The sequence below is a fragment of the Stegostoma tigrinum genome, chromosome 1 (assembly GCF_030684315.1).
Source record: "Stegostoma tigrinum isolate sSteTig4 chromosome 1, sSteTig4.hap1, whole genome shotgun sequence".
NCBI classification, from domain to species: domain Eukaryota; kingdom Metazoa; phylum Chordata; class Chondrichthyes; order Orectolobiformes; family Stegostomatidae; genus Stegostoma; species Stegostoma tigrinum.
Window position 1 is genome coordinate 178,400,272 of NC_081354.1, and position 265,809 is coordinate 178,666,080.

At 43.9% G+C, this 265,809-nt stretch overlaps 1 protein-coding gene across 10 annotated transcripts; it reads left to right on the forward strand.

Annotated features, from left to right (window-relative positions):
* The first annotated feature begins 7,598 nt into the window (after positions 1–7,598).
* slc4a11 (solute carrier family 4 member 11) lies at positions 7,599–220,096 on the forward strand. 10 transcript variants are annotated; one of them, XM_048532842.2, is made up of 21 exons: positions 7,605–7,663; positions 52,070–52,125; positions 87,965–88,009; positions 100,651–100,803; positions 105,748–105,791; positions 126,044–126,275; positions 129,994–130,075; positions 144,466–144,589; positions 156,574–156,777; positions 162,210–162,294; positions 179,568–179,693; positions 184,039–184,152; positions 188,063–188,195; positions 195,070–195,143; positions 198,566–198,773; positions 202,567–202,673; positions 208,061–208,229; positions 209,427–209,600; positions 214,398–214,593; positions 216,274–216,443; positions 218,901–220,096. In XM_048532842.2, the coding sequence occupies exons 4-21, from the start codon at positions 100,656–100,658 to the stop codon at positions 218,962–218,964; spliced, it is 2,454 nt and encodes an 817-aa protein (XP_048388799.2). In that variant the 5' UTR covers positions 7,605–7,663; positions 52,070–52,125; positions 87,965–88,009; positions 100,651–100,655; the 3' UTR covers positions 218,965–220,096. The 10 variants fall into 10 exon arrangements, with proteins under 10 accessions (XP_048388809.2, XP_048388799.2, XP_059507607.1 ...); XM_048532852.2 differs by lacking the exon at positions 52,070–52,125 and having other exon boundaries at positions 7,599–7,663; XM_059651624.1 differs by lacking the exons at positions 7,605–7,663; positions 52,070–52,125 and adding an exon at positions 41,407–41,511.
* Positions 220,097–265,809: the final 45,713 nt, after the last annotated feature.

Here is a 265,809-nt window from a genome sequence, read left to right on the forward strand (position 1 = left end):
TCAGGGATGACCTGCACTTCCAGCAGTGGCCACTTCTTGAACCTGGCGCTGCTTGGATTGCAAAGCTTCCAGCCAATTGTTGACAGGTATTCTTTCAGGTGAGACGTCCTCCCCAGGTAGAGAAGAAACTCTCGCCCCCGAACTTATTAGTGTCCCACTGAGCACTGGATGGCTGTGGGGCCACCAGCCTTTTCATGGTGGACTCCCAGCTGATGTTTCCATCATCAGAGGAGGGGGTGCTGGAGGTGGGTGTATAACATTTTGTAAACTCCACCCATTAATGCGGTTGGATTTCCTGCACTTACCAAAGACCACAGTCTGAGAGTGATTTGATGTTGGATTTCAGCTTTCTGAATCAGTCAGAGGATTACGAGCTCAAGTATCTGCTAGGCTTGAATCTTGAGTTTGCATTCTAGGCTGATACTGCCAGAGTAAAACATAGAAGCATAGAAAGTAGGAGCAGCAGTAGGCCATTTGGCCCCACGGCTCTTCGTTTGAGCATCCACCTCAGCACCTTGTTCAATCTTTCTTCCAATACTCTTTGTTCCCTTTAGCCCTGAGAACTATATCTATCTCCTTCTCATAAAAATTTAATGTTTTGGCCTCAATGGCTTTCGGTAGCAGAGAATTCCGCAGGATCACCACTCTCTGGGTGAAGACATTTTCCTCGTCACAATTCTAAATGGTCTACCCCTTATCCTTACATAGTGATCCCTGGTTCTGGAATCCCCTTCCAGATTTTATCACGTCCAGTCTTGTTAGAATTTTATAGGCTCTATGAGATTCTCCCCTCTTTCTTCTCACTGTGCTAACTGATCCAGTCTCTCATCATGCATCAGTCCTGACATCCCAGGAATCAGTTTGGTAAAGCTTCATTGGTATCCTTCTTCAGATGGGAGACAAAACCTGTTACAATAGCCCAGTGTTCTCACTAAGGCCCTGTATAATTGCAGCATGACATCTCTGCTCCTGTACTCAAATCCTTTTGCTACGAACATCAATGTACCATATGCCTTCTTTGCCCCCAACTGTACCTGTAAAACTTACCTTTAGTGACTGGTGTACAAGGACAAAGAACAACATAGCACAAGAGCAGGCCCTTCAGTCCACTAAGCCTGTGCCAATTCATGATGCTTTTCTAAAGTAAAAAACTTTTGCCTCTATGTGGTCTGTATCCCTCAATGCCTTGCTTATTCATGTCACTGTCAGGATACCTCTTCAACATTGCTATTGTATCTGCCTCCACCAGCTCCTCTGGCAGCTCTTAATCACCACCCTGGGTGAAAAACTTGTCTTGCACACTTCCTTTAATCTTACTGCCTTTTTCATGAAATCTACATCCACTAGTAATTGATATTTCTATCTTGGAAAAAGACTCTGACTATCCATTCCATCAATAAGTTGTAAACTTCTATCAGGTTGTCCCTCATCCCTGGAACTGGAGCTCATCTGCTCCTTTGTCCCCCTACAACCACACATCAACGAATACCAGTCACGTTTGGACATAGAGCAGTTTTTCCGCCGCCTTCGCCTCCACGCCTACTTCTTCAACCGAGAACCTAACCCTCCCTCCACTGACCCCTTCACCCACTTCCAACACAAGTCCTCCTCCCGGACACCACCCCCAGGCCTCCTACCATCCCTCGACCTCTTCATCTCCAACTGCTGTCGAGACATTAGCCGCCTCAACCTCTCCACCCCTCTCACCGACTCCAAACTCTCCCCTGCAGAACGGGCAGCCCTCCGCTCCAACCCCAACCTCACCATCAAACCCGCAGATAAGGGTGGCACAGTGGTAGTATGGCGCACTGACCTCTACATCGCCCAGGCCAGTCGCCAACTCTCCGACACCACCTCCTACCGCCCCCTCGATCATGATCCCACCCTCGAGCACCAAACCATCATCTCCAACACCATTCATGACCTCATCACCTCAGGGGACCTCCCACCCACAGCCTCCAACCTTATTATTCCCCAACCCCGCACGGCCCGTTTCTATCTCCTGGCCAAAATCCACAAACCTGCCTGCCCTGGTCGACCGATTGTCTCAGACTGCTCCTGCTCCACCGAACTCATCTCCACCTATCTCAACTCCATTTTCTCCCCCTTGGTCTAGGAACTCCCTACCCATGTCCAGGACACGACCCACGCCCTCCACCTCCTCCAGAACTTCCAATTCCCTGGCCCCCAACACCTCATTTTCACCATGGACGTCCAGTCCCTATACACCTGTATTCCACACGCAGATGGCCTCAAGGCCCTCCGCTTCTTCCTGTCCCGCAGGCCCGACCAGTCCCCCTCCACCGACACCCCCATCCGTCTAGCCGAACTCGTCCTCACCCTCAACAACTCCTCTTTCGATTCCTCCCACTTCCTACAGACAAAGGGGGTGGCCATGGGCCCCAGCTATGCCTGCCTCTTTGTAGGTTACATGGAACAGTCCCTCTTCTGCACCTACACAGGCCCCAAACCCCACCTCTTCCTCCGGTACATTGATGACTGTATCGGCGCCGCCTCTTGCTCCCCAGAGGAGCTCGATCAGTTCACCCACTTCACCAACACCTTCCACCCCAACCTTCAGTTCACCTGGGCCATTTCCAGCACATCCCTCACCTTCCTGGGCCTCTCAGTCTCCATCTCAGGCAACCAGCTTGTAACTGATGTCCATTTCAAGCCCACCAACTCCCACAGCTACCTAGAATACACCTCCTCCCACCCACCCTCCTGCAAAAATTCCATCCCCTATTCCCAAATCCTCCACCTCCACCACATCTGCTCCCACGATGAGGCATTCCACTCCCGTATATCCCAGATGTCCAAGTTCTTCAAGGACAGCAACTTTACCCCCACGGTGGTCGAGAACGCCCTTGACTGCGTCTCCCGCATTTCCCGTAACACATCCCTCACACCCCGTCCCCACCACAACCGCCCAAAGAGGATCCCCCTCGTTCTCACATACCACCCACCAACCTCCGGATACAACGCATCATCCTCCGACACTTCCGCCATCTGAAATCCGACCCCACCACCCAAGACATTTTTCCATCCCCACCCTTATCTGCCTTCCGAAGAGATCACTCTCTCCGTGACTCCCTTGTTCGCTCCACACTGCCCTCCAATCCCGCCACACCCGGCACCTTCCCCTGCAACCGCAGGAAATGCTACACTTGCCCCCACACCTCCTCCCTCACCCCTATCCCAGGCCCCAAGATGACTTTCCATATTAAGCAGAGGTTCACCTGCACATCTGCCAATGTGGTATACCGTATCCATTGTACCCGGTGTGGCTTCCTCTACATTGGGGAAACCAAGCGGAGGCTTGGGGATCGCTTTGCAGAACACCTCCGCTCGGTTCGTAATAAACAGCTGCACCTCCCAGTCGCCAACCATTTCCACTCCCCCTCCCATTCTTTAGGTGACATGTCCATCATGGGCCTCCTGCAGTGCCACAACGATGCCACCTGAAAGTTGCAGGAACAGCAACTCATATTCCGCTTGGGAACTCTGCAGCCCACGGTATCAACGTGGACTTCACCAGCTTCAAGATCTCCCCTTCCCCCACTGCATCCCAAAACCAGCTCAGTTTGTCCCCTCCCCCCACTGCACCACACAACCAGCCCAGCTCTTCCCCTCCCACCACTGCATCCCAAAACCAGCCCAGCCTGTCTCTGCCTCCCTAACCTGTTCTTCCTCTCAACCATCCCTTCCTCCCACCCCAAGCCGCACCTCCATTTCCTACCTACTAACCTCATCCCACCTCCTTGACCTGTCTGTCTTCCCTGGACTGACCTATCCCCTCCCTACCTCCCCACCTATACTCTCCTCTCCACCTATCTTCTTTTCTCTCCATCTTCGGTCCGCCTCCCCCTCTCTCCCTATTTATTCCAGAACCCTCACCCCATCCCCCTCTCTGATGAAGGGTCTAGGCCCGAAACGTCAGCTTTTGTGCTCCTGAGATGCTGCTGGGCCTGCTGTGTTCATCCAGCTTCACACTTTATTATCTTGGATTCTCCAGCATCTGCAGTTCCCATTATTACTCATCTGCTCTGTCCACATTTACTTATTCTTCCTCTTCCTTTGTTCTTTTTTTAAACTTTTAACCTTCCATGCCTTATGTGGAGAACTCAGATAGCATCGAAGTATTCAGCTCATTGGAAGCAAGTTTGTTCCCAGTGCCAGTGGCGGGAGGTGAGATTGTGTTCCCGATGGAGGGGGGTGAGATTGTGTTCCCAATCGAGGGAAGGCAGTGAGATTGTATTCCCCGTGGAAGGAGGGAGGTGAGATTGTATTCCCAGTGGAGGGAGGGAGGTGAGATTGTGTTCCCAGTAGCGAAGGGAGATGAGATTGTGTTCCCAATGGATAGAGGTGAGATTGCGTTCCTGGCGGTGGTGGAGGGAGGCAAGACTGTGTTCCCAGTGGAGGGATGGAGGTGAGATTGTGTTCCAGGTAGCGAAGGATGGTGAGATTGTGTTCCTGGTGGTGAGAAGGAGGTGAGATTGTGTTCCTGGTAGCAAAGGGAGGTGAGATTGTGTTCCCAATGGATAGAGGTGAGATTGTGCTCCAATGGAGGGAAGTGAGATTGTGTTCCCAATAGAGGGAAGGCATTGAGACTGTATTCCCGTTGGAGGGAGGGAGGTGAGATTATATTCCCGGTGGAGGGATGGAGGTGAGATTGTATTCCCGGCAGAGGGAGGGCAGTGAGATTGCATTCCTGGTGGTGGGAAGGAGGTGAAATTATGTTGCTGGTAGCAAAGGGAGGCGAGACTGTGTTCCCAGTGGAGGGAAGGAGGTGAGATTGTATTCCTGGTAGTGAAGGGAGGTGAGATTGTGTTCCCAATGGATAGAGGTGAGTTTGCGCTCCTGGCGGTAGTGGAGGGAGGCGAGACTGTGTTCCCAGTTGCGGTGGCGGAGGGAAGTGAGTTTGGACCCAGTGCCCGGTGCCGGAGCCGGCAGCTTCAGCAGTGGCTGCATTTCTGTGATCGCCCCAGAGTACACTTGTGGTGATGGTGTCATCCATCGAGCTAAGATGGTGCAGTAGAATGGTGGCACGGTTCTGTGGTAGCGATGTGGTGATGGGAGTGGAGGCTGGCTGACTGCTTCTTGCTGGTGATGGTCTCACTGTCAAGGTGGAAGTGCTCAGATCCAGGCCCATGGCCAAGCAATTCAGAAGGACTGTAATGTTAAACTTTTAACTTTATTTCTTCATTTTCCTATTTTTTACCGAAGATTTTGTACTCAGGTACTCACTGTACTCCTGTATCCCAGTACTTGAGTACCCATGACAATATAACCTCATTTTGATAATCCTTTAACATTCAAGTGAAAAGTTTGCCCAATCTCTGCTCATAGCTAATACCCTCCAAATCATGCAACATCCTGATAAACTGTTTCTGTACCCTCTCCAAAGCATCCACATCCTTCTGGTGTGGGGACCAGATCTGTACATAATATTCCGAATATAACTGAAACAAAATTCTATACAACTGCACCAGGAAGACCCAGGCCTCGTTCCGCCTCCCCCGTTCCCAATTGACTGCAGTTCAGATAATAACCTTCCTTCCTATCGTTGTTATCAAAGTGGGCAATCTCACATTTCTCCACATTATCCTTCATCAGCCACACATTTGCCCACTCACTCAACATGTCCAAATCACAGTGAAGCCTCTCTGCTTCCTCCTCACAGCCCACTCTCCGATCCAGCTTTGTGTCATCTGCAAATTTGGATGTATTTCATTTATTTCCCTCATCTAAATTATTGATATAGATAGTGATTAGCTGGGATTCAAACACTGCTCCCCTCTGTAAAACCACTAGCCATTGTGTGGCACTCAGAAAAAGACCCATTTATTTCTATTACAGTAGGAACTGCAGATGCTGGAGAATCTGAGATAATAAGGTGCAGAGCTGGATGAACACAGCAGGCCAAGCTGTACCAGAGGAGCAGGAAAAGCTGACGTTTCAGGCCTAGACCCTTCTTCAGAAATGGGCTATTTATGAAGAAGTGTCTAGGCCCAAAACAGCAGCTTTTCCTGCTCCTCTGATGCAGCTTGGCCTGCTGTGTTCATCCAGCTCTACACCTTGATATCTCCATTTATTTCTATCCTTTGTTTCCTGCCTGCAAACTCTGTCTGATCCTGCCACTTTTTCCCATGAGTAGATTAGATTAGATTCCCTACAGTGTGGAGACAGGCCCTTCGGCTCAACAAGTCCACACTGCCCCTTGTAGCATCCCATCCAGACCCATCCCCCTATAACCCACACACCCCTGAACACTACGGGCAATTTAGCATGGCCAATCCACCTAGCCCGCACATCTTTGGACTGTGGGAGGAAACCGGAGCCCCCGAAGGAAACCCATGCAGACACAGGGAGAATGTGCAAACTCCACACAGACAGTCCCGAGGCTGGAATCGATCACGGGTCCCTGGTGCTGTGAGGCTGCAGTGCTAACCACTGAGCCACCGTGCCGCCCGTAGTGTTGAGGGAATGCTACACTGTCAGAGGTGACAACTTTGGGGTGAGATGATAAACCCAGTTTTTTGAGATTTCATTGCTTACAGCTGGTGAAATATATTTCGAAGTGTAAAGCGCATACACAGAATGTTGGTGAAACTCAGCAGGTCTGGCAACATCTGTGGAGAGAGATACAGCATTAATGTTTTGAGTCTCCTTCAGAACTGAAAGGAAAGTTGCCTTGGGCTTGAAATTTTAGCATTGTTTCTCTCTCCACAGAAGTTGCCAGACCCGCTAAGTTTCTCCAGCAATTTTTGCGTTTGTTTCTGAGTTTGAGCATCCGTAGTATTAACATTTTGAAATGTAGTCACTAGCAATGTAGGCAATATGGTGGCATAGCATTGTGCAATGACCAGATGATCTGTTTCTTGTGATGCTGATCTAGAGATCTTTATTAGTGAGGAAACGGGAAATCTCACTTGACCTTCTTCAATATAGTGTCACAAGATCTTTCACATTCATCTGAGCAGATTGATGGGCCCTCGATTTACATGAAGTTTTATACAATTGTAAGTCTTTTTTTTGGACTATTTTCCCTGCAACGTTAGAGGCTGATGGGCGGCCTTGTAGAGATTTCTAAAATTGTGAGGGGCATGGATAGGGTGAATTGGAAGGACTTTTTCCCGGAATCCAAAACTGCAGGGCAAAGTTTTAGGGTGAGAGGGGAAAGATATGAAAGGGAGCTAAGGGTCAACTTCTTCACGTAGAGGGTGATGTGTGTATGGAATGAGTTACCAGAGGAAGTGATGGAGGCTGGCACAATTGCAATATTTAAAAGACATCTGGATGGACACATAAGTAGGAAGGGTTTAGAGGGATATGAGCCAAATGCTGGTAAATAGGAATGGATTAATTTAGATATCTGATCGGCTTGGACGAGTTGGATTGAAGTATCTGTTTCCATGCTGTATAACTCTATGACCTAATTTCAAAACCAAGATATCAGTGTGCACAGGGTTAAGAAGGACTAGGAATGCCAAAAGAAGTTAGTCATTCCTGTACAGGCAGCCAACAGAGTTGATGATAAACAGGGTTTGTCACTGCTATTGGCCAGCGAGGTTTTCCTTGTATTTAAGCTGACAGGTGCCGATATTCCTATCACTTTCGCCTGTGTCTTCTTTGTGTTTCCTCAAAAAGGACTACAATTGAGGTAAAATAGCTACTTTCTTATATTTCTCTTTCCTTCCTATTGTAGCCTCAGCATTGCAGTGGACAAAGAGTGACCTTTCAGTGGTGAAAACAGGAAGAGAGTGAGGGGACAGTAAAGATCTGGGGAGAAGGGACACACATACATGCTTAAGAATATCTTCGAATGTTAAAGTTTACTTCCATCCCAGTGCAGGAGGAAATGCTATATTGCATTGACGCGCAGATTGTTGTCTGAGGCATGTTTTAAATGTAATTGTGGTGTAGTGTGAATCCTCCGCTAAATGTTAAGGAATGGCCAAGTCACTGGAAATTGCTCATCAATCACAAACTCTGAAAGGGTCAGTCAGAATCAGAATGGTTGATCACAGTTAGAGTTGCAAACACTCCAGGATTTTCCAAGAATTAACAATCAGACTCTCGCACATTTACACAAGGAAATTATGAAGATGACTGTAGGGCTATTAGAAATGATTTTCTTCATTTTCATTGAATGTGCCTGTCATAGAACATAGAACATTACAGCACAGTACAGGCCCTTCGGCCCTCGATGTTGTGCCGACCTGTCATACCAATCTCAAGCCCATCTAACCTACACTATTCCATGTACAATCATATGCTTGTCCAATGACGACTTAAATGTACCTAAAGTTGGCGAATCTACTACCATTGCAGGCAAAGCGTTCCATTCCCTTACTAATCTCTGAGTAAAGAAACTACCTCTGACATCTGTCCTATATCTTTCACCCCTCAATTTAAAGCTATGCCCCCTCGTGCTCGCCGTCACCACCCTAGGAAAAAGGATCTCCCTATCCACCCTATCTAACCCTCTGATTATTTTATATGTTTCAATTAAGTCACCTCTCAACCTTCTTCTCTCTAATGAAAACAGCCTCAAGTCCCTCAGCCTTTCCTCGTAAGACCTTCCGTCCAGACTAGGCAACATCCTAGTAAATCTCCTCTGCACCCTTTCCAAAGCTTCCACATCCTTCTTATAATGCAGTGACCAGAACTGTACACAATACTCCAAGTGCGGCTGCACCAGAGTTTTGTACAGCTTCACCATAACAGCTTGGTTCCGGAACTCGATCCCTCTATTAATAAAAGCTGTCCGTTTGTTAAAAAGCATTGAAGTTTGGAGATGGGGCTTGTTTGATTGACAGCCAAGGTATAAAAAAATTGTTTTCCAATTGGTGCAGGTAGGTGATGCGCTGCGAGATGTATGTGTTGGGGAACCAGTCAAGGGTGGGTCTCTGATGAAGCTTCCAGGAATATGTTTATCCCGAGATGGCAAATGTAATCAGTAGTCCCAGAAAGCTAGCACAGGTACGATGGGCCAAATACCCTCCTCTGCACAATATTACTCAGTGCATGCTTCACATTCTTTGTCTGGAATTGCTCAATGGAAAACCAAATGCTAATTACAACTCACCTACGTTACACACTTCTCACGTAGAGGGCTGAACAGGACGGAGACATTGGAGAGCAGATGTGGGGGGGATTCAGGGGTTTGGGACAGATGGAGTGATTTAGAAACAGGAAGGGGTGTGGTGAGGTGATTAAACCAGGACAGTGCTTACTGGTCGAAAGGTGGACTCCTGGGGGTGGAGAAAGTAATGAAAAGAAGGGACTTGCATTTATATAGTGCCTTTCATAACCCTAGGGCAGCAACGCTTAGCAGTTGAAATGCAGTCACTTGTTCTAATGTAGAAATGTAGAGCCAGTTTGTAATAAGTGCTGTCCTTGCCAGTAGTACACAAACCTCTGGCGAGTCCCTGAGTTTCTTCTGAAATTAGTCTCATTTATATCTCTCTGTGCCTCTTTTGGCTCCTCTGGGAGTTAGCCTTACTAATTGCTGTGATGAATAATATGTCATTTTCCACAATCTAATCGCCAAGTTTATATTTCAGGGCAGTGTTTCCAATTTGGTAGGTACAGATCAAATTCAGTCTGATTGTTGGGTTTACGTTGAAAGCATTGTATAACTATATAAAGCAACATTAATGAAGGAGCTACATGCATAGCAATGTCTCTCAAATTGCCTGCGAACCCTCGCGTTTTCTTTTTGCGTGCGATCCATGCTCAGCACAAAAAACTCAATCAATCATAATCTTGGTTGCATAAAAGCACCTTTTATTATTTAATTGAGGCTTAAGATTTCAATCAGGTTCCGTGAGAAGGCTTTAACTTCAGCGAAAATGTTAGCCTCAAGCAACCAGCTGAAGGATTGACAGATTGGGCGCCCTCCAGCGCTTTTGTGAAATCATTGAAAGTGTTTGCGGTCACATCCAATTGGAAAAATTGGCCTTGATTGCCAGTCATTTTCAACGGGAGGGAGAATTAGTCATCAATGCAAAAGTGTCAATCAGTCCTGGTACACATTCCATAATTTTCACAAATTTTCAGCGCTGCGATAATGCCACATGCCAAAGCTGTGGCACAGATTTTTAGCAATGTGCAACTTGAAATAATAATGGCCAATTGCACTGGAAGAGAATTGAGTTGTATTCATTAGCCAACTTGCATTTCTGTGGAGCTTTCAAGGTTGGAAACAGAGTATTTCACATAGACGCCTTGTGACGACTCAACGGAAGCATCAGAACAAGGCTACACAAGGGTGCCATTGAGCAGAGACCTGAAAAGGTTTTAATGAACCAATGATCCATTTGTATGATGGATTATTTGATGATAATTGTGAAAGGATCAGGGCACGGTCAACCAAGTCATTCCTTCACTTGAGATAACAAAAATGTAGAGCTGGATGAGCACAGCAGGCCAAGCAGCACCTTAGGAGCAGAAAAGGGTCTCGGCCCGAAACGTCAGCTTTTCTGCTCCCAAGATGCTGCTTGGCCTGTTGTGTTCATCCAGCTCTACATTTTGTTATCTCAGGTTCTCCAGCATCTGCAGTTCCTATTATCTCTGATTCAATTCCTTTATTTGACCCAATCATCACTCTGATAAAACTGGGCTCCTTGATATCACACTCATGTAAATGTTGCCCTGATATCTAAGGGCAGCCCCTTCTACCTATTGCTGGCAATTCAGCTCTTTTGTCAGTGTCCAGACCAAGCCTATGACAAGGCCTATGAAAGTTATGCACTCACAGTAGACCGTGCCGTGTAACATAGACTGATGTTATGGCAACACTGTGGAACAGTAAAGTGGAAGGTAAAACAAAGCCCTCATTGATGGAGCAAACATGCTGTTGGAAACTGGGTTAGGCATTGAGTGGAATGTAGGTTCTTGGTTCTGAAGGACATTTGTGATGGACATTCCAGCTAGCCTTTTATAACAGCTCACTATCTTTTGTGGACAGTCTGCTTTACGATCATGGTGCTATTTGAACTCACGGCTCTAGAGCTATCATTCGAATAAGCATGAGGTGAATGGTTCCTGCTAAAGCCAGTGTGGACACAATGGAATGAACGGCGACCTTCCATGCTGTGACCATTCTGTGATTTTATGGATATGACTGGGCTTATTTTCCTTGGCGTGAAGAAGATTAAAAGTTCTGAGGAAGGGTCACTGGATCTGAAACATTAACTCTGTTTTCTCCTCCACAGATGTTGCCAGACCTGTTGAGCTTTTCCAGCAACTTTGTTTGTACCCCTGATTTATAGCATCCGCAGTTCTTTTGGTTTTTATTAAGATTAAGAGGCGGCCTTATTGAGATGTTCAAAATTATGAACAATTTTGGCACAGGGTAAAGAAGGATATTCTGTTTCCACTAGTTGGTTTGTCAGTAACTAGTAATCACAATTTCAAGGTTGTTAACAGGAGTGAGTTGAGGAAAAATGTCTTTACTCGGAGAGTTGTGAGGATTTGGAACGCGTTTCTGGGGAGAGTGGTGGAGGTGGTTTCTATCGGAGGTTTCAAAATTGGATTGAGTTGAATGATTTATTGTCACTTGTATTTAACGAATAAATATGTGAAAAGTGTAATATATCTGAAGCTCTGGTGCCATTTTGAGTTACAGGAGATATTAAGATATGACTAGAATGTAACTAAGAACGGATTTCTTCCTCCCTTCTTATGCTCCGCTCCATGTTGGGGTGGGTGGGTGGAGCAGTCTCCACAACAGGCTTTGGGCCTACTAATGCCCCCGCATCACAGTCCCTTACAGGAGTCCTGCCCTTGGGTCGCCATCGCTGCATTCCAGGACTACCATGCCGCAGTTGATGCAACTGCGCCACTCCTGTGGTTCTGCCAGGGGCACCGATTTGGGTCTACCACATTGCCGCAGCTGACAGACGCTCACCGCAGATATCATCTTCTCTGCCGACCACAGGGACTGTCCTTCGCCGACTGCAGAGGCTGCCCTGCTACTGCCACCATCTTGGAAGCCAGTGCTGCCGCCATCTCCTCGAGCCCTCTGCTGGTGGGCTCAACAGCACCAAAGTCGCCAAGCTCCGGCGCCGCGCCTCACCGTTGGGTCCGCGTCCGTTGCCATGGCAAGTTCTCTGAGGGCTCGTTCCCCTCCACACTGGGTTCTTTTCCTCGAGGCGCTAACTCTTGCTGCTGCTGTCACTGTGCTGAAGGTGCAATAAAGGCTTTTAAAGGAGGGAAAGAAAAGAAAGAGGCCAAAAGAAAAGAGCAAAAGTAAAAGATAAAAGTAAAAAGAAGGAAAAAAGAAACAAAGAAAGCCAGGAGCTCGAACGCAGCACTGCTACTCTGCCACCATCTTGGAACAGATTAACAAAAGAAAGCTGAATATCTATTTGTGTGTAATTTGATTTATTATTGTCACATGTACTGAGAAATAGCGAAAAGCATTGTTTTGCGCGCTAACAAGACAAATCATACCTTACATAAGGACATCAGCATAATAGAACAGAATGTAGTGTACAGTGTTATAGCTGCATGGAAGGTGCAGATAAAGGTCAGCTCTAATATACGAGAGGTCCATTAATATGTCTGATAACAGCAGGGAAAATCCTTTAAATTTGTTGGCATATGTCTTCAAACTTCTGTATCTTCTGCCTAATGGAAGAGGATAGAAGAGAGCATAACTGAGGCAGGGGCAGTTTTTGATTCAGTTGGCTGCTTTCCGGAGGCAATAGGAAGTATCAACGGGCTTGATGGAAGGCTGGCTTACATGATGGACTGGGCTGTGTTCACAATTTCTTGCGGTTTTGGCAGTTGCCATAAGGAGCTGTGATGCAAGGTAGCTGGTAGTTCTTTTAGGAGCCAGTTAGGCATGATGGGTCGAATGGCCTCTTTCTGTCCTTTAAAATTCAATGATTCTATTATACAAGCATGTTGTATCTGTAAAAATTGGTAAGAGTCATTGTGGACATGCTGAATTTCCTTAGCCTTCTGAGGAAGTACAGGCATTGGTGTGATTTCTTCACCATACTATCAATGTGGATGGACCAGGATAGATTTCCAGTGATGAATTTAGAGGGCTACAGAGATAGGGTTGAAGAATGAGATTAGCTGGGGAGCTCTTTAGGGAGCCAGTACAGACACGATGGATCGAACGGCCTCTTTCTGTCCTTTAAAATTCAATCATTCAATTATACAAGCAAGATAAAGAAGATTATTCACCTCAACCAAAACCATCCATTCAATAAGAAAGCCTGTAGGGCCCTAATCTCTCAGCCCAATATTTTGTTTAGAATAATAATTCCAACTTTCATTTCCATTTCTCCGAAGTTATATGTTGAAAAAGGAATGGAATGTAAAATCGGGAAATTTTGCTACAATTGCTTATGGTATTGCCAAAATCAAATCTGAACTGAGGACAGATTTGGTCTTGAGAAAGTGTTTAATAGCATTAGAAGTAGTTCAGAGAAGATTCACTTGACTGATACTTGGGATGAGGGGGTTATCTTAAAGTGAGGGCCAGGGTTAAGATTAGGTCAAGTCTAGCCCATATTCACTGCAGTTTAGCAGAATGAGAGGCTATTTTATTGAAACACATATGATCCTGAGTGCAATTGATTGGACGGATGTCAAGAAGATATTTCCCCTTATGGGACAGACTGGAATTTAGGGGACAGTGTTTAAAAATTAATCACTTAAGATGGAAAACATTTTTCTTTCGGAGTACAATTGGTCAAATTATCTTCCCAGGAATAGTGGGATTCCTGGTTTTTGAATATCTTTAAGGCTGAGTTTGATAGATTTTTTTTGATGAAGATGGCAGTCAAAGTATAGAGGGGTTTAACAAAGAAGTAGACTTGAGGCCACCATCAGGGCAGAGTTGGTTTGACAAGCCAAATAGCCTACATCTAACTCTTATTTGTGCGTTTGTACCTTAATAATTCGTTACATGGAAGGAAAGAACTTATACTTACATCTCGCCCTTTACTGAAGGAGTCTCAAAGCATTCACTATCAATAAATTATATTTAGTAGCCCATTATGATCCTCGTGAGAAACTCCATCTCCACACCAGCCAGTGGGGATTCGAGAAAATTGAGGCTGGAAACTGTGCTTATGATTTTCCTGAATTGTGGTTTTGATGGATGAAGTTGGCAACATTTGTTTGCAAAATCCTGCAAGAAGAACAGTCATGGGGCTGAAGCAGATCACAGACATAGGGTGTGATCATGGAAGAGGTCCAACCCAAAACATAGTAAACTAGAAGTGAGCATAAGCTCATATGGTCAAGAGTCACTCACTTAACTCCTTGAGCCCCCTCTGATATCGAGTAAAATCTGCAAGCAAACACCATACTCTCGCCTTTTCCATGTAGCCATTAATATGTTCCAGTAACAAAGATCTAATCTCTGGTTGTAAAATCTGCAATCATGTCACTTATCATTTGTGCAAGAGATTTGCAAATGTCTGCCAATCTTTGCAGGAAAAACTGTTCCTTCACCCTTGTACTCTGATCCTCACATCAACAGTCCATAACAAGAAACAGCAATAGATCTCTTGGGTCTGTTAGCGGTTGGAAAATGAATGTTGGCAGTCAAAGTGGGAGAGCTACCTTTGAACAGTTCCACAGCATCCTTTGTCTCTATGTAAAGGAGTGGTCAAAACTGTGGCTTACCGTCTGAGCCAAGCTAAGCCGCCCTTCTGACAACGGGAATTTGGCAACATTGGTTCAGTAGAAATGAAGTATTGAAGTTGTACTTTAATCCACACTATTTGCCTTATCTTGAAGCATTTGCTATCTAATAGAATAGAAATTATGATCTCCTGTATGTTTGCATACCGCAGTCATGAAGTTGAACAAGCAGTTTTCACACACTTTCTGCTCTTGAATCATTTTATTTAGGATAAATAGAGAAAGATTCTAACTCTCTGGAAATCCATTCGACTGCAAACAGTTGAAATTAAATCTATTTTCTCCTTTAAAGCCAAGAATTCCTTTGCCCGCATATGCAGCCATTTAACATTGCAGCTTCTTGTCTTAATGGTTGTATCAGATGTGGACATCACTGGCAGAATCAGCATTAGAAGCCCACCCCAAGGTGCCTTTGAACTAACTTGATTGCTAGGCCATTTCAGCGGGTAGTTCAGAGCCAACCACTTTAGCTGTGGCTTTGGACACGATATGTAGGCCAGGCTAGGTAATGGCGACAGATTTCCTTCCCTAAAGTTAACCAGATGGGCTTTTATGATCAGAGATAACGGGAACTGCAGATGCTGGAGAATCCAAGATAATAAAATGTGAGGCTGGATGAACACAGCAGGCCCAGCTGCTGGGCCTGCTGTGTTCATCCAGCCTCACATTTTATTATCTTGGGCTTTTATGATGATTGGCAATAGTTCCAAAGCCACTTTTGGACTAGCTTTCAACTCCAGGGCATTTTTTAAAATGAATTTAAATTTCACCACTTGCTAAGGTTGGATTTCAGCCAACATTCCCAGCAATATGGGAGGTATGGTTAGTATGTTTGCAGATGACACCAAAAGTGGCAGTGTAGTGGACGGCAAAGGAGGTTATCTCAGAGTACAAAGGGGCATTGATCAGATGGGAAAATGGGCCAAGGAGTGGTAGACGGAGTTTAGATAAATGTGAGGTGTTGCATTTTGGCAAGATCAATCAGGGCAGCACTTATACCCTTAACGGTAAGGTCCCAGGGAGTGCTGCTTAAGAGAGACCTTGAAGTGCAGGTTCATAGTTCCTTGAAGGTGGAGTCACAGGTAGAGAGGATAGTGAAGAAGGCTTTTGTCATGTTGCCTTTATTGGTCAATGCACTGGGTATAGGCGTTAGGAGCTCATATTGTGGCTGTATAGGACATTAGTTAGGCCACCTTTGGCATACTGCATTCAGCTCTGGTTTCTCTGCGATGGGAAGGATGTTGTGAAACTTGACAGGACTCAAAGATTTGCAAGGGTGTTGCTAGAGTTGGAGGGTTTGAGCTATAGGGAGAGTCTGGATAGGCTGGGGCTACTTTCCATGGAGTGTTGGAGGCTGATATAAAAGAGACCTAAAAGGGGAATTCTTTCCACACTGGGGGTGGTGCTTGTATAGAACAAGCTGCCAGAGAAAGTGGTGGAGGCTGGTACAATACCAACATTAAAAGGCATCTGGATGGGTATGTGAATATGAAAGGTTTAAGGGATATGGGTTGAATGCTGGCAAATGGGACTGAATTAAGTTAGGATACCTTGTTGGCATGGATGAGTTGGACCAAAGGGTCTGTTGCCTTGCTATTTAACTCTATGACTCTTAGTCGTGGATTACTAGCCTGGGGATTATTAACGCTACATCACCACTTTCTATGGAGAGGCTTTTTTTTGTTAATCCCCGGGCCCAAAATGGCGGAAGTTGCAGCTAATGGACAATAAATGTGGATGTTGGCCTTGATGAAAACCAGTGAGCGTTTCACATGCCACAAAACCACTTTGCCCAGACATTGATGAAAGAAGCCAACTCCATTGATACCTTTTCAAAGATGGAAAGTTTCTCTTTATAATTCATTCCTAATGTATGAAGCCAAATCTCCTCCATTTCATTTCACCGTGCTAACTGTGTGTGTTTCCACTGTTGTGGAAAACATAACACAGCACTTGTACTCACTGGTGATAACCACTTCCTGTTTGGGAGTCAGGTCCATGATTAATTTTTTTTGAGCAAGTGTTTGGGAAACAAACAAACCTGTTGTAAGTGTACAGGCCCTTTGGTGGTGCTCATTTCTCACCCCAGTGACCTTTCCTGACCCAGACAAGTAAATAAACTTTTCAAATCCCCTCCAGACAAGCCATCTGGCCGTGCTGTGCGAGATACCACAGACGATACAGCATTTAACAAACTGAAGTGAGATAAAGGAATGGAAATTTAACCTTGTTGCCTAGTTTTTATGTGCAATGAAGCCAATAGCTAGATATACCTGCAAGAAGGCTGATCCGAAATTTGGGCAGATGATTTTTTTTCAGATATTCATAGTGGGCGCTTAATGAGAATACTCAGTTGGAAATTTGCAGCTATGCTGATTTGGTTCGAATTATTATTGTCCCAAGAATGACAGAATGGTTTATTGTCACATATATCTGGGGAAATACACTGAAAAATATTCTGCCCCACAATCCAGTGCCATTTTGAGGTATAAAAGAATAAACAGGAAGTACTTAAATAGAGATAGCAGGAACTGCAGATGCTGGAGAATCTGAGAAATTTCTGAAGAAGGGTCTAAGCCCGAGACGTCAGCTTTCCTGCTCCTCTGATGCTACTTGGCCTGCTATATTCATCCAGCTCTACATCTTGTTATCTCTAGTACTTAAATAGAGTTCAGCTTCATCAGCTGGGGCCCCGAACACGGCTCCAGGATTTAGTCAAAGTCTCTGCAAAGTCCCTGCTCTGAGCCTACTGTGCCCAGGAGCGTCCACCCCACCACATCAGCATACAACGCCTCACCACCAGCTCCAGGAGTCTCTACTCTGGTCACCACTGACGCTGCTCCGATCTTCCTGCAATGTCAGGAAGATGAGGCAACAAAAAGGAAGGAAAGAAAGAAAAGACAAAAAGGAGAGAGAAGAAAATAATGCAGCTAACCTGAAGTGGACGGGCCTGCCATCCTGGTGTCACCATCTTGAATAGCTGGGCCCTCTCCCCACTTCGGAATGCATCAGGGTAATAGAACGGAATGCACATTATAGTGTTACAGCTACAGAGAAGGTACAGACAAACATCAACCCTAACGTAAGACAGGTTTGTTCATTAGTTCATTAGGGAAGAAGCTGTTCTTAAATCTATCGGTACGTGTTTACGTGTTTTCAAACTTTCATATCTTCTGCCCGATGGAAGAGGGCGGGAGACAGTATAACCAGGGTCTTTGGTTACGTTTGCTGCTTTCCCAAGTATAGATGGAGTCCCTTGTGGGCTGGGAGGTGCCGGTGGAAGGGGATTTGTGTGTGGGTTGGGAGGTCTTGACCAGCTGTTGACTTTCTCCATGCACTGTTATTTTACCAGGAGATACTGTATGTTTCACCAGCCCATGGATTAATTCAAATTCTTAACTACTCGGTTGTGATAATCCATTTTAAGGCCATGGGGAATCACTAATTAATCTCCCTTCAGGGCTTGTTGAGTATGAGTTTCCATGGTAGCAAGCAATGGCCTGCCTAGCTGGCACTCAGTGCCTGAGGCCTTTAAGTTACAGTGCCCCTAGCCAACTGAGAATTTAATGATACATATTTTGGACCCTCCCTGTGGATCAGTGGTGGCGTCCCTAGCACTGAGCCAGGACGCTCAGGCTCCAGAGGTGTGTAGTAACAGATTGATTGGGAATAGAGGTTAAAAAAAAGTAGAGCAGACCCAACCGTTCCTGTTTTTCCTCCTCACCCTCACCTTTGATGCCCATCATGGGCAATATCCAGTTGCCTGCATGAGGTTGTACAAGTTAACAAAGTGTGGAGCTGGATGAACACATCAGGCCAAGCAGCATCTCAGGAGCACAAAAGCTGACGTTTCGGGCCTAGACCCTTCATCAGAGAGATCTAGGGCTGAAACGTCAGCTTTTGTGCTCCTGAGATGCTGCTTGGCCTGCTGTGTTCATCCAGCTTCACACTTTGTTATCTTGGATTCTCCAGCATCTGCAGTTCCCATTATCACTGGGGTCGTACTAGTGTTTGTTAATAGGTTTAAAAAAACAACAATAGTCACTGTGATAATGGGAACTGCAGATGCTGGAGAATCCAAGATAATAAAATGTGAGGCTGGATGAACACAGCAGGCCCAGCAGCATCTCAGGAGCACAAAAAAAGCACAATAGTCACTGTGATTTGTAACACTTCTGGGTAGAATAAAGATAAAAATAAAAATAGTGCAATTTTTTTTAACGCAGAGACTGGTTCGTGTGTGGAATAAACTTCCAGAAGAAGTGATGGATGTGGGTACCGTTACAACATTTAAAAGACACTGGGATCAGTACATGAATAAGAAATGTTACGGAGGATATGGGCCAGGAGCAGGCAGGTTGGACTAGTTTAGTTTGGGATTCTGGTTGGCATGGACTAGTTGGGCCAAAACGTCCTTCTGTCCTGTATAACTCGATGATTTATCTTTTTGCATTGTGTGTGTGTCTTTGTGTGGGATGAAAGGGATTTAGTTTTAATTTCAGATCATAGTTTAGGTGCTATCCATTGTTTTCCACTTGTTTTAAGAATATTTTTTGTTTATAATAAATGGATAACTTGTGCTCATCAAAGAAGCCTGGTGGAGATTATTTATTCTGGATTGAAGTACAAAAGGGAAGCAATTGGACATTTCGTTTAAATTGAATTAATACTTATCATGTGACTGTGATAATGGGAACTGCAGATGCTGGAGAATCCAAGATAATAAAGTGTGAAGCTGGATGAACACAGCAGACCAAGCAGCATCTCAGGAGCACAAAAGCTGATGTTTCGGGCCTAGACCGTTCATCAGATCTGATGAATTCCAGAAATTTGATCCAGCAACCATGGGGAACAGTGATAACAGCTGAATAAATCCCAAGAATACTCAAAGAACAGTTAATATGTACTTCAGGAATGACATGGAGCAAATAAAGAGTTGCACCACTGGAAACCCAAAAGCACTTTATAGCCAATAAAGTACTTTTTGAAGTGTAGTCACTGTTTTAATGTCGGAAATATGGCAAGTAATTTGCACACAGTAAACTCCAACAAACAGCAATGCATTAATGGCCAGGTAGCTTGCTTTTTGAGGTTGTAGACATACTCGCTGAGCCGGTGGCTTTGGTTGCAAACATTTTGTCACCCTGTGAGGTAGCATTGTTAGTGTAGCTCTGGTGAAGTGTCAGTGTTCTGTCCCACTTGTTATTTATATGCCTCAGTTTGCTGGTTTGGTTAGTAATATTTCCAGTTTTGTTTCTGAGTGGTTTGTACACAGGGTTTAATCTGATGTGTTTGCCGATAGAGTTCCGGTTGGAATACCAGGCCTCCAGGGATTCCCTGGCATGTCTCTATTTGGCTTGTGCGATTATCGATGTGTTGGCCTAGTCGAATTTGTGTCCTTCGTTGTCCGTGTGTAGTGAGACAAGTGAGAATAGGTGGTGTTGCTTGGTGGCTAGTTGGTGCTCATGTATCCATATTGCCAGTTTTCTTCCAGTTTGCCCTATGTAGTGTTTCTCTGTGGTCATCTCTGAACTGTCTTATCATACATCACGGACATTTCAGAGATGACCGCAAGACTACTCAGACTCTTCTGTATCAGAGTAGCCCACAAACTGACAACCGCCCTGCGACCGCTACTAATGAATGTAAAGGATCTCATACCCAAAACTGAGGTAATATACAAAATACCAATGACAAGTATGATCTCATTGAATGATGGAATAGGCTTGAGGGGATGAATGGCTTAGTCCTGTTTCTATGTGTTCACTCGAATTTAGGAAGATGGGGTGGAAGGGGATCGGATTGAAATCTACAAACAGGGCTGGAGAAACTTGACACAGGGAGGCTGTTCACCCTGTTTGAGGAGTCCAGAACCAGAGGTCACTGCCTTAGGAAACAGGGTAGACCATTTGATACTCAGATAAGGAAAGATCTATTCACTCAAACAGTCGTGAACCAGTCAAATTCTCCACCACAGAAGGTTGTGAAGGCCAAGCTGCTGGATATATTCAAAAAAGCGATAGAGACATTTTCAGATTATAAAGGGAAAGCAAAAAGCTTGGCGTTAGGGTAGAGGAACAGCCGTGATCATATTATATGGCAGAGCAAGTTCGAAGGGCTGAATGATCTATTCCTGCTCCTGTTGTTTCATGTTTCCATTTTAACAGGATAAGGAAGTGTCGTTAAAATCTTGTCTTAATTCATTAAGTAGTGAAGTGTAACAAAAGCTTAAAGAATATAAAAATACTTGATGTAGATTTAATGATGACAGTATGTCAAGGTAATGAGAAACAGCTACAATCCCATGTACAGTAGCTGGAGTGAGCTGTGCTATCAGCGCTGACATAATTTCTACTGAGTTGCAGATGGTATTTTTGATTAATCCTTCTAAGGCACAAATAAAACTTGACATTCAAACACGATAAGGCAGCTATTTTTGGAAAATCAGTCTCCTTTTGCATTTTAAAACTCACTCAGGTCATTATGTTATCCCCTTAACAAAACCCGTGGCAAAATTATTTTTTTGGATGACTGGGTTCCCCAGATGGAGGGGACTTTGCCAATGGCGTGTTCAGAGATGTGTGAATGTATGAGTGTCATAGTTGTGAATGTTGCAACTGAAGCCCCTTCAGAAATGCACCTTGTGAAAAGAAGTATGTGGGAATTGATAACCACTCCATAAAACATTATCTGATCAACGAGTTTACAGTTGACAATCACCCAGATATGTATGATGCATGCAAAGAACTCACTCTGGATGGTTGGAGGGCACATAGTTTGGGGCAAAATTCCACTTTGCTTTCCATGTTGCTGCAAGACCAGCTGTTCTGGAGACAGTGGATATTGGAATATATTTGCAGGGTGAGACTCCGCAGAACAGCACATCACTGAATATGACGTTAATAATCGTTTATTGTGGGATAATGTGCCCTCCATAAAAATGTGAGCCAGTAGTTTGTAAAATGACTTCAAACAAATGCTGACAGGAAAGGAAATCACAAAAATTAAACTGGGTGGAATGCATATCATGAACTGTTTTCGCCAAAGGAACTGCAGTGAATGGTTTGGTTCTGCAACATACTGCCTGAGAGTGAGGTGGGTGCAGGTTCGATCGTGCATTTAAAGAGGGATTTGTGTGAGAACCTGTATAAGAGTCCTTTGGCTGTGTGACCATTCTCTGACTCTATGTGCAATGAAATTAGATTTAGATTTATTGCCCCATGTACATAAAAATACAGTTAAAAAGTGTGTTATGTGCAAAGTGTTGCTACACTCCGGTGCCACTTTGAAACATTGAATATAATGCAAGATTTTACTGCAATAGGAATTGTTTAGGTCTAAGAAGAAGAGCACCTCATCATGTATTGCTGTGCCTCAAATATGAAGACTTTGGATTTAAACTGGTTTGAAATTTTGATTGAACTCTATTTCTAATTTAATGAGGAAAAAAGGGAGTCTCTTAATTGTACAAAGTCATCAGAGACCTGGAGGACAAAACAGCTGCTCTCTTATAAGAGAGAAACAACCGGTGATGGGGCTTAACCTAAGGGTCGCCTTGCCTCAAGCCAGGTGAGAGGTCAAGAAGGGGCATTTCTTTGTGTTAACCTCAGCTCCTGCAGAGATTTAAACCCACACTGTAGACATCACTCTGCATTGCAAACCAGCCATCCAACCAACTGAGCTAATATTAATCATATCATCATAGTGTATACAGTGTTAGGAATGAAGCGAGAAATCATTCAATCAGTTCTGTAAATAAATACTTGTACAATATTACCTGTACCTAAATATTGGTTCCAGCCGACTTACTGGACTAAAACATAACCTGGTTGAGTAAAAGAGATATTTAGTTGTAAGCAGAGTTGATCTGTCTGAGTGGTTGAGCCTTGTTTCAGTGGTTGAGGAGCACAGAATAGGCTCTAGGCTAAAATAAGTACAGAGAAAGCTGGAAAAATTCAACAGGTCTGGCAGCACCTGTGGAAACAGAAACAGAGTTAATGTTTCAAGTCTGTTATGACAGCTTTTCAGAACACACGAGGCTTGAAATATTGTATCAGAGATAATGGGAACTGCAGATGCTGGAGAATCCAAGATAATAAAGTGTGAAGCTGGATGAACACAGCAGGCCAAGCAGCATCTCAGGAGCTCCTGAGATGCTGCTTGGCCTACTGTGTTCATCCAGCTTCACACTTTATTAGGCTTGAAATATTAACTGTTTTTCTCTCTGCACAGATGCAGTCAGATCATAGAATCCCTATAGTGTAGAAGCAGGCCATTGGGCCCACTGAATCCTCATCAACCCTCCGAACAAGATTTCACCATGATCCACAACCCCCATCCTATCCCTGTAACCCTGCATTTCACATGGCTAATCCACCAAGCCTATAGAGCTGGGAGGAAATCAGAGCATCTGGAGGAAACCCACACAGACATGGTGAAAACGTGCAAATTCCAGACAGACACTTGCCTGAGACTGGTATTGGACCTGGGTCCCTGACGCTGTGTGGCAGCAGTGCTCACCACTGAGCCACCGTGCCACCCAAATTCTGCTGAGTTTCTCCAGCATTCTGTCTTTTTTTTCAGATTTCCAGGAATTGCAGTATTTTGCCTTTGGTTAAACCTTAACCTCTCTACTTCTGTCTCTTTCTCCTTCTTGAAGGTACTGCTTTAAATCTTTACAATTGACAAGATTTTTCTCACCTGTCCTAATACCTGCTTGTGTGGCTCAGTGGTAACTGTTTAATAGAACTTCTGCTAAATGCATTAAATGTTTTATTATGGTAAAAGTGAATTAAGGCAATTTGTTGAAATGCAACAATCAATTTGTGCACAACAAAGTCCCACAAACAACAATGCATTATCTGATTTTTAACTTTCATTCACAGAATATGTCAATGATTAATGTAAAAAAAGTAAACATACAAAAAAATCAGCTTTGAGCATTTAATTTCATTTAATCAACGCAATTTATCCTCATGTGATGTTACAAGATAAGGAAGACAGTGAGCTTCCCTGTCATTCTCTGGGTAAACTGTTTTCAGTTATTGTATTAAAAATCATATTGAAACACAAATGTATGCTGGAAAGCCTGAAACCAGCACAGAGAAACTCAGCAGGACTGACAACATCGGGGAGAGAAACAGAAACGTTTTGAGTCCATTGTGATGCTTAATCCTGTCCTTAAAAATAAACCAAGACATCTCAAAATGTGACAATAAGGTTCTGCAATGTTACCACATTTCAGATGTGGAGATGCCAAAGTTGGACCCAAGTAATCAAGGTCAGAAACCCCCTCGAGGGCTACATCCCGAAAGCTTGTGTTTTCAAATAAACTTGCTGGACTGTAACTTGGTGTTGTGTGATTTCTGACCTTGCCCACAAGTCAGAAACAGCAGATTGTTCTGAGCTGCAGGACAATTGTTCTGTAGCCCAAGCATGGCAGCCACTTTTTGCACAGTGCAATCCTACGAACATGAATGAGATCCGTCTTTTTCTTTTGTTGAAATGGAGAAAACTGTTTGTTCTTCAAACTAAACCGTTGGCTTTTTACTGTGCCCTGCAGAGCAGGTATCAGGGCCTGGGACTGACTACTCCTTTTTTCAACTCACACGCTGCACTCTGCAAACCAACATTCTTTATTGGAATTTCATTCTTTAAGACTCATTGTATAAGTTTGGCCTGTGTGTGAAAGATTGATTGATGTATTTGTTTCAAAAGCATTATTGACCTGTCTGGTACTCCATGAAGTGTGCTGGAATAGCCAGATAAGGAAATAAACTTTAATTATACCGAAGTCTGACTGATTCACGAAATGCTTTGGAACAATAGTGGACAGGTGCCAGTCTCCACTTAAGTATGCTGCCATGCCTAGATACTGCCTGAAGTGCATGCTCACACGTGCACATCAAGCTCCTGTCCCTGAAAACTGAATTACTGTTGTGCTCCACTTCTCAAAGCTAAAAAAAACTTAGACCAACAATGTAAAGGAGTTCTGTACTCCTGTGAATCCTTCATCTCCTTTGCTCTACCATCAACAACCATAGCTTCAGCTTTGGTCCAGCTTAGGCCCCAAGCTCTTAAATTCCCTCTTAATAAGACTCCTCTTTTTCTATGCTTAAGACTGTTCTTAAATCTGGCATCTTTGACCAGATTCTGCTTGTCTCTCTTCATGTTTAATAGCTTGGTGTCAAATGTTGTCTGATAAAATTGCTCTGTAGAATCTTGGGATGTTTTACTATGGGAAAGATGCTATGCAAATGCATGTTCTTGTTGGGGTACAAACTATTTAGAGCTATAAAGCGTTAGATTAGCCACTGTGGATGGAATCAGTTCTTCTGCGTCAAATTGCACTCAGCATTATGTCAATTTCCTGAATTAATTTATATTCATTTCAAATTAATTGATTTATTGCCAAATGTAAAATAAACCAACACAATCAGGCTGAAGATTGCTGGCTTTTAAGGAAAAAAAAATTCTACCCAAGATCACAGGTACCTCTGTGACGTTCAATGTTCCTCATACATCTGTTCTCACCACATTCTGAGATCCACAGCTCACTCTTGACCTGTGTCCAGCATCTCATTTTCCACATGGGAACCCTACAGCCTCCTGGACTCAGTATCAAATTCAACAAATTTAAGTCCGAGCTCCTTCTCCCATGTCTTTACACCCCCCCACACACACCCGGCCTTGTCATCACATGGGCTGCTACCCCAGATCACCTATTGCCAGCTACTAATACTCTCCATTAGCAGATATTTATTCTCCAAAGCTGATCTTTACCCTTTCCTTAGTTTGTCCAACTGTTGTTCTCACTCTTTTGACTCTATCTCCACCAAAATTTACTCTTCCCACTTCCTCCATTCCATCTTCTGCATGAATAACAACCTGCTACCATCAGCTAGCTACCATCAGTTCTGCTGAAGTATCACCAGACCTGAAACGTTAACTCTGATTTCTCTCCACGGATACTGCCAGACCTGCTGAGCTTTTCCAACAACGTTTTTTTTGTGCTGTTTAACATCTGCGTAAATCTTCTGTACGCAGAAGTCAATATATCAATTATTATTCAATCAGATCATGGCCAATTTGATTGTATCCATAACTCAATTTTCCTACCCACCCTCCTCATAACCTTTTATCTAATGGTAAAAATGATCAAATTGTGTTTGTTAATGTTCTTGCTCCTAAGATAACTAATTTAGAAGCCTCTTCAAAGGCTGCAAATGGGTGAATATGAGACCATGAACAGTTGTTGTGGCCAGAACACTTCCTAGCATGAATTTTTAAAATTTGGGGCAAAAGATTAGCAGTTAGCTTGATTTTCAATTAATCTAATTTACAGCTGAAGTTCCTTGATATTTCATGTTGCCTAACGGAATTTCTGCAGGAAATATCAACTGAAACTAGCTAAAGTTCAATCCTGAAATTCTTTCAGCTGTATCACTCAGATTCAGTCGGTCTGGGATTCAAGTTCCGCTGTGGGGCTTGATCACTTGCTTAAATTGACACATCAAATTGCGCTGAGAGATTGCTGTGAAGTGATATAATGTTTGTGATAATGAGACATTAGACCAAGTCTACCTTTTACACAACATATGAGACAACCAAAGACCCATAGACCACCAAAAAAACCCACAGATTTTCAGTTTTTTACTTTCATAGAATGTGTCCTTTGTGGGTAAGGGCAGCTTTTGTTGCCTATCCCTAATTGTCCCTGAACTGAGTACCTTGCTAAGGGAATTTCGGAGGGCAGGACAATCTGGAGTTCCGTAGAGACTAGAGTAGATAACGATAGCAGATTTCCTTACTTAGTGTGCTTTAGTAATTGAGATGGATGCTTACAACATTTGACAGTGGTCATTTGGGGCTGAATCAGATCATTTGCTTTTGGCCACGTTCCAGTTTCTTAACGTGAAGTCTAGTGAGATCTGTCACTGTATCTTACCAGTTACCTCATTAACTTCCTCCAAGCCCCTAACATGTCCCTGTCCCACATCTTACCCATGGCTTTCCTTTAAAAACACAACACTCAGTAGATATTAATCTAGAAACTCAGCTTATGTCCTGAGGCCCTAGGTTCAACTCCCACATTGACAGATGGTGGAATTTGAATTCAACGAAGAATCTGGGATTAAGGCCTTAATGATAACCATCAATCCATTGTCAATAGCTGGAAAAACTCACTAATGTCCTTTAGGGAAGGAAATCTGCTATCCTTAACTGATCTGGCCTAAATGTTCTTCACAGTAATGGAGTTGATTCTTAACTGCTCTTTGGGCAATTAGGGATCGTGAAGAATGGTGGAGCAGGCTTGAAGGGCTGAATAGCCTCCTCCTCCTCCTCCTCATATCTTTTCAGCTTCGATATTTCTTCATAACAGTTCTGATAAAGAGTCTTATTGGCCTTAAAACATTAACTCTGTTTCTCTACCCACAGATTTTGCCGGGCCTGCTGAGTTTCTGTTGTTATTTCAGATCTCCAGCATCCATAATGCTTTGGTTTCATCATCACTTTGGCTTTTGTTTCCATGACATTTGCACTGCTTAATCGGCCTACACTCTATTTTAAGCAGATCTTTGTTTGACATGTTAACAACATTTACAATGCATTTGGACGAATACATGGATAGGAAAGGTTTAGAACGATTCTGGCCAAGTGCAGGGAAATGGGGTGAGTGTGGATGGGCATGGTTGTCAGCATGGAGCAGTTTGGGCCGATGGACCTGTCTCCATCTTGTAGGATGCTATGATTTTGTGACCCGAAACGTTAACTTTGATTTCTCTGCACAGATGCTGCCAGACCTGCTGAGTTTTTCCAGACCTGCTATAGAGATAACAAGGTATAGAGCTGGATGAACACAGCAGGCCAAGCAGCATCATAGGAGCAGGAAGGCTGACGTTTCGGGCCTAGACCCTTCTTCAGAAATTTCGGTTCTTTTGTTTCTGATTTCCAGCATCCACAGATCTTTCAGTTTTCTGAAAAAAATAATACTTGATGCATTTAAGACTGGTAACTCTAATGAATTATATTAATTAAGCTGAAAATGGGCTTATCACAAAAATTAGTGTCTCGTCCAGCATATGAGTAACCTGATTTTAAATTAATAAAAATGAATTTTAACAAAGTCATTAGGTTCACTAATTTGTGTAAGTTTTCTGTGAGCATGCAAAATTAGGAGCAGCAGAAGGTCAATCAGCCCTTCCAGCTTACTCCACCTTTCACTACGATACAGCACAGGAGCAGGCCCTTCGGCCCACCAAGCCTGCTTCAATTCCTAAACGTTATTTAAACCCAGTATTTATTGCACATACGTGGTTTCTATCCTTCTGTTTACCTCACATTCATGTGTCTATCCAGATACACCTTAAATGTTGCTAATGTGCCTGATGATAGGAACTGCAGATGCAGGAGAATCTGAGATAACAAAGTGTAGAGCTGGATGAACACAGCAGGCAAAGCAGCATCTCAGGAGCAGGAAAGCTGACGTTTCGGGCCTAGACCCTTCATCGGGATGATGGTGAAGATGCTGCTTGGCCTGCTGTGTTCATCCAGCTCCACACTTTGTTATCTCTGATGTGCCTGATTCCTGTTTCTGAATTCCAGCATCCACACAGTTCTTTCAGTTTTACTTTCCCTCTCAAACCTCTCTGCTCCAAAGACAATAACTATAGCTTCTCCTGGTCTGTGGAGTGACTGTAATCCCCATAAACATTTGGATAAACCTCTTCACATCCTTCCTAAAGCGCCGTGCCCAGATCTAATCCAGCTGGGATTGAATATAATGCATGCACCAATAGCCCAAGCATAGTTCAAATACCATTCGACCCACATCAACAGTGCTGTCTGCTGGGACTGATTGTATTTTAATTGATAAAACATGAATTTCTCCTCAGTAGACCAGTATTCTTGTTTATTTGTAAAATGTTTCCTGTCATACAGTGATTAATAATGAACAAAATAAAAAGAAATCAATTCTGGCATTGAGATAATGTGGCACAAGGTAAAACAAAATGAATTATTAATCTCTACATGACCCAAAGCTTGATAGTTTGAGACATGCTATACAGCCCTTGTGCAATGTGTATTGGTTTGGATAATAAAATGTGAGGCTGGATGAACACAGCAGGCCAAGCAGCATCTCAGGAGCACAAAAGCTGACGTTTCAGGCCTAGACCCTTCATCAGAGAGGGGGATGGGGTGAGGGTTCTGGAATAAATAGGGAGAGAGGGGGAGGCGGACCGAAGATGGAGAGTAAAGAAGATAGGTGGAGAGAGTGTAGGTGGGGAGGTAGGGAGGGGATAGGTCAGTCCAGGGAAGACGGACAGGTCAAGGAGGTGGGATGAGGTTAGTAGGTAGCGGGGGGTGCGGCTTGGGGTGGGAGGAAGGGATGGGTGAGAGGAAGAACCGGTTAGGGTGGCAGAGACAGGTTGGACTGGTTTTGGGAAGGGTCTAGGCCCGAAATGTCAGCTTTTGTGCTCCTGAGATGCTGCTTGGCCTGCTGTGTTCATCCAGCCTCACATTTTATTATCTTGGAATCTCCAGCATCTGCAGTTCCCATTATCTCTGTATTGGTTTGGATCTTTTTTTATTTATTCATGAGATGTGGGCATCTCTGGCTGGGCCAGCATTTATTGTCTATTGCTAACTGGAGCGAGATTCAAACACATTGCTTTGGAAACCGAAAGAACTGCAGATGCTGTAAATCAGGAACAAAACGGAAGTTGGTAGAAAAGCTCAACAAGTCTGGCAGCATCTGTGAAGTTAAAATCATGGTTAATGTTTCAGGTCCAGTGACCTTCCTCAGAACTTGGTATGGACCTGTTTGGGCCGAAGGCCCTGCCTCCATGCTGTAGGACTCTTTGACTTGGAACATTAACTCTGACTTTTTCTTCACAGATGCTGCCAGGCCTGCTCAGCTTTTCCAGCAACTTCTGTTTTTGTTGTTGACATTGCTTTGGTTCTGGAATCAAATTTAGGCTAGACCAGGTAAAGACAGCAGACTTCCTTCCCTAATTTAAAACCATCATTTTATTTTATTGAATTCAAAGATCACCATTTGTGACAGTGGGATTTGAACCCATGCCCCTGGAACATTAGCTGTGCCTACTTGATTGCTAGCACATTGATGTTACTATTACATCATTATCTCCCTTCATTCTTCTGTGAACCCTGCTAATTGACAAGGTTCTACATGGTAGACTGAATAGTAAAGTTAAATCATAGGGATTCAGATCTCTGATGAAGGGTCTAGGCCCGAAACGTGAGCTTTTGTGCTCCTGAGATGCTGCTTGGCCTGCTGTGTTCATCCAGCTTCACACTTTGTTATCTGGGATTCAGGGAGAGTTTGTCCATTAGGTCCAAAATTTGCTTGATGCCAGGAGACAGGGGGTAGTGATGGGTCGAAGGGTCAATTTTCATGCTGTACATCTCTATGACTCTAATCTACCGTCAGGCTACTCTACACATGGATGTGAAGGTAAACTTTAGACTTTGTTTTCTGGATTTTGGGGATGCAATAAATTTGGAGCTGACCAACAGCTGAAAAACATCACATACTATTTTGGGAATCTGGCAGCTACTAAAAACAGGCGCTGTGTCCTTTCACAGTGTAAGTCAGGATTCCTATCAAGTTGTTTCAGAGATAGTAGGAGCTGCAGATGCTGGAGAATCTGCGATAACAAGGTGTAGAGCTGGATGAACACAGCAGGCCAAGCAGCCTTCCTGCTCCTCTGATGCTGCTTGGCCTGCTGTGTTCATCCAGCTCTACATCTTGTTATCTCTTCGTATCAACTTGTTTCAGATCTCCGTGAGGAGGTGTCTCTACTGGTCAAGTTCTAAATGCAGCTCACCATCATAGTCCTCGAGATCTTTAATGGACCACAATGTAGCACATTGTGAGAGTTATCCAGGCACGTGAAACAAAATTCTGATGGGTCCTGTTTCAGTGCTACAGCCCCAGCAATATGCACAAAAATCAACAACGACAAATGTGGAAAATAAACTTGACATCACAAAAGGCATTTCTTTCAAAATTTTCACTGTCTTTTCCAAATCCTTCTAAGACCTCCTCTTTCCCAATTCTATAAAATTGCTCAGTCCTACAACATCGTCTAAGAATTAGGGCCAGGCCATTCGGGAGAGATGTTAGAAAGCACTTCTACACACAAGGTGCAGTGAAAAGTGGAACTCTTTCCTCTAACAGCAGTTAATGCTGATTCAATTGTTGAATTCAAACTTTGGTCGACAAATTTTATGAAGCGAGGGTATCAAGGGATTTGAGCCCAAGGCAGATATATAGAGTTAGGCCACAGATAAGCATGGTCTTGTTGAATGGTTGAGCAGCTTGAGGGGTTGAGTGGCCTATTCCTTTTCCAATGATCCTAACTCTTCCTGGACTTTTCTTATTGGTCTAATTCTCACTTCCAGCTCAAACTCAATTTATTTTGCTGCTATTGGCAGCCTTGGTTTCTGCTGTCTCGATCCTAAGTTTGGGATTCCACCTCAAAATCACTTTCTCCTTCCTTAAGACACTTGTTGAAACTTAGCCATGTGACTAAGCGTTTGGTTACTGTTTCTAACAATTCCTTATTTCAGTGTCATATTTACCCTGATAGTGATTTGCTGAAGTGCATTGGGACATTTTGCCAATTGTTGTCGTAAATCATGTACATTGGTGTCCCTTAAAGTATCAGCGTGGCTACAGTTGCTAAGGAGGTGAGCATTCACTAGTGTGATGATATCAGATAAGCTGCATGTTATGAATGTTGTGTTCCTTCCTGTTGATGTGTGTTTAGCATAATTCATGAAGGACAGGTGACTACAGTCTAAGATTCCATGAGCTGGAGAGAACCAGGAACACAGCGCCATATCATTCTTGTTTTCAGTTCCCCACGGGGAAGAAACTGAAAATATTGTTCTAAAGAACATGCCACCTGTGACTTGCCTTTGACACATACCGCGAGATCAACTAATTAGTAAGGCTAGATCACATGAGATTCAAGAACGGCTCGCCAATTGGATACAAGATTGATTTGACAGTAGGAGACAGAGGGCAGTGGTGAAGGGTTGTTTGTCAGACTGGAGGCCTGTGACCAGTGGTATTTCACAGGGCCCTCTTTTGTTGGTTATTTCTACAAACAATTTGGATGACAATTTACAAGGCACGGTTACAAACTTTGCGAATGATAACAAGGTCAGTGTTATGGCGGACATGAATAAGGTTATCTAAGATTACAAAGCGGTCTTGATCAATTGGGTCAATGGTAAAGGAAGAAAGGGTAACACACAGGAAAAGATCTGGTCGGGATCTGTGCTGCATTGCCTGGGAGGCTGGTAGAAACAGGTTCACTCATGGGCTTCATCAGAAAATCAGGATGTACTGAGAGAAAAACAATTTTCTCGGCTGCAGGCTTTTTATTTTATTCACTCATGGGATGTGGGTCGGTCGGTATTTATTACCAACCTTAATTGCTCAGGGAGCGCTTAAGAATCAAACATATTGCTGTGGGTCACACGTTGGTCAGGCCAGGTAAGGATGGCAGTTTCTTTCCCTAAAGGACATTAGTGAACCAGGTGGGTTTTTCCCAACAATAAGGAATGGATTCATGGCCTTCATTAGGCTCTTAATTCCAGATTCTTTATTGAACTCAGATCCCACATCTATTATGGCGGGATTCAAACTCCGATACTAGAACATTAGCTGAGTTTCTGAATTAGTAGTCTTGTGAGAACACCATGCAGCATTGCCTTCATGAGGAGGGTAAAGGCAAGGGAGTGAAAGCTGGCATGCTTATGATAGGCTGAATGGCCTACTTCCATGCTGTAATCGCCCGATGATTCTGAAGCTTGGTTCTACTGTTTATCTTTAATGCTCACAATGGTTTTGATAAGATCAAAGCAGGACAGAGAGTGGTCAATTTAGCCAGCATGAGTGTTGGCAGTAGCAGACCGCATGAGGAGAAAGCGAGGAGCAGTTTTAAACACAGTATCTGAGCCAGAACAGAACAGCCTATTGGGAGGAAAGAAAGGTGCAGACACCATTAGAATGTAAAGAACATAAGACCCAGGAGCAGGAGTGGGCCATCTGGTCCTTCGAACCCACTCCACCATTCAATAAGATCATGGCTGATCTTTTTGTGGCCTCAGCTCTACTTGTGCACCCTCTCACTGTAATCCTTAACTCCTTAATAAAACCAAAAGAACTGCAGATGCTGTAAATCAGGAACAAAAACAAAGTTACTGGAAAAGCTCAGCAGGTCTGGCAGCATCTGTGGAGGAAAAAACAGAGTTAACGTTCTATCTTAGCTTTAAAAGCATTCACTGAGGAAGCCTCAACTGCTTCACTGGGCAGGGAATTCCACAGATTCACAGCCCTTTGGGTGAAGAAGTTCCTCCTTTAATCAGTCCTAAATTTCCTTCCCCTTATTTTGAGGCTATGCCATCTTGTTCTACTTTAACCCACCAGTGGAAACAACTTCCTTGCTTCTATGTTTTCTATTCCCTTCATAATTTTATATGTTTCTATAAGATCTGTTCATCATTCTTCTAAGTTCCAAAGAACATAATTCCAGTTCATACGCCAATCCTTTCAACTCGGAAATCAATCTAGTGAATCTCCTCTGCACCTCCTCCAGTGCCAGTACACCCTTTCCCAAGTAAGGAGACCAAAACTGTACACAGTACTCCAGGTGTGGCCTACCAACACCCTATACAGCTGTAACATAACCTAGATAACAATGTGTAGTGCTGGATGAACACAGCATGCCAAGCAGCATCTTAGGAGCACAAAAGCTGATGTTTCAGGCCTAGACCCTCATCAGGAACATAACCTCCCTGCCTTAAAACTCAATTCGTCTAGCAATGAAGGACAATATTCCATTTGCATTCTTCATTACCTGCTGCATCTGCAAATCAACCTCCTGTGATTCACACAAAAGTACACCCAGGTCCCTCTGCATAGCAGCATGCTGTAATTTTTTATTGTTCAAATAAGAGTCCTTTTTAATGTTATTTGGGCCAAAATGGATGACTTCACATTTATCAACATTGTACTCCATCTGCCAAACATTATCTATATCCCTCGGCAAACTTTCAAAGTCCTCTGCAAACTTTGCTCCCCACTCATCTCAGTGTCATCCACAACCTTTGACACACTATAAGTGTTCCCCAACTCCAAAGTATAAACATTTGCAGTCCCAAAACTGATCCTTCAGGCACACCACTAGTCAATGATTGTCAACCAGAAAAGCACTCATCTATCCGTACTCTTTGCTTCCTGTTACTTGATTAATCCTCTGTCCATGCCAATACATTGTCCATAATGCCATGCACCTTTATCTTATGCAACAGCCTTTTGTGCAGCACCTTGTTGAATGCCTTTTGGAAATCCAGATACACCACATCTACTGGGCCCCCATTGTCCACCACACTCATAGTGTCTTCATACAATTCCAGTAACTTAATTAAACATGACCTGTCCTTCATGAGCCCATGCTGCATCTGCCCAAAGGACAATTTCTGTCGAGGTGCCTTGCAATTTCTTCCTTGATGATAGATTCAAACATGTTCTCCTACAGAAGTTAAGCTAACCAGCCTATAATTCCTCATCTTCTGTCTGCCTGCTCTTTTAAACAGTTGCATCACATTTGCTGTTTTCCAATCTGCTGGAACTGCCGCAGAGTCTAGCAAATTTTGGAAAATTACCACAACTGCATTTGTTATTTCTCCCGCCATCTCTTTTAGCACTCTGAGATGCATTCTATCAGGGCCAGGAGACTTGTCTACCTTTAGCTCCATTAGCTTGCCCAACACTACCGTCTTTCATGATAATGATCCTGTTTAGGTCCTCAACTACCTTAGTCACTTTGCCATCAATTACTGGTTACTTGTGCCTTCTACCGTGAGGATTGACAAAAAATACATGTTCAATGCTCCAAATATTTCCCCATTTTCGATTATTAAATTCCTCCTCTCATCCGATAAAGGGCCAATATTTACCTTAGACATTCTTTTTTGCTTTATATATTTATAGAAATATTTGCTGTCTGTTTTTATATTCTGAGGTAGTTTACTCTCTTAACCTATCTTACTTTTCTCTGTACCTTTTGTTGTGGCTTATTGTGGATGTTTAAAGTTTTCCCAATCTTCTATTTTCCCACTGGTCTTTGCCACTTTGTATGTCTTATCTTTCAATTTAATAGCCTCCCTTATTTCCTTAGACACCCATAGCTGACTTTTTCTACAGTCTTTCCTTTTCCCTGGTATATACTTTTGCTGAGCACTTTGAAAAATTGTTTTGAAAGTCCTCCACTGTTCCTCAACTGCCCCGCCATAAAGTCTTTGCTTCCACTCTATTTTAGCCAATTCTTCCCTCACCCTATTGTAGTCTCCTTTGTTTAAGCACAGGATCCTGGTATTGGATTTTATCTTCTCACTTTCCATCTGTATTCTAAATTCAACCACACTGTGATCACTCCTTCCAAGAGGATCCCTAACTATGAGATTATTAGTCTTTAATTATTCCTGTCTCATTACACAGGACCAGATCTAGGATAGCTAGCTCCCCTGTCAGTTCCATTACACACTGTTCAAGAAAACTGTCATGGCTAATTCAATGAATTCCTCCTCAAAGTTGCCTTGACTGACCTGGTTCAACCAATCAACATGTAGATTGAAATCCTCCATGATAATTGCCCTACCATTCTTATAGGCATTAGTTATTCCTTTGTTTATTACCCATCCCAGTGTGATGTTATTTAAATGGTGGTCTATAGTCTACGCCTGTCAGTGACATTTTCTTCTAAGAATTTCTAATTTCCACCCAAATGGATCAAAATTATTCTCCACAGAACCTATATTATTTCTCACTACTGCCCTGATGTCATCCTTAAATATCAGCACTACACCACTTACCTTTCCTTCTGTCTGTCTGACCGATTAGTCTGCTACCCCTGGATATTTAATTTCCAGTTGTGGCCATCCTGCAACTATGTCTCTGTAATGGCTACTGAATCATATTCATTCGCGCTGATTTACGCTGTTAACTCATCTACCTTGTTTCAAATGCTACGAGAATTTAAGTAAAGTGTACTCATGCCAGTTTTATTCCTTCTTTTTGAGTTCTAACGTCTCCATTAATAATATCTCCTGAGTTTTCCCTCCTCTTAACTTCTTTCACAGTCTTCCATAGAGTTAAACCCTCCTGCACATATGGTAGCCTGCTGCTTTCTTTTCTATTTCCCATTACACTTCCTGTCATTTTCCCCTTCCCTTCCCCCCAGTTCACTGGTTTAAAGTACTAGTAACTGAGGGATGTCCCAAACAAAGACAGCACATGGAGATATATTATCGATAAACATGAAGTTCATTTGTTCGTGTTTTTCAATGCAACGTGTGGTTAATTTTTCTCTTAAAATTTGTGTTTAGTTGTTAGTTAACCAGTTAAGTAAATTGTGAGGCTAAAAGTAAGCCATAAATATGCTTTATCTATATATGTAGAATTTACTACCACACAAAGCAGCTGAGGTCAAAACATTGGATGTTTACAAGTTGGAATTACATACAGTGTTAAAAGGATCAAAAGGTATGGGGTAGAAACAGGATTGTGAGTTGGGTGATCAGTTAGGATCGTAATGAATGGAGAAGCAGGCTTGATGGGCTGAATGGCCTACTTCTGCTTGGAGTTTCTACGTTTTTATGCTTCTATCAAGGGAGGCCTAGGTTTTTATCTGGGCAATGGGTGTGCAGAGTTGGGAGAACTATGGAAACTCAACTTCAAAAGTTGTCTTCCCCAATGTTGTGTTTTTGGTCTGGGGTACAGATAAATTAAGAATTGGCACAGGGAACCCCAGACTGAGAGTGAGGGATGTCACGTACAGACATACTGGACAGGACTCCTGCCTCAATGCCCCAGCCCTGTACTGAAGTTTCAAAAGAAAAGAAACATAAAACAGCCCTCCATCTCCCATTAGACCAGAAGTAGCAGGAATAAGATTGTATCATTCAGCTCCTCAAGCCTGTTCCACCATTCAACAGGATCATGGCTGATCTGATATTCCTCATTATCACTTTCCTGCCCTATCTCCACAACATTCGATTTTCGACATTGATCAAGAATCTATTTCAGCCTTAAATATATACAAAGTACAAAGTTCCAAAGACCCTCTTTAAGCATTCGACAAGGTACCACACTAAAGGCTGCTACATAAGATAAAGTTGCACAGTATTACAGGTAATTTATTGGCATGGATAGAGGATTGGTTGACCAGTAGAAAGCAAAGAGTAGGGGTAAATGGGTGTTTTTCTGCTTGGCAGTAGGTGGGTAGTGGTGTGCCTTAGGAATCAATGTTGGGACTGCAATTGTTTACAATTTACATCGATGATTTGGAGTTGGGGGCTAAGTGTGGTGTGTCAAAATTTGCAGATGACACGAAGGTGTGTAGTAGAGCAAAGTGTGCAGAAGACACTGAAATAGCAAGGTATAGAGCTGGATGAACACAGCAGGACAGGCAGCAACAGAGGAGGAGGAAAGTTGATGTTTTGGGCTTAGACCCTTCTTCATTTTCTGAAGAAGGGTCTGGGCCCATCAGCTTTCCTCCTCCTCTGATGCTGCTGGGCCTGCTGTGTTCATTCAGCTCTATACCTTGTTATTGCAGATTCTCCAGCATCTGCAGTTCCTACTGTCTCAGAAGACACTGAAAGTCTGCAGAGGTGTCTAACTGAGTGGGCAAAGGTCTGGCAGATGGAGTACAATGTTCATAAGTGAGAGATCATCCATTTTGGTAGGAATAGCAGCAAAATTGACTATTTTTTAAATGCTAAAAAATTGCAGCATGCTGCTGTGCAGAGGGACTTGGGTGTCCTTGTGCATGAACCGCTAAAAGTAGGATTGCAGGTGCAGCAGGTAATTAAAAAGGCAAATGGGATTTTGTCTGTCATTGCTAGAGGGATGGAGTTTAAAAACAGGGAGGCTATGCTGCAGCTGTATAGGGTCCTGGTGATGCCACACCTGGAGTACTGTGGGCAGTTTTGGTCTCCTTACTGAGGAGAGATATACTAGCACTAGAGGGGGTGCACGGGAGATTGACTTGGTTGATTCCAGAGTTGAGAGGGTTGGATTATGAGGAGAGACTGAGTAGACTGGGATTATACTCATCGGAATTCAGAAGAATGAGGGGAGATCTTACCGAAACATACAAGATTATGAAGGAAATAGATAAGGTGGAGGCAGGGAGGTTGTTTCTGCTAGCAGGTGAAACTAGTTACTAGTGGTGTACCGCTAAGATCTGTTTGGGGCCACTGCTATTTGTTATTTTTATAAATGACCTGGATGAGGGCGTAGAAGGATGGGTTAGTAAATTTGCAGATGCCACTAAAGACAGCGTGGTTGTGGATAGTGCGGAAGGATGTTGCAGGTTACAGAGGGACATGGATAAGCTACAGAGCTGGGCTGAGAGGTGACAAATGGAGTTTTATGATGAAAAGTGTGAGGTAATTCACTTTGGAAGGAGTAACAGGAATACAGAGTACTGGGCTAATGGTAAGATTCTTCGTAGTGTGGATGTGAAGAGAGATCTTGGTGTCCATGTACGTAGATCCCTGAAGGTTGCTATCCAGGTTGATAGGGTTGTTAGGAAGGCATATGGTGTGTTAGATTTTACGGATTGCGTTTCGGAGCCATGAGTTCATGTTGCAGCTGTACAAAACTCTGGCGCGGCCGCACTTGGAATATTGCGTACAGTTCTGGTCACCGCATTATAGGAAGGATGTGGAAGCATTGGAAAGGGTGAAGAGGAGATTTACCAGGATGTTGCCTGGTATGGAGGGAATGTCTTAGGAGGAAAGTCTGAGGGCCTTGAGGCTGTTTTCGTTAGAGAGACGAAGGTTAATAGGTGACTTAATAGAGACATACAAGATGATCAGAGGATTAGATAGGGTGGACAGTGAGAGCTTTTTTCCTTGGATGGAGATGGCTAGCACAAGGGGACATAGCTTTAAATTGAGGGGTGATAGATAGAGGACAGATGTCAGAGGTAGGTTCTTTACTCAGAGAGTATTAAGGGTGTGGAATGACCTGCCTGCAACAGTAGTAGACTCGCCAAGTTTAAGGGCATTTAAATGGTCATTGGATAAACATTTGAATAATAGTGGAATAGTGTAGGTTAGATGGGCTTCAGTTTGGTTTCACAGGTTGGCAGAACATTGAGGGCTGAAGGGCCTGTACTGCGCTGTCGTGTTCTATCTTCTACTAGGACTAGAGGGCATTGCCTCAAAATAAAGGGAAACATATGTAAAACTGAGGTCAGGAGGAACTTCTTCATCCAAAGGGCTGTGAATCTGTGGAATACCCTGCCTAGTGAAGCGGTTGAAGCTACCTTACTGAATGTGTTTAAGGCAAGGCTAGATACATTTTTGAACTGTAAAGGAATTAAGGGTTATGGTGAGTGGGTGGGTAAGTGGAGCTGAGTCTCAAAAAGATCAGCCATGATCTTATTAAATGGCGGGGCAGGCTCGAGGGGCTGGATGACCTACTCCTGCTCCTAGTTCTTATGTTCTCTAAAGCCTCTGACAGAAGAAATTCCTCCTCACCTCAGTCTTAAATTGGTGCCCCTTTATTCTGAGAGACAGTAACACTGAAGGAGCAGTGACATAATTCCAAGTCAGGATAGTGTGTGGCTTGGAGAGGAACTTGCAGGTGTTGATATTGCTAAGTATCTACTGCCCTTAAGATGATATGGGCCACAAGTTTGGAAGGTGCTGTTGAGTCTAGAAGGCAATAAACGGCAAGGTATTCTGATGGTCTCACTGTTGTTTCTCTGTAGACCACCCATTGGGACTGTGTAGAATCCTTGACCCAGCTCAAAGGCAGAGGTGTGTAGATGCCGCATTTGTTTGTATCAGTTCTCCAGCATCCACAGTTCTTTGTTTTATTATAGGCAGATTCTTGTTTGGCAAAGGACTTAAAGGTTGTTGGAACTTGGTGGGTAGTAGACCAGCTGTGTTAGAGCACAGAACACAGAACATAGAACAGTCAGCACAGGAAAGAGGCCTTAGCACATGATGGTGTACCAAACATTAAACTAATCCCTTCTGCCTGCTCCTAGTCCACATCCGTCCATTCCTTGCATATTCGCATGCTTTTCTAAAAGTCCCTTAAATACCTATATCGTATCTACCTCCTCCACCACTACCCCTGGCAGCGCATTCCAGACTCCTACCACACTCTGTATCAAAAAACTTGCCTCTCACATCTCCTTTGAACTTTGCCCGTCTCACCTTAAATGTGTGCCCACCCATTCTTGTTGAACTGTGCAGCATTCTTGATGGGCCGAATGACTTACTTCTGCTCTTATTCATATGCGTAAATGAGCACAAGAGAACTCTGCCCTATTGCCCGATTACTGCTCCAAAATCTTACATCGAGAAACTTAATTTAGGCTTCTACATTCACAACATACATAGAGAAACAAAAAGTGTACTCTATTTTTAAATTCATCGTTTCAGCATGTTCCAAAACATGTTATAATTGGTGACCTTTTCTAAAAAAAAAGTAAATATTATTCTGCAGGAAAATACAACAGTAAATTCACACAAACAGAAAAAGAGAGACAAGACCAGTCAAGCCCAGACAATTTTGGAAGCACTGCACCAATCAGGTAGTACAGGAGGCAACCAGTCAGTCTAATTTTAGCCATCACAGTTAAGGAGGGGATGTTGATCAGGACACTGGGAGAACGTCTCATCTCTTGAATAATACCGTGAGTCTATTTTTTCCATCCAGCTGATAAAACCTTGCCTTTACTATTATGCCCAAGGAACGGATCTCCGACAACACAGCATTCCCATGTGACTGCAAAATGCTTCAGCACAAACCGTCCAGTGGGTTAAAGTTGTCCTCAATATGGCATTGCTCAGAAGTCTAAAAGAATGAGAACTCAATCTCCAAGACACTGGAAAGAGAGGCAGGGGTGTCCCACTTTAAACAATGGTGGCTTTTTTTGTTTCATTTTGATTATCAGTTATAAAATTAACCCAGGAAAGATTTTTTGCTAAAGGTTGATTGACTCGGCAGGGCAGTTACGAGCGGGGAGATGATGCAAGTTAAGTGCTAGGATTGCACCTGAGTAGAGTTGGTTACATAGGTTTCAAGCACAGCCTTCAGGCCGAAGAAATTAGAGAACTGGCATAGAGCAAGGCCGAAATTGTGCAGGGTTTATCTGATCATCATTTCAGATCAACTTGGAGCTTTCAGTTCCTTGATAAATTAGTGAGTATTGCCACCCATAATGGGAGGTGACAGCCGACTGGTATTCTTACCATCTGTTCATCTAGAGGCCCCATGGATTGTTCTGGGGATCCTGGCTTGAATCCCGCTGTGGCAAATGGTGGAATTTGAATTTAATAATAATATGAAATCTAAAAATCTAACGATGACCATGAATCTATTGTCAACTGTCGGAAAACGCAAATGTCCTTTAGGGAAGGAAACTGCCATCCTTACCTGGCCTGGGCCTACATGTGACTCTAGACCCATAGCAACGTAGTTGACTCTGAACTACTCACTGGGCAATTAGGGACAGGCAATGAATGCTGGTCTAGCCAGTGATGCCCTCATCCCGTGAATGAATTAAATAAAAATATGCCATCTGGTAAAACTCCGCTGTCTGTGACTTAACTTGCAGCAATTAACACAGTTTGAAGCTGGAGGAACACAGTGGGCCAGGCAGCATCAGAGGATCAAGAAAGTTGATTTATTGCCGATTCCTAATTGCCCAGAAGATAGTTAAGAGTCAGCCACATTGCAGTGGATCTCGAGTCTCATGTAAGCCAGACCAGGTAAGGATTGCAGTTTCCTTCCCTAAAGGACATCAGTGGACCAGGTGGGCTTTTCCTGACAATGGACTCATGGTCATCATTAGGTTCTTAATTCCAGATACTTTTATTGAATTCAAATTCCACCATTCTGCCGTGGCGGGATTCAACTTTCCTGCTCCTGATGCTGCCTGGCCTGCTGTGCTCCTCCACCTCCACACTGTATTAACTCTGACTCCAGCATCGGCAGTTCTAACTTCCTCTGAGTGAGTCAACTAGCAGCAGGTTCCCTTCCCTTCTCATTGCCCCTAGGCTCGCTGACCTACCATGGTCCAGCAACATCTTGATTTTGCAATTCTTATCCTTAATTTCAAATCCCTTCAGGCTTCGCCCTTCCCATTCTGATTAAACACGCCGAGCCCCATAACAGTCAGAGATATGCAGATGAGAGTAAATCGGTTGATGTGGTGCATATGGATTTCAGCAAGGCGTTCGATAAGGTTCCCCACAGTAGGCTATTGTACAAAATGCGGACATACATTGTACATACAGCAGTTTGGATCAGAAATTGGCTTGCTGAAAGAAGACAGAGGGTGGTGGTTGATGGGAAATGTTCATCTTGGAGATCAGTTACTAGTGGTGTACCGCAAGGGTCGGTGTTGGGTCAACTGCTGTTCGTTGTTTTTATAAATGACCTGGATGAGGGCGTAGAAAGATGGGTTAGTAAATTTGCAGACGACACTAAGGTCGGTGGAGTTGTGGATAGTGACGACGGATGCTGTAGGGTGCAGAGAGACATAGATAAGCTGCAGAGCTGGGCTGAGAAGTAGCAAATGGAGTTTAATGCGGACAAGTGTGAGGTGATGTACTTTGGTAACCGGAATGCAAAGTACTGGGCTAACCGTAAGATTCTTGGTAGTGTAGATGAGCAGAGAGATCTTGGTGTCCATGTACAGAGATCCTTGAAAGTTGCCACCCAGGTTGACAGGGCTGTTAAGAAGGCATACAGTGTTTTAGCTTTTATTAATAGAGGGATCGAGTTCCGGAACCATGAGGTTATGCTGCAACTGTACAAAACTCTGGTGCGGCCACACTTTGAGTATTGTGTACAGTTCTGGTCACCGCATTATAAGAAGGATGTGGAAGCATTGGAAAGGGTGCAGAGGAGATTTACTAGGATGTTGCCTGGTATGGAGGGAAGGTCTGACGAGGAAAGGCTGAGGGACTTGAGGCTGTTTTCGTTAGAGAGAAGAAGGTTGAGAGGTGACTTAATTGAGACATATAAAATAATCAGAGGGTTAGATAGGGTGGATAGGGAGAGCCTTTTTCCTAGGATGGTGACGGCGAGACGAGTGGGCATAGCTTTAAATTGAGGGGTGAAAGATACAGGACAGATGTCAGAGGTAGTTTCTTTACTCAGAGAGTAGTAAGGGAATGGAACGCTTTGCCTGCAACGGTAGTAGATTCGCCAACTTTAAGTACATTTAAGTCGTCATTGGACAAGCCTATGGACGTACATGGAATAGTGTAGGTTAGATTGGCTTCAGATTGGTATGTCAGGTCGGCACAACATCGAAGGCCGAAGGGCCTGTACTGTGCTGTAATGTTCTATGTTCTATGTTCTATATCTGCCCTTGTCTAGCTCTGTCTGTTGTGTATCCCCGATTTAAATTTCTCCAGAATTTATTGATTCATCATCTGATGAAGAGCAATCAAGACCCCCGCCGTCTTCACATACCACCCCACCAACCTCCGGACACAACGTATCATCCTCCAACACTTCCGCCATCTACAATCCGACCCCACCACCCAAGCCATTTTTCCATCCCCTCCCTTGTCTGCCTTTCAGAGAGACCACTCTCTCCGTGACTCCCTTGTCCGCTCCACACTCCCCTCCAACCCCACCACACCCGGCACCTTCCCCTGCAACCACAGGAAGTGCTACAATTGCCCTCACCCCCATCCCAGGCCCCAGGATGACCTTCCATATCAAACAGATGTTCACCTGCACATCTGCCAATGTGGTATATTGTATCCATTGCAGCCGGTGTGGCCTCCTCTACATTGGGGAAACCAAGCGCAGGCTTGGGGACTGCTCTGCAGAACACCTCCGCTCGGTTCGCAACAAAAAACTGCACCTCCCAGTCGCGAACCATTTCAACTCCCCCTCACATTCCTCAGACGACATGTCGATCATGGGCCTCCTGCAGTGCCACAATGATGCCACCCGAAAGTTGCAGGAACAGCAATTCATATTCCGCTTGGGAACCCTGCAGCCCAATGGTATCAACGTGGACTTCACCAGCTTCAAAATCTCCCCTTCCCCTACTGCATCCCAAAACCAGCCCAGTTCTTGCCCTCCCCCCACTGCATCACAAAACCAGCCCAGTTCATCCCCTCCCCCCAGTGCATCCCTAAACCAGCCCAGCCTGTCTCTGCTTCCCTAACCTGTTCTTCCTCTCACCCATCCCTTCCTCCCACCTCAAGCCGCACCTCCACTTCCTACCTCCCACCTCATCCCACCTCCTTGACCTGTCCATCTTCCCTGGACTGACCTATCCCCTCCCTACCTCCCCACCTATGCTCTCCTCTCTACCTATCTTGTTTTCTCTCCATCTTCGGTCCGCCTCCCCCTCTCTCCCTATTTATTCCAGTTCCCTCTCCCCATCCCCCTCTCTGGTGAAGGGTCTTGGCCCGAAACGTCAGCTTTTGTGCTCCTGAGATGCTGCTTGGCCTGCTGTGTTCATCCAGCTCCACACTTTGTTATCTTGGATTCTCCAGCATCTGCAGTTAATTATCACAGAACATTTATAATGTTGACTTTCTTGGGCGTGGATGGAGCTGCAGTCATCCAGGATAATGGATACACCATCACTCTCGGCTCCAGCAAGTCTGCAGGCGTCAGCAAGTTGATGGTTGGAGAGGCTGTGGTGTGAACTATGCCCAGAGTGTGGACTCCAGGCATTGTCGAGGTCTCAGCAGCAGCAGCAGATCCAGGGACTCCTTGATCTGGTAGGCTGGAAGTGGGGTCTCCTGACTATTGGCATGGTGGCGGTAGCAGCTACAGGCTGTGGTAGGTCCATTGTGTCACTGCTATCTGCCTGGCGTCAGTGGCAGGGAATCTGGGGTCTCCTTGTTGTGGGTCGCATGTGGATCCAGCATGGGACCTGGCATTGGCGACCCATTGGCAAGGTGGGCCCAGCAACAAAGAGATGGCCCCTGAGCAGTGGTAGCAATGACGGTAGTGGGTCTGGCGCAGGATGTGGAAGAGTAACAATGCAGGTGTCATTGCTGAGCTGGCTCAGGGCTCGTGACTCACTGCAGAGGTGGTGGAATGAAGATGGACTTTCTTCCAGCTTTATCTTTTTATTCTTGAACTAGTCGATGTGGCACCAGATTGTAGCAACAGATGAAGTTTTACACTCTGTTTTATTGTGTTGTTCATTGGAGAGTATAAATGACAATATCATTCACTCACTGCTCCCCAAGCACTTCCAATACCCAACTACTTTGACGTAAATGAGTTTGGATACAAGACTAGAACAAAACTAACCCAATAGGGCCTCCATTGAATGGGGATCATTGCAAAAACACATGGTTGGGCTTAGGAAGAGCTCCCCCAGACAGATTTTTAAAAACTAAAACAGCAAATTAAATCAAAAGGAATCAGGAGAAAAAAATTAAGATAATAATTACATTCAGTGCTCATCAGTTGGAGAGGATTTCACTGCAATCCATTTCGTTCACCATCAGGGAAACAGCCTACAGTACTTATCCAGTCTGAACTATATCTGACTCCAATCCCACATCAACATGGTTGACTCTGAACTACTTTCTTCACTGGTGGAGCAAGCCATTCAGTTGTCTACTAAGGCAGCCCCTTGGAATGGAGGATGACTCACTTCCAGTCCAGTTTGCTGGGATTTGAAATAGTTGGTGTGCCCAATGGGCGATCTGCATACTCTGCCACTGGTGGAGCAGGTGAGTTATGGGAGAAATAGCTAAATGGAGGATTGTGCACACCTCAATTGCACCCCTGCTCATTCCCAGTGAAGTCTCTCAGTCTGGCTGGTATTTTCCTGGATGTGCTTTCTCCATTTCTGGTCGTTCACAAGCCAGGGACTCCTGTGAGTCAGCAGGAGTTGTTTCGCCTCTTGAGGATCTAACGTGTTTCCCACAACATCCTGGGAGTCCCCTGTGATGGCGAGTTGCATTAACCCACTACATTCAGAAGGGATTGCCACTACCATACCAAACATTAAGATTGACAAGTCGCCAGGCCCGGATCAGATTTGTCCTCGGCTGCTTTGGGAAGCGAGAAATGCAATTGCTTCGCCACTTGCGAAGATCTTTGCATCCTTGCTCTCCACTGGAGTCGTACCTGAGGACTGGAGAGAGGCAAATGTAATTCCTCTCTTCAAGAAAGGAAATAGGGAAATCCCCGGCAATTATAGACCGGTAAGTCTCACGTCTGTCGTCTGCAAGGTGTTAGAAAGGATTCTGAGGGATAAGATTTATGACCATCTGGAAGAGCATGGCTTGATCAAATACAGTCAACACGGCTTTGTGAGGGGTAGGTCATGCCTTACAAACCTTATTGAGTTTTTTGAGGATGTGACTAGAAAAGTTGATGAGGGTCGAGCTGTGGATGTGGTGTATATGGACTTCAGTAAGGCATTTGATAAGGTTCCCCATGGTAGGCTCATTCAGAAGGTCAGGAGGAATGGGATACAGGGGAACGTAGCTGCTTGGATACAGAATTGGCTGGCCAACAGAAGACAGCGAGTGGTAGTAGAAGGAAAATATTCTGCCTGGAAGTCAGTGGTGAGTGGAGTTCCACAGGGCTCTGTCCTTGGGCCTCTACTGTTTGTAATTTTTATTAATGACTTGGACGAGGGAATTGAAGGATGGGTCAGCAAGTTTGCAGACGACACAAAGGTCGGAGGTGTCATTGACAGTGTAGAGGGCTGTTGTAGGCTGCAGCGGGACATTGACAGGATGCAGAGATGGGCTGAGAGGTGGCAGATGGAGTTCAACCTGGATAAATGCGAGGTGATGCATTTTGGAAGGTCGAATTTGAAAGCTGAGTACAGGATTAAGGATAGGATTCTTGGCAGCGTGGAGGAACAGAGGGATCTTGGTGTGCAGATACATAGATCCCTTAAAATGGCCACCCAAGTGGACAGGGTTGTTAAGAAAGCATATGGTGTTTTGGCTTTCATTAACAGGGGGATTGAGTTTAAGAGTCGTGAGATCTTGTTGCAGCTCTATAAAACTTTGGTTAGACCGCACTTGGAATACTGCATCCAGTTCTGGGCGCCCTATTATAGGAAAGATGTGGATGCTTTGGAGAGGGTTCAGAGGAGGTTTACCAGGATGCTGCCTGGACTGGAGGGCTTATCTTATGAAGAGAGGTTGACTGAGCTCGGTCTCTTTTCATTGGAGAAAAGGAGGAGGAGAGGGGACCTAATTGAGGTATACAAGATAATGAGAGGCATAGATAGAGTTGATAGCCAGAGACTATTTCCCAGGGCAGAAATGGCTAGCACGAGGGGTCATAGTTTTAAGCTGTTTGGAGGAAAGTATAGAGGGGATGTCAGAGGCAGGTTCTTTACGCAGAGAGTTGTGGGAGCATGGAATGCGTTGCCAGCAGCAGTTGTGGAAGCAAGGTCATTGGGGTCATTTAAGAGACTGCTGGACATGTATATGGTCACAGAAATTTGAGGGTGCATACATGAGGATCAATGGTCGGCACAACATTGTGGGCTGAAGGGCCTGTTCTGTGCTGTACTGTTCTATGTTCTATGTTCTATGTTCTATATCCTCAGGGCAACCAGAAAGGGGCCATCATTTGCCAGCGTTCACATCCCAAGAACAATTTTAAGAAGACAGGAGATGATTCAGTGCCCTTTTCCGCCAACAGAGAACATTGTTAATGTCTGCAGAGGGGGCTGGCTAATTCCAAGTGTTTTACTAGCAAAAATATCGGCCAGTTAAATTAAAAAATGGTAAAATGGGAGATATTGGGATGCAAATTCCATGTAGTTGCAGGAAAGATCCAATGAATTTCTACCAGTAAATGAGGTTTCCCTGTTGTGTTTTATTTTGGTGGAAGGGTTTGCATTTTGCAGTTCTAAACTGCTGAAACCTGGGTGATCTTGAGACACTGACCACACCTTGTTAAAAAGAAAATGTGTGGAATGCAGCAAGGCAGCTTTTACTGTCCATTGTTAATTGGTCTCAGGGTTTGTAGTTTAATTGTCTTTAAAGTAGATTGCATGGGGATGACTAATTCGCTTTTCTGAAGGATCTTTGATTCCAAAATCAGTGCTTGATTCACATTGTCAGATTTATTGAGCACAGTTCTGTAACTAGTTACAGTGGGGATCTGCTGCTGCTTTGAGCCACAGATTAATCAAATAGGAAAGTGATCAAATTGCCAATTGGAAGGTAAAGTACACAACTCAGTGAAAGTTGCCTCCTTCAACAAAAAACAAAACTTTCATGTTTGCCGACTTGGTAGGAGGTTGGCAGCTGCGCATTCATATAAGGTATATCTATTGAGTTTTGGAGTGATACAGCATGGAAACACGCCCTTTGGTTAAACTATTTCAGAGATAGCAGGAACTGCTGATGCGGGAGAATTTGAGATAACAAAGTGTAGAGCTGGATGAACACAACAGGCCAAGCAGCATCAGTGGAGCAGGAAGGCTGACGTTTCCAGCCTAGACCCTTCTCCCCTTCTTCAGGCCAAACTAGTCCACGTTGACTTGTTTCAAAACAAAACATGTCCCACTCATTTTTTTCTTTATTCATTCATGGGATGTGGGCATTGCTGGCCAGGCAGCATTTATTGCCCATCCCTAATTGTCCAGAGGGCAGTTCAGAGTCAACCATATTGCTGTGGATTTGGAGTTACATGTAGGCCAGACCAGGTAAGGATGGCAGTTTCCTCCCCTAAAAAGACATCAGTGAACCTGATCGGGTTTTCCTAACAATTGACAATGGATTCACAGTCATAATTAGACTCTTAAATCCATATGTTTTATTGAATTCAAATTCCACCATCTGCCATGATGGGATTTGAACCCAGGTCTCCAGAACATTATCTGGGTCTCTGGGTTAACTGTCCAGCAATAATAACACCAGGACATTGCCTCCCCACTTGCCTGTGTTTGGCCCAAATTGCTCCAAACCTTTCCCATTCAAGTACTTGAAAATCATGTATTTAAAAGGCAAATGCCTTTTAAACACTGTAACTGTACCTGCATCCATCACTTCCTCTGGTGGTTCATTCCACACACAAACCACTCTCTGTGTGCAACAGTTGTCCTCACGTCCGTCTGCAAACTTCCTCCTCTCACCTTGAAAGTATGCCCCCTATTTTTAAACTTGCCCACGCAAGGGGGAAAAAAAAGCTCTTGCCATTCACCTTAACTATGCCCTTAGGGCTAAATCACAGAAGTCCTAAAGTGTGTATCAGGCCATTTGGCTCATCAAGTCCACACTGGCCCCTCTGAAGAGCATCCCACCCAGACATACTTTATCGCTGTAACCCTGCATTCTTGGACACCTTAGCATGGCCAATCCACCCAACCTGCTCAGCTTTGGACTGTGAGAGGAAACCCATGCAGACCCAGGAAGAATAAGGAAACTCCACACAGACAGTCACCTGAGGGTGGAATCAAACCCAGGTCCCTGGTGCTGTTAGGTAGCAGTGCTCACCACAGAGCTACCATGCTGCCCTAAACACTACAGGGATCAAAGGATGATCAACCGTGATCAGAACTGAATGTGGGAACAGTGTTAAGGGCCAAATGGCCTACTCCTGCCCCGAGGTTGTACGTTTTCAAGTAATCAAAATGTTGAGGTTTGACAATTTCAACTTTGAAAATTCCCTCTCACCTTCCCTGGCTCATTAAACTTCTGTTGTCTGTAGACGGTGGTAATTCCTGTCCCTGCGAAATGTGTTGTGCACCTAAGGTGTTGGGCTCCTGTACCGAAACTCCAAGAAAATAATTTCCAAATTGAATGCACAGCCATTTGTGACCCCGCTGCTCATCAACAATGTGGCCCGATGTAATTCTATATAAATTACTGCAGAGGGATTCTAAAATCAGAACACTTAGGGATTGTAGTCCAATACTATAATCACTGTTGTTGTAGTTGATGTTGTTGTTGTGACTATTATCACGACCATACCTCGATTTATTTAATGCCATCCTCAGAAACACAGAATTGTTTCAGGACAGAAAAAGGCTTTCAGCCTGTCGTGTGCACTGACTTGCCCAATGAGCAATCCTCTGCATATTACAACATTGCAGGATGCCACTTGCTCTGTCGTGAATGCATCAGTTCTCTGACTGAGCAAGTCACAGCAGTATCAAAGGAAAGGGGTCATGGTATCAAAAGAGGCCATTCGGCCCAATGTGTTGGCACTGGCTCCTCGAGTGAGTATCCTTACCTACTACCAGTCCCCTGCATGATCTACATAACCTTGAGCACCATTTCTAACAAATAACCCAGGCAATGCCCTCCTGAATGCCTCAAACCTGCCTCCACCACATTTCCAAATGGTACATTCCAGACCCTAACTACATGCTGAGTGAAAAGAATTTTCTCACCTCACATTTGCTTTGTTTGCAAATCACTTTGAATCTTTTCTCCTGCCTAACAGTTTAATTCAGTATTCAAGGGGGATTATTTTTACTCTTTCCCTGAGGGATTAGCCCTGAATTCAAGCTTGTCTACTTTTTAAAAAATTCATTCCTGGGGGGAGGGAATTGCCGACCAGGCAGCATTTATTGCCCACCCTTAATAGCCCAGAGGGCAGTTAAAGGCAAACCACATTGCTGTGGGTCTGGAGTCACATATAGGTCAGAATGGCAGTTTCCTTCCCTGATGGACATTAGTGAACCAAATGGGTTTTTCCGTACAATTGAAAATGGATTCAAGGCCATCATTAGATTCTTAATTCCAGATATTTTATTGAATTCAAATTCCATCATCCGCCATGGCAGGATTTGAACCTGGGTCCCCAAAACATTATCTGGGTCTCTGGATTAATAGCCTCATGATAATACTACTAGGCCATCATCTCCCCAAGATAATGCCTAAGCTAGCAAATGGCTATGGAAATAAAAAGCTTTTGCACATTCTGCTTAGGTTTCACTTTGTGAGTTAGATGCAGTGACAGTTGTACAAGGCGCCTTCAGCTAATAAACTTTTGTTTTTGTTCTTTGTTCTTGTAAACCTGGCTTCACATCTCCCTGCAGAACAGCAGCAGGAGTACAGGGAGACTTCAGAAACCACTGTCTTCAGACGCAGAAGTAAAGTGTTTCAGGCAGAAAACCTTATCAGACGGAAGCAGATGGTGCTGTATTGGAGCCCGGTCGGCATAGCCAAAACAAAGCAATCCTGAGTCTTTGATTTCCTATCCATTCAACTGCAAGACACTGTACCTTCTAATACAAAGCCTGTCAGCAATTCAGCCTTCCTCTGGGTTTTAGTGACTGAATGTGATAGGAGGATAAACTTGACAAATGACCTAATATGTTTGATATGCAAGAAGGTTGAAATATACAAGAGATGGAATGTGATACACATTGAGCCAGGAGACTGGTTACATCTTTATCTTGGTCTCTAAATGCATCTATTCCTGTCTATATTGTACATTTTGTACTATCATTTCAGAACAGAAAACATGAAAGAATAGAAAGAACACATTCAGCCCTTTAGGTTAGGTATATGCTAACATTCTCACTTAAGCTGGCTACGTCAGCTTATGTTCTCTTTATTCTCTAGATGTCAATGACAGGGCTTGATGCTCATCACCAACGACCTTTGAACTGAATGACTTGGCCATTTCAGAGGACAGTAACGGTCAATCCCTAGAGAGGCAGTGGCCGAGTGGTATTGTTGCTGGACTGTTAATCCAGAGCCCAGGATCAACAATTCTGGAACCCGTGGTCAAATTTGTCATGACAGATGGTGGAATTTGAATTCAATAAAAAAAAACAATATGGAACTAAGAGTCAAACAATGGCCATTGCTGATTATCACGAAAAAAAATCTTTCACTGATGCCCTTCAGAGAAGAAAATCTGCCATCCTACTTGTGACTCCAGACCCACAACAATGTGATTGGCTTTTAACTGCCCTCTTCAATGGGCATTAAATGCTGGGTTAGCCAGTGATGCCTTGCTTCTGTGGATGAATTTAATTAAAAAAAACAGACTGCTGTCCATCTGGAGTCAGGTGAAGGCCAGACGTGGTGAGGATGACATACTTCCTTCCCCGAAGTGAACCAGATGAGGTTCTGCAACAATTGTTGGCGGGTCCATGCTCACCATTACTTAGACTAGAAATGGGCCAAATGTTGGCAAATGGGACCAGACCAGTTTAGGATATCTGATCAACGTGGATGAGTTGGGCTGAAGGGTCTGTTTCTGTGCTGTATGACTCTGTGGTGCTAAATCCCAGGCTTCTCAACTGAATTTAAATTCTACCACCTGTCATAGTGGGATTTGAATCCACATCTCAAGCCTGCCCTCTGCTTTACTAATCTAATGATATTTCCCCAGGTGACCCCTGCTGGTGCTGTGCGGTATCTTCCACTGTCACTAGTGTGCGGGATTGGGTGAGTGTTATTTGAGGCATTTCACTGTTGTCAGTCCTCTTTTGTCTTTGCTCTGTCTTGGCCCTATCGAGTGATTAGTGGGAGAATATAAACTATTGTATTTTCTTGACAGAAATATGAAAAGGCAGGAAATAGAGGGATACAGACAGCATATCGGTGAAAGGTTTTTAGTTGAGAAAGGTCAGCGCAGTCTTGTTGGGCTGAAGGGCCTGCTCCTTTGCTGTTCTTTGTTCTTTATTGCTGAGTATCTACAGAAGAGACAAGTTAATGAGAAGGCTTGTTGCATGATAGTAATAAGTACAATAGTTTGATTTGATTTGATTTGATTTAATTTACTTTATTGTCACATGTTCCTAGGTACAGTGAAAAGTTTTGTGTTGTAAGCAGTAGGGGCATATTATACCATATAAGGTGCACAAGGGTAAAAGAACAGGGTGAGGAATTAAAGGTTACAGCTGCAGAGAAGACGCACAAAGAGCGAGGTCAGTATTAAATTTAAAATTTAGGAAGTGCATTCAGAAGTCTAATAACCGAGGGAGGAAGCTGTTCTTGAATCTGTTGGTACGTGTGTTTAAGCTTCTGCATATTCTGCCTGACAGAAGAGATTGGACGAGATTATAAATTGGGTTATGAGAGATCTTTGATAACATTGGCTGCCTTCCCAATAACTCGGACCTCAGGGAACAGGTACAGATACATCTGCTCGCTTCAAAAACTAGAGTAGAACTCCCTCTTTCTCCCATCTGATTGTGGGTGTGATATTAATAAAATGTTTTAACATGAGAATTAAACCTTACAGAACCATAACCTTATACTTTAATTACCAACATATCTACACATGTAAATTCTATATATTTATTTTCTCTGAGTTCATGCACAGTTACTGTGTAAGTTGGTTAGCTCAGGTGGTCGGACAGTTGGTTTGTGATGCAGAGTGACACCACTAATGATACCAGCTGAGGTTACCATTAATGTCCCACCTTCTCAACCGAGAGGTGCGCTGACCCTCAGGTTTAATCCACTATCAGCTGTATCTCTCTAACAGGAGAGCAGTCCTTTGGGACTGTAGTGACTTTCCTACACAATATTCCCCATTCATCTATTCTGAACACCCCTGTCTGTATCAATAGTGCTGAGGTGGAGATGAGCTTCAAGTTCCTGATGTAAATATCACCAAAAATATGTCCTGGTCCAACCACATTGATGCTGCAGTCAAGAAAGCACACCAATGCCTCAAATTCCTCAGATGACTAAGGAAATTCTGCATGTCCACAATGATGTTTGCCATTTTTTATAGATATAATGTAGAAAACATCCTATCCAGATATATCACAGCTTGGTATGGCAACTGCTCTGCCAAGACCACAAGAAATTACAGAGAGTTATGAACACATCTGGTCCATCACAAAAACCAGCTTGCTTTGACTCCATCAATACTTCCTGCAGCCTCAGGAAAGCAGCCAACGCAAGCAAAGACCCATCCCACCCTGGTTATACTCTCTTCCATCAGGCAGGAGATAAAAAAGCTTGAAAACAGTTACCATGAGATTTAAGAACAACTTCTTCCCCACTGTGCTCAGCCTTTTGAACGGAGCTCTCATATATTGGAGTTGATCGTTCTCTGCACTTGCTTTGTAGCTGTAATACAAGGTTCTGCATTCTGTTCTATCACCCTGAAGCACTAATGTAAGGTATTTGCCAGGTTAGCCCGCAAAAGAATGCTTTTCACTGCATCACGGTACATGTAACAATAACAAATCAAAAATCAAGTGTTCCCAAATCGTGTTAATGGGAACATAAATTTAAGAGAAAAAACGTCAGTATCACATCAATATTTTTTGCAATGAATCAGCAAATAAGGTGACTCCTATAGCTCCACCTACAACGTGAGGTGCAGAAGTTGGGGAAAGTAGCTAAATCCCACAACTCCCCCATTACCTTCTTGAGGGCAACTATGGACAGATAATAAATGCTGGCCAGCCAGTGACATTCATGATTCAAGTTAGATTTTTGTGTGTTGTGTCTCTAAGAGATATATGTTCACAACTTAAAGTTGGAACATTGATTTAATTTTAAATATTCTCTTCCAATAAGCCATGAGAGAATGTTGGGAGCGCAGACCTCTGAGGTGCAAAGTGATCTGGGTACCTATATGCCTGAATCACAAAGGTCACAAGTGCAGAAAATAATTCGGAAAGTAGATGCTACCATTTATTGCAAGGAGAAATGAATGCAAAAAGGGAGATTCATGTTACTGATGAGACCACACCTGGAGTCCTGAGTACAGTACTGGCCTCCTTACTTAAGAAAGAACTTCAAGGTATTGGCAGCAGAACAGGGAAAGTTTGCTAGTCTAATACCTGGAATGGGTGGGTTATCTCATGAGGGAGTGTTGGATAGGCTACACCTGTATTGCAGGAGTTTAGAAGAGTAGGAAGAGATCTGATTGAAGCACTTATGATTCTGAAAGGTCTTGACAACATGGATTTAATAAGGGTGTGACTTCTTATGGAAGATTCTAGAGCCAAGTGTCATTATTTAAAAGAAGGAATCACTCATTTAATAGAGAAGAGTAGAATATCTTTTCTAATAGAGTACAGGGACTCTTTGAGCCATAAAATCATAGAACCATAGAACACGGAAACAAACCCTTCCATTCAGCTCATCCATGCTGACCAGGTTTCCCAAACTAAACTAGCCCCACCTGCCTGTGTTTGGCCCATATCCCTCTAAACCTTCCTATTCATGTACTTATCCAAATGTCTTTTAAATGTTGTAACTGTACCTGCATCTGCTGCTTCCTCTGACAGCTCATTCCACAAACAATGTGAAAAGCTGCCCCTCAGGTACCTTTTAAATCTTTCTCCGCTCACCTTAAAAATATGCCCTGTAGTTTTGAATTTCTCCACGCCAGGGAAAAGAGTTTTACTATTCACTATATCTATGCCCGTCATAAATTATTAAACCTCTATAATGTCGCCCATCAGCCTCCTGTGCTCCAACGATAAAGGTCCCTGCCAATCCAGCCACTCCTTATAACTCAAACCCTACAGTCCTGGCAACATCCTGGTCAGCCTTTTCTGAACCCTCTCTAATTTAGTAATATCCTTCAAATAGCACATCATCCGAAACCGCGCACACTCAGTACTCCAAAAGTGACCTCACCAATGACCTGTACAAACTCAACATGGCGTCCCAACTCCTACACTAAAAGTCTGAGCAATGAAGATGCATGTTAAATACCTTCTTCACCACCCTGTCTACCTGTGATGCAACTTTCAAAGAATTATATACCTAAACCCAAGGTCTCACTGTTTGACAACACTACCCAGGGCCTTACCATTAATTATATAAGTCCTGCTCTTATTTGTTTTATCAAAATGCATTTATCCAAACTAACTGCCACTTCTAACCCATTGGCCCAATTGATCAAGATCCCTTTGTAGTCTAAGATAAGCTTCTTCATTGTTGGCTAACCACCAATTTACTTGTCATTCACAAAGTTCCTAACCACACCCTCCAAATTCCCATCCAAATCATTTATATAAATGACAAATAAAGGGGTTTCAAGCTGATCCCTGTGGAACACTGGTGGTCACAGGCGTCCAGTCTGAAAAACAACCCTCTGTCTATACCCTCTGTCTCCTACTGTAAAGCCAGCTTTGTATCCAATTGGCAAGCTCCCCCGAATCCCATGAGATCTAGTTTTACTAATGAGTCTACCATGCTGAACCTTGTTAAAGGGTTTACTAAAGGCCATGTAGATAACGTCTACCACTTTACCTTCATCAATCTTTTTGCTTATGTCCTAAAAAAACTCGATCACATTTGTGAGGTGCAATTTCCCAGGCACAAAGCCATGCTGACTATCCCTAATCATTCCTTGCCTCTCCAAATTTTTGTAAATCCTATCTCTCAGAATCTCCTCCAACGACTTACCCACTAGTGATGTCGGATGCATGGGCCTATGGTTCCCAGGCTTCTCCTTGCAGCCTTACAGGGTGTTGCTAGGATTGGAGGGTTTGAGTTATAAAAATAGGCTGGATAGACTGGGACTTTTTTCATTGATGGGCAGGAGCTGGAGATGTGGCCTTACAGAGATTTATAAAATCATGAGGGACATAGATAAGGTAAATAGCAATGGTCTTTTCCTGAGGGTGGTGGAATTCAAAACTAGGGGGCGTAGGTTTAAGGTGAGTGGAGTGTGTTTTAAAAGAAGTCTTGAGGGGCAACTTTTGGACACAGAGTAGTAGTGGAGGGTGCAGGTACAGTTACAGCATTTAAAAGCCATTTGGATAAGGGCATGAATAGGAAAGGTTTGGAGGGTAATAGGCTAAAGGCAAGCAGGTCAGACTAATTTAGTTTGGGAAAATTTGCTGTAGTGGATAAGTTGAAGCAAAGGGTCTGTTTCTGTGCTGTATAACTGTATGGCTCTATAACCTATATAAGATCCGGAGGGAAGTTAACTGGATGGATGTGGAAAGGATATTTCATCCTTTGAGAGAATCTAGAACTAAGGATCATCATTAAAATAAGGAGCAAAGCAACGAACAAGCTCGGCGAGCCGACCAACTACAACATCCACAACCTGAGCTACAAATCTGCTCTAAAACCTTCGAGTCACTCATTTAAGAATGGACATGAGAAAACTTTTTTTTTCCCTCAGGAGGATTGAGAGTCTTGGGAATTCCTTTTGTCAAAAGGCAGAGGATACAGAATCTTTAAATATTTTTAAGGCAAAGGTAGTAGAATAACTACACAGAGGCTGATATCCCATCATCAGGTCACCCTTCATCTATTTGTGCACAGTATACTGGCTGTGGCCAGCCAAATTGGAGTCAGTTCCTGAACTGAGGAGATTCTGAATTCCCTGTTTATATTGGTCGGCCAGGGCTCCCTGATTATCCCAGGTTAATAACCATAATCAAGGATCTTGTAGTCTACTTGGTTGGATCTACTTGGTTCCAATCACCACATGTAGATAGATTCTTAACTACTAAGGGGATAAAAGTATATCAGGGGTATGCAGGAATGTAGAGTTGATCAGCCATGATTTTACCAAATGGTGGAGCAGTTATGAAGGTACAAGTGGCTTGCTTTTGTTCCTTGTTTGAATGTTTGTATGAAAGGCTATCAGTTGTTTCCGGAAATGTAGAGTTATTAGATCAATCACATTCCAACAAGGCACACTGAAGGAGCAGAGTGGTCTTTTCCTGCTGCTAATTCAAATGTTCCTATGTTTGTATGTTCATGTGAGTGATCAGGAAAGAAGGATAAGCTGACCAATTGAGGCAATGAGCACCGATGTGCTGGGCTATATTATTTTTTCTACATTACAATTGAGCTATTATTGAATAGCCTTTTCTTGAGATTTACCCACACCTTGAATTGAAAAATCTCACATTACAACATCTTCCTGTTTCACAATCCTACATGATCTGCATTTTTCCAACTCTGGAATTTTCTGAACTCCCCTTTCATCACTGCTGGGAGTATCTTCAGTTCCCCATGCCCTAAGGTTTAGAATTCCTTAAAACTTCAAGTTCTTTGCCCCTTTGAATTGATAGAGTTTTCCTTATTTACTCAGAGGACATGGGTGTTGTGGGCTGAGCCTGTCCCTAGTTGCCCTTGAGAAGATGATGGTGAGCTGCCTTCTTGAACTGCAGTGGTCCACATGCTGTAGGTATACCCTTAATGCCCTGTAGATACGCCCTTAATGCCCAACTCTAGGACTTCGACCCAGTGACAAGGAAGGAACGGCGATATATTTCCAAGTCAGGATCGTGAGTAGTTTGGAGGGTAACTTGCAGGTTGTGGTGTTCCCATGTATCTGCTGCCTTCCACCTTCCAGATGAAAGTGTTCATGGATTTGGAACGTGTTGTTTAAGGATCTTTGGTGAATTCATGCAGGGCATCTTGTACACAGCATACACTGCTACTACTGAGCGTCACTGGTGGGAAGAGCAGATGTTTGTGAATGTGGTGCCTCTCAAGTGGGCTGCTTTCTCCTGGATGGTATCAAGCTTCTTGAGTGTTGTCAGAGCTGCTCCCATCCAGGTCAGAAGTGAGTGTTCCATCAGACACCTAACTTGCATTTTGTAGATGGTGTCATCGAGTCATAGAATCATACAGCATGGAAACAGACTTTAGGTCCAACTTGTCCATGTAGACCAATCTTCCCAGACTGAACTAATCCAATTTCCTTGTGTTTGGTCCATATCCCTCTAAACTGTTCCTATTCATGTACCTATCCAAAGGTCTTTTATAGGTTGTAACGGTACCTGCATCTGTCACTTCCTCTGACAGTTCATTCCACATATGAACCTGTGTGAAAAAGATGCCCCTCAGGTCCCTTTTAAACTGTTCTCCTCTCACCTTAAATATCTGCCCCCCCAGTTTTGAACTTGCCCACCCTAGGGAAGAGACCTTTGCCAGTCACCTTGTCATTGCCCCTCATGATTTTATAAACTTCTATGAAGTCACCTCTCAACCTCTTAAGGTCAGGATTTGAGGGGGTCAGAAGGTGCATTTCTCATTCTAAACTGATCTTGTAGGTGCGTTTCTTGTTCTAACCCGATCTTGTATTTATATAGCAAGTCCAATCGAGTTTCTGGTCAATGGTCACCCTGAGGATGTTATTAGAGGGGATTTCAGTTAAATGAAAGGGGATGGGAGAAGGTTAGTATGGAGTAGAAACATCAGACGGATACTCTGGATCAGACATCCTATTCATGCTCATTAAGATCATAGAAACCTACAGTGTGGAAGCAGGCCCTTCAGCCCATCAAATCCACACCAACCCTCCAAAGAACATCACACCCAGACCTGTCCCCCTACCCTACCACCCTGCATTTCCAATAACTAATCCATCTAGCCTGCACATCCCTTGGCACTATGGGGAAATTTAGCATGGCCAATGCACCTAATCTGCACATCTTTGGACAACGGTAGGAAACTGGAGCACCTGGAGGAAACCCACTCAGACATGGAGAGAACATGCAAATTCCACACAGGCAGTCACCTGAGGGTGGAATTAAACCAGGTCCCTGGCGCGGTGAAGCAGCAGTGCTAACCACTGTGCCACTGTGCTGCCCCATTGTAAGATTTTGTTATTTCTCTCACAACTTTGAGTTGCCCCTTAAACTCCTCCATCTTTACCAAGAACCTGGGTCATCTGCCCTGTATATTCACTTTTGACTTGGTGCTAGTGTTTATTTGGTAATACTCCTTCAAAACGCCTTGCCTCTGTTATTGTGTGAAACAGTCTATATGCATGTTCTTGTTGTTGCGGCAAGTTCTAATCCTCATTTCAACTTCTGCATAAAACTAAGTGAAGAAAGACTTGAATTTATATAGTGCCATTTATGTTTCACAATTCCCACTTTATGGCTATTTAAGTACTCTTCAAGTCAGTCACTGTGATAATCTAGAGAGACCTAGGCTTACACTTCAGAGCAGAATCGAGACGATATAAGGCTACCAGAGATGTAAATGAGAGTTTGGGGGGTGGGACATTTTCTCAAAGTTATTTCCAGAACTCCTGCGCAACATTGACAGAAGTGCAGCACAAATCCCTGTGAAATTTCACTTCCATGAACCCCTTTAAAGGATGTTATTAATCCTATGACACTTACTTAAAGGAAGGGAAATAATACACTTATCCTAGCCAGCATGGCGCCAAAGAACTCATTTTCACTCATCAGTCAAGTCGTTTATGTTTGTGGATTGGCTTCTGTATTTGCCTTGATTTCAGTCACTGCTTTTCAATGTGACGAATTGCACATGACTGGTTTTGAGATATGATAAGCTGAATGCAGCAAAAACTCAAACATACCATTTGAACACAAAGAACTGGAATAAGACAGATACAGTCATAGAGTAATACAGCACGGAAACAGCCCTTTGGCCCAAACTGGTCCATGCTGACCATGGTACCCACTCAGCTAGTTCCAATTGCCTGCATTTGATCCATATCCCTCTAAACCCTTCTCATCTATGTCCCTATCCAAATGCTTTTTAAACATTGACATTGTACCTGGCTCAACCACTTTCTCTGGCATTCCATATACACACGAATCTCTGCATGAAGAAGCTACCCCTTAGGTCCTTCTTAAATCTTTCTCCTCACCTTAAACCTATGCACGCTTGTTTTCAATTTTCCATCCCTGGAATAAAGACTATATACATTCATCCCACTATCCCTACATTCATCCTATCTATGTTCCTCACAATTTTATACACCTCATTCTCCTATATTCCAAGGAATAATGTCCTATCCTGGCCACCTCTCCCTATAACTCAGGCCAACCAGTCCTGGCAAATCCAATTGGACTAATTACACAACTCAAAAACAGAATAGATGACCATCACCTAATAGTTTTCTCAGCTATGTTTATCAAATTGTCTCTTACCATTCCCTCACCATCTAATGGCTGCAATATTATTACATGATCAATAACTTTCTTTGCCCCCTCCCTTCTCAATTTTCTCCTTTGCTTGTGGTAATTGACAGACGAACCAAAGGGGAGATGAGAAGCCGGAACATCTAGATAGGGCCACACAAGTAGATAGGGTGGTAAAGAAGACACATAGCATGTTTGCCTTTATTAGTCAGGGAATTAAGTACAAGAGTCAGGAGGTCATGTTGCAGCTTTACAAGATTTTGGTTGGGCCACACTTAGAGTACTGTGCTCAATTCTGGTCGCTACATTACAGGAAGGATGTGGAGGCATTGGAGAGGGTGCAAAGACGTTTACCAGGATGCTGCCTGGTTCAAAGGGTATGAGCTATAAGGAGAGGCTAGGAAAAGTCAGGCTGTTTTCTCTGGAGTGGTGGAGGCTGAAGGGAGACTTGATATAAGTCTATAAAATTATGAGATGCATAGATAGGATTGACGGTCAGAATCCTCTTCCCAGAGTTGAACAGTCTAGTACTAAAGGACATGCATTTAAGGTGAGAAGGGGAAAGTTCAAAAGAGTTGTGAGGGGTTTTTTACACGGAGAGTGGTAGGAGTCTGGAATGCACTGCCAGGGCTGGTGGTGGAGATAAATACAATTGGGGCTTTTAAGGGGCTTTTTGATAAGCACATGATAAACAAGGAATGGTGGGATACGGGCCAAGGGAAGGGAGAAGGGATTAGTTTAATTTGTCATCGTATTTGGCACATCATCGTGGGCCAAAGGGCATGTTCCTGTGTTGGATTGTTTTATGTTCTAATTAAAGATGGGCACTAAAATGTAACTGCCTGCAAAGCTCATAGCCCATGAATGTGTTGATAAAGGTATGGAGGAAAATTCTCTATTTTGATAATATTCCTCAATCTGAAACTTGAAAGGAAGTTCCCTATCTGTTTGATTTATCCATTTTACAACTTCACTTTAGCCCTTTGGTGTTACAGTAGAATCATAATTTAATCCTTATTCCAAGCCTGCAGTAGACAATAATGGACTGATTATTTAGAGTTGTTCTGGGGGGAAATGCATCACCAGAAATGGTGACTTTCTGGCTCAGATAGTCAGTCTAAAGTTAAAGGAAAAACTCATGGTATAATTTGAAAAAGAATGGAGTTCTCCTAATATCATGGTCAATATTTATCACTCAGCCAAAAAAAAATCAATGTAGCATTTATTTCATTGCAGTTTATGGGAGCTGACTGTCTGCACAATTGACTGCTGTGTTTATCTATGTTACGACAGCGCTCATACATTATAAAAAGTACTTAATTGGCTGGGAAGGTATTGTGGGACAATCCAAGAGCCTAAAAGGCGCTGTTTCAATTTTACAAATTTCTTTATTTCAATATCAGGTCCTTTTTATTATACATTGGTGTCCCTGAAGGGAAACCTGCCAGCAATATGTAAGATTAGGAAGTTATCAACGGCTTTGGATCCCTAGGGGCTTACCTGAAGCACTAGTTCTTCCCAAAAGGCTCCAAAGGGGCTACCTGCCCAGTGACAATTAACGGTAGAAAAAGTGACCAAAAGCAACTATCTTAAGAAAACACTTTGGTTTGGCTTATTTGTTTATAGAATGAGGGCATCGTTGGCAAAGCCTGTATCTATTGCACACTGATAATTTCCCATGAGAAGGTGGTGGTGAGTAATTTGGAAGGGAAAGCGTAGAGGCCGACAAATAAAATTGGAATAGAGTTTTGGAAATAGTAGTTAGACCCGATGCTATTGGCTCCTTCTCAAAGAACAAACTAGCGAGAGTTCATAAGTGCAGAAGTTGACCATTCATGTTCATTGTTTTAATTAGTGCTGTGCAGTGGTACTGTTGACCCAGCAAGACTCAGATTTAAATTCCAACTACTCTGGAGTTGTACTAGAACAATTCTGAACAAGTTGATTTTTAAATAAATAAATTAAGGCTGAAGGCATGAAAGTGGAGGATATTCATTTTATGATTACTTGAAGCGCAATGATAGCATCATCACCTCCCAGCCAGCAGGATCTGGATTCAATTCAGCGTAGTCTTTAAAGTCTGAATATTATTGTTTAGAAATTTTCATTGGGGGGTTCTCAGGAAACAGTGACCCTAATTCTTGGCCAGAAATCTGGGTTCAATTCATGATTGCCATGGCAGTGTGTTATAACCATATAACACAGGAGCAGAATTAGGCCATTTGACCCATTAAAATTGTTCTGCCATTCGATCATGGCTGATGTTTCTCAACCGCATTCTCCTGCCATTTCCCCATAATCTTTGATTCCCTCACTAATCAAGAACCTACCTGTGTCTGTCTTACATACACTCAATGACTTAGCCTTGGAGCAGTTAGGAAGGCAAATGTAACTTTGGCATTTATTTTGAGAGGACTTGAACATAAAAGCAGGGAGGTACTTCTGAGGCTCTGGTCAGGCCACATTTGGAGTAATGTGCACAGTTTTAGGCCCTATATTTCAGGAAGATTGTACTGGCCCGAGAGCCGGTTCGAAGGAGACTCATGAGAATGGGCCCAGAAATGAAAAGTTTAACACATGAGGAACATTTGAAGAGTCTGGGTCTATACTTGGTGGAGTTTAGAAGGATGAGGAGGTGGTCTAATTGAGACTTACAGAATACTGAATGGCCTGGACAGAGTGGATGTTGGGAAGACGTTTCTATTGGTTGGAGAGACTAGGATCCAAGGGCACAGCTTTAGAGTAAAGAGAAGACCTTTTAGAACAGAGATGAGGAGAAACTTCTTCAGCCAGAGAGTAGTGAATCTTTGGAATTGACTGCCACAGAAGGCTGTGGAGGCCAGGTTATTGAGTACATTTAAGATGGAGATAAGTAGGTTCTTGATTGGGATCAAGGGTTACAGGGAGAAAGCAGGAGAATAGGGTGAGAAATTTATCAACTGTGATTGAATGGCAGAGCAGACTTGATGGGCTGAATGGTCTAATTTCTGCTCATCTGTGCTATGGTCTTATGGCTGAAGAGCCTTTTCCTGTGCTGCAGTTCGTATCCTTCTGCAGCAATGAGTTCCATATGTTCATCAGCTGCTGGCTCGTTCTAAAGAAATACTTCAGTGGAATACTTTAAAGGAAGAAAATGCTCCTTCTAAAGGGTCGTCCCTTTACTCTGAGGCTGTGTTGTCAGGTCCTAGTCTCTCCTACTAGTGGAAACATCTTCTCCACATCCACTCTATCCAGGCCACTAAGTATTCTGTAAGTTTCAATGAAATCTCCCTCTTCTAATCATTGTTGAGTACAGACCCAGAATCATTAATTTCTCTTTGTGCGACAAGCCCTTCACCTGAGGTTCACCCTTGTAAATCCCCTCTGGACCCCCTGCATCACCTTCTGTAGATATGGGCCAAAATATAATTCCAAATGCAGTCTGACTGGAGTCTTATGCAGACTCAGCAGTACAACCCTGCTCTTGTATTCTAGCCCTCTGGAAATGAATGCCAACTTTGCATTTGCCTCCTCAAACTGCCAACTGAGCATGCATGTTAGCCTTAAGAGAATCCTCAATTAAGACTCTCCAGTCCCTTTTTGCTTCAGATTTCTGAATTCTATGCCTGTTTAGAGTGAAAGTCTATTCTTCCCACCGAAGATGTGCAGGTTTGGTGGATTGTCCATGGAAAGATAGATATACTTTTAAACAGTAAAGGAATTAAGGGTTATGGTGAGCGGATGGGTAAGTGGAGCTGATTCAATGAAACGATCAGCTATGATCTTATTGAATGGTGGAGCAGGCTTGATAGGCCAAATGGCCTACTCCTGCTCCTACTGCCTATGTTCATATGTTCATGAAGTTGATTGTGGGAAAAGTACTTTCTCCTCAAAATTGCTGTTCAGGCTGGATGTGGATGGGTAGGTGGGGCAGAAGGGAAAATTTCAAATTGAGATTAATCAGTTTTGGTTAGGCAGTTCAATAAAGATTGCGGATCAAAGGTGAGCCAGTGGAATTAGAGCTATGCTTTAATCAAATTGCTGAATAGGGTCAAGGGATTATCTTTATTCAGAAGATCATGAGTCTTTGGAACTCTCTTCCTGAGAGAGCAGAGGAAGCAGGGTCATTGAATATTTTTAAGGCAGATGTCGATAGGTTCTCGACTAACACAGGAGTCATTGAGAAATGCTGAGAATGTGGAGTTGAGCTCACATTCAGATAAGCCATGATCTTGTAGAATGACAGAGAAGGTTAGAGGGGCGAAATGGCCTCTCTCCTTACAGCCAGTGAATTGGTGAAGGGGGAGAGCAGATGTCCTGCTTCACACTATTTTGGATTTGTTCATGAAGTTCATTGCAATTGTACAGCTTCTAAGTGTATTAGCCACTTCCAGCATCAATACTATCTCTAATCAACCTGTTTGCTCACATCTGATTACATATCTATGGCTAGTGAGACTCGAAACTGGACCTTCCGGTCCAGAATTAGTGATGGTGCCAAAAGATCCCTAAATGTTTCGAAGTGGGGATTTTATATTTGAGACTAAACTTGATAACTTATACAGAAATGTTGCTATCTGACGGCCAAGTGGTATTATCATGAGATTATTAATCCAGAGACCCAGGTAATATCCTATCAGGGCAGAAAGTGGAATTTGAATTCAATAAAAATAGGAAATTAAGAATCTAATGACGACCATGAATCTATTGTCCATTGATGGAAAAACCCATCTAGTTCACTACTGTCCTTTAGGGAAGGAAACTGTCATCTTCTGAGGAAGGGTCACTGAAACATTAACTTTGATTTTTTCTTCACAGATGCTGCCAGACCTGTTGAGCTTTTCCAGCAACTTTTGTTTTTGTTCCAGATTTACAGCATCTGCAGTTCTTTCTGGTTTTTATTGCCATCGTTACCTGGTCTGGCCCACACGTTACTCCAGACCCACAGCAATGAAATTGTTTCTACGGTGCCCTCTGAAATGGCCCACCCTCTGGGCAATTAGGGATGGGCAACCAATGCTGGCCTAGCTAGTGACACCTTCATCTCATGAATAAAAAGAGACCTAAATATCCTAGGACCCACATCCCATTGAAAGGATGGGCAAGAAGGTGGCGAGCCTTCTAGTAAGGAATGAAATTCAAATGATAGCAAGAAGTGATATAGGTTCAGAAAGCATAGAATCTGTGTGGGTAGAAGGAGGTTTAAGAGGGATTTGAGTGATTTCTTTTTACTCTGTGGGATTCTGGAGTTTCCTGCCTGACAGGGTGGTAGCAGCAGGAACCCTCAAAACATTTAAGAACTATTCAGATGAACTCTTAAAATACCATCACATCCAAGGCTACAGGTTGAGTGCTGGAAAATAGGATTTGAAAAATGGATATTTGATGGCTGGCACAGACATGATGGATTAAAAGGTCTCCCCTTGTGCTGCAAAAACTCAACGGTTCTATGACAAAGAGGCTGCTAAATAAAGAGAACTCTATTAACATACCTCACTTTCTTTGACAATTCATTCCTTTGTTGTTTGAAATGTCATAAAATGTCTCATAAATCACCATTCAAAAGATTTTTTTAATGAGTCTCAAATGAAATAGTCTTGACATGTGTCCCATTAATTGATCGCCGTGTGATTTCAGTTAACTTGTTAACACTCCGAGTTTGTGGCAGGAAGAGTGGCTGTTCTTGTGGTACAGTGGCAGTGTCCCTGCCTCGAGAACCAGAAGGCCTGAGTTCAAGTCCTATTCTGTCATAGTGGTGTGTAATAACATTTCTGAATAGGCTGATTAAAAGGTTGCTAGACCCAAAACTTTTACGTTTGCTTTCTCTTGCTAGACTTGCTGAGCTTCTCCAGCAATCTTTTTCTTGTTTCCAGCTTCAACAGTTCGGACATTTTAAAACTACGCGCAGGTTGAAGGGTGCTTTGTGGTGCAGTTACAGTGACCCCACGATTGAGCCAGGAGATCAAGTGTAACATCTCTGAACACATCAACTAAAAAAAAGTCCCTTGCAGATTGCCTGAGGCGCGTCCGCAGCTTCAGTTGGACCTTCAGTAATGCGTTGTGCATACAGTTTATGCTGATGTGTTGCACGTGTGACCTCTCTTTTCATGTTAACTGCTTTGTTTATTTCCTGGTGTATCTTTTGCCGATTGCTCGTAAAGTAAAATCATTGGCACGTATTGTCTTCCGATGCTCTTGACAGTCTGCATCCCAGAGCTTGTTTGACCTTTACTCACTGTCCCAGTTCAAAGCAATGTCAGTGTGACTGAGCCTGTGCTGCGGAAACAGGGTCTCAATGCAGGGAACAAAACTTTTAAATATTGCCCCTCACATACTCAGCTACCTGTACTTATAGCGCTGGCTCCTCAGATGCGCCGATTGAAGGGGAAGAAAACGTGGCGAGCCACCACGAATGACAATTTCAAAAAGAAAATCCGCAATCTCTTGATCCCGGAAGTTTACGTTTGTTTGTGAAATTAACAGAAATAAAATAGAATTACGACGAACTTTTTTTTGGGGGGAAGGGGTGTGTGTATAACAGAGTTGAACATCTTTGCTTCCAATAATTTTTTTTTGTTATTTTAACATTATGCTGATTTCAACGCAATCCGATGTGCTACACGTGGGTGTTTTAAATTTCTCTTGATTAAAACAAAACTTTTTTTCGGGGGGGGGGTGCGGTGGGTTAATTTAAAAAAAGGCGGAGGTCGGGACCCCTAGGCGTTTCTTGGGTTCGCCTTGCTGGATCGGTTTCGCTTCGGTGTGGGGCTCTTGTTTTAAAAAGCGGCGCTGAGAGCTAGACTGAGGCAGCTCTGGATCCTAAAACACAGAGACAACAGCAATGGACTCTAAGCGAGTGTTTCATCTGCAGCCGTGTGGTAAGCGGCATTAGTATGTATATGTGTATATATTTTTGGATTAGTTTTGTTTTAAACACGCTGCGAAATAAGGCAAATGCACTCCACGTGTTTTAGTTAATTTCAGCCAGGGAATGAAAGGGCATATGTCAGTTCATGACAGGCGAAGAAAGAATTTTTTTTATCCGTATCTTCTTCGCGATAAGCCAAATTGCATCTCAATCTCTGCAGCATAGGTTTAAGATAATTCACAAAACGGGGAAATGGTTTAAGATCTTTTGCAAAGGAGTTTGTGTGCGGTGTGGGGAACACGTATTCTGCTTGTCTGAAGGACCGTTTGGTGCAATAAACATATTTTAGTGGCATAATAGAACAAAACTTCGGAAGTTTTGGAAATCAGAAACAAAAGTAGAAATTGCTGGAGAAACTCAGCAGGTCCGGCAGCAGCTGTGGAGGGAAAGCAGAGCTGACGCTTCGAATTCAGTAACTCCTCAATTTTCAAACTAGGGCGCGGCAGCTCAGTTTTCTTTTAGAAAAGGGCACTTTTTTCTCGTCCTGAGAGCTCTGTTAGTTTATCCAGAGTAACGGTAGAAACTTTCTTTCTCGCTCTCTTTACCCGCAGTAAAGATCGTTACTTCCCGGGAAATAATACTATCAGCTGCAACGATGCTGTTTGTTCGTGTATACAGGCTCTGGGTTGGGCAGGTCAGGGGGAAACTGGATGCTTCCCACTTGCAGGTAAGCCTGGAATCTTACCAGTAGGAAATCGGTCTGCAGTTCCCATTATCTCTGATCCTGTAACCTGTTGTGGCTGCCCTAGTTAACAAGTAACAGGGGAATAAAGATCCCAGCAGCGAATTCAGCAGAATTTCCCTCGCCTGCAGGGCGGTGAGAACGCGAAACTCGCTGAGGCGGAGAGTGATGAAGAAATAAAACAAAATACTGGAGAGAAGGGTCTAGGCCCGAAACGTCAGCCTTCCTGCTCCTCTGCTGCTACTTGGCCTGCTGTGCTCATCCAGCTCTGGAGAGAAGTGGCTGGAAGGACAGGCTGGTGGGGTGTTCATGGTCTCCGAGAAAACTCGTTTAAACCTAGTTGGAATGACATTGCTAGAGAGACTCAACAAGGTCTAGCAGCATCTGTGGAGAGAGGAGGAGATGGTTGATATTTAGTGTGGTGTGACTCTTCAAAACTCGACCAAGTTAAACCTAGAATGTTGTGTAAACTAGCAAAGCATTTCCCTTTTATTTTTGAGGAAACTTTCCTCATTGTGATTATATTTGTGAGAGATAAGGGTGTAAAGTGGCATTTTTCTAGAGGACTTTAGACACTCTGTAGTTACTTCTGGATGATTACCTCTTTCTCTTCCCCACACTGTGAATTAAGGCTATAAATGTCTAATGGGAAGTTATATTCAGACCCATCAATTATCCACTAAGACTGAAGATTTGGTGTTGAGAGCCTCCAACTACTGAGGAATTGCAAAGAGCTTGGTGGTACAGACCTGATGGGCTGAAAGGCCTCTCTTTAGTGATGATTCTGTGAAAAAGGAAAAGCCATGTTAAAGTTTAAGGATGCCTCGTGCTCAGTTAGCTTGGAAAAGAGGCAGTTTATAGATAAGTCTGTGCTTTAGCCATCAGTATAACTTGTTCACTGCAATGAAACACACTGATAGTTTGCTTCAAGTAGGTACCTGCATTTATACAGTACTGCTCCTTTTAGAAGGCAGTGCTGAGCAAAACAGGCAGAGGCGGCATGGTGGTGACAGAAGTGTTGGGTGGCTTGGAAATGAAAAGTTCAAAGGCCAAGTCTGAAAGTAGCCATGGAGACGAGGCAGCTTGGATTGGTGAGTGAATTAAGAGGAGCTGGCACAGTGAGTGAACCATCCACTTCCTGTGCATATGTGGGAGAAAGAAGGGGCAGTGAACAGCATGTTGGAGTAAATTGCTCAGATAGGCTAGTCTACCCAATCCATGGAGGAACTTCAAAAGCACCAGCAGGTTTTGAAGTGCATTAATTGGAGACTGTAGGTGCAAATTAATTGGAGGTTTATGGGTTAGGTTTGTGTCAGAGGTGAAATATTATTGTAATTTTAGGAAGCACTGCCTTCTACTCAGTTTCAAAGTTTTTTTTGAACTATGAATGTTGAAGATGTTTGCTGTACAAATTCACATAATGTTTCAATTTGAGATCCAAGAGTTTTTCATAGATGTGCATGGAGTAAGGTGACTATCGCAGAATGACAGCAAACGTTCTGTCAGTGGCATGCTCGGTCTTCCCCTTCAATAAGGGAATACAGTTAACTAGTGCTTCTTCTATTACAGCATTGTGGTTTTTGTTTCTTTTTCTCACTCCCTCTTTCTCTCACTCACTCTCAAAGAGAGGAAGGACCAGGACTGGACAAAGATCCGTTGTAAATCTCATCGAGAGCTGTTTGTTGTTGGATTCACCCTATAAGGGTCTCTGTCTAGCTGAGGATGTTCAGTAGATGTGGAACTGTTCTCCAGTCCGAGTCGATTCTGAAACAGGATTTTCATTTATATAGCACCTTTCACAATTTCTCTCCCCTGTCCCCCCCCACAGCCCCAAAATGCTTTACCAACAATTAAACACTGGGCTTTTTTTAACTCATCCACTAGGTGTGGATGTCATTTGTTACCCATCCCTAATTGCTCAGAGTCAACCACAGTGCTGAGAGTCTGGAGTCACATGTAAGCCAGACTAGGTCAGGATAGCGGTTTCCTTCCCTAAAGGACATTAGTGAATCTGGGTTTTTCTGATAATCAGCAACGAGTTCATGGTCATCATTAGATTCTTTTATTTTCCTGTTTGTTTGTTTGTTACTCCAGTTCCACTGGGTGCCATGGTGGGATTTGAACCTGGGTTCCCAAAACGTTGTCTGGGCCTCGGGGTTAACAGTTGAGCAATGATACATGCAGGCTATTGCCTCCCTGTTACTGCCTCAATGTCAGAAATTCTGGCTCAAGAATGCTGTACAAGCAGATAGCCAAGAGATAACTGACTTTCTCCAAGAGATGGAATTGTTATACATGCTGCCTCCCATGCTAGGGCACTCACCCATGTCCTCCTTCAAAATAGTGCAATGGAATCTCTCTCTTTGCCTGAGGGCAGTTAAGAAGCTGGCTTAATATCTTATTTGAGAGCCAGAACACTTATGAATACAGCATCCCTTCAGCATTGCAGTAGAAGCTCTACAGTGTGGAAGCAGACCCTTCAGTCCAACACACCGACCCTCACAGCATCCCACCCAGACCTGTTTCTCGCCACTCTTCCACTCAAGGGAGTCATGGAGAGAGTGGTCTCTCTGGAAAGCAGACAGGGGTAGGGATGGAAAAATGTCTTGGGTGGTGGGGTCGGATTGTAGATGGCGGAAGTGTCGGAGGATGATGCATTGTATCCGGAGGTTGGTGGGGTGGTGTGTGAGAACGAGAGGGATCCTCTTTGGGTGGTTGTGGTGGGGGTGGGGTGTGAGGGATGTGTTGCGGGAAATACGGGAGACGCGATCAAGGGTGTTCTCGATCACTGTGGGGGGAAGTTGCGGTCCTTGAAGAACTTGGACATCTGGGATGTGCGGGAGTGGAATGTCTTATTGTGGGAGCAGATGCGCCTCCCAGTTGCAAACCATTTCCACTCCCCCTCCCATTCTTTAGATGACATGCCCATCATGGGCCTCCTGCAGTGCTACAATGATGCCACCCGAAGGTTGCAGGAACAGCAACTCATGTTCCGCCTGGGAACCCTGCAGCCCAATGGTATCTTTGTGGACTTCACCAGTTTCAAAATCTCCCCTTCCCCAACTGCTTCCCTAAACCAGCCCAGTTCGTCCCCCTCCCCCCACTGCACCACACAACCAACCCAGCTCTTCCCCCACCCACTGCATCCCAAAACCAGTCCAACCTGTCTCTGCCTCCCTAATCGGTTCTTCCTCGCACCCCCATCTACCTACTAACCTCATCCCACCTCCTTGACCTGTCCGTCTTCCCTGGACTGACCTATCCCCTCCCCATCTATACTCTCTCCACCTATCTTCTTTACTCTCCATCTTCGGTCTGCCTCCCCCTCTCTCCCTATTTATTCCAGTTCCCTCTCCCCATCCCCCTCTCTGATGAAGGGTCTAGGCCCGAAACGTCAGCTTTGTGCTCCTGAGATGCTGCTTGGCCTGCTGTGTTCATCCAGCCTCACGTTTTATTATCCCCAGAACTTTAACTGTGTCTCTGGTTTAACATTCCCATGATAATGCCACTGGGCCATCACCTCCCCTAGTTCCTGTATTATTTAGGACAAAAATCTCTTTTTTATTACAGTAGAGTAGAATATGGAGTTTCATCAGGCACGCAGAGTTTCCAGGACAGTGTGCTTAGTTTTGTGTGCGTTGCTTACTTACAAAATACAGTCAGCCCCTGGCTCATTCAAAATGTGTTAAACTTGGGCAAAAATGAATGACTGGTTTGGCACCTTAGTTCTCTGATCACTTATTACCCATTGTGAAGCAAAACAAAACTGCTGTCCACCTGCAGTGGTAAATGCAGAGTATGAACAAAATAAATGGTACAAAATCAGTGTGTAAATTGAGATCTGCGGAAGGTTTGGTAGAATTGTAGATTGCCAGAGGCCAGAAGGCCACCCTGCCTGTGTCTGCTCTTTAAAATGTTTTTGATTCATTTGCTCTGTTAACTGGCTTGCAAATGCAACAGTGATCAATTTCTTTTGGAAGTTGCATCCTTTCACAGTGATTGTGCTTATGTTCAATTTCATTTCTTTGTCCCCCTGGTTAGTGACCCTGTCAGTTAGTATTTACCTGTCAATACCATCATAATTTTGAATGTTTGGGTAAGGGGCTGGAGGTTTGTTTTAACATTCCTTTCCTTTCTGTCAGATTGCTGAGTAGATAATGGGTTCTATGGGGGCTTTCGTCATTGAGCTGATCTACGTCTGTATGTCCACCTTTTTATATTGGATTGAAAAGTTGTACAGAGAAAGCTTACCAGGCTTTGACCTGAAGTGATGCTGATTGGATGGCCTCACTGAAGAGTCAGCACAGACACGTTGGACTGAATTGACTCGTTTTGTGCTGCATGGTTGTCAGTCTTGTGATTGTTCTTTACAGATATTTCTTTCAGTTTCCTCCTCCTTGATCATCTCTTGGGCGTTGAGGGCGGTCAGTTTCAGGGCAAAATGCTGGTGACGGGATGAACCACTGCCTATTTTTCTCATGCTGGTGCTAGCACTGGTGGATTTAGTTTATTTGGAGGCCCCCATAAACATACCTGCTCTAGAATGTTTGTTTTTGTTTTAATTTTAAATGGCTATCTGCATTTGTGTTCCTTTTCATTCCCACTAACTATGTAAAACCCATGTTAGAAAACGTCAGGGATATGGAGGATTTGGAAATCAGAACGGAAGAGTTGGACAAAGTTTGAGCCTAATTCTTGTCGATTCCCTTGCCTCGCGACGGAAGGCATCAAGCACTATGGCAGAAATGTAAGGACCTAGTTGGGGCTGTCACTTCAGTGCAAGGTTGAGGGAATGAATCGTTGTCGTAATGATGTTGTACAGTGGACACATGCAGCATGAGTCCATCAGCCCCTTCAGGTGGATGTAAAGAGCATGTGTCCCTGTTTTTAAAAGCTGACTTCTCCCTGGTATCTCGTCTAATATTTTATGGCCACTACTATTGGCCAACGTCACTGGTGAGTTGTAGTTTTTGGGAGTTTGCAAGGTAGAAATTGCAGTATTTCTGAAAGTTACAACAATAACCAGGTGCTCTTGACAGTGGTAATCGAGATAATGGGAGCTGCAGATGCTGGAGAATCCAAGATAACAAAGTGTGAAGCTGCATGAACACAGCAGGCCAAGCAGCATCTCGGGAGCACAAAAGCTGACGTTTTGGGCCTCGACCCTTCATCAGAGCTCTCTGAAGGGTCTAGGCCCGAAACGTCAGCTTTTGTGCTCCTGAGATGCTGCTTGGCCTGCTGTGTTCATGCAGCTTCACACTTCTTCATATACTCTTGACAGTGGAATGCTTGGGATGTGAAAAGGCAGACATGAATAGACAAAAAATCTGAAGGAAGAGTCCTGTCCAACTCCCCTTTCAACAAATGTTGTCAGGTCTGCTGAGTTTCTCCAACACCTTATATTTTTACTGCACAGTTTGAAGTATTCTTCATTTCCAGGATTTTCGGGGAGTGGTGCATGATGAAGGACTATGGCAAATCCAACACATTTATTTAAAAAAAGACTTTACTGAACTGAGTTTTTTTTATCATTTTGTATCACATTGTAATACATTGCACTTGAGGCTCAAGTTTGTCTTTGCACAGTGATGTCTTCATGGTTATATCTGCTTTTATGAATGATACTGTGAAAATTTCGCTAGCGTGTATCACTTGGTGTCTTATGCCACGGTCTGGAATGCACAGTCTGACATTCTAAATTTTTAAAAACTGAAAGAACTATGGATGCTCTAAATTGGGAACAAAACAAAGTTGCTGGAAAAGCTCAGCAGGTCTGGCAGCATCCACGAAGGAGAAAACAGTTAACGTTTCAGGCCTGGTGAGAGTTCTGAGGAAGAGTCACCAGACCTGAAACAGTGATCCTGTTGACATTCTAGAATGTAGTTTAGCTTGCATTGAGGAAAGGAGAATGTGTGTCATAACCAAATTCTGTCAGTGACTGAGATTTTTGAGTATTCCATAACTCTCTCTCTCTTTACCCTGTTTCTGTACCTCTTAAGTTCAAAAATATTTCTGGTCGTCTCTTTAATGCCCTTGACTTCCCTGCACCCTACCCCCATTCTGCTTGCTCACAGTGCTACTGGAAGATGAGCTTCTGTGATGGAATTTTCTTGCAACTTACTCCACGTGCTGCAAGATGTTTTGGTGATGTTTCACTTGTGTGGTGAAGAGGTCAGTCCTGCGCTTCTGTGTGCTCTTTCCTTTTTGTAAGGAGCAAATAGTTCGTGCTTCTGCCTACTCTCTTTAAAAGCTGGTTTGGTTGCAGCACAAGTCTGAACATTTTGAGGACGTGTTGGTTTTTTTGTCTCTTAGCTGTGGACCTTTCAAAGAGAAGAGACCAGAGGTAATTTTTTTTTAAAGAAAAAGTTGCAAGTGTGGTCAGTTTGTTTTTGTTCTCCTTCCCTTTGCAGTGTAAAGGCACTGACTGAGTTCAGGCGTTAGCTGTGTCTCGGCAATAATATTGACTAAACACCTCCCTCTCCAGCCAGTTATTTTTATACCAAGTGTCACTAGACCAGAGAAATCCAGATTATAGTTGAAAGACTAAAGGCATTGGCAGTGAGTTGGCTGGCAGCTCCTGAAGGATGATTGATCTGGCAGGGCTCACTGATGAAGTGACTACATTTGAGGCTGTCCATTTAATAGTGGAAAAATCTTTATGCTAAGATATGTTATCGACTGAAGTATATTAATTGTCACAACGTTGACTCTATTGACTAGTTTTTATTTCTGCATGGTTATTGCCTTGGCAACTTGTGTGAACTTTTAACTAAGAGTGATGCTGCAATGAGTTCATTTGAGTTTAAGTCCCAGAGTTGTGCAAACTTTGTAGGGTTGCTATTACCTTACAATAGGAAACTACTCCTGAACTCTTCAAAACTTTTTTATTACTAGTGAGGAGAGATGACTCGGCTCCTGTTGTTTTAACTCCCTCGGTTGGACGCAACAAAGCTTCTTTTATTTAACTTTTTATGCATGTGGGTATAACTCAGTCCAATAGAAGTATTATTCCCTAGTTCATCAGAATCAAATAATTGCAAGATGTCCCTGACTAAAAGGAGTACAAGTTTGCCCTGGGGGAAACTAATCAAGATATGACATCAAACTGCACCAACACAGAAACAAAATGTTTGAAAAGGAGGAAGTACCTGGTGTGAAAGAGTTTTCAGATAAATTTGTGGTTTAAAAGTCCTTGGAATTTCCTTTTGAGGTGCTAAGTTTTAACCTGAAACCATGGTTGTCAAATTTGATGCCTTTGTATCCTCATCAATCTTAAAAGTTCCAGGTCTCAGTTGAATAGTGTTCTTTTTTTTTTCTAAATTGCTTTATTATCTGGCAGTGTCGTTCAGAGACTGAGATTTTTGAGAGAGAGAGAGAGAACCAGTCTTCTCCAGTTCCAGTTACAAATCCATCTCTTGTTCTGCTAAAGTAGCTGTAGAAATAAAGCTCATTAATGTGTTCTGTATCTGGCTTGTTGTTTAAGCCAGATAATTTGCAAGTGACTGTTTTATCTCCAACATGTGAAACTTCGCCATAAAGGTGTAAATAAAACAGAATATGGATGAGTTTCAATGATGTTTGAAAATGTTAGTTTTTACAAAACACAAGGCTAGCACACAGATGCAACAGGTAATCCGGAAGGCTGATGGAATGTTGGCCCTTATTTCAAGGGGTTTGGAGTATGAAAGTGGGGAAGTCTTATTGCACCTGTACAAGGTGCTGGTGAGAGCACAGCTAGAGTATTGTGAGCAGTTTTGTCTGCCTTTAGTAAGGATTTTTTCTTTTTGGAGGCAGTTCAGAGAAGGCCTCACTGGGATGATCCCTGATATGGAGGGATTGTTTTGAGTGAAGGCTAAACAGTTTGGAATTCCAGTTTCTGGAGTTTGGACAAATGAGAGGTGATTTCTGTGTTGTTTTTTGTTTTTAAAGCCCTGACAGGGTAAATGCTGAGAAGGTGTTCCCCTTTCTGGGAGTGTCTAGGACCCGAGAACTTTGTTTCAGAATAAAGCAGCACTAATTTAAGACCGAGATGAGGAGGAATCCCCTATGAGGGTTGAATGTACTTGAACATCCTTGTCACAGAGCTGTCTGGGTAGAGTCCTTACGCAGGTAGATTGGTGATCTGTAGGGGGAACAGAAGATTGTGGGGGAGAAATGCAGGATAATAGATGAGGCATGTTGGGATTGGCCATGATCCTATTCAATGGTGGAGCAGTATGATGGGCCGAATGGCTTACTTCTATGTATGTTTGTTATGGCGCAGACTGGTCTTTGTGGAGCCAGGATGGACATAAACAAAGTGGCTTCTTTTTTTTTGCTGATGAAGGGCCTAGGTCTGAAACGTCAGCTTTTCTGCTTGGCCTGCTGTGTTCATCCAGCTCTAAACTTTGTTATCTAATATGCTGGGGACCTGAATTTGAATCCTGCCATGACAGATGGTAGAGTTTGAAAACAAATTTTAAAATCTGAAAATGAGAGCTTAATGATGACCATGAATCAATTGTCAGGAAGAACCCAGCAATTTGTTGATGCCCATTTTAGGGAGGGACCGTGCTGTTTTTGCTGGCCTGTATGTGACTCCAGACCCACAGCAATGTGCTTGACTCTTACCTGCCCTCTGGGCAATAAATGCTGGCCTTGTCAGTGATGCCTTCATCCTGTGAATGAATTCAAAGAAAAACTTGAGAGAATTTGTCCCTCCTCAATAATGTTTTCTGTTTGCTTCCCCATATAGCATTTGAAATAATGTGTTTTATCCCTCAGGGTCTAGTCTTGTCTTTTGAAGAAATTTCTGCCACTAGCTGTCCATCCTAAGATGGATTTGCCAGTCTGGGCATTCTTTTTAATATAATTTACCATTGACCTTCTGACTTCACCCTTTCTCTTTCCTTGAATGGCCTTGAGCTGTCCTCTTAAATTTAAAGTTTTTAAGAGGTTTCGGAAATTTGAAAAATAAGAAGAATCACCTTTTTGAGAGCATAGTATCCACTATTCCTAAAGCTTCGATGTTGTTTTTTGTGTCTTGGTCAGGGCTGAGCATGTTACTGAAGTTTTTTTCGGCTTTAAGCTATGGAATTTTTCTTTGACCACGTTCTACCCAACCTCCACGGCTTCTCAGTTTTATCTATATGTTGCCCTCTTTAACATGCTGTTTAAAACCTTCCTTTATGATTGAACACTTGGTCACCTGTTCTATTATCTCCTCTTAAAAACCCAGGGAGGTGTTTGGGTGATTTTTTTCAGTAAAAATTGTTAAATACATTCTATTAATGCTAATTGTATCAGTGTAAATTAATCAAGGCACTGTTTGGGATTATATTTGACATCTGCTCTGCATTGACTTGACATATTATGTGTCACTTTTCTCTGTTTCCACACCATCTGTGTATCATGTTTCATTTGCTCACCGTGATTGACGCCTGTTCCTTAACTAAATTCTTATCTTTTTCTCAAATTTCTCAGTTTCTTTTCCTCCCCCGTACTCCTACGAAGTCTCTTTTATCCTGCCACCTTCCCTGGTTATCCATAAACACTGTGCGCATAAGCATTCCTTTTCTAATTGTTCACTGCTCTAATCTAAATAAGTAAGAGTGAGGACAAGGAATGGAGCGGGTGGGGGGGGTGGTGTAGAGAATGTCAAATGGCCTCCTATTAAAACATGCATTTTCTTTACTTGAGACTCAGCATGTCGTACGCACAAATCTCATTGTCCCCTAATAGCACTTATCACAGTTTGATTTTATAATTTTAGTGGCAGGCACCTTTTTCTTTTCTTTTGAAAGAAATGTCATTGCAAGTAGACTTTCTTTTATTTTTAAAATTGTTTGGCTGAATTCCAGTGTGGGGTTCCCCTGTGTGCCCAGAGAAAGCTTGTTCCTGACATTGCATTCAAGGTTGAGCTCATTTTGCCCGTGAATATTTCCATGGAACATTTCCGCAGCTGCGTGTGAGGTGCTTTTTTCTGTTTTGGAGCTCCCTTGCTGCCACACGTGGGTGCTGACCTCTGTCATCCTTCGGCCACAGTTGGTGAAAGGCTTGCTAATTGCTTGGCGATCGCTTCAGTCAACTGCGACAGTCTAAGCTAGCGTCGGGAGCAAGCCTTACTGCAGTGTGAGGGCACAGTAACAGAATTCATCTCTCCAAAGGGAAAAGACTTGCTGAATTTTTTTTTATTTTTAAGTGGGTACAATCTGTTTTGGAGAGATTCCTGGTGTAGTTTTAAGAGTTTAAATTTGCATGCCTGATAGGAGTTTTGAATAACTTTTGTGCGACAGTTGTATTGAACATTGTCAGTTTGTATTTTTTTGTGTTATAAACACACACACAGGAATTGGATGTCCATTTTCATGCTTTGAAACTTTGTTTTTGTTATTCAGTTTTCTGCCTTGCGTGTCATTGTGATAAGCCTTTCTCCATTTAGAATTATTTTGTCTCTGCCCCATAGCTATACTTTCTATTGTTTACTTTAGATCTGCACTGTGTCTCTTTTCAGTCCTTCCCCACCACCACCCCTGCTACCCAGCCAAATCAGTTTTTCTGTATTGGCCTAGAACCACAAGTATCAACAAGATAAGAGGCTGTAAAATCTGTTCTTTTATCTCCCAACAAAAGCACACTGCTTACTCCCCATGACTTGAGAAATATCAGAATGTTTGAGATGCCTTGAAATAAATCTAACCTGAAGTCAGTGTTTTCATCCGCATCATTCACCAGGGACTATGTCTCCTTCTGCTTGGGAAGAAACAGGTAATATATTAACATTGCTGAAAACCAGTTCTCAAAACAACCTGCTTGGAGATAGTGACAAATGTCTTGGGTAGGAGGGACTTGGAAACCAGACCCTCTGGCCCAGAGATAGGGACATCGTAAAGGCACCTAGCAGTGTGGTGATAATAGTCAAGCTCATTTGAGTCTAGGATAGACAGTGGTTTAGCAGTTAATTTAACCACTTCCTCTTAGATACCAAAATTTGATTTATCTTGGTAGTTGCTTGTAAGTCGATGATGCCAGAAGCTACCTGCAATTAAAAGTGGTGCTGACGTGTACAAATGTGTCCACAATATTGAAAGTCTTGTCCACACATCTCACTTCATGGTCCCATTTGGTGGATTTTGCTCCAAGTAGTAAACCCTGAACTGAAAAGGTGGATTAGTGTGCAAACTAAACGGCCAGCTGATCACTGGTGGTACGCTGGCTCTTTAACTACTTCTAAAGATTTTAGAAACCACCACTGCCAAAGGCAAGTGAAAACACGCTGAACTACACCTTCATTTGTGATCTAACTTGGATAAAGGAGCTTAGAGGCTGCAAGACCCACGTGATGTCCTGATGTACAGCAAAGGCTGAGCTGTACTGTGTGGAGGCAAACATGACCTCCCTCATCGAACCATACAATCTTACAGTAACCCTTCACTTCAGTCCAACTGGTCTCTGAATAGTGCCAGACTGTTTTTTGACCTGCCCAGAGATAAGTGGGACTTTTCTGACCAGATGGTTCCTGATACGAACTTGGTGACAAATTAATAACAATATATTTAAAAAAAAATTTTGCTAGTGGCTGTGATTTAATTTAAGATGATTGCGACAGGAGATGATGGCATATTGATAATGTCGCTAGTAATTTAGAATCCCAGGTTAATGTGTTGGGGTCATGAGTTCAAATCCCACCATGGATAACAGTGTGGACCTGAAAGAATGCAACAGGCCAGGCAGCAGCAGAGGAGCAGGAAAGCTGACATTTCAGGTCGGGTTCTGAAGAAGGGTTACAACCCGAAACATCAGCTTTCCTGCTCCTCTGATACTGCTTGGCCTGCTGTGTTCATCTAGCTCCTCACTGTGTTATCTCTGACTCTGGCATCGGCAGTTCCTACCATCTCTTGGTGGATGGTGACACTTTTTCTTTGAATTTTAAAAACACCCCATCTGGTTCACTAATGTGCTTTTAGGGAAATAAACTACCATCTTCATCTGATCTGGCCACATGTGACTCCAGACACACAGCAGTTGCCCTCCTGGGCAGTTGACAGTGGGAGAATGATAGAGCAGACTCGATGGGCTGAATGGCCTAATTTCTGCTCCTGTGTCTTTATGGATGGGCAAGAAAGGGTAGCCTAGCTGGCAGCCTTTTTGAGCAAATAGTTTTTTTTTAAAATAACGAGTCCTGTACTTCCAAAACAATTCCTCTCATTTAACCTACAAAAGGCTTGGCCTTTTCCTCTGAACTTGGTTTTCATGCACCAGTGCCTGTTAACTGTGACTGTTCTCTGTGAATTACAGTTTCTTGTGAATGAGCCTGGACAGTGATCAGAGTTTGTGAGGTGGTATTTTGGACTAGTGGTTGTAATTCTGAGCGTTTTAAGGTAGATCGTCAAGTAAAAGTGTTAAATTGGGGGATGGCTAATTACAACACCATTACGCAGAGACTGGAGAAACTAGATTGGGGCAGCTATCCACATCTGACACATGGGAGACTTTTTTTGGGGGGGGAAAAAAAGCCAATTGATCAAAGTTCAGGATCAGCATCTTCCTATAAAGATTTTTTGGATGGATAAGAGATTGAAAATTTTAGTCAGAGAAAAAGGAAGCATTTGTAAGGTTTAAGAAATGGAAACCCAGACAAGGCTCTCTTGTAATACAAAGCAAGCAGGAAAGGACTTAAACAAGGAATTAGGTGGGTTAAAAGGGGCCCTGGAATAGCCTTGGCAAGTAGGATTAAGGAGAATTCCAAGGCATTTTGTATGTATATCATGAGTAAGTGGGTAACTAGGGAAATGGCAAGATAATAAAATGTGAAGCTGGATGAACACAGGTAGGCCAAGCAGCATCTCAGGAGCGCACAAGCTGACGTTTCGGGCCTAGACCCTTCATCAGAGAGGGGGATGGGGAGAGGGAACTGGAATAAATAGGGAGAGGGGGAGGCGGACCGAAGATGGAGAGTAAAGATAGGTGGAGAGAGTGTAGGTGGGGAGGTAGGGAGGGGATAGGTCAGTCCAGGGAAGACGGACAGGTCAAGGAGGTGGGATGAGGTTAGTAGGTAGCTGGGGGTGCGGCTTGGGGTGGGAGGAAGGGATGGGTGAGAGGAAGAACCGGTTAGGGAGGCAGAGACAGGTTGGACTGGTTTTGGGATGCAGTGGGTGGAGGGGAAGAGCTGGGCTGGTTGTGTGGTGCAGTGGGGGGAGGGGACGAACTGGGCTGGTTTAGGGATGCAGTAGGAGAAGGGGAGATTTTGAAACTGGTGAAGTCCACATTGATACCATATGGCTGCAGGGTTCCCAGGTGGAATATGAGTTGCTGTTCCTGCAACCTTCGGGTGGCATCATTGTGGCACTGCAGGAGGCCCATGATGGACATGTCATCTAGAGAATGGGAGGGGGAGTGGAAATGGTTTGCGACTGGGAGGTGCAGTTGTTTGTTGCAGACTGAGCGGAGGTGTTCTGCAAAGCGGTCCCCAAGCCTCCGCTTGGTTTCCCCAATGTAGAGGAAGCCGCACCAGGTACAGTGGATGCAGTATACCACATTGGCAGATGTGCAGGTGAACCTCTGCTTAATGTGGAATGTCATCTTGGGGCCTGGGATGGGGGTGTGGGGACAAGTGTAGCATTTCCTGCGGTTGCAGGGGAAGGTGCCGGGTGTGGTGGGGTTGGAGGGCAGTGTGGAGCGAACAAGGGAGTCACGGAGAGAGTGGTCTCTCCGGAAAGCTGACAGGGGAGGGGATGGAAAAATGTCTTGGGTGGTGGGGTCGGATTGTAAATGGCGGAAGTGTCGGAGGATAATGTGTTGTATCCGGAGGTTGGTAGGGTGGTGTGTGAGAACGAGGGGGATCCTCTTGGGGCGGTTGTGGCGGGGGTGGGGTGTGAGGGATGTGTTGCGGGAAATACGGGAGACGCGGTCAAGGGCGTTCTCGATCACTGTGGGGGGAAAGTTGCGGTCCTTGAAGAACTTGGACATCTGGGATGTGCGGGAGTGGAATGTCTTATCGTGGGAGCAGATGCAGCGGAGGCGGAGGGATGGAATTTTTGCAGGAGGTTGGGTGGGAGGAGGTGTATTCCAGGTAGCTGTGGGAGTCGGTGGGCTTGAAATGGACATCAGTTACAAGCTGGTTGCCTGAGATGGAGTCTGAGAGGTCCAGGAAGGTGAGGGATGTGCTGGAGATGGCCCAGGTGAACTGAAGGTTGGGGTGGAAGGTGTTGGTGAAGTGGATGAACTGTTCGAGCTCCTCTGGGGAGCAAGAGGCGGCGCCTATACAGTCATCAATGTACCGGAGGAAGAGGTGGGGTTTGGGGCCTGTCGGCACTAGGGAAATGGCGGCAGGTTTGCCCAAGGGCAGGGGTGGGAACTAATGTGGAGCCAGAAGAAGTGGTGAGGTCTGCTCTTAATGAGTAAATTGTAATCACATTCTTTCTGTTGATGAATGTCAATGGTAAGATTTATGGCGTCTTGAAAAACCTTTTAAGGCAGAGAAGTCCCCGTGGCCTGATGGTGTCCATTCCATGGGCTGAAAGGGGCCAGTTTGGAGATTACTGGGTCTTGTAGCTTGCAGGAAACATGTATGAACTGCTTGTAAAAGCATCTATAGGAATGTAAAGAAAGATTTGAAGACACGTAGGTCACTTCACAGTCATATACAGGATAAGTTTTTGTATAACGGTAAAGATGGCATTATGAAAGAGAGCAGACCAATTAAATACGTACTTTAGTTCTGAATCTACAAAGGAGGGGACACCCAACTTCCCAAAAAAATGTTTGGGAATATGGGGTTTAGCGCAAGGGAGGAACTCCAGGAAATCAACCGGGAGGAAATAATGTTTTGGGAAATTAGGATTCAAGGCCAATTAAATTCCCAGGTTCCAAAAATCTATAACCCAGAGTACTTAGCAAGTAGCCCTACAAAAGTGGATGCATTGGTGGTTGTCTTTCAAGATTCTGTAGACTTTGGAAAAGTTCCTATGGATTGGAGTGTAACTAATGTAACGCCATCATAATTTTTTGGTCCCTTTTTTTTTTCAAAAAAAAAGGACCAGTTTAGCCTGTTGTGGTTGTAGGGAAAACGCTGGAGTCCATTATAAAAGATTTGTTAGCAGAGCACTTTGAAAACAGTGACAGGATTAGACCGATTTCAGCATTCTCTTATGAAAGAGAAATCATGCTTGTCAAATCTACTGAGATTTTTCTACAGAGTTGATAAGGGGGAACCCAGAGGAAATGACAAGAGAAATTGCTGGAGAAACTCAGCAGGTCTAGCAGCGTTTGTGGGGAGAAAGCAAAGTTAACGTTTCAGGACCCTTCAGTTCTGAAGAAGGGTCACAGAACCTGAAACAGTAATTGATTTCCCTCCACAGATGCATCAGAACGGCTGAGTTTAACCAGCAATTTCTAGATAGAGAACTGGTTGGCAGACAGGCAGTTAAGAGCAGGAACAGGGATTTTAACTGACTGCCAGGCAGTGATTAGTGGGATCAGTGTTTGGGTACAGCTGTACAATATAAATGTTTTGAATGTTGACAATGCCTCCAATCACTTTGAAAGTAGACAGAGGTTGGAACAAGACATAACTTGGGCGTGTCCTTGAGAAAAGAATTTCTGAAGAAGGGTCTAGACCTGAAACATCAGCTTTCCTGCTTCTCCGATGCTGCTTGGCCTGCTGTGTTCATCCAGCTCTACACCTTATTTCAGATTCTCCAGCATCAGCAGTTCTTACTATCTCTAGCAATTGTACATATTGTTGAGTTGTAGTTAGACTGGAGCAGCTTGGCTCAGGGCAGGGCTAATTCTGGAGCATAAGTCTTCAGTACCAATGCCAAAATGTTGTCAGGGGCCCATAGCCCTGGGAGTACCCAGCGCTTGTTTCTTGATATCATGTGAAGGGAATAATTGTTTGAAAGCACAGCTATTCAGTACTTATATATATCTCTTTTTGAGAACAGAGCTACTAATTATCAAAATTTTATTCCAGTGGTTTTTTAATTTGAAAGACTTTGTTCTGGTCCAGAATTATGAGATGACTGTCCTCATCTGGATTTTTTTGTGATTTTTGACTTTCAGTATGGGGTCTGGAGTTATATATAGACCAGACCAGGAAAGGATGGCAGATTTCTGTTCCTGAAGGGCATTAGTGAACAAGTTGGGTTTTTCCTGACCTCTGTCAATCATTTCATGGTCATCATTAAACCCTTAACTCATGTTTTCTGTTTTAAATTTAAACTTTGCCATCTGGTGGGATTCAACGTTGGGTCCCCTCAATATTGCCTGGATCTCTAGACTAATAGCCTAGTAATAATTGCACTAGACCAATGCCTCCTCTGTGAAATGGACCCTTCTGAGGGCACCTCCAGTGCTGTGTGCGATTTGGGAGTGTACTGCCTCTTGCTCACTGTTCTCCAGCCCACTTCTGGACCTCTGTTATTCCTGGCCACATCCCGAGTGATTTCTTTTATCGGGATCTGTATAGCCCCTTACTGGCTATTTCTGCCTCCTGTGGCCCCTTCATGGTGCTGTCAGGTGGGATCTCCTCGGGTTGGTAGCTACCTGGGACTTTTTTTATTTTCTATCGTCCACCCCCGCCCCCAGCAGGTTATGGTTGAGCTTGCTGGCTTTTGCCACATTCCACACCACCCCCCCCCCCCCCCCCAACCTTGACCCCCTCAGTGTTGTTCACCAACCCAGTGGGGAGGGGATTTGATGAATCCCTCCCTTGAGTCCAGGTTGGGATGCCATTGAGTTGTAGCATGATCTGGGCTGGCCACTGTTTTGAGTGGGCAGCCCTGGGGCCTTGTGATTGGGGAGGTAGGGGGTGGGTACACAGGTGAAGACCCCGGGCAATGCCACGGGGTGTCGGGGATAGGCTGGAACTTTCCATCTGGAACATTGGTGACTGAGGGGTAATCTTGATAGAGGTTCACAAAATCATGAGAGGCATAGATACAGTGACAAGCCAAGGCCTTCTCCCCAGGTTAGCGGAGTCCAAAAGTAGAGAGCATAGGTTTAAGGTGAGAGGGGAAAGTTTGAGATATGAGGGCAACGTTTTCAGAGTGGTGTGCATTTTTGGAATGTGCTGCCAGGGGAAGTGGTAGAGGCTGGTACAATTAGAACAATTCAAGGCATTTGGACAGGTTCATGGATAAGAAAGATAATAGTCCCATTTGCCTGCATGTTGTCTATATCCTATGTCAGTTTTGGAATCCTGGACAAAGTGGACCAGGATGCTGCATGACCCAGACTGCTGGCCAGGAGTGTCCTCCAGTCTGACAGAAGGAGCAATCACACCAAAATGATGCTAAAGGACTGCAACAAGCTACATTAAAAATTAGCCTCATGATGGGTAACCAGTCTGAAAATTTCAGTAATACCAAAGTGGAATGATGTGAAAAAGGGCAACAATAAATGTAATTACATCAGGATTTTGTCTTTTTTACAAACTATACTTTTCACAGTGGGCACCTGTCAGTGATTGTGACCCATAGAATTTGTGCAGTGAGTATCGAGTCTAATTGTTCATGAATGTTGCTGAGAGTTCCACTCCACTTTTGAGAATGATAAAACCTTTTCAAAAAAATGAATTTTAACTTCAAATGGCTTAGGTGAAAGGACGATGCACAAAGGTTTTTACATTCTAAAGCTTAGTAACACACAAACTAAAGGCACCCTGGCCTAAACACTTTAAAAGTGATGTTATGCTTTAAAACACGAAAAATGATTCTGAAATATCCTTAACTGTGTCCCCAAATGCACCATTAGCAGAAACAATCAGCAGAATTCAGTGTCATCTGGTCCTGTTCTTTTCTGTTTTCTTAGCTCTAATAAGAAAATGGAATCTTTGTAAATGCCTCTCATTTGTAACCAGAGGCATAATCATGAGCGTATGAAGTTCTGCAAGAAATTATTTAGGTACCAGAATGTGAGGAAGGCAGTGTGTTGTAATATAATCAAGGTTTGTTTTCTCATATGGATCACTCAACCTTTTTAGAGGCTGCTTATGTGGTTTATGCCATATAAAGGCAGTGATTTGGTTGTTACCATTTGGGAGCTAAATGCCAGTCTCCCTGTTTTTTTAATTTACTTGATGCTTGGTGAATGGGGAAACTGTACGAAGATATTTGTTGGTATACTGCTCGGCCTCGTAGTGAGGTCAGTGTTAATTACCTAATGATTCAGAGATAGTAGGAACTGCAGATGCTGGAGAACCTGAGATGACAAGATGAGTAGAGCTGGATGAACACAACTGGCCAGGTAGCAGGAAGGCGGATGTTTTGGGCCTTGACTCTGATGGATCTAGGCCCGAAACATCAGCCATCCTGCTCCCGTGATGCTGCTTGGCCTGCTGTGTTCATCCAGCTCTAAACTTTGTTATCTCTTAATTACCTCATGGCTTTTTTTTGAGGGAGATGGGAATGTCTTTTCTGTAACCAGTGCTGTCCCATATGGTGCAGGTACATCCACTGCTTTTTCTGTCTTTTTTAAAAAATGTAACTGAACAGCTTATTGGGCCATTTCAACTGGGTGCCAGCCTCCCTAGACCATAAGGTTATAAGAGCAGAATTAGGCCATTTGGCCCATCAGGTCTGCACTACCATTCGATCGTCGGTGATACATTTCTCAAACCCAGTCTCCTGCCTTCTATCTGTTGTGGGTATAAAAAATTTTGGATTTTCTACCTTGATACTGAAATGAATGGATTTTTCTTAATCTTTGATTCTATCCTTTCCTTTCTTTCCTCATTTATTGTTTTTTTTTAAAAAAATTGCTCTAGCTGGCAGAGTGAGATTTGAATGTGTCTTTCTCTAGCATTCCAGTTATTGTGGGATTTTCTTATGAGCAAAATTTGAAGTACGTGGGATTTCCTGTATGGGATGTGAGTGTTGTTGGCTGTACTAACATTTATTGCGCTGTGTTCATTTGGGAATTTGGCAGAATGAGAGGAGACTTTATTGAAACCATGAAAGATTCTTGAGAGCTTTGCAGGATAGCTGTGAGGTTGCTTCTTGTGGGAGAGTCCAGGACCAGACGGTATCATCTAAGAAATGGATTCCACCTATTTAGAACTGAGGTGAGGAGCAATTTCCTGGAGGGTAGTCATCTGTAGAATTCTTTACTGCAGAGGGCTTTAGAATCTGGTGGTGAAATAGGCAGATTTTTAGTCAGTGAGAGAATCAAGAATTAGAGGAAAAATATAAGAAATTGGAGTTGAGGGTTACTAAATCAGCTGTGATCCTGTGGAATTATGGAGCAGATTTGGTGTGTCAAATGGCCTAAATTTAATTTGTTCACAGGATGTGGGCGTAGCTGGTAGGGCCAACACTTTATTGTCTAGAATGCAGCAAAGAGTCCACCACATTATCGTGGATCTGTAGTCACACATTGAGCCAGACTGGGTAAGGATGGCAGCTTCCATCCCGAAAGGACACTGGTGAACTCGATGGGGGTTTTCTGATTTTTAAGGCTTCGTAGTTGTCCTTGGACTCTTTAATTCCAGATTTTGTTTAAAATTTATTTTCACATTTCACCATCTGCCATGGCAGGATTTGAACTTGGGTCTCCAGTTCTGTTTCTACGTCGTAACGGGTTTGTGGCTGTTTAGGCAGGGCCTCTGGATTACTGGTTCAGGAAATTTAAAGATGGGAAGGGCGTAGCTACAGAAGAATTTAAACATGATCAGAATGTTTAGACTTTCTGTCTCCTTGTGCTCTGACAACTTCAACACACTGGTAAGAGGGAATTGATCTGGTTAACAAAAGTTATGATCAAAGTTGGTTGAGAGGTGGATGGTCATGGAAAAAAGAAATGTAATTCTTACACGTAATTTGGACTTTAGTTTACTGTCCAATCCTACTCTCGTTTTTATTTTTAATCTAGATACCCCAAGCTCAACAGTGAACGGATACTACTTCCAGGAAAGTGGTGAGTGGTTTAAATGATGTACGTGATTAACCATTGCAGAATGTAAAAAATTTATTGGACATGATTTCAATATGTTTTCAGATACAAAGACCATGCCTAATCTTAACTTAAAATATTTAACTCGCCAGATGATGGATGTCAGAGTGTGAGCTTTTTGTTTTGCAGTGTTGGTTTGTTTGTTCTTTGAAATGGCTTAGGCGTTGCAACCTCGTGGAGGAATGTATTTTTTTTTCAATGAGTTAATAACTTGCAATGTTTCTGAGAGTGATGTTCACTCACATTTCAGACACTAGACTTCAAAGATACTTCATCTTGCGTGAAAGACTTTACAAGATCTCTTTGAATGACGTGCGGTATTGACGGGAAGGGCAAAAACCGCTTCTAGACTTAGACTTTGGACACACAGATGTGAGAATAGAAGTTAATGATTTTTGATGTCTTTACTCAGTGTGAGGAAAAAGGTCACTTTTTGTCTCGAGTGGGTACAAGGTTACGTGTCTAGATCAGATACTAGATCATGCTTTTCCTTGATTTGTTAACTGGATGTGACCAATCGCTGGCAATGATAACATTTACTGATTTTGGAGGTTGCCTTCCAGAACTAGCACAAGAGCTTATCAGCTATGCTGTGAGGGAAGTATCGTCATAAGAATTATTTTTTTCTCATCCCCTGCAGGCAATGAATGTGAATTTTGAATAGTGCCTTCTTTCTATCCCTGTTCGTTTCATTTTGCTGCCATTCTCTTGCCAGTGTAGGGCAACGTGATTGGAAATTGGCGCACTGAGGACTTACTGAAGAACAAAATATCCACGAGGCCAATGTTGCAATACTACGATAATAAAATGTGAGGCTGGATGAACACAGCAGGCCAAGCAGCATCTCAGGAGCACTTGTGCTCCTGAGATGCTGCTTGGCCTGCTGTGTTCATCCAGCCTCACATTTTATTATCTTGGAATCTCCAGCATCTGCAGTTCCCATTATCTCTCTTGCAATACTACTTGCTGTTCTGGTCTCCCTGCTGTGGGGGAGAAATGTTGTGAAACTTGAAAGGGTTCAGAAAAGATTTACGTGGATGTTGCCAGCGTTGGAGGGCTTGAATTATGGGGAGAGGCTGAATAGGCTGGGTCTGTTCTCCCTGGAGCATTGGAGACCTGAGGGGTGACCTTTTTATAAAACCATGAGAGGCATAGATAGGGTGAATAAGCAAGGCCTCTTCTCCAGGGTATAGAGGGTGCAAAAAATTAGAGGGCATAGGTTTAAGGTAAGTGGGGAAAGATTTAAGTGACCTAAGGGACAACTTTTTCATGCAAGGGTTGGTGCATGTATGGAATGTGCTGCCAGAGGAAGTCATGAAGGCTGGGATAACTAAAACACTTAAAAGGATGAGTGCATGAATGCAAAGGGTTGAGAAGGATATGGGCCAAATGCTGGAAAATGGGACTAGAGTTGTTTAGGATATCTGGTTGGCATTGAATGGATCAAAGGGTCTGTTTCCATGCTGTACAGATCAGACTCTGACCCTATAACAAAATAGCAATTACTGGCGTAACTCAGCAGGTCTGACAGCATCTGCGGGGAGAAATTGGGGTTAATGTTTTGAGCCCAGTCTCCGGACGTCTGAAGTGTTATCGTACTTCTCATCAGGAAGGCTCGGATACTAACAATTCTGTCTGTCTGTCTCGAACCTCTGAGTGCCTGGTTATTACTGTCACCTGTACTGTGCTTTATAGGCAGACTGCAGCATATTCTGTGCATCAGGATAACAGAACTGAGTGCATGATACAGGTTACAACAGGGAATCAGAAAAGCTAATAGAATCCAAGATAATAATAAAAAGTGTGAAGCTGGATGAACACAGCAGGCCCAGCAGCAACTCAGCAGCACAAAAGCTGACATTTCGGGCCTAGACCCTTCATCTTTGGGGTAGGTGATGGCCTCGTGATATTATTGCTAGACTATTAATCCAGAAACCCAGCTAATGTTCTGAGGGCCCGGGTTCAAACATTACCATGTCAGATGGTGGAATTTGAATTCAATAATTTTCTTAAAAATGCAGATTGTTAGGGGGGAAAACCCATTTGGCTCACTAAAGTTCTTCAGGGAAGGTAACCTGCCATCCTTGCCTACATGTGACTCCAGACCCACAACAATGTGGTGGACTCCCAATTGACCTCTGTAAATGGCCTAGCAAGCCACTCACTTGTACCAGTTGCTACAAAATCTCAGATGAAATTGGATGGATCACCTGGCATCAACCTAGGCACCAGAATAGACAATGGCAGAGAAAGCCCTGTTGACCATGCAAAGCCTTCCTCAGGCTGGCACGGTGGCTCAGTGGTTAGCACTGCTCACAGCACCAGGGACAGTGGTATGGTTCCATCCTTGGGTGACTGTGGCGTTTGCGCATTCTCCCAGTGTCTGCGTGGGTCTCCTCCGGGTGCTCGTCCGTGGTAAAGAGGAGGTGGCTGGAACTGGCAAACTGGAAGCTTTGAAACCAGCGTGAGGTGTCAGATGAATCATGGATGGCTGTGGGTAGGGATTGGACCAGGGAGGAGAAGACTGAGTCAAGGTGGGAAGAGATGGGTTCTGTGGGGCATGAGCAGGCTGACACAATGGATCTGTCTGGACAGTCCTGTTTGTGGATTTTTTTCGCAGGAGGTAGAAGCGAGCTGGGCTGGGCTTGGAAGCAGAGTGGGTGGCGATCACCAGATGAAATGAAATCAGTTACTGTAGTAGGTAGAATGGCTGGCTTGTTGCATCATGGTGGGTTGTGGTCCAGGGGAAGGTAGGAGGTATCAGTCGGTGCTCAGCTTCTGCAAGGTAGAGGTCACAATGCCACACTATGACAGCACCACCCTTTATCGCCAGGCTTAATGATGAAGTCAGGATTAGACCTGAGTGCACAGAGTGGAATCGATGGGTATCAGTGGGCAAAATTTCTGGTGGTTGGAGTCATCTTTTGCTCCAGGACATCCCTGCAGGAGTTCCTCAGCATAGTGTCTTTGGCCCAACCATCTTCAGCTGCTTCATCAATGACCTTCCCTCCATCATAAGGACAGAAGTGGGGATGCTCAACAATGAGCACATTCGTGACTCCTCAGATACTGAAGCAGTCCGTGTTCAAATGCAACAAGTTCTGGACAATATTCAGGGTTGGGCTGACAAGTGGCAAGAGATGTTCATGTCACACAAATGCCAGGCTATGACCATCGCCAATAAGAGTTAATCTAACTATTGTCCCTTGACATTTGGTGTTACCATCACTGAGTTCCCCCACTATCTGCATTTTGTGGGTTACCATTCACCAGAAACTCAACTAGACTCTCCACGTAAACACTGGCTACAAGAACAGGCCAGAATCTAGGAATACTGCGGTGAGTAACTCCCCAAAGCCTGTCCACCATTCACATGGCACAACTGAGGAGTGTGATGGAATAGTCCCCACTTGCCTGGATGAGTGCAGCTCCAACAACACTCAAGAAGCTTGACACCATCCAGGACAAAGCAGCTCACTTGACAGGCTCAACGTTCACTCCTCCCACCACTGCTACTCAGTAGCAGCAGTGTGTACTATCTACAAAATGCACTGTAGAAATGCACCAAAGATCCCCAGACAGCACCTTCCACACCCACGACCACTTCCATCTAGAAGGACAAGGGCATCAGACATGGAACGCCACCACTGCCATGTTCTCCACCCCCCCCCCCCCCCCCCACCCACCCACAAGCCACTCACCATCCTGACTTGCAAATATAATACCGTTTTTATTTTTTCACTGCTGGGTTAAAATTGTGGAATTCCCTCCCTAATGGCATTGTGGGTTAACCCACCGCTGCTGGACAGCAGTGGTTCAAGATGGCACTCACCACCACCTTATCAAGCGCAACTAGGGATGGACAAGAATTGCTGGCATAGATGCATCCCACAAATTAATAACAAAAAACCAGGGATCTTGGAATCCCTACAGCATGGAAATAGGACCTTCGGCCCAACAAGTCCACACTGACCTTTTTATTTTTAATTTTCTTTTCCTTTTGGAGCCTCCCACCCAGACCCATTCCCCGATTAATGCACACTTTTTTAGATGGTGGGAGGAAACCCGTGCATGCAGATGTTGGGAGAATGTGCTGTGCAAACTCCACACAGTCTTCCAAGGCTGGAATCCAACCCGGGTCCCTGGTGCTGTGACGCAGCGGTGCTCACCGCTGAGCCACTGTGCCATTTTGAAAATAAGAGTTCATCCATTTAACAGTTTGGGTAACAATTCGATGGGCTGTTATAAGGGAAGCAATGGCCTGGCGATGGTATTGTTGGACCGTAGACCGAGGGACTGTGGGTTCAAATTCGGCAGCAGATAGTAAGAGTTTAATAAATCCATTGCTGATTGCTGGGGGGAGAAAAATCCATCTGCCTCTCTCATGCCCTTTAGGGAAGGAAACTGCTTTCCTTGCCTGGCCTACATGTGACTCCACGCTCGCAGCTATACGGTTGACTCTGAACTGTCCTCTGGGAAACTGGGGATGGGTAATAAATACTCACTCACCTAGGCAGCGATGCTCTCTTTCTGAGGGAAAGAATTAGGGGGACAAAAACCCACTTGAAGGAATGAGATTAGTGGTACACAAGACCTCTTGTTTTAATGTCTCAGTTCAGACACACTGGCTATATAGTGCCATATAGTCAACCACATTACACACTTGAACAATGTGGTGGGATTTGAAGCCAAGGTCTCCTGTGATTTAAGGGTTAGGATTATCCTAAATCAGTATAAATGATGTGAATAGTTTTAGTGAAATGATGCTCAGACTATATCAAATTCTTTATTTTAATAAGGTTACAAGTTACTGAGGCTTACAAATCTGAAGCCATAAATTCAAATCTCAGTAAGGTGTGATATTTTCCATGCTGGGAAGAGGAACTGCCCAATCAGACCAAGAAGAGTGTCCTGGTCAGCTGCTATCGTGTTAATTGCTCTTGGGGCAGTGGCTTGTCAGTGTTGCTGACCCCTCAATTGGGTCAAATTAGTCTCGTTTTCATTTTGCTGGATTTTTGAGCCTGTTTTGTGATGCTGGTTTAAATTCATTTCACTCTGCTTCTCCCCACCTGTAAGTGTTTATGTGGAATGTGCCAACAACTGCATTTGCTGCATGTGGTCTTGGCATCCTTGGGAAACACTTTACATACATTCTGTGAAGTGCATTACATTAAGTTGTTAGCTTGGAGCTTAAAAGTAGCTCCTGTCTTTCCATCTGAAGTGAATTCTTTGAAAGAAGTGATGAGACAAAAATGTTATGGCATCACGCTGGTGGGGAACATTTCTAGCTGGAAATCTTTTGTCGGTCTGTGGTCAGATACCATTTTTGAAAAATTGGAATGAAGTCCTTATCTAAAGTGACTATCTTTGTTCAATGAGTGCAAAATACTGCAGATGCCCGAAATCTGAAACAAACGCAGAAAATACTGAAGAAAGTCAGCAGGTCTGGCCCTTTCTGTGGAGATAGAAACAGTTAATGTTTCAAATCATCTGGGATGACACTTCAGAAAGACTTTGTCCATTTTTTTTGATTCCTTGTGCTTTTCAGAGGTGATACCAGTTTAGACCAGCCAAATACGAACATTAACATATAAAAAGGAGTGGGCTATCTGGCCCCTCTAGCCTGTTCTGCCATTCAGCAAGAACACAGTTTCTCTTTTTGTGGACTCTGCTCCACTTAACTGCCTACTCACCATGACCCTTAGATTGCTTTACTGTTCAAAAAGCAATCTATCTATTGCATTCAACGATGTAGCATCAACTACACCCTTGGGCAGGGAATTCTTTAAAAAATTCTCAACCTTTTGTGTGAAGAAATTACTCCTCAATTCTCCTAAATCTGCTCCACCAAATTGTTCAGGCTATGCCCCTAGTTCCAGGTTTTCTTGTCGCTGGAAACAACTTCCCTGCTTCTCTTATTCATTACCTCTTCATTCCAATGAGCATAGTCCCAAGCTACTCAAGGCAACTTTTTTTCAACTCCTGAATCAGCATAGTGAACCACCTCTGCACCCCCTCCAGGGCCAGTACATCCGTTCGAGAGTAAGGAGACCAAAACTATACATAGTTCGGTACAAATATTTGGGCAGACCTCAACACCTTTTTGGCATATTGACTTGGGACATTGAGCTACTTGGTGTGTTCTAGTTTGCCATGAATTCCTAGATAGATTGTTTTAAATGGGGTGGGGGGAGGAAGAAGACTTTGTCTCTCTCTCCTTCTCCCCCACCACCACCCCCCCCCCCCGCCCACCCGCGCCCCAAGGGTAAGTCCAATAACTGCCTCGGCATAGTGAAGAATGATGGAGAGTTGAGACAATTTAATGGCTGGATGGAGTCAATGAACTTATGTACTTAATCACTGAAGAGTCATTTACTATTTTGTGTGTTGACAATAACAAAAGACTATCAGCAAATATATGTAGGCTGAGTTCTGGAATACTCTTTGACTCAACTCGATTTGGTTATAATTATGCCAAATATGATTGAACAACTTTTTCTGCTTGAGACTTCGGGTCAGTGGAGACTCTAGTTTGCTGATTTTAACTAGGAGGTGATTGGAATATCAGCCAAAGAGCAGTATATCACCTTGAGGTGTTTTTGAGCTAGTTGTCGAGATCTGTTTTATTTGGTTCTCAACATAGCCGTAATCAATTGAAACTAAATGAAATCTTTTTTCAAATTAATCCAATTGACTGCATTCAAAGCACGATTATCGCAATTTGAGATTTTGCTGATCCCATTTTTAATCCAAGTGTCTCTTTAGTGGCGTGGATGAGGTTCTTTGTTTCCACTTTTCTGCTGAAGAAGAGCAGTGTTCTTTTTTCTGTCCCTGAATGTTAGTTGCAAAACTAAGATGAAAGAGCAGAAATAGGCCCATCGAGTCTACTCCGCCATTCAACAAGCTCTTAGCTGATCTGACTTCACTTTCCCACTTTTTTTTCTGTAACCCTGATTCCCTGTTTTCAAACAATTCCCCTTTTTAAAGACCCCATCACACTGCATGCAAACAATATTGAGTCTGCTGGGGACTGTACACGCTGATCAATTGATTTTTCTCAAATGCCTGCTTCTTGACTTGTGCCCTTTCCTGTTCTCAAAGCAAATGAGCCCACTGAGTTAATCGCTCATAGGCAGCATGGTGGCTCTGTGTTGTCCTGCACCGGGGACACGGTTTTGTTTCTCCCACTTTTTTTTTTCTCGGTTGACTGTCTGAGTTTTCTCCCACAGTGCAGAGATGTGCAGGCCAAGTGGATTGACCACGTTAAATACAGTGTTGCAGAGTGAGGGTAGGGCTTTGGGTCTGGATGAGATGCTCTTCGGAGGGTCAGTACGGACTCGGGCTGAATGGCCTGCTTCCATGCTGTAGGAATTCTCTAATAACTGGCTGTTCCTCTGACTACTGAGGGAGATTGTGACAGCATGTAATCTGGATGTCTGTACTCCATTTAATGTCCTTTTAGGGAAAGAATCCGCCATCCTTAGCTGGTCTGGCCTACATGTGACTCCAAGCCCACAGCAACATAGAACATAGAACATAGAACATAGAACATAGAACATAGAACATAGAACATAGAACATAGAACATAGAACATAGAACATAGAACATAGAACATAGAACATAGAACATAGAACATAGAACATAGAACATAGAACAGTACAGCACAGCACAGGCCCTTCAGCCCACAATGTTGTGCCGACCATTGATCCTCATGGATGCACCCTCAAATTTCTGTGACCATATGCATGTCCAGCAGTCTCTTAAATGACCCCAATGACCTTTCTTCCACAACTGCTGCTGGCAACGCATTCCATGCTCTCACAACTCTCTGCGTAAAGAACCTGCCTCTGACATCCCCTCTATACTTTCCACCAACCAGCTTAAAACTATGACCCCTCGTGCTAGCCATTTCTGCCCTGGGAAATAGTCTCTGGCTATCGACTCTATCTATGCCTCTCATTATCTTGTATACCTCAATTAGGTCCCCTCTCCTCCTCCTTTTCTCCAATGAAAAGAGACCGAGCTCAGTCAACCTCTCTTCATAAGATAAGCCCTCCAGTCCAGGCAGCATCCTGGTAAACCTCCTCTGAACCCTCTCCAAAGCATCCACATCTTTCCTATAATAGGGCGCCCAGAACTGGTCGCAGTATTCCAAGTGCGGTCTAACCAAAGTTTTATAGAGCTGCAACAAGATCTCACGACTCTTAAACTCAATCCCCCTGTTAATGAAAGCCAAAACACCATATGCTTTCTTAACAACCCTGTCCACTTGGGTGGCCGTTTTAAGGGATCTATGTATCTGCACACCAAGATCCCTCTGTTCCTCCACGCTGCCAAGAATCCTATCCTTAATCCTGTACTCAGCTTTCAAATTCGACCTTCCAAAATGCATCACCTCGCATTTATCCAGGTTGAACTCCATCTGCCACCTCTCAGCCCATCTCTGCATCCTGTCAATGTCCCGCTGCAGCCTACAACAGCCCTCTACACTGTCAACGACACCTCCGACCTTTGTGTCGTCTGCAAACTTGCTGACCCATCCTTCAATTCCCTCGTCCAAGTCATTAATAAAAATTACAAACAGTAGAGGCCCAAGGACAGAGCCCTGTGGAACCCCACTCACCACTGACTTCCAGGCAGAATATTTTCCTTCTACTACCACACGCTGTCTTCTGTTGGCCAGCCAATTCTGTATCCAAGCAGCTAAGTTCCCCTGTATCCCATTCCTCCTGACCTTCTGAATGAGCCTTCCATGGGGAACCTTATCAAATGCCTTACTGAAGTCCATATACACCACATCCACAGCTCGACCCTCATCAACCTTACTAGTCACATCCTCAAAAAAACTCGATAAGGTTTGTAAGGCATGACCTACCCCTCACAAAGCCGTGTTGACTGTAGTGGATGCTTAATCTGCTCTCTGGGCAATCAGCGATAGGCAATAAATGTTGCCTAGCCAGTAATGCCTTCATTCCATGAACTCTGAATTTTTTTTAAAAAAAGTGAGGTGATCTAACTTTTCCAATAAGTGAGAGAATTTCTCAACAGGCCAGTGATAAGTTTCCGTACGTAAGGCAGGCTTTGAATCATGAACAGGACAAATAACATGTCAGTTTTAAGGATAGCTACTCAAACTGGCAGAAAAATGTTTTTATTTGTTTGTGGTACACAGGCATTTCTGGCTAGGCCAGCTTTTGTTGGGAAGTTGAGTGCAACACATTGTGGGTCTGGAGTTACATGTAGGCCACATCAGCAAACTTCTTTCCCTAAAGGGCATTAGTGAGCCAATGGAGTTTCCTTGGGATTTGCACTATGACCATTCTGCTGAAGGGTCACTTGACATGAAGTGCTAACATGGCTTTTCTTGTCACAAATGCTGCCAGACCTGCTGGATTACTCCAGCATCTTCTGTTTTTGTGTGTAATTTGCAACTGATTTCAACTGTATGCTTTCAATTCCAATGTTAAGATTAATGGGAGAGCCTAAAGCTCAGGGATATCAACGTAAGGTAATCACTGACCTTGAGAGTGACAGCAGTGTATGTCACCATGGTGAGTAATTGAGGCAGAATTAGTAATGCTGTCTTTCTGGAGAAAAAGAAAGGCTGACGATAAAATACTCTGATCGACTAAGGTAGAAGCAGGAAATATACAAGCCTGTTGGGCTGAGTGATTGAGTGGAACTGGATGGTTGTTGAAAGTAACATTTAATTCCCCCTACTGGTGTAATTTGACATTAAGCACCTCTGGCAGACTGGAAAGTTTCTGTTTATTTAGCAATCTTCTCCGATGGTGCAGTAGTGTACAATAATGCCAAATGCCACTTCTGTTTTGGGCCTATTTAGTCTGAGGGACATAAATTGCAAGCCAAATAGCCTGTCTGTGTTTTTGTGTGGCTTTTGCTTTTTCCCTTGAGGGTAGGAGGGAGCGAGAGAGAACATTTCCTTGTTAGCGTGTGTGTGAGTGAGTGAGATTCTAACTGGTTACTAGCACAGGAAGAGCTGGCCACAGACTGAACTATATTTAATCAAAGCCACATGGATTTAAATCCCTTAAATGATTTTTTTTTTTAATTAAAAGGTATTGTTGCAGAGTAATTTTTGGATATTTAAATATGATGTGAATTAACAAGACTTGTAGGGTTATCAAGTGCCTTGTAGTCCACCAGTGAACTTGGCTCAGTTCTTCCAGGCCAGTGTTGAGCTAGAAACTAGCACTTCTCTTGAGGGCTCTTCTGCCTTTTTTAAAGCAAGGAAAGCATATGTGCTAACGTGGAGACAGTACAAGTGTTGCTGCCTTCCCCCAGGATTGACTGCTTTTTATTTAGTACTTTTTTAAAACCAAATGTGCAAAACTTATTTGTGTTGTTTGTTTATGGGGAGAGGAGTGAAGGAAATGGTATTTTTACTTGATTTGGGCTTTGCCTTTATAGACTGGCAAAGATGAGAGGACTATATTCCCACCTGTTACTACATCATCTGCACACAGCATCAGCTACATGACCCTCTGCTTCAGTCAAGGCGTGGACTGCTGGCCAGAATTCCAGAAGTGGCATTGTCATAACCAGATGCTGCATTTTTTTTTTCTTTCTGTTCTCACGGACTTTCCTCTTTTTTTTTTTTGATTTCAATATGGCAGACATTCAGTCCTCCATCCTGCCTGACTGACTCGTCTTTCTGGAAGATGGAGCTGTGGTGTATCCCACTGCAGAAATGGAGGGGTACAATGTGGTGAGAAATGGACAGATTAGGCATAATTCTGTGTCTCCCCCCCCCCCACCAACCGGTGAGGTTGATTTGGGCAGTGGTGGGGGGGTGGGGGAAGAGGAGGAATTTCATTAAGATGCGGAGATGGAAGGAGAATTATGCCATTTTTGGTCTTGGTTGGTCAGTCCCATTTTCCTGCCTTCAAGCCCTAACCCTTGCTCCCCTTACTAATCAAGAACCAATCTTTTTGTCTTAAGTACACAGCAACTTTGTCACACAGAGGGCTGTGGAGGCCATGAGCTCCAGAGTCACTGCCCGCTGGCTGAAGAAATTCCTCCTCCGTTCCTTCAGTCCAAGGCTGAGGCCTCGAGCCCTAGTCTGTTCGCTAGTGGAAATGCATTCTCTACTTCCACTCTATTCGGGCCTCTCAGTATTGTGTTTCAATCAGATCCACCCATCATACCTTATCAGGTTATGGACTCGGTCCTCATGTGACCAGCTCTTCTTCTCCAGGAATGTTCTGGTGAACAAATTTGGAAGTTGAAGGGCATGCTCCCTACCTTTTTTAAAGAATGCAGTTATTGTCCATGTGAATGCCGAATGCTGCTTACCCAGCAGTAGAAGGATGTCAAGTGTGCCTTGACCTAATTGCTCTCACACTTCCTCAGCAATGGCAAGGCCTGATCAAGCCAATTCCTGTTCACCGCAGCCCCTCATGTCTGCCAAATCCAATCCGCCATCGCTCATCAATACCTGCATCCTACCACCCCGTTACCCCTGCCCCTTGATCTGCGGTCTTGGGTGGTGTAGTCTCAGGAGCAGCCACCTCCTTCCGAATAGTGCTGCAGAGTGCGGAGGTGTTGCCCCACCCCTCTGGGGAGTAGTTCCCTGAGGGCGGGCAGGCCTTTCATCTAATGGTCTTTTAAACCTCGGGGTGAAGTTCGCTGCTGGAGTGTTAACCCCCTGAGGGCCACAAGGTGCAGTGGGTCCTTCTCCTTGAGCTGGCTGTTCACCAGCTCATAGCCAGGGTGCCCACTGTCTCCACACACTTCATCTGCCCCGTTAAGTGAGAGCCTGGAGTCTCTTGTGACCCCAGTGGTCTGTTAAGCACAGTTGCCGTGGTTTTTGTTTTTGTTTCTTTTTTGTTTGTTTGGTTTTATTTTGAAGTACAAGTGCTGTTTCATTATTAATTACTGCTTCTGTCCATTATTTCATTTTAGATTAGATTCCCTACAGTGTGGAAACAAGCCCTTTGGCCCAACAAGTCCACACTGCCCCTTGAAGCATACCACCCAGGCCCATCTCCCTATAACCCACCCACACACACACACACACACACACACACACACCTAGCCTGCACATCTTTGGCCTGTGGGAGGAAATCGGAGTACCCAGATGACACCCACACAGACACGTGGAGATTGTGCAAACTCCACACAGACAGTCGCCCAAGGGTGGGATTGAAACCGGGTCCCTGGTGCAGTGCTGACCACTGAGCCACTGTGCCGCCCTTAATTATTCCTGGAACTGTGGTTGATGGAGGGGAAGGTGAGGTGATTGGAGAGCTTTGAATTGTGGACGTGTTTCTTTTTAAAAAGAGAGAATTTTCTACAAGTATTTAAGCTCTTTTGAGTAACTTTTTAGAGGGAGCTCCTGAAATTTGGGCAATATTTTTGATCAAAAACCAATAGCAGAAATGGAACCAGGGTGACTTGTCACCAGGATGTAATGTGATTCTACCTCTAGGCCTAGGTCAATGGTTGGCAACCCCTAGTTGGTTCATTTGATGGAAACTTGAGTTTCCTTGTTCCTGAATTAAGCTGTTCTCGAGTGCCACTGACCTCACAGACAGGGCCACCTTCCTTGAAAGGCTCGCTGATGAAAATGTGTTTTGTTTCAGATGATATGCAACCTGATCGTGAAGACGACAGCAGTGAGGGCAAAGGGCAGGGGGCAGATGAAACTTACGAAACAGTAAATGCCTCCACCATGTCTGAAGACAGCCTCCGATTCTACGTCAATATGAACGTGGATCTGAAGCCAAAAGCGGACGGTGAGTGAAGGGTGTGGTGCTTGTATCCTGGACAAGAACATGGATTAACTTTGTTTTCTGTTATGAGGGTTCCTGTCCTTTTCATCAATGCCAGGTCAACTGCATATGTGTAAGTCAAATACCTCCCAAGATTCTCCCTTCCAGCTGCCACTTTGTAACCCAAATGCCCCAGTGTCCTGTCTGTGTGTACCTGTGCACTTGGGTTAACCACCCTAGAGAATCATTTGACTTTCTCTGAAATTTGAACGAGGCCCTTCAGCCTATTAGCATCTGTACCAGCCATTGAGCATCCATCTATTGTAATCCCACTTTCCAGTGTCACCTTGCCATTGTGCTTGTGTATCACTGAGCTCAGCTGGGTGGTGTCAGGAGAGTCATTACGGGGTCATTATATCTGAACTGGTTTGTACTTTCCAGCAGGTAATTAGTTACAAAAAGGGACATGAACTTGGGTTGTTGCACTGTCTGTCTCCATGCAATCACCGTATCTCACCCCACCCATGAAACAGTGATGGCAGCTATTCACATGGGATGAACAGAAAGCTGGAAATAGACATGAGATCTTTTTTGCTACCAAAGCCAATTAATAACCTCTCAAAGTGTGAGGAGAAAAGTCACAGCTCTAATTTTAATTAATCTTTAATTATGCCCCTTGTTATTGGCCCTTCCGGGGAGGGGAAGAGCTCTTTCCCATCTACCCTATCTGTACCCCTCAAAGTATTTTAGACTCCACCTTCTCTGCCTTAAAGAAACTTAATGCCAGCCTATAACACTCCAGCCCAGGTAACATCCTGGGTAATTTTCTTTCAATTACATCTTTCCTGTGGTGTGGTGACCAGAACAACACACCATACTCCATCTGAACTAACACGATATACAGTTCCAGCATCCCAAAAAATGGGAGACCTGCCTGATAGACAGACTAGTCAAGCAGCAGCCTGATGTAGTCAAATGTATGGAATCACACGTTTAAACATCCTGTCACAGACAGGATTGCCACCATTGTTGGATGTGTTCTGTCTGCTAACAGATCCAGCAGAGGTGGAGGCACCGTGGGTGGGAACTTCCTTAGGGTCCCTCCATTTTTGACTTCAAATATTTGGCATCGGGCCAAAATGGGCCTAAGAATTATTGCACACAGATTCCACTTATCTGACGAATCTGTGCTCCTTCATGTTGGCCGTTACTTTTGCGAAAATACTGAGGATTGCAAAGGGATGGGAACGGACTCTAGGTGGAGGTCTTCGAAGCCCACCACTGTGGGGCTGGCAGCAGTATTATTGGTTGGGTTCCAAAGGACAGATTGAGCCTGCGGCAGGTGATGAAGGAATAGCATAGTTGAGCTCACCCTCGCCAATCTGTTACCACCAATGCATCTGCCGAAGACTCTATCACTAGAAATGACCACTATAAAGCTCTATCTTCACACTGAGAATGCCCGCCAACGTGATGTGTGGCAGTACCATTGTGCTGATTTGGAATAGATTTCAAACAGATCTAGAAATTCCAGCCTGGGCATCCTAAGGCACTGTGTGGACTATCAGCAGCAGAACTGTACTCCAGCACAATCTGCAACATCATAGCCTGGCATATCCCTTTTTCAACTATTACCATCAAGTCAGGGGATCAAGCCTGTTTCAATGGGGAGTGTGAGAGGGCATACCAGGAGCAGTACCAAGCATGCATCTGACGAAACTACAATACCGGCCTATTTGCCCAAAGAGCACAAGAAATTGATAGACAGGGATAAGTGTTCAAACAACAAATTGATCAAAGTCTCTTACTATGAGCAGTGAGCTTGGTGAGTTGATATCTTAATTTAAAAGGATGATTCAATGAAAACTATATATTTAAACAATTGAAAGTGAATAGTGAACCCTAGAGAAAGAAGGATGTCAGAGCATTATTCAGACTCTTTGAACAAATCCCACTGGAATGAAGCCTCTGTATGAGCTATTGTTCTTTGGGGCTATGTAGAGATTCTTGTTTCTTAACTATAGAAAGGGGCTATGGGTGAACCTTGCTGGAAGTGGCGCCGAGGAATCCCTCCGAGAGTACTGCTATAGACAATAGGTCTCTGGTGAATGGGGATAATTCTGCACACAATGGAGCTGCATTTCCTTATATTGACTCTTCAGGTCTTTTTATGTCTGTGGACACAATGCTAACCCAGAATCTACATCGGATAACCTATTTTAAAACTTTGATATCAGTGCACTCTGGATTGGTAACCGTTTCCTTCTGGAAGAATGTCTCATTGATTGACTGTTTGTGTGTTTATTAAAGTTGTCTGATTGTTTATTGAAGGGTGATGTTGAACTCGTGGTAGGTTTTTGAAAGCTGCTGCCCTGTTTTTAATAAGTGCCCAGATTTTGTTCGTGGCACGTGGAGTGGGATTTGAGCTCTCAATCATGTTTAATGGGACCCACAGCAGTTGATGGAGTACCCGGGACACAGTTCAAAGGGGAAATTCTCCAATTGTCCTAGTCAGCTCTCGTATTTCTGCCAATACTCACAGATGCAAATTATCCTGTTCTGTGTCTTAAGGCTGTAAGCAATACCTCAAGAGTGTTGTGGCTCTTTTTTTTTAAGAACCTTTCCTACCCCATACCAGATTCTTCAATGTAGAGCTTCGCTTCTAAATTTATTTATTAAATATTTTTGGTGCACTAACAAGGTAACATTTATTGCCCATCCCTACTCACCCCTAGAAAGAGAAGTAAATGTTGGAGAAACTCAACCTAAGAGGCTTAGTACTTCCCCCTTTTCTTTTAAATTCTAGTATTTACAGTGATGATTCTGGATTGGGTATTCCATTGCCCTGATCTCGATAGTGCTTTGGAACGTCCATATCTGGATAGTTCTTCCAACGTGTTTCTGTTTATTTCTTATTCTATCGTATTATCAGGTCGTCATTGGTAAGGCTGATGTTTCTTGCCCATACCTAATTGCCTGTGAATTCGAGTGGTTTTCTCAACTACTTTGGAGGGCAGTTCAGGGTCAATCATGTTTCTGGAGTTATGTGAAAGGCAGACCAGATAAGATGGGCAGATTCCCTTTTTTGTTTTGAAGGACAAAGTTTGTTTCCAAAAAAATTAACTTTTTTTGACTGTGTGTCTCAGTGAGGTTAAAGGGTGGGATAAAGCCGGATTTGCTCTGAAATGTTGAACTTTGCCTATGTTGACCATCTAGTGGCGTAACAGTAATGTCATTGGACAAGTAATCCAGGACCCCAGGCTAATGATTCGAGTACGTGCGTTTGACTCCTATAGAAGATGGTGAAATTTCTATTCTAGTAGAAACCTGGAATTAGTGTCAGTCTAATGGTGTCATGTTACCACTGTCAACTGTCATCGAATTGGTTCACTTTTAGGGAGAGAAATCTGCCAACCATGACTGCTCAGCCCTATGTATGTTCCAGAGCCATAAGACCATAAGACATAGGAGTGGCAGTAAGGCCATTCGGCCCATCAAGTCCACTCTGCCATTTAAATCATGGCTGATGAGCATTTCAACACCACTTCCCTGCACTCTCCCCGTAGCCCTTGATTCCTTGAGAGATCAGGAATTTGTCGATCTCTGCCTTTGAAGGCATCCAACGTCCCGGCCTCCACTGCATTCTGCGGCAATGAATTCCACAAGCCCACCACTCTCTCTGGCTGAAGAAATGTCGTCTCATTTCAGTTTTAAATTTACCCCCTCTAATTTTAAGGCTGTGCCCACGGGTCCTAGTCTCCCTGCCTGATGGAAACCACTTCCCAGCGTCCACCCTTTCTAAGCCATACGTTATCTTCTAAGTTTCTATTAGATCTCCCCTCAACCTTCTAACTCTAATGAGTACAATCCCAGGATCCTTGGCGGTTCATCATATGTTAAACCTACCATTCCAGGGATCATCCGTGTGAATCTCCGCTGGACACACTCCAGGGCTGGTATGTCCTTCCTGAGGTGTGGGGCCCAAAATTGGGCGCAGTATTCTAAATGAAGCCTCAGAAGCACATTGCTGCTTTTATGTTCCAACCCTCTTGAGATAAATGACAACATTACATTCGCTTTCTTAATTACGGACTCTACCTGCAAATTAACCTTTAGAGAATCATGGACCAACACTCCCAGATCCCTTTGTACTTCTGCTTTACGAATTTTCTCACCATTTAGAAAATAGTCCATGCCTGTATTCTTTTCTTGCAATGTGCAAAACCTCACATTTAGTCACATTGAATTTCATCAGCCATTTCCTGGACCACTCTCCTAAACTGTCTAAATCTTTCTGCAAAGAGCATGGTTCACTCTTCACTGCCCTCTGGGTCTAGCCGATGATGCCAGCATCTTTCAGTATGTTTGTGGAATTCCTCAAGGATATAGATATGGTCTTCTGACAGAGTTCAGTGTTCAATTCTCAGTTTTAATACTTTTTGAGTAAGCCTAGTCCTCTTAGATCAGAATGTGTAGGAATTTACTGTCTAATGTATGAAGTGTAGTTCTAAGATTACCAACTCTCTTTTCAGGGACTAGAGAAGTCACAAAAGGCAAGATTGTTTTGTTTGTTTTCTTTGGTCTGTTTGATCATCTGCCCCAACCAGTTATCATTAAAATTTGAAGTATTTGTAACTGTGTAAATTTTGAATGCGGTAAATTTTTGATGTGATTGTGAAGATGAAACCAACCAATCCAGTTGCAGCTGCTAGCGCAAAAAAGTAATCTGAGGATGAAGGAGGGACAGAGAGAACTCTTGGTATATCACTGACATCCAAATGTTAGCACTGACCTCCCTGAGAGCATTTCTGAGATTGAAATAGAGTTCTCCTACTCAATAGATCCAGTGAATTGGTGTTTTCAGAATGCTAATTTTCCACAGGTTTTGATGAAAAATCTAATCCTTCCACTCACCCCAAAAATGTTTCTACTACTTAATAACCTGTAAACCTTTTACCCTTTTTACAGAGAATGACAACGCTGGATGTGTCTTGCTGCATACTTCCAGAAAAGTAAGTGGCTTTTTGTGCTGTCCAAATTTAGTATGCTGGAATCATTTTTATTCCATTGTAATGTGTACGGGGGTTCCCTGAGGTAATGAAGAAATACCTGCGAATGTGATCTTGAACAGGGGTGTTATTTCTAAAGATTTGATGCACAAAATTTCCTGTACTTGTAAATTGCTCCTTTAACAAAAATGGAAATTGCTGGAAAATCTCAGCAGGTCTGGCTGCATCTGTGGAGAAAAATCAGTTAATGTCTCGAGGAGGGCCTTCCTCGGTTCCACAGATCCTGCCAGACCGGCTGCACTTTTTTCCAGCAATTTCTACCTTTGTTTCTGATTTATGGCAATCGCAGTTCTTGCAGTTTTTAACTGCTCCTTTTTCATGTTGTCCTGCATTGTGCAATCAAATAGATTTGTAAATGGACTCCAGAACAGAACCACTTTGCAACCTGAGGACTGTCCAATGTAGAATCTAAATAGGTATAAAAGTTGTGGTTTGTTTGAAATTTGTATACAAAATGTCAGTTGAATGCTAAGTGAAGAATATCTGATAGATTGAACATTAAGTTGTTGAAATGAGTGTTCTCCTGTATGATTAATGATTCAAACGATTCAACCCATCATGCCCCTGTAAACTCTTTAACAAGATGAATTAGTCCCACTCTGCTCTCCTTTCTCGCTTTTTAAAAACACTTTTCTCGCACCTTCTCTTCAAATATATATTCAGTTCTCTCTTTGAAATGCATCTGCTTCCACTACTTTGAGCCAGTGCATTCTGCATCAACTGACGACTTCTTCACAAAGCAAGCTCGGTGCTTTTCCCAATTAGCCTCACGCTGTGTCATGTAGTGACTGGCCCTTCTGTCAGTGGATCAATCGGATTTCCTTATTTTGGGCTGCTTATACAAGTTTCTTCTACGACGACTACTACTACTGGTAATAATGAGGCCCTTAGTAAAATGGACTGAAATCCTGTAAGTCATGGCAGTGGCTTTGGAATAGGGTAAAAGCCAAATTGAAGTGTTTGCTGAAAGCTGGCCTGTGGTGTAAGGAATGTACGCTTCTACATGTCTGCCTGCTGCTTACACGTGCCAAGGTATTCAACACCATAAAGTAATAATGTAATGGTTTAGGAGGTGCTTTTAATGAGAAAGAAAGCTAGACAGCGTGATCTGAGCCCACAATATTTATGTCTAAAACACCATCAAGTGAAGTAGGTCATCAAATAACAACAGTACAGCACACAAAGGTGTCCCATCTGCCCCTTCCAATTTATGCTATCATTTCAAAGAGCAATCAAGTTAGCCCCCACCCTTGTATAAATAAACTAGCAGCAGGAGTAGACCATTCAGCCCTTTTTTCTCTTTGTTTTGAGCCTGCTCTGCTGTTTTGTAATGATCATGGCTGATCATCCAACACTACATGTTTCTGCTTCTTTCTCCCCCACCCCCTGATGTTCTTTTGAGACCTTTGGCCCCCAAGTGCTATTTCTTTTATAGTGTGGAATTGTACAACATTACTGTGGTGATGAATTCCACAGGCTGACCACACCCTGAAGAAATATAACCTCATCTCGGTCTTAAATATCCCTGGATTGTGACCCTGAGTTTTGTGTAAATATGTTTCCTGCAGCTACCCTGTTTAGTCCTGTTAGAATTTTATAGGTCTCAGATTCCACCCACCACCGCCACCTCAGTATCTTGAACTGTGCTGAATATAACTCCATCCCACCTCGTACATCAATCCTGCCAATTCCTAGGAATCAGTCTGGTAAACTTTGCTGTGCTCCCTCTTTTTAGCAGGAACATCAATCCTCTCGAGACCAAAACCAAATACTATTCCAGGCCCTGTATAATTGTAGCATGGCATCCTTACCCCAGTGTTTGAGTTCTCTCACTTGGGAGGTCAGCATACCATTTGCCACCATCAACCCCTGCCATACCTACATGCTTGCTTTCGGTGAGGACATCCTCTAATATCATCTAGCCATCTCAGTTTATAGCTGTTTAAATCATTTGCCTTCCTGTTTTTGCTATCAAAGTGGCCAGCCTCTTTGTACACCCACTTTAACATGCATCTTCTGTGCAATTTCCCACTCGCTCAGCCTGTCAAATGACACTGAAACATACAATTGAATCTGTATCCAACATCCCTTCAGGTAGTGCATTTCTAATTCAAACTTTGCTTTTTTAAATTCATTTTTGGGATGTGGGTGTCGCTGACTGGCCAGCATTTCTTGCCCGTCCCTAGTTGTCTTGAAGGTGGTGGTGAGCTGCCTTCCTGAACCACTACAGTCCATGTACTAGAAGTTGACCCACAATTCCCTTGGGAAGGGAATTTCTGGTTTTTGACCCTGTTTACAGTGAAGAAATAGCAATATATTTCCTGGTCAGGATGGCGAGTGGCTTATAGGGGAACTTGCAGATGGTGGTGTTCCCATGTATCTGCTGCCCCTGTTCTTCGAGATGTTAGCAGCTCAGAGTTTGGAAGGTGCTGTCTGAGGATCTTTGGTGAATTTCTGCAGTGCACCTCACAGCACTCACTGCCTCTACTGAGCATCTGTGGTGAGGGAGTGGATGTGGTGCCAATTGAGCAAGTTTTTGTCCTGAATGGAGTTGAGTTCCTCTAGTGTTTGGGGCTGCACTGATCCAGGCAAGTGGGGAGCATTCCATCACACTCCTGAATTGTGCCTTGTTGATTTGTGGACATGTTTTAGAGTGTCAAGGTGAGTTACTTGCTGTAGTATTCTTCTCCTCTGACCTGGCCTTGTAGCCATTCCATTCAAATGGTAAGTCCAGTTGAGTTTCTGATCAATTTTCTGGATATTGATAGTGGGGGTGATTCAGTGTGTGGTAATAGTTTTTTAATTAAATCTTCCAGAACTTTGATATTTAGAAATAATCAGAATTTGAGTTGGACGCTGGGGTGGATTAAGCTTTGGATGAAGTATTAGCTTTGGATAAGTTTTTTTTTAATCAAAAAAATAACTTACTAACTGGCTTTGAGGCAAGGGTCCCTATACTGGCTGTTGGCGAACTCCTTCCACCCTGAAGATGACTCAACCATTACTGTTTCTTATTGCTCAGCCAATTTTTTGTATCCATATTGCTACTGTGCCTTTATTCCATGATCTGTAACTTTGCTTTCAGGTCTGTGTGGCACTGTATCAAATACCTTTTGGAAGCCCATGTACCCTATATCCATAAACTTGTCATCTACTACATCCTTTTTTGTTTTTAAAAGAAAGACTCCAAGTTGGTTAGATATGACGTTTTGTTCCTTGGCAAATCTGTGTTATGCTTCCAAATTGACTCATTTTCTGCATGACTATTAATTCTACCATGTAGTTGTTTCAGGAAATTCTTTTATTTGTTTGTGGGATTATGGGTGTCACTACCCAGGCCAGCATTTATTTCTTGCTCCTAATTGCCAAGAGTGCAGCTAATTGATTAACACAACAAGTGGACTGATCCTCAACCTTTAAGCACAATAGTGTCATGTTTCTGGGTACATCACAGCTTCATATGGCAGTTTTGGCCTTGTCTCCTGAGGAAGGAATGCTATTACACTCGAGTGCAGGGAATGTTTACCAGGCTGATTCTGAGGATGCCACGTCTTACATATGAGGAGGGATTGACTAAGTTGGGATTGTTTTCACAAGAGTTAAGACAAATTGGGGGTGAATTTCCATGGAGACTTACAAAATTCGAACAGCACTGGACGGGGTAGATGCAGGGATGTTCCCGATGGTGGGTGTGTCCTGAACCAGGAGCCACAGCAAGAAGATTCGGGGTAGACAATTTGGGACAGGGACAAGAAGACACTTCTCGGCCAAAGAGTGGTGAGCCTGTGGAACTCATTACAACAGGAAGTAGTTGATGCTAAAACACAGTGTATTCAAAAGGTGACCAGATAAAGCACATGGGGTGAATGGGATTAAAGGTTATGGAGAGAAAGCGGGAATGGGCTATTGAGTTGGGTGATCAGCCAGGATCGTGAAGAATGTTGGAGCAGGCTCGAAGGGCCAGATGGCCGCCTCCTGCTCTATGTTTCAATGTTAACTGCTCTGCCCAGGAATGGAAGAGACTACAGAAAGTTGTGAACATAGTCCAGTCCAATACACAAACCAACCTCTCCCACCCCTCTTACCCACTCTAACCTCTTTCCTCTGTTCCGCCACCACCACCCTCCTCTTTCTCCCCACCCCCCCCCCCCCCAACCACAGAACGTGCAGCCCTCTGCTCCAGTCCCAACCTCACCATAAAACCCGTGGACAAGGGAGGCACAATTGTAGTATGGCGCACTGACCTTTACATCACTGAGGCCAGGCGGCAACTCTCTGCCACCTCCTACTGCCACATTGATCATGATCCCACTCCTGAACACCAAACCATCATCTCCCAAACCATCCACGACCTTATCACTTCAGGTGACCTCCAACCTCACTGTTCCCCAACCCCGCACTGCCTGCTTCTATCTCTTTCCCAAAGTCCACAAACCTGACTGCCCTGGTCGACCCATTGTCTCCGCCTGCTCCTGCCCCACCGAACTCATCTCTCCACCTATCTCGACTCCATTTTTTCCCCCTTGGTCCAGGAACTCCCTACCTACGTCCTTAACACCACCCACGCCCTCCGTCTCCTCCAGAACTTTTCTAATTCTCTGGCCCCAACACCTCATTTTCACCATGGACGTCCAGTCCCTAATACATGTGTATTCCTCATGCAGATGATGGCCTAAAGGCTCTCCGCTTCTACCTGTCCCGCAGACCCGACCAATCCCCCTCACTGACACCCTCATCTGCCGAGCTGAACCCATCCTCACCCTCAACTTCTTCTTTCGATTCCTCCCAGTTCCTACAGACAAAGGGGATGGCCATGGGCACCCGCATGGGACCAAGCTATGCTTGCCTCTTTGTAGGTTACGTGGAACAGTCCCTCTTTCACACCTACACTGGCCCCAAACCCCACTTCTTCCTCCGTTACATTGACTGACTGTATCATGCTTCCCCCAAAGATCTCCTAACAGTTCATCCACTTTACCAACAACTTTCACCCCGACCTTAAGTTCACCTGGACCATCTCTGATACCTTCTCTCCTTGCTGGACCTCCATTTCCATCTCTGGTGACCACCTAGAAACTGATATCCGTTTCAAGTCCACCGACTCCCACAGCTACCTAGAATACACCTCCTCCCACCCACCTTCTGGCAACAATGCCATCCCCTATTCCCAATTCCTATGCCTCCACTGCATCTGCACCCAGGATGAGGCATTCCACTCCCATACATCTCCGATGTCCTCCTTCCTTTCCTTTTTTTATTTTTAAGGACTGCAAGTCCCCACCACCACCACCTCTCCTCTTTCTTCCCCGCCCCCCAACTCCCACCCCAGTGGTTGGGAACACCCTCTACTGTATATTTCCCAGAACTCATCCCTCACATCCCCTCCCCGCAATAACAACCTAAACGGAATCCCCCTCGTCCTTGCGTACCATCCCACCAATCTCCAGATCCAACGCATCATCCTCCGACACTTCTGCCATCTGCAATCCGACCCCACCACCAAAGGCATTTGGTTTCCGGAGGGATCACTCGCCCTCCATGACTCGTGCTCTCTAGTGTCCGATTTCTCACTCACTCTCCTCCAGCCCCAAAACACCAGTCGCATTTCCTTGCAACAGCAGGAAGTGCTACACCTGCTCCTACACCTAACCCCACCTTCCCTGCCCCCCCCCCCCCCACCCCCAACCCATCCCAGACCCCAAAAGATGTTGAGAAGGTGACCAAACAGGTAGATGAGAGTAAACCGGTTGTGGTGTATATGGATTTCAGCAAGGCGTTCGATAAGGTTCCGCACAGTAGGCTATTGTACAAAATGTGGAGGAATGGGATTGTGGGAGATATAGCAGTTTGGATCGGAAATTGGCTTGCTGAAAGAAGACAGAGGGTGGTAGTTGATGGGAAATGCTCACCCTGGAGACCAGTTACTAGTGATGTGCCGCAAGGGTCGGTGTTGGGTCCACTGCTGTTTGTCACTTTTTTATAAATCACCTGGATGAGGGCGTAGAAGGATGGGTTAGTAAACTTGCCGACGACACTAAGGTCAGTGGAGTTGTGGATAGTGATGAAGGATGGTGTAGGTTGCAGAGAGACATAGATGAGCTGCAGAGCTGGGTGGAGAGGTGGCAAATGGAGTTTAATGCAGACAAGTGTGAGGTGATGCACATTGGTAGGAGTAACTGGAATGCAAAGTACAAGGCTAATGGTAAGATTCTTGGTAGTGTAGATGAGCAGAGAGATCTCGGTGTCCATGTACACAGATCCTTGAAAGTTGCCACCCAGGTTGACAGGGCTGTTAGGAAGGCATACAGTGTTTTAGCTTTTATTAATAGAGGGATCGGGTTCCGGAACCAAGAGGTTATGGTGAAGCTGTACAAAACTCTGGTGCGGCTGCACTCGGAGTATTGTGTACAGTTCTGGTTACTGCATTATAAGAAGGATGTGGAAGCTTTGGAAAGGGTGCAGAGGAGATTTACTAGGATGTTGCCTGGTATGGAGGGAAGCTCTGACAAGGAAAGGCTGAGGGACTCGAGGCTGTTTTCATTAGAGAGAAGAAAGTTGAGAGGTGACTTAATTGAGACATATAAAATAATCAGAGGGTTAGATAGGGTGGATAGGGAGAGCCTTTTTCCTCGGATGGTGACGGCGAGCACGAGGGGGCATAGCTTTAAATTGAGGGGTGAAAGATATAGGACAGATGTCAGAGGTAGTTTCTTTACTCAGTAGTAAGGGAGTGGAATGCTTTGCCTGCAATGGTAGTAGATTCGCCAACTTTAGGTACATTTAAGTCGTCATTGGATAGGCATATGGATGTATATGGAATAGTGTAGGTTAGATGGGCTTTAGATCGGTATGACAGGTTGGCACAACATCGAGGGCCGAAGGGCCTGTACTGTGCTGTAATGTTCTATGTTCTATCAAGCAGATGTTCACCTGCACATCTGCTAATGTGGTATACTGAATCTCCTGGTCCTGTAGTGCCCTCCTCTACATCAGGCAAACCAAGCAGAGGCTTGGGGACTGCTTTGCAGAACACCTACGCTCGGTTCGCACTAAACAACTGCACATCCCAGGTGCGAACCATTTCAACTCCCCCTCCCATTCCTTAGACGACATGTCCATCCTTGGCCTCCTGCAGTGCCACAATGATGCCACCAAAGATTGCAGGAACAGCAACTCCTATTCTGCTTGGGAACCCTGTAGCCCAATAGTATCAATGTGGACTTCACAAGCTTCAAAATCTCCCCTCTGCCTATCACATCCCAAAACCAGCCCAACTCATCCCCACCCTACTACCCTGTCCTTCCTCCAATCTACCCCCTCTTCCCACCTCAAGCCCCACCTCCATCTTTTACCTACTCGCCTCATCTTGCCCTCTTGACCTGTCAGTCCTCCCTGGACTGATCCATCTCCCTACCTCCCCACCTACACTCAACCTTTTACTGTCTCCATCCCCACATCTTTGACCTGCCTGTCTCCTCTCCACCTATCTTCTCCTGTCCATCTTCTATCCGCCTCCCCTATTTATTTCAAAACCCCCTTCCCTTCCCCCATTTCTGAACAAGGGTCTGGGCCCGAAACCTCCAGCTTTTCTGCTGCTTGGCCGCTGTGTTCATCCAGCTCTACATCTTATCTCTTCCATCCATACTTTTTGCTGTATTGAAAAGGCAGCCAACATAATCAAAGATCCCTCCCACCACAATTATAATCTCTTCCAACCTTTTGTCGGGCAGAAAATACAGAAGCTTAAACAACTTATCAACTGATTTAGGAGCAGCTTCTTCCCTGCTGTTACTTAGACTTCAGAATGGACCTCAAATTTTTAATTTTAATGTTGATCTTGCCCTCCATACGCTTTCAGCTGTAACATTGTATTTCTCACTTTGTATGGTATCATTTTCCCGTACTGCATGTTTAAATAAAAAAAAATTTCTCTCGCGCTCGCTCTCGCGCTCGCTCTCGCTCTCGCTCTCGCTCTCGCGCTCGCTCTCGCGCTCGCTCTCGCGCTCGCTCTCGCGCTCGCTCTCGCGCTCGCTCTCGCGCTCGCTCTCGCGCTCGCTCTCGCGCTCGCTCTCGCTCTCTATTTAGGTACATGCGACAATTAAATAAATTGGATCAGGCAGCACGGTGGCTCATTGGTTAGCGCTGCTCCCTCACGGCCCCAGAGTCCCTGGTCTGATTCCACCCTCGGATGACTGTTTGTGTGGAATTTACACGTTCTCCCAGTATCTGTGTGGGTTTCTTTCCACAGTCCAAAACTGTATAGATTTGGTGGATTAGCCATGCTAAATTGCCTGTCGTGTTCAGGGGTGTGCAAGTTAGGTAGATTAGACATGGGGGATCCCGGGGAATGGGTCTGGGTGGGATTCTGTTCAGAAGGGTGGCGTGGACTTGTGTGGAGACAGGCCATTTGGCCCAACATCTGTGATTCTTAAAACCTCTCTAGTTTTCCTGAATCCAGGGCAGTTTAGAAGTTTCAGTGCCTCTGCAGTTTCCATTATCTCCCTTCATATTGCTGGATGTACCTCCATTTGGTCTCAGTGCCTTATTAACCTTAACTATTGGAAAAGCTGTCAGTAGTTTGGAATTAATCATTTTTATGCCCTTCCAAGTGACTTAAACTTTGAAGAAGGACTGGGGAGCCAGATAGAGTTGATTTCATATGTAAAGCAATTTTGAGATTTTTCTTGGCTTTATTAGCAACAGATATTGGAATGTAGATGAGTTGATGTTAAGATTGCATTTCTGCAGTGAGCTCTGCTCAAAGGGGAAATGTTTCTTCATCCTCTGAAAGAAGCACTGGGTATGCTGTGGAAATTAAATAAATGGGTGCATGGCCTAACAGATGCTTCTGGACTTCTGACCATTGCTAGAGGTCTGAAGTCACAAGAAGGCTAGACCTAAGTAACGTTGGCAGTTTCCTTCCTTTTAAAAGACATGAGTGAACCAGATGGGTTTTCCCCAACCCATGACACACGGTTATCACTTGGCTTCTTAAAATTGGGCCTCCCTCTGGAGAAAGTAGGCACTGTGTCGTATTTTACTGGCACTGTGGCAGGGGCGGCTTCCATGCATCTTCACGATGCGCAAGGATGATTTTTATTGTGGGATGGGAGGGAAAGTTTGAAAAATTGTCACGACTGAACATAAAGCAAAATGAAAATTTGGATGTCAGGTTTCAAAGTCTCCAGTGTATTGGATTGGGAATTGGATAAGAATGCATTGTGTCACTTTGCCATGTGATTTGGAAGATATTAGCCCCACTGAAGTCAAGGGCTTCGTGAAATGTTAAAGACTGTATCAGCTTCCAAAACTCAAATGGAGAGTTTGCAAAAGGCAGCTGAATTGGCTGGACAACTAAACAAGACCAAATGCCAGTTTGAGGTCTTTTGTGTTGAATTTTTTTCTCTTTGCAAAAATATATTTTCTTCATAGAAGGAGTTCTGTGTGTACAGTCAGTGAAACTGCTCAGATCTATACTGTCTTTACTTGCAGAGAATAAAATAAGCATTGGTGTTTGCCTTGCTGTGTGTTGACCTTTAGCTGAGGCATAATTGTAAAGAGGTTCAGCAGGGCCCAGTTAGTGAATAGAGCCCCATTATGCTTTGGTAGCAGGATCTTACATGGTAGTCTTCTCCCCACTATGTCTTGGCAGCAGCTGCTCCAATCTTTAGTGTCCCTCAGCACATAGTCCTGGGCCTTGGAATGTGCCAGACTGCAACACTAAGTCAGGGTGAACTCCTTGTTTTGGAAGACCCAGGTTTCAGGCAGACCAGAGTGCATCTTTCGCTGCACTAGTGGTCCTCCAGGCACAGATGATGTTTGTCTTGTTGTGCATCCCAGGGAACAGACCTTAAAGCATGGCGCCCTGTGTCATGGAGCTGCTTGGGACGAACTTCAACCAAAACCACTGCATTTCTCTCCAGATTTCCTCTTGCATAGGTGTGTCCCAGAAGGAGGAGTTTGACGGCCTCATCCCCTCAGGAGCCACTTTGATGGCAGCATGTGGTGGTGCAGAGTTTGGGCATCCATGATAGATCTCTGAGGCAGAGCCCTTACCACCACCAGCCAAGCAATGCCCTGGGGCTTGTTGGAAAGTTCTGGTGATGGGGCATCCTGACAAATGACTTTGATGCTCGGCACAGGGAACCATGCCATTGGATCCATCGTGTCCTTTTTTTTCCCCCCCTCAGTGCCTTGATGATGCTACGTGCCAACCCCTTCCTGACATCTTTGACCACAAGTCTGTTTTGCTTCAGAGTCATCCACAAATGACACCTGGTACAAGATGCTCCAACTGCTTTAAGCTTGTTGCAACCACACCTCCCCACCCCGGTTCGCTAATGGCCTTTTTTTTAGGGACAGTGTGACTCCAGACCCACAGCAATGCGGCTCACTCTGAACTGCCCTCTAGGCAATTAGAGATGACCATAAATGTTGCCTGGCCAGCAATAACCTCCATCTTTTGGCTAAGATCAAGTGCCGATTTGAGAGTTGGGGATGCTTCAAGGGGTGGTGTGGACTTGTTGGGCTGAAGGGCCTGTTTCCACACTGTAGGGAATCTAAACTAAAGCTGAAGAGTCATCAGAGCTGATAAGATCATCGCTGGATCATGATTGGATGTTGGATGACCATTGGTTGAGCTGACCTGCTATTGGTAGATCTTTATGCTGGCTTCAGCCTAACACTAATTCGGTGGGGGTAAGGGCGTGGAACAGCCGACCTAGAGCTACGGCCTCAGCAAGCACCTGCACCCCAGGCCAGGGGGCTCGGAACACAGTCAGGGTGACTGTGAAGAAGGTACACTAGTTGATTGGACCCCCTTTTTATTTTTGAAGAGGATTCTACTGAACTGTTGTGGGTTCCAAACAGCAGATGTCTACTGCCTGCAGGATTTCCTCAGTACTGGGTGTTTCAGCGCGACTCTCAGGAACATGAAGCAATGTGAGAATCTTCTGATGATATTTTGAGAGAAAAGAGCTGAGGGCCCCCTCTCCATCCAGAATGCAATGCCGCTGTTTGTGCTACCTGTGCAGATGAGTCAGATGGTCACCATCCATATGTATAACCTCCCCTCCCCTGCCCACGCAGCACATGTAGACCAGGCCAAATAGGATAGTAGTTTCCTTCCCGAAAGGGTACTAGTCAACCAGAGTAGTTGGGGGGGTGGGGGGAACCAAAGATTCATGGTTAACACTAGAGTCTTAATTCCAGATTTCCATGTTTTTCTTTTTTATTGCATTCAAATTCTACCACTTGCCACAGTGGGATTCAAACCCAGGTCCCCAGAACATTCTCTGCGTTAACAAAAACAAAGCTGCTGAGCTTTTTCAGCAAGTCTGGCAGCATCTATGGAGGAGAAAGCACAGTTAATGTTTCGTGTCCAATGACCCTTCATCAGAGCTGATGGTAGCTGGGAAAATCTCAGTTTATATACAAGAAAATAGGGAGGTGTGTGGGGTAGGGAGTAAACGATAGGTTGGAGTCCAAAGAAAAAGCAACAGTTGGACAGACAAAGGAGTTGCTAACCATCAGTCTGGGTGTGTGAGTAATTGTTAATGGGGATGGTTAGTGACTAAGTGGTAACAAGGCCTGGGGTGGGGGGCTGGGACATAGGAGAGTTTAGGCCCTAAAATAATTGAACTTAATATTGAGCCTGGAGGGCTGTGGGGTCCCCAAGTGGAAAATGGTGGTGTTCCTCCAGCTTGCACTGGACTTCACTGGAACACCTAGCAAGCCAGAGACAGATATTGGTCAGAGCAGGGTTTTTTTTTGCGAGCAGAACGTAGATGTTCCGCAAAGCGGTTGCCAAGTCTACGCTTCATTTCCCCAATGTAGAGGAGACCACATTGTGAGCAGCTAATGCAGTAGACTAGATTCTGGGAAGTGCAGGCGAAGTGTTGCTTCACCTGGAAGGTATGTTTGGGCCCTTGGATACTAGGGAAGGAGGAGGTAAATGTGCAGATGTTGCTCCTTCGGTTACAGGGGAAGGTGCCGTAGGGCTGTGGGGAGGTGTTGGGAGTGAAGGAAGTACGGACCAAGATGTCCAGAGGGAGCGGTCCCTGCGGAAGGTGGACATGGGAGGGGACCGTGTGTCTGGAGTTGGCAGAAATTGCATCTGACAATCTTCTGGATGTGGATGCTGGTGGGATGGTAGGTGAGGATGAGGGGGAACCCTATCACGATTGGGTGAGGGCAAAAGTGCAGGAGATGGGTCTGACCCAAATTGAGGGCCCTGTCGACAACAGAGCTGGGGAATCCTCTGTTGAGGAAGAATGTGGACATTTTGGCACTCCCTTTGTCAAATTTGGCCTCATCTGAATACATGTGATGGAGATGGAGTAACTGAGAGAATGGGATGGATTCTTTACAGGAAGTGGGGTGTGAGGATGTCTAGTCCAGGTAGCTGTGGGAGTTGGTGGGTTTGTAACGGATATTAGTGGCCGGCCTATCCCCAGAAATGCCAGGGAAGGGAAGAGTCAGATAGACCAGGTGAAAATGAGGGCAGGGTGGAAATTGGAAGTGAAATTGAAGTTTTCCAATTCTTGAGAGAGGGAAGCAGCACTGATGATATCATTGATGTATCGGAGAAAGAGTTGTGCATGGGGGGCCGGAATAGGACTGGAACAGGGAATGTTCCATGCACCCTACAAAGACACAGGCATAACTAGGGCCCATGCAGGTACCCATGGCAACCCCTCTGAGTTGAAGAAAATGAGAGGAGTTGAAAGAGAAGTTGTTGAGGGTGAGAACAAGCTTGGCCAAGCGGAGGAGGGAGGATGGTGATGGGTGGAGATGTTTCAGGTCTTTGCTCCAGGAAAATGTGGACAGCCCTAAGACCCTCCTGGTGGGGAATGGATGTGTAAAGGGATTGCACATCCATGGTAAAGAGGAGGTGCTGGAGCCAGTAAACTGGAAGCTTTGAAACTGGCGTAAGGCGTCAGATGAATCAGGGATGTGTGTGGGTAGGAATTGGACCAGGGGAGAAGACTGAGTCAAGGTAGGAAGAGGTGAGTTCTGTGGGGCATGAGCAGGCTGAAACACCGGGTCTACCTGGACAGTCCTGTTTGTGATTTTTGGCAGGAGCTAGAAACGAGCTGTGTTGGGTTGGGGGACTATTAGCTTGAAGGCGGATGGGTGGAGATCACCGGATGGAATGAGATCCATAACAGTAGAGGATACAATGACCCGATATGCCATGGTGGGGTCGTGGTCCGGGGAAGGTAGGAGGACATATCTGAGAGCTGGCGCTCAGCCTCTGCAAGGTAGAGGTCAGTATGCCAGACAGCAACAGCAGCAGCGCCCCCGCCCCCATCGGCAGGCTTGTTGACAAAGTTGATTGCAAGGGGATGAGGTGGATGTGGGTTGGTTGCTATTTGGAGCATTGATATGGCTTTGGGCTGAATGGTCTGCTCCTATGCTGTAGTGATCCTAGAAGCTATTGAGTGTGCATACGTAGTTATTAGTTTGGCAACCCTGTAACCAGTGGGGTTTCATGGGGATTAGTGCTGGGACCACAAATGTTTACAATATTAATTAATGACTTGGAAGTAAGAAGAGGATGATTCTGCTCATTTGAAGAGTGTAACCCAGGTTTAATTCCAGCCTTGGGCAACTGGTCTGTGTGGAGTTTGCTCATTCTTCCCGTGTCTGCGTGGGTTTCCTCAGGGTGCTTCAGATTCCTCCTGCAGTCCAAAGATGTGCAGGCTGGGTGGATTGGCCATGCCAAGTTGCCTGTAGTGCTCAGGGATGTGTAGATTCGGTGGGTTATAAGGGATTGGGTCTGAGGGCCGAATGGCCTGTTTCCACACTGTAGGGATTCCGTGAGGAATGTCAGATCAGTCACAGGCCTGTTGGAAAGGCACAGCAGTTTTCCAAACCTGATTGATGTAAATTCTTTTGTGGGACCTGTGCACAACTAGAAGTGGAACTCAGTAGGTAAGCTTTTTTAGCCATCTACATTGCTTTGTACTGCCTTCTTTATGGGCTAATGTGCCCATAACTGTCTCAGAGCAAAACTATATGGCAGTGTGCTTTCTCTCTGGTGGTTTAATATCCTCTGAGCTTACGCTAAGGGATCCCTAGGAGTTTTAGATTCATGAGGGTTACATCTTTTGAACTTTTAAGCCCTGTAAAATGTGCTGTTTTTATTTCTTATTTTGGAACATCATTTTGCCCCCTTTTTAGGAGGAACAGGTCAGCATAGAGATCCTTCCAAACCTTTCCTATTCATGCATTTATCCAAATGTCTTTAGATCTCTCTCCTCTCGCTGTTTTAAAAAGCATCCCAACCTATCTAGTCTACACAAGTATAGCAGATAATAAGGAAGGCAAATGGAATTTCAGCATTTATTGCTGAAGGCAAGTCTAAAAGTAGGGAAGTGTGCTGGAGCCAGTACAAGGCATTAGTGGGACTGCATACAATTTTGGATCCCTTTAAGGAGCGATGCAGTTGCATTGGAGACAACTCGGAGGAGATTCACTGGATTGATTCCAGAGACAAGGTCCTTTTTTATGAAGTGTAATTGAGCAATATAGGCCTATAATTTTGGGTGAGTGATAATGGGAACTGCAGATGCTGGAGAATCCAAGATAACAAAGTGTGAAGCTGGATGAACACAGCAGGCCAAGCAGCATCTCAGGAGCACAAAAGCTGACGTTTCGGGCCTAGACCCTTCATCAGAGAGAGCTCTCTGATGGGTCTAGGCCCAAAACATCAGCTTTTGTGCTCCTGAGATGCTGCTTGGCCTGCTGTGTTCATCCAGCTTCACACTTTGTTATCTATATAATTTTGGGTGTTTGGATGAACAGGTGGAAACCAATTAAGATATATAAAATGTTAAAGTGGATTGACAAAGTAGATGTCGAGGTAACTTCCTCACTTGTGAGGAAAGGTCACCGGACCCGAAACGTGAACTGTTTTCCCCTTCACGGATGCATCCAGACCTGCCGAGCTTTTCCAGTAATTTCTTGCTTTTGTTTCCAGAACAAGCATTCATCGTTTTTAGCATAAGGGTTTGCGGATTTAAAACAGATGAGGTTAAATTACTTCTCTTAAACTATTGAATTTTCTACTCGAGTACCATGGATGCTGGGTTACTGAATACATTTAAGCAGGAGATAGACAGACAGATTTTTTAATTAGTAATGGGTTGAAGGGGTTATGGGAAAGGACAAAAAAGGGCAGTTGATGACATTAGCCATGAATGTATCAAGTGACAGAGCAGTCTCAAGGGGCTGAATGGACTACTCCTGCTCCAAGTTAGTCTTCTCCTCGGGTTCAGACTGAGCTACAAGCCTCTACGGAATTTGAGATCCGGTCACGTTTTGTGCAATTTTGAGATTTTTTTCTTTGTGGGATGGTGGACAGTTGTGCAGCAGCATTGGGAAGGAGCTGGGAAAGGATCATCAGCCTCTGACACCAAAGGTCACCTAAGAAACAAACTCTGAAACATGTAGTGTCACCCATGTGCAGCATCAGAGGAGCAGGAAGGCTGATGTTTCGAGCCTAGACCCTTCCTCGGAAAGCTTTCCTGCTCCTCTGCTGCTTGGCCTGCTGTGCTCATCCAGCTCTACATTTTAGGTTGTGGTGGTGTTGTTATAATATTCCCTGCAGTGTGGAAACAGGCCCTTCGGCCCAACAAGTCCACACCGCCCCTTGAAGCATCCCCCTATAACCTACACACCCCTGAACGCTACTGGCAATTTTAACATGGCCAATCCACCTAGCCTGCACATCTTTGGACTGCGGGAGGAAACCGGAGCACCCAGAGGAAACCCATGCAGACATGGAGAGTATGTGCAAACTCCACACACAGGCACCTGAGGCGGGAGTTGAACCTGGGGCTGTGAGGCTGCAGTGCTAACTGCTGAGCCACCGTGCCGCCCTTGTTATCGCAGATTCTCCAGCATCTGCAGTTCCTACTATGTCTGTATTCTAGGTGTGTTTTTTAAAAATTTGATCTCCCCTCTTCTAAACTCCATTGAGTATGGACTCAGTCTTCAACTGCTCCTCTTGGTAAGCCCTTCACCCTGGAATCATTCTTGTAAACTTCTTCTGGACCCAAGGCCAATACATCCATCCTTAGGCAGGATGCCTAAAGCAGTTCAGTGTTCCAAATGTGTTCTGCCTTATACACTGCTGACACTATGTACCTACTCTGGAAATGAATGCCAACATTGCACTTGCCTTCCTGGACCCGTATGCTAACCTTGAGAGAATCTTGAAGTGGGACTCTTAAGTTCCTTTTGTGTTGCAGATTTTTGAAACCTTCCCCTATTCAGAAAATAGTCTTATCCATCTTGCCAAAGTGCTTACGTTTTATTGTTCTTGCTTCTAGCCTGTCCAAGTCCTTTGCAGTCTTCTCACTTCCTCAACACTACCTATACCTTCACCTGTCTGTGTCATCTGCAAACTTAGCAACAATGCCCTCTGTTCCTTTGTCCTGTGTGGCACTTTGTCACAGGCCTTGTGCAAGTCCAAATAGCTCATGCCCACTGGCTCTCCTTTGTCTAACTTGTCTAACCACTCCAAAGGGTTCTAACAGATTTGTCAGGTATGACCACCCGTTGCTGAAGCTACACTGACTCGGCCTTTTTTTACCATGCACTTCCAAGTACTCCACAGTCTCATCCTTTAATGGACTCTTAAAGTCTTATCAATGACCAAGGTCAGGTTAACTGGCCCATAGAGAAAGTGGGAACTGCAGATGCTGGATAATGCGAAATAACAAAGTGTGAAGCCAGATGAATGCAGCAGCTTAGGAGCACAAAAGCTGATGTTTTGGGCCTAGAAACATCAGCTTTTGTGCTCCTAAGATGCTGCTTGGCCTGCTGTGTTCATCTAGCTCCACACCTTGTTAACTGGCCTATAGTTTTGTTTTATTTGCCTCCACCCTCCTTAAGCATGGGTGTTACATCACCCATGTTGCAGCCTTCTGGAACCCTGTGTGAATCTAGTAATCCAGAAAGATCACCACCAACACCTCTATAATTTCCTTACCTATCTCATTCAGAACTCCAGGTCCTTCTGGTTTGGGTGTTTTTATCTATCTTCAGACCGTTCCTCTTCCTAGTGATGACCATTTCCCCCACGTCTGCTCGCTAACTTTTTTTTGAACTTCTGATATGCTGCTGGTGTCTTCCATTGTGAAAAGCTATGCATTTCTTTGTTTGAGATAGTAGGAACTCCAGATGCTGGAGAATCTGAGATAACAAGGTGTAGGAGAATCAATCTCTTCTCTTTCTCTCTCCCCTCCCCCCCCCACCCCCATTGCGAGCCAAAACCAGCCCAGCTCATCCCCCGCCTCCTCTAACGTGTCCTTCCTCCCACCTCAAGCCCTACTCCCATCTCCTACCTACTAACTTCATCCTGTCCCCTTGAATTATGAGTCCTCCCTGCACTGACCTACCTCCTCCCTAACTCCCCACCTACACTCAGCTTTACTGGCTCCATCCTTACCTCTTTGCTCTGTCTGTCTCCTCTCTACCTATCTTCTCTATCCATCTTCTACCCACCTTCCCCTCCCCCACTTTTGAAGAAAGGTCTAGGTCCAATCGGTCAGCTTTCTGCTCTTCTGATGCTGCTTGGCCTGCTGTGTTTATCCGGCTCTACACCTTGTTATCGCATTCTTTGTTCCCCATTACTACTCCAACCTCCCTTTTCCAGAAGTCCAATGTCCATGCTTGCCTCTTTTTGTTTTTTATTTGATAGCTAAACATTCTTGCAACCTTCTTTTATATTACTAGCTAGTTTACACTCCTTTCATCTCTTTCCCTGTTATTGCTTTTTTTCACTTCCTCAGCTGGTTTTCAAGGCTTCCCACTAATCATCTTCACCAAACTGTGTATACTTTTCCTGACTTCCCTTGTCTGTCATGGTTGCCTCATCCTTTTTTTTTTGTTTTTAAATATGTTGCTTCTTCCTTGGGATGAATTTCTGCCGTGGCTCTCAATTATTCCCAGGAACTCCTGCCTTGCTGCTTCACAGATTTCCCCAAACCCCCTATTGCAATCAGCTCTGGCCAGCTCCTCCCTCATGTCTTTGTGGTTACATTTCACACAACTGTAATACAGTTACATCTGATTCTTGCTTCTCCCCCTCAGACTGCAGGTCAATTATGCTCCCTGTCCCTTTTTATGGCTTCTTTCACCTTAATCTCCCTAATCAAGTAGCCTCATTACACTTCACAAAATCCAGAATCGCCTGTTCCCTCATGGTCTCTACTAAAAGCTGCTCCAAAGAAAACCGCATAGAAATTCAATGAATTCCTTTCCTTGTTCACTATCAACCTGATTTTCCTTGACCACCTGCATATTGAGGTCCCCATGATTATTGTAATAGCGTCTTTCTTACATGTCTTTCATATTCCCTGATTTTATTTATTGCTGCACATCCTGCCTACTGCTGGGGTCTTGTACACAACTCCTGAACCATGTTGTCGCTTTGTTTTGTGCACAAGTGCCGCCAAAGTCCTTCTGTGTTGCAGCTTTCTGTAGTATTTCTCCATCTAAATAATATAAACAGAACTTGTTTATCTCCCCTGTCTAGAGATACATAGACAAACAAGCTGCTGTGTCCTTCACACTGTTCTTGGTGTTGCCCCAGTCTGTTGACTCGCTGGAAACCTTGGTTGAATGTGTGGCACCAGTTTATCTTAGGCTATTGCTACTTTCCACATTCAGTAGGAACCCACTGCACAACAGCCTGATGGGCAGGCCACCATTCTGGGGAGCTGTGTGACATGGCCATGCCAGCTACGATGCCTATGCCAGATACTAGCACAGGGATTCCAGGTGACGTATGGGTTTTTCCAGTTGCCGTGTTCAGACCGAAGATGATCCCGTGTGCTGAATGGTATCCAGCAAAGTGAGAAATTGGATAAGTGCAAAGTACTGGGGATGCTGCGAATCTGAAATAATAACAGCAAGTGCTAGAGAAACGGGATCAACTTTCTGCAGAAGAGTCATTTTGAGCTGAAAATATTAACTCCATTCCTTCTCTACAGATGCTGTCAGAACTAATGAGTTTCTCCCAGCATTGAGAGTGTTTCATGGCTGGGAACTTGGATCCTATCCCATCTTTTTATTTTTGACAGGACTGGAGACTAATCTTTGAGGTGGATCATAAGTATAAGAGAATGTTATGACCAGGTGAGGAAAGCTGAGTTGATTCCTAACATCATTACCCCTTAGTTGTTCGTGACAAACTCTTTTATTTTTTGTTTTAAGTAGGTAGCTGTATCACGCTACACTAAAAATGTCAAAATAAAAGTGAAGTTTTCTTGAACAAGGAATTTAATTGGTTGCTAATGTTGAGAAAAATAATGATTTGAAACACAGGTAAAGCTTACAAAAAGATTGTGTATCTGGAATGAAGGTCGGCCAGGAATGTGCAATTTGTAAACAAATCCTTGTGTATTTTAACCTGAGAAGGTAATTGTTTTAACAGATGTCATGTATCTTCAGCAGAGGTGAAAACTGAAGCTATCCTCTAGTTCTACTGAATAGTTATTTCTGTAATTTGCTTTATTGGCTGTCTTCTTTCAGCCAATAATGAGGAAAAGTAAAGAAACAACCAGGCAGGGAGAGTCCAAGATAATAAAATGTGAGGCTGGATGAACACAGCAGGCCAAGCAGCATCTCAGGAGCTTGGCCTGCTGTGTTCATCCAGCCTCACATTTTATTATCTTGGAATCTCCAGCATCTGCAGTTCCCATTATCTCAGGCAGGGAGAGTCTTCCACTTCTGTTTTTTTTTCCAAACCCATTTTCCTACCTGGCTCTTTGTGAATTGCAGTTCATTTGTTTCGCCTTGTCTGGCATCACTTGTTTGTTACCAGGTAGATAATGTATTGTTAACTTTAATCCCAAAATGTGCAACTTTGTAGAAAGAGTGTGAATCAAAAGAAATGTTTCTTCATGCCTAATTGTCCAGTAGCTCTGAGGCAGGAAGTCCTGTCTTCAGTCTATCCACTCTCCTCCGATCTGTTAACTGACTGCTAGGCAGCAGTTGTCAGTGGGGATGCAATCTGCGCAGAATCTGAAAATCTGACAATGTTTGATTTTTGAGCGGCCCTCTGCTAATAATAGAAGGAGAAAGTACTTTTGAATCTCTTGCCCTTATTTTGATATCTTGAGAAAGAGTGTGTGTGTGTGTGTGTGTGTGTGTCTCTCCTGACGCTTTTGTTCCCCTTGCAGTATCTGAAGTTGAAGAACTTTGAGCAGGAGGTGCGAGCTCACAGAGATTTGGATGGATTTCTGGCTAAGGCCAAAATCCTGTTGGATGTGTCAGCGCTGTCACTCGACGATGTTCTGCGAGAGATGCTGAGGCATGTCGTGGAGGAGTCGGAAAATGCCGAGCCCAATTCTAGCTTTGATGAAGTCATGACCGGATTATTCACCGATTCTGGCACTTTGCAAGAAGGCAGTGGTAATGTGTCATTGCGTTGGCTTGTGAATTCATTCTGAAGGAAGTCCTTGATTCAACACCCTCAATGTCTTGGCTGACTCACTGTGCTTCATCTTTTGAATTTTTGTTTTGATCTTGAATCTAAAGCCTTCAACTGCTTTGTTTGGTCAAGGGTTTCTGTTTCTTTTCTCTGTACCTTCCTAATCTTGAAAGTGGAATAAAAGCTCTTTGTTTGAACTTCTTTCTATAATTTCCATTTCTTTGCATCTGCTGCTCCCCTCATCCATGATTACATGCTGTCAGCTTGCCCTTAATTGTTTCTCATATGAGAGTCTCCAGCTCTTGTGCAATTTCTATATCCTTGCGTTCAAATTAAAGGGTGCAAATTTGCATCCGTCTTGTGCGCTTTTTTACTTGCATTTAATATGGTTTATTTCGGTTATAAACTGCACCGACTTGATTTCCTCAACCAAAATTCCGCACCCCCCGCCCCGGCCAAACTTTCAAAGCTCTGCTATTCCACTTCTTGTTGTAAAAAGAAACAAAATCCTTCTACCTTGGCTGTTCAATACTGCCTTTATTTAAACTGTCTTTTTCCTTTGCAAAGTTTGTAACTATCTGGCAACTGTGCTGGAATTTCTATTCACCTCATTTCTGGCTCCTCAACGCCAAAACTGTTCGAGCTAATGTCTTTGAACTGAGTTTGCAGCTGTGATGCTCTGCTCTGCTTGTTATCTGCCTCTCTTGCCAGCACTTAAATGTTCAACCTTCTCCAGTACCCTTTTTTCCTGAATTATTTGGTACAAAGTGATCGCTGTAAGAATGAAACCAGAGCATCTTGTACAACTGTTTAACTCCACTTTGCTTTCCTCTGATTTCCTCAGATTTATCATTGGTCTTCTCCACTTTTGGGGCATGGTACCTTTTCACAAATGTTGCTGATTTCCTAACTTTCATCTCGCCATCCCCTTTCTCCTGACTCCACAATAACCTTGTTGCAGGATTGTCTGTCTAATGTGGCATTGTTTGTATTGCAACTTGTCCCAACTAAGATTAATTTAGATCTGACCAAAAAAAAATTTCCGTTTTTTTTTCAGGGTTATGATTATATTTCCGATTTAGGCTGAATGTCAGGGCATGTCTGAGAACACTGATTTGAAAGAAATGACCAGTACGTTTTTGGAGCTTGAGGAATTGCTTCCTAAAACCGTTCTGAGGAAGGGTCACCAGGCCCGACATGTTTACTTTTTATTTTCCCTTCACAGATGCTGCCAGACCTGCTGAGCTTTTCCAGCAACCTTTTTATGATTCTGGTTTTGCTTCCTAAAACTTGCCTCCATTTTTCCTTGAAACGTAACTCCTTTTTTTTGATCATCCTTCTACCTTCTATGCAACTTTTATCTAATTTTGGTTAACTTTTTCTCCTGGGAGATTTTGAAAAGTTTTTAAAGTTGTAATTTGTATATGTTGGCTGTTTCCACATAAACCAGGAGACACTCGCCATTCCTCTTTAAAAATAATTATACTTATAAGATGTTAATTTGAAATATTCTGTTGCAGATCAGTCCCCATTAGAAAATGAGAAGAAATTTTTCTGAAATTGAAAACATAAATGTGATGGCAAAATGAGAGGCTTTGGAGTGGTGGAGATTTTAGAACATAGAACAGTACAGCACATAACAGGCCCTTCAGCCCACGATGTTGTGTCGACCATTGATCCTCATGTATGCACCCTCAAATTTCTGTGACCATGCGCATGTCCAGCAGTCTCTTAAATGTCCCCAATGACCTTACTTCCACAACTGCTGGCAACGCATTCCTTGCTCTCTCAACTGTGTAAAGAACCCGCCTCTGACACCCCCTCTATACTTTCCTCCAACCAGCTTAAAAACTATGACCCCTCGTGTTAGCCATTTCTGCCCTGGGAAATAGTCTCTGGCTATCAACTCTATCTATGCCTCTCATTATCTTGTATACCTCAATTAGGTCCCCTCTCGTCCTCCTCCTTTTCTCCAATGAAAAAAGTCCGAGCTCAGTCAACCTCTCTTCATAAGATAAGCCCTCCAGTCCAGGCAGCATCCTGGTAAACCTCCTCTGAACCCTCTCCAAAACATCCACATCTTTCCTATAATAGGGTGACCAGAACTGGACGCAGTATTCCAAGTGCGGTCTAACCAAAGTTTTATAGAGCTGCAACAAGATCTCACGAATCTGAAACTCAATCCCCCTGTTAACGAAAGCCAAAACACCATATGCTTTCTTGACAACCCTGTCCACTTGGGTGGCCATTTTAAGGGATTTGTGTATCTGCACACCAAGATCCCTCTGTTCCTCCACACTGCCAAGAATCCTATCCTTAATCCTGTACTCAGCTTTCAAATTTGACCTTCCAAAATGCATCACCTCGCATTTACCCAGGTTGAACTCCATCTACCACCTCTCGGCCCATCCCTGCATCCTGTCAATGTCCCGCTGCATCCTACAACAGCCCTCTAAACTGTCAACAACACCTCCGACCTTTGTGTCGTCTGCAAACTTGCTGACCCATCCTTCAATCCCCTCATCCAAGCCATTAATAAAAATTACAAACAGTAGAGGCCAAAGGACAGAGCCCTGTGGAACACCACTCACCACTGACTTCCAGGCAGAATATTTCCCTTCTACTACCACTTGCTGTCTTCTGTTGGCCAGCTAATTCTGTATCCAGACAGCCAAGTTCCCCTGTATCCCATTTCTCCTGACCTTCTGAATGAGCCTACCACGGGGAACCTTATCAAATGCCTCGCTGAAGTCCACATATGCCACATCCACAGCTCAACCCTCATCAACTTTTCTAGTCACATCCTCAAAGAATTCGATAAGGTTTCTCAGGCATGACCTGCCCCTCACATAGCTATATTGTTTCTCCTACACTTTTTTTAGGAGTATGCCCTTTCACCTCTAAAAACAACGTTCAACACATTGTTTTTGTGATTTTTTTTTTTTCCCCACCCAGTAGATGTTAAATAGGAAAGAATTTTAAAAGTGAAACTGTTGCCTGATTGGAGGGCAGTGACGGACAGCTTTTAGAAACTTGGATTCCACATGTGACATGACACTCCTTAATTCTCTGAGAAACTTGCATTGGCTCTTAAGAAATCACTCTTTGAGCTTAAATCCCATTCTGAAGGTTTGAACATGTAATCTGGAGGAATGATATTTTATGCAATAGTGAGGGAGCGTGGCGCTGTTTTGAACAGATGAGTTACGCTGACTCTCCATCTGTTGGTTTGTGACATTTTTAAAAGAGCTTTGGCAAAATTTGAAGAATCTATATGACATTTCAAATATGTTACAACAAAGACCTTGAGGCGTTGCTACTGTTGCAGTGTAGGAGACAGCAGACCATATCAGGATTTCTCCTGATACCTTGGCCAATCTCTCAACCAATGCCATTAAGAATGGAAGTGCAAATTATCTGCTTTGGGCTCTTTGTGGGAGCTTGTTGTGTAAATTTTGGCAGTGCAAGTGACTATGCTACAAAACTACGTCAGTGACTACAAAGGGCTCGAGACCGCCTGATGCTGTGACAGCTGTTACAAAGCTTCTAAATTTTTGTACAAGATGCTTTACGGCTGAAGAGATTTGGTGTACAGTAGTGCATTGCAGGAGAAATGAAACCACCCGCATGCCTAAATGGCCTGACGCAGCCCATAATGTGCTGTGAAATAATTTAATCACCACTTTGTTTCTGTTTCAGTACATCTCCTGTCAAATACTATTCAAGGGGTTTCTGCAGCGACGACTGGTGTTCAGTACCAGCAGTCCTGGCTCTGCCTTATGTAAGTAGCTGTTCCCTCCCTCTCTCTAAGGAGATCTTGACCCAGTGCTCTACCCTGTTCAGAGTTTGGGAGGTGGGTAGTTGAATGAGAAGATACAAGAAGCCATTGCTCTGGCTGGGATCTGATCCAGGACCAGAGTCACCATCTAATCTCATCAAATCAACATAGATTGGGATTGGCTTGGTTTTTTTTAAAAATGGATTTTGAATTGTGGCTGTGAAGGAATAGTGATCATTTCGTGTAGAGTGTATTAATTGGGGGCTGCATTTCTCCTGAATCAGTGCAAAAATCTGGGACTTGGAACAGCCTGGAATACTTAATAAAACTGCTCTCACTGAAGCTACTTAAGATGACCTTGTGGGTCTCCCATAATGTTTGCACTTCATCGTTAATGAAATACTTCTGTGAACCTTTTGGCAAGGTTCACCTCAACAGAAACTCTTAATTCATTCTGACACTTCATTTTTGTTTTCTTCTGGCTGTGTACTGTCTGATGTTACATAGCAGCTTGGTTCCTGTTAGTAGTATCTACTTTCTCTTATGATCAACCTTCTCAAACCTTAGAACTTTGAGTTCTCTTGGGCTCAAAACTGTACCTCTGATTCTCTCTGCAAATCTCGTGAGGCCTGCTGAGTTTCTCTAGCAGTATCTGCATTTGAAATCACCAGTGTTCACACTACTTTTTGGTTTTTTTTTCCTCACCTAGTCACTCAATTCTGTTTTGCTTCAGGCCATAGTTCTTCTGAGTTTTCATCTTTGAAATGTTTATTGAGTGATTTATTTGGGCAAGGTTTTGTGGGAGGAGCAGGGAAGCTAAGGATATCTAATTAGGCAGTCATCACCAAGAGGAGTGAGTGAGAAAAGGCCCTGTATACATGGGAGTTGATGTTAGTACTATTACAGAGAAAGGAACTAGCTGTTTGGTAAGTGGTTAAGAGCTTTCTTATTTTTAACTTTGTTAAAATATGTCAAGAGACTTCTTCTTTTGTCCTGTAATACTTGAATCAACTAATAAGTGTTGGTGGCAAAATAAAAGGCAACACGGGTGAACAATTTTAATTGAATGATTACAACTCATTTAAGAATGACAGTTCAGGTCATGTCTCGAGCCTGCAGCATGTGGGAGATCCTGGACACCATTGTGATCCAGGGCAACACCTCTGTTGAAACTGTTTTGGAGATTTAAGTAACTTTGGCTCAGATTTTGTTTTGGAGGCTGAAATTATTGCGATGCATGAGGGAAAGAGAACATTTCTTGAATTCTTTGTGCCAGGAGGCAGTCACATAACTTAGGATAGTGTTTCCTGTCACAATCAGTAGTTGACAGACTGTAAGATATAGGGATGGAGTTAGGCCACTTAAACCATAGGGTCTACTTCATCATTCAATCATAGCGCTGTTTCTCCACTCCCATTCTCCTGCTTTCCTCCCATAACCCCGATGCCCTTACCAATCAAGAACCTTTCTATCTCTTTTAAATACACTCAATGAATTGACTTCCTCACCTTCTGTGGTAATGAGTTCCACAGATCCCGCACCCTGTGACTGAAGAAATTCCTCCTCATCTTAGTTTTGAAGAGTCATCCCTTCAACTCTGAGGCTGTGCACTAGGGTTGTAGCCTCTCCTACTCCTGGAAACATCACCTTCACATCCAACCTATCCAGGCCTTTCGGTATTTTGTATGTTTCAACTAGACTTGTCTTTCCAACTGTGCCCCCCACCACCATCCTTCTAAACTTCCTGGAGTACAGACCGAAAGTTCTCAGTTGCTCCTCATATTGACAAGGCCTTTATTCTTGGGATCATTCTTGTAAATCTCCTCCTAGACTCCTTCCAACAGCAGCATGTTCTAAAACTGTGCTCCCAATGCTGACCCCTGCAGAGGGTGTGTCTACAGGGCAAGTGTAGTACAGGAGCGTCAGCCTGTGCAAGTGTTCAGTTGGCTTGAGGTTCCCTTGGCTTATTTTGGATGTGAGTGGGGGAATCTAGGGTGGATAAGTGGAATGACTGTGGTCCAGGAAGCAATCATGTGGGAGAGTGAGCAACAAGAGATACAGAAGTAGCAGTAAACGTGGGGGTATCATTAAGTGGATTGACCAAATTTTCTGCAGCAGAGTGAGAGTGCAGAAAGGAGAGAAGAAGATCCTGTTATCTGTGTAGGTATCAATGAAATGGGTGAATTAGGAAAGACATTATGCAAAGAGAGTACCAGAAACTGGACACTGAACTTTTTAAAACAGAAAAAATACCCCAGCATTTTGAGGGTTTTAATAACTTAATTGTTATGTGAGCCACATATAAATTAGCATAGGCACACAGAATTAGAGAGATGAGTCCATGTATCAAAGACTGGTGTGGGAGAAGTGGATACCAGTTTGCCATTAATACTGGGGAAAGTGAGGCCTACACCTGGAATATTACAAGAATATTGCCCTTAAACCATGTTATGAAGGAAGTAGAGGTGGGTTTTAACAAAACCGTTTGGGCAAAGAAACAAACTTGGAAAGATGTGGCACACCAAACATGAGATTATGTCAAAGAGGAAGGTAGTAATCTGGGAATGAGAGCCAGAGAATGGCAGGAAAGGGTAGAGGGGGACAAAAAGAAAACCTAGGAATACAACCAGAAAGAAGTGTAGATGTTTAAACAGATCACCAAAAGACAATATGAAAGACTCTATCTGCATGTAATATTCATAACAAAGGAGGAAAAATGTGCATATCGATGTCAATGTATATAAATGTTAATCATAAGTGGCATTTTGTGCAATAGTTTGAGCTGATTTGTAGGCCAGGATATGGAAGAAATTTGGCTGGAGATGAGGAATATTCGGGGAAGGAGTTACTAATGCGAGTGGTCTATAAGCCTAGTAACGACCCTCAAATGTGGTACAAAGTATGCAATAAGAAATATTTAAGTGCTTGTGATAAAGGGATGGCAACAGATTGCATGACTTCAATGTGTGCCCAGACTGGAAAAGGTCAGATTGGCAGTTGTAGCCTGGATGAGGGGTTTGTAGAATACTTCCAAGCTTCTTGGAGCCACACGTTTTTGAACTGACCAGCAAACAGGGTCAAATTAAACTTCATGTTGAATACAAAAACAGAAATTGCTGGTAAAATGAGGAGGGCTGGCAGCATCCATAGAGAGAAAACGTAGTCAATGTTTTGGGTCAAGTGACCTTCCTTCAGAACTCCCTGAGGTTACCGTGACCACCATATGATTGATGTTTTTAGTGAAAATCTGTAGCTCAGGTTGTGGCTGGAGCTGTTAGTTCGCCAAGCTGTCTGGTTTTCACGCAAACGATTCATCTCCCTTACTAGGTGGCATCTTCAGTGTTGTCCAGAGTCTGTTGAAGTGCTGTTGTTCTGTTCCATTCTGAATGTATATGGTCTGGTCTGACATTACTCCCAAAGACAAAAGACTTCACACTCCCAATGAGCAGGACAAATGTGATATAAAATACCATGCAGCAACTGCAAGAAACTCTCTAGCTAGGACCGATGGGATGGGGTAGGGGAACTCGCTAACAGGATACATGAATACCAACTCGCAGCAAAATGGCACAACCAGCTCTCTGTCCCTTGTTTCTATTCAATTGACAAAGAAGGACATCAGTTTAACTGGGACAACCATAATAGTACAAAGATTAAGAGAATTCCTGAAGCCTGGTATTCAAACAATGGTGCCATAAACAAACACATTGAAGTAGATACCATCTGCAAACCACTATGGAGCAAAACCAAAAACAGACTTACCCACCATGTCAGACCTGACCACATAAATTCAGAACAGAATCGACGCTTCCGCGGAGGCCAGACAGCACTGAAGATGACACCGAGGAGGACTAAAACGTATTTGCATGAAAACCAGTCAGCTCAGTGAACCAACCAACAACGACAGTATGATTGAATTTTGCATCGAGTTTGAAAGGGAGAAGGTTGACTTTTTTAATTTATTGTAGTCATGTGTACCTAAGTACAGTGAAAACTTTTATTTGTGAGGTGATACAGGTAGATCGTTGGTAAGCAAGGATGTACAGAGGGTACTTAGAATGAGACATACAAGTTATGCTGCACAGGAGGTGCATGAAGCAAGATCAACATTAACAAAATCAAATTATTTAAAGTTGGAGTCCATTTGTTGGTCTAATGACAGCAGGAAAGAAGGTGTGCATGCGCACGTGTGTGTGAATCGTAAATCAGGCTAACAATGTGGGCATGAAAGGTTTTAGCAATTGAAGTGAGGTAACATTAAGTGAAGGGTAGATTAATAGTCACATGGTAAATACTTCAAAAGTGATCTTTTGGAAGACTGCTGATGCTGTGGTTTTAAGAGGTTACTTTGTCCTGGTTTTGTTATGTTTTTTTTGTTTTTCTTTTTGGGAGAGGTGTTTTTAAGGTAGAAGAGCTCAGCAGATAAGCAACTTATGAAGCCTTTAGCTGTTTTGATTTAGGGTTGGAAGAATAGAAGAAGCCTGAGTGGGTGTGGTGAAACTCTCATAGGACCAGGATCTTTAGTTTAGCTTTTGGAGTTCATTTTTATTTTAAGGGCTTGAATTGAAGGCTATTTTAAAATCTCTCTTGGTTACTGCCGAAAATTAGGGGTTCTCTGCCTGCTATGGGAGTTGCATGGGAGACAGTGTTTCAAACTTGGCAAAAGTCAAGTGTGTCTTTCAGATGTTATTAAAGTTCCAGTATAACTAGTAATAGTTACTGGCTGTCTATACTAAGTTTTTCTAATAGGGTTAAGTTATTCCAATTCCTCTCCTTGTTTTGAATTTTAAGCATAGTGGATGGATGAAGTGTGTTTACCCTTTAAATCCAGTAGTTTGACCAGTTGAGTTGCATCTAGAACGCAACACCTTACATTTACCTTTTAAAATAAGGCAAAAGTTAGGGTCTAGACCCTAGCTTAATATTTTGAGGGGTATTGTTATGGAACCCAACCAATATTGTTACTATGAAGAAAAATTCTAAATGCTTAATTTTAACTCCGGGTTAACTAAAGTTAAGGAAAGCATCAGACTTGAGGAAAAAGTAGATAACAGCACTAGAATGAACAGCAAGTCAGAAGATTGGTCAGGAATTTTAAAAAATTGCAGGAAAATCTCTTCAGGAGAAGGAAGAGATTGGAGTGTGAGAGCCAGCTAACTAGGAATGTAAAAAAATGATAGTGAGAATTTCTGCAAGTAATTAAAAAGAAAAGATTAAGTTTACAGTGAGTGTTGGGCCTTCCAGGGATTGAGAATGGTGTGATTGTAGATGATGAAATGGCAGTTGAAATGAACAAATAAGTTTACATCTGTCTTCACTCTCTATACAATACAAAATTAAATTCCAGAAATGGTTGTAAATCAGTAGGTAGCAGGGAGAGGAGTTTGGTGAAGTTTACAGTGGCAACAGAAGTGGTACTGAGGAAACTGATAGTGCTGTGGGTTGACAAGTCTCCAGGTCCAGATGGACTTCATTCTAGGGAGTCTCCTTCCTTTAAAGGAAATGTAGGGAATTTTAGACAATTGCCAGATTCAAGGGAAAGTTTCCATCCAGAAACTGGAAAGATATAGACCCTCAGTTCAAAAAAGGAGAGAGGCAGAAAATAGGAACTCTTTAGGCTACTTAGCTTGATGCCCATCACAGGGAAAGGTGTTAGAATTGATCATTTAAGATTATAACACTGTGCACATGGGGGAGAAACTCGAGCTGTTTCGGAAGCTTGAGCATGATTTTTGCTAAAGCAAAACAACTGCATTCAGCCAATTTTTTTTTTATTGGTGTTCCTGGAAGGAGTAACATGTTGTAGGGTACAGTGTGCCTCGAGATTGCTGTACTTGGATTTCTGGGATGCATTTGATAAAAGATTGTCAAAAATAGGAGCCCATGTATAAGGGTAGTTATATTAACATGGATAGAATAAGTTTGGCTGACTGTTTTCAGCAGAAAGTCTGCATAAATGAGCCTTTTGTGTGGCAGTCTCTGTTGAGGCTTGCATATATATGACAGTTTTTTGCAATGAATTGGTTGAGATGAGCAAAAGAATTACAGCTGAATTCTAATGACACTAGGTAAGTTGGAAAGCATGTTGTGAAGAAGCCATACTGTTGTAGATAGGTAGTGATAGGTTGAATGGGTATCAATCTAGAGTAGAATGTGGGGGAAAATATGGAGGGCTTCACTTTGGCAGGAAGAATGGAGAAAGAGTGTATAATTGGAGCACGATCCCTCAATGCTCTGAACTGCAGAGGGATTTGTGTGGTCTAGTGTTTGAGTCACTAAAAGTTACCATGTGGGTATAAGTAATGAGGTTAGATGAAGCAGTCTGGGTTTGTTTCCACTGGATGTAATGTTTGGATTATTAGTTTCTTTTTAAAATTCGCTCATGAGATGGGGGTGTTGCTGGGTAGGCCAGCATTTATAAGAGTCAACCACATTGCTGTGGGACTGGAGTGACATGTAGGTTTGACCAAGTAAGGATGGCAGTTTTTCCCCTCAATCAACAATGGACTCATGATCATGATTAGACTTTTTTTAATTCCATAATTTTAATGACTTCAAATTCTGCTATGGCAGTGGTGGAATTTGAACCAGGTCCCCAGAACCCTGGGTCCCTGGATTGACAGCCCAGCAATCCTATCACAAGGAAATCACCTCCCCTAATGATAAGTAGATTAAGATGTGGTACCTTTTAAGATAAAAGCTCATGGTGTTAAAGGTAATGTATTAGCATGCATAGAGGATTAGCTAACTAATAGACGTGGTCTGGGGAAAGGGGATACTTGGAGAATGATGACCTATAACTTGGAGTGCCACAAGGATTGGTGGTGTTAATAACTTATGTAATGAAAGCAAATGTACTATGAAGATTTTTTGATAGCATAAAAATAGGTGGCAGGGCAGTAGTGAGGGTGATGGAGTCTGCAGAAAAATGTAGACGGGTCCGATAAATGGCCAAAATTTAGCAGTGCAATATAATGGGCGAAAATGAGGTTATGCACAATGCTAGGATTGAATTTTGAATATTGAATAACCCTGGGCATTGAGTTACTATCCTTGGCCATCCTGGAACCAGGTCTCCGTGATCCCAATCACACCATACCTGTCTGCACAGCTAATGCCAGTGGCCTAATGGATAAGGCATGGGCCTCCAAAGCCAGAGTTTGTGGATTCAAGTCCCATCTACGTTTGAATTGAATTTTTGGCCCATCAGAGGGCAGCGATGATCCTGATTGGTTGGGGCAAAGATTTGCATTGGCACAGTCACTGCTACCAAAAAGGGCTTTGAGGAAGAAGTGTTGTCAAAGGACAGTTATACCCCAAACACTACTACAGTGTTTCCCTCCCTCGTTCCTCCTTTAACCAATGTGAAGACCATTGAATCTCATGGCCTAGTCGGTGGGAAGCTGTTGGAGGATGGAGGAACAGTGGCCCAGGACAGCAGGGTATGATTGTAAGTGAGGCTGGTAGAGGGATCCAGTAGTCAGGAACAGAGGATCCTCAGCTGTTGACCTTGTCCAACAAGCAAGAGGTGCTTGCTCCCTGCGTGGGATGAGGAAAAAGGCTGCGGGACAATGAGCCAACTGACTGTTAGTGTAGTATGGGAGGCCGTTCAAGAGGGCAGTGCAAAAAGGACAATGGTAGGTGTGGGGGATCCTATAATTAGGGAGATAAATAGTATCACTTAAACAGGATCAAGAGTCCCTCATGTACCTGGTGCTAGGGTAAGGGATATTTCTGATCAGCTCGAAAGGATATTGGAGAGGGGGATCCAGTTGCTGTGGTCCACGTCAGAAGAGACAGCATAGGTAAGACTAAGAAAGGGGACCTGTTCAGGGATTATCAGGAGTGAAATTTAAGAATGAGTCCTCCGTTTATAATCTCTGGATTACTGTCCGAACCACGTGGAAATTGGCACAGGACATGAAAATAACGTGGTTGAATGAGCCAGTGGTGCAGAAAAGAGGGGTTGCATTTCTTGGGGCACTAGCATCAAGAGCTGGTCAACAGGACTTTAAACTAGAAAGTGGAGGGAGGAGTTGGGGAAGGGCTGCAGTTAGGGGGAAGGAAATGGTAGAACTCTTCCCCCCCACTACTGGGGGAGCAAAGCAGCAGGTTAATATCTGTCGGGGTGGATTCTACTGTGTGGGGAGGGGGGGGGAAAAATGAGAAGAAAATGACAGGAAGGGAGAACTCGGGAGAGGTTATTAAAGTTTCCTGCACAGACGCAAATAGGACAGTGTGTTTGGAAAGGTTTAGGAAACAAACTTCACACTGGATAAGAGTGACAGTGAGAAGGGGGCCAGCTAATACATAACTGAAAATGTTAGGCCCAAATGCACGCAAAGTAAGGAATAAAGTAAATGAGCTTGTGGTGCAGATTGAAATTGGCAGGTATGACATGGTGTGCATCATGGACATGTGTTAGCAGTGGGATCAGAATTGGGAACTGAATATCCAAGGATCTATATCCTATCGAAAGGATAGGTGGGTGGGCAGAGGGGATGGCTCTCCTCTTAGTAAGAAATAAAATTAAATCAACAGTAAGAAATAAAGTAGAGTCAGATGGTGTAGAATCTGAGGGTAGAGCTGAGAAACCACAAATGTTTTTTTTTAAAACCTAGTTGGGGTTGTGTACAAGCATCCAAGCAGTAGTCGGAAGCTGGGGCACAAGATACACCAGCAGGTAGAGAAGGTGTGTAAGAACAGCAAAGTCATGGTGATCATGTGGGATTTCAATATGCAGGTGGCCTGGGAAAAATCAGGTTGACAGTGGATTGCAAGAAAAGGAATTTGTGGAATGCCCATGAGATGGCTTTTTGGAGCAGCTTGTGATGGAGCCCACAAGGGAACAGACAATACTGGATTTAGTGTTGTGCAATGAGGCAGACCATAAGGAAGTTGAGAGTAAAGGAACCCTTAGGGGGCAGTGATCATAATATGATTGAATTTACTCTGCAATTTGAGAGGGAGAAGGTAGAATTGGAGGTAACGGTCTTCTAGCTGGCAACCAGAGGTATGGAGGAGGAGCTGGGCAGAATTGACTGGGAGGGGAGCCTTCGGGAAAGACAGTAGAACAGCAATGGAACAGCGTTAACCTTTTCTGAAAGACATGAGGGCCTTGGTCAGCTCATCCAGAGATAATAGCTAGTCCAGCCTCTCCTGCGTGATGTGGTCTCCAACCTCAGTGATAGATGACAGGGATGCTGTGGTGTCTGAGCTTTTGTGTCCTACAGACTGGCATAAAAGGATTTGCTGATCCTCAGGATGTCGGACTGAGAAGACATTACCAAGACGTCATCTTCCTTTACGTGGCTGAGTACAAAGCTCTCCTTGTGTACTTTCTGGAAGAAGAAAAGCAAGCACATGTCATTTCTGGTCATGGTGTAGGCCCTGGGCTGGAAGAATATCATGGAGACCTCTAAGACAAACAGCGAGGCTTGCTGGCTCTTTACCACCTGGAGGTCCTTCATGATATCGCCCCTATCGTCTGCAGCAGGAGCAGGTTCTGAGTTGACTCCTCCCAGAACCCTTCTCAGCACTTTGTTTTCTTTTTGTAGCTTTTCCTGGGGCATCCTAGCATTGGGCCAGGTTCCTCCAACCCCGCCTCTGATATGGACAGTATGTGGCACACAGCTCGCCTCTTGCACTCTGAATGTCTCAAGAGGTTCCTTCTCATCTTGAGGCAGCAAATGTGTCAATGTGGCAGCATCAGTTGTGTGTCTCAGATTCTGAGGCATCTCCAATGCTTGATTTGGGAGGGTGAGCCCACAGGTTCCAGAATAGTTGGAAAGGCTGTTGAGGAGCTGTGCACTTTGTTCTTTGTGTTGTTTGCAGCTTTTTCACAGTGACTTTTTGGTGAGCTGCTGATATAAAATGAATGACATTGCTGGTATCTCACCTATTTCTTATCTCCTGATTTTTTTTTTTTTCTTTTTTCTTTGTTTTGCCACTTTCATTTGGAGGCGACAGTAACTGGAGTGGAGAACGGCTTTGAGTCTGCTGCTTAATTCAATAACCCCGAAACCCAAATTGCCCCACTCCATGTCCAACCTAACCTCAATTTTCCTCAAAACTTTAGACCAGGATTATGTCACACATTCATTGCAGGAGCTATCAGTCCCACTGGAATGTGCTTGAATTGAGTGATGGGACACCATTCCAACATTGCTGAAGCTTTGTTCTTGTGATCCTTACTGGCATCAGACTGTATAATCTGACCCTTCCTAGCTATCCCAGTTGCGCTATTGACATCTGGTGATGTGTTTGTGGGAAAGCTTGTCTTAGTGTAGCTTGTCTTGTAGCTTTTGAGTTGATTTGTTGCTTTGGCTTGACCAGATTATCGAATTTTAGCGGTTTTTCTCATCCTTTAACATGGGGTAATCCCTTCATCCTTACTGTCGTGAAGATGTATATTATTTGGAAATGCGCATCCTGCACTGACTATGGACTCCACTGATGCATAGCCTGAGGCACTACTTGTTTAATCTGCCCAGGCCATGTTAAGGAGCTGCCGATTTAAATGTCTCCTGTTGTTGCATCACATTTTGGATTGCCTGCATTTGTTTTCTGAAACGTTGTACATGGAAGGTATCTGTTTTGCGTATTCCTTCCTTTCAGTAAAATCTGCTTTGGAAGGTAAATGGGGTTCCTAAATGACCTTCACCCAACACCCCACTAAAACCTGACTTACTGCCCCCATCTCTCTGCTTTCATATACATATACGTAGAACATTTCAGCACAGTACAGGCCCTTCGGTCCTCTATGTTGTGCCGACCTGTCATACCAATAAAATCGTGATAAAATCTAAAGCCCTGCCACTTCAAGAAGTATTTATTAACTAAGAGTAGTTAGCAAATTTGCCCAATTCCATTACTTAAATTCTTCTGCCTTCCCTGAAAGTGCAAAACAGTGAAATTTCAGCATTCGTGTCATCCCCTGTGCTCTCTCCGACAACTATTGACCCTCACCACCTCGGTGCACCCACAAGTGCTACGTCAAAATGAATGCTGGGTCAGAAATAAGTGCAGCATGTCTAATCTCACACTGGTGTGCTCTTTCCAGCAGAACTATGGCACAGATAGGAGAGCGGGGGGGGGGGGGGGAAACAAAGTTAGTTTTCACTCTGAATGCTGCTGAAGAATTTGTTAAATGAGGATTTAAGTGCAAAGAAAAGGGTTTCTTGAAACGGTGTGTGGATAACCCAACTGGAGGAGGGGCTGTATTGGCTAATGAGCCTGGTAGGGTAACGGAACTTTTTCAGTGGGAGAGCTTTTGGAAACAATGATCATAGCTACTTTAAAACTTCAGAAGATATGAACAAGGATAAGCCAGGAACTTGCGGGAAGGTACAAAACTGGGGAGGGCAAATTATATCAGTATTAGACAGGGGCTAGGGCGTGTTAATTGGGAGGAGCTGTTATCAGGCAAGTCCACATTTGTCACGTGGGAACCATTTAAAGACCTGCTGGGAAAAGTTCAAGATGGTCACCGTCCAGTAGGGAGGAATGACAAAGGTAGCAAGGAAAGGATAATGTGTGGTTGTGAATTTCATCAAAAGGCAACAAGTTTAGATGTAGGGTTTACGAAGCTGAAAGCAGACCGGGGCCAGTGAGGATCATAAAGCAGGAAAGAACCCGCAAGAAATTAGGAGAGCAAGAAGGGGCCATGAAATGATCTTGGCAAATAGCGTTATCCTAAGACATTCTATACTTGCATCGAAAGACAAAAGGATAATGAGAGGTTAGGACCACTAGAGAATAAAGGAGGGAACATATGCTTGGAGGTAGAGGATGTGGGCCACAGCTGAAATGAGTACTTTTGCATCAATATTCACCCAGCAGAAGGATATGGAGGATGATAAAGTTTATATGGAGCATGCTAAATGCTAGGGCATTTTTGAGATCAAGAAAGAAGTGGTGCTGGATCTCTTGAAGGGCACTAAGATGGATAAGTACCTAGGGCCTGTTGGTATCTACTTCAACTTATTGAGAGAATCAAGAGGAGAGATTGCTGGGGCCTTGACCAAGACCTTTGTGTCTCTCCCAGTTACTGGAGGACTACTCACTGATGAGTAGCTAATGTTTTTCCCTGTTCAAGAAGGGAAATAGAGATAATCCCAACAAACTATAGATTAGCCTTACAGGTGGGTGGGAAGCTATTTGAGACAATACTTTGGGATAGGATTTACTCATATTTGGAAAAGTATGGCCTGATTAGGGACAGTCAACATGGCTTTGGGCAGGGTAGGTCATGTTCTACGAATGATTGAATGAATAGTTTTTGAGGAGGTGATCAGTGAGGGACATGTAGGAAGGTGGCTGTGGTTGTTGGAGGTCCATCATTTCAGCTTCAAGACATCTCTGCAGGGGTTCCTCAGTGTAGTGTCCTACGCCCAACCATCTTCAGCTGTCAATGTGAGTTTGCTAGCTGAGCTGGAAGGCTAGTTTTCAGATGTTTCGTCACCATTCTAGGTAACAGTGAGCCTCCGATGAAGCGCTGATGTTATGGCCTGCTTTCTATTTATCTGTTTAGGTTTCCTTGGGCTGGTGATGTCATTCCCTGTGGTGATGAAGAACAGGAAGTGACATCACCAATGCAGGAAATGACATCACCAACCCAAGGAAACCTAAACAGATAAATAGAAAGCGGGACATAACAACACCAGTGCTTCACTGGAGGCTCACTGTTACCTAGAATGGTGATGAAACGTCTGAAAACTAACCTTCCAGCTCAGCGAGCAAACTCACATCCAGAACCTCAACCTGAGCTACAAATCTTCTCAACTCGCTAGCATCTTCAGCTCTTTCACCAATGACCTTCCCTCCATCAAAAGGTCAGAAGTGGGGATATTCGCCAATGATTGCACAATGTTCAGCGCCAATTTGTGACTCTCCAGATACTGAAGCAGTCTGTGTTGAAATGCAACAAGATCTGGACAATATCCAGGCTTGGGCTGACCAGTGGTAAGTGGTGTTTGCACTGCACAAATGCCAGGCTATGACCATCACCAATAAGAGATGATCTAACCACTGTCCCATGACATTCAATGGAGCAACCATCACTGAATCCCCCACTATCAACATCCTGGGGGCTGTCATTGACCAGAAACTCAACTGGACTCACCACAAACACACTGGCTACAAGAGCAGGCCAGAAGCTAGGAATACTGTGGTTCCTGACTCCTCAAAGCCCATCCACCATCTACAAGACCCAAATCAGGAGCGTGATGGAATACTCCTCACTTGTCTGGAGGAGTGCAGCCCCAGCCAAACTCAAGCTGGACACCATCCAGGATAAAGCAGCCTGCTTGATCAATGCTACATCCACAAACATTCACTCCCTCCACCACCAACACTCAGTAGCAGCAGTGTGTATTATCTACAAAATGCACTGCAGAAATTCAAAGCTCCTCGGACAGTATCTTCCAAACCCACAACCACTTCCATCTGGAAGGACAAGGGCAGCAGACACATGGGAACACCACCACCTTCAAGTTCCCGGCCATGCCACTCACCATCCTGACTTGGAAATATATCGCTGTTCCTTCACTGTTGCTGGGTCAAAATGCTGGAATTCCCTCCCTAATGGCATTGTGGGTCAACCCACAGCAGAGAGACTGCAACGATTTCAAGAAGGCAGCTCACCATCACCTTCTCGAGGGAAGCTAGGGATGGGCAAGAAATGCTGGCTAGCCAGCAATGCCCAAATCCTACAAATGAATCGGGGGGGGGGGGGGGGGATCTCTGCCAAGCCCAGGTTCTATGACAAATGTGTCTTTGATGGAATGATTCCTAACCCCCTCTCCTCATATTTTTTTTTGTATATTTCCCATATGTAGACATTGTTTGCCAGATTCGAGTTTACAGCTGCATAGAAGAACAGCACACATCCCTCCATTGGCATATACGTTGGTTTTCCTACACACTTTTATATTGTTGTAAATTTTCCAACTGAGTGCAAACCGTAAAGCTTTGAGAAAATGTGGATCTTTCCCTGCAATGCTTATTCTGCACCACCAAACAACTAATAATCTGTTTTAGCCTTTCTAACTTTTGATCTTTGGCCACTTACACCCCTTTCTGATGCATTGTGTGAGACAAAGTCAGTATAAATCAGTGGTTGAACCTGTGGGGAAATGAGACCATGAGAGACTATATTGTTGAATTTGTGGGGTTCAGTCTTCTTATACAACTTCCTTCTTTCCATCCCCTTTTTTGGATTGGGGTCAATTAAGGATTGTTGCTTTTTCTCCGATTGGAGTGAAGCGTGCGTTGTCATTGTAATGTATACAATCCTGGAGTTGTTTCTGGTCATGAATTCCTGTAAACGTTGCTTATTTTCAAGGCTCTTTTTTTATAAACACTTGTATTGCTGTCTTTCGCCTAATTTGCAGGTGTACTGCAGCAACGCTCCAGAAACGTCATGTGTGCATCTGTCGATTAGAAAGGCCTCAGAACTGGGGAGAGAATTGCTGTGAGGTGCGCTACGTTATCCTAATCCTGGTGCCACCAAAAATGGTAATAATTTAGATGTACTTTGATTTTTGTCGGTAGAAATTAGAGTACAGCTATCACAGAATGTAGAATTCTTTCCTATTACAGAGGGAGTAACTGTTGTGGGTAACAATTGCTCTTTGGTGTTGTGAGCTCTGTGAAGATTGAAATTTCTTTCTTTTAAAAGGTGTCCATTCCCATTGGCTACAATTACACAGCAAGGTTTCAAGTTCTAAAGACTTTCACTGTACTGGACATTGGTTTGCCCACTTTTTGAATACTGCATTCGTTTCTGGCCTCCCTGCAAAAGGAAAGTGTTAAACTTGAAAGGTTTCAGAAAAGATTTCAAAGGATGTTGCCTGGGTAGGATGGTTTGAGCCAGAGGGAGAGACTGTTTAGGCTGGGCTATTTCTCTGGAGCATCAGAGAATGATCTTTCTTTACAGAGGCTAATAAAATCATGACGGGCATAGATAGGGTGAGTAGACAAGGTCTTTTACCAAGGGTAGGGAAATCCAAAACTAGAGGGCATAGGTTTTAGGGTGAGAGGGGATGGATATGGAAAGGATCTAAGGGCTAACTTTTTCATGCAGAGGATACTGCATGTATGAAATGAGCTGCCAAAGGAAGGGATGTAGGCTGGTACAATTACAACATTTAAAAGGCATCTAGATGGGTATAAATTGAGGGGTGAAAGATATAGGACAGATGTCAGAGGTGGTTTCTTTACTCAGAGTAGTAAGGGAATGGAATGCTTTGCCTGCAACGGTAGTAGATTCGCCAACTTTAGGGACATTTAAGTCGTCATTGGATAAGCATACAGCAGAATATAGATAGACTGGAGAGTTGGGCAGATAAATGGTAGATGGAGTTCAATCCAGGCAAATGCGAGGTGATGCACTTTGAAAAATCAAATTCAAGGGCGAACTATACAGTAAATAGAAAAGTCCTAGGGAAAACTGAACAGAGATCTGGCTGTTCAGGTCCATTGTTCCCTGAAGGTGACCACACAGGTCAATAGGGTGGTCAAGAAGGCATACGGCATGCTTTCCTTCATTGGGCGGGGTATTGAGTACAAGAGTTGGCAGGTCATGTTGCAGTTGTATAGGACTTTGGTTTGGCCACATTTGGAGTACTGTGTGCAGTTCTGGTCGCCACATTACCAAAAGGATGTGGATGCTTTGGAGAGGGTGCAGAGGAGGTTCACCGGGATGTTGCCTGGTATGGAGGGTGCTAGCTATGAAGAGAGGTTGAATAGATTAGGATTATTTTCATTAGAAAGACGGAGATTGAGTGGGGAACTGATTGAGGTCTACAAAATCATGAGGGGTATAGACAGGGTGGATAGCAAGAAGCTTTTTCCCAGAGTGGGGGACTCAATTACTGGGGGTCATGAGCTCAAAGTGAGAGGAGGAAAGTTTAAGGGAGATATGCGTGGAAAGTTCTTTACACAGGGTAGTGGGTGCCTGGAACGTGTTGCCAGCAGAGGTGGTAGACGCAGACACGTTAGCGTCTTTTAAGATATATCTGGACAGGTACGTGGATGGGCAGGGAGCAAATGGACACAGACCGTTAGAAAATAGATGACAGGTTAGACAGAGGATCTTGATCGGTGCAGGCTTGGAGGGCCGAAGGGCCTGTTCCTGTGCTGTAGGTTTGTTTTGTTTCCTTCGTTTCCTTGGGACGTACATGGAATAGTGTAGGTTAGATGGGCTTGAGATCGGTATGACAGGTCGGCCCAACATCGAGGGCTGAAGGGCCTGTACTGTGCTGCAATGTTCTATTTCCTATTTATATGAATAGGAAAAGTTTAGAGGGATATGGGCCAAATGCGATTTTGGTTAATTTAAGATATCTGGTCGGCATGTGCATGTTGGTCTGTTCCCTTGCTATACAACTCCTGACTTTCTATAACTAACAACTGAGAGGCTGACTAAACAGTATTTTGTAGGCAACTTTGGACTTTGTCATATAAAGTTTCTTAAAATATTAACTATTTTACCTTTTTCAATAATCTCCCTCCACAGTGTCACCATCCTCCTGAACCTTGTGTAGACCCTCTATGTCCCTGGAACAAGTCCAGAGTATTTCTTTGTTCCCCCAAAGGCTCTTTTCTCCTTGTACTAGCTGTATGAAGTTTAATTGTTTTAGCAATCTCTTGACATGTTTCTTCTGCACCCTCTGTTACAATCACATCATTCCCATAGTATGATGGCCACAACTGTCCACAGGGCTCCAGCTGTAGCCCAGCTAATATTACTCACAGCTCCATCAGCATTTAATGCCTTTCCTAATAATGGCAAGGGTCCCTTACATCTTTGTAACCATCTTATCTATCTGTCCTGTTACATGCAGAGTTCTTTGTACACACTCACCAAGGTCCCTCTGATCCTCTCTACTTCCTAGGATCCTACCATTCAATTGTACATTGTCTTACCTTGCCTTCCTAAAATGCATCACCTCATGCTTCTCAAGATTGAATTTACTTTTCAATCCATCTAACCAGCCCATATTTATTGTCCTATAGTCTGAGGCTTTCTAAACAGGGAGGAAGGACACTTTTTTTTTTTTGATTTTCATGTCACTTGCAGACTTGATTGTACTGCGTATATTTGTGTCTAGATCATTATTGTACATAAGCAGGAGGGAGCCAGCATTGAACGCAATGGTATGCCACTGGACACAGGCTTCCAGTCACACAACCCTTGACATCACTCTCCATCACTCAGTTGATGTTGGATCCAATTTGTTAAATTGCCTTACATTCCCATGGGTGCTTGCCTTCTTTAACACCCTCCCTGCAATGTGTTACTGAAGTCCATGTAGACCACATCAACTGTACAACTGTCATTTATTCACCGGGGGGGGGGGGAAATGCCATCAAACCTGTCTGACGTGAATGCCCTCTTATAAAGCCAGATTTGATTTTCTGTGATAAATCTGTATCACTCTAAGTAATAATTAGTTTCGTCTCTCATAATTCTTTTTTCCAATTTCCCCTATCACTGTAATCTCTGGTATTCAGGAGAGATGTTATGAAGCATGCCTACACACAGCAGTAATGGTTTGGAACTCTCTTCTGCAAATGGCTGGATCAGTTGTTAGTTGCCTATCACAGATTTAAACTTTCTCTGTAAAGTTAATGAGGGATATGGGCCAGAGGCATGCATGTGGAGTTAGGCCATAGACCAGTCATGATCTCATTGAATGGTGTAACAGGCTCAAGGAGCTGAATGGCCTACTCCTGTTCTTGTGTCCCTACCAGAGATGTTAGATTCTCTGGTCTGTACTTGCCTGCTTTATGTCTACAGTGATTCAAGGCAGATGGTAACATTGGCTATCCTCCAGTCCTCTGCAACCCATCCTTTGACAGGATTTGAAATTTAATGTCAGCTTCCCTGTAATCATCTTGCTTGTCTCCCCATAGCAGCCTGGGTTACATCTCGTCAGGGGATTAGCCCACTTTCAAGCCTGTTACATCTACAAAAGCATCCTTTCTCTTGGCTAATTTTGTTCAGATATTTTGCACTCCACCTTCTTGACTTTCATATCTACACTCCTTTTAGAGTGAATGTCGATTGCAAAATGCTTTATTAAAACCTCATTTGGGTTTTCTGACGTCAAATAATCCATTTCCACTGCGGTCCCTGATTGGCATTATTCTTTGTGGTTGTCCTCTAGCTGCTGTTTATACATACTAAATGCTTTTGAAATTTCTTTCACTTTATCTGCTGTTTTTTTTTCGTGTACCATCTTCACTGTCTTAATTTTGTTTTTCTAATACCCCCTGTCCTTTTTCATACTGAAGCGTTTTGAGCTCTGTTTGTTTGTCAAAAGCTTCCTTTTTATTTCCTGGAACAATCCTCTACACTCTGATATTCAAGGTTCTCTGGACTTGTTGATCTCACTTTTTAAAATTTTTTTTTAAAAGGAGTGTGTTGCCCCTGCACTCTGTTTCTACTTTGACACCAACTCTGATTTGTGCTCAGATTTGGTTTTCTGAGAAGTAGCTTCTCCCAGTCCACTTTTTTTTAGTCCACTCCTCCCCCTGCCTCTCTTTTGACCAGTCTATCTCCTCTCCACCTATCCTTTCCTCTATCCATCTTCTATCCGCCTCTCTTCTCTCTTCTCTCCCCCCCCCCCCCCCCCCGACCCATTTCTGAAGGAGGGTCTAGGCCCAAAACGTCAGCCTTCCTGCTCCTCTGATGCTGCTTGGCCTGCTGTGTTCATCCAGCTCTACACCACCTTTATATCAGATTCTCCAGCATCTGCAGTTCCTACTATCTTAGTCCAATCCTGCCTTACTTGTTAAAGCCAGTCTTCCCTCAACCCTGAGGCATTATTTCTGGTCCGTCCTTCCTCTTTTCCACAACTACCCCCAAATCTTACTGAGTTGTGGTCACCATCACTGATACAGCCACCACTCCTGTCTGTCTTCACCCCAAATGTCTAGCACCATCCCCTCTCTCTCTTGTGGCACTTCCTGTTTTTCAAAACTCTCCTGGATGCATTTTTAAGAATTCCTCTCCCTCCAAACCGTTCACATTTGTCTATCCTAGTTAATATTGGAGAAGTTGAAATCTTCTATCACGAATACCTAATTACTTCTATACTTTGAGATTTGTTTACATATCTGCCTCTGTTTTGCTGGAGTGCTACCACCAACAATATGGTTGCCTCTTTTTCATTCCTAAGTTCCTTTGCATATGGCCTCATCTGAGGAACATTCATGTTTTTATTGCAGTAATTGCTCACTCGTTCAGAATCTCAACACAAACACCCATCCTTCCCCCCCGCTGCTGGCTCACCTGAAGAATTCATACCCTGTAATACTGAGCTGTTATCCTTGCTTCTCTCTCAGTTGAGCCCCCATGATGGCAATGGTATCTCATCCTCTGGCATTAATCGATACCCTTGATTCAGCTGCCTTCTTCCTAAGACTGCTTGAATTAAAATTACAACCATCCCGTTTTGTCATGTTTCCTTGTGTCTTAACGTGACGTTTGCACTATCTTCTAGACTGACTTGGATCTTCTTCAATGCTTGTCCAAGCATCACCCATCACTGTAGCTCTGTTCCACATCACATTCCCTCTGCCAAATTAATTTATATTTTTGCCAACGGCACTAGCAATGCCTCTGCCCTCCTGCTGCAATGATGTTGGTAACATTTTGGGTTCTGTTGCAACCCCTCTTTCCAAGAATCGACTTGGTGATTCAGGAATCTAGACTGCCTCCCTCCTGCACCAGCCGCACATCCATCTGCTAATTCCAGTTGGTGTTGGCTGGGCAGGAAACGTGAGTCAGTGTGTGTGCAACAACTCCCTCAAACAGGAATGTGCCAGTGACCGGATAATTTTCCTTACCAGCTGATGTTAATGGAGAGGTGAATGTTTGCCGGATACTGGGAGAGAGCACTACCTGGCCTTTCGTTACATCCACCCAAAAGGACGCCTCATCTTAGAGGGACAAAAGCTGCCTCAGAAGAGTAACGTAGCCGAACACACACTCTCGCCAAACAAATGGGCCATACCCCAAGTGATTGAGAGTTTTGAGACAGATAGTCGTAGAGCACACATGTAAACACTCAGCTTCCAGCATTAGCAGGGATTGTGTAAAGATTCCAACCTGGAATATGCTGCTGGGCATACTTTCCTCTTGAAACCATGTTCAAATTGCGAGGGTGCTCTTGGCAGCCGACACCCAGGCCTCAAGCAGCTTCTGACAACCTCCTGAAATGATCCTGTCAAACTTACTAAGGCTTGCCTGTGGAAGATCACTTTATTGCTTTCATTTTAAGCTCAAATATTCTAGCAACTAGTCTCGCATTTTGGCTGGCCTTACTGGTGCGGTGTCTTTTCTGGCCAGGAGGGATGTGAACAAGCCGGGACAGAATTGGCACTGAGCTGGAGATTTTAGAATGTGGCTGTAGTCAGTCAAAAAGGTCCCAGTTGGGTCGTTGCTTTGGTACCTGGAAAAACATGCAATTTCTCACTAGCTCGTCCACACCTTTCTTTTTCGAAAGAAAATGTAACATGTCAATCGAAATTGAGAATGCAAAATAACAATGACTAGAAACTGCATTAACGGCATTCGGCTTTAAGCAAGATGTGGTGAAGTTGAATTGTTTTAACAGCATACCTCCTCTTTACTCTAAGATCCAACTAGATAGTATCAGTATGCACAGTTGCTTGTGTCATACAGAACTTGAGTCCTGGTGGAAGAGAGACACTTCTGAAGAATTTCATCATGCACTGGTCAGGATGGGTGCCAGCAGGTCAGATATTGAAGGGAGCCCAAGAAAATAGTTCTGGCTCATTTTTTGTTTTTAGCTCAACACCACCTTCTCGGAGCAACTATTGATGGGCATTAAATGTTGGCCAGTCAGTGATGCCTAAATCCCACAAAAATATTCAAGTCAAAAAAGGCACCATACCTGGACAAAGAGACAACAAGGTGTAGAGCTGGATGAACACAGCAGGCCAAGCAGCATCAGAGGAGCAGGAAGGCTGATGTTTTGGGCTGAGACCCCTCTTTCAGAAATGGGGGAGGGGAAGGGGGTTCTGAAATAAATAGGAAGAGAGGACGAGGTGGATAGAGGAGAAGATAGGTGGAGAGGGGACTGACAGATCAAACAAGCGGGGATGGAGCCAATAAAAGTGAGAGGAGGTGTGGAGCTAGGGAAAGGATGGGTCAGCCCAGGGAGGACGGACGGGTTAAGGGGGTGGGGTGGGATGAGGCCAGTAGGTGGCAGATAGGTGTGGGGCTTGAGGTGGGAGGAAGGACAAGTTAGGGAGGTGGGGACAAGCTGGGCTGGTTTTGGGATGCGGTTGGGGGAAGGGAGATTTTGAAGTTTGTGAAGGCCTCCATTGAGACGTTGGGCTGTAGGGTTCCCAAGCAAAATGAGATCCTGTTCCTGCAACCTTTGGGTGGCATCATTGTGGCACTGCAGGAGGCCCAGGATGGACATTGTCGTCTGAGGAATGGGAGGGGGACATGTACTTGGTAATCCTTCAAAGGACCAGTGCCTACGTATGAATATATGCAGTTTTGTAGCTAGAATATCATAACTATATTGCGGTTCCAACTGATCATCTTAAATTTCCTTTTTCTTTGTGCAATTTGTAGCACGCAGTGGATTGTTCAACAAATGATGTCCAGTCATGGAATCACATTTTAATGTAAATCTGCATTGTATTATAAATATAAAACAGTACAGTAACTATAAACAGCCCAAAAGTCCAAACTGTTGTTCACTTTTCACCCCACACAATCGTTTTAGATAACATGCAATCAACATTGCGTTTCAACGTTCACCTTATTGTACCTTTCTGGATTAAAACCATGTGACACTCAGTCTGGACATTGTGTGTTTGTTGCTGAAGTCAACATATGCAATACTATCCACCTCGCTGCAGTCACAGAATCTTCCAGCCCAGGAGACCAATCGTCGTGCAGATCCTTTCCTCATCCTCAGGATGAGGGTGCCACTAGCTAGGCAGCATTTGTGGCCTGTCCCTAATTGCGCAGAGGGAAGTTCAGAGTCAACCACATTGCGGTCAGTCACGTGTAAGCCAGACCAGGTAAGGATGGCAGTTTTCTTCCCAAAAGGACATTAGTGAACCAGATGGGGTTTTCTGACAATTGACAGTGGATACAAGGTCATCATTAGATTCTTAATTCCAGATATTAATTGAATTCAAATTCCACCAACTGCTGTAGTGGGTTTCGAAATCCAGTCCCTAGAATATTATCTGGGTCTCTGGGATTAAACAGTCTAGTGATAAAACTACTCTGGCATTGCTTCTCCCTGTGAAGATTCTGGCCTGTTGTAAAACTTAGCAGAAACTGTCAAATCGGATATCGTTTACTTGATTTAAGGAAGGCCCTTTCAACCCATTTTGTTAGGTCATGATTAACCTGTCCGATAACTTGTATAGAGATAAGAGTGTGGAGCTGGATGAACACAGCAGGCCAAGCAGCATCCTAGGAGCACAAAAGCTGATGTTTCAGGCCTAGACCCTTCGCCAGCTTTTGTGCTCCTAACATACTGCTTGGCCTGCTGTGCTCGTTCAACTCCACACTTTGTTATATCGGATTCTCCAGCATCTGCAGTTCCCATTATCTCGGATACAATAACTTGTATATTGTCGTCTTCCAGTTGGAAACTGATCATGTTGGTCATTCTGATCTGATTATTTAATTTTTAATTGTTGGTTCCTGCACTGACTCTTAAGTCTAACCTAAGTGGGAATAGAATCACAGCATTTTCATATCAAAAACTAGTGATGGTTGAAGAAGTGTCCTTGGTAGATTGCGTTGAAATGCATGGGGAGGAGAGAACTTTCCTCTTTTCGGAGAGTACCAAAATAATTTCAAGTTGCTAACACACATGAAGCCATTTTCATAGAAACTGAAGATGTCAGCTGTTGTCTTCTGCTTTACTGTGCATATGTTGGAGAATTACCACTTAGAATTGACAATGGACTTACCATAGGGTGAAGGAGTTTGGCTTTTTAAAATCCTTTGTTTGTTGCCACGAGCACTTTTTGTGAATTTCTGCAAAATGAAGGCTTCAATTACCAAGATTTATCTGAATGAAAGAAAACGATGTTTCATTGAGCTTGATGCACAATGTGGGGTTTGCGGGGGGGGGGAAGCACCCACAGCATGACACCAAGCGTGCACACAAACATGGGTAATAATGCAATGTGCTTGGTACAGAGAAGGAGAATAAGGATTTGTGTGTGTGAAGTCCTTGAGTTGTTACATTCATAATCTGAGACCCCAGTTGTTTATTGGTTGACTGTACCTTCTGTGGTCAACGGAATCTGAATCCTTTTGACTTCTTGGACGATGGTGGTTTTCTCAATTTTTTTTCAGCGGATGCTGTATTTACAGATGATGAGACCAGGGGGAGAGGGAGAAAGAAACATACTTCCATTTCTTGCTTGTAAATCCATTTTTTTCCTTCTGTTTTGCTCTGTTGCTGAAAGGAAGCTGTTGGAATGTAGTTCAGTGTGTATTCCTGGTCTAGGTTCATGGTCTTTCTAAGCTCACTAACAGGTATCCTGGTTTCTCGTTCACCCAATTTAAGAGGAGCTGATAGCTGAATGCCATTATCACCAGATGATTAATCCAATGTCCAGTTAATGTTCTGGGAACCCAAGTTCAACTCTTACTATGGCTTTAAAAAAACTGGAATTAAGAGTTTAATGATGACAATGAATCCTTTGTGGATTGTTGGGGGAAGACTCATCTCATCTGTTTCACACATGTCCTTTTGTAAAGGACACGACCATCCTTACCTGGTTTGGCCTACATGTGACTCTGGACGCACAGCGATCCGGTTGATTCTAAACTGTCCTCTGGGCAATTAGAGATGGGCAGTTAATGCTGGCCGAGTCATTTGTTGCCATAATTACATGACTGAATAAAATAAAATGTGAAATAATGTGTGAAGTTACAATCGGAGGCAATTTTTGTTTTAAATGCTGACTCGGTTGACTGTTTAAAATGTCGTTGGATACAGATGGTTTCATTGATTCCACGCAGGTATTATGCAGGCTGTCCCTGGCCTGTGGTTGACTGACCACTGCATGACACTGTTGGCCTGAATGTGTTAATTCTGCCTTTTGTACAGTTGGATATAGATAACAACTGTTTCTAGAAAGAGGTGGTCAATGCAGTTCTCGTGTGTATTGGTTTGCTATTCCAGTCTAATTTTACCTCTAGTCTTTCGAGTCTAGATGACTCTTCATAAGAACTCTGAAGACTCAATGTTAGCTTGCTTTCTGTCCATGGAGAGTTCTGAGGGTCACCTGGACCCGAAACGTTAACTCTGTTTTTGCCTTCACTTTTCCAGCGACCTCTGTTTTTCTGTTTGTTACTCTGTAAGGATGCTGCTTGACCCACTGTGATCTCCCAGCATTTTTTGTTTTCACTTTACAAATTCCAGACTTCAGCAACTTGACAAGTTTCCTTTAGACAGCACCTTCCAAACCCATGACCACTTCCAACTCTAGGGACAAGGGCAGCAGATACATTTATTCATTTACAGATTCCAGCGTCTGCAGTAATTTGCTCCTCCTGGAGTTTTTAAAAATGTTTCTGGAACCAAGATTAGGAACATCCTTTGGCATCCAAATACAGGAAGAAGTCCTGATCCATGAGGAGAGGTCTGGGCTGTTGTGATGGGACCTCCACTAGCAGATGGCGATGCTGGGAGAGGCTGTTGAACTGGTTAACTGGAGCCATTGTGATAGAACTTGCAGGAGCATGTGGTAAAAATGAGAAGGCAGTGAGCAATGCAGTTGGAGCAGTTGAATGGCCTATCCCTGGAAGAAGGAATCTCTTCAGGGGAAGGCAGTCTCCTGGGCAGAAAGATCAGACAGACAAAGGAGATAGTAGGAACTGCCGATGCTGGAGAATCTGAGATAACGAGTAGAGTTGGTTGAACACAGCAAGCCGAGCAGAAGGGTCCAGACCTGAAACGTCAGCTTTCCTGCTCCTCTGCTGCTTGGCCTGCTGTGCTCATCCAACTCAACACCCTATTATCTCAGACAAAGGATATTCTTTTCAAGCGGGTGTGAGCAACAGGTGTAATTCCAATAAAATTTTATGTCGCTTGTTGAACCCTAATTTCCCTTCATTTGTAATGGCCTGATGCCAGAGAAATGAAATCATTCATGAATCATGATTCCCTGCTTTATGATCTTTGGGCTGTCAGTTCAAGTCTCATTTTACACCAGGAAGATCTTAAGATGTGAGAAGATGATTGCGGAATAGAGAAGGTTTGGAGTGGACACTGTAAAAGCTTTCAAAATTATGGGTTGTATGCTCAACATTTCCAACGGTTGAATCTGTGCTAAGAGAATGTAGAGAAAGGGGAAAAGCTAATCTGGGGGAATGATTTTGGAACAAAAAGCCAGGACTGGGACTATATCAGTTTTGAAATTGAGTATTTTACATGGATCAGGTGACCTGAAATATGAATCCTAGGGTTTTTCAAAATCGTGACCAGTTCTGCTCCAAAATAACTGGTAAATTATTCACAATAATTAGTCAGTAATTCACTGTCACATGGTGCAATGATGATTAGGATGGGTTGAAGGCAAGCTGGGTTTGCTTTTGTCCAGAAAAATCTATAAAAGAGTTTGGGGAGTAAAATGGTGTCTAAATGATGTCTTTTTTATTCAAAAGCACAGACCTGATAGATCAAGGTGTGATCTTTTGCTGCAAAATTCTTTATTCCATTGTGTTAGAATTTGGCCTGAGTGCGTTTTAATGCAATGGCCCTGGAACTTTGGAAGTGTTGGCCACTAGAGGACTTGTCACTTTCAGCTTATGTGGGGAAAGCTTGGAACTTCCTCTGCGTCCCCACTTGTAGAAATGGCCTAGTGCTATTATCGCTGGACTGTTAATCCAGAGACCCAGATAATGTTGTGGGGACCCAGGTTCGAATCCCACCAGGGCAGATGGTGGGATTTGAATTCAGTAAAATACCTGAATTAAAAATCTAATGATTACTGTGAATCGATTTGTCATAAAAATCATTTGGTTCGCTAATGTCCTTTAGGGAAGGAAACTCCTTACTCGATCTGGCCTACATGTGACTCTAGACCACAATGATATGGTTGACTATAATCTGCCCACTGGGCAGTTAGGGATGGGTAATAAATGCTGTCTGCTCAGAGGTGCCCTCCTCCTGTGAATGAATTAAAAGGAAAATGTGCCAAGTGATTCTACATCTGTGTTTAATTTGAGCTAACTATTTAATTTTTTATTCCTTTTTGCACCTTTTTCCAACCAAAATATAACATGGAGTTAAGTAATACATCAGCCACGATATCTCTTTGAGTGGTGGATTGGGTTCAGGTGGGGTATCATGGGGTAAAAGAACAATTTGTGTGCAAATATTCTGAGCTTTTTGGGTGCTCCCTTTTTTTTATTGCAGCTTTTGATATTTCCTGGTGTTTAGTGTTGTTTTTTCGTTCTCCCACGTTTGCAGAAAAGTACAAAAACTGCCGTTGAAGTTGGAAGAACCTTTGCCACAATGTTTGCCGACATGAACTTCCGCCAGAAACTCTTGGAAGCCAAGACACAGGAGGAGTTCAAAGAGACCCTGGTTCTTCAAAGGCATCTGCTGACTGTAATCCACAGGGAGCCTGCCAGCAAAGATCACACCAAGTTGGAGGAAAACAAGCCCCCACAGGTACCAGAGTTTGTACTCGTGCCACCTAGACGAGGCACCCTGCCAGCCTCTTCCCCCACACCACCACCTCTCCTTGCCAGTTTCTCCTGAAATGAATGAAAGTTTCATTTCTTGGGCACCATTGCAAGTTAATCAGGGAGAAGAATATTGGGGTTTTTTCTTTCTAAATTGCATTTTCTTTTGGGCACTGTGTGTTTATTTCAAGGATGACAAAAAAGTGTCTTTGTTCAGGGTGGACGGATAGAAGTTTGTTGGCAGCAATCCCCCAGCCAAACATGTCTGACTGATTTGATGGACAATCATGGCCAGCAGCATTTGGGTTATTCTTGCATTCTGTGTCTGCTTGCCTTCCTGCACCCCCACCCTCCCTCCCTTGACGACACATCTGAAGGCATTAGGTGGATTTGTTCTTTTTAAATGAATCACTTTGGTAAGCATTTGTTAGAATGAATATGGATTGGGCCCCACAAATGACTAGTCAACCTCCAAATATTTAACTCTGTAAGCCAATATGAAATTCTGCCTGCTGACTTACGCTAGCTGTGTCGTCACAGAGGAGAGTTCATTACCCCCTGTTACTGTTTAGGGCTCTCGCTATACTGTAGGCCAGACTAGGTAAAGATGACAGATGTCCCTTCTGAAAGGGCATCAGTAAACCAGCTGGGTTTTCTGACAATTGATAATGGCTTCATGGTCATCATCTGACCCTTAATCCCAGATACTTTTATTGAATTCAAATCCTAACCATTTAACATGGCAGGGTTTGAACCCAGATCCTTGGTACATGAGCTGAGCTTCTGGATTAATAGCCTCGCAATAACACCTCTAGGCCATCAGTGCTCTTCTCTTCTCCCCCCACCCCCCCCCCCCCCCCCCCCCATGGCAGAGTATAATGAAGAGATTAATCAGATCCATGAATTTGAACGTGAGAATAAGCGAGCTAGAAATGTGAAGAGGTAGCAAGAGTATCTGTGATTTACCTAAAAATGAAGAGTAAATAAAATGAGTTTAGACCCTGTGGAGGGCGAAATTGTGGAGTTGATAGTAAATATTAAAAATGGCAGATTAAATGAATAAATTGTTTCTCTTCACTAGAGAATACAAAATGATATCCCAGTGATATCTGTAAATCAGTGAATTTTCTAAAACCTTTCCAGATTGTGACAAACATCAGTAAAATAAATCTGATCCCACTTGAAGAGAAGGAGTCGAAAACCAGGAATTCATAGCAACCAAAGTTGGGGAGACAAATGCCTAGTGCTGTTTATCGCTGGACTGTTAATCCAGAGAGCCAGATAATATCCTGGAGACCTGGGTTCAAATCGTGCCACAGCCGATGGTGGAATTTGAATTCAATGAATATTTGCAATTAAGAATCTAATGATGACAGTGAATCCATTGTCGTTTGTTGGAAAAACACATCTGGTTCTCTAATACCCTCTTCAGGCAGAAAACTGCTGTCCTACATGTGACTCCAGATCCCTAGCAATGCGGTTGACTCTTAACTGCCCTGTGGGCAATCAGAGACGGGCAACAAATATTGAGTTAGAAAGGGAAATTGGTGGAAAAAATGCAAGAGGTCTGGCCGCACCTTTTGGAGAGAAATCAGTTAGCATTTAGGGTCCAGTAAAGTTCCTTCAGAATACGTACTGCTCATAGAACACATGCTTAACACTTCAGACAGAAGGCGTGTTCTTCACAACAAATAATGGCCTGGCCAGTGATGCACATGTCCTGTGAATTTTTTTTAAAAATAAGTTGGATGTTTCCTTGCACCAGCTGTCCTTGTCATCCTAAGTTGTAGCAGAAGCCTTTGGTGAGTTGCTGAAGTGTATCATTGTTGCCGCTGCATGTTTCTGTACGGTGAATTAGAGTCATAGAGATGTACAATATGGAAACAGATCCTTTTGGTCCAACTCATTCATGTCAACCAGATATCCTAAATTTAATCTAGTTCCATTCGCCAGCATTTGGCCTGTATTCCTCTAAACCCTTTCTATTTATGTACCCATCCAGATGTCTTTTAACAGTTAGAATTGTACCAGCCTCCATTCCATACACATGCCACCCTCTAAGAAAAAGTTGCCCTGTAGATCCTTTTCATATCTATTTTCCCCCCTCACCTCTTCGTCCTCTAGTTTTGGACTCCCCTACCCTGGAAAAAAGGACCTTGGCTATTCATCTTATCCATACCTCAGATTTTATAAACCTCCTGTGTAAGGTCACTGCCTCAGCCTCTGATGCTCCAGGGAAAATAGCCTGCTTGTTTGGCTTGCCCTGACAGTGCAGACCCTCCAACCCCAGCAACGTAATCGTAAGTATTTTCTGGACCCTTTTGAAGTTTCACATCTTTGCTCAAGCAGAGAGACCAGAATTGAACGTGGTATTCCAAAAGTTCTGAAACTTTTATGTAGGGTGCTAATCAAACAGGGTGCTTTGTCCCTAATCAGTGCTGAGCTGTTCTATTTATATAGAGGCCACACCCATCCAGGAAAGTGAGTATTCTATCACGTTGCTGAAGAGTAGTGTTGGTGGAGTTGGGAAATGAGTAACCTGTCATGGAATTCCTTGCCTTTGCAGCTGCAACATTTATATAGATTGTGGATCATTTTGTTGTTTGACTGTACAGTGTCCTGTGTGTGTCTGAAAGAAGATGATTGGAACCTTCTTAAAATTCAAGAAGAAAACAAAATGAAGTTGTGTTTTTTTTTTGGCAAGACTTTTGGATGTTGCAGAAGTGCACCCTGAAGTAATTGCTTTAGAAAAGGTGCAGTACAAATGTTCTGGGGAGGGCCAATTATATCAAAAGAGAGATGCTTGTTCAGAGGAACTTGGCACACTTTTTTATGTAAATGGCGTGTGCTATGGAGGTCAGACCAAAGCAGATACAGCAACATTAAAATATATCAGGTGCCCAGAGAAAGTGGAATACTTCTGGACAACAGCCAGAGCTGATTGAAAGCAGATTCCAGACATCTAATGCCAATGCCAGCTTTGATGATGATAAGGCGGGGATTTTGCACAGCATCCAAAGTTTTTAGCCCGTCATCTTCTTACTTTGAACAGGCACAGAAAATTCTTACAGTACTCTCTCCTCCAAGCTCTGGTAATAACTGCATGAAGCATTTTTTTCCATTACCATTTGCCATCCCATGCTAGCCTTGAGAGTGGGCCTTGCGCACAACGGACAGTAGCTCTCTTATCCAATGTCAGAAAGTGGTTGGTTCAAGACCCAGCCCAGATACTTGAGCATAGCAGCCAGGCTGAAAAAATGCTGCGTTTTAGTCATTACATTACATCAAACTGAATCTGTAGTGTCTCTCATGTACACACGTTCTCGCTAAGCATAGGGAACATATTCTGCTGTCATGGCTGATTTTTGTTTATCTCCACTAACATCTATGCAGCCAGCCCTTCGACAGATTTGCTATCGATCCACTGGTAGAAAGCCTGCTTCCACATGGCAGGCAATTTGGCCCACCCGACACAGGTGATCTGGTCATTTATGGTTTGTGGTGGCTTACTATGAATAAATATGTCGCCAAATTTCCTACATTTACAACAGTGATCAGACATCAAAAGATATGTTGGATGTAATGATTGCGCTTGTGAAGTTGTCAATGCAAGCTACTTTTCTGGTTAGAGCTTGCTTTGTTACCCAGCATATCTCGTAGAATGGAGAGTGCGCTGTATTGGTGGAGTTGCAACCTGTACAGATCACTGGAAATGCTGAAATAACAAGTCATTGAGCTGGATGAACACAGCAGGCCAAGCAGTATCACGGGAGCAGGAAAGCTGACGTTTCAGCTCTAGACCCTTCTGCTACTGATTAAGCAATGCAGTCAACGAGTTTCACCCCCGCCATGGCAAATTGGCAAACTGAACTTCTTTTTCTGCCCTGCCATAATTTGTGTGATTATTGTAAAATCTTGACTCGGCTGATGGCTTCGTTCAAGCAGGTGCAAATTTGATGGCACTACATTACTTGAAGAGAAGAACAGACGACTTTCAGTCTACTGGTTTTAAAAAGTCATTGCCTAATTAATGCTGCGAATTAGTCCTTAAGTCTTAGCTGTTGTTTGCAGGGAATTGCTGGCACAAAACAGTGGTTGTCTTTTTTTGTTCCCTGCAGAACTCTTAATGCATTTTAAAATAATTAATTGCATGGAATGCTCATTGTGACAAAGTAGGTTTATTGAACTTGGCTGTTGTCCTCCAACATGTATTCCCGCAGCACATCAGCTGTTATTAATGGCAAATTGCCCAACATCATCTGTTTTGGCTGTGGTGCATGCTGAATTTGTTTAGAAACAATTTTTTTTAAACCACAAAATATCAGATCAGTTTGATTTTGCAACTGACCGTGCTTTGGACTCTGAATCTCTGCGCTGCTGTATCCAATACGTCAGAACATGTAGAACAAGAGAGATCCTATGAAGAGAGATATGCACCAACTTGGCCTTTTGTTAATTTCTCTAACTGCTATGAACTATCATGTGCCTGTGTGTTTTTACTGTGCAGCGGGAATTCTTTCAAGAGAATAAAGAAAAAAATGTGCATGCCATCCTGAAAATTGGGAGAACAAATATAACCAAGCTACAGGATTTAAATTCCAACCCATCAGCTGAAAGAGTTCAGCAAAACTGTTCCCGAGCACTTAAAAGTTCGACAAGGCCGTGTTCTGTAAATGCTACTTCAGTTTTTTTGGTTTCAGCAGTTACTCTGGCTCCAAGTAGAAGCAAGGAGCAGAACCAAACTTGCGCAAAAAAAAAGCAAAGTGCGGGCTGAACCTGTATGAACTAGTGACGCAAAAGCAGAAATTGCTGTAAACACTCAGCAGCATCAATGGAGAGAAAGCAGATTTAACAAAAAAGAAAATGACAGTACAGGAACAGGCCCTTAGGCCCTTCGGCCCTCTAAGCCTACACCAACATGTTGTCCATCACAACTAAAACCCCCCACCCTTCCAGAGACCTTATCTCTCTCTCTTCCCATCCTAGTCATGTATTTGTCAAGACGCCCTTTAAAAGTCACTATCATATCTGCTTTCACTACAGCCCCCCTGCCCCAGCAGTGAGTTCCAGGCACACACCACCCTCTGTTATTTTTTTTAAAAAACAAAGGTAGTTTCAGACCCAGTGACCTTGCTTCAGAACTGTCAAAGAAGTCTGCCATCCTTACCTAGTCAGTTGTGCATGTGACGCCAGATCCACAGCAATGTGTTTGATTCTTAACTGCCCTCGGATGATCAGTTGGCTCTGTTTGAGGCCTAGTTGGGCTGGGCAACAAATGCTGGCCTTGCCAACAAGACCCACACTCAACGAACAAATGGGGGGATAAATCTCTTGGTGTCGTGGTCAAATGTTCCTGGCTGTAAGCTTGTGTTGGATGATCACAGCGTTCTAATGTAATATCTTTTCCTGCCCGAGCAGGCTAATGACTTCCTACGGATAGGGAAGGGAATGATGGAAGACTTGCGGCGCAGGTTGCCATTGTATCTATCAGATTATACAGACGGTGAGTAAACATTATTATTTTATACCATATTTACGCTGACCGTGGCCTTACTCATGCTGATTGAGACCATGCTGAAATGTCTCAGGAAGCAAGTGCGATGGCCACAAAGTACACTCTATACAAAAGGCTTCTGCTGAATCACTGGTCGCTGTTCAGTTCCTTTTGGCTCACCCTGCAAGCAGGCAATGCTGTCGTGAGATGTATGTTTTGAACTGTTGGTCCTGTTGTATCCAGGAGGTTCGGAGAGGGAGGCTTTGAATACTAGGGAGGGAGAGAACCCCTGGTGGAGGAATGGAGAGAGCAAGAAGCACTGGGAGCTCAAGTGAGGGGATTGAGCCGATGCTGGAATCAGAATAGATGGAGAAAATCCGGAATGAGGGCATTGATCATTTCGGCTCCAACACTGAGAGAAAGGGATTTGGATGGTGGGGGGGAATAAAAATTGAGACATGCTAATTCCCTGTAACAGTCCAATCCGACCCAGTCCTTTTACAGCCATATTGTGTTATTCCAACTTGCATTTGGAGTCTCTGCTTGTTTCAGCTATCAACAGCTAAATAGTGATGAGTCCTGGGACATTATCTTTATATAGTCAAAAGAAGTTCTTCCTCATGCTGCTGTTATACCTCTTGTTAAAAAGTTTGACTCCCAGTTCCCAGTTCATCACCATGAGATAGGAAAGACAAAGTAGTTTGTGTTCCTGTGATTTGTTGGTAACGGGAGATCCAATGGTTTGTGCCCAAGACCTTTTGTGGGAGAATACAACTTGGAGAATGGAATGTAGACTGTCAATAGACGTTAAATTGAAGAAGGGTCTAGGCCTGAAATGTCAGCTTTCCTGCTCCTTTTTTGATGCTGCTTGGTCCGCTGTGTTCATCCAGCTCTACACCTTGTTATCTTGGATTCTCTGGCATCTGCAGTTCCTATTATCTGTGTCCACAGATGTTATTTAGCATCCAGCAACTTCCGATTGGCTCTGGGCCCTCTACCAGTTATCAAGCGCAGCCATTTTTTAATTGCCTTTAGATCCCTATTATTTTGCGTTCTACATTATCAGGCCTTTGCTATTTTATAAAAGCCAAAAGAACTGCAGATACTATAAATTGGGAACAAAAACAGAAGTTGCTGGAAAAGCTCAGCAGGTCTGGCAGCATCTGTAGAGGAGAAAAGAGTTAACATTTTTGGGTCCAGTGACCCTTCCTCCTGTTTTCTCCTCCACAGATGCTGCCAGACCTGCTGAATTTTGCTATTTTATCCTTAGTTTTTCACTTAATGCATGTTTTTTCCCTGTCTTAAAAAAAAATGAAGAGACATGCTTTCAAAGCTTCTCCATCCTGCACTCATCCATGGAGAGGCAAAATATGCCAAATTTCCAAAGGATCACAAATCTGTTGCATGATCATCTTCAAGGTTTAGCCATGGAGAATGGACCAGGGAGGTATTGCCCACCCCCACCACCCCCCGCCCCCACACTTGTGTATTTAATTGAAAAATAACATAATGCCTGGACATGTTCCTTTTTCTGCAGAAAACACATCCTCCTCATAAGAATAATTAAGTTCAAGCAAATATGAGTGACCCACATTGCGAGCCCAACTGATAATCTTAAGTCTGCTTATCAGGGTCAAGGGATACAAGGAGAATGGAGTTAAGAAACTTTATTGGCCACGGTTGAATGCCAGAGCAGACTCAATGGACCGAATGGCCTAATTTCGGCTCCTACGTTTTATGGCCTTATGGACACAAACATCCAAAAGAGCACGTTGTTTGATACAGTCTGTCAGTTGTGGGAAAGAATGAGCTACGTTCCTGAAATTGCACCAGCCCTGAACTTCCATTCTGCTTCCTGAACTTTTTGAGGTGCCCGTGTGGAGTATCTCGAGCTGTGTCTGCCCATACAAAACCCATCCATCTCCTTTTTTTAGAGATGGATATCCTACATCCTTACCTGGCCTGGCTACCAGTGACTCCACACCCTTGGGTTGACTCATAGCTGCCCTCTGAAATGGCCCAGCAAGCCATTCAGTTCAAAGGTCACTTGGGGATCAGCAACAAATCCTGACCTTGTCAATGAGCCCCCACATCCCATGGAAGAACGGGGGGAGAAAAATATTCAATGTGATGTAGGGCAGTAGTTTAAAAACCAGGTGGGAAAACACACCAACGCTTCATTTGGAGGTTGCACTGAGGTATTTAGCCAGCGTGATAACGAAATATCTGCAAAACAACAAACCAGCTCGGTGAGCCAACCAACCTGAACACCCACAACCCGAGCTGCAGATCTACTCCAAAACCATTGATTATTTCTCTCTGAGGTTCGGCAGCTCTGTCCTGATGAGTGTGAGATGGGAAGCTCCAACTGGGTATCTTATTTATTTTCAGTAATACTCCAGTTCGGTACTTCCAGCGATTTTTTATAATTTTAATAAAGTTTAAAATCTTAGAGAATTATGAGCTTGAGGGTAAGTAACTTCCTGAATGTGTGATTCAAGAATGCACCAGGGGAGTGGAGGCAGTAAATTTATAATTACTCTGCTGATTTTATGCTGGCACCTCCATAAACAAACCAAAATTACCTCATGAAATTTTGTCTATGCATTTATCAATTCCATAACCAGTTTGTGTTTTTTTTAAATAAAATCAGAATGAAGCTATTTTTCCTCCCATTGGATTTCCAGGTTTGCAGGTCTCTTTGCCCATGGTTCAAGGGTGTTTTGTTTGACATCAGCACAATTGGCTAATCCATAGCTCCATAAAGGTGCACTCTCCTTGGAGCTTTGAGAATTCAATCTGTTGTGAGTTGTTTGGCTGAGGCGAAAATCTCTCTTAAATCTTCAGAATTGGTTAGTCATGCATGAATTTCTGGAATCCACATTACAGGAGGGATATGACACCCCTGGAAAGGGTGCAAAGGAGATTTACCAGGATATTTCCTGGATGGGAGTGTTTCAGTGATTGAGAGAGATTGGACAGACCGTGGTTGCTCTCATTTCCAGAACACAGGTGATCTGAGAGGGGACATGATTGAGATGTACGAAATAATGACAGGCATAGATAGGGTAGACGAGAAGAGATTTTCCCTCTTGATCGAGGGGTCACCGAATAGGGAGCATTGACTGACTTCAATGGGCAGGAGGCTTAAAAGAAATATGAGGAAAAAGCCTTTCTCATCTGGTGGATGGTGGAAATCTGGAAGTCACTGCCTGTAAGTGGGGTTGGGGGGGGGTGTGTTTGGGGCAGAAACCACCTTCTCATTGAAGAAGTATTTAGATGTGCTGTTGTAATGCCAAGGCATTCAAGTCTATGAACCGAATGCCTGAAAATGGGATTAGAATGGTGAGAGATAGTAGGAACTTGTGCTGGAGTCTGAGATAACAGTGTAGAGCTGAATGAACACAGCAGGCCAGGCAGCATCAGTGGAGCAGGAAAACTGACGTTTCAGGTCTGGATGCTTCAGAATCGTTAAGTTGTTTTTGACAGGCACGGACTTGATCGTTCCTTGTTTTTTTTCCTTATGCTGTAGATCTCTGTGACTCTAAATATAGACTGGGGCATTGAGAATAACTCTCTAACTTTTTTCTTTCCATTTTCTTTATTCTTCCATCGGATGTCAGAATGTTGCTGACAAGGTAAGCATCTGTAACCCATCCCTAACTGAACTGTGTAGCTTGCTGGGCCATTTCAGAACTCTGCATTGCTGGTTCACTCCAGCCCAGGCAACATCCTGGTAAATCTCCTCTGCCCCCCCAACAATGCTATCGCATTCCTCCTGTAATGTGGATTCCAGAACCATGCACACTCCTAAACCTTCAGAATCAGTAAAAAGAGAACGTTTTGCTGTAGCCAAGCAAGTTGGAGGAGAAAACATATTAAATTCTCAAAGCACCAGCAGAGTTCCTATCAGGTCTATTGCCCATCTTTGTCCTTTCCAGAACACTATTGAATCTAATAAGAATTATGATCGCAGTCTGCAAAGTACTCCTTCACTGAAACTTCAACCTCTTAGCCATTAGCCTCACCACATAAAATTAAGTCTTGATGCTACTTTGCCTATGTTAAATGGTAAGTTACGCTTCAAAGGTACTTCAGTTGTGAAGTACTTTGAGATGCTTCAGACAACTTGTATTAGCAGGTTCTCAAATAGATAATTGAAATAAGGAGTGTTACAGTGCATTGAGTGTTGAGGCTTATTTATTAGTAAGGAACAACAGCCTGTGGGACAGTGTACGTTCAGACACTTTCTTGGCCTGCTGGGTTCCAGCCAGATATCTCAAAACGCAGGCAGGATTCATGCCACAAAGCAGAAGAGAAAGAATGGATAGGAGTGTTTCCACAAAAGCGTTTGGGTGAGCAGAGAAGCCAATGCAGCATCACTAACTTGCAAAGTCAGGGATCATTGTTGCCAATGGTAATTAAAATAGCAGCGTAAGCTTAAACTGTGTAAGCTGTAGACGCACTGAGAGCCTACTCCTCCCTCCACTGACCCCTTCACCGGCGTCCAACACAAGTCCTCCTCCCGGACACCACCCCCCCCAGGCCTCCTACCCTCCCTTGACCTCTTCATCTCCAACTGCCGTCGAGACATCAATCTCCACCCCCCCCCCCCCTTGCCCCTTCCAACCTCTCCCCTGCAGAATAGGCACCCTTCGTTCTCTCTGCTCCAATCCCAACCTCACCGTGAAACCCGCAGACGAGAGGTGCAGTTATAGCATGGTGCACTGACCTCTACATCACCTGAGGCCAGACGCCAACTCTCCGACACCACCTCCACCACCACCTATCACCCCCTTGATCATGAACCTGCCCCAGAACATCAAACCATCATCTCCCAAACCAGCCACAGCCTCCAACCTCATGGTTCCCCAACCCCGCACGGCCCACTTCTATCTCCTTCCCAAAATCCACAAACCCGCCTGCCCTGGTTGACCCATTGTCTCAGCCTGCTCCTGCTCCACCGAACTCATCTCCACCTATCTGGACTCCATTTTCTCCCCCCTTGGCCAGGAACTCCCTACCTACGTCTGTGACACCACCCACGCCCTCCACCTCCTCCAGAACTCCCAATTCCCTAGTGCCCAAGACCTCATTTTCACCATGGACATCCAGTACCTATACATCTGCGTTCCCCATGCAGATGGCCTAAAGGACCTCTGCTTCTTCCTATCCCACAGGCCCAACCAGTCCCCTTCCACTGACACCCTCATTCACCTAGCCTAACTCTCCCTCCCCCTCAACAACTTCTTCTCTTTTGATTCCTCCCACTTCCTCCAGACAAAGGGAGTGGCCATGGGTACCCACATGGGCCCAACCTATATAATAAAATGTGAGGCTGGATTAACACAGCAGGCCAAGCAGCATCTCAGGAGCACAAAAGCTGACGTTTCGGGCCTAGACCCTTCATCAGAGAGGGGGATGAGGGGAGGGAACTGGAATAAATAGGGAGAGAGGGGGAGGCGGACCGAAGATGGAGAGTAAAGAAGATAGGTGGGGAGGTAGGGAGGGGATAGGTCAGTCCAGGGAAGACGGACAGGTCAAGGAGGTGGGATGAGGTTAGTAGGTAGCTGGGGGTGCGGCTTGGGGTGGGAGGAAGGGATGGGTGAGAGGAAGAACCGGTTAGGGAGGCAGAGACAGGTTGGACTGGTTTTGGGATGCAGTGGGTGGGGGGGAAGAGCTGGGCTGGTTGTGTGGTGCAGTGGGGGGAGGGGATGAACTGGGCTGGTTTAGGGATGCAGTGGGGGAAGGGGAGATTTTGAAACTGGTGAAGTCCACATTGATACCATATGGCTGCAGGGTTCCCAGGCGGAATGTGAGTTGCTGTTCCTGCAACCTTCGGGTGGCATCATTGTGGCAGTGCAGGAGGCCCATGATGGACATGTCGGCAGTGCAGGAGGCCCATGATGGACATGTCGGCAGTGCAGGAGGCCCATGATGGACATGGGCAGTGCAGGAGGGCCCAACCTATGCCTGCCTCTTTGTAGGTTACGTGGAAAGTCCCTCTTCTGTACCTACACTGGCCCTAAACCCTACCTCTTCCTCCATTACATTGACTGACTGCATCGGCACTGTCTTGTGCTCCCAAGAGGAGTTCGAACAGTTCATCCACTTTACCAACACCTTCCAACCCGACGTCAAGTTCACCTGGCCCATTTCCAACACATCCCTCACCTTCCTGGACCTCTGCCTGCATATCAGGCAACCACCTAGAAACCGATTTATCCATTTCAAGCCCACTGAATCCCAAAGCTTCCTGGAATACACCTCCTCCCACCCACACTCCTGCAAAAATTCCAACCCCTGTTCTCAATTCCTTCACTCCGCCGCAACTGCTCCCAGGATGAGGCATTCCACTCCCATACATCCCAGATGTCCTCGTTCTTCAAGGACCGCAATGTTTTCTCTTTTCCACCCCCCCCCCCCCCAACAACAGTCGTCGAGAACGCCCTCGACTGTGTCTCCCGCAATTCATCCCTCACACCCTGTCCTAGTGATAGCTGTCAAAAGAAAATCCCCCTCGTCCTCTCTCACCACCCCACCAACCTCCGGATCCAATGCATTATCCTCCGACACTTCTGCCATCTATGATCCGACCCCAGCACCAAAGACATTTTTTCCAAACCCACCCTCGCCTGCTTTCCAGAGGGACCACTGTCTCCGTGACTCCCTTGTTCGCTCCACACTGCCCTCCAACCCCACCACACGCAGCACTTTCCCCTGCAACCGCAGGAAGTACTACACTTGCCCCCACCTCCCTCCTCCCTATCCCAGGCCCCAAGAATTTCCACATCAAGCAGATGTTCACCTACACATCTGCTAATGTGGTATACTGCATCCGCTGTACCCTTTGTGGCTTCCACTACATTGGGGAAACCAAGTGAAGGTTTGGGGACTGCTTTGCAGAACACCTCCGCTCGGTTCGCAACAAACAACTGCACCTCCCAGTCGCAAACCATTTCAACTCCCCCTCCCATTCCTGAGATGACATGTTCATCCTGGGCCTCCCCACAGTGCCACAATGATGCCACCTGTAGGTTGCAGGAGCAGCACCTCATATTCTGCTTTGGTACCATTTGGGCTGCAGGGCTCCCATGTGGATTTCACAAGCTTCAAAATCCACCCCCCCACCCACTGCATCCCAAAACGAGCCCAGCTCGTCCCTACCTCCCTAACCCGTTCTTCCTCTCACCTATCCCCTCCTCCCACCTCAAGCCGCACCCCCATTTCCTACCTACTAACCTCATCACGCCCCCTTGACCTGTCTGTCCTGCCGGGACTGACCTATCCCCTTCCTACCTCCCTCCTTACACTCATCTCTACAGGCTCCATCCCCAACCCTTTTTTAACTTGTCTGTCTCCTCTCCATCTATCTTCTCCCCTATCCATCTTTGATCCACCTCCCCCTCTCTCCCAATTTATTTCAGAACCCTCTCCCTATCCCCCTTTTTCAAATGAAGGGTTTAGGCCTGAAACGTCAGCTTTCATCCTTCTAGGATGCTGCTTGGCCTGCTCTGTTCATCCAGCTCTACATTTTTGTTACCTCTGATTTTCCAGCATCTGCTGTTCCCATTATCTCAGCTATAGGAGCAGCTTAGTCATGAAGCTTAATTCAAAATGAATTAAGTCATTCAGCCCATCAAGCCTGCTGTGCCATTTGATTGATTGGCTGATACATTTCTCCACCCCAATCCCCTGCCTTCTCCCTTGATCCCCTTAGCATTCAAAAACCTATCTATCTCACTCTTAACAACGTAGATCATTAGAATCCCTACAGTGTGGAAACGGGCCATTCAGCTCCAAGTCCACACTGTTGCTCTGAAGAGCATCCCACCTAGACCCAGTCCCCCACCCCTGATTTCCCCATGTCCAACCCACCTAACCTAAACATTCCCTGGAAACTATGGGCAATTTAGCATGGCTGATCCACCTACCCTGCACATCTTTGGACTGTGGGAGGAAACCCACGCAGGAATGGGGTGAATCTGCAGATTCCCCACACAAAGGTTGGAATTGAACCCGTGCCCCTGGTGTTGTGAGGCACTAGGGCTGACCACTGAGCCACCGTGCTGCCCTATGTCTCCATAGTCTTCTGTGGCAATGAGTTCCACAGATTAACCACCCTCTGGTTGAAGAAATGCTTTCTACTGTGTTCTAAAGTGCACTCAAGCTGTGCCCTGGGCCATGTTTCTTCTACTTGTGGAAACTTCTTCACTTCCACAATAACTTGAACCATCACCTGTTGTTGACTAATTTTCTCTAATGCCTTTCGTTTGGGGAAAATGCAACTCTAGTTTAACTCTAGTTCAACTTCTTCTGAAGCATGTTTCCACTTCGGTTGCTGTTTCGCCTGCCAATGTTCTGGTTAACTAGTAATCCTGATAGCCGTAAGAAAATGGTCTCCACGTGTGAAAACCCAGCAAAGTCTGAGCCCAGAAACACACTTTCTTGAGGTCATCTGTAAACTTTATCCATGCTAATCACTTCTAAATGTATTTCTTAACCGAATTTAGAATTTTGAAGTCCGAAGAGAGACAAGCGATGACTGACTGGCAGGCCTAAATTCATTGTTTAATTTGTATAGTTTCCCTCTTCCAAAATTGCATGTTGTCATAATAGTAAAACCAAAAGAACTGCCGATGCTGGAAATCAGAAACAAAAACAGAAATTGCTGGAAAACCAGGAAGTCTGGCATTGGCTGTGAAGGGAAATCCGTTAACATTTCAGGCCCAGTGACCCTTCTTCAGAACTGTTTATCCCCTGTCAGGATGAAAGTAGGCATTTTTGTGATTCGTTGCCTTGTTTACCTTGCTGATTACCATTGGCTTTAGCTTTTTCAAGTCCTTTTTATCCATGCTTTCAAATCACCTATCTGCTTGGATCAAGGAAATGCTGTTTGTCATAAAGCTAGGATATGCATTCTAGTAAATGACCAAAGTGGATCTGGTATTAACATCCCTAACATTATGTCCTGAGGAAGCCGAAATGTTAACGCTGATTATTTTCTCACAGATGCTGCTGAGCTTTTCCAGTGACTTCTGTTTTTGAGCCATTTGCTACTATTTCTGGAAATGAGTGAGGGCTGGTTGAGTTTCCAGCAGTGGTAGCTCTATGGGTAACACGTGCTTCTTTAGTTTACAAAAAAAAAGACTTCCTCAGCCCTACTCCATTTGCAGCCTTTTCTCCAATTTGTTTCTTTTGATGTTGTTTGTTGCTGAGTTCTCCATTTCTCTGACCCTGGTCTTTTATGCATCCCAACCACACCTCCCTTATATTTTGTCTCAACTTACAATCACTAGCCTGAGTCATTTTGAGAATTCTTGGCTTTTGTAAAATTTCTCCACATCATCACTACTTCTTTCTTAGCTGCTTAACTAAATTCTCACTTGCCTACTTGTCTGCAATGTTTCCCTCTGTAAAATGCCTTGCAACATTTTTCTGCATTCTCATTGCTAAAACATAGTAACTTTTATCATGCCCTTTAATGGAATGAAGTGTCCAAAGGAGCAGTATAGAACTGTTTGATAGTGATACAAGCTGAGATACAAGGGCAGATGGTAACCAGCTTAGTCAGTGAGGGTATGTGTTAGAGTTCCCTAAAGGAGGAAAACAATGATGAGGAAGATGGAGGAAGGACATACCTGACCCTAGAGTGTAGGCAACCGAGGCTGTGGCCACCAATAGTGGAGTGGTTTTTCTTTTTAAATTGAGGCTGTTCAAGAGGCCAGAATTGGAGAACAGTTGTCTTTTAATGTGCAAGGCTGGAGAGTTGAGATAGAGGAAGTTGTGGGTTAAACTCTGCACGTTGCTTGGTGAGAAGCCAGTGTATAGCAGCAAGTAGAAAGTAGGTGGGTGAGCAACACTTGATGTGAGCTAAAACTTGGGGACAGACTGTGGAAGAAGTTTTTTAAGTTTACGGAGGGTTGAACGTGAGGGACCAGGAATAAATTTGAGTAGTGATCTGGAAGTTGCAAAGAGTTTTGGTGGAGAGCTGAGACTGGATCTGAAGTTAGGCATTGTTCTGAAAATGATGATCTGAGTGATAAGCTCATCTCTGGTTCAAAAGTGACCCCAAGTTTGTGAGCTGACTTGTTTAGTTGCAGACTGTTGCCACGCAGAGGGAAGGAGTTGAGTTTGAGGTGGATGGGAAGGCTGAAACCAATGTTGAATAGGAGGAAGTTTCTGCTCCCTCACTACCAGAAGCCTGATTAGTAGTGTATTACTTTTTAGTGACAGTGCGGGATCGGAGAGGGGTGTGGGTGAGATGGAACTGAGTGTCTTCAGCACTGGTGTGAAAACCTTCAGAAGATGTGGATAAGATGCAAGAAGGGTGAAGGGTGAAGGATAGAGCATACATAATGAAGTAAACATGCAGCAGAAAGCAAAGCGAATAGGGTAGACGGATTAGCATGGAAAACCAGAGGCGAGCGGTTGCCATCAACTGCATAATATTTGGAGAACCTTTTTTGATGCCATGAAAAGCAAGTCCAAAACAATGGAGAGGAAAAACTTAGCATTGCTAATGTCACACAATTTTAAGAGCTGTTTTGATGCTGAAGCAGTGACGAAAATCCGATTGGAATTCTGAGAAATGTGGGCATGGATTCAGGAAGGCTGGAGAGGGGAGGAAGGTTGAAGATGGGGTAGAAGGTTGCAGGAAATGGCCTTGTCAAATGTGCTGTACCGTTCAATATGATCATAGCTGTTCTTGAACTTCAGTTCTACTTGCCTGCCTGCTCCCCACTTGTCTTGATTCCCTGAGGGACCAAAATCCTGTCTCAGCCTCAAATATATTCAGCAGTGAAACACACACAATCCTGTGGAATCCGAGTTTGTGAGATGAGTGAATTTCTCTTCATCTCCGTCCCAAGTGAGTGGCCTCTTCACCAGACACTCTGCCCCATGTGGTCAAGGTTCCTGACAAGGTGGAATATTAAATCAACTCTGCAAAACCTTTTAGCATTTTCTGCTCCAATGAGATCACTACTGTCTCCTAAATTCCAGAGAAGATGGATGCAGCCCTCCCATTATAGGCCAGCCCCCTCCTCCCAGGGACTAGTCAAATGAGCCTTCACTATATTGGGTCCAACAGAAGTATATCCTTGAATGCAGAGACCAAAGCTGCATAAAATATTCCAAAAGAAGCCTCACCAAAGACATTGCACAGTTGTAGCAAGACTTCCGTAGTTCCAAACCGCTTGGAATAAAGGCCAATGTAAACTTTGTTTTTCCAAATACTTGTTGTAATTGCATGCTAATCTTCTTGTGCGAGTACTCCCAAGTGTAGCTGTATGCCAACATTTACAAATTTCAAGTTTTTAAATATAGTCTTAAAATTATTTATCCACTTTTTTTATAAAAAAAAGTGAATAACCTCACACTTTGCAACATAATCATGTAACACTCCACCTCCTGTTTTGTTGCATACTCGCTTAACCTGTCTGCATCTCTTTGCAGCTTTTTTTGTCTCTTCCTCCAAAGCTCTTAGTCCTTGCATTATGTTTTTGCATCATCTACTATCCAAACAAAGTTACATGGGAACAGGAGTAGGCTATTCAGTCCCTTGAGCCTGTTCCATCATTCAATGAAATCGTGGCTGACCTGTGGCCTAACTCTGGATACCTGCGTTTGACCCATATTCTGATCACAGATTTAAAGTTGGCAACGGATTCCAGATCAGTTGTTGTTTTAGGAAGAAAGTTATGTAGAAGTGCTTCCTTTTTATCTCTCCTTAACAGCCTGGTCCTAATTCTGAGTATGCAGCATGTTTCCAGAATCCCCATCAGTGGAAATAGTTGATCTTTAACAGCAGGAAAAGACACTGCAGGTGAATGTATTGATGTTGGGCTCAGGAGTAGGAGGTTGGAGGAACAAAGTGCCCGTTTAGAGTTGTAGAGTAATAAGGCATAGAAACAGGCCCTTCGGCCCAAACTGGTTCATACTGACCATGGTGCCCACTCAGCTGGTTCCAATTGCCTCAATTTGTTCCATATCCCTCAAAACCCTTCCTCATCACATCCCATAAATGTTGCTGTTGTACCTATCTCGACAACGTTCTCCGGCAGCCCGTTCCAGAAACGCACTGCTCTCTGTGTGAAGAAGTTGCCCCTCGGGTCCTCCTTAAATCTTTTTCCCCTCTCGCATTAAACCTCTGGTTTTCAATACCCCCATCCCTGGGAAAAATGTATTGCCTCCAAGATATGCTTGATGGCCTGAATGGCCTATTCCTGATGATTTTCCTAATCCTGATAATGATCTCCAGAGATAATGGGAACTGCTGAAGCTAGGGAATCCAAGATAACAAAGTGTGGGGCTGGATGAACACAGCAGGCCGAGCAGCATCTCGGGAGCACAAAAGCTGATGTTTTGGCCCTAGATATCTCTGAAGGGTCTAGGCCCGAAACGTCAGCTTTTGTGCTCCTGAGATGCTGCTTGGCCTGCTGTGTTCATTCAACCTCACACTTTATCAATGATCTGAGTGTCTGGCCCTTCTGCAAGTTAGGTTGAATCAGGTGTGGTTACCCACCCTTCTGTATTTGGAAGCTGTTTGTCTTTGTTGCTTCATCAACATCATTTGTAGTTTCAAACGAGCATGCTCTCTGGATGTGCTCTGTCCAAGCTAGTCTTTTTTTTTTAAACACCAGAGTGGGCCATGAGGATTCCTCAGGTTTGTAGAAGTCCAGGAGTCAACTGCTGTGCACAATTACGTTGCTTTAATTTGGCCTGGCTGATTTTTTTTTTGTCATCTTTTGATCACACTTTGCTCGCTGGGATTCAGCGTTCTTGGCAAAGACGTTTGGGTTACCCCACGCTGCACACAGCAAGTGAAATATAAAAGGCTTTATTAAATGGAGCCTATTATTCTTTTTTTCTACAGGATACTTGTTTTTGAAGAACATTTCTCTTTTGAGGGTGGAGGGTGGTGGAAAAGCACTGCCTGCACACAGCCAAGGCTGAAATCAGTTTGCTGTCTGAGATTTATTGATGCTGAAATGTCAGAGCATCAAATTGTGCAAGAAACAAAATAAACATATCGCTCCCCACTCCAGTTCAGAAAAGACTGTTGTAAAAAATTTTAAGGTGTTTCGGAGATAGTAGGAACTGCAGATGCTGGAGAATCTGAGATAACAAGGTGTAGAGCTGGATGACCAAGCAGTATCAGAAGCAGGAAAGCTGATGTTTCGGGCCTAGACTGAAGAAGGGTCGAGGCCTGAAATGTCAGCTTTCCTGCTTCTCTGATGCTTGGCCTGCTGTGTTCATCCAGCTGTGTACACCTTTTTTGTTGCCTTACATTTTTAAGGTGCCTGTTTTCCCTGTGCTGCAGGATTCACTATGTTGCCTCTGAGCCCCATTCTAGGGGTGAGCTCCAAGCTGGGCTGATGATGTTTTCTCAGTCCAGCGTTGCAAGAGATGTTTGTGTCTGGCACGTTTTTTTTTGTTGTCGGGACAATCTTTGCCGGATGTCCACCTTTTTAAAGATGTGTGAGGATCTTGCAAAGCTGGCACAAATCTTCTTCCAACTGCTAATCTAAATCTTAATGTTAAATGGGTGACCATTTGGAAAGCTTGACTTTCTGAGCAACAAGAAGTAGGTATTGCATTATGAGAGAGCAAGTTACAGTCGAGTAAAATTAGATATAGTCACGACGTTAAAAACTAAGTAATTCTGCATTGCTGAAGTGGGTGCTAGGTCTAACATACACGTTTACAGACTACAGTCTCTCTCCAAATTAACTAGCTCCATCCCGAGTCAGTCATACGTATACTAGTGGGCGGGTCTCAATTGCTGGCAGCTAACCCCTTCATGACATAGAACATAGAACGTTACAGCACAGTACAGGCCCTTTGGCCCTCAATGTTGTGCCGACCTGTCCTACCGATCTCAAGCCCATCTAACCTACACTATTCCATGTACGTCCATATGCTTATCCAATGACGACTTAAATGTACTTAAAGTTGGCGAATCTACTACCATTGCAGGCAAAGCGTTCCATTCCCTTACTACTCTCTGAGTAAAGAAACTACCTCTGACATCTGTCCTATATCTTTCACCCCTCAATTTAACGCTATGCCCCCTCGTGCTCGCCGTCACCACCCTAGGAATAAGGCTCTCCCTATCCACCCTATCTAACCCTCTGATTATTTTATGTTTCAATTAAGTCACCTCTCAACCGTCTTCTCTCTAATGAAAACAGCCTCAAGTCCCTCAGCCTTTCCTTGTAAGACCTTCCCTCCATACCAGGCAACGTCCGAGTAAATCTCCTCTGCACCCTTTCCAAAGCTTCCACATCCTAATCATCTTGACAATCCTCTTCTCACTGCAGGGTGCACAGGCAATGGCCTAGTGGTATTACCATTTGCCAATTTTACCCAGAGTGCGAATTAATGTCCTGGGGACCCACATTTGAATGCCACCATTGAATTCAATAGATATCTGGCATTGAAAGTCTAATAATGGCCATGAAACTATATTATCAATTAGTTGTTTATTCTTGTCCATATCCTTTTAAGGAAGGAATTGCTGACCTCATGTAGTCTGGCTTACATATGACACCAGACTCTCGGTTATATGGGATGACTCTTTGCCCTGAAGGCAATTAAGAATGCACAGTATATGTCGATCTGGCTAGTGATACTCACGTCCTGTGAATGAATAGGGGGGAAAAAAGAAATTCCAGAGATGTTACCTACGACATAAGACCATTAACCCCCTAGCATTGTCTTGCATTCTTCTGGACAAACATCACCCCTCATCTATCATCCAAATCAGGTTAACTGGCCATTTATCTCAGTTTTTGAAGGACCTTGTTGACCACATTATCAGCTTCACTTATTGGCCAAAGAAAACATGATTTATTGAAATCCTAAACCATAAAGTGAATTTCTTTAGGAATTTTAGAGCACCTGAAAAATGTTGCGTGAATCAGAAGGTTTTTATTTCTTCCTGTCATAACTACCTGACAATCTAAATCTGCTGGTCTTACTCACCATGCTAATGTTGCCTCCCTCCTCCACCTCCCTGGGAGGTCCATTCCAGCTATTTATACAGCAACCGTGAGGTGTCCCAATCCATGTCTTGGGCTCCTGTCTCCTGAACATAATTCAGTCACGTTCCTGAGCTCAGCGATCATTGATCTTGCATCCCGTTATTTCTGTGAGCCCCCTTCCAAAAAGCAAGGGGAAGCCCAGGAACATTAGGACCAGTTCTGACCTTGGCATCATGAGGAAATGGGCCAGAATCTTCTGGCGACTGGTGTCCCACAGTGGGATCCATGAGCTGAATTCTATTTTGCCTCACGCTTCAACTCAATTTGTTTTGCCGCAAGTTACTGAAGAGGTCACCCATCCGTTGCCATGCTGTCATACACAAACAAAAGGAACCCTTGCAGGCCATTCAGCGCTTGCTATCTCTGTGTAGTAAAGGCCCAGCTGGCTTCAGTTCCTAACCGAATGTGGGTTAGAGATTATGAGAAAGCAGGAAGATTTACCATCAGAGATAATGGGAACTGCAGATGCTGGACAATCCGAGATAACAAAGTGTGGGGCTGGATGAACACAGCAGGCCAAGCAGCATCTTAGCATGAAAGCTGAAGTTTTGGGCCTAGACTCTCCATCAGATTCTGAATCTGATGAAGAGACTAGGCCCAAAACGTCAGCTTTTGTGCTCCGAAGATGTTGCTTGGCCTGCTGTGTTCATCCAGCTCCACACTTCGTTTATCTGATTGCAAATGTTAGATAACAATAGTAACATTAGACAAGGTGTAAAAAGTCTGGAAGTAAAATTTGGGAAGAATGTGCACTTTTTCTTGTCACCTCTTTGGGCTGTATAAATTGAGTAAGGCGAAGAATAAAACCCTGCCCTCCTAGTAAAAAAATGTTAGCTCCAGCTTTCCCATTCTGCGGGGAGTTTAATCTTAACACGGCAAGTTTTGGAGTTCTTGTGTTTGAAGCCAACATCAGAATGGAGCAAACTGGGCAGCAATTTGTGATGATTCACAAAACAATTCACCATAAGTTGCTCAGTGATTTGTCCCTAATAATGGTCAGTGCATCAAACTCATTTGTTATTGTCCCATTGAGTACTGAGCTATTGTTACTATGGAGAAGGCCATAAAAATTACAGGGAAATTAATATATCACAAATCTTAATTAGGTAGCCAAACAGCCTAGAAATTGTTTGTTTGTATTATTTATGGTGGCATTAATGCATGTGCTAAATTACTTGTAACAACATTAAATAAAAAAGGAAGAAGTTATAAATCTGAAACCTGAGAAGAAATGCTGGAAATCATTTGGTGTGTCACCTTTTGCAGAGAAATCTATTAGATCATGATCTTTTTACCACATGTTGAATGATTCAATAACTTCCGATTTCTATTTTGGCTGTATTGATGCACGTTTCAAAAATAAGTCAAAGAATTTCAAAAAAATTATGTTTCAAAGCACTTGCTTTTATTTTTTCTGTTTTGTTTTTGGATGTCATTGCCCTGATGGTTTCAAGACGATTGCTAAGATCTTCTATCCTAAGGGATATCAGGAATTAGAAATTGGACAAGGCCATTTGACTGGCTGTTTTCAACCAACTCCAGTACTAAGACAGAGCTAATTCGATAGTGCTCTCCACTCCACTTCCCTTTTTGTCTTGCACAACCTCCAACTCCTGTATCCGTCATCTTGTTTACCCCATCCCCACCCAAATTTGCCACCTTTTTACTTCTAGCACCATTGATGCTCTAAGTTAAGGGATTTGCTCCTGAAAATGCTATACCTCTCCCTTTTTTTTTAATTTTTAAAGATGCTCCTTGTTTACATCTCCCGGCACAACAGTGCAGCTCCAGGGCAAAACCTTTTTGTGCGGTTGTACTTCCGAGCAAGCACTTTCTTGGGATTTTTTTTTTTCTTAAGCTGATAAGGTGCTATCTAAATGCCAATTGTTTATTCCCCTCTCTTTCTGTACTGAGCCATGCGCCAAATTTAAAAAAAAAACCACATTTGACAAAAAAATGCAGAGGTTTCTGTTGAGTTGTTCTTGATACCTTTGTCTAACATTTTCTCATTTTAATGTTGAGAATAAGCTTGGACCTTGGGATTTACTGGTCCAGTGACACTTTTTTAAAATATTAAACCACTTCCAACCTTTTTGGAGAGCTGGACCCTAATATGATTGAGTTTGAGAGATGCCGACTTTATTTTAATGATGTGTTGGGTTTTGAATGCGTCGGTGTTGCCTTGTTTGGAAACATCTGTGTTCAGGCCTGCCCTTTTTGTTTCTTCTACCACAGGTATCATTGGTAAGAATAAATCCATCAGGAAGTACATCACCACCATCCTGTTTCTATACTGCATCTGCTTACTGCCAACAATAGCATTTGGTTCTTTGAATGCTGAGAATACCAGAGGGTCAATTGGTAAGATATTAAGTCTACATTAGTTCAACACATGCTCTCACCTTCCTTAGGTGCATGGTTGGAGTTGGGTCATCAAGCCTGTAATTACCATTCAATGGAAGAGGGCAGAGATCAGAAATCTGTCTCAGATTTTGCCCAGTAACTGTCAATAGTGATCAATCTCTGTTTTAAGATAAACAATGCCATGATCTGTTGCCATCTTGAAGACGGTTCCAAACTTCCAACACTCCTTTTGTATGAACCAATATTCCTTAATTTGATAAAACAAAGATCTACGGATGCTGGAAGTCTGAAACAACAAACAGAAATTGCTGCAGAAACTCAGTAGGTCTGGCAGCATCTGTGGAGAGAAAGTAGATTTCATGTTTAAGTGCAGGGACCCTTCTGAACTGAGTTTTCTATCTTGTTTTCCTAATTTGATCCCAAAAAGCCTGGCTTACTTTTTTTCCTTTTGACTAGTCCGAGACTCCAGACTAGCAGAACTAGATTTAACCAATTTACTCTAAATCTTTCCCTTTTGTACTTTTTGAAAGTTTTCATCAGTTCACCTCACGTTCTTCTAAATCCCAAGAAATACTACCCTGATTTGTGAAATCTCTCCTCCCAGTTTAATGCTTGGAGTTCTGGTATTGTTCTCTTAGTTCTACAGTGAGTTTCCTCCAACTCAATCATGGTATATTGCCCCAAATTGCTGACAATACTCAGGTTTTATTTGATCAGGATCTGGATGAATTGTGACTTCTGCCTTGGGGTATTCTAGTCGTGTAGGTATAAAAGACAGCATTCTGTTAGCTCTATCGTAATGTTCTAACAACTGTGTACCTGGATCACAAACCATTCAGAAATTCAAATTGATTGCAGTGTAAATGCTGCAGAGCTGTTTCTGGTTGAAAGGTATATGCAAGATGACCTGAAGATAACATTGCTTGATGTCCAGCCTGCAAATTGTATTCAGAATTTCATAATTGGCAACATTCCAGAGTTTTAATGGCCTGAGAATGTTGCACCTAGAGTAGCAGAAGGATGAATAAAAGGATATATTTTGCAAAGCCTTCTTGGGATGTGGAGTCGGACTCTGGAATTGGTGGTTCCTTGAGGAGTGCAGTGTGCACCAAAATGAGGTGGCATGTTGGCTCAGTGCTCAGCACTGCTGTCTCGTGGCACGAGGAGTCTGGGTTCTGTTCCAGTGTCAGATGACTGTGTGTGGAGTTTGCACATTGTTCCCACGTCTGCATGGGTTTCTCCTGGCTGCTTTGGTTTCCTCCCACAGACAAAAGACATGCAGGTTAGGTTAACTTAGCATAGCCAATCCACTATAGTGTCCAGGGATGTGTAGGCTAGGTGAGTTAGCTATGAGAAATGCAGGGTGATAAGGTACGGGGTGAGTCTAGGTAGGCTGCTGTTCGGAGCATTGGTGTGGACTCAATGGGCTGAAAGGCTTGCTTCCACAATGTAAGAATTTTGGTTCTATGGAGGCATGTTTCATGCTCGTGCTGGACATAAGCCACATTTCATCTTGTTGTTATGCCAGATTTCTCCCTTTTTCAGACTAATGTCCTTTTACATAGAGTATTGATCAGTTGAGCTGGTCGGTTTGTCAGTCTTGGCCAGCACTTACAATGTTATTTTATTTTAGAACATAAAGTACAGCACAGTACAGGCCCTTCGGCCCACGATGTTGTGCCGTGGAAGAATCCTAATCCAAAAATAAAATAACCTAACCTACATTCCCCTCAATTCACTGCTGTCCATGTGCATGTCCCGCAGTCGCTTAAATGTCACTAATGACTCCGCCTCCGCCTCCACAACTACCACTGGCAAACTATTCCATGCGCTCACAATTCTCTCTGGGTGAAGAACCTCCCTCTGACGTCTCCTCTATCCTTCCACCTCACACCTTTAAAACTATGACCCCTCGTAGTCAATCCTGCCCTGGGGAAAAGTCTCTGACTATCGACTCTATCCATGCCTCTCATTACCTTGTACACCTCGATCAGGTCACCTCTCTTCCTCCTTTTTCCTCCAGAGAGAGAAGTCCGAGCTCAATCAACGTCTCCGCGTAAGATAAGCCCTCCAGTCCAGGCAGCATCCTGGTAAACCTCCTTTGCATCCTCTCCAAAGCCTCCACATTTTCCTATTATAGGGCGATCAGAACTGGACACAGTATTCCAAGTGTGGTCTCACCAGGGTTTTGTAGAGCTGCAGCATAACCTCACGGCTCTTAAACTCAATCCCCTGGCTAATGAAAGCCAAAACACCATATACTTTCTTAACCTTATGTACTTGGGTGCCAACTTTGAGACATCATGGCATTGTTTTGTTTGCCACTTCCATCCCATGTTGACCTAGATGCGTCATTGCTCATTTTGTCTGCTGTGTAAAGCTGACATCGACCAGACTTCAAGCTGTGATGTCTTTTTGGCTGGCGGAGGGTGTAAGGAATGAGAATTCCTTTTTTGAGTCTTGTCCTTCACGCTCATTGTGCCTCACTTCACGAGAGCATGAGGAGTGCAAATGCAACCAAATGGTGATAGATGGCAATGGGTGGTTAGGCTGCCATGCCAAAGGATCTCCGATCTCCGATCTCTCGTAGAGGAAGAGGTTTGACCAATAGCTGTTTTGTTGTCAGTTGGACATCGTGAGCAGCGGATATATTCAAAAGGCAATAACTTTTGGTGGCAATCATTAACCAGGCTAATACTTATTTCCAGTCACTCAATCTCGAGTCAACGGCATTTGCCACTCTCAACGTGGTCTCCTCTACACTGGGGCGATTAAAATGCAGACCGCTTTGCAAAATATAGATGTCCTGCCCGCGAAAGTGACTGAACTTCCTGTGGTTTGGCACTTCAACACCGCCATATTCCCTGACTACCATCTGTCTTGGCCTTGCTGCAATGGTCCAGCATGAGCTGGAAGAACAAAATCTCATTTTCTGATTGGGAACGCCTACAGTCTTCAGGTTTGAATTTCGAGTTCAGTAATTTTTTTTGGGCCTGAGCCATACCTTCCATGTCCTTTGCACATCCTATGCTCCCTTTATGGGTTGCTTTCAGCATAGCCAATCCATATTCATCTGCATGCAGTCCCCAATATCAGCTTTTCTTTCTCCCCTGGCTCACCATTATCTATCTCTGTCACACTCTTTTTTTTCTCTTTTTCATCTTCCCAACTAGCGTTTCTCTTCCCTTTCTCCGGGTCCTATTTCTACCTATTGTTCAGGCCTTTGCTGTTTCTCCTCCCCCCGCCCCTTCACCACCAACACCACTTGACGAAACACACACTGTCTTCAGCATATATACCATCTTCTCCAAGCCACAATTGGTGCTGAAGAAGGGTCACTAGAACGGAAATGCTTTCTGTCCACAGATGCTGCCAGGCCTGCTGTGTTTCTCCAGCAATTTCAGGCTTTGTTGCAGATTCCCTGCATCTGCACTTATTTATTTGCTATTGCCAGTGTTTGACAGCCTTGCAAGTGGTCGTGGGCCGTTGCTGCAATCTGTATGGTGATGGCTACAGACAGTGCAGTTAAGGAGGAGATTATGGTTCAGTGATAATGCAGCAACATTGGTTGTGGTTATAGGCTCCTAAATTACCTCCCAGATTCATAACGGATCGAAGTTCGGATTTAGGTTCTTCACTGTGCTTTAAAAGTAACAGGTCAAGTTAAAGGGCTGGATCTCTTGCCAATCAGGAAGCCAACTCGTTGCCTGCTGTGCTTTCCACTGGGATCATTCAGTGGGAACTTGGTGTCCTGCTGTGCCTGCAGCTGCCAGTCAATCTGAGATTTGCATTCACTATGGGTTGCATCTTCATTTTGGAGCTTTTACTTGCTCGTGACATGGCAACTCCGAGATCTAGGAGCAATGGGATATAAGATACCTCTTTATTGGCTTTTTTTTGGGACCAGAAAGGACAGGGTGGTGGCTTTCAGCAAAAAACCCACATCTGTGCTCCCGATCATTCCCAGGTTGGGGCAGATCGAGGCCACTGCCCCAATTTTCTCCCCCCACCCCCCCCAAAAAGAACCCCTGGCTGACAGACTACTCACTTTCATCATCAATTCCTTTAAAGGTCTCAGTTGGTGCTGGAGACGAAGGCTTTTCCACTGAGAACTCATGTCCTGTGGTGATAGGATACCAGGTTCTCCCCCATTAGCATAGACTCTTGCCATCTTCCCCATTGATTTTCAGCACAGGAAGATTCTGTCCCTTGTCTCCCATGAAGCCGGTGGGGTCGGGGGGGGAGATAATTCTCACTTGTCAATGCAAAGCAAGCTGGAGTTGAAACCTATCTACAATCCCGACTGCGAGTGCCTACTCTAACCCTGTCTGTTATTTTGCAGATGTACAGAAAACCATCCTTGCCCAGTGCATTGGTGGAGTGGTGTATGCTGTCTTTGCTGGCCAACCAATGGGTATAGTTTTAACAACTGCACCCCTTGCCTTGTATATTCATGGTATGTTGTATCCTGTTATTGATTTAAGACAGTATAAATTTGCTTTTATTAATTTAAAAAAATCATCTTTTCAAAGACCTCATCCGTGCATATTGGAGTGAATCAGGAGAAGTCTCGCCCCACAATGGTCTAACTCCAGTAGATGCACAGAATGGGATAAAACTATGGCTTCTGTTACAATTAAGCTGTTGCCACCATTGGGCCTCTGGTCCACCATTGATGTTCTGCCAAATTTTTACACTAATCCTAAGGTCTATCTAACCTTCACCACTACCTTTGTACTAACATCTATATGCCTATCTAATAGCTACTCAAATGCCCCTCATGAGGCCAACTCCACTACCGTCTTTGGCAATGCATTCCACACCTCTACCACTCCTGAGTAAAGAACCTACCTCCTGACGTCTATATCTATATCTATATCTATATCTACCTCCGCTCACTTTACAACTATGTCTCCTCGTGATAGTTACCTCCACCCAAGGGGCAAAGTCTCTGGCTGTGTACTCTGTACCTCTGATCGTTTTGTACACCACCTACATCAAGTCATCTCTTATCCTTCGTTCTAAAGAGAAAAGCCCTGGTTCTCTCAGCCTTTCCTCGTAAGACCTTCCCTCCATTCCAGGCAACATCCTGGTAAATCTCCTCTGCACCTTTTTTCCAACGCTTTCACATCTTTCCTGTTTGGGGGGGGTGGGGAGCGGTGACTGTGGTATCATTGCCCACACAGTACTAAATCTGGTAGCCTGGACTTTGGCCAAGAACTGCTGTGAAGAAGAGCCTGTTATTCATGTCTTTTACTGAAGGATGGGTATTTCAAAGATGTTGAAAGGAAATGCTTGCTGAGTCTTAGGATGGTTCAGGTGGACTGACCTAAAGTTTAGTTGAAGAGGTAGGTTTTAATACAGGAGGTATTCTTTGCTTAGACTACGTCTTATGGTCTATGTACAGCACAGAAACAGACCCTTCGGTCCAAATTGTTCATGCCCACCGGATATTCAATATAAATCTAATCCCATTTCCCAGCATTAGGCCCATATCCTTCTAAACCCTTCCTGTTCATATACCCATCCAGATGCCTTCTAAATTTTGTAATTATGCCAGCCTCCACCACTTCCTTCAGCTCATTCCACACCTGCATTACTGTCTGCATGAAAATGTCACCCTTCAGGTCCCTTTTAAATCTCTCCCCTCTCTCCATAAACCTATGCCCCCTAGTTTTTGACCACCTCCTCACCCACTGAAAACTCCTTGTTTTTTTTTTACTCTGTCCATGCTCCTCATGATTTTACAAACCTCTATAAGGTCACTCCTCAGCCTGTAATGCGCCAGAGAAAATAGCCCCAGCCTATTAAGCCTCCCCCTGTAGTTCAAATCCTCCAATGCTGGCAACATCCTCGTAAAGTTTTTCTGAACCCTTTCAAGTTTCACAGCGTCTTCCCTACAGCAGGGAGACCGGAACAGGAGCAGAAATTAGACCAATTACCTCATGAAGTCTGCCTTGCCCTTCAGTCACAGCTGATAAGTTTCTCAACTCGTGCTTTCTCCTGGTAACCGTTTAATGGTCTTACTCCAGCAGATGCACAGAATGGGATAAAACTATGGCTTCTGCTAGAGTAAGCTGTTGGTGCCACCATTGGGCCTTTGGTCCACCATTGATGTTCTGCCAAATTTTTACCCTAATCCTAAAATCTAGCTACCTTTTATACTATCATCCATATGCTTATCTAATAGATACTCAAATGCCCCTAATGACTTTGGTCTTCTAGCCTTAGTCTGTTGTGAATTATTTTACTCTTCACCAGAATTTACTTGACAACAAGAACCTATCTATCTCTATTTTAAATGTACTGAATGACATGGCCTTCACCACCTTCTGTGGCAGTGAATTCCATAGAATCACCCCTCTCTCTCTGGCTGAAGGCATTTCTCCTTACCTCTGTTCTAAAAGGGTTTTCCATTTACTCTAAAGCTGTGCCCTTGGATCCTAGTCTCTCCTGCTCATGGAAACATTTCCCCAATGTCCACTCTGTCCAGGCCTTCGAGTGTTGTAAGTTTTTTTTTCAATTAGATTCTACCCCCCCCCCCCCCCCCACCACCACCACATCCTTCTAAATTCCTTCAAGTATAGACCCAGCGCCCTCCAACGATCCTCATCTATTCAGCCTTTCACTCTTTTTGGATCATTCTCATGAACCTCCTGTGCTCAGAGGTCAGTACATCCTGCCTGAGGTTTGGAGCCCAAAACTGCACACAATACTCCAAATGTGGTCTTACCAGAGCCTTAAAGCCTCAGAAGTACATCCCTGCTTTTATATTCTACTCCTCTTGAAATAAATGCCAACATTGTACTTGCTTTCCTAACTAGCAACTCAACCTGCAAATTAACCTTAGGAGAATCCTGGACTCTAACTCCCAAGTCCCTTCGCATCTTAGATGTCTGATTTTTCTCTTAATTTAGAAAATAGTCCATGCTTTTGTTGTTCTTACCAAAGTGCATGACCTCTCACTTTCTAATGTTGTATTCCACTTCTTTGCTTGCTGTCCTAGCCTGTCTAGATCCTTCTGCAGTCTCCCTGCATTCTCAATGCTACCTGTCCCTCCACCTATTTTTTGTATCATCTACAGACTTCACCAGAATGCCCTCAGTTCCTTCATCTAGATCATTAATGCGTAAGCTGAATAGTTGTGGTCCCAACACCTGACACTTAACAAGCTTGACTGGTACCCTCCTGAAACAGATGCTTTTATCCCCACTCTCTGCCTGCCTGGCAGAAAACAATCTTCTGTATAGAACATAGAACATTACAGCACAGTACAGGCCCTTCGGCCCTCGATGTTGTGCCGACCTGTCATACCGATCTGAAGCTCATCTAACCTACACTATTCCATGTACATCCATATGCTTGTCCAATGACGACTTAAATGTACCTAAAGTTGGCCAATCTACTACCGTTGCAGGCAAAGCGTTCCATTCCCTTACTACTCTGAGTAAAGAAACCACCTCTGACATCTGTCCTATATCTTTCACCCCTCAATTTAAAGCTATGCCCCCTTGTGCTCGCCGTCACCATCCTAGGAAAAAGGCTCTCCCAGTCCACCGTATCTAACCCTCTGATTATTTTATATGTCTCAATTAAGTCACCTCTCAACCTTCTTCTCTCTAATGAAAACAGCCTCAAGTCCCTCAGCCTTTCCTTGTAAGACCTTCCCTCCATACCAGGCAACATCCTAGTAAATCTCCTCTGCACCCTTTCCAAAGCTTCCACATCTGTGCTAGCACCTTGGGCCCTTATCTTACTCGACAGCTTCGTGTACGGAACCTTGTCAAGGGGCCTTCTGGAAGTCCAAGTCAGTAACTCTCATTGGCTGTCCTTTTGTCTGAACTTGTTACCACCTCAAAAGAATTCTAACAGATTTGTCAGACGTGACCTCCATTTTATGAAGCTATGCTGACTTTGCCCTTTGTTTTCAAAATAGAGCAAAAAAAGGTTTCTTAAGTGGTATCAATATAGCAGGAGGTACTGTGACCTCAATTCTGGTGGAGTAAAATAATTCACAACAGGCCAAGGTTGGAAGACCAAAGTCAAAGCTAATATTCGTCCTGAAAGGATTGGGATGTTTATTATCTCAATTCATTCAACACAAAATCCAACCAACCTAAAACTTTTCTAATTCTGGCAGAAGAAACAATTGATTTGATTTGAGGAATCCAATTATTTCAAAAGTTCCCATTTCCTTATGGGTTTGCCACACTGTTTTTTAATTTTTAAACAACTGGTGCCTGATGTGTTTCTGTAATTGCCATCGGAAATTGACAGGACGAAGTCACCTATTCGATACCTGTGTTCCTGCCTATCTTGAAGTTGCTTTGTCCTCTGGTGATCAAATGTTCTTTATCCCCATGCAGTAATCCAGGGTATCTGCGATGACTACAATCTGAATTTCTTTGCGTTCTACGCTTGTGTTGGCTTGTGGAATTGTTTCTTCTGTATCATCTACGGTCTTGCTAATTTAAGTTTGTTGAAGAAGCTTTTCAAAAGGTAAGCCATGAAAGAAGAACTTGCTGGTGATTTATTAACTCAATTGTGGCCACTTGTGGCATTCCATCCATCTCAGAAGATGTCGATTAGCAGGGGATCCATTCTCTGGTCTGAAGGAGCCCTTGGAGGGTTTCATGTTTGTTCTTCAGTTCTGAGCAACAGAATGTTTCTGGCTACTGTCTCTCCATAGGTGCCTAGAACAGCTGCTGGTGGGATTGCACCTCAAACCACTCATGGTACGTCTACCATAGAGTTAATCGGCTTTGTTAGCTGATTTAATCCAGGTAATGTTAACAGAATATACAATAAAGTCAGATCAATTCTAGCAAATTGACCCAGTGACTTTGGAGGAACAGAAGCAGTGTGTCCATGACATGATGACCATGATGACTTTATGGCAGCTGATGATGGAGCCAAAAACCACTATATCTGTTCCTTTTTGTTACGTATATCAATGCGCTGTTGGCTTCACGGGCTGTTGACCTAGCCTCATAAGTTGATATCAGTGAAAGGAATCATAGGCTTTTAATGGGTCAGAAGATCCATGTTTCTCGCCTATTGGAGAGTGAGTCGCCCATTGAGGCCTGTCGATACTCCAGCCCCTCACCAGCAGGGTTGACTCTTAAGTGCTCTCTGAAGTGACTGAGCGAGCCTCATCGCCATTTTATCAAACCCTGCATTGCAGTGGCACCAAGAAGGTCATCCCATCGTCACTTCAAGCACAGCTAGAGATGGGCAGTAAATACAGGCCTTCCCTGCATCCTGACAGTCAACAGTAAGGGTGAAAAAAGCGGAGCTGACCATTTGAGTGTCAACACAGAACTAAAATGCTGAGTATTCCTTTGTAGCTGAGTGACAACAAATCCAATATTAAACATGTCCTTCGCTTTTAAGCTTGGATTTTGTTCTGGTAATTTTGAATAACACAGCAATTGTTAATCATTCTAACTGATGAATCTTAAAGTTACAACTGGTTTATTAAAGATCTAACTCCTTTGGACACTCTCTTCAGGGGATGTCTAGTCTGTTGGACTGATGCAAGAATACTGTACCAGCGACAAGGCAGATTTCTAATTTAGCCAATTGTCATGTTCAGTTAAGTTGTTTGAAACTGTTGTTTATAGCTTAATTCTAGTCCTCAAGAGTTATCAGAATTTTACAGCTCAAATGAATCTGATTACTTGACAATTTATTTTCTTCTTTGTCAAGTATTTAATCAGCTCCCTTCTGAAAGTTACTCTTGGAATCTGATCAGAGACAGAGATTTTCCCGATCTTCATAAGCTTTTATTTTTGAAAAAAAAATTTGCCGAGCTGATTTTTGCGAGTTGTCTTAGTTCTGTATCCTTCAACCCAGCCACAAAATGTTCTCCTCATTTACACTACTCTTCAGAAATTCTTCATACCTCAGCTCAAACCTTCTGGAAGCTTTCTTTGGTGTAACCGCTACAATCTTAGTTTCTCTAGCCACTGGAACAGAGAATTTCAAAGCACAACAAGGCTGCCCAGCTCCTTTAAACCTGCTGTCTACCATTGCTGAGATTGTGGACGATTTTATTATAAACCGTGAAATCACAGTGGGTCAGTTGCAAGAGACCCGCCTGCAATTTTGTGTAACGTTGTTCTTTTGAGATGGCTTAGGGAAGCCTGTTTGTAACCTGATTTTTTTTTTAAAACAAATGTGCTCTGTCGTCAAGAAATCCCAAATGAAATCAGTAAAGCTTGAAATCAGTTTTTGCTTTTAAGTGTCTCTCTTGTCTCAGTTTGTTCCCATTTTGCCAAGACCTGATCTTGTTTAAAGTATTGCCATTGGTGCTGGCCCACTAATATTACTGCTGGACTGTTAATTCGGAGACACTGGTAATATTCTGGATTCGAGTCCTGCCATGGCAAGTGTTGGAAATTGAATTCAATTGAATTTCAGTTCACTAGTGTCCTTCAGGGAAGGAAACTGCTGTCCTTGCTTGGTCTGGCCTACATGTGACTCCAGACCCACAGCAATGTGGTTGGCTTTTAACTACCCTCTGGGATGGGCATAAATGCTGGTCTGTCCGCTGTCAACCTCATCCTGTGAATGAACTTAAAAAAAAAAATCATGATCTTACCAGGCATTGGGCTTCTCTCTCATTAGAGAGAGACCACTCCTTTATTTTTATTCATTAATAGGATGAGTGTGTCACTGACCAGGCAGTATATTTTGCCCAGAGGGCCGTTGAGAGTCAACCACATTGCAGTGGGTCTGGAGTTTTGTGTAGGCCAGGCCAGATAAGGATAGCAATTTTCTTACCTCAAGGACATTAGTGAACTAGATGGGTTTTTCCTGACAATAATAAGATTTTGAAATCTAGACATGTTATTGATTTTCAAATTCCACAATCTGTCATGGTAAGATTCACATCCAGATCCCCAGAACATTACTTGGGTCTCTGGATTAACAGTGCAGCGATTAATACCACTAGGCCGTCACCTTTCCTTGGTGGGTGAGGGGAGAGGTTGAGTAGGAGTGCTCTTAATGGTAACCTCCAGCCAGTGAGTGAATTGAACCCACGCTGCTGGCATCACTGTCTGTCTCAAACCAGCCATTCAACAAACTGAGCTATCCAACCCCCATGATCATCTATTGTAAAAGGCATTGCAAATGTTGGAGTATAAGAGTAGGGAAATCTAACTGCAACTGTGCAAGGTGCTAGTGAGATCACATCTGGAGCACTGAACATTTTTGGTCTCCTTGTTCGAGGAAAGATATCATTTTAATTGGAGTCAGTTCCAAGAAAGTTCACTAGGATGATCTTTGGCACAAAGGGATTGTCTTATGAGCAAAGGTTAAACAGGTTGGGATTTGTTTAAGTTTAGAGGAATGAGAGGGTGATCTCATTGAAACTTACAGGATTTGTAAGGGGTTTGACAAGGTAAATGCAGAAAGGATGTTTGCTCTCATGGGAGAAGCTAGGACCAGATATATAGTTTGTGTAAAGGGGCACCAATTTAAGACTGAAATAAGGATTTATTTCTTTCCCTCTGAGGATTGACTGTCTTTGGAAATCTTCTTGCCACAGAGTCCTGTGTATGTTTAAGGCTGGGAAAGAATCTTGATCAACTGGACAATCAAGGATTATGGGGAAGAAGGCAGGAAAGTGGATGTGAAGAATGTTGGATCAGCCACAATCCTATTGAATGGTGGAGCAGGTTCGATGGGCCATGCTGCCTACTCCTGTTTCTGATTCTATTTCTAATGGTCTCATGGGTCTGAAATACTCGGCAGACTGGATATCCGGGCATCAGCAATCTTGTGCAGGTGGCCATGGTGTTGTAGCCTGAAGCTGATGTTCCTAAGACCAGTGATATCAGAGTGGACAGGGTAGTTACTTGCAATAATAATCTTTTTGCTCTTCTCAATGAGGAAGCTGCAGGAGGACAATATAGAGGTGGTTTTAAACCCACCAACAAATTAATAAACAGCTGACTGGGATTCAGTAAAACATTAAATCACTAAGGTGATGAATTCTTTGCAAATGACTGGACTTGTGAAGGATTCATAAATCCATGAACTGTTATACTTGGGGGCATGGGTGGAAGTTTTATGGATCCTGCTGTAACAAGAGCCATCAGTTATCACTATTTACACTTAGGGCAAAATTAGAGTTGATGTGATTAGATTTTAACTGGGCAGTTATAACCCTTCCAGCTTTGTGAATGCACAAATTTTGTGAATACAAAAACGTGCATCTGCAAAAATATGACATTCCTATCACAGGAAATGGAGGTTCTTAAGTGCTATTTTGCATGTGAGTGAGGACCGTAGCATTGAGATGTCCCTTGATCTACTTTCCATGCTTCCTGTCAGTTACAAACTTAGCTGAAAGGTACGAGACAGAGGGTTTTGGTGGAGGGTTGCTTTTCGGACTAGAGGCCTGTGACCAGAAGTGTGCCACAATGATCGGTGCTGGGTTCACTGCTTTTTTTTTTTGTCATTTTGTATAAATGAGTTAGATAGGAATATAGGAAGTGATGGTTTGTAAGTTTGCAGATGACACAAATAGTTTAATGGACAGCAAAAAAGGTTACCTCTGAGTACAATAGGACCTTGGTCAGATAAACAAATGGGCCAAGGAGTAGCAGATGGAGATTAATTTAGATAAATGTGAGGTGCTGCGTTTTGGAAAGTCAAATCAGCAGGACTTACACACTTAATGCTAAGGTCCTGTGGACTGTTGCTGAACGAAGAGACCTAGGAGTGCTGTTTCATAGTTCCTTGAAAGCAGAGTTACAGGTAGACCGGGTCATGAAGAAGGCATTTGGCATGCTTGCTTCAGTTGGTCAGTGCTTTTGGGTAAAGGGGTTGAAGTCATGTTGTGGCTGTGCTGTACAGTACATTAGTTTGGCTACTTTTGGAATACTGTGTTCAACTGCTTTAGGAAGGATGTTGTGAAACTTGAAAGGATTCAGAAAAGATTTACAAGGATGTTGCCAGGGTTGGAGGGTTTGAGCATAGGGAGATGCTGAATAGGCTGGGACTATTGACCTGGATGTTCGAAGGCTGAGGGGTGACCTTTTTAGAGGTTTATAAAATCCTGTGGGGCATGGATAGGGTGAATAGCCAGGTCTTTTCCCCAAAAGTAGGGGAGCCCAAAACTAGATTTAATGTGACGGGAAAAAGATTTAAAAGGGAACATTTTTCATGCAGAGGGTGGTGTGTGTATGGAATGAGCTGCTCGAGGAATTGGTAGAGGCTGGCATAATTACACCATGTAAAAGACACCTGGATGGGTATATGAATTGGAGGGATATGGGTCAAATGCTGGCAAATGGGACTAGAATAATGGTAGAATATCTGGTGAGCATGGACAAGTTGGACCAAAGGGTCTGCTTCTGTGCTGTACATCTGACTTTCATCTTTAAAGATGGGAAGAATATTCTGACAAAGAGGCAGAACAGTCCAGTTTTATCCACATTAAAACTTCCTCATGGTGCCTGCTTCTTCATATGAGACTAAGATGTGCAGCTGATAGTTGTTGCCTTGCCATGGGGGTAGGTGCTGTGTGTAGTCTTCAATCAGTGTAGCCATCCATTGCTGAATCTTATCTGCTGGACCAGCCTCTTTATCAGGGTGACTCCCCTTTCTTGAAGGACTGCACTGCAGTTTGGATCGATCTCTCTCTCTGCTTGATTTGCCATGAACTATCTTAAAAGAGCTCCTTTTGACTTTTATGAGAAACAGTGGTTCTCATCCTTTCCTCACTGGAGAGAATGTCAGCCAATTGAACTTTTTTTTTCAACTGACATTTGACTTGTACTTCAGTACGGGCGACAAAATTCCTGGAGGAACCTCTTAAGTAATATTTACTCCTTAGCAATGTCTGCTTCGAGCCACAATTTTCCACTTTCCCTCTGATCAGCACTTGCTTTTTTTAAAAAAAAATTACACTCTCTGGTTTCGTCATGCTTAGATGTTCTTTCACAGGGAGATCTTTGCCAACTGATGACTTGCGCAGAGCTCTGACTTTGTGCTCAAACTTTTCAATTGTTCAGTGAGGTCTCATCACCAGCTTCCACAGGTTTGACTAAGCTGGAGAGGCAAGTCCAGGATACCTGAGGGGATTAGAGGGTGCAGATTGGCTAAGTGTGGAGGGCCAATAATCAGTGGAACAGTTTTAAGATGAGGAAAAGGAGGTTTGGTGCAGAGTTGAGGACAAATGTTCTTCTTCCCCACCCCCCCCCCCCCCCCCCCCCCCCCCCCCCCCCCCCAGAGTTGTGGATATCTGGAACACCTAGTTTAAAAAAGTATTAGAAGCAGGCACCCTCAAGATTTTTAAGATCTATTTAAATGAGCATTTTAAAATGCCATAGCACCCAGGGCTATGGATAGAATGCTGGAAAATGCAGTTGGAAGAGAGAGATGTTTGACGACCGATTATTGACAAGATAGGCTGAAGGGCCCCTACCCATGCTGTAATACGTCAGACTCTGTCTATGACCTGACTTTGATCTCAACCGTTTTATTAGATTTTCAGTTGGGAATGGCTGACTACTTCAACACAACTGGAATTTGGGTTATTACATTTGACTCCTTATTCAAAGGCAAATCTCCTGTAGTCTTGACAATTCCTAAAAATGACAAGATTGTAACTTGGGCCTAGCCAATGACTTTCTTCTGGTGTAACATATCTTCTAATATTTTGTACACTAAGATATTTACAATGCCAAGAATCATATCTCTTTATCATTTTTTTTGTGGTTACCTGCTGTCTGTGTGAAGTTTGCATGTTCTCCCTGTGCCTGAGTGGGTTTCCTCCAGGTGCTCTGGTTTCCTCACAGTCTAAAGGTGTGCAGGTTAGGTGGATTGGCCATGCTAAATCGTTTGTGGTGTTTCAGGGATGTGTAGCTTAGGTGGATTATAAGGGGATGGGTCTGGTTGGGATGCTCCAAGGGTCAGTGTCAACTAATTGGGCTGAAGGCCCTGTTTCCACACTCTGTAGGGGAGGGATTTTGCCTCGTTGCTCATACATCATTAAAATTGTACCAATTTTAGTTTCTTATCTCTATCTACATTGCCTTCTAAAATGCATGCATTTACAGTAAAGTTTAACGTGTCAATGTATCTTGCTCATTTTACCAATCTGTTCTTCTTAAGCTTGCTGTGGTCATGCTGACTACTTCCAAGTTTTGTGTCATCTCAAACTTTGTATTCAATTCTTCTGCGATACTGCTCATTCAACAACACTGGGTATTTGTTCACATTTGATAGTTATCTGGATGTTCTTTATGAACCTTCTTGGGCTCACTCTCTGAATTGTGCGTTACCAGAAATGTGAGCATGCCTAGTGTTTTTAGATTTTTCAGCTAACCGTGATCTACCTCCCCCATGTCTTTCACAGATCAACTGATGAGATCCTGGCAGTTTTCATATCCATTGCTTTTGTGGTGGATGCGTGTAAAGGACTGGCCAAAAGTAAGTCCGTAAGAAGGAAATTGGTTGGTTGTCTATTTTTCTCTGCCTCCACTTCTTCTCTCTGCCTGGTTTCTTTTCTCCTTCACCTACCACTGACTGTGTTTCAAACTCCAAACACAAGCCAGGAGGAAGAGTCTACCCATCCTGTTTTTACTTCCATATCTAACAGCACACAAATGGCCCATTCTGCTATTGTCAGAACTTTATTCAAGTGATCCCAATCCACTCTTTGTTCCTGAAGTCTTTGTCAGCTCACCCCCTCTACAACTAATGATGAATTCTTTTTGCAATTGAATTGAATGTTACCATCCTTTCCAGGTGGCGCTAGCCTAATATGACCATGTAACTAATCGTCGATTGTTACAAAAACCCCTCTGGTTAACACTTGTCCATTTTAGGGAAGGAACTCTGTCAGTCCTCATCCGTTCTGGTCTGTGTGTGACAGCACACGCTGACATCTGTACTCATTCAGCTCCTTCCAGCCCCACAACTGTCTAGAAGGACAAGGGGCATTGGATGCCACCAAGTTCCCCTCCAAGCCACACGCCATCTTGACCTGGAAATATATTGCTGTACCTTCAGTGTCACTGGGGTCAAAGCCCTGGAACTCCCTGTCTAACCACACAAGTGGACTGCAATAGCTCAGCCAGCCGGTTACTCCCTTGAACAAATAAGGAAAAACAAACCTAGACCCGAAACATCAGCTTTCCTGCTCCTGTGCTGCTTGGCCTGCTGTGTTCGTCCAGCTCTGCAACCTGCCTGCCCTTGTCGACCCATCGTCTCAGCCTGCTCCTGCCCCACCGAACTCATCTCCACCTATCTGGACTCCATTTTCTCCCCTTTGGTCCAGGAACTCCCCACCTACGTCCGTGACACCACCCACGCCCTCCACCTCCTCCAGGACTTCCAATTCCCTGGCGCCCAACACCTCATCTTCAACATGGACGTCCAGTCCCTGTACACCTGCATTCCGCATGCAGATGGCCTCAAGGCCCTCCGCTTCTTCCTGTCCCGCAGGCCCGACCAGTCCCCCTCCACCAACACCCTCATCCGCCTAGCCGAACTCGTCCTCACCCTCAACAACTTCTCTTTTGACTCCTCCCACTTCCTACAGACGAAGGGGGTGGCCATGGGCACCCGCATGGGCCCCAGCTATGCCTGCCTCTTTGTAGGTTACGTGGAACAGTCCCTCTTCCGCACCGACACAGGCCCCAAACCCCACCTCTTCCTCCGGTACATTGACTGTATCGCCGCCACCTCTTGCTCCCCAGAGGAGCTCTAACAGTTCATCCACTTCACCAACACCTTCCACCCCAACCTTCAGTTCACCTGGGCCAACTCCAGCATATCCCTCACCTTCCTGGACCTCTCAGTCTCCATCTCAGGCAACCAGCTTGTAACTGATGTCCATTTCGAGCCCACCAACTCCCACAGCTACCTAGAATACACCTCCTCCCACCCACCCTCCTGCAAAAATTCCATCCCCTATTCCCAATTCCGCCGCATCTGCTCCCACGATGAGGCATTCCACTCCCGCACATCCCAGATATCCAAGTTCTTCAAGGACCGCAACTTCCCCCCACAGTGATCGAGAATGCCCTTGACTGCGTCTCCTGCATTTCCCGCAACACATCCCTCACACCCCGCCCCTGCCACAACCGCCCAAAGAGGATCCCCCTCGTTCTCACACACCACCCCACCAACCTCCGGATACAACGCATCATCCTCCGACACTTCCGCCATCTACAATCCGACCCCACCACCCAAGACATTTTTCCATCCCCACCCCTGTCTGCTTTCCAGAGAGACCACTCTCTCCGTGACTCCCTTGTTCGCTCCACACTGCCCTCCAACCCCACCACACCCCGGCACCTTCCCCTGCAACCGCAGGAAGTGCTACACTTGCCCCCACACCTCCTCTCTCACCCCTATCCCAGGCCCCATGATGACATTCCACATTAAGCAGAGGTTCACCTGCACATCTGCCAAAGTGGTATACTGCATCCACTGTACCCGGTGTGGCATCCTCTACATTGGGGAAACCAAGCGGAGGCTTGGGGACCGCTTTGCAAAACACCTCTGCTCAGTTCGCAACAAACAACTGCACCTCCCAGTCGCAAACCATTTCCACTCCCTCTCCCATTCTTTAGATGACATGTCCATCATGGGCCTCCTGCAGTGCCACAATGATGCCACCCGTAGGTTGCAGGAACAGCAACTCCTATTCCGCTTGGGAACCCTGCAGCCTAATGGTATCAATGTGGACTTCACCAGTTTCAAAATCTCCCCTTCCCCAACTGCATCCCTAAACCAGCCCAGCTCTTCCCCTCCACCCACTGCATCCCAAAACCAGTCCAACCTGTCTCTGCCTCCCTCACCTGTTCTTCTTCTCACCCATCCCTTCCTCCCACCCCAAGCCGCACTTCCATTTCCTACCTACTAACCTCATCCCACCTCCTTGACCTGTCCGTCTTCCCTGGACTGACCTATCTCCTCCCTACCTCCCCATCTATACTCTCTCCACCTATCTTCTTTACTCTCCATCTTCGGTCCGCCTCCCCCTCTCTCCCTATTTATTCCAGTTCCCTCTCCCCATCCCCCTCTCTGATGAAGGGTCTAGGCCCGAAATGTCAGCTTTTGTGCTCCTGAGATGCTGCTTGGCCTGCTGTGTTCATCCAGCCTCACATTTTATTATCTGCACCCAGTTGTCTTGTTTTTGTTCGCTCCATTTCGGCTGCCTGGAGCCTCAGCTCTGGATTTCCCCCTCTCAAAGTCTTTGACTCTGCTTCTTTTTATCCATTTTTTTTAAAGACTTTTTTTACAAAATTCATTTATGGAATATGGGCATCACTGGTTGTGCCTATCCCTAGTTGTCCTTTGAAGGTGGCGGTGAACTGTCTCCTTTAACTGTTACAGTCTGGTTTGCTAATCCCTTTTTAGGGAAGGAAACTGCCATCCTTACCTGGTCTGGCCTACATGTGACTCCAGACCCATAGCAATGCGGTTGATTCTCAACAGCCCTCGGGCGATTAGGGATGGGCAATAAATGCTGTGTGATCAGCAATGCCCTCCTCTCATGAATGAATAAATAAAGGGGGGAAAAAAAACAGTCCACCTGCTGTGGCTTGACCTACAGTGCCCTTGGGCACAGAATCTGGGAGTTCACCAGGAATTCCTTAAATCCTAATTCTTTGGCTGAATGTTTTACCATGTTCCCATATCTCTCCTTGCAAAGCTTGGAGTCAAATTTTGGTTTCACTTATGATGCTGTAAAGCAGCCTTCGCCATTCTATTAGGTTAAAGGCACTATGTCAATACAGGCCATTGTTGTAAAATAATGCATTCACTATTGAGCTTGATGTCAGTGGATGATGGGATCACAATGCTGGCTACTTACCCATTTTTCTCCCCTTCCTTTTCAGTTTTTCAGAGTTATTACTTCTGTACAGAAAGGCATTTAAATCCTTTTGGATGGAACCAGGATCTCAGCTCTACGTTTAATACCACTCCCTCGATCAATAGCACATATCCTGAGGGAGAGGCATGTGGCCGAGACACAGCTGTGCTCAGTCTCCTATTGATGCTCGGTACACTCTGGCTGGGATACACCTTGTTTCAGTTCAAGAAAAGGTATTTCCCGCAAAGCTCTTGAACAATGGATGAGGTCCTCCCCTTAAAGGGGTTGGTCAGATTGTACATCCTCTACCCAGCTAGACCCCTCTCAATCACTCTGGCTTGATTCATCCATCACACAACTCCCATTTCCCTGGCTATAGCAGACAGCAACAGCATCATGCTTTTAAAAAGACAAATAGTGTTGCGTTTTTTATAAAGAAAAAGAAGGTCCTTTCATATCTCATTTTAAAGGTACTTTGTGATGTAGGCAGGTTAAGTGACCCCAACAAAATGTCCGTGATCTGATTTGAAGGATAAGCTGCTGTGGACATTGAGTCTTCCGAGGCCCCTGGACAACTTGAGAAGGGGTTTTAGAAAATTCCTTCTTAACTCATGGTAATAAGTAGGAATAATATAATTCATGCCCTGCTCATGAGCCTTCTCCAGGTCTATGAAGCTTAAGTCTCTCATCACCACTACTCCCTTCTCTCCCTTGGGGGAAAGGGGAGGAGCAGGAGTGGGGCAGGGAGGGAGTGGTTTTGAAGGGTGGAAGCGTGGGAGGGGCGTGTGTCACAAGGATGTGGATGTGGGGATGGGGAGTATCGGAGAGACCAAGCGTGGGAGAGAAGGAGCAAGTGGTGAGGAAGAAGGGGGTGGCAGGGTGCAAAGGGGAAAGTTGTGGAAGGTGGAGGGAGTGAGAATGGGATTGGGGTTTGATGGGGTGGGGAGAGAGGGGACACTCTTATGGGTAGAAGGGGTTTGAGTTGAGTGTGAGGCAGGGATAGCAAGGGCACGTGGGATGATGAGGGCTGGGAGGGGGTACGTGGGAGGGTGCAGGCAGGAGAAGGGGTTGAGTATGAGAATGAGGGGAAGGGTTGAGTGTGGAATGGAGGGATTGCGAGTATGTGATGGGGATGGGGGCTGGTGTGTGTGGGAGGGATGTACAAAAGAACAGTAGAACACAGGAACAGGCCCTTCAGCCCGTCAAGCCTGCACTGACACATTACGTCTTTCTGAAGTAAAAACCATTTGCTTCTACACGGTCTGTATCCCTCTCTTTGTCTATATACATATGTCAAGATGCCTCGTAAACAGTGCTGTTGTACCTGCCTGCTGCTGCTCCTCTGGCAAGGCATTCTAGGCACTTCTGCAAAAAAGTCTGCCTCTCGCATCTCCTTTTAAACTTTCCACTTCATTGCCTTAAACCTATCTCCCCTACAAGTAGGCATTTCTACCCTGGGGGGGAAAAGGCTTAGTGTCAATGCCTGTCATAATATTGTTCCCTTCTATCAGATTGCCCCATATTGGTTTTCACTTGAGTGGCAAACAGTGACGGAAAATTTAAAACTGAGGAGAAATTACTTCTCAAATGGTGTGAATCTGTGGAATACCACCCCCCCCCCCCCCAAACCAAACTCTCACCAAGTGTGGCAGATGTTGGGACATTGAGTGAACTTGAGGTGATAAGAGATGATTGCAGTTGCTAATGGGTTGAAGGGTTATGGAGAGTGCAGTTGAGGCCGAGATGGGATCAGCCACGGTCCTGCCGAATGGTGATACAGACTCTAGGGTCTGAATGGCCAGCTCGCGTTATGTGAGCTATGCTACACTTCTTTTAAAACTGTTTTGTAAACCTCAGCTGGAGTATTATCAAAGCTGGATGCCACACTTTAGGAAACACGTCAAGATTCTTGAAGTTGCCGAAGAAATTAATAAATCGGTATGAGGACTGAATGACTCTTTGGTTCTGAGGAACTGGAGCAGTTGGACAGAAACTAGGAAATGGGAAGAACCTTTTTCACTGGCAGCAGGCTCAGCCACCAGAGATTAGCAAAGATCTGTAGCTCGGGTTGTGGGTGAGGTTGTTGACTTGCTCATAGAGCTGGCTTATTCTCGCTCAGACATTTCACGTCCAAGCTCGGCGACGTCGTCAGTGAGGCCTCCGGAACGATTTCCGCTTGGAAATTATACTTTACAGTCTGTTATGGTGAGTCATGCCATTTCCAGTTTTTGATCTCTATGGGTTTAAAGATATTAAGGAAGTCTCCAGTTTAATCTGATGGTCTTCGTTGTCTGAGTGTACCAATGTTAAGGAACTCTCATTAATATCAATACGCTCCGACTATGAAGGCCATCAGTTTAACTGGGACAAAGTAACCCAAGCCAAACATAGACCCACATGGGAATTCCTAGAGTCATGGTTCTCCACCCATACTTCAATCGACAAACATTTAGCATTCGGCCCCATATACAAACCCATACAGATCAAAACCGGAAATGACAGTACTCTCCATAACAGACCAGGCAGTATAAATTCCAAGCAGAGTAGGATAGCAGCACTTATTGGAGGCCTCACTGATGTCACCTAGCACAGTGACAAAATGTCTGAACAAGAGCGAGCAAGTCAGCAACCTCACTAAGTTAGGATGATTTGGCTAAAGAACCAGAGATGCCAGGAGACCCTTTTCTTGTGCATTAAGATCTGGAATGCACTGCCTGACATGGTAGTGGAAGCAGATTGAATTGCTGTGCTTGAAAGCCAATCTATTAAATGCCTGAAGGGGGGTTATTTTTATGCTGGAATGTGAGGGGAAAATATAGGGGAGTGAGATTAATTGGGTAGTTCCAACACATGATCAGCAATAGTCTGAATAGCTTTGCTGTCTGCTGTTCTGGGTATGAAACTGTTTGTCTGTACTTCATGTCTTGAGTTTTATTCCTTACCTTCTATTATTACGGTTATTTTTCTCTGGAGCAGCTGAGGCGGAGTGGGCGTTGGGGGCGGGATCTTGATTCAAGTCCATAAAATTGAGAAGCATAGACGTGATAGAATTTTTTTTTCCCCAGGAGCTGAAATGCCTAATACCAGGGGCAATGCATGTATGGTGAGAGCGGGCAAATTCTTTTTTTTGTAGACTGCGGTAGGAGCCTGGAATGTGCTGCCAGGAGTGGTGGTGGCAGATATGGGGCATTTGAGGGGCTTTTAGATAAGTATGTGAATATGCAAGGAATGGAGGGATATGGGGCAAGGACAGGCAGAAAGGATTAGTTTAATTTGGCATCGGGTTCAACATAACATCATGGGCCGAGGGACCCGATCCTGCGCTGTACAGTGGTATATTCTATAATTACTTCTGGACTCAAATCTAACTTTCTGCCCATTCACTAGCTTCCCAAGTCCTACCATTTTATAGGTTCACCCATCGTTCAGTAACTGTGAATCATTTCCCTTTTGCGTGCATTGGTCCTGATTATAAGCCATAAGCGTTCATTTGAATACAGCTGACCTGGAAGACACTTTGATACTTGGTTATGATGCTGTCAACTGGGAACACTTGATATTTTCTCACCTAATTTCTCACGCATCCATTTGACTTGACTCCAGTATTCAGCAATGGTACAGGTTTTGGCTAAACTTAGCAATCAGACTTGACCAGCTAGTTTGCCGCAGGGTCTGAAGTGACAATCAATCCAGTCACCGGTTCCTCTTACTCATGTCATGTACATCAGTTCTGCAGTGGCTCCTGAAGTATAGCCTAAACACTCTCTTTTTTTATTGTAAGAAATCAATATGATTATTGGAACTGTGCTGGAAACTAGCCTTGAGAGATGAGACACTAAATATTTATTTAGTGTACTGTTGAACTAATGATGATGCACACTGCCAACGTTAATTTCACTGCCTAATGTTTTGGCTGATTTTTGTAGAGTCTAGCCTAGCCAACAAACAATATTGGCTTATTTGTAATTGTTTTCCAGTCAACTTTATTTCACCTGGGATGTAGTTTTCAATATGTTCTTTTCACAGCCCCTTTCTTCATGCCCGGGTCCGAGAAACCCTGTCAGATTGTGCCTTGCCGATATCTGTGGTAGTATTTTCATTTGTGGGATCATACCTTTTTCGGGATATAAAAGGTATGTTCATTCCTTTTCCTCATGAAGCCTGTATTATTTTTGTTTTATACTGAGATTGTTCTGCTTGACTCCACTCATTCTATTCTCTTTCTAGCCTGCTGTCTCTTGCTCGTGTGGTCTCTCTTGATCCTTTGCTCGAAGTAACTTGCCACACAGTTGCATTTGACTAAGCTGCAGCCGTTATTAGTGAGCATTTATAACTTGAGGTGTGGGGTAATCTTCCTAAAGACAGTTAAAGAACTGTCTGTTGAGCTGTAGGGGGAAGACCAGTGGTAGAGGCAGAGTGAAGAATTGTGGGTTAGTACTCAAGATGTTTAAAGGATTGGTGAATGTTACAAGCTATGGGTTAGAAAGACCAGTATTGAAATAAGTCAAATGCTTGTCGCTGAGTGAGTTGTCATCTGTTAGTTAAGCTTGCCCTTTTTGCCTAAGGGCACATGGAGTGAGACTTGTTGGAACCTCTTCAGATATGGTTCAGCTTTGGATGAACTGGAATTTTATAGATGGTCTTTGCATGGGAGGTGGAAGAAACCAATGGCAAAAATGAAGAAGGATGAGTTATGCAGAGTTTGTTGAAATTTAAAAGGAATGGTACCATAAGTATGGGATTTTGACCAGAGAGCCAAAGATGGCACAATTGAGCATAAGGGGTGGAAATTGTAGGAGGAGTTCAACACACAAAAATGACCTTTGGAAAAATTTCAAGATTTTCACTGAATCCCTACCTCTGGATCTTTTCTAATCATTCCACTACAAAAGAAAGAAGATTAAGCAAGGAGATGGAGTGACCTGCAGGAATTGATAAAGATCAGAAAAGTGTGTTCAAATTGGGGCCCCTTGCGTTAACAGGAAAAGAGCATTAACTGCAGCCCTGCTCCAAGTGATTGGAATGGATGATAGTTCTTCATGGATTTCTTTTGTCATGGAAAATTGTGTCGGCGATCACCATGAATTTATTGTGATCACCATGAATATTGCTAGCACTTTCAAAACCAGAGGTACAGAGTGAGGAAGCTTAAAAATAATACCCTTTACAGAAGTTGAAGTGATGCTGGTGGGTGTGGGGAAGCGTGTCATTCCCTCAATTTGGAGTTTGGGAGTAGATAATCTCACTTGACATCAAGTTTGATCCCACAAGCTTTGGATTTTTGAGGTGAGTGTTAGTAGAGTCAAGATTGCTGACTGAAGGGTGGTATGGTGGTTTAGTGGTTAGCACTGCTGCCACACAACGCCACGGACCCTGGTTGGATTCCACCTTTTGGGTGACTGCCTATCTGTATGGACATTCATCCTGCATCTGCATGGGATTCCTCTGGATGCTGTGGCTTCCTCCCACAGCCCAAAGATGCACAGGTTGTGATTTAGCCATGCTAAATTGCCCCTAGTGTGGAGGGATGTGTAGGCTGGGTGGGTTAGCCATGGGGAATGCAGGGTTACAATATTAGGGGAGCGAGTGGGTTGGGGTGGGATGCTCCTCCAGAGAGTCAGTGTGGACTTGATGGGCCATATGGCCTGCTGCCACACTAGGTGTTTCTATGATAAGAAAAATTTAGATGAAACCATTTGCACCCAGGAAGACTTGTCAATGATTCTCCCTAACAGTAGTCTGTGGAATGTATCGGGGAAAAGACTGCGCTCTTCAAATATTGTGATGTTTATGCAAGCGAGCACAGACCCATTTGGTTTCCACCATGTAAATTACTATTTTATATAGTGGTTTGTTGCACTTCTAACCAAGCCCTGCTTCCTAAAGTAAAATAAGGGAGCTCTGTTTTGTCCAGCGCTATAACACTTGTATTTGTTTCTGGCCTTCACATCGCTGATTTTCTTTCTTTCATTCGTGACCTTTTATCTGCATAAGCTCTGAACTTGCGTATCCAAGTTCCTCTGTTTCATTCTCCAGCTTTAGGTGCACTGCTACAAACTTTTGCATCGAGATTCCAGTAGCTTTGCAGACCTAGTGTTTTCTTCGTTGCCCCGTTCTGTTATCTCATCAGACCATTGATAAATACTTAGCCAATGTTTGGGATTTTTCTTGTCTGTGGTAGTGGGGCTGCAGAACCTGGGTCATGGGAAATCCTGACCAAGAGTATGAGTCACCCGGCGTTGCAACAGAAGATTTCCAACACCTAACTGTGGCTCTTTGGATAGTGTTAGAAAGCAAAAAAGAACTTGGCATTTGTTAGCTGTAGACTACATTGTCAAGATTATGCCACCAAATGCGTCAGTTCAAGATGCTGCTTTAAGAAATACTACTCTGACTAAGGATTCTCTTCAGTAGCTTTGTCAAATTTCTGCTATGCAGTATCTTGGGACATTTACAACGTTAAAAACCATAGGTAAATGTAAGTTGTATCTTCAAGAGTAAAATGTCTGTCTATTGAAAAGATAGAGATGGGCAGGGGTGGGGGTGGGGTTGCCCTGTTAGTTAAGAATGAAATTAAATCCATGGCACTGAATGACATAGGGTCAGATGATATGGAGTCTTTGTGGGTGGAATTGAGGAACCACAAAGGCCAAAAAAAAACTACAATGGGAGTTATGTACAGACCTCCTAACAGTGATCAGGACCAGGGGTGCAAGATGCACCGAGAAATAGATAGGGCATGTCAGAAAGGCAAGGTCACGGTGATCATGGGGGACTTCAATATGCAGGCGGATTGGGTGAATAATGTTGCCGGTGGATCCAAAGAAAGGGAATCTGTGGAATGTTTGCAGGATGGCTTTTTGGAACAGCTTGTGATGGAGCCCACAGAGAGCAGGTTGTTCTGGACTTAGTGCTATGTAATGCGCCAGACTTTATAAAAGATCTTTAAAGTAAGGGAACACTTAGGAGGAAGCGATCATAATATGGTAGAGTTCAGTCTGCAGTTTGAAAGAGAGAAGGCAAAATTGGATGTACTGGTATTACAGTTAAATAAAGGTAATTACAGGGGCATGAGAGGGGAATTGACGAAAATCAACTGGAAGCAGATCCTAGCGGGGAAGACAGTAGACCAATGATGGCAGGAGTTTCTGGGTATAATTGGGACACAGTACAGCGGTTCATGCCAAAGAAAAGAGATTATCTGTGGGGAGTTTAGACAGCCAGGACATCAGGAAATGTATCAAACAAAAAGAGACAGCCTATAAAGTGACCAAGAACACTGGGAAACCAGAAGATTGGGCAGGCTACAAAAATAAACAGGATAACAGAGAAAAATAAGGAAGGAGAGGGTCGAATATGAAGGTAGGCTAGCCAGTAATATTAAAAATGATAGTAAAAGTTTCTGTTTCTTATGTATTCAAAAACGCAAGGTAAAAGTAGACATTGGACCACTCCTAATTGATGCTGGAAGGCTAGTGATGGGAGATAAGGAAATAGCTGAAGAACTTAATAAGGACTTTGCGTCAGTCTTCACAGTGGAAGACATGACTAGTATCCCAACAATTAAGGAGAGTTGGGGGCAGAGTTGACTACAGTAGGCATTACAAAAGAGAAAGTGCAAGAAAAGCTAAAAGGTCTAAAAATTGATAAATCTCCTGGCCCCGATGGGCTACATCCTCGAGTTCAGAGGGAGGTGGCTGAAGAAATAGCAGAGGCTTTGGTCGTGATCTTTCAAATTCACTGGAATCTGGGAAGTCCCAAATGATTGGAAAATTGCTGTTGTAACCCCCTTGTTTAAGAGGATCAAGACAAAAGATGGAAAATTTGTAGGCCGATTAGCTTAACCTCAGTTGTTGGTAAAATTCTAGAATTCATTGTTAAGGATGGGATTTCTAAATTCTTGGAAATGCAGGGTCGGGTTAGAACAAGTCAGCATGGATGTAGTACAGGGAGGTCGTGCCTGACAAACCTGTTAGAATTCTTTTGAAGAGGTAACAAGTAGGTTAGACCAGGGAAACCCAGTGGATGTTATCTATCTAGACTTGCAAAAGGCCTTTAAGGTGCCTCACGAGAGGCTGCTGAGTAAGGTGAGGGCCCATGGTGTTCGAGGTGAGCTACTGGCTTGGATTGAGGATTGGCTGTCTGACAGAAGGCAGAGAGTTGGGATAAAAGGCTCTTTTTCTCGCAATGACAACTGGTGACGAGTGGTGTCCTGCAGGGTTCAGTGTTGGGGCCTCAGCTGTTTACTTTGTATATTAATGATCTGGATGAAGGGACTGGGGGCATTCTGGCGAAGTTTGCCGATGATACGAAGATAGGTGAACAGGCAGGTAATACTGAGGAGGTGGGGAGGCTGCAGACAGATTTGGACAGTTTGAGAGTGGTCCAAGAAATGGCGGCTGAAATTCAACATGAGCAAATGTGAGGTCTTGCACTTTGGAAAACAGAATACAGGCATGGACTATGTTCTAAAATTCACAAAGCAGAAGTACAAAGGGATCTGGGAATGTTGGTCCAGTATTCTCTAAAGGTTAACTTGCAGGTAGAGTCCGTGATGAAGAAAGTGAATATAATGCTATCACTTCCCTCAAGAGGGTTGGAATATAAAAGCAGCAATGTGCTTCTGAGACTTTATAAAAGCTCTAGTTAGGCCCTATTTATTAAATGTGTCCAATTTTGGGCCCCACACCTCAGGAAATACATAGTGACACCTGGAGTGTGTCCAGTGGAGATTCACACAGATGATCCCTGGGATGGTGAGCCTAACATACGATGAACGGCGAAGGATCCTGGGATTGTATTCATTGGAGTTTAGAAGGTTGAGGGGCGATCTAATAGAAACATACAAGATAATGCATGGCTTAGAAAGGGAGGACGCTGGTAAGTTGTTTCCGTTAGCCGGGGAGACTAGGACCCGTGGGCACAGCCTTAGAATTAGAGAGGGCCAATTTAGAACAGAAATGAGGAGACATTTCTTCAGCCAGAGAGTGGTGAGCCTGTGGAACTCATTGCCACAGAGTGCAGTGGAGGCTGGGATGTTAAATGTCTTCAAGGCAGAGATTGATAAATTCTTGATCTCGCAAGGAATTTAGGGCTACGGGGAGAGTGCAGGGGAAGTGGAGTTGAAATGCCCATCAGCCATGATTAAATGATGGAGTGGACCCAATGGGCTGAATAGCCTTATTTCCACTCCTATGTCTTATGGTCTTAACTTCAACTAGACTTTGCGAAAAGGAAACATGAAGTCCTTACGATTGTGCCTAACAGGAGGAAGGATTCAGCTGGGTTGATATGCACAAATAAAGGCTCTTTAATGTCTTAATGTTTTTTTTTTCAAAGGAATTTCAGCTGCCAATTCTCTTAAACATAATACATTACGTACAGCTCATCAGGGGTTTTTAAACGTTGGGAATGTAGATATTTTGGGTTATTATTTCAATAACTGCATTTTAAAAAAATTATTCATGTAGTGTTAATGCTGACCATTTTACTAACCTTTAATTTTATCTCTATTTTCCAGTTGCGTCATTTAGTTATAATCCCAATAATGGTTTATTCAACCTGGCCCCATTTCACCTCCTCTCGATTGGAGCAATATTTGGTGGGATGGGTTTGGGCTTCCTTCTGTCAATGCTATTCTACTTGGAACAGAACATTGTGATGTCATTAACAAATGCCTCTCAGAACAGGTAAGGTGTCAACAAACTTTCCTATTAGTCCCGTGCACTCGGTCTAATCTGCTCCATCCTTGCTTCATAGCTCACCCGTTGTATAGATTCTGCGTTCTGCTCAGCCTCCATCGCTGTCTGTCAGTGCTGGAGGCCTTTGTCCGTTGTGCTTAGACAGGCATTACCTTCACCTTGCTACATCTGCTTTCGTAATCCTCCTTTTACACTTACACTTCTTTTAATCTCTCCATCTCCCTGAGCTCACTTCCTCCAATTGTAATGTTTCTGCATTTTGGTTTTCCCTAAAAGTTACCCTCAATGTGCTGCCTAAATTGTTAGTGAGGATGCGAAAGGGGCCTTGTGCCTGGAAATGGGCACTTTTGCCTATTTTTCAATGTTCAGCCTGCGAAGGGGTTTGGAGGGAGTTATAATGAGAAATTGCTTTGTCATTCAACATAATCATAGCTGATCCTCTGTCAATGCTATATTCCACTTTCTCCCCATACTCCTTGATGCATTTAGTATCTAAACAGCTGTCTTTTTCTTCCTTGAATATTTTCAAGGACTGAGTCTCCACAGCCTCCTGAGGTAAAGACAAGACCAGCTTCTCATCCTAGGATTTAGTTGAGTGAATCTGCTCTTCTGCTTCGAATGGAAATTGTCTTTAAATTATCAGTGGCTTCACACCGCCCTCTACAACTAAAATGTCCCATGTGCCTGGATAACGACTTGCTGCACCTGCACACTAACTTCTTGTGATTCATGTACCAGGCCACCTAGATCCCTCAGCTACCTCCCAAACTCTGCTGTTCCCCTCCATATCTTTCCATGGCTTTGCCCCTCCTTCGTCAAGAACGTGCAGCAGCCCTACAGCCTGGGGAGAAGCCTGTGCTCCTATAATTCTACACTCCTTTTTGAATATTCCTGAAATAAGCACTTGACCATTGGAGAGTGAAATTCAGCTACCTGTCACACAAGCTCTGTAGTTCCCTCCCTGAAACTTTGTCGTTCTACCTCTGTCTCTTTGGTTTGTGTTTTGGTTAGCAACACACTGTGACATGCTTTTGGATGTTTTATTATGTTGAGTGTTATATAAATATTTGCTGTTAAAAGGAGTATTAGAAAGCTGTCTTCCTCACTACTGTCCTCTCTGTTGTGTGGATGTGCCAACAGTCGCTGGCTGCCAGCTTTTATTTACCTCAAACTTTCTCTTTGCAGGCTAGTAAAAGGCACAGGTTATCACTGGGACATCTTTCTTGTCGGCATAATCAACATTGTGTTATCTATTTTTGGCCTGCCGTGGGTCCACTCTGCATTCCCTCATTCTCCATTGCATGTCCGTGCTCTGGCATACGTAGAGCAGAGGGTGGAGAATGGTCATTTGCATGAGATGTAAGTTAACCTGACCTTCCCATTTTTCCCCTATTATTTAACGTGCATCCATGACATGTTATGTGTTTTGAGCCAATTATGCAAACTTTGCAAAATTTAAAAATAGGAAAGTTAAAAGCATTTGAGGCAACTGTTAGACTTTAGCTGATGTATTTGGTACTGTTTTAGGCACCATCTTATATGAAAGATACAAATACATCGAAGATGGTCCATAAATTTACCAGAATGGCTCCAGGAATGAGGAACTTCAGTTATGAGGGAAGCCTGAAAAACTACTTTTAAACAAAATGTATTGTATTAGTTTTGAGGGTAATTTTTGTCTGTAGATTGATAAAGGGGCAGATATGGCTTTTAGTAGGGTGATGTGCTCTCCCTGTCAGATGTGGAAGATCAGGGAGAATTTGCATGTTTCTAGAAACTATGCCTACAGGAGGTGTTTGGTTGCAAATCCCTCAGGACCGTGTGGATTGGTTAGACCGGCAGTTAGAGGCAATGATAAGTTTATAAGAGTAAGAGGATGTGATGGATGGTAACTTCAGGAAGGTGCAGACCCTGTCAGGTAGATGGTTGACTGCTAGGAATGTTAGGAGAGGTAATCAGGTAGTGCAGGAATCTCTGATGGCCACCATCATCTCAAACAGGGTATGCTGTTTTGGATAAAGAGCAAAAGAACTGTGGGTGCTGTAAATAAGGAAGAAAAACAAAGTTGCTGGAAAAGCTCGGCAGGTCTGGCAGCATCTGTGAAGGAAAAATGAGTTAATTTCAGGTCCGGAACTGAGGATGGGTCACTGAACCAGAAACATTAACTCCTTCACAGATGCTGCCAGACCTGCTGAGCTCTTCCAGCAACTTTGCTGTTTTGGGTGGCCTGTTAGGGGAATATAGTGCTGACAGCCAGGTTTCTGACTGTGACTGGTTATACTGTAAGAAAGGTTATGTCGGGCGCTAAGCGATCGGTTGTAAAAGGGGACTGTTGGGTCAGGGTCACAGACACATGTCTCTGCGGCATCAATGAGACAACAGGATGATGTTGGCCTCCCTGGTACTTAAGTCAAGACTGTCAAGGAGAATGCAGGAAAGGGGAGAGTGACCAGCAGGTGATCATAGTGCAGGTTGGTACCAGTGACCTAGGTAGGGAAAGATACAAGGTTCTGCAGACAGAATATAAGAAACTAGGTAGGAGCTTTAAAAAAGTAGGTCTCGAGGGTAGTAATATCGTATTATTTCTAGTGCCTCGAGCTAGTGAGAGTAGGAATAGAAGGATTGGGCAGATGTTTGAGTGGCTGAGGAGCTGGTTTGGAGGGCAGGGATTCTAAGATTGTGAATGGTGTAGATAGAGTGGAAAGTGTGAGGCTTTTTCCCAGGGTGGAGAAGGCAATTACTTGGTGGGCACACGTTCAAGGTACAGGACAGAAAGTTTAAGAGATGGGAGTCAAGTATTTCACACACAGGCTGGTGAGTGCCTGGAACACGCTGCTGGAGAAGGTGGTGGATGCAGACATGATAGCAGGTATTCAAGAAGCACCTGGATCAACACCTGAATGGGAAGGATATGGATCCTGTGAGTGAAGACAACTTTAGTATGGAAGGGCAAAATGTGTCGGTGCAGGCTTGGAGGGCCGAAGGGCCTGTTCCTGGGCTGTACTGTTCTGTTTTTGTTCTTTTGTAAATGACTGAGGTGTCAGTGGGGGAATACTTTGGGGCAAGTCATCATAATTCTATTTGTTTTAAAGTAGTCATGGAAAAGGATAGAACTGATCAAAAAAGTAAAAGTTCTAAATTGGAGTAAGACCAATTTTGTCAGCATTAGACTTTTCAAAACTTTCAAAAGTTGATTGGGGAAGCCTATTTGCTAGCAAAAGGATGGCTGGGATTGGGAGGCTTTTCAGAAATGAGATAACCAGAGTTTAGAGACACCATGTTCCTGCAAGTTTGAAATGCAAGCCTGGTAGGTATAGGGAATGTTGGATGACCCGAGAAATTGAGGCTCTGGCCAAAAAAACGAGGAGGAACATGTCCCGTACAGGAAGCTGGGAATCAAGTGAAGCCCTCACAGAGGACAAGGGCAGTAGGAGTATACTCGAGGGAAATCAGGAGGGCAGTAAAAAGGGACATGATATAGCTTTGGATTCTCTTTTTAATGCTATTTGCCAAAGAGATTCTGTAAGTACATTAAGGGCAAAAGAGTAGTGAGGAAGGGAATAGGCCCATTAAAGATCGATATGGCCATCTATGTGTGGAAACACAGGAGATTGGTGAGTCACTAAATGAAAATTTTGCATCAGTGTTTGCTGTGGAGAAGGACATACAAGCTCAGGAATGTAGAGAAATTGGGTCTTGAAGAGTTTTTATATTGTGGAAGAGGAGGGGCTGGAGATCTTAAGATGCATAAAGGTGGATAAATCCCTGGCACCCGGTCAGAAGTTCCCCAGAACCTTTTGAGGGAAGCTAGGGAAGAGACTGTTCGGGGCCCCTTGCTGAGATATTTGTGTCATCCATAACTGCAAGTGAGGTGCTAGAAGACGGGAGGTTAGATAATGTGTTATCTTAAAAAGGCTGTAAGGAAAAGCCAGGGAACTATGGACCAGTCTTCCTGGAATTCCCTCCCTCAGGGCATTGTGTGTCAGCCTACAGCACGTGGACTGTGGGTTGCGTTTACCCTCATCGATTGCAACTTGGAGGTAGTCTGTCATCTGTAAAGCTTTTTTTTTTCTTGTGATTTGCCCTTGATGTTGGCATCACCAGTGATGCCAATGTTTCTTGTCTGTTCTAACCTGCTGTCAAGAAGTGCTGAGCTGTGGTTGTAAACCAGGGCAGTTTGTGTAATGAAGGTACACTCTCCATGCAGTTGGGTAGGTGTGTCTGTGTGTCCTTTGGTAAGGCTTGAGGATATGATACTTGGTTTTGAAGGTCAGTGTCTTTCACCTATAAGAACAGGAAATTGTTTTGAAAAATTTGTCTTTTTTCTCAATGAAAAGAATAGATGAGGTAATTCAGAGGTGTGAGGAATAAAACGGAAGTTCCGTTGGATAACCGAAGATGGAACCTTTACACTGAAGGATGTTGAGGCCCCATAAGCAGCAATGGAAGAAGTGTTCTAGGGAAACAGTAGTGGTCAAGTCTCTGGGTCATCTCTCCACTCCTGATAGGAGATCTTGTATGTCTCGCTGTGAAGTCAGATGCGGACTTGGTTCAAGTTTTCATCTGCAAATATATTAGGATGTTGGGCTACTCCTGATGATTGAATGATTGTGTGTTGCCAAGACCCAACTAAAGCTTTGGATCAGGAGACTGCAGTAAGCCATACACTCAAATGGGTTCCACGACCAAATGGTGTCTATCAAACGTCACTTCAATCTTGTTAAGGACCACTATCAGCTGATCTGAGGGCTGGCACAAATAAATCTCGATTTCCCTCCTGGGAAGGCAATGGCCTGGTGGTATTATCGCTGGACTGTTAATCCAGAGACCAGATAATATTGTGGGGACCAGGGTCAAATCCCGCCGTGGCAGATGGTAGAATTTGAATTCCATCAATATCTGGAATTAGGGATCCAATGATGACCATGAAACCATTGTTGATTGTTGGAAAAACCCATCTGGCTCACTAATGCCCTTTCGGGAAGGAAACTGCCATCCTTGCCTGTCTGGCCTACATGTGACTCCAGACCCACAGCAATGTGATTTGACTCTGGCTCCGAACTACCCCCTGGGTAATGAAGGATGCACAATAGATGCTGCCTGGCCAGTGACTCCCTCATCCTGTGAATGGATTTAAAATAAAAACACTTCATTTTCAGAAGTTGTTTCCTGTTCTCTCCCACATCAAAGATCTCCAAACACATGTCAGCCTCTTCACCCTCAACAGCCCTGAGGCGCTCTTCTGCTCACTTCTGCTTTACATTTTCAGGGACATCCACGTTCCAACTGAGTTGTTTTTTTATTCTTGTTGCCTTTATAAATTACCACATCAGTTTTTGTTAGCATCAGCAACTTTTGACATTTTAATGCAAACGGGGAGCAATAAGGATATAAATTTTGTGCCTCAATAAGCCCGAAGACAAGAGATTGTATGACTAATCTCTGTGGAATATCAGTGTAAATTGAATTAAACAGTCTTTATATGCATTGATTGTGGCACACTGCCTGAAAGCAGCTCAGAGTGAATTACTTTCTGATGTGCAGTCACTGGTAGAAAATATAGTGCCTGACATAATCTCTACAGAAGTACACTTGAGCATTATTTATTGTTAGCATGCACTTTGGCTAAGGTACAGTGTTAGGCTCGTTCTACAACATCTCTTGTTAGAGAAATAGACTTATCTCCTAACTAATAAAGGAAAGAGAAAACTGTGTCTGCAGTCCCCAACACAATCAGCTCAGTTGCTTGCCCTGCCCTCTCTCCATGCGGACTTGGCCTGCTGACGCTGTTTTGACAATTTCCTTGATCCTGAGCTGAGCAAATCCTCTTCTGCCAACGTTTTACCAACAAATGGCCTTTCCAATGTCACATCAGCAACGTTTACATCCCGCGCTAAAACAAACAAGAGAAAAACAAAAGCTCGCAGCAAATGGGACCACTTTTTGCCAGGTGTACCATTCACATTGCTTATACATCCTGATTAAAAGAATGCACTTTTTGTTCAATCTGAGCAGTCAAGCAGATGACTAAATTATAGGAGAGTTTATTCAAGAGTAGATCTTCAGTAAGAAGCTTGTCTGCATCTGCAATGGAAACTTACCTGTGTGTTGTGTTTGTTTTTTTTAAATTTCTCTCCCCCTTGTATTTCTCTCCAGGATTGTTCGTGTAAGGGAGACCCGAGTGTCTGCTCTTGTGGCGCACATACTGGTGGGAATCTCACTCCTGATGTTGCCCATCCCTCTGCAGTGGATTCCCAAACCAGTCCTCTATGGTTTGTTCCTCTACGTTTCCGCGACCTCCATCGATGGGTGCCAGTTTTTTGAGAGGTTGGCCCTTCTGTTCAAAGAGCAGGTAAAGTTGGAAATGGCCTCCACAGAGCAACACTTGAGCTGGAAGGGACTTTCCCTGACCTGCTAACCTTTTCATCCCCATTTACTGCCTGCAAAAGTGTCTCAGTTTGTTAAAGGGGCTCAATCAACTGCTAGTTTTGGTGTAGCTAGTAGTTGTAACTGGAAGAAAGATGGAAACGTTGAAGTCAATAACCTGGTGCACAAGCATGGAAGAGCAGATATTGATTTTGATGGAGTCAGGGGAAAAGTAAAAACCAAAAGAACTGTAAATCGGGAACGAAAACAAAGTTGCTAGAAAAGCTCAGCAGGTCTGGCAGCATCTGTGAAAGAGAAAGCAGTTAACGTTTTGGGTCTGGTGACCCTTCCTCAGAACTTCTTTTGTAAGGGAAAAAGTAATCGTGAATCAATTAGTTACACTTTTTTTTTCTAAACACTGCAAATAATCAAGTTATATTTATGAAATTGAGTTTTTAAGCTTTAGGAAATCTGCGAAAGGCACTAAAATCTTCTTCCACAAACCTACACATGCATTGTCTTTTATCATACTTTCTTTTGAAATAATTAATCTTTTGTAATGGGGCTGGTTATAATTTCCTTCTGTATATCTGTGTTTACCAAGTCTTTCAGATTGGAATTTAGAGTGTAGAATGACTGACTGTTCTCCCTGAGCTCCATGGTGTGTTTGAAACAGTAATGCTCATGCTCTCAAATGCTGTCATGGATCCCTCACCTTCCATTTCCCACCTTTGTCCAATATCCCTTGTATCATTGTGTCCCAACGTCCATTGACTTCTATCACGAAAGCTTCACCCTCGTGTTTTGTCCAGATTAAATTCCATCTGCCAACTTTCTCCCATGCCTCCAACTGATCGATATCCTGCTGTACCCTTGTTTTATGTAGGCCATGTACAACAGAGGTCCCAGCAGTGATCCTTGTGGAGTACCACTCAGTCACAGCCCTCTATTCCGAAAAGCATCCTTCCATCACTACCCTCTGTTTGCTATGACAAAGCCAGTACTGCACTCATCTTGCCAGCTCCCCCCAATATCAAGTGACTTCACCTTTTGTACCAGCCTGCTGTGATTCACAAATGGAGCGAAGGCGTTTGTCCCAAATTTCTGTTACTTTTATTTGATTCATGTCGATGTCACTAGATAGGCCAGCACTTATTACCTGTTCCTAATTGCCTTTCTCGAGCTATTAGTTATTTGACCTAAATGCTAAGATGCGCTCAATCCGTGAATGATTATTTTTTTAAAAAAGTCCTATTTCGTTTTGAGCCAGGAGGAATAACCTTACCACGAGCAGGAATCTGAATCGCTTGTGCACCCCACCCCAACAATACCAACCTCAACCCCCATTGTCTCCAAAAAAAAACCTTGTGGATGCTATGACCGCTGGGAATATTGCAAACTGAGAGAACAGACTTTTGGTTAAGTTTATCAAGGACAGTGGTTCAGAAGTGAAAGAGGTGCATGTGATGCCTTTGACCAACTGAGGGGTCCAATGACTTCCATTCCTTGTGTTCCAACGAACCAAAATTTTAAAATCAAACTTATCGACCAATCCTTTTTCCTCCCTGTTCTCCCACAGCCTCTCCTCTCCACCCCCGTGGTTTAACTTGATGGAAGTGCTGTGTTTTGTGTACTTATTGTCTTTGTTTTTCAAATCTGCGTCTAGACATCTTATCCCCCTACCCACTACATCAGGAGAGTTCCCCAGAGGAAGATCCATTACTTCACTGGCCTGCAGCTGATTGAGATCGCCATTCTCTGTGGCTTTGGAATGGCTCCACTTCCCTACCTGAAGATGATATTTCCCCCAATTATGCTTGCCATGGTCCCAGTCAGGTTAGTCCTTTATTTCTTGTTGGGTGGCCTTTCCAAAGTTGCACTCTAATCTTGAACTGTGGACTAACGTATGTGTACGTGTTCAAAAGGGTTTGATGCCATTTGAGATAAATGGATGTGACAGGCAAAAGGATCTGGGTGCTGAGGAAGTGTTAACGGGGCGGCATGGTGGCTCAGTGGTTAACACTGCAGTCTCTTAGTGCCAGGGACCCACGTTCAATTCCACCCTTTGGTCAACTGTCTGTGTGGAGTTTACACATTCTCCCTGTGTCTGCGTAGGTTTCCTCCGGGTGCTCCGGTTTCCTCTGGGTGCTCCAGTTTCCTCCTATAGTCCAAAGATGTGCAGCTTAGGTGGATTGGCCATGCTAAATTGCCTGAAGTGTTCAGGGGTGTTTAGATTAAGTGGGCTATAAGGGGATGAGTCTGGGTGGGATACTCCAAGGGTAGATGTGGATTTGTTGGGCCGAAGTCCTCGTTTCCACACTGTACGGAATCTATGATTGTCTGTGATAATGTAGAACTGTACAGCATAGGAACGGGCCCTCGGCCCATGATGTGCTGAACATTGTACCAAATGAAACTAATCCCTTCTGTCTGCCAGTGCTTCATATCCCTCCATTTCTTGCATATTCGGTGTTTTTTTTAAAAAAAGTTCATACACAGGGTGCGGGCATCACAGACAACATTTATTGCCCCATCCCTAATTGTCCACAGGGCAGTTGAGAGCCAACCACATTGCTGCAGGTCTGGAGTCACATGTAGGCCAGACCAGGTAAGCACGGCAGTTTCCTTCCCTAAAGGATAATAGTGAACCAGATGGGTTTTTCCAACAACTAACAATAGATTCATGGTCATCATTAGACTCTTAATCCCAGATATTTATTGAATTGAAGTTCCAACATCTATGGTGGGATTTGAGCCTGGATCCCCAGAACATTACCTGGGTCTCTGTGTTAACAGTCCAGCGATAATACAACTAGGCCATTGCCTCCCCTATTGTATTTTCCTCCACCACCATGCCTGGCTGTGTTCCAGACTCCTACCACACTTCTTTCTTTTTTTTGAAAGAAAACTTGGCCGTCACCACTCCTTCGAACATGTCCCCCACTATTGAAACATTTTAACTATGGGACAAAGATTCTGATTGTCAACCCTATCTATGTATCCGTTAATTTTATAAACTTCTATCAAGTCCCCCCACTGAGAGATTAGCTGGTCTCTAGTTTCCTGGATTATCCCTATTTCACCACCTTGAACAGTGGAACAACTTCAGCTCCTTTGTCAGTCCTCTGGGATCTCTCCAGTGGCTAGTGAGGATATAAAGATCTTGGTTAAGGCCCCACTTCTCCTCTCTTGGCTGAAACAATAACCTGGGGTCAATACCATCAGGCCCTGGGGACCTTTCCACTTAATGCTTTTCAAGAGACCCAACACCACTTCCTCCTCGAATTCCCTAGCATATTAGCATGCTCCACAGAAATCTCCCTATTTTTCCTTTATCCATTTCCTGGGTGAATACTGATATAAGGTACTCATTTAGGATCTCGCCCACATTCTCTGCCTCCAAACACAAGTTTCCTCCTTTATCCCTGAGTGTTCCCACCTTCTCCTTCGTTATCCTTCTCTTTTTAATGTATTTATAGAATGCCTTGGGATTCTCTTTAACTCTACTTGCCAAGGTCATTTCATGGCCCCCTTCTTGCTCTCCTAATTCCCTGCTCGATTACTTACCTGCTTTCCTTATATTCCTCATGCTTCTCTTTTTCCGTTTTGATTAAACTCCCAACCTCCCTTGTTATCCAAGAATTCCTGAGCTTGCCACCTTTATCCTTCCTCCTTATTGAAACATGCCGGTCTTGAACTCTTCCCCAGTTCCCATATGTCAAGTGTGGACTTCCCTAATAACTACTCTGAATTAGCACCTCCTAGCTCCTGCCTAATACTGACGTTATTTGCTTTCCCCCCAACTTAGTACCTTCCCACAAGTTCCTGACTAATCCTTGTTTACAGCAACCTTTAAAACGTAAGGAGTTGTGATCACTGTTACCTGACCCAGGTTCAAATCCCACCAAGGCAAGTGGTGGAATTTTGAATTCAAGGGGAATCTAGAACTTGGAGGTCTAATGATGACCCTGAAACAAGCGCTTTTTTCGGTCAGGGAAAATAGAACCTGTCTGGTTCACCTTTTTAGGAAAGGAAACCTGCTATCCTCACCTGTTCTGGCCTATGTGTAACTCCAGATCCATAGCAATGTGGTTTACTCTCCACTGTCAGGATGGGCAATAAATGCTAACTCAGCAATGCTCACGTTCCATGAATTCATGTAAAAATTAAATCCATGTCTGGAAGGGAGATGTCCCTTAGTGGTGGACCAGAGAATCACCTTTTAGGTGGGGGAGAGAAAATCAGAAATTAGGGTGTAGGCTATATCCATAATAAACTTGCCTTTATTTACAGATACTACATCCTCCCTCGAATAATCGAAGCCAAGTATTTGGATGCAATGGATACAGAACATTAAAGGACAACAGAATCAAGCGGGTGTACCCCATGTGCTGTGCATCACAATATATCTGGAGATGTGTTCATAGTGTATCAGTGCTCAAGGACTAACCAAAGTAGCTGGCATTTTTGACTCTGATCCAGCGAGTACTACCTTGTCCATTTTACTACAAGCAATACTTGTGCTACAAAACTTTTGTCCCAATCTTGAAGTGTCACTTTGATTTCCCTCTTTTTTGGAGAAAGTTGAAGAATATGTCTGTGGTAGCAGGAGACTGACCACTTAAACAAAATGGTTAGTGTTCTTCCAGTCCATCAACCCAATCCAACCCTCTGCCCTTTCCTTTTTCATACTAGTCCAGACTTTTTCAATTATGAAGTCCTTCAAATCAACATCTTGGATTTGCTTTCTGAAGCAGAGTGTACAGTATATAGGACCTCCACACAATCACAGTACCATTGCATTGAAGGTATTGTTTTTCTGCAGTTCACATGCACATTGTGATAGTCATTATGATGCTGTATCTGCATCCACATTTTGTATGTTTGTGTATGTATGTGTAAATATTATGTATTCCATCTCAAGCTGCTTAAATATTTTCACAAGTGTCATTGGTCGGAACATAATTTTGATTTGAATGGGTGAGACTGGCACAAATTGAGGTCAGTAGGTTTTGCTGAAAGTTGACCACAAGCTCTGACCACTGAGCTGACAGTGGTGGCATTTCTTTCACCTTACAACCATTGTCCATCAAATTAACTGGTCTGACCATGATGAACCCTTCCTCCTCTTTGAATTTCACCCCTCTCTTCAACTACCTCCCTCTCTTCCCACTCAACCAGCTTCTTTACCCACTCACTGCTCCTTCTCTCATGATGCACGCACACCTGTTACCCAACAACCTCCATGTGACCGACACGAGAGTTTAATGGTGCATTTATGGGCATGTGTAGAGCTGTGATGTAAATGGATTAGAATGTAAAAGATTTTCTCCTGTATCGATATTGAGTCAAAGCCTGTGATACAGTAATATATAATAATTATGGCATTGGTCAATTATTTCAGATGTTTCAACGTGTTGGAAATGTCTTTTGATAACTGACACTTGATGAGTGAATATTACTGTCAGTGGATCAAAGAAACTAAAACTCCAGAGCTATTTTCTAAAGTGTTCCTATTGTCTTTTTTTAAGTTGGAAGACAACTACTTTTTGCAATTTGACAACAGTGATATCTCCTCCATCATTGGTACGTTCAATCTGCATTCACAACACTTGGGTGACCTCTACTACTTTGAGTCCAGTGTAAAGCAACTGTTTCAACTCCGTTCTAGCATGAAGTTGACACAGAATGCAATTCCGTTTTGCCTTCACTCTGATGTTTGGCTTACGCTCTGCCTGACCCTGTTCCTTAATTGAGTCAGAGGGGTGTATTGCACGGATACGTGGAAACATGGAAAACGGGAACAGGAGTAGACCATTCGGCCCTTCGAACCTGCTCCACCATGCAATGTGATCGTGGCTTGTCGTCAAAACTCCTACTCTGTTTCTACTTTCTCCTCCTATCCTTTTGGTCCTCTTTAAGCCTTAAAAACTAATACCTACTTTATTAAGAGATAGTGAGAACTGCAGATGCTGGAGTCAGAGTTAACACAGTGGACGAGCACAGCAGGCCAGGCAGCATCAGAGGAGCAGGAACGTTGACATTTTGGGTCAGGACCCTTCTGCATTTTTCTGAAGACAGGTCCTGAACTGAAATGTCAACTTTGCTCCTCCAGCTCCACACTCTGTTACCCTTACTTCCTTTAAAACCTTTTGGCCTCAACTGCTTTCTGTGGCAGAGAATTCCACGGCCTGACCACTCTCTCGAAGTGAAGAAATTTCTTTTCATCTGTCCTGAATGGCCTACCCAATATTGTTAGACTGTGATCTCTGGTTTTAGATTCCTGGGTCATCAAGAACATCCTTCTTGTGCCTGACCTCTGTAATCCTGTTAGAAACCTATAAAAATTCTGAGGGTCTGTTTTCCCTAGAGTGTTGGGGACTTGAGGGGTGATCTAATTGAGGTTTATAAAATCATGAGTCCAAAACTAGAGGGGAAAGATTTTAAATGGGAGCTGAAGATGAACTTTTTCACGCAAAGGCTGGTGCGTGTACGGAATGAGCAGCCAGAGGAAGTGGTGGAGGCTGGTACAGTTAACACTTAAAAGGCATCTCAATAGGTATATGAATAGGAAGGGTTTGGGAGGATATGGGCTGAATGCTGGCAAATGCACTGATTTTATTTAGGATGAGTTTGGACTTGGGTCTGTTTCGGTGCTGTATGTCCCTTTGACCCTGACGATGATTAGTTTGGTACAGAGTCTTGATAATGTGCTTCACTGTATGGATTTCTAATGCAGATAAATGCATGGAATTTAACACCAGCTGAATTGGAGCACGGATTTGCTTTGCATTGACAGTGTTTTGTTCTTGGTGGGTTTAGGGATGGCTTTCTGTTTTGACGTTCGCTGTTGGCACCTCTTTTGATATTGCTCAGTAATTACTACAGTTTGACTCCTCAAGAACATTTAACATCAATACACTGGGCTGGAGAGTCTCAAGCATATTGGCGAAGACAATAGGTGCGCTGAGAAGGTATGTCAGCAAAATGACTTCAGAAAATAATCCTCCTCCTTCCCCCCCCCCCCCCCCCCCCCACTATTAGTTTTCATACAGTTATTTTGTATCAGATCAAACTGACTAGCAGATGTTAATTTTCAAAGTACACATGGTATAAAATAACTGTCAGTGAACAATCATCTGGTGCTAATAGCACCCAGCTATCAGCTCCTCTAAACTGGGTGAACAAGAAACCCAGATACCTGTTGGTGAGCTTGAAAAGGCCATGAACCTAGACTAGGAGCACACACTGCACTACGTTCAACAGCTTCCTTTCAGCAACAGGGTAAAACAGAAGGAAAATGGATTTACAAGCAAGAAATAGAAGTCTCTGTGTCTCTCTGTCTGGTGTTATTATCTCAAAATACAGCATCTGCTGAAAATACAAAATTGAGAAAACCACCATCATCCAAGAAGTCAAAAGGATTCAGATTCCGTTGACCACAGAAGATAGTCAACCAATAAACAACTGGGGTCTCAGATTATGAATGTAACAACTCAAGGACTTTATACACACACACAATCCTTATTCTCCTTCTCTGTACCAAGCACATTCCATTATTACCCATGTTTGTGTGCACGCTTGGTGTCATGCTGTGGGTGCTTCCCACCCCCCCCCCCTCCTCCAAACCCCACATTGTGCATCAAGCTCAATGAAAAATCTTTTTCTTTCATTCAGAAAAATCTTGGTGATTGAAGCCTTCATTTTGCAGTAATTCACAAAAAGCAACAAATGTGCGATTTTCAAAAGAAAGCCAAATTCCCTCACCCAGTGGTAAGTTCATTGTCAATTCTAAGTGGTAATTCTCCAACATATGCACAGTAAAGCAGAAGACAACAGCTGACATCTTCAGATCTTGGTTGGTACTGTGGTCCTGCACTTGAACTTCGGATGACGCAGTAAGCTAACACCTAAAGAGGGGAAACTAGTGATGATGTCGCTGGCCCAGTAATCCAGATACCCAGGCTAGTGCTGTGGGGAAAAAGTGTTCAACTTCCACTATAGCCCCACGTTCATCAAATAAAATGTGGTTTATTGTAAAAACCCATCAGGTTCACAAATTTCGCCAGCAAGGAAAATCTGTCATTCTTACTTAGTCTAATCTACATATGATTCCAAACCCACACCAATGTGGATGACCCCGAACTGCCCTTTAAAAGACGACAGCAAGCTCTCAATTGTAAGGTTAGTTAGGGATGGGTAACAATTGCCCGGTGATGTCCAGATGCCAAGAAAAGATTTTTTAAAACATGGTCTTTGTTTTTCCTTCTGTATATAGGACCTTGCTGTGTGCAGATTAACTATGGTTCATTATTCTAAACTCAATAGGTATACAAGTTTTATTTACACAGCCTAGTCTCCATTTGAGCCTTGGTATTTTGCGGTGGCTCAGTGGTTAGCACTGCTACCTTCCAGCATCAGGGATCTGGGTTCAATTCCACCCTTGGGCAACTGTCTGTGTGGGTTTCCTCCCACAATCCAAGGACTTTGAGTGAATGGACCATACTAAATTGCCCATAGTGTGCAGGGATGTGCAGGCTAGGTGGATTAGCAAGGGAAATGCAGGCTCTCAGGAATAGATGGGTCTGAGTAGAATGCTGTTCGGAGGGTCAGCGTGGGCTTGGGCTAAATAGCCTGATTCCACACGCTAGGGACACTATGATAGTGAGGAGCTGTCGGAATAAAGCAGACCAGGCGGTAATAGAGGACCCCGAAAGTTTCAGGTCAGGACCCTTCAGAAATAACCTGATCCGAAACGTCAATTTTCCTGCTCGTTTGAAGCTGCCTGGTCTGCTGTGTTCCTCCAGCTCCACACTGTGTTATTTCTGACTCCAACATGTTCAGTTCTTACTATTCTGTCAGTAGGGATTCTATGATCTCTTTGATATGTTTGTACTCCTGCCAATGTCAACGTGCGTTTCTTTGAAAAGTAGTGCCTAGAATTGAATGCAACGCTCCAGACACAGTCAAGAACATAGTGCCTTTGTGCATCCCTTCTCTCTACTCTAACCAGAGATACCAAGGTGTAGAGCTGGATGAACACAGCAGGCCAAGCAGCATCAGAGGAGCAGGAAAGCTGACGTTTCGCGCCGAGACCCTTCTTTAGAATTTAGGCCCGAAATGTCAGCTTTCCTGCTCTTCTGATGCTGCTTGGCCTGCTGTGTTCATCCAGCTCTACACCTTGTTATTCTCAGATTCTCCAGCATCTGCAGTTCCTATTATCACTGTTTAATACAGTAGTGGTATGATCCAACCCAGGATGTTATGAGCAAAATGGCCTATCAGTGGCACCGTTGAGCTGGTACCAATGCTGTTCCTGATAGCATCACCAGCAGGTGGCCACTGGTACTGCAGCTTTGGTTTTAAATTTTTCTGGGGGATAGGGGAGAATATAAAGCGTATATCTCTGGGGATATGAATGCCCATGTGATTCATAGCACGTTTACCTTTGAGGTGTGTTCATGTCAGTGTGTGTTCTCCACCTCCAGAAAGAAAGACTTGCCTTTATGTTGTGACTCCTACAGACCACCAGAAATCTCGATACATTGAAAAGCAGTCTCTGTTGGAACACAGATAACATAGCAGCCAATTTGTACACAGGCAACTCCCACAACCAGCAGTATGAGCAGATAATCTATGCCTGTGCCACTGATTAATCCGTTTTTACTTGAAGTATTGCTGTGGTATTTAATATTGTCAGTAATGTGAATGTATTCAAACTCTGGAGACTTAAACTCAGAGCACATGACTCTAAGATTAGAATACTATTAACTAAGTTCCAAATAATGCTTTAAGCAACCAACAGTACAATCCTTTGATATCTTTGCAGTCTGTCAAAGCTGACCTAGCTGCAATTTCCTCCAAATAGCCTGAATCTTTCAACACACCATCAGGGTGTAGCTTCTGACTTCTGGGCTACATCCTAAAGCCATTTAGGCCTGACCCCTGAGATTCCTTTATTAAAACTCTTCTCTGTGGGCACTGTTGTGGCTCACTGCCAGGACCCCAGGTTTGATTCCACCCTTGGGTGGCTGTGTGGAATTTGCACATTCTCCACGTGAAGAAAGCTAATGGCATGCTGGCCTTCATAACAAGATGAATTGAGTATAGGAACAAAGAGGTCCTTCTGCAGCCGTACAGGGCCCTGGTGAGACCACACGTGGAGTATTTTGTGCAGTTTTGGTCTCCAAATTTGAGGAAGGACATTCTTGCTATTGAGCGAGTGCAGCATAGGTTCACGAGGTCAAGTCCTGGAATAGCAGGACTATCATATGTTGAAAGATTGGAGCGACTAGGCTTGTATACACTTGAGTTTAGAAGGATGAGAGGGGATCTGATTGAGACGTATAAGATTATTAAGGGATTGGACACTCTCTGGAGGCAGGAAGCATGTTACTGCTGATGGGTGAGTCCTGAACCAGAGGACACAGTTTAAAAATAAAGGGTAGGCCATTTAGAACAGAGTTGAGGAAAAACTTCTTCACCCAGAGAGTGGTGGATATATGGAATGCTCTGCCCCAGAAGGCAGTGAAGGCCAACTCTCTGGATACTTTCAAGAAAGAGATGGATAGAGCTGTTAAAGATAGTGCAATCAAGGGTTATGGAGATAAGGCACGAACAGGATACTGATTGTGGATGATTAGCCATGATCATAATGAATGGTGGTGCTGGCTCGAACGGCCGAATGGCCTACTCCAGCACCTATTGTGTATTGTTTCCTTTGGGTGCTCTGGTTTCCTCCCAAAGTCCAAAAATCTGCAGTTGTGGGAAATGCAGGGTTACAGGGTAGGGGGGTGAGTCTGGGTGGTTGGCTCTTCGGTGGGTTGGAGTGGACTTGATGGGCCAAATGATCTGCTCCCCCACTGTAGGGATCTAGGATTCTGTGCTCGTTTAATGCACTTCTTATTCACAAATTTTACAGGTTTGTGCGTTGAACTGGAGGGACAAGGGGCAGTGGGTGATGTGGGTGGGTGGTTTTCTATATGCACAGTTACTGACACAGACGGGTTTTTATGAGACATCCTGTGGAATGAAGTCAAAATCAATTGAATCCTTCTGTCCTACATGGAGCTCCATAGATACAACCAGTGCTTAATGATGTTTTACAGGAAGTGGCTGCAGAGATAGTTGGATGCATTTGTCAAAATATTCCAGAACTCACTGGATTCCAGGAGAGTTCCAGTGGATTGGAAAACTGTTAATGTAATTCCCCTGATCGAGAAGTGGGGGCAGACCGAAAGCAGGAGACTATAGGACAGTTAACCAAACATCTGTCTTTTAGGGAAATACTGGACTCCATTATTAAGGAAGGAGGGTGAAATTGTGAGGGTCAAATCACATTGGGAGAAAGAGAAACTGCTGAAACAAAAACAGAAATTGCTGGAGAAACTCAGCAGGTCTGCCAGCATCTGTGGAGAGAAATCAGAGTTAACATTTTGGGTCCAGTTCTTGTTTTGAAGAAGGGCCACTGGACCCAAATATTAACTCTGCTTCCTCTCCACAGATGCTGCAAGGCCTTATGGATGTTTCTGGCAATTTCTGTTTTTTGTGATCGTGTTGGACAAACCAAGCTGACTATCCCTAATATGCCATTCTTTTCCAATAGAGTATAAATTCAGACTCTGAGAATCTTCTCCAATAACTTCCAAACCAGTGATGTAAGGATTACTGGCCTAAAATTCCATGGATTATCCCCACTGCCCTTCTTAAACAAAGGAATGGAACTGGCTATGCTGCAGTCTTCTGGGATGTCACCAGTGGCTAAAAAGGATACAGAGAACTCTGTCAAGGTCCCAGCATTCTCCTCCCTCAATATCCTGGGATAGATCCCATCAGGCCCTGGAGACTTATCTAACTTAATGCTTTTCAAGACACTCAATAGCTCCTCCTTCTAAATATCAACATACCATAGAATGTCAACATAGCCCTCCCACATCCTGCTGTTGATTGATTTCTCCCTGGTGAGTGCCAATGCAAAGAACTCATTTGAGGCCTCACCCACTTCCTTTGGGTCCTTCCTTATCATCTTGCGTAATTCCTGATCTCCAGTGTGCCTCGCAACACTAGATTCACATCAGGCTAAGAATTTAAGATATAGAAGAAGTGGTTCCTTTGTTATTCAAAAAACGTAGCAATCTCATTGAGGAGTGATCCTGTATAGGTTTAAAAAGTCGTGAGGGGCATGGGTTGGGTGAATAGCCAAAGTCTTTTCCCACGGTAGGGGAGTCCAAAACTAGAGTTCATAGGTCTAAGGCGAGAGGGGAAAGATATAAAAGAGGCCTGAAGGACAACCTTTTCATGCAGAGGGTGGAGCGTGTATGGAATGAGCTGCTAGAGGAAGTGGTGGAGGCTGGTACAGTTACAACATTTAAAAGGCATCTGGATGGGTACATGAATAGGAAGAGTTTAGAGGGATATGGGCCAAATGCTGGCAAATGGGATTACTTCAGTTTAGAATATCTGGCTAGTGCAGACAAATTGGACTGAAGGGCCTGTGTAACTCGATGAGTCTGTGACTATGACTGAGCAACTCTCTAAGGTAGAGAATTTCACCTTGGTCCAAAATGATCAACCCTTTATCTTTGCCATTATCATCAAAGAAGACAAATTATCCTGCTAACGATTTCTTTGCTTGTTTGTGTGGGATGCCGTTGATACAGAACTGAATTGCAGCATTTTGCTTTGGAGCTGTATTCCAACAGCAGCATGTATTGCGAGGAGTATTAGAAATGTGTTGGTGTAATGAATCAAGTGTATCACTGTGTACACGTGCACTCTAAGTCATGATGCAATTTCCCCACTCACACAATAAAATGGCGGACACTATGCAGTGGGGGAATCTTCAAGTGTGCACAGTCCTTTGAGACGGTTAAAAGTGTTTGTGAGCCAGAGGTATTTGTGGGAAATGGAAATTGCCGCTTATATCTTTGATTTGTATGGTGCAGTTCAAGAGGTACAGATCCGCTCAGAATAGATAGCAACTGGCGGCAGTGTGTAACAAATTAATATTGCTTCTTACACTATACTTTCCACTTCCAAAATGCACAACCAGCAGAATTTTTTGTTACCTCATGTAAGGAAGCAAAAAATGAAAACAAAGAATGCTGTAGAAACTCAACTGGTTTGGCAGAATCTATGGCCAAGGACTCAAAGCTAATGTTTCAGGATGAGAGATAATGGGAACTGCAGATGCTGGAGAATCCAAGATAACAATGTGTGAAGCCACATCAGGCCAAGCAGCATCTGAGGAGCACAAAAGCTGATGTTTTGGGCCTAGACCCTTCTTCGTGATTCTTCGCTTTTGTGCTCCTAAGATGCTGCTTGGCCTGCTGTGTTCATCCAGCTCCACACTTTGTAACAATGTTTCAGGATGACTGGGCCCAGTTCTAATCACTATTTCCAATATTTTCTTGTTTTTTTTTCCAATTTACTGTAGCAAGAAACAATGACATAGCAGTAATGTTCTAGAGACATGGGTTTGAATTCCATCATGGCTGATCAGCCAAAATTGCAGTGAGTAGTGGAGTAGTCTGGAGGGGCCAAATGGCCTACTCATCCTATTTTCAATGTTTCTCCTCATAGTTTCCTTCTAAGCTACTCACCGTCCTGACTTGGAAATGTAATGCTGTTCCTCCAGTGTCATTGGGTCAAAATTCTGGGACTCCATCTCTGCCAGCATTGTGGTTTTCAGAATGTCACTCATGGGTGGTGGGCTTTATTAACTAGGTCAGCATTTCTTGTCAATCCCTAATTGTTAAGAATCAATCACATGTCAATGGGTTTGGAGTCAAAAGGAAGCCAGACCAGGGAAGGATGGTATATTTTCTTTTCTAAAAGACATTAGTAAACCAAATGGGTTTTTATGATAATTGATAATGGCTACATGGTCACCATTAGATCATTTTTTATTCAAGACTTTTTTAAATTGAATTCAAGTTTTTATCATTAGGGTGGTAATGTGGCTGAGTGGCCAGCACTACTGGCTCACAGTGCCAGAGACCGGGGTTCGGTTCTACCCGTGGGAAACAGCATGGAGTTTGCACGTTCTCCCTGTGTGTGCGTGGGTTTCCTCCGGGTGCTCTGGCTTCTTCCCACAGTCCAAAGTTGTGCAGGCTCAAGTGGATTAGCCAATGGGAAATGCAGGGTTGTGGGCAGAGGGTAAAAGCAGAATGCTCTTCAGAGGGGTACTGCAGATGCAATGGACAGAATGGCCTCCTTCTGTACCGTACGGGGTCTATGATCTGCTGCAGCACAATTCAAACTCGTGTCAAGAAGGCAGCACACCACATTCTTGAGGACAACTAAGGAAGGTCCTGCCAGCAATGCTCATTACTATAAACTGGAAGGTGGGATGCCAACTGCAGAACCCCCGAAACAGCATTAGATACTTCTGGAACGATGACTGAAAGCTTAATAAGGCATAATTATTAATGACAGGAGCTAGTTGGTTCAAAATGCCATCAGAGGCTTCTCCAATCTCTGATGGTCTATTTTTAACTTGAATTGGTGAGAGATTGATGATTGTTTAATTGCTGCTGATGGATGTTAAAAAACTATTGCTGAAAAAAGTGATCAGTGTGTAATACAACTTTCTTTGTTGTTAAGCTGGTTGTCAGGGTGAGGTGATGAATCGTGTGTTAAAGATAATTGGAATAACTGGTGAGATAGTCAACAGGAAGGGGCCCAAAAATGTATCTGGCAGGTTTTTTTCTTTCTTTATTCATTCCGTAGGACGAGAGTGCCACTGGCTAAGCAACATTTATTGCCCACCCCTAATTGCCCAGAGGATGTTTAGGAGTCAATCACATTGCTGTGGGTCTAAAGTCACATGTAGGCCAGACCAGGTAAGGATGGCAGTTTCCTGTCCTAAAGGGTATTAGTGAATCAGATGGGGTTTTCCCCTCAACAATTAACAAGGGATTTGTGGTTATCATTAGACACATACTTCCAATTTTAACAAAATATATATATTCACCATCTTCAATGGTGGATTTTGAACCTGAGAATATTATCTAAGTCTCTGACTTAACAACTGTGTGATAATACAACTAGGCCACTGTCTCCCAGCAGCTGAAATGCAGCTCCTGATTTTGATCGCTGCCTCTTTGGTGTGAGGTGGTTCCTACTGCTCTGAATGTGCTGATGCCTAGCACATCGAAACAAACCAAGGAGATGGTAAACCTACAGATCTCCTGCCCAAAATCACAGTGAATCTTCATAACTACACATGCCAGAGTCCCTGCTGTGTGTAGAATCCTCTTGTCATTTTGCAGTTGGCCAGTTCAGCAATACCACAGTGTCTAAATCTTCATTCCCTTTCACAGGGAAATTTGATGAAAGTTGTCCCAAATCATGAAGGTTTTTGATCAAGTTATATAAGAAGAAACTGTTTCCAGTGGCAGCCAGAGGTAATTAACAAGTACTGTGGGTGATCAAACCTTGTACTTATACAAGATAATAAAATGTGAGGCCGGATGAACACAGCAGGCCAAGCAGCAGCTCAGGAGCACAAAAGCTGACGTTTCGGGCCTAGACCCTTCATCAGAGAGGGGGATAGCGTGGGGGTTCTGGAATAAATTGGGAGAGAGGGGGAGGCGGACCGAAGATGGAGAGAAAAGAAGATAGGTGGAGAGGAGAGTATAGGTGGGGAGGTAGGGAGGGGATAGGTCAGTCCTGGGAAGACGGACAGGTCAAGGAGGTGGGATGGGGTTAGTAGGTAGGAGATGGAGGTGCGGCTTGGGGTGGGAGGAAGGGATGGGTGAGAGGAAGAACAGGTTAGGGAAGCAGAGACAGGTTGGACTGGTTTTGGGATGCAGTGGGGGGAGGGGATGAGCTGGGCTGGTTGTGTGGTGCAGTGGGGGGAGGGGACGAACGGGGCTGGTTTTGGGATGCGGTGGGGGCAGGGGACATTTTGAAGCTGGTGAAGTCCACATTGATACCATTGGGCTGCAGGGTTCCCAAGCGGAATATGAGTTGCTGTTTCTGCAACCTTCGGGTGGTATCATAGTGGCACTGCAGGAGGCCCATGATGGACATGACATCTAAAGAATGGGAGGGGGAGTGGAAATGGTTTGCGACTGGGAGGTGCAGTTGTTTATTGCGAACCGAGCGGAGGTGTTCTGCAAAGTGGTCCCCAAGCCTCCGCTTGGTTTCCCCAATGTAGAGGAAGCCACACCGGGTACAGTGGATGCAGTATACCACATTGGCAGATGTGCGGCGCCGCCTCTTGCTTCCCAGAGGAGCTCGAACAGTTCATCCACTTCACCAACACCTTCCACCCCAACCTTCAGTTCACTTGGGCTATCTCCAGCACATCCCTCACCTTCCTGGATCTCTCAGTCTCCATCTCAGGCAACCAGCTTGTAACTGATGTCCATTTCAAGCCCACCGACTCCCACAGCTACCTAGAATACACCTCCTCCCACCCATCCTCCTGCAAAAATTCCATCCCCTATTCCCAATTCCTCCGCCTCTGCCGCATCTGCTCCCACGATGAGGCATTCAACTCCCGCACATCCCAGATGTCCAAGTTCTTCAAGGACCGCAACTTTCCCCCCACAGTGGTCGAGAACGCCCTTGACCGCGTTTCCCGCATTTCCCGCAACACATCCCTCACACCCCGCCCCCGCCACAACCGCCCCAAGAGGATCCCCCTCATTCTCACACACCACCCCACCAACCTCCGGATACAACGCATCATCCTCAGACACTTCCGCCATCTGAAATCCGACCCCACCACCCAAGACATTTTTCCATCCCCACCCCTGTCTGCTTTCCGGAGAGACCACTCTCTCCGTGACTCCCTTGTTCGCTCCACACTGCCCTCCAACCCCATCACGTCCGGCACCTTCTCCTGCAACCGCAGGAAGTGCTACACTTGCCCCCACACCTCCTCCCTCACTGCTATCCCAGGCCCCAAGATGACATTCCACACTAAGCAGAGGTTCACCTGCACATCTGCCAATGTGGTATACTGCATCCACTGTACCCGGTGTGGCTTCCTCTACATTGGGGAAACCAAGCGGAGGCTTGGGGACTGCTTTGCAGAACACCTCCGCTCGGTTCGCAATAAACAACTGCACCTCCCAGTCACAAACCATTTCCACACCCCCTCCCATTCTTTAGATGACATGTCCATCATGGGCCTCCTGCAATGCCACAATGATACCACCCGAAGGTTGCAGGAACAGCAACTCATATTCCGCTTGGGAACCCTGCAGCCCAAAGGTGGACTTCACCAGCTTCAAAATCTCCCTTGCCCCCACTGCATCCCAAAACCAGCCCAGCTGTTCCCCTCTACCCACTGCATCCCAAAACCAGTCCAACCTGTCTCTGCCTCCCTAACCTGTTCTTCCTCTCACCCATCCCTTCCTCCCACCCCAAGCCGCACCTCCATCTCCTACCTACTAACCTCACCCCACCTCCTTGACCTGTCCGTCTTCCCTGGACTGACCTATCCCCTCCCTACCTCCCCACCTATACTCTCCTCTCCACCTATCTTCTTTTCTCCCCATCTTCGGTCCGCCTCCCCCTCTCTCCCTATTTATTCCAGAACCCTCACCCCAGCCCCCTCTCTGATGAAGGGTCTAGGCCCGAAACGTCAGCTTTTGTGCTCCTGAGATGCTGCTTGGCCTGCTGTGTTCATCCGGCCTTACATTTTATTATCTTAGATTCTCCAGCATCTGCAGTTCCCATTATCACTTGTACTTATACAGTTACCTATACCTTTGTTCATAGGATACTGACTAGGGCAGCATTTATAGCCCATTCCTATTTGCCCTGGAGAAGGTGGTGGTGAGCAGAGTTATTGAACTGCTGCAGTCAATGGGGCATGGGGCTCTAGGGACACCTCTAGTGCTGTTAGGTAATGCGTTTGGATGGCCTGTTCTATCATGGACCAGACCAAACCCCCTCAAAATACTTTAAACAGGTGGTCTAGACCCAAACCTTTTCTTATTTTAAGGGCAAATGTGAAGTGTCTGTTCCAGACACAATGCGACTGTCAAACTAATTGATGTTAAGCAAAACACAGTTTATTTAATCACTGTAATTAAAATACAACCAAAGAAAGAGGAATTTAGAAGAACTTCATTCTACTGGAAATATTAACATAATAATAGATACAGTAACTGATACTAATTAACTGTTCCGATGTGGTAACCCATTTCTAGACATTTTCTCTAATCTTCAAACTCACGGAACCTCAACAGGAGATTGAAACTCCCACCAACTCTCTGGTTTCTTCACCAACCATTGGCCTTGGAGGGCGTGCATCATAGATTAACTAGAATGAAGACTGAACAGTAAAGATTAAACCATAAGGAGAGACTAAACGAAGTCGGGTTGTATCTGTGGAATTTACAAGATTTAAAGGGTGATTTAATTGAAGATCTCAAGATTGTAAAGGGAAAGATTGCATACATATTTCTGTGTGTTGGTGAAAAAGCATCTAGGGGAGGGTGTCAACAAATTAATCTTGGAACTTGTAGAATTCAAATGGTGGTAGGGATTATGAAATCTCTTCCACCAAGGGCAATTGATGCTAAATTATTTGTTAGTCTCAGGCCTGGCTTTGGTTAACTGAAGGTAAAAGGGGACATGGGAAACATCAAGTAGATAACGTTGGATCACAGACCAGGCAGCTATCAGCTCACTGATGGTGACTGAGAGGCTAAATATCTAAAACTAAGAATCTATTGATGACCATGAAACCATCGCCAATTATCTGCAAAACCCATTTGGCTCATTATGTCCTTCAGGGAATGAAATCTGTCATCCTCACCTGGTCTGACCTGCATGTAACTCCAGACCTACCTCAATGTGGTTGACTCTCAACTGCCCTTTGAAATGATCTAGCAAGCCGCTCAGTTCAAGGGCAGCTCAGGACAGGCAATAAATGCTGGTCAGCCAGCGATATCTACATCCCACGAGTAAATCCAAAATTTAAAAATAAATTTTAACAAAAGCAAAAACAACCCAACTCCTCTCTGACGAAGGGTCTAGGCCCGAAATGTCAGCTTTTGTGCTCCTGAGATGCTTCTTGGCCTGCTGTGTTCATCCAGCTCCATACTTTGTTATCTTGGATTCTCCAGCATCTGCAGTTCCCATTATCACCAACCCAACTCCAGTTCCTGCATTCTGAGATATCCAAGCTCCTTTTTAAGGGTTTTGATTTTTCATTGACAAAGCATTTCATTCTGATCTCCTCTCTGGATATATTAGATGATGTAAGTTTGGGAAAAGCAATTACACCCAGTTTGAAAACTTCAGTATCTTCAAATTCATTTTTCTCTGCCATTGTTCAGTGCCCCCACACTCTCACATGTACGTTATGCAGGATAAAGCAACTGGCTCTGATTTCTTTTGATTTGCTAAGGCATGTAAAAAGGTCATTCGTCCATATAGCTCACTATCCTTTGAGGCTGCTTCAGTTGTGAGGATAACACCAATTTACAGTACCATTGCAAAATAGTTAAAATCACAGGAGAGCTTGCTCTTGGCATTTCTGTTCTGTTTGTGTACTGTTCAATTGTTCTCCAAACATCAGAGGAGAGGGTTTTTGAAAGTCGGTGTGAGAGCAAACTGCCATCTGAGAAATAAGCATCTAGCTCTCATAAGAAATCGCTAAGCTCTCTAAGAAAGCACCATCCATCCATAAAAGGTACCATGGCACTCCTAGCTAAGAATCCTCACAGAAGACTTCACAGAGAAAACATCCCTGACAGTAGGATCAGTGGAAGAAAGATGTTTTTATGACTTGAGAACTGCAGAGGAAAGGCAGATAGACTTTGAGAGACTAAGATGCAATTCATTTTCTTATTACTTAGATTTAATCCTTTGGGTTTTTAAAATAACTATGGAAAGGCTGGGGCCTATCAGAGATGTAGTTGGTAACTTGTGTGCAGAATCAGAAGATCCACATCATGGACTTATGTAAGTGGGACTTGTGTTTATTGGAACAGCATGCCAGTAGAATTTAGTTCAGTTAGGGAATAGTTAGTGGTTGAGGGGGAATTGTTCAGTTTGTTAGTAGCTCTGTTAATTTGTTCACTGTTAGGGTTAAATAAATAATTTGCTACTTGTTATTTATAAAGCAAATAACAGGGATTTTCTTTCATTTAATCACTCCTTTTTAACAGATTATAGAGGTTAGGTGAGCTTCTCTGGGTCTTTCAGGTTTAATTACTAGAAGGGAGCCTCTATTCCTGCTGTGACAGATTGGGGGGTTATGTTTTGGTTTAATTATCAGAGGGGTTCAATCTCATCCTTTGTAACACCTAATATAACACACTGCACTTTTTTACTGAGAACACCCATAATAATCCTCTTCTTTGGGAAGACTGAGACAAGGTATTCATCAAAAACTTGATGCAGATCTTCTGAATCTGCACACAAGTTACCAATTACATCTCTGATAGTCCCCAGCCTTTCCATAGTTATTAAAAAAAAAACCCAAAGGACTGCAGATGCTAGAAATCAGAAGCAAAAACAGAAGTTGCTGGAAAAGCTCAGGTCTGGCAGCATCTGTGAGTTAGTGTTTTGGGTCCAGTGATCGATCCTCAGAACTGATGGTAGCTAGGAAACATTGGTTTATGTTCAGAAGATAGATGGGGGAAGGGTAAAGAGTAAATGATAGCTGGGGATAGAGCCCAAAAAGGTAGAAGAATAGTTGGATAGACAAAGGAGTTGATAACGATCTGGCTGGGAGGGTGAATAACTGCTAGTGGAGACTGTTAGTGGCTAATAACGGGTGGTGTATAATGGCAGGCTGTGTGATAACAAGGCCTGGTGTGTGCTTAGGGGGCTAGGACATGGGAGAGTTCTAAAATTATTGAGCTTGATGTCGAGGGCTGTACGTTTCCCAAGCAGAAAATGAGGGATTGTTCTTTCAGCCTGCGCTGAGCTTCGCTGGAACACTGTAACAAGCCTGAGACAGAGATGTTGGCCAGGGAACTGGGTGGCGTGTTAAAGTGGCAGGCAACTATAGCTTTAATTTGAGGGGTGAAAGATATAGGACAGATGTCAGAGGTAGTTTCTTTACTCAGAGAGTAGTAAGGGAATGGAACGCTTTGCCTGCAACGGTAGTAGATTCGCCAACTTTAAGTGCATTTAAGTCGTCATTGGACAGGCATATGGACGTACATGGAATAGTGTAGGTTAGATGGGCTTGAGATCGCTATGACAGGTCGGCACAACATCGAGGGCTGAAGGGCCTGTATTGTGCTGTAATGTTCTATGTTCTATGTAACTAGGAGCTCAGGGTCATTTTTGCATGCAAGATGCAGATGTTGTACGAAGCGGTCACCCAATCTATGTTTCATTTCCCCAGTGAGGATGAGATCATATTGTGAGCACCGAATGCAATAGACTAGATTCTGGGAAGTGCAGGTAAAGAGCTGTTTCACCTAATAGTTCTGTTTTGACCCTTGGACACTGTGTATATATTACAGATTTGAAAGAATCATAAACTTAAGTTCAGCATAAGAACAGGGAGTAACAAAGTTTTCTTTCATAAAGTACTCAAATTTTAGTCTTTCTGCCAAGTCTGTGCCAGGACAGAGCCTTCAGACCACCTGGGCCACGTCTCGAGACCAAGCTGAGCGTCAAGCTTCAAGGTCTTACTTCCAGCCCCCAAGGGCCTCGTCCCTGCTCCAGGACCTACTGCACCCAGGTGAATCCACCCAGTAGAATGCATCTACTGCACCTAGTTCTGAGGAAGGGTCACTGGACCCGAAACATTAACTCTGTTTTCTCCCTCACAGATGCTGCCAGACCTGCTGAGCTTTTCCAGCAACTTTGTTTTTGTTCCTACTGCACCCATGTTGGCCTCTGCTCTGGGACTTGCCTGTTGGACTTGCTGCCCCCTGCTGGCCTGTGTAATATAGCAGAGGCTGATTCCCCTCTGCAGACTAATATGAAAACACCCAAAGAGGAGCCCCTTGCACTATAATCTGTAAAAGGAGTGTGAAAAGTGTTGTAACCTGCCTTTCAGCAAGTTCTAGTGTTTAAATAAGACACATCCCTGACACTCACTTTGCAATCAAGTAACAATTTATTTATCTAACTATAACAGTGGACAAATTCACTAAACTATTAACAAATCGAATAACTCCCTTCTGACTTCTAACTATTCCTGAATAAAGCAAGACTCTACTGGTATGCTGTTCCAATAATTACAAGTCCCACTTGTATAAAAAAAAAAGCCCTTAGTCCCTGAAAATTACAGCCAGGCTACGTGTCCCCTGGAATACTATGCACCTTCTCTGTCAATTTGACTGTCAAGAACACATTCTCCATCAATTCTTCTGTCAGGAATATGGAGTAGTTGTGCTGTGGGTACCTCTGATATTAAGATGGTGCTTACTCTAAGACATAAAGGAAGCTGTGAGAGCCGGTGATTCTCTCTTGAGAGCTGAGGGCTGTTAGCTCTGGTGGATGGCAGTTGGCTCTCTGCTCTTTGTCCAACTGCCCCCTTCTTTTATACTCTTGATGACATATCAATTTCTTACAATAAGATTGGTCCTATGCTGTCAAAACCATCAGATTTAAATTTAATTGATTTTTGGTGTCTAAGTGCCTGATTCAAATTGATTGCCTAATTCAAAATTTTGTTGTATTGGTTAAAAAAATGGTTCTTGGCTTGCTAACTGTGCAGCCTTTCAATTCAAATGTTTCAATTCAGGTGCCCTCTGTATGCTAGCAAACATTCAAGCTGCTCTTGGATATCCAATTCAAATCTCTAAACTCAGTAAAAGCACGTCATTTTAAAAGGGATCACACAATGTTTCTGGCACCACCCCGGCTAGCATTTCACAAGCACCAAATTCTAGCTTCCTATCTCCTTAATCCATTAGTACTCTACTCAACTTCTCAACACCTGTCTTGGGACTCATCTCCAGGATTCACCGGTGATGACCTTTGGTCTCCGCCATTCACTTCTGGGTAAGTTAAAGTTGAAAAGTTTGAAAAAGGAAGAGAAAAAAAGGAAAAAAAGAAATGGAACAGACAGAGCAGAGGAGCTCCAGCTGGAATGTCTTACTCTGCCGCCATCTTGGAACCACTGGCTTATTGGACACCATATAACTGTTGTCAATTGTTGTAAAAATGCATTTTATTCACTTATGTCATTTAGGGAATGAAATCTGCCATCTTTACCTGGTCTGGCCTAAATGTGACTCCAGAGCTAGAGCAATGAGGCTGATTCTTAACTACCCTCTGGGCAATTAAGAATAAGAATTAAAAGTTATGCCAGCAGAGCTGGTCTCCAAACATATGAAATTGTCCCGCGCTGATGAAAACATTTGTTTCATATCTTCTCCTATGATTCACAAACACTCTTCTTGATTCTGCTCAGACAACAGGATGCACACTTATCTTTGGAAGAGTTTTCTGTGTCAACTGTAGGGCCGCAAACCTAAGCAGCCTCATCCAGACCAGGAATTCACGTGGACAGTAGGATCAGTGTTGAAATCAGACACACTACTTTTCAACACTAGCTGCTATATTCCAGGATTTAAAAGTCCGGAACCCTGTTTGACAACTGCTGACAGAAGGTAAGTAGGAGAGAGCATATGGTAACAGGTGGATAAGCTGGGCACATTTGAGGGCTACAGGTGTCAGGTGGGCAGCAGTGGTGGGGGTAACAAGTGTGCCATGTCAGTTTAGCTAAGGGTGCTATAGGGGTGTTCAGGGTATGGGGTGCCAGGTGGACGAGAGTTAAGGGTTGAGGTGGGGTTCAGCCAGGTTTGGAGTTGGGGGTTAGAGATTGGGTCTGGACAGGGAAGGAAGTGTAGGATAGGATCTGGTCTGGAGTTGGAGGAGCATGGCCAGAGGTGAGATGTGAAGTCGGGTCTGGGGTAGGGTTGCAAGGGGCAGGTCTGAAACGTTGAATGGTATCCGATATACACGCGGGCTGACAGTGTGAATTATGTTATTTTCGCCAATGTTTTCATAGGGATGGGCACCATTGGCAAGTCCAGCAATTATTGCCTATGCCCCTAATTGCAATTGAACTGTGTGGCTCCCAAGCCAGTTCAGAAGGTAGTTCAGAGTCAACCACATTGCTGTGGGTCTGGGGTCACATGTGGGCCAGATTGCGTAAGGATAGAAGATTTCCTTCTCTAAAGGACATCAGTGAACCAGATAAGTTTTTACAACATAACAAAGTGTGAAGCTGGATGAACACAGCAGGCCAAGCAGCATCTCAGGAGCACTAATGAAGGGTCTAGGCCCGAAATGTCAGCTTTTGTGCTCCTGGGGTGCTGCTTAGCCTGCTGTGTTCATCCAGCTCCACACTTTGTTATCTTGGATTCTCCAGCATCTGCAGTTGCCATTATCTCTAAGTTTTTACAACAATTGGAAATAGTTTAATTGTTGCCAAGTCAGTTGGGGCCCTCCTAAATTTCTGACTTTTGTAGGGCTCTACATGCTGTTAATTGCCATTGGAATAGTGAGTGCACTGGGAATGAGTACACTGTAATCCCGGGGTTTTTTTTTGCCAAGCTGCAGCTGAGTGTCACCAGTGTTTATTCACATTAGAACTGAACAAGTGATGTCAATTGCTCAGTAGAATATGGTTGTTGCTGGTCCTGCGGAGTTCCCCACTGCATGGCCTTGTGTCCTGCTTCAGAAAACAAAATCAATGCACTAATCCGAGGCATAAACAAATCCTGTCTTTTATAATTAATGTCTATTATTTATACAGTTAGTGCTTGATCAGATACAGATTGCTTTCTTTGCATTCACTGTTACATTGTGTTTGTATTAATGCTTTGGGAGTATGTTAGCAAGGGATTACTGTAATTGAAATATTGTGGTGGATTTATAGTAGATTGTTTAATGATTTTATCCCCTCACTTCCCTTGGAGCACAGTACTTTGAACAAACAGCAGGGTTTGTTTTCATAGAGTTTCATAGAATTTGCAGCAAAGAAACAGGCCACTCAGCCCAACTGGTCTCTGCTCGTGCTCCACGTGAACCTCTTTCCACCTCACTTACTGACAGTGCATTGAGTATAGGAGTTAGGATGCCATTTTGCGGATATACAGGACAATGGTTAGGCTACTTTCGGATCACTGCATTCAATTCTGGTCTCTATACCACAGAAAAGGTGTTGTTATACTTGAAAGGCTGAAGAAAAGATTTACCAGGATATTGCCAGAGTTGGAAGGTTTCATCTATAGGGAGAAGCTGAATAGGCTAGAGCCTTTTACCCTGAGGGTCAGCAGCTGAGGTGTGACCTTACAGAGGTTAATAAAATCATGAGGGGCATGGATAGGGTAAAAAAAAGTTAATGTTTTTTCCCTTGGGTAGGGGAGTGCAAAACCAGAGGGCATTGGTTTAAGGTGAGAGGGGAATGATTTAAAATGGACCTCAGGGGTAACATTTTCGCACAGAAGGTGGTACATGCATGGAATGTGCTTCCAGATGAGGTGGTGGAGGCCGGTACAATTACAACATTTAAAAAGCACCTGGACGGGTACATGAATAGGAAGGGTTTAGAGGGATATGGGCCAAATGCTGGAAAATGGGACTAGATTAATTTAGGATCTCTGGTCAGCACGGAAGAGCTGGACAAAAGGGTTTGTTTCCACGCTGTGCATCTCAATGACTTCATGTGTCCCTGCTTATTTTTCCTTCAAGTTTCTATCTAGCTTTTTACTAAGTAGAAGAAGGCATCGAATGCATTGCAGGAGAGGGTAGTGGAATCAGCCTCATTAGGGGCATTTAAGCAGCTATTAGATGGGCATATGGGTGATAGTATAAGGTAGGGGTAGAGGTTAGATAGACCTTAGGTTTAGGGCAAAAGTTCGGTGCAACATGGTGGCCTGTACTGTGCTGTACAGTTCTATGTTCTATAAGGCAGCTCATCAGCACTGTCTCAAGGGGAACTATGGATGAGTAATGAACGCAGGCCCAGCCAGTGGCATCCATGTCTCATGGGAGACTGAAAAACAGTTTCCACCAAGCCTGCCTGAGAAATACAAATCACGAAGTGCAAAGAGAATGTGGTAATTATTTATTGAATAATTTGGGGGATGTAATGGCCTTATGGTATTATTGCTGGACTGTTAATCCAAAGGAAAAAAACAAGTTGCTGGAAAAGCTCAGCAGGTCCGGCAGCATCTGTGAAGAAAAAAATCAGAGTTAATGTTTTGGATGAGGTGGCCCTTCCTCAGAACAGTTCTGACGAAGGGTCACAGCATCCAAAACATTAACTCTGATTTATTTCTTCACAGATGCTGCCAGACCTGCTGAGCTTTTCCAGCAACTTCTGTTTTTTTTTCCTGATTTACAACATCCACCGGTCTTTTGCTTTTTGTTAATCCAGAGATCCAGGTAACGTTCAGGGGACCTGGGTTCAAATCCTGCCACGGTGGATGGTGGAATTTGAATTCAATAAAAATCTGCAACTAAGGATCTAATGATGGCCATGAATCCGTTGTTGATTGTCAGAACAAATCCGTCTGGTTCACTAATTTCCCAAAGGAAACTAAAATACTGCCGTTACTCAGTCTGGCATAGATGTGACTCCAGACCCACAGAAATGTGGTCACTCTTAACAGGGCAATTAGGGATAGGCAACAAATGCTGACCTAGCCAGTGATACCCTCATCATATGAACGGCTAATAAAAATAAACAATAGCTCCTTTCAGTTTGCCTTCTGTCATCAAGGTAGTTACGTGATGTGATAGTTATGGGGTGGCACGGTGGCTCAGTGGTTAGCACTGCTGCCTCACAGCACCAGGGACCTGGGTTCGATTCCACCCTCGGGCGACTGTCTGTGTGGAGTTTGCACACTCTCCCCATGTCTGTGTGGGCTTCCTCCAGGTGCTCCAGTTGCCTCCCACGTTCTAAAGATGTGCAGGTTAGGTGGATTGGCCCTTGTTTGAATAACATGCCCATAGTGTTCAGAGATGTGTAGATTAGGTGGGTTATGGGTGGATGGATCTGGGTGGGATGCTCTGAGGGTCGGTGTGGACTTGTTGGGCCGAACGGCCTGTTCCCACACTCTATGGATTCTATGATTCTATTCTATGAATTCGTAGATTTAAACAGTACAGAAAAGCCCTTCATCCCATCAAGTCTTTACTGACATAGCTACCAGTAAAATTAGGAATGGGCAATTAATGCTGGCCTGGTCAGTGATGACATCATCTCAAAAAAAAAACTGATGCTGATAACAAACTCCATACCCAGTCATTATAATAGATACACTCTTCACAGTTCAACCATAATGCAAAAAATGTTGTTGATAAATAGGAAATAGAAAAGCATGACGAAAGAATGAGACACCGGTAAGAGACGAACAAACTTGCAATCTAGGTCAGAAATCAGTCATTTTACAATCGGAGTTCCTCATATTTTTACCCAGTGGACTGGAGATTAACTAATATTGTTCCCTTGTTTGAATAAGGAAGCAGAGATAATCCAGGAAATTATTGGCCAGTGACATCTGTGGTGGGGAAGTTCTTAGAGAAGATATTGAGGGACAAGACATGCGCACATTTGGAAGAAAATGGACTAGTTAGTGACAGGCAGTATGGTTTTGTACAGGGAAGGTCATATCTGACTGAATTTTTTGAAGCGGTAATAAAGATAATTGATGAGGGCAGGGCTATGGATGTAGTTTATACGGACTTTAGTAAGGCATTTGATAAAGTCCAACATGGTAGATTGGTACAATGGCTAAAATCACATGGGATTCAGGGTGGGCTGGCTAGATGGATACAAAACTGACTTGGTCATAGAAGACAGAGGATAGTGGTGGAAAGATAGTTTTCAGAATGGTGCCCAGTAACTAGTGGTGGCTCACAGGGAACAGTCTTAGGTACTCTGTTGTTTGGACTATATATAAATGATCTGAAGAAAAAGTGGGTGGTCTGATTAGTAGGTTTGCAAATGATGCAAAGATGGATGGAATTGCTGATGGTGCCGACGATTGTGAAAGGATATAACAGGCTATAGATAGATTTATGACTTGGTAAAGAAATAGCAAATGGAATTTAATCCACACAAATGTGAATTGATGCATTTTGGAGGATCAAATTTAGGTGTGAACTATACTGTAAATGGCAGAATTCTTAGGAACATTAACATGAAGACGGATCTGGGCGTGCAGGCCCACAGATCCCAAAAAGTGGCCACACAAGTGGTCAAGGTGAATAAGAAGGAAAATAGCATGTTTGCCTTCATCAACTAGGGCATGGAGGGCAACAGTTGGCAAACCATGTTGCACCTATCTAAAACCTTTGTTAGGCCGCACTTGGAGTATTCTATGCAGTTTTGATTGCCACACTACCAAAAGGACGTGGAAGCTTTGGAGAGAGTGCAGCAAAGGTTCGCCAGGATCTTTCCCATACTCCAGGGCATTGACTATGGGTAAAGTTAAAAAGACTAGGATAGTTTTCATTGGAAAGACGATGGCTGAGAGGTGACCTGATAGTGGGCTACAAAATTATGAGAGGAAGCAATAGAATGGATAGTCAGAGTCTTTTCCTCAGGATTGAAGTTTCAATTACAAGGGACCACAGGGTTCAAGGTGAGGGGGGCAAGTTTAATGGAGATGCATGAGGGAAGTTTTTCATGCAGAGAGTGCTCGGAGCCTGGAACACACTTCCGGATGAGGTTGTGGAAGCAGACACATTGGTTTGTTTTTTAGTTTAACTACAACATGATGATCAGCACAGGCTTGGAGGACTTGTTCCTGTGCTGTGCTTCTCTTTTGTCCTTTTGTTCATAAAGAATTGACAGATTTGACACCTCTAGCAACATTCTGAGCAGACTTGAGATGCTCAATCTGAAGCTTACTGCTGTGGCGAGTACAAACGTGCAAATTAGTCAAAGGGATTGGCCACTCTTGCCCTCTAGCCTACTCCTCCACTTGACAAGTTGATCTAATCATGGCCTGAACACAACTTCTCTGCTTACCCTTTCACTTATCTGTGAATCAAAAATAATTTAACTTGGCCTTAAAAATATTCAATGACTGTTGAGATAATCATTTGTCTTCTCCATGGTGGCAGTTTCATTTCAGAACTGGTCCCACAAATAAGTGAAAACATTTCCAAATTCAGTAGCTCATATTTAAGTGAGCTTTAAATAATTTAGCAAGGCAGTGGTTTTCAGTAAGCTGATACAATGTAGAGTTACCGTAGTTTTAGCAAACCACAGGGCTGTTGTCTCTGTTAGAAAGAAACAAGTCGGGGTGGTTTAACCCGAGGGTCACCACATTTTACGTGAGGGGTGAGTTTAGATATATCACTGGATTAGTAATCCAGAGGGCTGGATTTATAATCTAGAAGATACAATGTCATAGATCCATCACAGGAGTTTTGCAAATTGACATTCAATCTCAAAACTCTGCAGAGAGGAATGAACTAGTGTCAGGGAAACTTAAATGACTAGAAAGCTGTTGACTTAAAAAAAAAACTCATTTCTGGCCTTAAGGTAAGTGAACCTTTGATGTGACTTCAGTTTTATAATAACGTCATTTGGCCTTTGATGTTGGAGTCTGTCAAAGAGCGAGTATTGGCATAAGGGGTAGAATGACCTCCTCCAGTGCTGAATCACTAATTCTCAATTCCCAGGCTAGCATTTATTGCCCATCTCGAAATGGCCAAAGGGCACATCCATTGCTGTGGATCTGGAGTTATATTTTAGGCCAGATCAGGTAAGGATGCTAGATATCCTGAAAGAGCACTAGTGAACTAAATGGGTCTTGCCTGACAATCAGCAGTTTTCATGGTCATCACTAGACTCGTAGTTACATATTTTTTATTGAATTTAAATTCTACCACCTGCTGTGGTAGGTTTTGAGCCCAGACCCCTACAGCATACCTGGGTTTCTGGATTAATAGCTTTTCAATGATATCACTAGGCCATCACCTCACCAATTCTTTGATTCTATGAGGTAAATGGGGAGCAATTCTTTTGGATCAAAAACAGAAATTGCTGGGGAATCTCAGCAGGTCTGTCTCCGTCTTTGGAGAGAAAAAAAACCAAGGTAACATTTTGAGTCCAGTATAAGTCTATTTGTTCAGAAGTTCTGAAGAATAGTTACATCAGACTAGAAGAACTAACTCTGTTTTTGTCTCCGCAGATGCTGCCAGACCTTCCGGGCTTCCTCAGAATTCTCTGTGGTTGTTTCAGATTTCCAACAGCCACATAAATTTGCTTCCAATACAATGCAGGGTGATTGGGATGCCAAATTTACTGTCCAAAACCCTGATTGAGGGAAAGAAAGAGAGAGAGAAAAAGATTTGATTTGCTAAGTGCCAGCCTTTGACTTTGCATTTGTGTGGACATTGGCTGAGGATAGGATTGGCTCCGCGGTGTTGTTCTTCATACTGGAATTGCTGCTAATTGCGTGCTCTATACCCCAGGTGATAAAAGTCAGAACGCTGTATGCTCTATTCACCACAGAGACAACCTGTTCTGTCACCTTTCATGAATTATGTACCTATACATCCAATCTATCTGCTGCTGCACCATCTTTAGAATTGTACTGTTTTTTTGTGCAGTATTGTTTCTCTGTCTTCCTCCGATCAAAATTAATCACCTAACACTTCTCTGAGTTGAATCAAATTGTGAAGATTTACGCTGTCCCTCTCATGGTTCACAAATATTTGAAGTTTTGTGTCATTGTCAGATTTTGAAATGGCTTCCTGTACACCAAAGTCTAAGTCATTGATATATATCAGGAACAGCGGGGATCCTAACGCCAAACTCTGGGGAATTCTGCTGTATGGATTCCCCCAACTTGAAAAGCGACCATTCACTAATACACTTTGTCCCCTGTCCTGTGGCCAGTGTCACAGATGTGTTTGCTGCTGTCTGCTTCATTCCATGAGTTACAACTTTACTCAGAAGTCTGTGTTGTGAACTTCCATCAAACAACTCCCGGACAAGAGACACATCAGCACAATTTACCAAGCTGGACCTAAAAGATTATAAAGACATAATACAGCATCATTTGAAAACAATTTATTAAGTCAGAGTCACCCCTTCAGTTAGGCTGCCTCGATGGTTTGGGGATTTAACTCCTGATAGCTGGCAGAAAACGTTTGTGAAGGAAATTACCCACTTGGTAGTAATTTATTTTCTATAATCTCGAGCAGCCATGTAAGACGATGAGCCATTGGGGAAAAATTGCTGTAGTATTCAGCACTGTCATTTGCATAATAATTTGGATTTCTGTTTTGTCATCTTCCCAGTGCTACTTCAATAAACGTCTCAGCAAGCACTTTACATTAAAGAAATGTATTCTAGCACAAAACACACTGCCTGTGACATAATTGCTCTTGAATTGCTACAGTTTGAGATCAACAGTTCAGGCAGGAAGGTAACAGAAAGCGGGTTTCTGTTTCCTGTTAATAGCAGTTTGTTACGGCTCTGCAACTCTTTTCCAAGTGCAGACTACCTGTACTGAAAATGTTTCTGTCTTGCCACCTTATGCCGTCTACCCCACCTTAAATCATCTGTTTCAGTCAATTATTAAAGTAAAATATTAATAATCACAGCTCTTTGCCTCTCTAGGTGACACTCCACCTTTCAGCTTCTGGATAGCATAGTGGCTCAAATGTTAGCACTGCTACCTCACAGCACCAGGGACCTGGGGTCGATTCCACCCTCGGCTGACTGTCCGTGTAGAGTTTGCACATTCTCCCTGTGTCTTCCTGAGTGCCCTGGCTTCCTCTTACAGTCCAAAGGTGTACAGGTTGGGTGGTTTGGCCATGCCAAATTGCCCCATGGTGTCCAGGGGAGTATGCAGGCTAGATAGATTAGCCATGGGGAAATATAGAAATAGGGTGGGTCTGGGTGGGATGTTCTTTGGAGGGTTGGTGTGGACTTGATGGCCAAATGGCCTGCTTCCACACTATAGGGATTTGATGATTCTGTTTAGAACCAAACAGTGTGACCAAACCTGTGACCATCGTCATCACAAAGGGTAAGGGCAGCAGATACATGATACTCCACTCCTGCATCTACCCCTCCACTAATCACCTTGACTTGGAAATACATCACTGTTCCTTTAGTGCTATGGAAGACTTCAAATATGGAATTTCAGCAAAGATGGATTTGGGATTCAGGGATGTTGAAGAGAAAATGCAGTTTGCAAGGTTGGAGAGGCCAATAGCTGGGTCTTTTATCGAGAGTTAATGAGGCTATTGAATGAAGCAAAGACTAGCATCTGAAGGAAAACACTCATCCATTATATCTGATAGCATTGGGGCCAAGAATGGGAGTTAGTTGGTCAGTAGTTTAGTAGGAATAGGGTCAAGAGTACATGCGATGAGTCCTTGCATGAGAGGATACTGGGAGAGGGCGTGAAACAAAAAGGAAAGATAATAGGGAAGTTTCTGCCTTCTACTTGCATTCTTCAATATTCTTCATCCCATCATTATCTTCAGGTGTTGAAGCTCTCAGCCATTCCCTCCCTAAAGCAGTTCTTTTCCACCTCTCTTTTGCCCATTAATATACTTATTTGTGGAGTCACACAGCACAGAAACTGACCCTTCAGTCCAAAGAGTTTATGCTATTCATAGTCCCAAACTAAACTAGTACCACCTGCCTGCTCCTGGGCCATATCCCTCCAAACTTTTCCTAGTCATGTATTTATCCAAATGCTTTTAAGCATTGTAATTGTACCCACATCCATCACTTCCTCAAAAAGTTCATTTCACGTGTGAACCACCCTTTGTGTAAAACATTTACCCCTCAAGTCTTTTTTAAATCTCTCTCCTCTCAGCCTAAAGATGTGCCTTGCCTTGAAATCTTCCAGCCTAGTGAAAAGGTAATTACCGTTAACTCTAGCCATACCTGTCAGTTTTCTATAACCATCTACAAGGTCACCTCTCCTTCTCCCACACTCCAGTGAAAAAAGTCCAAATCTGTTTATGCTTTCTTTATAATTCAATATTTCCATGTCCAATAACATCTCTTCTGAATCCTCTAAATCCTTCCTAAAGAAGAGGGACCAGAATTGGACCCACTATTTCAGAAGAGGCCTCACCAATGTCTTGGACAGCCTCAACATGGCTTCCCAACTCCTGTAGCCAAACGACTGAGCAATGAAGGCAAGTGTGCTAAATGTCTTTTTAACCACTCTGTTTGTGTGTGACACAAACTTCGAAGAATTATGTATCTAAACCCCAAACTTCAGTCTTACTATCTCCTTAAGTGACACTTGGCTAAATCTTGTTTGATAAATACTCCTCTTTGGACACTTCACTATAGTAGAAGTGGTCTATAAATGCAAGTTGTTTTACCTCAAACAGTCAGAGCGTTAAAACAAAAAGTGACCTTAAGGATGCATTGTTGAATAAAATGACGAGATTCTTTGTGGAATATGGTCTGGCCTGATCTGCTACGACCATGGGAATGTCATGTCAATAAAGAAAGATGTGTAATAGCAGATGTTATATAAGTCATTCGGGAGTTCTTTTAGCTGTGGTAACAGGGAACGGAAGACATGGAATACAGTCTGTGATAATGAATTGTGCACGAACTGTGGAAAGTGCATATGTCTCAATCCACATCTCCTTGTATTCCAGTCCAATTTGTCAAAGTTACTTCTAGAGCAATAAAACATATGGCACTGTGTGACTGATTGATTTTCTTTAAACAAAATTTATTACTGCTCTGTTTTCATGCAGTGAAGTGAGTAGTTAGTTTTGAGACCAAAGTACAATTTTAATAGATTTTGGTTACAGAATTCTACAGCGCACAAGGACACCGTTCCATCCATCATGCATTTTTCCAGTTCATTGCAAGAAGTATCCAATTAGCCTCACTCCTAAAGCTTTTCCCCATAGCCCTGCAAATTCCGAATCTTTTCCCAAAGTCACCATTGAAACGATTTTCACCACCTCATCAGGCAGCACATTGTCTCTCATAACAATGCTGTGCGCACATGGGAAAAAAAACTCATTTCTGCTCTGGTTCACTTTTTAACAACTGAAAACGTGTGTCCTCTAACTGCTGACTCTTCACCAGTGGATGCAGTTTGCTCTGATAAAACCTGAAAGAATTGCGGATGCTGGAAATCAGAAGCAAAAACAGAAATTACTGGAAAACCTCAGCGGGCCTGGCAGCACCTGTGGAGAGTAAATCACAGATAACGTTTCGGGTCCAGTGATCCTTCCACAGAACTTGTTCTAAGTTGGTCTATCAAAACCATCATAATTTTGCACATCCCTTTTCCATCTTCGAAACAGAACTATCTTCACTACCCTAAGATCTCCAGTTGACTAGATAGGGCCATCCCAACAAACCTCCTTCATACCCCATTCAGGCCCGTAAAGAATGGTGTCCAGAATTACTTAATTAGCTTAATTTTAATTCTTGAGAGAGTGGATTGGTCTTGAGTGAATTGGCACTTTTCTCAATACTTCATTTGAGGCTGAACAAATGTTTGAGAATATTTAACAATGCGTCTTTGTCTTTGTCCTCTATCCTTCTGTTTATAAAGCCGGTAGGTGGAGTTTAGCAGACTTCTTAACTTGCTACCTTCAAAGATTTGTCCAGGTAAACTTAAACGCTTTGTTATCTTGCGCTGTGCCCTTTTAAAAGTATAGTGTTTAATTCACATTGCTCCTCCTTCTAAAAAAAAACACTGGCCATCTTATCACATATCCACATACCCCTCTTTGGATGGAATTTCATATTGACCCTTAGATTCCTGATCCTCCGTCAGGAGCCCATGCCCCACAGCGTGAACCCACTTCATGGCAATGCCATCTGACTATTTCTGCTTCACAAAGAGGTGTCTTTTGTACAGACTGCTGCTGCCCACCATCCACCATGACTCTAATGTCGATTGTCTGGGCATACCTAGGCTTGCTTATTGACGCTTGGTGGTGGGAAACCCCAGTCAAAGGCCCTCTACATCCGAGTCCTCCTGTTTTCCATCTGGGACCTGAGGTGGAGGGTGTTGCAGTCCCCTATAATCACAGGTTGTGGTGGTCCATGAGCTCCCAGGCCAAATGTTTGTTTTGAGGTGCTGTGGAGTCCGTGATTCATGTATATATTAGTTGTGAGTGGTTGCACTCCCTTTTTGGTTGTTTGAAAAATCTTTGGTTGCTCTCTTGGTTGCACTTCAGCCCCACGCTCTTGATCTTTGGGCATCGATGCAGAGGGATGTGGGCAAGTCAGTAGACCTCCTCATGGGTCTGTTCTTGAGCCTTGCTAAGTTGGCTTTCAAGTTGGTATGATGCCTCTGTGGTTACCACTGCTGCCTCACAGCACTAGGGACCTGGGTTTGAGTCTACCTTTGGGTGACTGCATGGGGTTTGTACATGCTCCCCGAGTCTACATGGGTTTCTTCCTGGGTGTCCTCGTTTCTTTCCATAGATGTGCAGGTTAGATGGATTGGCCGTGATAAGTTGCCCAGAGTGTGCCGGCTAGATAGGTTAGCCATGGGAAATGCAAAGTTACAGGGATAGCATAAGGGGTTGGGTTAGGGTGGGATGCTCTTCAGAGGGTTGGTGTGGACTTGATTGGCTAAATGGCCTGCTTCCACACTTTAGGGATTCAGTAACAGGTCCAAGCGGTGGAGGGGACAATAGTTGCTGCCTTTTTGTCCCTCTCCCCCCATATGTTTGTGCCTGGGTACCTTTGGAAAGTCTGCATGTTGTGTCCACCAATATTGCTGATGACTTTAGAATGAGATGGGCACTGAAGAGTATGTCTACCTTGCCAGCTACTTTTTAATTTAGTTTTGTTCCCCTTTCCTTACCTCCCCTTCATCTGCTGATGGCTACATTGCCTTTAACAGGTTTTGCAAGTAAAAACGTAATTGGCTGCATGGGGTAATTTACTGGTGGTTACCAGTAGTTGAAAACAAAAAAGAAAGTCATGGTGATTTGGTGATGGGAAGAAAATACATTGAGTTTTGTGTATAGCACTTCTGCATACAAAATAAAGCAAAAAAAAAGTAAAAGTTAAAGAAAAAGGCAAAAAGTTATTTTCCTACATTCATTTGTGGGATGTGGGTATCGCTGGCTGGCCAGCATTTCTTGTCCATTCCTAGTTGTCCTTGAGAAGGTGGTGGTGAGCTTGCTTTCTTCAACCACAGCAGTCGCTCTGCTGTGGGTTGACCCACAATGCTACTGGAGAGGGAATCCCAGCATTTTGACCTGGCAACAGTGAAGGAACAGCGATATATTTCCAAGTCAAGATGGTGAATGGCTTGGAGGAGAACTTACAGGTCGTGGTGTTCCCATGTACCTGTTGCACATGTCCTTCTAGATGGGAGTGGTCGCAGATTTGAAAGGTGCTGTCTGAGGACTTTGATGAAGAAAGGTCACCAGACCAGAAATGTTAACTCTGTCTTCTCTCCACAGATGCTGCCACTCCTGCCAAGTTTCTCCAGTAATTTCTGTTTTTATGTTTGATGTCCAGCATCCCACAGCTCTTTTGATGTTTTATTATTATCTGACAACCATCGGAGTGAAAATAATGTGGGAGATGAGATGAAAGAGTTGACTGTTTCTAAAGTATGTAGCTCAGGGTGGCTCAATGAACTCTGGGGAATGGGAAGACAATTCAGTAAACAGACTGGTTCAGAGAACAGAAGTAGAAATTTTGACCAGGATTGCTGCAAATCTTTACATAAATGTCAAGCATTTCAATAAGCACGTTAAAAATAAACAATTCGCAGTCACATAGCATCTTAAAAACACTATGCAGCCAAAGGATTGATTGGAACTGCTGTCTCAAATGTTGTTCGTTTTAGAGAGGAGAAGGTTTGCTCAAGATATTAAAATGAGGGAATAGATAAACTAATGGTGACATTATACAATCTGAACACTGTATCAAGATGAGAAGAGGGCAGCTTAAGTCTGGCTGCGAGGAACTTAAATCAGTCACAATCCTATTGACCATCCTAAGGGTCTGAATGTCTACTGCTCTTCCCATTTCTGTTTTCTTACAGTTTAACTATTTTTTGACAAAATGGGTTGGAAGCCCAAGAAGCATTGTTCTGAAAAGTAATGGAGGCAGGAAGCATAAGAAATGTTTCAAATAAAGAAATAAAAAAAAGATTTGGGTATCTGTATCTGAGATTAAGAGAGAGATGACAGGCAGACATACAATAGATAGATGGACCGAGGAATACTACTTTCTTGGGATTGGCCTGATGGACTGCTGAGTTTTTCCTGATTGTGTAATTTTCTGTGAAACGTGACACTTTTAAGCTGTGTTTTAGCATCAATGTGAAGCAGTTTTCACTCCCCTGTGAAGCTAAAATTGGAAAATATACTTGGAGTTATGTTAACAAGTTGGGTTCCCATCACACTGGGAACTCAATAGCAAAACCTGGCAAACAATAACTCAAGGCACTTTATGGAACTGTAAAGAAGATCCCAAGAACGGCAGCAGGATCAAGACTGATTCATTGTTCGTTACGTTGCATGAAAATGTTACTTTACATCGACAACATGTAACGTCAACTCAGATTTATTTGTGCATCAAGGTAGGGAAAAATATCAAAACACTTCATCGTACTGTTCTAAGGCAGATTCAAATTACTAAAGACCAGATGTAGGAGATATTAGGGCTACTGATCCAAAAGCCTTAATAAAAGAAGTAGGTTTTAAAGCGTGTCTTTAACAGGAGAAAGAGATGCAAATTATTAGAAAGCCGGGGACTTGACCAGTTGAAGGTATCGCTTACAATGATGGGGTAAAGGAAATCAAAGGATGCTCAAGAGACCAGAATTGGAAGGATTTCTCTGACCTTTATATCCAAAGATAAGAAGGATGCTCCCTGTTAATATCACCTCTCTGCAGTTAGAGAGGAAAAACACGTTTACAGTAAGTGTGTGAAACTGCCCTTTTTATATACATAAGGTTTTGGGCATGCAGAAAATCCATTGGAGATAGAATTGTTTTGCTTGGTGCATATTTGCTGATGGGGCTGAAGAGACCAATGAGTGAGATGCAGGCTCTGACACAGTGCTGCAAATCAAGTAGTCATCAGGAGTGGATATGGGTTGTTGTTTTCAGTGTTGAAGCCCACTATAGAGCTGCAATATGCACTGTCCACCATAAAGGTGTGTGCCAAATCACAGGTAATATTGTCATTGTACAGGGTGGGCTGAGCTTGATGATGATGTTCGACAGCTGCATGACCTCAAATGAGTCCTGTGAACAATTCTGTATATATTGACGAAGGCACAATTTTCTGTAACTGTCTTTCTGCGCTTGCTGTTTGTTACACTGTATAACAGAGAGTTTCATTCTGAGTCATTGGATTTCATCATGGGCAGAAGGCCATGAGGTTTATTGCTATTTTCCTTTCTTTACGAGTTTTAAAAATTTACTTAATAAAGTATTCTGCCTTGTGAGCCAACAGCCCAATGGCCTTAATGTAGAATTCGCCAGTTTTAAAATCTCCCTACCCACCCCCCCACCCCCCCCACCCCCACCCCGGCCTCAACCAACGCCCAAACATCCCTCTTATCCCAGCCTCCTTGACCTGACACAACATGTCCATATTTTCTCCCACCTATCCACCCTACCATTCCTGCCACCAATCTCCTCCACCTGCTACTGGCATCCAACCTGACACCACCCCACTTTCCTTTCCCCAGACCCCCATTCTCCCTCCTCGACTCAACACAACCTGTCCATCTTCTCTTCCACCTATCTGCCTCACCTATCCCACTGGCCAATCTCCACGACTCCCTACCTGCACTCACCTATCACCATCCCACCTACCTTTCCTCTCTATTTAATTCCCAGCTCCTTTCCCCCTCCCCATTTCTGAAGAAGGGTCCCAACCCGAAATGCCAGCTTTCCTGCTCCTCTGATGCTGCCTGGCCTGCTGTGTTCCTCCGGCTCCACACGGTGTTAACTCTGATTCCAGCATCGGCAGTTCTTGCCATCTGCTTTTCTTTGTCACTCTTTGTAATTTACTGAATATCTGTTCATATTTGAGTAAATTTGTTTTGTTGAGACTTCTCTTAACTACACCTAACTGAATCTGGAGAGCTGCGTGGGCACACTACAATCCAAGACAGTCATCTCCTGCTATCGTTGTCCATTGTCTCACAGGTATGAAAATCAATCATTAGATTTCCATATTGCACTGAAAATTGGAATGTAGCTTTGGTTGCCTTCCTGGTCTTCTGGCTCCAGCTAGTTTGCCATCCAAACAGTCCACAGGAATGGATTTGTTTTCAGTCTTATGAAGTGGTGGAGCCAGTGAAGTTTACGGTGTTCAGTGTGTTAGGAGACTTGCTTTTGAAACAACTGTCACATTCATGATTTCGTCCTCCTCGGGTTTGATTGGATTTGATTTATTGTCGTCACATGTACCAAGGCACAGCGATAAGTTTTGTTTTGCGTGCAGTACAGGCAGATCATACGATACAAGTGCATTAGGGTAATAGAACAGAGAGAGGAATACAATGTTATGGTTGCAGAGAAAATGCACAAAGAGTGAGAGTAACATCAAATTTAATGCTTGAGAAGTCCATTCAGAAATCTAATAACAATGGGAAAGAAGCTGTTCTTGAATCTGTGGAATACATATGTTTAAGCCTTTGTATTTTCTTCTTGGAACAGGTTGGAAGAGATTATAACAGGGTTGGGAGTGGTCTTTGATTATGTTGGTTGGCCTTCTCAGGCAGTGCTAAGGATAGATAGAGTCAATAGATGAGAACCATATATGAATCACAAGCAGCAAAGACAAAATTGTTGTGCCTCCTTTTTCACAACTATGAGTTGCCTGTACAGCTACAGAGCCATGCTGACAACACAGGATTCATAGAACATAGAACATAGAACATTACAGCGCAGTACAGGCCTTTAGCCCTCGATGTTGCGCTGACCTGTGAAACCAATCTGAAGCCCATCTAACCTACACTATTCCATTATCATTCATATGTTTATCCAATGACCATTTAAATGCCCTTAAACTTGGCGAGTCTACTACTGTTGCAGGCAGGGCATTCCACGCCCTTGCTACTCTCTGAGTAAAAAACCTACCTCTGACATCTGTCCTATATCCATCACCCTTCAATTTAAAGCTATGTCCCCTTGTGCTAGCCCATCACCATCCAAGGAAAAAGGCTGTCCACCCTATCTAATCCTCTGGTCATCTTGTATGCCTTTATTAAGTCGCCTCTTAACCTTCTTCTCTCTAACGAAAACAGCCTCACATTCCTCAGCCTTTCCTCATAAGGCCTTCCCTCCAGACCAGGCAACATCCTAGTAAATCTCCTCTGCACCCTTTCCAATGCTTCCGCATCCTTTCTATAATGCGGCGACCAGAACTGTATGCAATACTCCAAGTGCGACTGCACCAGAGTTTTGTACAGCTGCAGCATGACCTCTTGGTTCCGAAACTCAATCCCTCTACCAATAAAACTGAACATACCGGATGCCTTCTTAACAACCCTATCAACCTGGGTTGCAACTTTCAGGGATCTATGCACATGGACACTGAGATCTCTCTGCTCATCCACACCATCAAGAATCTTACCATTAGCCCAGTACTCTGTATTCCTGTTACTCCTTCCAAAGTGAATCACTTCACACGTTTCCACATTAAACTCCATTTTCCACCTCTCAGCCCAACTCTCTGCGTCCCTCTGTAGCCCGCAACATCCTTCTGCACTATTCATAAATCGGCGGCTCTGTCTTCAGAATCAAAGTGCAATTTCTCCGTGCAACCAATGGAGGTCATCCAGGAGGAGCCATTCCTGCTAGAAGCCCAGAAGGGCAAAGAAGTAACCGCAAAGGTAGTTTTCCTTCATTTCTTTTAAGGCAGTTATACTTTTGGCAGTGAAGAAACGTTGCTGGGCCCAAAGTCTTCAGCATCTTGGGATAATCCTGCATTCCTCCCCGTGCTGGCCTGTTTGGAACTTTCTCCCTATGGTCCATAAGTAGACGAGAAACTGAAATTCATAAGCCATGGACAACACATGGATTGTGTATTACGGTTGGTTCTGAGTGATGGCATTACGAGCTGCAATGGGAAGCTATCTGCACTAATCTTTATAAACGTTGCCTGAAATTCTTCTGCTCAGTTTTGGCATACATTATTTGGAAGGCACTGAGTCATAATTTCCTGAGGATGTCTGGTTTTTACTCTGGCAGGTTTACTTGTACCGTTAGCTGACAGCTGACAAGATGTCTGATACACTCCAATGACAGAGCATGCCTGCAAGGGAATAGCTAGCCATATCCAATTTTTTTAAATACAGCTTACAAAAATGAATGATTATACTTAAATGATGCTTAGCGTTAACAGTCAAAAGTTATAATAAAAGAAAGTACTGGGAATGCTGGAAATGAGAACAGAAATTGCTGGAGAAACTCAGCAAGACTGGCAGCATCTGTGGAAAGAAAGCAGAATTAACCTTCCAGGTCCAATGACCCTTCTTCAGAAAAAATATATCTTTTATTTACTGGGATTCTGGAAGATTTACAATGACAAGCTATCTTTTCCAATGTTTTGCAATTGTGCAAAGTGGCTTTTGGTGAAATTTATTGTTAGGCCACTTTGAACCATCGTACAATGACAGATCAGAGTTTTCAGACCAACCTTTGAAAACCCTATCAAAAGGTTTTAAGATCAGTAGCAAAGCACGCCAGTGGCTGATAGCATATCTGACATACATTCGAACAGACTCGATGGACTGAATGGTCTACTTCTGCTCCTATCTCTCATGGTCTAGCTTCATTGTGTCAATCATCACAGGCTTAAGACATCATTATCAAAGTTCTTCAAGGTAGTGTCCTTGATGCAACGATCTTCAGTTGTTTCAGCAGTGACTTCTGGCCAAACATTAGCCCCACACTGGTATTCCTAGCTGTTGATTGTAGAGATTGCTTCATCACTCCTTCGATAATGATACATCCTGTTGTTGCCAATTGCAGGAATTGGATAGCAATCTGTCTCTGATTCTCAAGTACCAGGCAACATTTACACTAGAGTAATGCCAGGTAATGACTGCAAAACCAACACCACAGATGCTCAGCATCGTCCCGCTAAATTCAACATCTACTCTCTCCAATTCTGGTGAGTTGTGGCTGCATTATACACTATACACTGGAGGTATTGTAATGACTTACTGAACTTCTTCAACAACCACCCTTCCCCCACTCCCAAAACTCCAAATCCACAAACTTTATCCTCACCAACGTGACTCACTTCACTTTTGTGGGGACTTCATCACCGCAGCTTCCCCTTCTGGGACTGTCATGGGTGAAATGGTTTAGCAAGGCTGTTACAGGACTCACTCAGGCACCCGAGCTCATGCTGTGCGACATGAATTCAAAACTTGATCAAAGCCGGGTGGGAGGGTAGCTGTGTGGAGGATGCTGAAGTGCTTCAGTGCGTTTTGCGCACTTTGGCAGAGGGGGCAAATTCACGGCAGAAGAAATATAATGTACTAAATGAGAGAATATCCAGTTTGTTAGCAAAAATGGGAAGGCAGATTGGGATCTGAATGGGGTCATATTGGGAAAGGGAAAGGTGCAATGAGACCTGGGTGTCCTTGTACACAAGTCACTGAAGGTAAGCATGCAGGCGTTGAAGATGGGCAAATGGTATGATGGTCTTCATAGCAAGAGGTTTTGAGTCAGGAGTAGGGATGTCTTGCTGCAATAATACAGGGTCTTGGTGAGACCACCCCTAGGGTACTGTGTGCAGCTTTCATGTCCCTATCGGGGGAAAGATATTCTGGAAGTGAAGGGAGAACAACAATTTTTTTTTAACCAGACAGAGCCCTGGAATGGCAGGACTGACGTATGAAGAGAGATTGGATTGTTTAATACTATATTTGGAGAGGGCTGGGGAATGGGACTAGTTGGCCAGCTCTTTGGGAGTTGGCACAAGCACAATGGGTCAAATGGCCTCCTTCTTCCTGTAAAATTCTATTCACTGAAGTTTAGAAGAAAAAGGGAATATCTCACAAGATTACAAAGAGATCTTAATTAATTGGGTCAATGGACTGAGGAGTAGCAGATGAAGTTTAATTTGGATAAATGCGAGTTATTGTATTTTATACATTTATACAATTAATGGTATAACCTGGGCTGGGTTGTAGAACAGACAGAGTGAAATTTGCATGACAGGTAGACAGGGTGGTTACGAAGTTGTTTAGCATGCTTACCTTCATTGTTTAGACTTATGAGTATAGGAGTTGGGGTGTCATGCTGAAGTTGCACTGGATGTTAGTGAGGCTTCTTCTGGAGCACTATGTGCAGTTCTGGTCACCTTGCAATCGGAAAGATATTATTAAATTGGAGAGAATTCAGAAAGGATTTACCTGGGTGTTGTTGGGAATGGAGGGCTTGAGTTATGAAATTGACTGGATAGACTAAAATTCCATCTCCTATTCCCAATTCTTCAAAATTCCATCCCCTGTTCCCAATTCCTCCGCCTCTGCCGCATCTGCTCCCAGGATGAGGCATTCCACTCCCGCACGTCCCAAATGTCCAAGTTCTTCAATGACCGCAACATTTCCCCCGCAGTGGTCGAGAACGCCCTTGACCGCGTCTCCCGCACTTCCCGCAACACATCCCTCACACCCCACCCCCACCACAACTGCCCCCAGAGGATCCCCATCGTCCTCAGATACAACGCATCATCCTCCGACACTTCTGCCATCTACAATCCGAGCCCACCACCCAAGACATTTTTCCATCCACACCCTTGTCTGCCTTCCGGAGAGACCACTCTCTCCGTGACTCCCTTGTTTGCTCCACACTACCCTCCAACCCCACCACACCTGGCACCTTCCCCTGCAACCACAGGAAGTGCTACACTTGCCCCCACACCTCCTCCCTCACCCCCATTCCAGTCCCCAAGATGACTGTCCATATTAAGCAGAGGTTCACCTGCACATCCGCCAATGTGGTATACTGTATCCATTGTACCCGGTGTGGCTTCCTCTACATTGGGGAAACCAAGCGGAGACTTGGGGACCACTTTGCAGAACACCTCTGCTCGGTTCGCAATAAACAACTGCACCTCCCAGTCACGAACCATTTTAACTCCCCCTCCCATTCTTTAGATGACATGCCCATCATGAGCCTCCTGCAATGCCACAAGGATGCCACCCGAAGATTGCAGGAACAGCAACTCATATTCCGCTTGGGAACCCTGCAGCCTAATGATATCAATGTGGACTTCACCAGCTTCAAAATCTCCCCTTCCCCCACTGCATCCCAAAACCAGCCCAGTTCGTCCCCTCCCCCCACTGCATCACACAACCAGCCCAGCTCATCCCCTCCCCCCACTGCATCCCAAAACCAGCCCAGCCTGTCTCTGCCTCCCTAACCTGTTCTTCCTCTCACCCATCCCTTCCTCCCATCTCAAGCCGCACCTCCATTTCCTACCTACTAACCTCATCCCACCTCCTTGATCTGACCGTCTTCCCTGGACTGACCTATCTCCTCCCTACCTCCCCACCTATACTCTCCTCTCCACCTATCTTCTTTTCTCTCCATCTTCGGTCTGCCTCCTCCTCTCTCTCTATTTATTCCAGAACCCTCTCCCATCCCCCTCTCTGATGAAGGGTCTAGGCCCGAAACATCAGCTTTTGTGCTCCTGAGATGCTGCTTGGCCAGCTGTGTTCATCCAGCTCCACACTTTGTTATCTTGGATAGACTGTGAGTTTTTTTCCACTGAAGCATAGGACATTGAGGGGTGATCTTTTAGACATTTATAAAATCACGATGGCATAGATAAAGTGAATAGGAAAGGTCTCTTCCCTAGGGTGGGGGAGTTCAAAACTGAGGCAAATATTTGAAGGCGAGCGGACAAAGTTGTAAAAAGGAAATGAAGGGCAACATTCTTACACAGAGAGTGGAATGAACTGTCAGAGGAAGTGCTGGCTACAGATACAGTTACAACATTTAACAGACATTTGGGTGAGTGCATGAATAGGAACGGTTTGGAGGGATATGGGGCAAACGTAGGCAAGTGGAACTGGTTTAGTATTGTAACATGGTCGGTGTGGATGGAAGGGTCAGTTTCCATTCTGTATGAATATGGCTCTATAAGGAGAAATTTCTTCACTGAGAGAGTGGTGAGCCTATGGAATTCTCTGCCACAGACAGAGGCTGAAACATTGGATATTTTTAAAAGGAAGCAGTAGGTATAATTCTTAGGGTTAAAGGGATCAAAGGCTATGGTTGAAATTTGGAACAGGGAACTGAATTGGATAATCATCCATGATTGAACAGTAGAACAGCATTGAAGAGCTGAATAACTTATTTCTGCTCCTATTTTCTATGTTTCATGGCACCTGGTAAAATTTAAATTCTCTTGGTAAAAATTAGTCTCAGTGAAAGATAGTTCACTAATGTCTTTTAGGGAAGTAAAGCTGCCATCCTTACCAGGTCTGGCCTACAAGTGACTCCAGACCCAAAGCAATGTTTGTGACTGTTAGCTGCTCCCTGAAATGGCCTAACCAGCCACTCAGTTCAAAGAGTCAGGAGTGGACAACTAATGCTGGGGTTGGTGACCACATCCCACGATATAATAAAGAAAGGACTGATCCTTCTAGTCCTCCTTTGTTGCCATGGCATTCCTTACCAACCACCTACACAAGAACTGCAGGGCCACAGCCAATCTTACAGGAGAGCCAGATGTGGTCAATAATTGTGACCTCTCTAGCATTGCCAATATTCTGTTTTGAATCACAGTGAAAATTGTCCTGGCCTTTCTCACTGAGATATGGGAGTACTGAATCAACCACAGAACAGTCGTTTGGCTCGAAGGTTTTATTGCCAGGTAGAGTTACCGAGACACCAAATGATTTTATCTGGCCGTCCTTTCATATATTGTGAGTATTCTTCGCAATGCCGGCATTAATTGCCAGTCTTTATTTGTCTCTGTATCTGACTCTGAATCTCTGTAACTGTCATGGTGTTAGTACACAAACTGTGCTACAGTGAGGCAGTTCTATGTTTTGATTCAGCACCTTTGAAGGAATGGAAACATAGTTCCAAGTCAGGATCAAAACATAGAAACCAGGAGCAGGAGTAGGCCATTCAACCCTTCTAGATGATCATGGTTGAGCCCCTATCTCAATGCCATATTTTCTCCATACCCCTTGGTGTCTTTAAAATGTGATGGCTGTGTAACTTGTTGGGGCATTTGGATTTGTTGGTGTTCCCACATGGTGTTTGTTCTTCCAATGGTAGAGGTTCCATATTTTGAAGCTGAAGGCAGTCCAAATTGTATATGGCACACACTGTAGCTCATCCAGCTATGGAACATTCCAACACACTCCTGTGATAATAGGAACTGCAGATGCTGGAGAATCTGAGGTAACAAGTTGTAGAGCTGGATGAACACAGCAGGCCAAGCAGCATCAGAGGAGCAGGAAAGCTGATGTTTAGGGTCTAGACCCTTTTTCAGAAAATTTTCTTCAGAAATATCAGCCTTCCTGCTCCTCTGATGTTACTTGGCCTGCTGCGTTCATCCAGCTCTACACCTTGGTATCCAACATACTCCTGACTTGTTCATCTTTCTGATTGTTTGCTCTGCAAGTTGGATAGTTACTAGTCACTCATTGGTGAACTGACAAAGTGTGTTGAGCATTTCGTTGTTGGATAATACGTACCAGGAATGAGCAGAGTCAGTGTCATCTCTATGGCAACACATATTCCATTGCAGAATGGAAAGGCAAAATCTTAATTTGGGAGCAATAGCTGGAGACAGGCCCGCATGTTGTCCTATCTCGCATTCAGGTAGTATCATAGAACCTAATGCACGAGAGGTGTCGATGTAATGGTAATATCACTAGACTAGTCATCCAGAGGCCCAGACTCATCTTCTGGAGACAAAAACAAAGTTGCTGGAAAAGCCCGGCAAATCTGGCAGCATCTGTGAAGGAGAAAACAGAGTAAACATTTCACGTCCAGTGACCTTTCCTCAGAGCCCTCGTCTTCTGGAGACATGAGTTCAGATACCACTGTGACAAATAGCGAAATTTGAAATCAGTGTCAAGGGAACTGGTCTAACTGGCCTAAAAACACATCTGGTTCACTAATGTTTTTTAGCGAAAAAAATCTGCCATCCTTACTCAGACTAACTTATGTGATTTTTTTATTCAATAAAGGGAAGAGGGTATCTCTAGGCCAGCATTTATTGCCCATCCTTAATTGCCCAGAGGGCAGTTAAATACCAACTATATTGCTGTGGGTTTGGAGTCACATGTAAGCCAGATCTTTACACTCTTAATTCCAGAGGTTTATTTAATCCAAATTCCACCGTCTGCCAGCGCAGCATACAAACCCGGGCCCCCAGGATATTACCTGGGTTACTGGATTAACAGTCCAGTGATAATACACTACATCATCACTTCCCCCGACTCCAGACCCACCACAATGTAGGTGACATATAACTGCCCTCTGAAATGACCTTGCGAGCCTCTCAGTGTGAGGGCAATTAGGGATGGTCAATTAATGCCAGCAAAAACCAGTATTTTGCTTAAAAATTCCAAGTGCCTGTCTTTCCTCATCTAAACTGAGTGAGCCTGGTAACCAGTATTCCTGGACACTTTCTTAAATCATATTTTAAAACATTTGTACTCAGGAAGCACTTGACAGTAAGACTATATTTACTGACAACCTTTTGTCAAATTGAAAGCTTGGTGGTATTTCTATCATTGAACTGCTCTGCTATTGTAGCACTCATCTGCAGCCTGATCACCAGACAGGCCTGGACAACATAGCTTTGATGTGCCAGCTCAGCTATACTGCTGCTGGCTCCCAAGATGACACAAAGATGGCAGGCATTATCTGAAAGGGGGAAAACAAAGCTCACAGTCTGGCTCTATCAGTAACTAGAATCTCGTACATTGCCTGCATTAGTTCATGTATCAAGTGGTGACAGGACACTGGCGACAGCAACAAGAAACCTAGCTACTTCTCATTATCGATCATCGTGACAATATCTCAGACTCAAGGTGACTAGGAAAAGAAATTGATTAAAAAGGAAAAATAAACATACATTGCAAAAATAATTGTAACTTTCTTGTGAACAAATAAAACATGGTTCACTGACACTGATATAAAAGCAAAATAGGCTGAATATCAAGGAGTAGCTATGGAAATATTAAAAGTCTTCAGCATCTATGGAGAGAGAAAGGTTTCCATTAGAATGAGCACTGGCACTAGTTTTGGTTACAGAGCTTTTGTATATATAATAAGGTAGTTTTAATATCACTCAATCTACAATGCATGGGTTCAAATCCTACCATAGCAACGGGTTGCATTAAAGTTCAATTAATAGAAAGGCATGGATAGAGTGGATACCCAGAGACATTTTCCCAGGGTGGAAATGACTATTACGAGGGGGCCTAATTTTAAGGTGATTGGAGGAAGGTATAGGGGAGATGCTAGGAGTAGGTTCTTTACACAGAGAGTGGTGGGCATGTGGAATGTGCTGCCGGCAGTGATTGTAGAGTCAGATACTTTGGAGACTTTTAAGCGATTCTTGGGTGGGCACATGGAGGATTGTAAAATGTAAGGTATGCAGGGTAGTTTGATCTTAGTGGGATAATAGGTTGGCACAACATTGTGGGCCAATGGGCCTGTACTGTGCTGTGCTGTTCTATGTTCAATATTAATAAAAATCTGGAATTCAAAGTTTGCTTAAGTAATGATGACAAAATCAATTGTTGTTAACAACGATCCACCTGGCTCATTAATGTCCTTTAAGGAAGGAAATCTACTGTCTTTAGCTGCTCTGGCCTACCAAGAAGCAGCATGATGGCTCAGTAGTTAGCATTGCTGGCTCACAGACTAGGGACCTAGGTTTGATTGCTGCCTCGGGTATCTGACCGTGTGGAGTTTACACATGCTCTGTGTCTAAGTGGTTTTCTGCACTGTGCTTTGGTTTCCTCCCACAGTCCAAAGATGTGTAAATTGGGTAGACTGGCCATGAGAAATTGCCCCACAGTGCCCAGTGATATGTGGATTAGGTGGATTAGCCAATGTAAATGTGGGATGGGGGTAGGGCACTAAGTCTGGGTGGGATGGTCTTCAGAGGGTCAGTGCAGACTTGATGGGCCAAATGGCCTTTCTGCACTGAAGGGATTCTATGATTTTATACTATTTGACCCCAAACCCATAATGTGTGACTGACTCCTAACAGCCCTCTGAAATAGTCCAGTGAATAACTCAGTTCAAGGGAAATCAGAGATGGGCAACAAATGATCTCCATATCCTATGAAAGCATACAGGTAAATACAACCCAATTCTTTTTCCTACCCAAACAGCAATGAACAACACATTAGATAAAGGGACCTTTTTTGACTTAGAGTTATAGAGTCACAGAGCAATACAGAATGGAAACAGACCTTCAATCCAGCTGGTCTATGCCTAACACAGTCCTAAACTAAACTAGTCTCATCTGCCTGCTCTTGGCCCATATCCCTCCAAACCTTTCCTATTCATGTACTTATCCACATACGTTTTAAACATTGTAATTGTCCAGTATTATCTTTTTATTTTAAAATCACTGTGGTTATTCCCTGTCTCCCTTGATGTGACTTAGATAGCTCCAATTAGATAGCTGGCTGGTGTCTGATGCAGAGAGCTACCAACCAGCCACGCCAGCTGAGGCTATCATGATGGTCTTGCTTTCTCAATCTTTTTCATTGCCTGAGATATGGTGAGCCTCAGGTTAAAATCACCAGCCAGTTTCTAATGATATTACGGGTAACGTATTAGCATAGATTGAGGATTGGTTGACCAGTAGAAAGCAAAGAGTAGGGGTAAATGGGTGTTTTTCTGGTTGGTAGTCAGTAGCCAGTGGTGTGCCTTAGGAATCAGTGTTGGGACCGTAATTGTTTACAATTTACATCGATGATTTGGAGTTGGAGACTAAGTGAGGTGTGTCAAAATTTGCATAAGACACTAAGGTGAGTGATAGAGCAAAGTGTGCAGAAGACACTGAAAGCCTGCAGAGGTCTATAGTTAGTTTAAGTGAGTGGGCAAAGGTCTCGTAGATGGAGTACGATGTTGATAAATGTCAGGTCATCCATTTTGGTAGGAATAATGCAAAATGGATTATCTTTTAAGTGGTAAAAAATTGCAGCACACTGTTGTGCAGAGAGACTTGGGTGTCCTTGTGCATGAATCGCTAAAAGTAGGATTGCAGGTACAGCAGGTAATTAAAAAGGCAAATGGAATTTTGTCTGTCATTGCTAGTGAGATGGAGTTTAAAAACAGGGAGGTTATGCTGCATCTGTATAGGGTCCTGGTGCGGCCACACCTGGGGTATTGTGCGCAGTTTTGGTCTCCTTACTTGAGAAGGGATATATTAGCACTGGAGGGTGTGCAGAGGAGATTTACCCAGTTGATTCCAGAGTTGAGAAGGTTGGATTATATGGAAAGACTGAGTAGGCTGGGATTATACTCATTGTAATTCAGTAGAATGAGGACAGATGTTATGGAAAAATATAAGATTATGAAGGGAATAGATAATGTGGAGGCAGGGAGGTTGTTTCCGCTAGCAGGTGAAACTACAACTAGAGAGCATCGCCTCAAAATAAAGGGAAGCAGATGTAGGACTGAGGTCAGGAGGAACTTCTTCACCCAAAGGGTTGTGAATCTGTGGAATTCCCTGCCCAGTGAAGCGGTTGAATGTGTTTAAGGCAAGACTAGATAAATTTTTGAACAGTAAAGGAGTTAAGGGATATGGCGAGTGGGCGGGTAAGTGGAACTGCGTCTCGAAAAGATCAGCCACGATCTTATTAAATGTCGGGTCAGGCTCGAGGGGCCAAATGGCCTACTCCTGCCCCTAGTTCTTATGTTCTTATGAGTCCAGCCTTGGACGACTGTATGGAGTTTGCAATGTTCCCCCGTGTCTGTGTGAGTTTCCTGCAGGTGCTCTGGTTTCCTCCCACAGTCCAAAGGTGTGCAGGTGGGGGTGGATTGGCCGTGGGAAATGTGGCATTACAGAGATGGGGTGGGTCTGGTTGGGATGATCTTTGGAGTAAACAGAAACCAAAGTTGCTGGAAAAGCTCAGCACTGCATGGCCCTTTGGCCCACAATGTCAGTACCCACCAAGATGTCATTCTAAACTAATCCCATATGCCGGTACATGGTCTATATCCCTCTATCCCAGCGTCTGTGAAAGATCCAAACAGAGTTAACGTACCTGCAGAGCATCAGCTCTGAAGAAGGGTCACCGGACCTGAAGCATTAACTCTTTTTTTTCCGATG

Coding starts and splice junctions, on each gene's coding strand:
- slc4a11 (XM_048532833.2), top strand. CDS start 67,348: ATGGACTCTAAGCGAGTGTTTCATCTGCAGCCGTGTG. Junction 126,276..129,993: donor CACTTTGCAAGAAGGCAGTG/GTAATGTGTCAT, acceptor TTTCTGTTTCAG/TACATCTCCTGTCAAATACT. Junction 130,076..144,465: donor CAGTCCTGGCTCTGCCTTAT/GTAAGTAGCTGT, acceptor CCTAATTTGCAG/GTGTACTGCAGCAACGCTCC.